Below are 283173 nucleotides of genomic sequence, written 5' to 3'. Positions count from 1 at the left end.
CACACCACTCAAAACTAAAATGAGCAGCCTTATGAAGAGGATGTGAATACAGTTGTTGTTAAGTAAATAGGATCTCTTTTCCTTTCTAAAAGATGCTTAAGAGAACACTTAAATTTCAAAAATTGAAAAACTATACTAAGATACAGGGGCCACTCCAAAAATCTGAACTCTGATATCCGATAAGTAGTAAGAATTTTAAGAACCTCTCTCATTGGCATGTCAGAAGCCCACAGAAGAGCAACCTAGTTCTAAAGGCTTAACCTTGTAAAAGCATTTTAAGTCAGTGAGTTTTCCAGGAGCGTCATCTTTCCTTCTGTGTTAAAGCCACCCTCACCTGGATGAGGCAGGAAGAGATCCTGGAGGATCCAATACAGCTTTTTCCTGTCAGATAATAACTCTGACTTCTGGTCAAAGGTCAGTCCTTTCACTGTGTATGCTAAGTGACTCATTTATACCTCCACAGACCACACCAAGAGGTCAGAGTGAGCCGGAGACTCCACCTGCTTCTGCACTGAAGCAAAATAATGAGATAATCCTTGATTACCAATCCTTTTACCTGATCACAATAGAACAGACAAAGCAGAAGGAACACCATATGGTTCTCAATTTTTAAATTAATTTTTCAATAACTGGCCATATATTTTTATGAAGCTTGGTGGACTAACAGAAAGCCATGATCCCAAATACTAGGCATGAAAACCTTACTTAAAAAGAAAAACACAATGATCAACAAGATATAGAGAAAAGGCAGCTTTTACATAGGGTCATTTACATAGACTAGAAAAAGTCACGGTGTAGAAGAATTTTATCCACTACCGATACCATTGTCTATGTGAAAGAAAAGACTAATCCCTTGATATGAATTAAACCTTTTTTATTTCTTTTGGTCAGTACAATAATTATTTTACCAAGAGAGCACAAATATGTTCTTGTAAAAGTTCACACAAACCACAACTAGATAGAACATACCTTGAGAAATGACACTCCCAAATCTCTCTACACACATTCTCTTATCATTCCAGGCCTTAATCCATTCTCATACATATGTATTTGTATAATGTGTATCTCTTGCCCATGTATACAGTGTTACACTGTATCACAGTGTTTTGCCATTGATATTTTCCCTCTAGTCATATGTCCTAGAGACATCTTCAGATCTGTCACAGAGATCGACCCCGTTCTGTTTTACTGCTATTCTGTGTTCCATAGTGTGGATGAGAGGGCATAAGCAAGGGAATTCCAGAAAGACGTCTACTTCTGCTTCATTGACTATGCTAAAGCCTTTTACTCTGTAGATCACAACAAACTGGAAAATTCTTAAAGAGAAGGGAATACTAGACCATCTTACCTGTCTCCTGAAAAACCTATATGTGGGTCAAGAAGCAACAGTTAAAACCAGACTGGAACAACATATTAGTTCAAAATTGGAAAAGAAGTACATCAACACTGTATATTGTCACCCAGCTTATTTAACTTATATGCAGAGTACATCATGAGAAATGCCAAGCTGGATGAATCACAAGCTGGAATCAAGATTGCCAGGAGAAAAATCAACCACCTCAGATATATAGATGATACCACTCTAATGTCAGTGAAAAGGAACTAAAGAGTCTGTTGATAAACGTGAAAGAGGAGAGTGAAAAAGCTGACTTAAAATGCAACATTCAAAAAACTAAGATCATGGCATCAAGTCCCATCACTTCATGGCAAATAGAAGGGGAAAATGTGAAAGTAGTGAAAGATTTTCATTTCTTAGGCTCCAGAATCACTGCGGATGGTGACTGCAGCCATGAAATTAAAAGACACTTGCTCCTTGGAAGGAAAACTATGACAAACCTAAGAAGCAGAGACGTCACTTTGCCAACAAAAGTCCATGTCCTCAAAGTTATGATTTTTCCTGTAGTCATGTATGGATGTGAGAGTTGAACCATAAAGAAGGCTGATTGCCAAAGAATTGATGCTTTCAAATTGTGCTGGAGAAGACTCTTGAGAGTCCCTTGGACTGCAAGGAGATCAAATTAGTCAATCCTAGAGGAAATCTACCCTGAATACTCATTGGAAGGACTGATGTTGAAGCTGAAGTTCCAACACTCTCCAACATTTCGGCCACCTGATGAAAAGAGCTGACTCATTGGAAAAGACTCTGATGCTGGGAAAGATTGAGGACGAGAGAGAGGGGTGACAGAAGATGAGATGATTGTATAGCATCACTGACTCAATGGACGTGAGTTTGAGCAAACTCTGGGAGTCAGTGAAGGACAGGGAAGCTTGGTGTGCTGCAGTCCATGCACAGACTGCAGTCACAAAGAGCCAGACATGACTTAGTGACTAAACAACAACAATAGGGCATATGATTAAGAACAGACTCTAGAAACAGATTGCCTGGGCGCTGCCACTACCACACACTAGCCATGTGTGTCTCAGTTTCCTCATCATGTTTGCTATGAAACACTTAGAATAATGCTGGCCCCCAATAAATGTGAGATTTGATTAGTGTTTTCTCAGTGTCACAAACTTTGTTGCAGTGAACATCCTTCTATTTTTGCCTTGATGTGGACATATTTAAATAGCATAGACTCCTGAAAGTGAAATTGTTGTAGGAAGAGGTAGGCATACTTTAAATAGTGCCAACATCCACTGGATTGTCAAAAAAGCAAGAGAGTTCCAGAAAAACATCTATTTCTGCTTTATTAACTATGCCAAAGGCTTTGACTGTGTAGATCACAATAAACTGTGGAAAGTTCTGAAAGAGATGGGAATACCAGACCACCTGACCTGCCTCCTGAGAAATCTGTATGCAGGTCAGAAAGCAACAGTTAGAACTGGACATGGAACAACAGACTGGTTCCAGATAGGAAAAGGAGTACATCAAGGCTGTATATTGTCACCCTACTTATTTAACTTATATGCAGAGTACATCATGAGAAACACTGAGCTGGAGGAAGCACAAGCTGGAATCAAGATTGCCGGGAGAAATATCAATAACCTCAGATATGCAGATGACACCACCCTTATGGCAGAAAGTGAGGAGGAACTAAGGAGCCTCTTGATGAAAGTGAAAGAGGAGAGTGAAAAAGTTGGCTTAAAGCTCAACATTCAGAAAACTAAGATCATGGCATCTGGTCCCATCACTTCATGACAAATAGATGGGAAAACAGTGGAAACAGTGGCTGACTTTATTTTTCTGGGCTCCAAAACCACTGCAGATGGTGACTGCAGCCGTGAAATTAAAAGAGGCTTACTCCTTTGAAGGAAAGTTATGACCAACCTAGACAGCATATTAAAAAGCAGAGACATTACTTTGCCAACAAAGGTCCGTGTAGTCAAGGCTATGGTTTTTCCAGTGGTCATGTATGGATGTGAGAATTGGACTATAAAGAAAGCTGAGCACCGAAGAATTGATTCTTTGAATTGTGGTATTGGAGAAGACTCTTGAGAGTCCCTTGGACTGTGAGGAGATCCAACTAATCCATCCTAAAGGAGATTAGTCCTGGGTGTTCATTGGAAGGACTAATGTTGAAGCTGAAACTCCACAACTTTGGCCACCTGATGCAAAGAGCTGACTCATTTGAAAAGACCCTGATGCTGGGAAAGATTGAGGGCAGGAGGAGAAGGGGGCGACAGAGGATGAGATGGTTGGATGGCATCACTGACTCAATGGACATGAATTTGAGCAAGCTCTGGGAGTTGGTGATGGACTGGGAACCCTGGCATGCTGCAGTCCTTGGGGTCACAAAGAGTTGGACACGACTGAGCAACTGAATTGACTGAACTGAATTACTACTGACCCAGGTTCGATCCCTGGGTTGGGAAGATCCCCTGGAGAAGGAAACAGCAATCTACTTCAGTATTCTTTCGTGGACAATCCCATGGACAGAGGAGCCTGGCGGGCTACAGTCTACGGGGTCAAAAAAAGTCCGACATGACTGAACAGGAACACGGATGGCATAGAATTACTACTGAAGATGAGCCTTTTGTGTTTCTAGTTCTTCTGAAATTACCTATTTGTATCTTTTGTCCTTTGGATTTGTCTTTTTCTTACTGATTTATAGGAGCTTTTATGCTTTATAGATATTCCTCCTGTTATTATGTTAAAATATATTAAGGTTACAGTTTGCAATTATTTTCTTCCAGTCTATTGCCTGTTATTCAGTTTTGATGTTGGTGTCTTTTGTCTCATTAAATGTTTACCTTTTATGAAGTCACATCTACCAATATTTTCTCTACAGCTCCTGGGCTTTGTGTCTGAATTGGGAAAGATTTTTAAATCCAACTTTTAGGGCACACAGAGGCCTGAAATTGCAATAACTATAAGGAAATGGCAGTTTCCTAATAATGTCAAACTCATCACGTTCCAAATGATCCACAGAAAGAGGGTCTCCTTGGGCTTGCTCTTCTCAGAGGGATTTTTGCTGCTCTGTGACTCTGTCCCATCTTGACTGCTTCCTTTTTAACAGTCTCTTGGATGTGCCCTGAACACAGGTGGGACAAAAACTTCAATGCAGTACTAAGGAAGGATAATCAGAGAAGGCAATGGCACCCCACTCCAGTACTCTTGCCTGGAAAATCCTGTGGACGGAGGAGTCTGGTAGGCTGCAGTCCATGGGGTTTCGAGGAGTCGGACACGACTGCACGACTTCACTTTCACTTTTCACTTTCATGCATTGGAGAAGGAAGTGGCAACCCACTCCAGTGTTCTTGCCTGGAGAATCCCAGGGACGGGGGAGCCTGGTGGGCTGCCGTCTATGGGGTCACACAAAGTCGGACACAACTGAAGTGACTTAGAAGAAGGAGAAGGAAGGATAATAGGAGGGTTAACACAGAGACTCTAGGGCTGACCTCTTTGTGAATAAGGCTTTGGTATAAGCCTTACGGTATAAGGCTATTTGAATAAGCTGCCACAGCTAGCTTGATCTGTAGGCCTTGCTCCCGTCTCTTTCATATGTATTTTGTCTGTGTTTCTCTCTCTGTCTCTTCATTCCTAGCCCATCTCTTAAGTGGTTGGGTTAACAGTAGAATTTAACCTCCACTACCCAGCAATGACTTCCTAGCTCTTCTGATACTTCACATTCCAGACTGAGTGAACATGTCTCCTTGGGTCGATCTGAGACCCATCTGCTCTGTTTTTAATTTGAGGCCACCTCTTCCCCAGGAATTAAGCCGCCCTTTAGATGCAACCTTCCTCTCTCCACAGATAAATAGGATTGTAAAAGGACGTTGTTGTTTGTTTGTTTGTTTTTGTCTTTCCATGTGGCACTTGCAATTACTTGTTTAATGAGAGTAATTATCATTATGTATAAGGGCTTACTATGTGCTACGCAATGTGCTTTGTAGAAATTATCTTACTTCTCAAAACAGCCTTTCGCTAATGATTGTATTACTACGCTCGTTTTCCAGGTGATGTAATAGGAAGTCAGATATATGATAATGGAATGAATAAATGAAGTTATAAATGAATAAATAAATGAAAACAATGAGCTCTCAGTGGTCTAGGCGTCACCAAAACACATCCCTTTCCTGTCCTGCTTCATGTCAGAACAACAGCAGGTACAGTGTACACAAGCTGGCACTGTAGCTAGATGCTTCCGCCTCACATAAGCCAAGACTTAATAACAGAATAAAGGGATGAACTCTTGTTACAAAGGTATCATTATTTTTGCAAACTCCATTCCTATAAAGGATTCCGGGGTAATGGTTTATAAAACAGAGTTTCATCCTAAGTTTCATTCCTGGTTCTGGTCGTAACTCCCAGTGTGAATGAGAAAATTGCAGTACCCCTCTGTGAGTCAGTCTCCTCATAAGCGAAACAGAAATAATGAAGCTTGGTTGTCATTAAGTCTCCTTAAGATCTCCAGATGAAAGATATTAGATGCGTCCAGGACAGGTTATTCACCAGTAAACTATGAAAAATTCTCAGAGGAGAACAAGCTGGTCACAGCTTGAAGGTATATTTGAGTCACATAGACATAAATATATATGTTTGAAAAGAGTGGTTTCAAGAAATATCTGAGATCCTGGAAAGCTCAGCTTGGATTCCAGTTTGGCAGGAGATTTTGATGTCACATTTGGCCACCCCATTCTCTGCATCTCTACGATGTTTTATGTGATTTCCCTTCTCAAACCTTCATTGGATCCTCCATGATTATGCATGAAATCCTCAGTCTGGAACCCGGGTCTTTCTGCAAGTTGTCCACAACGTTCCCTTTCAGACTTTTCTGACTCCTCTCTTCGCTCTTTGGTTAAGGCAGTTTCCATCCAGGCGGAATGTCATTCTTCCTTCCTTTCTCTACCCACCAAGCTTCCAACCATCCTCCACTAAGCCCTTCTGTTCCTTGAATGAAGAGCTTGACTCTTCCTGAGCTCTGGGTCCTCTGTGGCTTTTAACAAAATATTTAGCAAAGTGCTTGTTTCACATACATGAAAAGAACAATATGTCTATTTCTTTTTCAGTGTTTTTAACACCCCACCCACTGCAGCAAATGGATCTTTTATGTGTCCAGAGTATATTGGTGATTTCCCATCATTTACCATCCACCATATGAAGACTGCTTTCCTACCATTTCGTTCTCCAAACACTTTGATCCAGCAAACTATAAACCATATGGGATGTGTTGTTCACAGAAGGCACCATTGCATCCCCGCTTCTGAGTTTTGCTCTTGCCGTTCCACCTGCCCTGTCCTCTACCTCCCAGTCTTTTTTTTCTCTTTTTCCCCATCACTGCCACCCTGGATGGCAGGTTCCTTTCCCTTTCCTCCCAGTCCAGCTTCCTATGTCCTGTTTTCTCCTAAATGTAACTGGAGTTTTGTGCTGGTTCTTTGTCAGATACAAAAAGGAACTGAGTATGGATTCTTCCTATGTAGAGTTTGCATTTGAGAATCGGTCACTGAAGGACTTCTCTGGTGGTTCAGTGGCTAAGACTCTACGCTCCCAATGCAGAGGGCCTGGGTTCAATCCCTGGTCAGGGAACTGGATCCCACATGCCACAGCTAAAGATCTTACGTGCTGCAACAAAGATGGAAGATCCTGCATGCTGCAGGTAAGACCCAGTACAGCCAAAGAAATAAAGAACTGGTGATTGAACTGGTACTTAGTGTTTAATGACCAAATGACTGAATGAATGTATCCATAAAAAAAAAAACACACACACACAAATAATTGTAATTCAAGAAAGATTAGTGACTGAAAATATTCACTGATAATATGCTAAGAGAATACAGAGAATCTTGGAGCAAGAGATATCTTCTAGCAAGGGGGTCAAGACATGTAGGTTGCTTGTGACGTGGGTCCTCAAGGTTCATTAGGGTTTGTAAATGGAAAAAGAGGACAGTCCTCCAAACAAAACAGGAACTTGTGTGATTAAGTGTGAGATCAATAAATGAGGCAGCAAGTAATGACAGAGAGCAGAGGTGTGAGTGGTGAGAAAGAGAGCAGAGGTCTCTTTTTCCTTGGCTTCCCTGAAGGCCTAGAGTCTGTACTCACATGCTGTGCAATGCCACACACACCACTACTGTCCTCCAGGACTTGCTGTCATTGAAGACGCGGCACAAGGTGCCATCCCCTGGGTCTGTGGCCCTCTGTGATGGGCATTAGGGGTCTTCTCACCAATTATGGGTGTGATGGGGGAGAGACTTGGGACTCAGCAACAATATGATAAAGCAAAGTGGAAGGAGGCCAGTCTGGGAGCTGTTTCATAATCCACAGGCCGCCATTTGTAATTAAGTGGTTTGTGATCATGAGTAATTAAAAACTTACAAAGCATACAAAGGAGAAAACTGTAGTTAAAGTGATCAGTTTTTAGAATACAGGGATAACAGTTTTCATAAAAGCCAGTCTTACTGTGAAATAAGGAACCACTTTAAACTTCCTGGCCTTTAGAGTGGCACTTTGATGTCTAAGTTGCCCTTGAAATATTCCATTTGCTGCTTTGGCCTCCAAATGAATTTGGGGTCTTTGTGAAGTGAACCCAGAGGAAGTGGGCCCACAAGGAGTCAGAACTGTGTGGCTGGAAGCGCAAACAGCTCAAAGCTACACCTTCAGACAGGCAATGAATGGTTGGGACTTGAAGTAGAGTTGGAGAAACCTCATCCCAGGCCAAGCTCTGTCCCTTTCTAGCTATGTGACCTCAGACAAATTAACTTACCTCTCTGAGCTTCAGTTTCTCTCCTATGGGGAACAAATAAGGCTCCCACAGCATTCAGCATCCTGAAAGACTGATTCTTTCCCACCCATCAGAACTGACTGGATGTCAGGCATTATTTCTTTCATCGATTAATTTATTCATTCAGTGAAGACATTTATGTGCCGGTTACACAATAGTAATCAGCAGAGGAATAATCCCTGTGGGCCTTTATTAGGTTTATGATCTAATGGAAGGGATGGATAGGATACAAATGGCAATGGAAATGAACAAGTAATTGCAAATGTGATAAGTGCTACAAAGAAAAACTGTAAAGTGTGAAGAGAATTATTACAGGCAGGAGAGCCTAGTCCAGACGGGAATCAAAGAAAGTTCATGAGAAAGAAATAATTCTGATGAAGTCTAAAAGGAATTAGAGCTGGGAAAAACTGGGCTGAGGAGAAGAGGGTCAAGGGGAAAAGTCTCTTTCTATTAAACAAATAAAAGCATTTCATGACAGCCAGGCCTATAGTTAAGCCACCAGCAGTGTGGTTCATTAAAAGTGACACCAGGAAGGTCACAGGCCCACAGTGGTAGAGAGGAAGCACTTACTTGTGCAGAACCCTGAAATTTAGCCCACTCGGTTTCAAGAGTTTTCTTCTACCTGTCCACACCTTCAGTGTTGCAGGGTTCTTTGTGGCCATTTTTCTAAGTACTTTTGGTAGTAATTCTTGAAAGCAGGTGAACCGAAAAGCACCTGGTCAGATAGATCCTTGTTCTGATCACCGTGGGAAAGGGGGCCAATTTTTCTCCCTTCTCTGAAACAGCAGAGCCCCTGGGAGAAGCTGAAGTTGTACTCATGAATCCTGGGCTCAGGGCTTAGCACCACCATCTATGGGTTATGTGACCTTGGACAAATCACTCAAACTTGCTGAACTCCGCTTCCTCGTCTGTCAAAGCTACTCCACAGAGTTGAGTCCAGTGTAAAACAATGTATGTGAGGGGACTCTACAGATGTGATCCTGATACACATCCAAACTCTGTTCTCTCATATCCTGAGATATTCCTAGCTTGCACTCTGGGTGTGGACGAGGAGAGAAAGAGAGGTATCAAGGATGACCTCCAGGTTTTACTAGGCTCCCCCAAGGAAGTAACCAAGATTGATTATTGCATCTAAATGCTTTAAATTTACCTTAAAGTACATAAAGGTAGATGAGTTTGAAAAAAACAGAAGTGAGTGATAGGATCATCCTTTGTGATTCTTTTGCACTTTTCCAGAAAAAAAAAAAAAAAAATATATATATATATATATTATGCCAACCACCAGAAGCCGAATGCCAATGACCACAGTCTTCAAATCTTTCCATCTCTTGTTGACATTCTCACTAACAATGTTTAAACAGGGCTGGGCTGTTTACACATGTTCACTGTTCGCTGCAGCCCAGCAGGACCTGTAAGGGGAAGCTGTTCAAACCTTAACATATATCACCGGATCACCCCAACAGAGAGGTGTGAGCCACAAGTCTGTAGGGAGGGCAAGCTCTGCTTTCATCTGCTTCACCACAACCCTCGAAGAAGCAGTGCTGAGATTTCACAGCCAGAGCTGAGAGCTGGGAGGAGCTCAGCAGAGTGGAGATGCTCTGACAGTAAGACACGGGTATTGTAACTTTGTGTTGTCAGAAGGGGTGCGAATTCTCGGAGCATCAGAAGCATTAGCCCTCAAATACAATCCACCTTCTCATTCCAAGATGATATGATGAGTGCATCAACATCCCCTCCCCATGCCTCAGAGAATGAGAGTGGGCTTAAGGCTTACTCTGGGGCACTATCCTTTAGCGCAATTCATAATGGTCCTTAGTGGAGCTCTTTTTTATTCATCAACAAAATGGGTGGAATGCCTACCGTGCATTGTGGACTATGACTGGGGAAATTGGCAGAAAGTGATTTGGAGGGAAATGGGACATAAACATATGGTTTATTAAGGAGTAAGCTCTCAGCTTGTTTATTACCTGAACAAAGGGTTGACTGATGAATGAACACACAAGGGCATAAATGCAAGCAAGCCTATGGTACAGAAGAAAGCACAGGATCTGACATCTGAAGGCAGAGCTGACATTCCAGCTCACCCACTTTGCAGATGGTTATTAGGCTGGATACCTCTGCTTGTTCACCCTGCTCTGTGCTCCAGGGCCTGACCTCTAAGGACCACTTCCCCCGGGCTCTCCCATTGTCTGTCTTCAGGTTGGGTTTGGCCAAAAGGCATCACTGGGAAGAGATTGGAATGAAGGACAAGGTTTCTTCCCCTTCTCACTGACATGTCCTCTAGCAGCAGCTCCGCACATGACACCTGCAGCCCCATCTCCCAAACGCTACATTCTCTTCTCACGGGGATCCAGAAACACTGGGTCCTTCCCCTGCCCTGGGGCCCTAGCTTCTCAGAGTTGCTGATACCTGGGAGCCACAGTACTGCCTTGCCTTCCTTTAATCCTATCTACGCCTCTGGAGAGAGTTCCTTCCTAGAAACCACTTGAAACAATTCTGTTTCCTGTTGAGACTCAACTCATTCAGAAAATTAGAACATGACATGGAACTTCTTAGAGCATCGGAGTCTTCCCCTCTGAAATGAAAATAATAATAATACTTAGTACTTCCCTGTTGGCTCAGTTGGTAAAGAGTGCCTGCAATGTGGGAGACCTGGGTTCAATCCCTAGGTCAGGAAGATCCCCTGGGGAAGGAAATGGAAACCTAGTCCAGTATTCTTGCCTGGAGAATTCCATGGGCAGAGGAGCCTGGTGAGCTATATAGTCCATGGGGTCACAAAGAGTTGGATAGGACTGAGTGACTAACACTTTCACTTTCAGTATCTAGTACCATGCTTGAACATGGGCCCTCAATAAATATTGGCTACTTGAAAAAATGAATGGATGGATGGATGGCTGAATGAATAGATGAATACCTATGAGAATTAATGACAAGATGCTAATGTATTAGCTATAAAATATTGATTAGAATTCTCATTAAAGGGCAAATGAATGTAATAGATAGTATTAACTCTCATGTTATCATACAATGGACATAAGTCAAAAATCAGAAAAACTGAATCAATTTTTCCATTTGCTAATTGTGTGATCACAGGAAAATTATTTCCCCATGCTATGCCTCTATTTCCTCTCCTATAAAACAAAAGAGTTGTGTTCATAACTTCTAAGGGGCCATCCAACTTGAACATCCTATGGATACTAAGCATTCCAGACAAACATGTAACAATTTGAATTGAAGAAATTAAGGAAGCAGCCAGGGCAGATGCAGGGACCTGAACAATACAATAAGAACTAGAGCAGCAGAAGGACATAGCAAAATGAGCAGAGACTAGAGGGGATTGTGAGGAGAGAGGTCGGTCAATTCTGATGACCAAAATAAACACAGGACTGGAACAGAAGTTGCTGTTGGGGTCATAAGGGTCCTTGGACATCAGGCTGAGGAACTAACACTGTAAAAGGAAAGATTCTGACTTCCTCAAGGCCCCTGAAGCCAGAAGAGAACTAGGACCCTAGTTTCCTCCTCTCAAGCCTCTCCACTGCCATCAGCGTCCTTGTCTTCATCTCTGGATGGCAGCTATCTTCTCCCCTTTGTGATTCCTTTCTTTAAGGAAAAATGTATTAGATGAGGAAACCATTTGGTAAGGGATATTTCTGGCACTGTTCAAATCTTGGCAAAATTTTCATTCCTGTTATTATCCTTGTTGTTGTTGTTGTTCAGTCACTAAGTCGTTCCGACTCTTTGCAACCCCATTGACTACAGCATACCAGGTTTCCTTGTCCTTCACTATCTCCCAGAGTTTGTTCAAAGTCATGTCCATTGAGTCGGGTGATGCCATCCAATACTCTCAACCTCTGTCACCGGCTTTCCCTCTTGCCCTCAATCTTTCTCAGTGTCAGGGTCTTTTCCAATGAGTAGGCTCTTCACATCAGGTGGCCCAAGTATTGGAGCTTCTACTTAAGCATTAGTCCTTCCAGTGAATATTCAGGGTTGATTTCCTTTAGGATTGACTGGGTTGATCTCCTTGCTGTCCAAGGGACTCTCAAGAGTCTTCTCCAGCACCACAGTTTGAAAACATCAATTCTTTGGTGCTTAGTCTTCTTAATGGTCCAACTCTCACATCCATACATGGTTACTGGAAAAACCATAGCTTTGCCTATACAGACCTTTGTTGGCAAAGTGATATCTCTTATTAAGTGCTGTCTAGGTTTGTCATAGCTTTCCTTCTAAGGAGCAAGTGTCTTTTAATTCCATGGCTGCTACTTTCATTTAAAAATCTGTTAGGAAAGTTGAAGTCAAGATAATCAAAAGACAGTGACTTTTTAAAATTATTGCAGAAGTGTCAAAATCCAGGAAAAAAAATGTATTGGACCTTGAGCAAGAATATTACCTTGAGGGATCCTAGACATGAACTCAAAACACTTGGAAAAGCTTATGAAAACTAACAAGAATAACAATCCAAAACTACCATAAAATAAATGGAGTTATTTGAAAATGTGTCCAGCCATGGGAGTTTGGGCATGGCTCTTCATTCTATGATCTCAGTCTCCCCACATGTCATATAGATGCAAAGGTGGATTCTTGAATTCTTTCCTGCCCAGGCAGGGCCTGAACCCCCAGCTCTCTTTCCCCTCTGTTGAGAACAGCATTCCTGGGAGGGCACAAGGGTATTTGTACCACTTTGATTTCTGGTTACCTGACCTCTGACCCCTGTGTGGACCCCTGGAGCTGTGAAGCTATGGCAGCTGCCCAACTCTGAACCCTGCGTGGGTTTGGCGGGAGACCAAGAGGAGTCAGCACCAGCCTGCAGTCAGACTGGGCCTCTGTAAATGGGTCATGAGCCAGCCTCACTGCCACTGCTGGGAGCAGGGCTCATCAAGTCTGGTAGGTGCTCCTTGGGGTGGCCCCCTGGCCATTGCCCATACAATGAGGCTCACAGGGGGCTCCTCCATGGTTGACGTTATTCTCCAGCTCAAAGACATTGGTGACACCCCCTTATTGAGCAGCAGTAGCGTATCCCCAAGAGGCCCCCGTCCTGCAAGGCACTCCTTGGAAACCCAGGCCACATCACCTGAGTCTAGAGAAGGCAGCCTGGTGTATCTCGCTGCCTCATGCAGAGTCCCAGGGCTCCAGGATGTCCCCGAGGAGAAAGACCTGTTCAAGACCCCATCTGGTCCCCGGTAACTCTCAGCCCCACTTCCCACATCTCTTCTGTCTACTCTAAAGTCCAGGGCCAGTGAATTATTAATTTACAGTTGATGATTTTTGTGTGCATGAATGTTGCAAAAGTATAAACTTGGAGAAAGAACAGGGGAAAAAACCCAGCATCTTCAGCAGGAATTTTCTGAAGGATAGATTTCATCTTAAAAGCTCCTGGAAAGGTAAATTTGACTAATTTATCCTCTCTTTTTTTGGTCCTTAAACTATGCATCCCCCTACCCCACCCATGACTTTGTCCATGCTGTTCCCTCAATCTGGAAAACCTTCTCCCTTTATTTACCTTGAAAATCTTTTCATCTTTCAGAGCTTTATTCAAATGCCACCTCTTTTAAAGACACTCCCCAAGGTCCATACTAAGAATTTATTACTCATTACTCTGTGTAACTTATTACTCACAGGACTTTTCATGAATTTCTCTTGAAGGACTTTTCTTGATAGCTATGTATAAGAAGCTATTGGCACCCCTCTGTGCCAGTACTTAATTTTTCAACCAGTATCTCCAGTTGTGTACAAGAGGCTTGAATGTATGCTTAGTCACTCAGTCGTGTCCAGCTCTTTGTGACCCCATGGACTGTAGCCTGCCAGGCTCCTCTGTCCATGGGATTTTCCAGGCAAGAGTACTGGAGTAAGGGTCTTCCCAATCCAGGAATCAAACCTGTCTCCTGCATCTCCTGCATTGGCAGGTGGATTCTTTACCACTGAGCCACCAGGAATGAAAACAGCTCCTGTCCTGCATGATTCTGGGTCTCCGCCTTTGAGATCATTTCCTGGGAATCTTTCCTGCAGACATGGCTCCATCTGAGTCTGTCTTGGCTACATCTTCCCTCATATTAAGATAATCTGTTGAAATCAGAAAGAAAACTGTTCTGAGCTCTAAACAGAAAGAAAATGAGGCCTTAATGAGCAGTATTTCTCAAATGAGGAGTTTAATTCTCTGGCACTGAGACAGTCAGAGAGGAAATTGAGAGAAAAGAAGTCGGCACAACAGGTCCCATGGGAACAGGCAGACCAGATGTCATAAAGCGCCGGCATTAAATGTTAGGCTTCTGCTCAAGTCTTTTTCTTCTGGAACCAACCCTCACAAGCGAAGAGCTTAGAAACAGCAGATGAAAGGCTGGGGGTGGTGATGTAGAGAGACTGCCTGAGTCAGCAGAATGCAAAAGCTGACTGGGTGACAGAGAATCAGTGCGAAAGAGAAACAGACTTGGGGCCACTGGGTGGAGGGGCAAAGAGTCCTCTGAATGTCAAGTCTCAACCTCTCTGGACTTTGTTACATGATCGTCCAGAACTGATAGTCACAGAAGTGCTGAATTATCACACACACACATGGCGCACACCCATACACAGGTGATCTACTCTATCTTCTCTTAGAAGACAGTGAAGTGTAAGCTATTTGGGGGAAAAAATTCCTTGTAAAATTATAATTATTTGTTCAAAAAGTTAAGAGTTTCCCCCCAAGAGATCCTCACAGTTTATTCCTCTTGTTCTTGGGGCTTTGTTCAATTGTCACTTTCCTGAACCTTGGTTTCAATTGCAGCCCACTTACCCTTGGCACGCCTTAATTCCTTTTCTTAGCATAGTTTTCTTCATACTGGCTGTCACTTAATACAGTATATAGTAATACTGTTTGGTTATGAGCCTTCTCTCCTATCCCACAAGAAGGTAAACTCCACGAGGGTAAGGCTTTGTCTGTCTTGTTCACTGCCTTGTTGTGGATGAACCATGTGTCCGGCACCTAGTAGGCATTCATTCTTTATTGAACGAAAGCATAAATGAGCAGACTTACTTATTTGGAAAACACATTTAAATTTTAAAAAGTCATTCTATAAAAATACTGGCTAAATGCAGAAAAATTATATGAGAATTTATTAACATAGGCACATTAATTAATTGGCAAATATTTATTAAGAAAATACTCTATGCAGACATTATATATTGGGGATTTGCTTATTTTGTTCATGTTCACAATTTTCAGTGCCCTAAATACCAAGTATTCCACATGCAGAGTCACTGACATGCTTGTGAGACACATGTGCGCTCCTGTACATATACTCACAAGCATGCGTGCACGCATGCACACACACACACACACACACACACACACACACACACACACATGCAACATTCTGGTTCTTCTGGTAGCCTATCTTAGATTTTACCAGCTCTCTCATGTAAAGATTTGACAAGTCTGTTCTGTGCCTCCTTCAGAAAATTCTTAGAAGTAGGAAGTGATGGTATTGATTAGGAATGCTAGTGTTTCCCATGAGTGAGTCTAGAATCAATATTTAACCACCATTTATTGTGATGTTGGAGGCAGATTGATTGTATCCTGGAAAGCGTACTGGATGTAGAGCCAGGAAATTTGAGTGCAAGCCCTGGATCCATTGCTGAAGAGCTGAATGATCTTGGCAAGTTATTAAACCACAAATACCTCGCTCAGAGGTTTTTTTTTTTTTTTTTGAACAGGACTTGGTAAGCCATAAAGCACCATACAGTTTTAAAAAATAATTGTTATTTTATTAAGAAGTAAAATGTGCATTACCTGTCACTAGAAATAGAGGTGACATCAGATCTCTTGAAATGCATGGGTATCAATCTCCATACCTTGGCCACCTTCCTTCTTATGTAATTTGCTGTGTGACCTTCACATTTCAGGCCTCAATTTCATCATGTACATAAAAAAGGATTCTACCCAACTCTAGCAGGCTGGGATGATTTCTCTGATTCTGATCACAACTGACAGGCTCTGCAAGTCTGTAGCAGTAAATTGGGATGGGTTCCAATCGATTGTGCAGTCTAACCTGGTAGTTTTCTAAATGCAAAACTATCCATTTTCTTCATTCATTCATTCATTCCTTCAACAAATCTTTGCTCAACTTATGTGGTAGACACGGTGTGAGATGCTGGAGAGGGGAGTTGGCCGAGGACGCGGCGTCAGCACCATCAGTGATCCAAGCCGAGTTGGCGAACCAGTTTCATAAACACATCTTTGTTGTCCACATTGAGAGCCATGAGGAGACAGGAGCAGGGTGTGGGGGACCACAGAATGAGGCCTGATTTACTCTGGAAGCAATGGAGACAGTTTCAAGCCGAGATGTATGTCAGGGGAATGTCAGAGGACAGGTGAGGGGTAGCCAGACAGGGGTTGTAGAAAGACATGTCATTAAAAAAGGAAAGACTGTGAAAAGGTCCAAAACCACCTCACTTGGGCAGTTTAATAAGCACTGATTGTGTACTTATTGTGTGCTGAGCACTGTAGAGGGAAGAATATTCAGGGAATGGAAAGCAGATAGGATAAAGCTGACGAGGGTTAGTAAGTACAATAAAAGGCTTGACTGCCATGCTCAGGACAGACTTACAGCATCACTGAATGTAAGCATCACTGAATGAATGACAATGACAGAACATGATCCCTTTGTGTAAAATTGTTTACCTTCATCATTCAAACATTCACCAGATAGCCTGCTGCCATCCATGGGGTCACAAAGAGTCAGACACGACTTAGCAACTGAACAACAAAACTAGTATACGAAACCAAGGGAGGCAATAACAAATAGGACAGAATCTCTACTGGAGTGGAACATGTCCACAAAGTGTGATAAATGCTCTGATCACAAGACCCGCGAGCAGGAGGACTGAATCTAATCTGACAGGAAGGATGGCTGAAGGAGGGCTTCCCAGGGGAGGTGACATTTTTAAGCTGAATCTCTAAGGGTGAATAGAAACTATTTAGGTGGCTGGAGTGGGAAGTGGTTCAAACAGAAGCAGAAGCATGTGTGAAGGTCTGGAGACCCAAGGAAGGAGCTAGGAGACATCAGTGAGCCTGTGGCAGAGTCTGCATTGCACAGTTTGGGCTTTGTCCCAAGGGAAGTCATTCATTGGTGGATTTTAGGGGGCAATGACATGATAAGATTTGTATTTTGGATGTGTATATCAATATCCGTGCAATTGACATTTCCCACTTCACCAGCTTGGTAACAGAGATGTTACCCTTCCTGAAAATTCAAATCTTAATGGCTAGGAGCCTGCACCCACCCAGATTAAAAGAAAGGTTCTATCTTTGAGATTCATGTCTCAATATAGTTCCTTTTTTTAAATTGGTATATAATACTGTGTACGTTTAAGGTACACTGTGTTGATTTGATATTCTTGTTATTGCAATATGATTACCTCCCTAGAGTTAGTTGACACCGCCATCACCTCACATAACCGTCCTTTCTTTTTGTGATAAGAACATTTAAGATCTGGTCTTTTAGTAGCTTTCAAGTATCTAATACAGTGTACGTAGCAATGATTGCCATACGTGCCTCAGGTCCTCAGAACTTACTCATCTTCTAACTCCAAGTTTCTATCCTTTGACCAGCATCTCCCCTGGTCATCCCACCACCAGCCCCTGGTAACCACCATTCTATTCTCTGTTTCTGAGTTCAGCATTTTTAGATTCCACGTATAACTGATCCAAATATCTCTCAAGACCTGTCCCTAGTCAGTGAATCAGTCCTTGCAGGCATGTCCTTGCTGCTACCTCCCAAAGAGCATAAACTTGACTGTGTCCTTTGAGGCTGCTCCCCTTCTCGGGGAATGACTGACTTCTGCATACGGCCACCAGGGTGGTCTCGCCTCAGTGGCCAACACAGGGGGTCCATGTCTTTCTAGATCAGTGACCATCTGGGCAGCCAGGGGAAGCACCAGGGTCCCTTCTGCAGCCAGCTGCACGTCTTCTGGACCCTACTCACTGCCTCTGTGGTGGTCTGCTCTTTCATCTCAGTGTCTCCCCAGGAGCAAAGGGAGTGGGGGCACTCTCCTGCCCATGTCACTTCTGGAAGAGGCCTCCCACAGCCACTAGGCGACCATCGTGCCAGCTCTTGCGGATCAGCCCCTTCTATGCACGTTAGCAGAAGATTACTTCTCAGGAGGCGTGACCAAGGACTGGTGGGGCCATGTTGGGAATGACTCCAATGCCAGCTGCCTGCTCTGCCCAGGGACAGCATCCTCTCCGACCTCAGGGTGGGGACGCCATCCTCCTCCCATCCAAAATGTCATTCCTAATTTCTTTCACTGCTGTGGGGGGGGCAGGGCGGTGGGGGGGTACAACTCTTCTGGAGGGTGGAGACCATGGTACATCCTACCCAACACCATGCACATCGCTGGGGGCTGGCTACCTGCAGGTCCCACCACAGGGACCCCTTCCTTCAAGCCTCCCAGAGAAGGTCCTGGGCCTGTCACCTCCTCCTTCAGCCCAAGACCAGCCTTATTTCCTGCCCAGGATGGTCCACTTTCCAGAATGACTGACAATGGAAACGTCCATTTCCTTCAGGGCTTTGGCACCATAACCTCAACAGAGAGTGATGTTGGTGTATTTGGGGACATATGTTAAAATGGTAGATATGCACAGAGAAATGTCTGGAGAGCTATTTCCCTAAATTATAACAGCAGTGTCTCTGGCTTTTAGTGAGTTTACCATCTTCATTTTACTTTAGAATCATATTTGAATTTTTTTTTCCACAGTAACTGTGCATCATGTTTTCAGGAAAATATTTTAGGCTTTGGTATAAGATCGCATTTGGCAAATCAGATCATCATCTTCTCATCTATACAATGAGAAAAGTAGTATTTCAGAGGGCTTCCCTGGTGGCTCAGATGGTAAAGAATCTGCCTCCAATGGGGAAGACCCGGGTTCAATCCCTGGGTTGGGAAGATTCCCTGGAGAAAGGAATGGCTACCTACTCCAGTATTTCAGAAGATTGTTCAGAAAAATTCAATACTGTTAATATTTCTATTTTTCTAATATTTTCATTACTTATAACTGACATGAATAATTTTATGTAAATACATAGACATGATTATATTAAATATAAAGGGGGGTTCTCTTAAAGTGGAGTCCTTTATTTCCTTTTCCTTTGTTTTAACTTGTCCTTCCCATTTGGCTCAGCACTTCTCAAATCACAGCTCCTCTTCAAACCCAGGCCATTGGCCCATCACACACAACTATGTTGACAACCTGGAAGATGCCCTCTGTATTTTTCTTCATGATTATACAATGATAAAATCATATTGATATGTACACTGGGCTTCCCTGGTGGCTCAAACACTAAAGAATCCACTTGTAATGCAGGAGACCTGGGTTCAATCGCTGGGTTGGAAAGATCTCCTGGAGAAGGGAATGGCTACCCACTCTAGTATTCTTGCCTGGAGAATTCCATGGACAGAGGAGCCTGGCGGGCTACAGTCCATGGGGTCGCAAAGAGTTGGACACAACTTAGCAACTTTCCCTTTCACTTTTCAAGTACACTTGAGTGAATATAAGTCCTTGTGTGAAAGATTTTTGGTCATTTGTAGAAAGAGATCATTGTTTAGTTTCTCAGTCGTGTCCGACTCTGCTACTCCATGGACTATAGCCCGCCAGGTTCCTCTGTCCATGGGATTTCCCAGGCAAGAATACTATTTGCCATTTCCTACTCCAGGGGACCATATTACACACAATTTTATGCATCATTTTCTTACTCAACAATATGTTCTGGAAATCCACTCTAGGCATCTGGTGAAGGTCTCATTTTAATAGCTGCATAATTTTTTCATGATTTGGAAATAACATTTTATTTATCTGCTCCCATGTTTATTGATATTCATTTTGTTTCAGCTGCAGCACACACACACACACACACGCACACACACACACCCCCTTGATGCAAAATCGATTTTATTTCTTTGCAGTAGATTTTCAGTCTGGGTGAAACAGCAATAGCAGAGCCAGTCAACAATATTTCTAATGTATGCTAAGTGTCTGTTATGTAGTTACTGCTCAATAAAATGATACCTGCTATTATTCTCATTATTAGCCGAGAAGTTGTATTTTGGAAAAGTTGAGTCATTTATTAGATCCCCATTTAGATAAATTACATTCCCTTTAAAGACATGGGTTATCTGCAATAACCAAACTAACAACTGTCCTCTCTCTGTTTATACAAAGTCAAAAGGAAATGGGACTTCACTGGAAAACTAAAATAGACATGAAAGTTGACCTCCTTGTTTCCTCTCTGGCATTTCAAATCCATTTCCTCAGTGAGGCAGGAACTCAGAAGCCCAGGGAGTTCTCATAATTGGAGATTCTTGTTTTGTATTTTTAAAAATTGCTATCAGCTTATTTGTATATCTGATTTGAAAGACAAAAGAGGGCTCACTAAAACGTGCTCCCTGTTGTGAAAAAGGAACCAATTTGTAGCCTTGGAGTGAGATTAATGAATAAGTTCCTGTGTCTGCAGCCGGGGCCGTGCCGTCTCCCCGCAGAAGCTCCCAGGGAAAAATCGGGTAATTTCTAGTTTGAAGTTTCTTGCTATGTTCAGCTACTTTCCATGAAAATTGAGGCAGCACCTTGTGAAGAGAGGGCAGTTGTGCAAAATGCAGACTCGGTGGATTCCGGACATGAGCGCTTCTAAGCCGTTTGGCCAAAAACGTCAACACATGACAAATTTCAAACTCCAGACTGAAATGGAATCTTGCAAGTTGGCTGAGGGCCAGGGGCTGGGCCCTGGACACAGACTGCGAGAGAGACTCTGGGAGAGAAAACGCACTCGTACAGTTTTCATGAAACAGGAAATAGGTACCTCTGTTTGTCCATGGCTTTGTTCCTTTTTTGTCTGGACACCAGTGAGCCAAGGGAAACTGGCCGGCTAGTGTGGGCATCCTCAGATTGCCAGCCATCAAAGTGGGCTGAGCCTCCCAGATCCCAAGTCCACACCCATAAAAATGAGCTTCAGGCTCACAAGTCTCTCTCAGTCATCGTTTCTGCTCTTCCTATCCTATCTTGTCTAACATTTCAGTGAGGGACTGACTTCTGACTTTCTGAGTTTTGAAAACATTTTCAGTTTCATGAAAGGAAACCCTTGGACAGAATTCTGCTCTCTGCTTCAACTCTCACTGCATCCTAATTTAGTTTTCGTTTATACGTATATATTTTCCCACCATGATTCAACTCTAGCCGTAAAGTTCTATGCATCTAGCCCCACTTCCTGCCGCTCCCCAACAGACCCATGCTGTCCCCTTGGAAGGGGGCCTGGGAGTTAGAAGGATTGGGTCACAGAACCCGATTCAGAACTGGAAGAAGGAAAAACTGATTCACATTTACACGCTTTCCTAGCCTGTTCTGCATCCACTTTGCCTCAGTCTTTAAAACGCCCCATATGAACTGAACTGAAAGTTGCTCAGTCGTGTCTGACTCTTTTCGACCCCATGGACTGCAGCCCGCAAGGCTCCTCTGTCCATGGCAAGAATACTGGAGTGGGTTGCCATTCCCATCTCCAAAAGCCTCTAAGGCCTTGCCCTTACCTGGTCCCTGCAAAGCCAGTCCGGAAATCAGTGTTCTTTGGGGACTAGGATAACAAGTCTGAATCCCTATTTGTAAGAAGCTCACTCTCTCTGAATTTAGAGACCCACATGCTCAGAGGAGAAATGACTCAGTTCAGAGTTTGTGAGTTTCCAGCCAGTTGCAGGGGGAGGAGTTAGGGACATGGGAGTTCAGAGGATGGGATGTACCTGGGGACAGGGAGGCTCGGTGGAGAGGACCAGGACCAAGGCCTCCCTTGGTAAATGGAGAAAGGAAGGAAGGCAGCAGGTACTAAGCCTCCTAGTGTGCCAGTTTGTGTTAGAGCTTTACTGGTTGTCTCTAGTAATTCCCAGGACTGGGGTTGGAAGAGAAGAGGAAAGACAGCATTTCCAGCCAGGAAATGGTGCAGTTAACCTGAGTGCACGTTTAAGACATTAATGACAGCCTGGTCTGAGCTTTGGCCGAATCTGTTCAAGTTGGACATTTGTCTAGACAAATTGAGCTTCTCTGCCAGCGCTGAAACAGCCATGATCTACGTGTCCTACAGGACACGAGCGAGTTTAATTGGCTTACTCCATGGTCACAATGAATTCTTTGAGTGCCCACAAGGCTTTGGGGACTGTGTAAATTATGAGATGTTGATATGTAAATTCAGAGGGTATATTGTTTTTGTTGTTGTTTAGTCACTCAACTGTGTCCAATTCTTTGCAACCCCGGGGACTGTAGCCTTCGAGGCTTCTCTGTCCATGGAATTTCCCAGGCAAGAACACTGGAGTGGGTTACTATTTCTTTCTCCAGGGGATCTTCCTGACCCAGGGATTGAACCTGCTTCTCCTGCATCGGCAGGCAGATTCTTTATCCCTGTGCCACCAGGGAAGCCCATTTGAGATGGGCAGAGACAGTTGTGAATCCAGGGACTGAATGGAAGACCTTGGCCTTACTTTGCAGCCAGATGCTCATTGGTTTCAATATAAGAAAGATTATGGGAACTTTTACAGCCTTATTGAAGAGTCCCACCCAAAATATCTTTTCTCATCTCATATCTAGAAAGAAGAGTGGTGAAGAATGACAAAGGAAAGAATTTTTAAAATCAAACAATGTGTAAGTTGTTAATATCTGTGTTTATTCTGGCAGTTTGTTCAACAAGTGTTTTCATGAATGCCTCTGAAGCTCTATGACAGTCATGGTGTCCAAAGTAAAGTTCTGGTTCCTGTGTTTACAGTCTAACTGGAAAGGCAGATGTTAAAAAAAAAAGCAACACACAAAGAAACATGTGATTACAAAGTCATTAGGTATATAATGATGTATAAGATCCAGGTGCTGTGGGAGAGAAGAAACACGGAAGGTATCTCAGAGGAGCTGACATTTGCGAAGAAACCTAGGTGATGAGAGGATCCAGATGGGTAGAAGGTGCAGCAAGAAGCACTTGGACTAGCCATGTAGCTCAGCTGAACTCCTGAAATGGAGATAACAATGATGTGTCATCCCAAGTTGTCATGGAGACCATTTAATGTCTATAGGTCACCTGGCCTGGTGCCGGGTGTGTATCCGTGACACTGAACAAATGTTGACTGAATCTGAGCCAAAAGTCCCTCCTAGTCCTCGCATTCCAGGGTTCCGAGTTTCTCTCTGACTTTGACCCCAGGGAGCCCCACCCTTGATGTTAGAGCTTGATGTGGTTTCTGGTTACCTGCACAAGTAGGGAAGAGCCGGGAGCACGACCCTTTAGGGACCCACAGCTGTGACTTCCCTGTGATGCTCTTCAGTGCCTTGAGTCAGCTTCCTCGGCCAGCAGGGAGGGCATGCACTGCTTCTCCCCGGAAAGAATGCTGCCTGCTCTTTCCCACCCACTAATGACAGTGACTACGGTCCTGAACTGGAGACAGTGGATATTTGGAAATCCTTCAGTAGAGCCCACCTTCTCTTTACGGTTACAAAGTGTGTATATGCATTGTCATGTATCAGCTAGACATTATATATGACTTAAGCCAGGCAGGCAGATACCAAACCATGCTAAAGTGAAAGTGAAGTTGCTTAGTTGTGTCCAACTCTTTGTGACCCCATGAACTGTAGAGATTTTCCAGGCAAGAATACTGGAGTGGGTTGCCATTGCCTTCTCCAGGAGATCTTCCCGACCCAAGGATTGAACCTGGGTCTCCCGCATTGTAGGCAGACACTTTATCGTCTGAGCCACCAGGGACGTCAAACCATGCTATGTCACAGACAAAGCAGGCTCTGGGAGGGCAAGTGACATGCTGAGGGTCATGCAGATAACTAGTGGCCCAGGCCTGGGTCTTCTACCACAGGTCCGGTTCTCCCTCCACTGTGGCCCCCTGTGTTTCTGCCCAGAGCAGGCTCCAGGAGAGAACAGGGTGGACGGGTGTGCCCTTGTACTCTGCCCCTTGTTCACTTTCAAGTGCAAACATCTATTGCGTGTTGTTCACTGCCAGGCCCTGCGCTCGGCCCCACGGAGGCATCAGCCTCTTCGACGGTGGTGTTTGAAGGCTCAGGATGGCAGGGGGATGTCCCAGAGGAAGGAGGGGATCTCCCCTCACTGCTGGAGGCTGTTCCTGCATCCCAGTCATTCCTGGTCTGAAGGCAGTGCCAGCCATGCGGTAATGCAGTTAACCTTTGAAACCGAATCTGATCCGCAGCCGTCCTATGGTGTCTGGGCCTCCCTCTGCCAAGGGATCAAGCCTACTGCAGGCTCACCTTCCTCCTTCATGAGCCTGAACTTCCAGAACCAGGGCAGGGTCCCTGGTCTGTCCTCAGACCGGTTGTGGGTGAAGCTTTTCCTCCAGGTTTCCCTGTTCTCATCCGTGAGGTTATTTCTAACTCACCTCCTCCATTCCTGGCTGGGTGCAGAATATCTGTCACCCCATGAAGGCTGCTCCCTAAAATGCCCAGCATCCCACCCAGGAGACTGTTTAAGGGATCCCACATCTCGATCTGGCAGATGGGCCCCAGTGCCAGCCTCTGTAATGGTGGACTTTTGTAAACTTCTAGGCCTATGTTCAAGCCCTGGGTCTTGCAGCCTTTGGCATGCTGTTCTCCATGTTTGGAATGTCCTTCCTCCTCTGGCCAGTCCTCCTCCAGCTTCGACCCCACTTGAGCTGTCCCCTCCTTGACCTAACCTGCGTGTGTACCTTGCACTGACTGCTAGAGCCCTAGAGACTTTAATAATGAACTCATCTGTGTTTAAAAGCCCTTTGGACGGTGCCTCATTCTCCATTGCATAGCCCTGTGCTAGGCACATAGCAGGCCATCACAGTACCTAACGAATGAAGAAGACTCATTTAACCTTCCACACCCTCAGCCATATTTGCACCCAGAACTCCACAGCACCCCCTGGCCTTGCGCTGAGGGGAATCTGCCTGCTGAATCAGATTCAGAGTCTCTGTGGCTTTCACCTTTCCTGGAATTCTACTGTCTACAATCTGTCCTCTCCTTGACACATTTGATGCTTCAGTTCAAGAAAGCTGTGCATTTCTGGATTTCTACTGCTGGCTTCCTGTCTCTCACCCTGCTGGTCAACACCATGATGTGTAAAAGGGTGTTTGGAAGTATTCGTACATTCCATGGGCGTGTGTGTCCAGGTAGGGGTTAGGGGGCAACTGGAGTCCCAGCCTCTGGGAGGTTAACCCATGAGGGTTTGGTGATGGCCACCCATACTCCTTCCTGCCGCTTGAGGATTTCGAAGATGAATTTGTCCTTGCTCTCTAAAAGCTTAATTTGAGGGTCTGGAGATAGAAGAGAGAACTAACACAAAGGGTAATTCAAGAATGAACACAGGGACTTCCCTGGTGGTCTAATGGCTGAGACTCCAAGCTTCCAATGCAGGGACCCAGGTTCAATCCCTGGTCAGGGAACTAAGATCCCACATGTCCACATGCTGCAACTAAAGACGCTCCATACTGCTCTGAGTACCACAACTGAGACCCAGCGCATCCGAATAATAAATAGAAGCAAATATTTTTCTATAATGACCTTGCAATTTGTGAACTAGGACATTGTATTGGCAACAACATTGAAATAAGTCAGCTACCTTATATATTGGAGAGTAGAAGCTTCTGGGACTGAGCTGTGAAACCAGACCTGGCCAAGGAATGACCTAATTCCTTACAAAGATGCCGCTTTGTGGGGGCCTCATCTAAAGAGTAGGAGAAGGCAATGGCACCCCACTCCAGTACTCTTGCCTGGAAAATCCCATGGATGGAGGAGCCTGGTAGGCTGTAGTCCATGGGGTCGCTGGGAGTCGGACACGACTGGGCGACTTAGCAGCAGCAGCAGCAGCATCTAAAGAGTGCCCGTGTGCCTCCCTCCCAGTCCAGACCCTCTTGAGTTCTCTTCCTCCCTAAGACCCGCACACAGCAGACCCCGAAGGGACAGGGCCCCCAGCAACGCTGAGAACACCTGTGTCTAATTCAGTCTGTGACTCAGAAATCCCATTCCTGAAATAGGCAACCCCGGCACACACAACCGTGTGTCCGCCTCTGCGACCTCTTAACAACAAACCCGAACTTCCGACCCTGTTTTCTGTGATTGGAAGGAAGCAAAGCAGTGGCCCCAGGAGCAGCTGTTCCCAGCCTGAACCTCACACCTAAATGATGTCAGTCGGTACAAATCAACACGCCAATTATTAGGTGAGAAACAAGCCGAAGAAATACAGCTCATTAGGATCGAGAGTGTCTGAGGGCCATGTGTGTGTTTAGTTTGTCCGTATTCTGGAAAATTTTTATTTGCCGAGGTTTCGCCTTTACTTTCTCAAACCAAAAGAGGTCATGACCTTGAGCTTCCAGTCAGCCAGGAGGACTTGACAACCGCCCAGCCAGGGGTGGACCTGCCTGGAGGGATCTCCTTTTTACAACTGGGTTTCACCAGGGCAGGCCTCAGTAGCCGTGGAGCCAAAAAAATTCTCCTTTCCTGTTGAGTAGTAAGTCTAGAGTTAGAGGCAGACTTTATCCATTCACACTTTCATTTACGTAAAAATAAAGACAAGCCTTCACCTGAGACTGCCACAACATTGTTAATCTGCTATACCCCAATACAAAATGATTTTGGTGTTAAGAAAATAATTAAAATTTTAAAAATAAATAAAGACAAACTTTATTCAGTTTATTCTGTATCTCGAATCACTAGTTTTTACACCAACGAGACTCAGTTTTGCAGGACTTTATTCTTGATGTACTTGGATAAGGACTCCGTGAACGAGTTTGTTTAAAAATAATCCCAGCCATTCCCCTCCGCTACAATCTCAGGACAACACGCAATGGCAAAACTCCACTGTCTCACAGGAGAGGAAACGTGACCCGGGGGGAGGCAGACGGGCCTGGAGCCCCCTGCCCTTGCTCTTGGGGTCCCCCTGGGAGACTGGGGGAGAGGGCTCCTCCCGCAGCTCCGGCCTCTCCCATGAAGTGCTTCCTGCCGCAGACACAGCGCAGCACTCACAGAGGTCTCTCTGTGGCATTTCTGGAATGTCCTTCTTCCCCAGTTCTGCTGGGCTTTTTTTTCTTCGCATGAAGGCAGGGGAATAAAGAGGCCTATTTATGCTGGGCTGGGCTTCTGCATGGAGCGCATCTCCGTGCGGGACTGCTTGATGGTTAGTGTTTCAGAGACGACCTGGGCATGGCCTGGAGCCTCTCCAAGGGAGTGGACGTGGTGGGGTTGGCACCACCCGCCTTTGACTCTGGCGGGGCTGGGTGCTGCCTCCCAGCCAGGAGCGTGTGAAGGGCTCACGGGGGCTCTTCTGCGAGGGACTCCCCACTCCTCACCCCCACGCTCAGGGCCACTGAGATGCTCACAGCTGGTTCTGGGAGGGTCAGTTCCAGGCTGGCCATGGCGACTTGCCTCCACCAGCCCCTTAGACTTGACCGAGTCCTAGAGTGTGAGACTCATGTTCTCACAAAAATTCAGAGAGGGGGGTGTTACATTCCATATTTTAAAACCGAGCACTAGGTGCAACGTATCCTTTCTGTATAATGTCACAGGCTGTTTGGACAGCCTTTGGGGGTGCCTGCGTCCATGGGGTCGCTAGGAGTCATACACGACTGAGCGACTTCAGTTTCACTTTCCACTTTCATTCATTGGAGAAGGAAATGGCAACCCACTCCAGTGTTCTTGCCTGGAGAATCCCAGGGATGGGGGAGCCTGGTGGGCTGCCGAATATGGGGTCGCACAGAGTTGGACACGACTGAAGTGACTTAGCAGCAGCAGCAGCAGCCTCGCCAACAAAACCCCTTTACTCTGAGAACTCACCCTGCCCCACAGCAAGCTCACGGAATAACCGTGCCTCACACAAGCTTCAGTTAACTGGATTAGAGACAGACCAATGACCCAAGTTGGGCCAGAAGAATATTCTAAGTTTTGAACCTTGACTCAGAAATGCTGCCCAGCCTCTGCTGGGCCTTTGAAAGGGAGCCCCGACAACATCAGGCCTGAGGCAACTGTGAGGCCGAATGCAAAAATGATAAGATACTTGTCACAGAGCACATGATGGAACTGTCCCCCGGTCACCTCCTGCACCTGAAGGACAGTTCCGACAGCTTCCTTGTTTCCGATTCCAGTCGCTCTTGAGACCCTTTGGTTCTCTGAAAGATCCTTCTATCTTCTTGTAACAGAATGTTCTATTAGGGCTTAAATTTATGTAACATATGATCTATTTGAACTGCGAAATAATTTTTTTTTTAATGGAAAATCCTCCCAGCTGCTATCTGGAGAGACAAAGACAAGAGGGCAGGGCAGGGCAGGTCCTGAGTGGCCTCGCTTAGACGGTGAACCACAGCAGAACTCTAACTTGGCAAAGCCAAACCACCAGCTAGTCTGCAGGGCACCTACAGGGGCGAGACTATTCCAAGAGTGACCCGGGAAACTGAGGTGGGGAGCAGGGCCCTTTCCACCTGGTATTTGATGAAAAGGAGGGCTCCTGGGTAGACTAGCATGACCCAACCGAAACCAATGTCAGAGGAGAGCATCAAAGGGCCCTCTGACCTGCGAGGCTGACTTCTACCCCAGGCTTCCCCAGTAGATGCTCAGTAATATTTACTTAGTAATATTAATATGTATGATTATTGCCCATGCTTTGGGACTTCCCTAATAGCTCAGCAGGCAATGAATCTGCCTGCAGTGCAGGAGACACAGGTTCAATCCCTGGGTCCGGAAGATCCCTTAGAGAAGGAAATGGCCACCCACTCCAGTATTCTTGCCTGGAAAATTCTATGGACAGGGGAGCCTGAAGGCCTATAGTCCATAGGGTTGCAAAGAGTCAGACACGACTGAGTGACTTTTTTCACTTTTTGAATTATTAAGAAAGGAATATTTAAGAAGATGAGAAAGCTTCATAAGGTAGGAACCTGGGTCTGCTGAAAGCCAAACTCACTCTCCGGTTATGAAGATCCAGGCTACCCACTTTTCTGGAGAACGGTACGTCCCCCTCCTCTGCTGCTGGGCCACAGATACGGGTGACTCCTTTAACCGCGCTCCATGTATGAAGCCACCCAAAAAGGGCTTCTGCAGGCTTGGGCTTCAGCTCAGGGGTGGGGCATTTGATGTGTCACGTGTGGACATGCTCCCCACCCCACAACACTTTTACTATTAGTTTGCCTTTTAAGCAGACAGAATCCATCAAAGATTAGCACTCTGCTGGAGTTTCTGGGTCGAGTGATAAAGCACAAGTATTTCCCTTTCTGAGAATCTCTGAACTCTCTGTAATATTTCTACGGCTGTCACTCTTCTATTGACAAAAATAAACCCAGGCTTAACTAAGCTTCTCTTCCTCCCTTTACTTTTCTAAGACTTGGGGTGTCCAAAATAACTGTGTTTATTACAGCAGCACATGGAGACATTGTCTGCTGTGATAAAAAGTCCCTTCCTCCAAGTGGTCAGCGTTCTGAGGAGGGAGAAGGCGGGTGGGGCCTGTGTTTCCTAGGCGTGGGTGCTGTACCGTCCCAGGCTAGCTCCTCCGCCGCAAAAGGGGGAATGAGAACAGCTTTTAACATCAGTCAGATTGAGTCTCTGTGTCTTAGTGCGTCTGGGCTGCAAAAACAAAAATATCATAGGCTGAGAGATTTAAACAACAAACATTTATTTGTTATGGTTCTGAAAGCTGAGGAGTCTGAGATCAAGGCACTGGCATATTTGCTTCCTGGTTTTTAGAAGAAGCCTACCTTTTATTTTTCTTTTTTTGTGGACACGAGTTTGAGCAAGCTCTGGGACACGGTGAGGGACAGGGAGGCCTGGCATGCTGAGGTCCATGGGGTTGCAAAGAGTCAGAAGCAACTGAACAACTGAATAACAACGATTTATTATTCATTGCATCTTCGTTGCTGCAAGGGCTTTTCTCTCGCTGTGGCACTTGGGGGCTACCCTTCACTGTGATGAATGGGCTTCTCACTGTGGTGGCTTCTCTTATTGCAGAGCACAGGCTTTAGGCACTCGGGCTTTAGCAGTTGCAGCATGTGGGCTCTGTCATTGTGGCATGCAGGCTAAGTTGCTTCCTGGCACATGGGATCTTCCCAGACCAAGGATGGAACCTGTGTCCCCTGCATTGGTGGGCAGATTCTTATTCACTGCCCCACCCAGAAAGTCCAGAAAGCTAACATCTTGCTGTGTCCTGACCTTGCAGAAGGGTGAGAGAGCTGTCTGGGGTCTCTGAATTAGGCACTAATCCCATTCCTGGGAGTTCCACCCTCATGACGTCATCACCTCCCAAAGGCTACACCTCCAAGTACCAGCACACTGGGAGCTGGGTTTTTAACATATGCATTTTTCGGGGGGCGGGGGGCCGGGAGGTGACACAAACTTCAGTCTATAGCCCCCTCCCCTTAATTAAAGTGAAGTTGCTCAGTCGTGTCCAACTTTTTGCGACCCCATGGACCGTAGCCTACCAGGCTTCTCCATCCATGGGATTTTCCAGGCAAGAATACTGGAGTGGCTTGCCATTTCCTTCTCCACTCCCCCTAATTAAGCCACTCATTAACAGCACAACCCTGGACAAGTTATTTTATCTTTCTGAGTCCCAGATTTCTAACTTTAATTGGTTGAAATGGGGTACAAATGAGATACTATATCAAAGGTGCTTGGCTCAGATCAGACTTCTATAAATGATCATCCATTTTTATTAGGCTCCTTACCCAGGCAGGGAAGGATGTGGTTCTTGCCTGCTTTTGTGGCCGGTTCCCTCTCACCCACAGGTGCCTGTTGTACTGTCTCTCCTCTCTGAGCCTGGGCAGAAAGGCCAGAGAGGCAGGTCACCCATCCCACATCCTGCCCTGTGCCTCCTTCCAGGGCTGGGCTCATCAAGTCACTCGGCCTTTTGTCCCATAAATGTGCAATGGGTGTGTACTGTGCCCGAGAGACTGACCTGGCCCACAGGGAATATACAGAAGAGTAAGACAGGGTCCCTGCCCTCGAGTACACAGATCTTCTCAGGACATGTGTGACCCTGACACAGCTGTGCACAAGGTAAGCACAAAATGCCGTGTGCTGGAGGCAAAGAGGCTGGACATCCAGCAGGAGCTTCTGGAAAGGTTCCATGGGAGGAAAGCTCCCCAAAGGCTGTGAGGTTACCTCACTCTCCACCGGGTTGCAAACATTTATAGCTTTTTAAACAGCGCCAAGGGATCTCGTGAAGCTGGGCCTGGGAGGCGGAGGGAAAAAGGATATTCTGGGCAGGAGGAACTCCATCTTGAAGGCCGAGAGGTGTCCCAAGGCTACGAGCATCACAGGAGTGGACAGTAACCCAGTGCAGCAAGAGTAACAATGAAGGGTTTAGTGGGAAGACCTCGCGGTGAAATGGGAAAGAGGCATTCACACCGGGCCTTGAGGTCTTGGCTCCTCTCCAGACACGTGTGGGCAGTCCAGCTGGTCAGGGGCTGTTAGAACAAGGGCTCACAGACTTGTGAATTTTACACATCACAAAAAATTATTTTTAAAAAATGGAGGAGGAGGGAACTGATGTGGGGTTAACAACATTTCATTTTGCCCTAAAAGAGCAAGTAAACAATTTCCAGGGCCACCATTTCATAAAATAAAAGGCATTTTTAAATTTTTGATTTTTTTTTGGCTGTGCTGGGTCTTTGTTGCTGCACAGGCTTTTCTTTTGTTGCAGCAAGCAGGGGCTTCTCATTGCAGTCGCTTCTCTTGTTGCAGAGCACAGGCTCTAGGGTGTGTGGGTTGTGGGAGTTGCAGCATAAAGGCTCAGTTGTGGCTCCCGGGCTCTAGAGCACAGGCTCAATAGTTATGGCACAGGGGCTTAGCTCCCCGCAGCTTGTGGGATCTTCCCCGACCAGGGATTGAACCTGTACCTCCTGCATTGGCAGGTGGCTTCTCTACCACTGAGCCACCAGGGAAGCCAAATAAAAGATATTTTAAAAACAAAAAAAGAGAAAGAAATGAATGAGTTTAGCTTCTTGAAGAACTCGCTGCATCATCCTTATTGTTCTTATTGAGCTTTAGATTGAAAAAAAAATTTATGCCCTACCCTTGCTCCTAAGACTAGTAGTTGGGAAGCAGGGATTAGAAAATAAATTGTCAAATTGTCAGGGGAGGCATGAAATTTAAATTCCTTTAAAGCTCAGCCATATCTTGGGTGGGGAAGACCACCTTTGTGCTCGTTTGGTTCAGTTCTGACAACCGCAAGCTCTGCACTTCCGGTCAGATTCAAAGGCGCTTCCCAGGATTAATGATGCAAAGTGACACACTTAGGAATAAACTCTATCAGGGGAACAGGGGGACTGGTCATCTGAGAGAAGCTCAGTGACATTGTGGGGACCTTGACCTCCCCATTTGTGTGCATGATACCACATGCTCTCTAAGCAGTCTCCTGGCGCTGACACCAACAATCCTAACACCAGCAGTCCTAAACGCTGATGGGGGCTTCTCTGGTGGCTCAGCGGGAAACAATCTGCCTGCCAATGCAGGTGATGTGGGTTCCATCCCTGGGTCAAGAAGATCCCTTGAAGGAGGAAATGGCAACCTACTTCAGTATTCTTGCCTGGGAAATCCCCCAGGCAGAGGAGTCTGGCGGGCTACAGTCCATGGGGTCACAAGGCGTCGGACAAGACTTAGCAACTAAACGACAATAATAAAAAAGCTGATTACTATAAGGAGGTCTGGAGTTTGGGCCTAAATTTTCTGGCAGCTAAAATGAAGGGAGGATGTTATGAGTTACACAGTTTTCTTTTTCTGACAAAAGAATGCATACAAATTGATTTGCAAGAGCCCAATGTTTTCCTGGAATGAAGCTCCTGCTAAAACTTCCTCTGAGTGTCCCTGTGAAAGAGACACTGGGCTTTGGAATGGACCATGGCTTCCACCATGGTCACACAAGACTCATGGATGCTGTTCAAACAGATGATGCTCACAGGCCATTTCCAAGAAGGCAGAGGTCACAGGGAGCATCATAATTCAAGGAAGGTACTTCTGCCTTTGATGTACCTGTGGTCTTAGAAGTACAGGAAGAACCAGATGAAAACGTTGCCTTGTCTGTACATTCCAGAACCACAGCAGAGCCCTCAGCGTGGCTCTACTGCAAGGACCCATCAAGGTTCTGGCCACGTCCCATTCTTGACCCGAGTGATGGATATTGCCTAAGCCATACATTTATCTTGTGCCCTTTTATGTGTGTGTAACACAGTAAAAATTAAAAAAAAAAAACATTGATGCACTTTTTTTAAATGTACAGTTAAACTCACGGTTAATTTGAGATGGTTTAGTTTGCATTTGATTCATTTTTTAGCTTAGTGTTTTAAAAATAAATATTTTTCTACTCAGCAAACATATTTTCAGGAAAGTCTCTTTTGTATATAAGGAGGCCCCAGACCATACTCAACAGGGTCTGTTATGCACAAGACAGCTATGGGTCTGTCATTGTATCATTTAAACTTCTCAAATGTGTTTATTTACACAAAATAACTCATGAAAAAAATGACTGATGTTCCTTCAGAACCCACTGGGGACATCTGTTCTTGGGTGAATGAACAGAAAAGCAGTTGATCATTAGTCTTTGAAAAGAGTGTGGTACTTTGTGGTATGCATAGCGCATATTGGCTATTCATGATTAAAAAGCATTGAAATTTCTGCAATAAAATAATGTGATTATACATTTGGTTGAAAAACGTTACTCAGTCATGTCCGATTCTTTGTGACCCCATGGACTGTAGCCCACCAGGGTTCTCTGTCCAGGAATTCTCCAGGCAAGAATACTGGAGTAGGTAGACACTTTGGTAACCCTTCCTAAAATTATTTGACCAGGTAACCCTTAGGTGATATAGAATATATATTTAAAACCTCATGGAATTAGTATCTTGTGGAACACACTTTGAAAAGCACTGTATTAATTCATTCTTCTAATTTTACAGGTAGAGAAACTGAGGTCAGAGAGAAGAGGCTCCCCTGGGGCCACACACTGAGTCCTCTGTGTGCTAAGCTGCTCTGAAATGAGGGAGTACTCAGCCATCTGTCACACTTGCTATTCTTGTGGATTTAAATTAAAATAATATAACACTAAATTAAATAAATTAAATTAGAATGCTATAACAACATCCAGGCACCCACCATGCAGCTTAAAGAATAAAATATTGCAGTCACCTCACACCAATCAGAATGGCCATCTTTAAAAAGTCTACAAATAATAAGTGCTGGAGATAGGAGAAAAAGGAATCCTTCAACACTGTTGGTGGGAATATGAACTGGTGTAGCCACTATGGTGAGAACAGTATGGAGGTTCCTCACAAGGTAAACATAGAACTACCAAATAATCCTGCAATTCCACTTCTGGGCATTTATCCAGAGAAAACTCTAATTCTAACAGATACATGCATCCCAATGTTCATAGCAGCACTATTTACAATAGTCAGGACATGGGAACAACCTAGATGTCCATCAACAGATGAGTGGATAAAGATATATATGCAATGGAGTATTACTCAGCCATAAAAAACAATGAAAAAGTGCCATCTGCAGCAACATAGATGGACCTAGGGGTTGTCATACCAAGTGAAGGAAATCAGACAAAGAAAGACGAACATCATATGATATAACTTGAGTGTAGAATCTTAAAAATGACACAAATGCCCTTATTTACAAAACAGAAATAGGCCCATGGACATAGAAAATAAACTTATGGTTACCGAAAGGGATTGGGGGGAGGGAATAAACTAGAAGTTTGGGATTAACTGATACACACGACTATATGTAAAATAGATAAACAGCAAGGACCTGTTGTATACCACAGGGAACTATAGTCAGTATATTGTATTAACCCATAATGGAAAAGAATACAAAAGATAAACATGTTAATATAGTAACATATTAATATTATACATAAATATGAACCTGAAGCTAACACAACACTGTAAATGAATTATTCAGTTTGTAAAATGGTTAGAGATAGTCCAGGCTTCCTGAGTACCCCTCCCTCTCACATCCTACTTCCTTTCTCACAGGGGTAATCACCATCTTGAATTTGGTGTTTATCACTACCAGTCATGTTTTAATACTTATACCACTGTATTAGTTTGCTGAGGCTTCCATAACAAAGCACTGCAGACTGGGCAGCTTAGACCACAGACACTTTTTCTCTCACAGTTCTGGAGGCTGAGTCCAAGGTCAAGATGTTGACAGGGTCAGTTTCTTCCGAGGCTCCTCTCCTTGGTTTGTGGATGGCTGTCCCCTCCCTGTATCCTCTTTTTTTCTGCTTATGCACATGCCTGGTGTCCCTTTATTGGTCCAAACTTTCCCTTCTTATAAGGACACCAGTCACACTGGACTAGGGCCACTCTCATGCTGCTGCTGCTGCTAAGTTGCTACAGTCGTGTCCGACTCTGTGTGACCACATAGACGGCAGCCCACCAGGCTCCCCCATCCCTGGGATTCTCCAGGCAAGAACACTGGAGTGGGTTGCCATTTCCTTCTCCGATGCAGGAAAGTGAAAAGTGAAAGTGAAGTCGCTCAGTCGTGTCCGACTCTTAGCGACCCCACGGACTGCAGCCCACCAGGCTCCTCCGTCCATGGGATTTTCCAGGCAAGAGTACTGGAGTGGGGTGCCATTGTCTTCTCCGGCCACTCTCATGATCTCATTTTAAATTAATTACTTCTTTACGGACTATCTCCAAATACAGGCACATTCTGGGGTGCTGGGTGAAGATGTTAACACATGAACTTTGAGGGGCACGAATCAGCTCATTACAACCACCCACATACTCATTCTCCTGGGGATAGATTTTTGGGGCACTATAAACAATGCTGCAATGAATACATTCATATAAAACTCTGTGTCACATTTACTAACTAGATTTGTGTGCATGCCTAGGAGTGAAATTGCTTAGTTACTCAGGTTATTTATTGACTAGACCATGCTTTTCTTGTTGATTCACGATATCATGATTTCTGTTGCCAAATATATGAGAGTCTATGTCTGAGTTCATCAGCTTGTGGGTCTATTGGTCTCTCTAGATCAGCTCATAAAGGAGAGGGCCTCTACTATGAGTGAATTATGTGCCCCCCCCCACAATTCATGTGCTGAAGTCTTAGCACCCTAGCATCTCAGAATGTGAATTTGGAAACAGGGTCATTGCCGTTGTAATTAACTAGGATGAGGTCATACTGGTGTTGAGTGGCCCTTAACCCAAATTGCCCGGTGTCCTTATGAAAAGGGGAAATTGGGGAGCAGACTCACAAGGTGGCTGCCAGACGGAGATGAAGATTGCTGCCTGTAAACTGAGGACGGAGCTCAAATAGCTGGAATAGATGTTCCCTCACAGCTCTGAAAAGGAAACAGCCTGGCAAATACAATGATTTTAGACTTCCAGCCTCCGGAACTGTGAGCCAATACATTTCTGTTGTCTAAATCCATCAGTATGTGTTACTTTGTCATAGCAGCTGTAAGAAACTAAGGCAGCTTCCATTCTGGTTCTTGCTGTTGATTTTTAATCCCCATCTCTCTTCCCTGGGGCTTCCCAGGTGGCACTAGTGGTAAAGAACCCACCTGCCAATGCAGGAGACACAAGGGTTTGATCCTTGGGTCAGAAAGATCCCCTGGAGGAAGGCATGGCAACCCACTCCAGTATTCTTGCCTGGAGAATCCCATGGACTGGGGTCGCAAGGAGTCAGACATGACTGAAGTGATTTAGCACCCTCTCTTTCCTGCTTACAAAGCTAGAAATAACATAGGATGGTAGTTAGGGTATGGGGGTGCTTTCAGGATTGGCACTGCTGGAAAGAACTGCCAAGCACACCCTGTACCTCCCGCTGCACCAAATACAGAGCAGTAATATGAACTAAGGGGCTTCCCAGGTAGCACTAGTGGTAAAGAACCTGCCTGCCAATACTAATGCCAATGCAGGAGACCCAAGAGATGCAGTTTCAATCCCTGGGTCTGGAAAATCTGAAGGCATGGCAACCCACTCCAGTATTCTTGCCTGGAGAATCTCATGGACAGAGGAGCCTGGTCTATAGGGACACAAAGCCATAGTCTATAGGGACACAAAGAGTCGGATGGACATGACTGAAGCAACATAGCACACATGCGCACAATATGAACTAAGAGAATTAAAAGATGCTTGCTACTTAGAAGGAAAGCTGTGACAAACCTAGACGGGGGAGGCAGAGGATGAGCTAGTAAGATGGTATCACCAACTCAATGGACATGAATCTGAGCAAACTCTGGGAGACAGTGGAGGACAGAGAAGCCTGGCAAGCTGCGATCCATGGGGTCACAAAGAATCAGACATGACTGGGCAGCTGACCACCACCAACAAATATGAACCGGGACTCCCAGAATTTGGGTTGAGTCCTCAAGCAGCCACAGATGGCCTGCGTGTCTTTGACAAGTCGCTGACCCTCTCTGGGCCTTGTTTTCCTTATTTTAACAGCTGTAAAATAAGGCTGTTAAATGGTACTTTCCAGGGGCTGAGGGGAAGGAGAGAATGGAGAGTTGTTTAATGTATGTAGAGTTTTAGCTTGGTAAGATGAAAAGAGTTCTGGAGATGGATGGTGGTGATGATAACACAATATTATCCATGTATTCAAAACCACTGAACTGTACACTTAAAAGCAGTTAAGATGGTAAATTTTATGTTATGTAAATTTCACCACAAGAAAAAAATGAGGGAAAAATAAGGCTGTTAGTCCTAGGATCTTCCAACTGTTCTGTTTATGACATTGTATTTTAGGTCATCAGGAATAAAAATATTCTGCTGCCTCCCACTCTCTGCACGCTTGGGTGGCAGGGATGATTTCAATTCTCCTAATTATCTGGGCTGTCGATGCTTCTGTCTCATCCTCAAGAAGAGTTTTTTGGGTTTTTTTTTTTTTTGAGCCTCTGCTGGTTTACAGATGGTTATCTGTGAAAATCTGTTGTAAGACTTTCTCTGTGTGTGTGTCGGAATTACTTATAGTAGCTGCTTACCCGATTTCGCGTTCACAGGGATGCTGTCTGGCCAGTGTCAGAATGACTAAGTCCCAATAGAGCTTGGCCAGACTTGAACCAGAGCCCCAAATAACGTATATAAATCTTTCCTGTCCCTGGAACATGGGTAATGGAAATCATCAGACAGTGAACGACTGGGGTGTTCCAAGGGTTTCAGGACTGAACATTGGTTCTCTGGTTCTCTGCCTGGCATCTGGCCTTCATTAGGTTATAAAAAACAGTTTATGGCCCTTCTGGTTGGAACAATAACTTTTACAATATTCATCATGGCTGAGTGGTTATCAGAGCAAGAAGCCCAGCCAGCTAAACTTCTCTGCATCCTGGCTGTTTGTCATGGGTAGTGCCAGCCACATCTGTCAGCTTTTTAATGTCTCATCAGCCCTCTAAAGCTGGTGCTATGATTGCTATTTTCTGATTTAGCTCAGAGAGGCTTAGAGACTTCACCAAGCTCACACAGCCATCAGAGGCTGGCTTCAAATACGTGCCACTCAGCTTGCAGGATCCTAATTCCCCGCTCAGAGTTCGAACCCAGGCCCCACCCTGAAAGCACCAAGTCCTAACCCCGGGACCACCAAGGATTTCCCTGGATCCAGGTTCTCTGTCTCCCAGGTCAGCGTCCGTTTTTTCTTTTCCCTGTTTCATTGCTGCCTAGCCAATCTTAGTGACAGTTCTACTTGTTAGATTTTTATTTCTTGGTTCAGTTAAACCTTGAGCTCCCATGCGGCTCTTGGCTAGTGCCTGTCACAAGGGAAGATGCTGTGTCTCTGTTGGCATTGCTAGTCTGTGCTCTGTGAGGACCAGGTCTGCACATGTAGGTGCTTCATAAATATGGGCTCAGAGCTCCCAGGTGTTTCATAAATACGGGTTCAGAGGATGAGCAGTTGAGCCCCCAGCACAGGATGTTGCTCTAGAATCTTGCTTCCAGGCGCTTCCTCTGATTGGCTCCTGGTCTGCCCTCTGCAGTGGGCGTCCCTGTGGCAGATGCCTGATGTGCTACCTAGAGCCTTGCACCGCAGGAGTTGCTTCCCCAGCTGCTGGGGGTGCTGTGTTCACCTCAGCTGCACAGCTGGTTAGTCCAAGGTCATACCCTTTCCGTGGTGGCCACACTCAACGGGGGAAAGTAGAAAGGCTGGGTCAGCTCAGTCCCACAGGAAACGACTGTGAAGGCCACCCTGCCTCCTGTGTTCCCTGTGGGGCTGACAGGGCGGTGGTCGGGCCTCACTTTCTCCCCCTGCCCAGCCCGGCTTCCTACCTCTCCTCTCCTCAGGGGATGGTCCCATGACACCTTCCAACAAACATCCCATCTGCACACTCTACGGAGTCTGCTTTCCTGGGAACCCACCCCTGGGCCCCCATCCCGGAGCCTCGTCTTCTCCGTGCTACACAACTACACAACCTTTCGTGTGGCCCTGGCTTCACACCTTGGGATTCTCTCAGGTGCTTCTGAATTCACTCTCTGGGGCAACCTCGTGGGCTCTGGGGGCTGTCACTGGACTGCTTCGGCACGGAGGACAGCGTCACTTACCACCTCCACAGGGATGAATTCAGCTAGCAGACCTCGCCTGGGCACTGGCATGTGGCTGCACATCATCTTTCCAAGTCTCTTCTGCCCCCAGAGGGGAGCAAGCTTATCTGGCATCTGGGAAAGACAATAACGAAGGGAAGTCAACTGCTGAGGCTCTTAAAAACTGGTGTCTTTCTGCCTTGAGGGGGATCGAGATGAAAAAAGTTTATGACCCATTTGCTGAGCAGGTGGGAATTTAAATTCAGTTCTGAGGAGTGGACCTGGGTTAACTGGACCCGTCAGGGTATCACCACACGTGCCCTGCCCTCCAAGCAGTCTGTCCTTGCTAAAAGGGATTGCTTAGGATTCTCGGGTTCTGAGAAGCAGAAATGATGACCTAGTTTAGCAATGATAACAACCGAAACCAAACACCAAACCTAAGATCAGAAACACAGCCAGGACCCAGGCAGGGATCAGGGGCACGACTACTGTGTCCCCGAATTCTGCATCTGTGCATCAGTGTGTGGACATGTGTGTACACGTGTGCTTCTGCATGTGTGTTAATGTGTGCGCATTCTGAATTAAGTGTCTCATGATGGCAAATTGCCAGTTGTCCATTCCGGGATTTCTATTTAACCACATCAAGATATTAATACCAAGATGCTAACTGAACTCTCTTGGACTCAATCCTAAATTCCCGGGAGATACAATTTTATATGAAGGTTTTGGTCCAATATTAACTCCTGATGCAATTAGGCAAGGACACCAAGGAGGATTGTGTAGTCCAAACCAAATACTGTAGTAACCTACCCCCGTGGACAGGATTGACAGCGCGAAAGTTGGTGCCCCTAACCAGCTTTGGAGATTGCGCTGTGACTAAATAGCTAGGCAGTTCACTTCGCTATTGGACCTGGGTAATGATGGTTAAGCTTCTGGCTAAATTCATTAAGCCCCATTATTCCTCCTGTATTGCATCTGAGGAAACCAAGCAAACTGATCTCATCCTGATCTCATCTTGGTGGAGAACCCTCTAAGGCATAGTCTTGCCTTCACGAGCATGTAGCCTAACAGAGGACTAACAAGAGAGGTGAAAATACAACAAACTGAAATATAGTGGGACTTTCTGTTCAATAAGAAAGGCTCTCAGATGCAAACTAGTATATATAGACAATGGATGTTGTATAGCACAAGGAACTATATTCAATATCCTGTGATAAACCATATGGGGAAAGAAATAAAAAAGAATACATATGTCAGTCACTCAGTTGTGTCCGATTCCTTGCAACCCATGGACTGTAGCCCACCAGGCTCCTCTGTCCATGGAATTCTCCAGGCAAGAATACTGGAATGGGTTGCCATTTCCTTTTCCAGCAGATCTTTCCAACCCAGGGATCAAACCAAAGTCTCTTGCATTGCAGGCAGATTCTTTACCATCTGAGCCACCAGTAAAACTTATTTGTATGTATATATAAATGAATCACTTTGCTGTTTATATATATATATCAGTTCAGTTCAGTCGCTCAGTCATATCTGACTCTTTGCGACCCCATGAATCTCAGCATGCCAGGCCTCCCTGTCCATCACCAACTTCCGGAGTTTACCCAAACTCATGTCCATTGAGTCAGTGATGCCATCCAACCATCTCATCCTCTGTCATCCCCTTCTCCTCCTGCCCTCAATCTTTCCCAGAATCAGGATCTTTTCAAATGAGTCAGCTCTTTGCATCAGTTCTTCCCTGGTGGTAAATATAAATATATATAAAACATATATATATAACACACATATATATATATAACTGAATTACTCACTTTGCTGTACAGCAGAAATGAACACGACATTGCCATTTAACAAGTATACAATATTGTCAAATGAACAACTATTCTTTAATAGAAGAAAAAAAAGGAAGGAAGAAAGAAAGGTTATCAGTAGTTGAGTGACCGCTATATGTTGTTGTTGTTCAGTCGCTAAGTCGTTTCTGACTCTTTGCGACCCCATGGGCTGTAGCCCAGCAGGCTCCTCTCTGTCCATGGGGTTTCCCAGGCAAGAATATTGGAATGGGTTGCCATTTCCTTCTCCAAGGTATCCTCCCAATCCAGGGATCAAATCTGGATCTCACATTGGCAGGTGGATTCTTTACCACCAGGGAAGCCTGACTGCTATATACCAGGTGTTATATAGATATTATCTCTAAATTTCACAACAACTTAATCAGGAGACATTACTATATGCCCATTAAAAAAAACAAAACAGGAAACTGATGTTTCAGAAAGTTAATTAAGTCTTCCAAAAGCACATGGGTAGTAACTAGTAGAATTTAGAATTTTTTTTTGATCTTTTCAGTTTCTTTTTTAAAAAATATAATTTAGAATTTGATTCCAAATCTGATTCATTCTAAAGCCAGTAGTCTTCCCAGAACAATGTATCACCGTCTAAATAACTAATAGATTACACAAGTAAAACCTTAATAATTCATGCATTGTATGATTCAGGAATGCCATTAAGGGCTATGCTTTGCCAAAACCATTCAAAGAAACACTGAAACATTCCGTCAGTCATCAGCAGTCCAGACTTTAGTCTAGACTGATTCCCAGTAATTTATGGGATGGGAAGACTTCACTAAATTAATTTACTATTCCTGTTTTGTGCTTATTAATTGCTTTGACAATCATCCAGATGCTTGTGTTGACTCGGTCCAGACCTATGGTGCAAACCACGAGGGACACGGGGAAGGAAGAGGGCCTGGCTGCTTCGATTTCAGGGTCTCTGGCTGAGGCAGGGGTGGTGGGCAGGCCAAACTAGGGGTCAGTGTGTCCGCTGTATATGATGGTGTGGGGAGTGGAAATGGCATTGGATGTAGAGCCCAAAGAGCGGTCTTTTCACTCTTAACCACACTGGCACTCAGACAGAGTCCCTCTTCCTCCCTGAGCTCCGGCCTCCTCAACTTTAAAATGCCCTCGTTAAATCCAACTTGCCTCCCTCTCTGCATTGTAATAATTATGGTTATTGGTGTGTGGCAATCATTAGTTGCTATGTAAAAATAATGGTTAAATTTTACTGGTACTTCGGTTTATTTCCTCGCAACCCGAAGAAAGCTGGTGCTATTATTAGCCCCATTTTACAGATGTGGCCACTGAAAGCTTAGAGGATGAAATAATTTGTGGTCCCAAACCAAGTTTGCCAGGAACCAGAGCCTGACCTGGACAATCTACCATTAATCAGATTGTCATAATTGCCCTGCAAGGCCCTAATCCAGGAAGCCCGGGGTGTGACCCGTGCAGGGTGGGAGCTAGCGAGGGGATGGATACTCTGAGCCTGACTGCCTCACCTTCTTCATCATCACCAAGGAAACGAGCTCTCCCTTGCTGTTGCCAGGGAAACCTTCTAAGCTCTCTCTTTCTCTCACCTTCACCATGGAGACAGCTGCTCCTAGAGTGGGAGGAGGTCCCTGACAAGGGAGTGGGGACAGCATGCCTCCAGACACTTCTTTGTTGCCTGCAAGGCCGCGTCAGTAGGAACCCGGGCTGGGAATTGAGGAATGTGGAAGCATTCTTGGAGCTGCACAGAGATACAGTGTCAAAGCCAGGATGTCCCTGGGGAGCACAGGTTACAAGAATAGTCTTCTGAATTTATTTCTAAAGACTGCCTTGCCTTTAGTCAGCCATCGTCCAGTTCAAAGGAAATTCCCAACTCTTTGTGTCTCACAAATGTTGAAAACCTGTCCAGCCAGGTCTTCTCTTTGTCTAATTTTGCTTCCAACCTGCTGGGTGACAGTGGGCAACTCAACTGTGTTTCCCTTGTACCTGTCAAATAAAGCGTATGGGTGAGCACGGTAGCTCTCACACGTGCAGATTTCCTGATCATTGCAAGTTGTTTAAAAACATGAGGCTCCAACCTAGTCTGCCAGACTTGTGTTTTGCAAGATAAGGACATGCTCAGTCACCTCAGTCGTGTCTGACTCATTGTGACCCCATGAACTGTAGCCTGCCAGGCTCCTATGTCCATGGGATTCTCCAGGCAAGAATATTGGAGTGGGTTGCCATGCCCTCCTCTAGGGGATCTTCCTGACCCCGGGGATATTCCAGACCTAGGGATCAAATGCATGTCTCCTGGGTCTCTTGCATTGCAGGTGGATTCATGAACATTTAAAAACTCTGTTTCATCTCCAGAGGAAAGATGGTGTGATGATGAAGTGCGTGCGATGAAACCAGAGCACCAAGCTCAGGTCCCAACCCCAGGACATCCTCCTGCAGGACATGTGCTGACTTGATCTCCACGTCTCAGTTTCTTTGGGGATATAACTGGATTAATAACAGCACCTATCTGCCCAATACTACCAATTATTAGAGAAATGCAAATCAAAGCTACAAAGAGGGTGACCTCACATGGGTCAGAATGCCCGTCATTAAAAACTCGTCAAATAATAAATGATGGAAAGGATGTGGAGAGAAGGGAACTCTCCTACACTGTTGGTGGGAATGTAAGCTGGTGCAGCCTCTATGGAGAACAGTATGGAGGTTCCACAGAAAACTAAAAAGGGGATTACCATATGACCCAGAAATCCCACTCCTGGGCATACATCCAGACAAAACTCTAATTCAAAAAGATACATGCAGCACCATCCCCTTGCCTCTGTTCACAGCAGCACTATTTACAACACCAAGACATGGAAACAGCCTAAAGGTCCATTGACAGATGAATGGATAAAGAAAATGTGGTATATGTGTACAATGGAATACTGCTCAGCCATAAAAGGAATGAAATAATGCCATTTGCAGCAACATGGATGGACCTAGAGATTATCATACTAAGTAAGTCAAACAGAGAAAGACAAATACCATATGATACCACTTATATGTGGAATCTAAAATATGACACAACAGAACCTACCTACGAAATAGAAACTGACTCACGGACATAGAGAACAGATTTGTGGTTGCCAAGGAGGAGGGGGTTGGGAAAGGGATGGAGTAGGAGGTTGGAGCTAGCAAATATAAATCCATTCTTTTACATACAGAATGGATAGACAACTGGGTCCTACCGTATAGCACAGAGAACTATATTCAATACCCTAGGATAAATCATAATGGGAAAGAATATTAAAAAAAGAATGGCTATTTTATAACTGAATCACTTTGTTGTACAGCAGAAATTTACACAACATTGTAAATCAACTCAACTTCAATAAATAAACATTTGGTCATAGGAAATCAAGGACAATTAAAAATAAAGGATGGAAAAATACTTTGAAATGCTTTTTTAAATTTTTTAAATGGCAAAAATTGATTTAAAGTTATATAAAAATATGTATGGAATAAAAATATAATAGCATCTATCTCTTAAGGTCCTTGTGGTGGTAAATGAGATAAACTGCCTGGAGCTTTTAGCACAAAACCCAGCACAATGGCAACACTCAAGAAATGCTAGCAAATATTATCACGATCGCCGTCATTTCATACAGATTTTAACAACAAATGAAGTAAAAAGAAAGAAAGAAAGAAAGAAAGGAAAAAGGACCCAATCTAAGCCAAAAGACACTGTTTCACTTGGATGTACTTAGCTTTGGGAGGAATTCCTTGGTGGTCCAGTATTTAGAACCTAGCCCTTCCATTGCAGGGAGTACGGGTTCAATCTCCAGTCAGGGAACTAAGAACCTAAGAGCTGCAGGGCTAAAAAAGTAAAAATAAATAGCTTTTGGTAAAAGCCAGTCTATTTTCCTCATTGATTCTCCATTCCTTCAGACTGAGGCCGAGAGTCATCACAATCTGTGCCTTGCAGTTTCTTTCTGCTCCAAGAGGCAATGCTTTGGGAACGCTCAACAACCCTGATTGTCCAAAAGAGTGTCCAGGGGCCCATAGCCAGAGATGAATGAGAAATCAGGTGTTTTAGTGAGCAGCCTGAACCTAAGGCAGGCGCTCAGCAAGGACCTCTCTGTGCAGGGCCGGACGGTTTCAGGAAACGAGGAAGCATGGACAGGAGATCCTCCACCAGCCTCCTCCGTGCCTCTGCGATGTCGGAGTTAAGCCACACCAGCAGTTAACTGAGGTCCTGGGGCCCTGGTCTGGGGTGTTTCATCCTCCACTCAAGCTGTTTGTTTGGTCCAGTTGCTGCAGCACCCAGCTCCCCGCCCTCTGTCGCAGGGACACGCAGAGCCCTCCAAGCAGAGGGTGATTCCGAGAGGCCTTGTCTTCCAATTTAGTCTCCCTCTGCCTCTCCCCACGGAAATTGAGTGGTAGAAACAGTCGGGGAAATCAACAAACAGGCAGAGCCAAGAAGACTGAATACCCCAGAATCCAGAGAGAATGGCCTTCAGAGGCAGGATGAGTAAGCAACTTTGTCCTTGGCCTTGCGTCTTCTTTGCTGAAAAACAGGGGCAATCCTGCCCACCCCACAGATGGGATGAAATGAAACGCGGGCTCATGATCTTAATATTCATTCAGGAGTGGGTCCAGGTTTTGTGGGGCCTGAAACTGATTCAGTTGGGAGAGGCCTTTTTAAAAAGAAGAATGCAAATTTACAAACACCAAATTGAATGTGAAAGGAAATGTTTACTTAGGAGAAAGAAGTTGCAACAAATGACAAAAAAAAAAACCCCCAAAACCCAATACTACAAACATCACAAATCCAGAACAATAACATATTTTATTAATTAATTTATCTGCTTCGATACTACTTATTCCTAGTTTTTTGGGCTGCATACGCTTTGATCGCCTCTTCGTAATTTATAATAACATTTTCCATAGAGAGACGATAAAATCGAATCCGTCGGTTCCATAGCACAGCTGATCCAAGTTTGTTTTTTATTATTGATAGTTTTGAGTAGATGTCAACGAGGAGAAAATTCTCCGCTTGCCATCTAACCTATTCATGATTGGAAGAGTTTCCCTTGGACTTATTCCAACTTGTTGCTTCTCCGCAGCCCCACATTCTTGCAGCCAGCATGTGTTTATTCCACAGTACAGCTTTTAGCCTTGCAACCTTGTCGGTGGGATTCACACAGCAGACCCTCAGAGGAAGCCTGGGAGCCACTCTTCCCCAGAAAGGACATGTTTTCAAAACATGTTAATATATCCATGAACCCAAACAAAATGTGTCTCTCGGCCCACTCCTCACATTTCTGCAGCCCAGGACAAGTCCACATTCTTGTGTTTAAAATACAGACTTGAAAATTATCAATCAAGCCAACAGAGTGGCTCGTCTTCCACCCTACTACCTTGACGGCCTTCAAAAGTTAGTCGCTCAGTCGCATCCGACTCTTTGAGACCCTGTGGACTGTAGCCCTCCAGGCTCCTAAGTCCGTGGGATTTCCCCCAGGCAAGACTACTGGAATGGGTTGCCATTTCCTTCTCCAGGGGATTTTCCTGACCCAGGGATCAAATCCAGGTCTCCTGCATTGCAGGCAGATTCTTTACTATCTGAGCCACCAGGGAAGACCCATGATAACCTGCAAGGCCAGGTTCAAATTTAGAATTCTCAGACTCCTCGGAGTTTCAAGGAGAATGCATTGTGTGGCAGAAGTTGCTCCTGGCCCCTGCCCACTGCCTGCCCCCTTCTCTTCCAGGAGACAGCGCTGCATCTGTACCCACACAAGCGTGTGGACACCGGCTGTCAGTTGCGGGAAGCTGAACTCATGTACTGCATCCCTGGGTGTAGTTGCTCTCTGGCTTCCAGTTGGCCCACGGGAGACACCCACAGGAAATGGGAGGGGCTGAGAGGACAGAGCGATGGGGTGTTCATTTCTCAGGCTTGGCGACACTCCTGCAGGCACAGCTTTCACTGAGATCCGGTAATGCCTCCCTCTGTCCCTCCAGGCCCATGGGTGGCAGGGGCTTTCCTGCTCTTGCTGGCCCAGGATCTTCATTTGTCCATCCTGGTTTCGATGACTCTGCTTATACCTTTGTAAACAGTCCCTTTATTACACTCTTGTGAATCACCTCTTTGAAGCATGCCATCTGTTTCCTGCTGGGAGCCAAGATGATATGGCTGTTACTATTATCCCTACAATACCATCCCTTTTAGTCTAAGAAATATGTCTGATCTCCTGTGTGATCCTATGGCGCCTGCAATCCTTTCCGAGCCTCAGTTTCTCCATCTGTTAAATGGAAGTATAATAGCCAGCTCCTACTTCAGAAGGATATTGTAAGAATTAAATTAGTCAATATAGGTGAACATACTCTGGGAAAAAATATGATAGTAACTCTATTACTAGATTTAGTAAAGGTAACATGTATGCTACGTTGCTTCAGTCGTGTCCGACTCTTTGTGACTCCATGGGCTGTAGACCGCCAGGGTCCTCTGTCCATGGGATTCTCCAGGCAAGAATACTGGAGTGGGTTGCTATTTCCTCCTCCAGGGGATCTTCCCAACCTGGGGATGGAGCCCGCCTCTCTTAGGTCTCCTCCTCCAGGGGATCTTCCCGACCTGGGGATGGAGCCCGCCTCTCTTAGGCCTTCTGCACTGGTAGGCAAGTTCTTTACCACTAGCGCCACCATAACAATAATAGTAACCTTGTTCCTGCCCAGAGAACTCCTTTGATCCCTCTCTCTCCAGCACCGGAGCAGTGACTGAGTCTTCAGTCTCTGGCAAGGCTGGTGTCCTTTGTCACAAAGTTCTGCGCTACTGAAAGATGAGACTTTGTGACCAGAGACACACAATTCACAGAGCTGTTGCCACCGCATTTTGACAAATGTCCACAGAGGGCCCAAGGCTGCGCTGCAGCCCCTTGGAGCTCTCTCTCCCCAGCAGACCCACCTGGCCCTTGCAGCCTCTAGGCTGTGTCTGCTGAGAGCAGAGCCCGGGAACATGACTGAAGCCACGTGAGCACCAGGGTCCCTCTCTAGGGAGCAGAGAGTGGGTGGGGTCTGACTCAGTGATACCTGGTGTGGACTCAGGCCGCTCCATGCTCCTGGCAGAAAGAAAATAGCTACTGGAGGATGCATGACCAGGTGGGCTAGGATTGCCCTACTGGGCACGGGGCTGGTTTTCTGTGCCCATTTCATAACAGCAGCACATCCCTGAGGGCTTCTCCTGCTGCCCCTGTCCAGCCTCTTCATCCATCAAGTCTTCCCACTGTCCTGTCTTTCCAGCCCACCCCCTCCACCAGGCTGACAAGGGAGGGACACTAGGGTTAGCAAGCTTAATCAGTGGCCTCTGTGTGGTCCAGAGATCTCTGCCCCACGTTGTTCGAAATCAGAAGTCACTATCCCTGAAGCTACAGAAAAAAACAACAGTGAATCAGCCATCTGTTTCCTCTGCAAAGCTGACCCCAAAGTTTCACACATGATATCACTGGCACATCTGGGTTCCATGGGTTTCTATGGTCTATCCTAGGAATCTAAACCCTCATTAATTACACGGTCCCCTTGGTGCTTCCCAGGTGGCTCAGTGGTAGAGAACTCACCTACCAATGCAGGAGACCTGGGTTCGATCCCTAGGTCTGGAAGATGCCCTGGAGAAGGAAATAGCAACCCACCTCAGTATTTTTGCCTGGAGAATCCCATGGACAGAAGAGCCTGGAGGGACAGAGGAACCTGGCAGGCTATAGTCCATGGGGTCGCAAGGAGTCGGACACGACTAAGCAACTAGACAACTACTCATGGGAAAGTGTTTTTTGATCTCAAACTCCGCAGTCCAGTGAACCTTTTGGACACGGGCCAACTTTACGTTGGGAAATACCTGAATTGACTATAGTCAGACATGACCATTAACTGTAATCCAGCAGTGAGGCTGGCCTTGGAAAGCTGGGTGGGCTTTGGCAAGGGAGAGAGAAAGAGAAGGCAGTGGCGCCCCACTCCAGTGCTCTTGCCTGGAAAATCCCATGGGCAGAGGAGCCTGGTAGGCTGCAGTCCATGGGGTCGCTAAGAGTCAGACACGACTGAGCGACTTCACTTTCACTTTTTACTTTCATGCATTGGAGAAGGAAATGGCAACCCACTCCAGTGTTCTTGCCTGGAGAATCCCAGGGACAGGGGAGCCTGATGGGCTGCCGTCCATGGGGTCGCACAGAGTCGGACACGACTGATACGACTTAGCAGCAGAAGCAGAGAAAGAGAAGCGTAGGTGACATTCTGAGGCAGTCACCAGACAGCTCAGAAAGGAAGGTGCCCTGGAGTTCATCTCTGTGGAGAGACTCCTCAAGAGCAATTCTTCTCTGTCTGGTTCTGTTTAACAGAAAACACTGTGGTCCACTACCTGAGGCCTCTCTTCAGGAGCAACTATGGGGGCAGGAGTATGAGGCGGAGGCCTTCTAGAGACTTCTAGGTTTAAACCAATCCCATGGACAGGAGACTGGATCCCCTATAGAGAACCCTATTATAGCCAAATGCCAGGGTATATATTTATCTGCACATGAGATTCTCATCCTTTTTTAAAGAAAAAGCCACACATTTGGCCAAAAGATAAAGTGGAAAAAAATATACTGTTGAACAAATATTGAGAATGGTTGCTCAGAATGTTTGAAATGATGAACTAAGTGGAAAAAAAAATGCATGTGGCAAATTGTCAGCAGGCTATATTTGGGGGTCCGAATCCAGGGCTTCCCCACCACCACCACTGATTTCACACAACCCTGATGTTTTTCCATGTCTATTTATAACTAGTCCACACATTCACACACAAAAAATGCAGTGGACATCCGACTTCAGTTTTTAAAATGACTAAAATGTTCTAAATGTATCAGGTTACAGCACGTGAGAGCTTTTAACGTGGCTGCCATTAAACTTGCTTTCTGAAAAAGGAATTAATCAATGTGCGGAAAACAACGTAACAGGATCCTTTGGGAATCTGAAAGTATGAAAACAACTCCGAAAAAATTTTCTTTTTCAAAATGTAATTCACTTCAACAAAACTTTATTGGGCACCAACCATGCGAATGGGCAAACTTGAGATCTAAATAGATGGTGCTGCTGCTGCTAAGTCCCTTCAGGCGTGTCCAACTCTGTGCTACCCCATAGACGGCAGCCCACCAGGCTCCCCCGTCCCTGGGTTTCTCCAGGCAAGAACACTGGGGTGGCTTGCCATTTCCTTCTCCAATGCATGAATTAGATAAGGAAGACACAGTCCCTGGTCCCAAGGAGTTTTCTGGGGGGAACAGAGAGTGGAATAAAATATGTGAAAAGGACGATTAATGCTTTAACAGAACTACTGACGAATGTATTAGGCACTTAGAAGAGGGGGTGCACGTGATGGGCACTGGAACGTCTCCCAGCACCCACTCTTCCTGCTCTTTCGTGAGACACGTGGTTCCAGGCAAGTAAATGCTTGCTCCCAGCTTCAGCGGTCCAACGCAGGACCAGCTTGGCCAATCAGTGCACTCCATTTTCCTGGGCACAGTGATTGGCTCGGGGTAATGATGTGCTCTAAGGTGGACCAATCAGAGTGAAGCTCAAGCTTTCGGCTAGAAATGGTGCATATTTTTTTGTTGACTAGGAAGGAAGAAGCTGGGTCCTCTTCCTTCCCAAACAGCTGAAAGTTGTTTGTACCTATCAGGTGAGTCAGCCTTCAGATGAGGTTGAAGGCAGACGTTGAGTGAAGGGAGAGAAACAAGTCCCCGAATCGTCATAATATCCGTTACTTAACACCATTTTTATTTTGGATGTTTTCGTCAGAGGAGACAATAAATTCCTCTTCTTGCTGACATCAATTTGACTTGGGTCTCTTGAACTTCCTATCAAAATCATCCTTACCAATACAGAATGAACTAAGGTGTGCTTCCTGGAGGAGGTGGCTAATAACCTAACACTTGAGGATGTGTAGGATTTGGATCGATGATAGGGGAAAGGACAAGAATACATTTATGGTAGCTGAACAGTTCAAGGCAGCTGGATGTGGGATGAGCCATATTCCTACTGAACCAACCCTGGAAAGATTATTGGTCTGTGTTGGATCATGCAAGTAGTGAAGGACACGCTAAGAAATTTGCTCCTAATTCTGTAGGCAGTGTTTGTGTGGGTGTCGTGGGAGGTTTCCCTTGTGCTCAGCTGGTAAAGAATCCGCCTGCAATGCAGGAGACCTGGGTTCGATCCCTGGGTTGGGAAGATCCCCTGGAGAAGGGAAAGGCTGCTGCTGCTGCTGCTGCTAAGTCACTTCAGTCGTGTCCGACTCTATGCGACCCCATAGATGGCAGCCCACCAAGCTCCGCTGTCCCTGTGATTCTCCAGGCAAGAACACTGGAGTGGGTTGCCATTTCCTTCTCCAATGCATGAAAGTGAAAAGTGAAAGTGAAGCCGCTCAGTCGTGTCCGACTCTTCGCGACCCATGGACTGCAGTCTACCAGGCTCCTCCGTCCATGGAATTTTCCAGGCAAGAGTACTGGAGTGGTTTGCCATTGCCTTATCCCCTCCAGTATTCTGGCCTGGAGAATTCCATAGACTGTGTAGTCCCTGGGGTCGCAGAGTCGGACACAGCTGAGCGACTTTCACATGGGAGGTTGTCCCCTGCTTCCTCAAATCCCTTCTCAGGTACCGGGTGTTCATTTAACGCATTAGCATCTGCTGTTTAGATGATCATGGGTCCAATGTTACAGCAAATGTAAGACAAAGCCAGAATGCTCCAGTGAAGAAGCAGAGACTGACTGTACTTGTTTCCTAGGGCTGTCAAACAAAATACCACAAACTGGGTGGCTTAAAACAATAAAAATTTTAATTCTCACACAGTCTGGAAGTGCTAAATCCAGGTGTCAACAGGGTCATATTCTCGCTGGAGGTTCTAGGGGAGGAAGCTTTCTCACCTCTTCCTTCTTCGTGTGGCTCCAGGCTTTCCTCGGTTGTACCAGCACAATGCTGACCTCTGCTCCTGTCTCCACGTGGCTTCCTGCCCTCCACCTCTCTGTGTCCTCGCTTCTCTCTCACAGGACACCAGTCACTGGATTTAGTGTCCTTCCTAAATCTAGGACTTCCCTGGTGGCTCAGACGGTAAAGCATCTGCCTACAATGCGGGAGACCTGGGTTCGATCCCTGGGTCAGGAATATCCCCCTGGAGAAGGGAATGGTACCCCACTCCAGTACTCTTGCCTGGAAAGATCCCATGGACAGAGGAGCCTGGTAGGCTACAGTCCATGGGGTCGCAAAGAGCCAGACAAGACTGAGTGACTTCACTTTCTTTCTTTCTTAAATCTAGGATGATTTCATCATGAGATACCTAACTAATTATATCTGCAAAGACTCTATTTTCAAATAAGATCACATTCTGAGGGTCCAGACAGTATGAATTTTGAGGGAAAACACTATTCAACCTACTCCACTGACCAAAACCCACAGGCAACTTACACCAGTTAAACCATCTCCTCCTGCTTTCCTGTTGGCAGTGCTGGGGCCTTTGTGGGCATTGCTGGGCCCTCAATCCTGAGAGCTCCTCAGCTGTTCCCACCTTAAAAATTTGAACAGCTCATTTATTGAGAACTTTCAATATAAGAAATACTGCTGTAGGGAATTCCCTTGTGGTCCAGCGGTTAGGACTCAGTGCTTTCACTGCTGAGGCTCTGGTTCAATCCCTGGTTGGGGAACTAAGATCCCATAAGCCGAGTGGCATGAAAAAGAAAGTGAAAGTGTTAGTTGCTCAGTAGTGTCCAACTCTTTGTGACCCTGTGGACTGTAGCCCTCCAGGTTCCTCTGTCCATGGAATTCTCCAGGTAAGAATACTAGAGTGGGTAGCCATTCCCTTCTCCAGGCATCTGCCAAGTGGTGTGGCCTGGAGTGAAAAAGAGAAAAAGAAATACTACACTAAAAGCCTCCTCTTGAAGTGGAGGTTCTCTTCTTGGCATCTGACAGGACAGAGTTCTTCAGGGGTGGAAAATAACAGAAAGAAGGACATGGCAGGGAAGCCTTATAACACACACACACCATTCCCCTGCCGTATAGATTAGGCTCAAAAAAGCAAAGAGACTTGCTCAGAGAGGAGGGCACTGTGCCAGGATGTAAAGACATGCTGACTGCAAACTTACATGATTAACTATTCTCATACTGCTTTCTTGATTCAGAAGGACAAAAATAAGGGACAGCATGAATTACCCTGACTCTCAGCTATCCTGATGGCCAAGTTAAAGGAGTAAAAAGGAAATTCGCTGTACAGTGTATTTGAAACCCTGAGCTCCACCTCTGAATTGACAATTTTTACTTTCAAGTGCTTTTAATGGCATAGTGTTGGAAAGGAGTAAGTCATCAGGAGACTGATGCTTTGGGGACATTTTGTTTCTGGGCTGAGCAGTGGCCTGACTGTTGCAGGGGCAGTTGAACAGGGAGGCCTTTTGGAGGACATGCAGGGATGCATGCTAAGTCGCTTCAGCCATGTCCAACTCTTTGAAACCCCATGGACTGTAGCCTACCAGGCTCCTCTGTCCATGCGATTCTCCAGGGAAGAATACTGGAGTGGGTTGCCATGCCCTTCTGCAGGGAATCTTCCCAACCCAGGGCTTGAACCCGGGTATCTTACATCTCCTGCATTGGCAAGCGGGTTCTTTACCATTAGCATCACCTGGGAAGCCCTTTGGGGGACATAATCCAATTTATTTATGTTCTCTATTTGAATCTGGAAGGTGGTCTGATCATGTCCTTGTTGCTGATTTCTTCCTACTGAGGGCACTTGTCACAAGTTGTGTCTTTCATAATTTATTTTCTTTTTAATTGTTATATATTTATTTGGGTCTTAGATGTGGCACGGAGAAGGCAATGGCACCCCACTCCAGTACTCCTGCCTGGAAAATCCCATGGACGGAGGAGCCTGGTAGGCTGCAGTCCATGGGGTCGCTGAGGGTCGGACACGACTGAGCGACTTCACTTTCACTTTCACTAGATGTGGCATGCAAGATCTTTAGTTGTGGCATGTGAACTCTTAGTTGCAGCATGTGGGATCTAGTTCCCTGACCAAGGATTAAACCCAGGCCTGCTGCATTGGGAACATGGAGTCCTAGCCACTGGACCACTAGGGAATTCCCTCTCACGTTTTCTTATTTCATTCATTCACCTAACATCCTCTGGAGAAACAATACAAGGTAGAAAAAAAAAAATGCCAAAAACAGTGCCAGATACAGAGTTTTGGAAACTGAGAGGAAAGGGGGATGAATAAATGAAGAATGAATGTGTCACGGATGAAGGAATTGACAAGCAAGTCAAAGACCACGAGGAGATTCCATCAACCTGATAGCGTCTCCCCTGATGAGTGCACATCTAATTTTCCATTGTCATCAGACATCTGCATACAGCATCATAGGGTTTGCCTTTAGCGTGAGTGAAAGATCTCAAAGACTCTCAGAGGTCTTCATTAAGATCCCACCCGTCAAGATGCAGTAATATAAACTTTGGTGCTTCAAACTCTACAGATTCAAAATACCAAAGTGAAAAGGTGAAAATTGTTCAGTTGTGTCCGACTCTTTGCCATCCCATGGACTATATGCTGCTAAGTCACTTCAGTCGTGTCCGACTCTGCGTGACCCCATAGATGGCAGCCCACTAGGCTCCTCTGTCCCTAGGATTCTCCAGGCAAGAATACTGGAGGGGGTTGCCATTTCCTTCTCCAATGCATGAAAGTGAAAAGTGAAAGTAAAGTCGCTCAGTCATGCCCTTAGCGACCCCATGGACTGCAGCCTACCAGGCTCCTCCGTCCATGGGATTTTCCAGGCAAGAGTACTGGAGTGGGTTGCCATTGCCTTCTCCGATGGACTGTATAAGTCCATGGAATTCTCCAGGCCAGAATACTGGAGTGGGTAGCCTCTCCCTTCTCCAGGGGATCTTCCCAACCCAGGGATTGAACCCAGGTCTCCCACATTACAGGCAGATTCTTTACCAGTTGAGCCACAAGGGGAGCCCCAAATACTAGGTGTATGACATTCATAGCTCAAACTACCTCTCCTCCCTACATGCCTATGTCATCTGCTGCTGAACATCTGGGAGATGTTAGGACTCTAGCCCCTCACTTGTCTCCCACTTCCACTTACCCCAAAGAGATTCTCCTCTAAGATAATGCCTCTGTCCCTTTACATTTCCCTCCCTCACTTCTGGTCAGAGTTCCTCTGATCCCTTACTTAAGATTTGGGTTGTGCCTTTTAGTGAGTGCAATGCCATGGATGCCTTTAGGGAGGAGGAATTCAAGGAGATGGGACTACAGCATCAAAGCTGCAATGCTGAGGAGAAGAAAGGAAGGGTTGGTTCATTTGGAAGTAAGAGGTCCCTTTTATGGTTGTGATTTACTTTGGTGGTTTTAGTCCGAAGTGTGATTCTAATAAGCATTAAAATGAAATAGCCATGTACACAATGACAGAAACTTGCCATTAGCATGAGTGTCACATCTGCAAGGACTGATTCTCCAGTCCACGACCTTTATTTTGCAGATATGAAAACTGGGTCCAGGAACTTCCCAGGTCGTGCAGTTGTTAAGATGTTGCCTTCCAATTCAGGGGAGGCAGGTTTGATCCCTGGTGGGGGAACTAACATCCCACATGCCTGCAGTTAAAACACCAAAACAGGAAACAGAAGCAATATTGTAACAAATTCAATAAAGACTTAAAAAAGAAAAACATAAAAAAATTTCTTTTCATTTTATTTTTTTAATATTTAAAATTAATTTATTTATTTTAATTGGAGGCTAGTTACTTTACAATATTGTAGTGGTTTTTGCAGAGAAGGCAATGGCACCCCACTCCAGTACTCTTGCCTGGAAAATCCATGGACGGAGGAGCCTGGTGGGCTGCAGTCCATGGGGTCGCTAAGAGTCAGACACGACTGAGCAGCTTCACTTTCATTTTTCACTTGCGTGCATTGGAGAAGGAAATGGCAACCCACTCCAGTGTTCTTGGCTGGAGAATCCCAGGGACAGGGAAGCCTGGTGGGCTGCCGTCTATGGGGTCGCACAGAGTCGGACACGACTGAAGTGACTTAGCAGCAGTAGCAGTGCTTTTTGCCATACATTGACATGAATCAGCCATGCATGTACATGTGTCCCCCATCCTGAACCCTCCTCCCACCTCCCTCCCCATCCCACCCCTCAGGGTCATCCCAGTGCACCAGCCCTGAGTGCATCTCATGCATCGAACTTGGACTGGCGATCTATTTCACATATGATAATACACATGTTTCAATGCTATTTTCTCAAATCATCCCACCCTCGCCTTCTCCCACAGAGTCCAAAAGTCTGTTCTTTACATCTGTGTCTCTTTTGCTCTCTCACATACAGGGTTATTGTTACCATCTTTCTAAATTCCAGGAAATTCTTTCTAAATTCTTAAGAAATTTCTAAATTTCTTAAAAAAAAAAAAAAAGAAACGGGCCCAAAGAAGCAAGTGCTTTGCTCGAGTGAATAACAGAGACTTAGACTCCAGGTCTCTGAGTTTCTAGACTCTGAGTCTAATTTTTTTCCACTAAATCAGTGGTTCTCAGCCTGGATTCACACTAGAATCACTTGGAGAGTTGTGGGTTTTTGCTTTTTTTTAAATGTTGATACCTATATCTGAGTCGATGGCTTTGCAAGTTGTAAAGAATCTGCCTGTCAATACAGGAAACATAAGAGACAGGGGTTTGATCCTGGGTTGGAAGATCACCTGGAGGTAAAAATGGCAACCCACTCCAGTATTTTTGTCTGGAGAATCCCATGGATGGAGGAGCCTGGCTGGCTACAGTCCACAGGGTCACAAAGAGTCAGACTTGACTAAGCAACTTGACACACACACATCTGAGCTGAGCTTTCCCCTGGGATTCGGATGTAACTGTCCTTAGATGGAGCTCAAGCCACTGGGAAAGAGCTGGAAGCATTCTATTCCTAGCTAAGTCTTCTACCGGCTCCCCTATTCAGTCCCTTCATATGAAATTAAGAAAAAAATTTTTTTTCTTTCAATTCAAATTAAAAGCAGGATATAGTTAGCAAGTCAGAAAACATTCGAATGAAAATGCCATGAGAGACAAATTAGTCTGCTGGTTTCTTAAAAATTTAGCTGTGGATCCCTTTCTGCAAATGAATTCTTAAGGGGCTATGAGCTTAGTCACTCAGACACATCCAACTCTTTGCGACCCCCAGGCTCCTCTGTGCATGGGATTTTCCAGCCCACAGTAGGCTACCATTTCCTCCAGAGGATCTTCCTAACCCTGGGATTGAACACGCATCCGCTGTGTCTCCCAGATTGCAGGCAGATTCTTTACCAGTTGAGCCATCAGGGAAACTCTTAAGGGATGGCCTAGTATTTAAACTGTTAAGGTTGGAGCTCGTTGGGTTGCTATGGGAATGGGGGCCCGAGACCAGGCAATGGGCATGACAAGGGGAGACTGGAAGCCCCCAGCTGCAGAGATGAGTGGGGCTTTCATTGTGGTCTTCAGCACAAACACCTGTGTTTCTCTGCTCATCTGTCAGGGAAAGTAAAAGAAACTCAAGGAGGAGGAGAACTGATTCAATGGACCAGGGAATGCAATTGGGAGGGGGCTGGTAAGTTTGTTTCTTCCATTCTAAGACGTTGGAGGTTGTAAAATATACTGTTGATTGAATAACAGCTTTCTGGGGATTAAAGAACCACTACTTGCTGATGTCTAAGAAAAATTAATGGATGCATGCATGCCAAGTTGCTTCAATCATGTCAGACTCTTTACAGCCCTATGGACTGTATCCTGCTAGGCTCCTCGTCCATGGGATTCTGCAGGCAGGAATTCTGGAGTGGGTTGCCGTTTCTTCCTCCAGGCAATCTTCCCACCCTGCATCTCTTATGTCTCCTGCATTGACAGGCGGGCTCTTTACCACTAGTGCCCCACCTGGGAAGAAAAACTAATGGAGGGCATGGCAACCCACTCCAGTATTCTTGCCTGAAGAATCCCCATGGACAGAGGAGCCTGGTGAGCTATAGTCCATGGAGTCGCCAAGAGTCGGACACGACTGAGTGACTAAGCACAGCATACATTTATCTGTACAGTTGATTTATCTTTTTTGTTTTTGTTTTTTTGTGTGTACAGTTGATTTCATGTAACTTTCCTTTTCAGTGAACAGATAAAATTTTTATTTAAGCATATCCCAACTCTGAAAATTCTTGCGAATTATCTTCTGCTGTTGGTGGGCATGGATAGCATCCAGATGATGTGCACTCTTCAGACCTGAACTTGTAACCTTGGTCCTGGGAGCACCTTTGGAATTGACCAGCATATTGGGATTCTGGACTGACATTTCCTATTTGGTTCAACTCATAGTTTCAGTCCTTAATTGAATGGCCTATTACTGGAATTAAATCAATTTTCTTGGAAATCAGCCAGGAGCTTTTGATGAATGCTTGTTCTGGAGCCTGAGGAAAAATCACTTTTTAGTTAAGAACTGACTACATTAACCTTGCTTAACTTAGAAGCCTCTAAGATACATGCTGAGAGATTTGGTGATTTCAATTGCATTTTAATGGATTGGGACATGAGAGGCAGTGTTTGGCATATAAATAACTTTTTTGTCTCAAGGCTGCTGTGCAGTGTAAGATTATGAAGACAAATTTAGATGAGAGTTTAGAGATCCAAATTTAAGATTCAGCAATGCGTGATGGCAGCAGCGTGAAGAATTCAACTGTGGGGAAGATGGGGTAAGCACAAGCCTTCTGGACAGGACGCAACCTTCTTCTGGGCCGGTGATGGCCATCAGACCATCAGGGAGGACCAAGGCCTGGAGATGCCCCAAGGGTTGTCTTTTAATGTTTGATGTTAGCTGTCTGCACATCTTTCAGAGCAGTTAGTCGTGTAAGAAAATATTAGGTAAATATAGAACTTGAAGAGGGGAGTGAGGGAAGGAGTTTGGATTTTCTGGTTTGGGCAGGTGGGGACACAGAGTCGTTACAATTTACTATGTCCATCGTTTGTAGCTTGCCAGGATTCAAACACATCAGATATGGTGTCATCAATGGATAGAGAAGGAGGGATAAACAATCCTTTTTACATTTTATTTATTTAGTTAGTTATGGCTGCACTGGGTCTTCCCTGCTGCATTCGGGCTTTCTCTACTTGCACTAAAGGGGAGCTACTCTCTAGTTGGGGTGCACAGGCTTCTCACTGAAGTGGCTTCTCTTGTTGCAGAGCACGGCTCTAGGTGAGCGGGCTTTGGTAGTTGTGGCGCAGAGCTTAGATGCCCCATTGCATATGGGATCTTCCCAGATCAGAGGTCGAACCCATGTCCCCTGCACTGGCAGGCAGATTCTTTACCACTGACCCATCAGGGAAGTCCTGAGGGATAAACCATCTTTAAAGTTCATTTTTTATGGACTATGTTTTTGGTTTTAAGACTTTGAGCAAGAAGTCCAGGAATTCACAAAATTGCACAGGAAATGAAAGAAAATGAAGTCATAGAGTGAAGACTCAAAGATCTGCCTTTGGAAGATGGAATGATCCATGGCTGTCTAGCAAAACCCTCCTCCAGCCCCTGCACATGGAGGAGTGAGGATACCCTTCTCAGACCCAACACAGAGCTCCAGACCAAGATGAACTGGACCCTTTTTCTTTCTGACCATAAGGGTCCTTGTTGGGAGGCAGGGGAGGAGCGGGGATAAGACTTGTTTTCATTTTCAGGGGTTGCCCTGGTGGGTTGTAGTCTGAGAACAAGTGGAGGCTTTAAAATCCACACACATAAAAAACTGTGCTGCAATTATCCGTCAATTAAAAATAAAATTTTAAAAAATCCACAAAAAGACTAGCTTAGTGAAAGTGAGGTTGCCATTGTGAAACCAGAAGCAACATTTGAGACTTAATTCTGACCTAGTGATCTGTCATAAATAAACTATTAATAGAATCATTTCCATTTTGTTTAGTAATTTTAGATCGCTGACATGGAAGGTCACATTGTTTTGTTCTCCTGGTGCATGAAGCAAACTTCTGGGATTCTCTCAGTAAACCCACACGGTTTCTGTTTTATGAGGAGAGCTGGCTTTGTGCTTTTCCAGGCAGAACCTTAATAAGTGTGTTTATTGGGAATTCTTACCCATCATTTGGAGCCATCGCCTTAGTCTCATTTATGGACAAAGTGGAAAAGGATGTCTAAGTCTATGCTCGAAGAGGAAGTGGTCCCAGAGTCCAGATAGAATCTTCCATTGCATGGGTTTTATGAACCCAATTGGACCACTTGGCATTTTAAGTCTAAAGAATCTTTCAATTTCTCAGACTCTGGCAGGAGTAAGAGAACATCTTGAATATTTATAAAAAATTCTATGGCCTCTTTCATCATCCCACTTGCAGAGATAATTCAGTTTTCTGAACCCCAGTTTTCCAAGGCTTTCCGGAATGGACATATGCCATCAGCTCCCCCTGCAGGTCTAAGTCTTTCCTGCCAGGGAATTCTTGGAGGTTTGCTGTGAAAATGGATTCTGGAGAGATTTACTCATGTTTCACAGATGGAATGCTTCAACTGGCTGGACCTGACCATACTTCTGCTGGGAACTGCACATCCTGGAAAAGCACCTGGGTTTGAGCCTGTAAGAACATAAATCCGCCACAGGAGAACAAGGTCTCAAACAGGAATTCCGGGGCCCAGGTAGTGAGTTCCTTGCACAAAATGCATTTCTAAATATTCTCTTATCTCTTTTCTTTGTAAGCATCATGACCCTTTGGGAGATTCATCACAGATAAAATTGCCTCTGTGAGATCCTTGGGCTAAGAAATCAAACATGTACTCATGGTGTGATAAGTTCACATGCTATTTTTTCTGAAGAAGCTTTGGAGTGTTTCAAATTGTATATGCTAGTTTGCTGATCCATTCAATAAATACTATGATAGGCATTCTTACATGTGACCAATACATGACAGATCTTGTTTTAGGCATCTGGATAAAGTGAGGACCAAGACAGACTAATCTTGGCCTGGAGGAACTTAAGCACCGATGTGGAAGACACACAACAAACAAGAACACGAAGAACTGTATAATGTAATTTCATGTGGAGATAGTGCTATTAAAAAAATTAAAGCAGGATACAGGGTTGGAGTAATGGGGTAGGTGGTTACTCTTTCTTAGAGAGTAGTCAAGGTCTGTTCAATCAGAACCGGGGTAAAGTAAGACAACAATCTCACCCAAGATATGGGTGGAGAGCCTTTCAGGGGCATAAACAACAGAGGCAAATGCCCTGGGACCGGAATGAGCTCAGTGTGTGCCAGGAACAGCAGGCAGGCTCAGAATAGAGAGAGTTAAGGGGACAGTAATGGGAGATGAGGGCCCAGAAGTAGGGATGTAGGTGAGATCCATTCTGTAGGATCTTATAGAATTGATGCCTTCAAATTGTGGTGCTGGAGAAGACTCTTGAGAGTCCCTTGGACTGCAAGGATATCAAACCAATCAATCCTAAAGGAAATCAACACTGAATATTCACTGGAAGGACTGATGCTGAAGCTCCAATTCTTTGGCCACCTGATGCGAAGAGCTGACTCATTGGAAAAGACCCTGGTGCTGGGAAAGATTGAAGGCAAAAGCAGAAGCGGGCAGCAGGGGATGAGGTGGTTAGATAGCATCACTGACTCAATGGACATGAATCCGAGCAAACTCCGGGAGATAGTGGAGGACAGGGGAGCCTGACGTGCTGCAGTCCATGGGGTCACAAAAAGTAGGACACGACAGCGGCTGAACAACAAGTTAGAATATGGAGTGGAATTTTTATGAAATGAGAAGATTTTGGAGCCCTGAGAGTAGGGGACTGAAGCTATCTGATTTATGGTTTGAAAATTTCACACTCTACTGTATGGAGGAAATGCTCAAGGAGAACATGTTTCTTAAGGAGAAACACTCAAAAAGGCAGAGAATCTAGTCAGGAAGCTGAATAATAAGAGGTGATGGAGGCTCGCAGGTAGTCCTCTCAGTAGGAAGAAATGGATATATTCTGGATGTATTTTGAGGATAAAGCCTTAGGACTTGCTAGTGAGCTGGCTGTGGGAACAGAGAGCAAGAAAGCTATTAAGTATGACTCCTGGGATTTTGGTTCGGGCATTTGGACAATCAGTTGAGCTTGATAGACCAGGGGAAGCACCCTCTGGAGAGGGTGGGCAGAATCAAGAGTTTTGCTTGGACAAGTTAAGTTGAAGAAACTTCTTAGTCATCCATCTGGAGACGTCAGGCTGGCAGCTGGAGTTTTGAGTCTGGAACACGTGCTCTATGCAGGAACATCCGGAAGAAACTATTTCTGGAACGAGAAGCAGTTCTGCAACATGTCGTGACATTGGGCTGGGAGCCAGCTCCTCTCCTGGGCCCTGGTTTCCTCATTTGTGAAGTGGTGGAGTTGGTCAGTCTCTAAGGGGCCTTTCTGACAGGCAAGTGTAAACTCGAAACGTTAACTTTGAATTCAGGGAACAGCAGCTCAGGCGAGGCTGCTGAGGTTGGGGCATAACACCAGCAAGAGATCTACGCCTCACAGGAGACCGGCAGCTTATCTTAGGAATCAGAATTGGAGACATGTCTTTGCAACCGTAGCCACTGCTTGTTTCTGAAGTGGGGGAAGGAAACATTTCAGCCCCAGAGGGTGAACTCCTCAGAGTCAAGCAGTGGAACATCCGGTGTAAAGAGGACTTGGGGGGAAGGACAGCGAGGTGGCCCTGATGTCAGAGCCCCGGGTCCCTTATCATGAGGACCCTTAGCTACTGACACCTGGGTCTGCTAGGGGCACTGCAGTTCAAGAAAGAGAATGTCGAGAGGACAGCTGGTTTGGTTTTTTGCTTTCCTTTCCCCGCTACTGTCCTACACTGCCTAGATAAAATTGCAATTTAATTTTTGTCTCCTTTCTCTGAAGGAGTCCTTAGTGGAAAGAAACCTTACTGGTTTGTATTTTGTCTCACAGCTTCACCAGGTGCTATCACGTCTCTTATCCCCTCACTTGAGCAGCAAAACAGTCCTGTGGGCCAGGAAGGTTATTATCTAATCTTGCTTTAGAGATGACGAAACTCAAGGTCAGAGAGGTTAAGTAATGTGTTCAAGACGGCAAAGACAATAGAGGCGTGAACTTATTTTTGAACTCAAGCTCTGTGGATCCCTAATTCTCTCCTCTTAACGTGATCTCATTTGACTTTCCAAACTGAGAGGCTTGATAAACGTTGCTTGACCCAATCCCTGATATTACTATGGCACAATTATTTAGTGCTTTCCTGTTTTAGATTGGAATGTAATTTAAAATGACCTTGTTTTACTTTATCATGTTGCTTTATTAAGTTTTCTTTACACTGATAAAGTAACAAGACTTGTGACACAATTCTGAAATAGGTTTTTTTTTTTTTTTAAGCACTTCAAATAAAACCATTAGCCAATATAGCAAGTTTAGACGTTTTGGGCTTTATTTTCCATAATGATACTCAGCAGAAGGGAAAGAAGATCACTGCTGCTGCTGCTGCTAAGTCACTTCAGTCGTGTCTGACTCTGTGTGACCCCATAGACGGCAGCCCGCCAGGCTCCCCCATCCCTGGGATTCTCCAGGCAAGAACACTGGAGTGGCTTGCCATTTCCTTCTCCAATGCATGAAAGTGAAAAGTGAAAGTGAAGTCACTTAGTCGTATCCGACCCTCAGGGACCCTGTGGACTGCAGCCTTCCAGGCTCCTCTGTCCATGGGATTTTCCAGGCAAGAGTACTAAAACAGTATTACTATTAGAGGGAAGACTTATATATAAGTTCATGCATTTCAGTGCATGTGAGTTGTAGGATAAGATTGGCAGGGATCCAGAAGAGCTTTACAGTTTGTTGCAGTTACTACTGCTGTGTAACAAATGATCCCCCCACCCCCACCCCCCAGAAAAAAATTAAAATAATTACTCTTATGCATTCTGGGGTCAGACATTCCAACAAGGCAGTGAGATGGCTCTGGAGCCTCATGACGCCTGGGAAAGTGACTCAGCAGCTGTGGGCTGGATGCTGACATGTCTGGTGGTCCATCTGGCTGTTGGGTGGGTGGGATGTCAGCTGGGGCTGTTGATTGGAGAATCCACATGTGGCCTTTCCATGTGACTTGGGCTTCCTCACAGTGTGCAAACTTCTTATGTGCAGACTCGGCTCCAAAAGCGAGTGTCCTGGAGAACAAGAAGTAGCTGCATTGCCTCTTTAAATTAGCCTTGGAAGTCTTACATCATCAGTTTCATTTTCCACTGGTTACAGGCAAGTCACAAGCCTGCCTAGATTCAAGGGCAGGGAACAAAGAGCCTGCCTCTGGATGGAGGGCTGGCAAGGTTGCCTTGTAGGAGAACGTGTATGATGGAAGTTATTGTTGCAGCCATCTTTGGAAAAAAATCACCTACCATTCTAGTGAGGATTTGCCACCTTTGGGTTTCACCAATACTGAAGGGACATACTTATTACCAAATATCATTAAAGTATGGCTGGGGGTATGGCTTATGGCCAATTACACCTGGCTGAGTTTGAGTCAACTCTCTCAACCATTCAACCAACCAACCCAGGAACCAAGCTGTCTAAAGCAACACTTAAAAAGGGCAGATACTGAGCTTACAGCCAAGGAAACATCAGTGAATCAAAATATCTCCATCCTCAATGAGCTCCTCAATCTTAAACTTTAGTGTACATAAGGCTATCTGGGATAGAAGTTTAAAATACAGATTCCTGTCTCCCTTCCTGCATCCTAATTCAGTTTGTCAGTTCCATGTGGAGTCCAGGAATCTGCACTGTAACAAGCCTCTTGGGTGATTCTGGTATAATAGATGACGGCTCTTTAAGACTACTCACGGATCTAGCAGAGCTAGCAATTTTGTTCAGAGAGTGAACTTCAAAATCATCCTTTTTGTCTGCTCTGTGAAAACCCATCTGGGCCCTTTAAATATTGTCAGCTGGCATAATATTACTCTTTGTCAGAAGAGGGCACTAGAGAGACATCGCAGGAGGAAAAGGGGTTTATTTTCTGGTTGGGGTATCCCTGGTGGCTCAATGGTAAAGCATCCACCTGCAATACAGGAGACATAGGTTCTATCCCTGGGTCGGGAAGATCCCCTGGAGGAGGGCATGGCAACCCCCTCCAGTATTCTTGCCTGGAGAATCCCATGGACAGAGGAGCCTGGTGGGCTACTGTCCATGGAGTGACAAAGAGTCAGACATAAGTGAAACGAGTGAGCACATGGCATACCACAGCAAATACAAGACAGGACACGTGCGCGAATTCATTATTTCTTTTCATATTTATCATGGGACAAAGTGAAAATAATGTACACTTCACATTTCATCTAAAACATTTTGCAGTTCTATAGAGAGGTATGTACATTTCACTTTATCATTTTCAACTTATCTACTTAAAATATTGATGTAAAGAATGTTATCAATGCTTTCACTTTGCAAGTCATGATGTTAATAGGGTATACCCCATAATCCTCACAGGAAAGGGAGAATTGGAAATTTTTAAATCCTCTCTTTCAGATTTGTCCACTATGTGTACTGGTCATAGCGATTTCTAGAAGAAAGGTTTTGATACTGCTGCCAAACTATGGCCCGTAAACATATGCCAAGTGAGCTGTTTTCCATGAGGAGGCTCATCCAGCTGGCGTCATCCTACACGGTGAGCTGCTAAAGATACCGCGGTCTCAGGGCTGACGTCAAGCAGATCTGAGAATTCTACACAGCTGATGGCTTGCTCCGAGTCCCAAATTGGAAACATGAGCTTGCCCACATAAGAGGTTCCAACTAACTTGACAAATGAATCCTCAAATGCTCCTTGTGATCACTTTTTAAAAAAGGTTCAATGATTTTTCATTATCTCAACTGCTGTGGAAATTTGCCTATTACAAAAAAATTAAAAAGGACAAAAATCGAGTGGAATATTTCCTAAGGCAGGGTAGAAAGGACAAAGTATAAAAAAGGACAAGACATTCCACTGCTGAAAAAAAAAATAGATGGAGATTCTTGATCAAGGAGCCACATTTTTAGGAAAGTGAGCTGTACTGTTTTATTTTTAAAATGAGATGCCATGAATGACACACACTTTACAGCAGGTATTCTGTATACTAACCTCTCCCCTGGTTTCATTTCAGTTTTTCTACCCTTATTTATCCTTTGCCCCAGTTTCCTTAACTCATTTTTAAAAAATCCTATATTGCATATTTTTATAAGATGGAAAGTTAATACAATGTGAAGTGTTAATAAGTAAAAAGATCATATTTCAAAGTATTAATAGCTTTCTAAATTTTCTATGACAGATTATTTCAGGTGAGTCTTTTTAAAATAGTTCAAATAAAATTCTCTAATTGAAAATAAAAATAAATATTCTAGATTTCTGAAATCAAGATCTAAATAGTCACCACAGAATACATATACATGTATATACATATACATTTAGACACTCATTTTATATATATAGAATGATCTAAACAGTTACCTCAGCATATATAAACATATGTATATATATATTATGTATATGTATTCTGTTTAGATCATTTTATATATATAATAAGACATAAAAATAAATATTCTAGATTTCTGAATCAAGATCTAGTTACCCCAGAATACAGATACATTAAAAAAAATATATATATATATTACATGTATATATACACACATATATGCATGTATATATACATGTGTATACACATACATATATACATACATATACATGTATATATATATTTTTATGTATATGTATTCTGGGGTAACTATTTAGATCCTGATTTTAGAAATCTAGACTATTTATTTTTATATGTCTTATTATATATGTGGAGGTGATGGAATTCCAGTAGAGCTATTCCAAATCCTGAAAGATGATGCCGTGAAAGTGCTGCACTCAATATGCCAGCAAATTTGGAAAACTCAGCAGTGGCCACAGGACTGGAAAAAGTCCGTTTTCATTCCAATCCCAAAGAAAGGCAATGCCAAAGAATGCTCAAACTACCGCACAATTGCACTCATCTCACGCGCTAGTAAAGTAATGCTCAAAATTCTCCAAGCCAGGCTTTAGCTATACGTGAACCGTGAACTTCCTGATGTTCAAGCTGGTTTTAGAAAAGGCAGAGGAACCAGAGATCAAATTGCCAACATCTGCTGAATCATGGAAAAAGCAAGAGAGTTCCAGAAAAACATCTATTTCTGCTTTATTGACTATGCCAAAGCCTTTGACTGTGTGGATCACAATAAACTGTGGAAAATTCTAAAAGAGATGGGAATACAAGACCACCTGATCTGCCTCTTGAGAAATTTGTATGCAGGTCAGGAAGCAACAGTTAGAACTGGACGTGGAACAACAGACTGGTTCCAAATAGGAAAAGGAGCATGTCAAGGCTGTATATTGTCACCCTGCTTATTTAAATTATATGCAGAGTACATCATCAGAAACGCTGGACTGGGAGAAACACAAGTTGGAATCAAGATTGCCGGGAGAAATATCAATAATCTCAGATATGCAGATGACACCACCCTTATGGCAGAAAGTGAAGAGGAACTCAAAAGCCTCTTGATGAAAGTGAAAGTGGAGAGTGAAAAAGTTGGCTTAAAGCTCAACATTCAGAAAACGAAGATCATGGCACCCGGTCCCACCACTTCATGGGAAATAGATGGGGAAACAGTGGCAACAGTGTCAGACTTTATTTTTCTGGGCTCCAAAATCACTGCAGATGGTGACTGCAGCCATGAAATTAAAAGACGCTTACTCCTTGGAAGGAAAGTTATGGCCAGCCTAGATAGCATATTCAAAAGCAGAGACATTACTTTGCCAACAAAGTTTCGTCTAGTCAAGGCTATGGTTTTTCCTGTGGTCATGTATGGATGTGAGAGTTGGACTGTGAAGAAGGCTGAGCACAGAAGAATTGATGCTTTTGAACCGTGGTGTTGGAGAAGACTCTTGAGAGTCCTTTGGACTGCAAGGAGATCCAACCAGTCCATTCTGAAGGAGATCAGCCCTGGGATTTCTTTGGAAGGAATGATGCTAAAGCTGAAACTCCAGTACTTTGGCCACCTCATGCGAAGAGTTGACTCATTGGAAAAGACTCTGATGCTGGGAGGGATTGGGGGCAGGAGGAGAAGGGGACAACAGAGGATGAGATGGCTGGATGGCATCACTGACTCGATGGACGTGAGTCTCAGTGAACTCTGGGAGTTGGTGATGGACAGGGAGGCCTGGCGTGCTGCGATTTCATGGGGTCGCAAGGAGTCGGACACGACTGAGTGACTGATCTAATCTGATCTGATAAGTATATATATTTTTAGGTATATGTATTCTGGAGTAACTGTTTAGATCACTGTATGTATATATACAAAATTTTCTATGTATACATACATTTTGTATATATATATATACAATATAAGCATAAGAATATGCAAAAAGCAAAATGGCTGTCTGAGGCAGCCTTACAAATAGCTGTGAAAACAAGGGAAGCGAAAAGCAAAGGAGATAAGGAAAGATATACTCATTTGAATGCAGAGTTCCAAAGAATAGCAAGGAGAGATAAGAAAGCCTTCCTCAGCGATCAATGCAAAGAAATAGAGGGAAACAATAGAATGGGAAAGACTAGACCTCTCTTCAAGAAAATTAGAGATACCAAGGGAACATTTCATGCAAAGATGGGCAAAATAAAGGACAGAAATGGTATGGACCTGACAGAAGCAGAAGATATTAAGAAGAGATGGCAAGAATACACAGAAGAACTGTACAAACAAGATCTTCAAGACTCAGATAATCACCATGGTGCCATCACTGACCTAGAGCCAGACATCCTGGAATGTGAAGTCAAGTGGGCCTTAGGAAGCATCACTACGAACAAAGCTAGTGAAGGCGATGGAATTCCAGTTGAGCTATTTCAAATTCTAAAAGATGATGCTGTGAAAGTGCTGCATTCAATATGTCAGCAAATTTGGAAAACTCAGCAGTGGCCACAGGACTGGAAAAGGTCAGTTTTCACTCCAATCCCAAAGAAAGGCAATGCCAAAGAATGCTCAAACTACCACACAATTGCACTCATCTCACACGCTAGTAAAGTAATGCTCAAAATTCTTCAAGCCAGGCTTCAGCAATATGTGAACCGTGAACTTCCAGATGTTCAAGCTGGTTTTAGAAAAGGCAGAGGAACCAGAGGTCAAATTGTCAACATCCGCTGAATCATGGAAAAAGCAAGAGAGTTCCAGAAAAAAACCATCTATTTCTGCTTTATTGACTATGCCAAAGCCTTTGACTGTGTGGATCACAATAAACTGTGGAAAATTCTGAGAGATGGGAATACCAGACCACCTGACCTGCCTCTTGAGAAACCTGTATACAGGTCAGGAAGCAACAGTTAGAACTAGATATGGAACAACAGACTGGTTCTAAATAGGAGAAGGAGTACGTCAAGGCTGTATATTGTCACCCTGCTTATTTAAATTATATGCAGAGTACATCATGAGAAACACTGGGCTGGAAGAAGCACAAACTGGAATCAAGATTGCCGGGAGAAATATCAATAACCTCAGATATGCAGATGACACCACCCTTATGGCAGAAAGTGAAGAGGAACTCAAAAGCCTCTTGATGAAAGTGAAAGAGGAGAGTGAAAAAGTTGGCTTAAAGCTCAACATTCAGAAAACTAAGATCATGGGATCCGGTCCCATCACTTCATGGCAAATACATGGGGAAACGGTGGAAACAGTGGCTGACTTTATTTTTCTGGGCTCCAAAATCACTGCAGATGGTGATTACAGCCATGAAATTAAAAGACACTTACTCCTTGGAAGCAAAGTTATGACCAACCTAGACAGCATATTGAAAAGCAGAGACATTACTTTGCCAACAAATGTCCATCTAGTCAAGGCTATGGTTTTTCCAATAGTCATGTATGGATGTGAGAGTTGGAGTATAAAGAAATCTGAGCACCAAAGAATTGATGCTTTTGAACTGTGGTGTTGGAGAAGACTCTTGAGAGTCCCTTGGACTGCAAAGAGATCCAACCAGTCCATCCTAAGGGAGATCAGTCCTGAGTGTTCATTGGAGGGACTGATGTTGAAGCTGAAACTCCAATACTTTGGCCACCTGATGTGGAGAGCTGACTCATTTGAAAAGACCCTGATTCTGGGAAAGATTGAGGGCAGGAGGAGAAGGAAACAACAGAGGATGAGATGGTTGGATGGCATCACTGACACAATGGACATGGGTTTGAGTGGACTCCGGGAGTTGGTGATGGACAGGAAGGCCTGGTGTACTGCGGTTCATGGGGTCACAAAGAGTCAGACAGAACTGAGCTACTGAACTGAATTGAACTGATAGAATATAACAGAGACTTCCAACTACAGTTCCAAGGATTTACTGCCCAGCTAAGACAGCCTTATTAGTGAATTACAATACCAATGTTACAACTGCCTACTGTTTTAGTCAGATTACTTCTTTTCACCTGGTATCATTACACTGTACATATTCATACTCATATATTCTGGTCAAGAGAAGAGAGCTTTGGTCAGTGGTAGAACAAACGGAACCAAATCCTAGTATGGTTTGATAGTTAACATTTGCTCCAACATTTGCTCTAAAGCATCGTCCAAAACTTGAGACAGTTTCTCATGCCTATAGCATGAACCAAAAGAATTCTAGAACCTCAAAACACATAGCCCAGCAAGGAGATCACTCTGTCTCTAAAGGAGCCTGGGACTGTGAATCACACTGTCTCAGGTCCAATTCCTGGTTCTCATAATATTTAGCTGTGTGGCTCTGGGCAGGCATTCTCTTAACCCTCTTGAGCCCCTTCTCTCTCATCTCTAAAATGAGGGCGATGATACCTATCTGACAAGATAATGTGAGGATTCAACTATTTATGTCTCTGCTTCCAGTGACTGGCACATGGCAAGCACTCAATAAACGTAGTTATTATTATACATGGATAATAATTATAACAGTCGCAAAAATGTAAAATGATTCATAAGAGCACAGCAGACTGAGGCATAGCTGAAATTGCTACAATTCACTGCCCAAACGACACACAACATTTACCTGAAATCCAATTTTCCTTTTTTAGCAAGTTAAGTCCTGCAGTGTGATGGAGAAGAATGATTCTTTGCCAGGATTGTAGATATGTTTCCAAGGTGAAATACAAAATGAGAACCTGTCTCACTGCAACCGAGTAGGCTTGTGGTGACGTTTCTACTGAAGCTGTCAGTAGAGGATCTGAAAGAATTTTGCAAAGTACTGGACATGATGTTCAGCTACTTAAAAAGCTGACAAGTACTAAGCAATATATTGCCTTGTTATAAATAGCAAGTGAGTGTCACGTTCTTTTCTCTCTTCACCAGATTACATGATTGACTAAGTCACCATATGTTAAGTGGAAACAAATGTTTAAAGGCTTCTAACTAAGCAATATTTCTATCTTTCTTCTAAGTCTGATATTTTTTACCATGAATACATTTTAAAATTAATTTTTATTGGAGTGTGGTTAATTTACAATGTTGTGTTTCTGCTGTACAGCCAAGTGAGTCCGTTAAATATGTACATATATTCACTCTTTTTTAGAGCCTATCCCCTTATACGTCATTACAGAGTACTGAGTAGAGTTCCCTGTGCTATACGATAGGTCTTTACTAGTTATCTATTTTATAGATAGTAGTGTGTATAGGTCAATCCCAATTTCCCAATTTATCCCTCCCACCTATTTCCCCCTTGGTAACTCTAAGTTTGTTTTTTACATCTGTGATTCTATTTCTGTTTTATAAATAGGTTTGTTTGCACCACTTTAAAATATTTCACATATAAGTGGTATCACGTGGTATTTGTCTTTCTCTGTCTTACTTCATTCAGTATAACAATCTCTAGGCCCATCCTTGTTGCTGTAAATGGCACTATTTCATCCTTTTATAGCTGAGTACTATTCCATTGTTTATATGTGCCACGTTTTCTTCATTCATTCGACTGTCAGTGGATGTTTAGGTTGCTTTTATGTCCTGATTATTGAAATAGTGCTGCAATGCACATTGGGGTGCATGTATCTTTTCTAATTATGGTCTTCTCCAGATTTATGCCCAAGAGTGGGACTGCTAGATCACATGGTAGCTCTATTTTTGGTTTTTTAAGGAACCTCCATAGTGTTCTCCATAGTGCTGTACCAATTTACATCTCCACCAAGAGTGTAGGAGGGCTCCCTTTTCTTCACACCCTCTCCTGTATTTGTTTGTCAATTTTTGATGATGGCCATTCTGACCAGTATGAGTACATTTTTAACTATTCTAACACTAACATTTTAACTACCCTAACATTTAAGTCAAGCAGAGTTGTTTAAGAAATAGACAAATGTGGACTTCTTGGTGATCCAGTGGTTAGGAATCACCTCCCAATGCAGGATTCGTGGGTTTCGTCCCTGCTCTGGGAAGATTCCACATGCCACGGGGGAATTAAGCCAGTGTGCCGCGATCACCGAGCCCACACTCTAGAGCCCGTGCTTTGCAACAGGAGAAGCCAATGCAATGGGAAGCCCACGCACCACAATGAAGGGCAGCCCCTACACGCCGCAGCTAGAGAAGGCCCGTGCACAGCAGCGAAAGCCCAGTGCAGCCATAAATAAATATTTTAAAAATAGACAAATGTAAAGATATCTTACAAAATGAAAAATCAGTTTAATGTATGGATTCCAAACTCTGTGAAAGTCACCATGAGCCTGTTTCCCGGGGTTGGTTTCTCTCCTGCCGTGTGGTCTGTGGCTGACTCAGCTGCCCGGATTCCCTGCTTGGGCTTGGGTAGAATCCAGGTGCAAAGCCTGCCATTTAGGAAGATCATTTTAAGGTTTATTTATTTAGGTCTTTGATTTTTCGCATCAGCATTTTGTAATTTTCCACATATAGAACCTGTACACATTTTGTTAAGTATATAACCCAAGTATTTCATTTTCTTTGGAATAAACCATAAATGGTGGAAAGGTTAAGAATCTTGAAAATTTTGTTTTTATTAACAGTAACAAATAAACAGATCTTAAATGTGCAGTTTCAATGGGTTTTAGCAACTGTATACACTGTCACCACTGAACAATACAGCATAGAGAATATTTCTGTAGATGAAAGAGTGGATGTTCTTCACCCCCCATGACACATTCACTGTTCTTTAAAAAAAAAAATTTGGCCACATTCAGCAGCTTGTGGGCCCTTAGTTTCCCAACTAGGGATAGAACCCTCGCTCTCTGCATTGGAAGGCAGATTTTTAATCACTGGACCACCCGGGAAGTCCCAACATAGAGAACATTTCTGTCACCAAAGAAAGTTCCCAACATTCCTTGGAATACCTCTTTCCAGTCAATTACTGATCCCATATTCTCACACTTAGGCCCACAATGTCTTCTCATTTTGTTCCTAGAGCTAAAAAGTTATTAAACTCTAAACTGTATTAACATGGAAATTTACATCATCTTAGGTTAGATTGCCCCACATAATGGTGACTGTCTGAAAGAACTTATGTTGGAAGAATGAGATACTGATGTCAATTAAAATATTGGTGACCTTGTTCAAAAAATGTTTCTTAATGAAATTTTTAAACATTTTCTTGTAAGAGTATTTAATTGAAGTGATACTTTTTTTTTCTATTTTGAACTTTTAGAGTTTGAAAGTTCATTATTCTGATTGAAAATTTTATTTCAAATGTTTTGACTTCATGCGCAAAGATAGATGGATAGAAATAAAACTAGGGAGAAATGTGGATGATTTTTTACGTGTCTCTGCTTTTTCCAAACTTTTTGCTACAACCATATATTGCTCTTAGAGTAAAGCAATAACATTTGCATAAAATGTATTTTTAAAATAATCATGTTGAATCCCTGTATATGACCTTTGGTCAAAGTGTCAGTAAGCGTTCTCATTTAAGAAGCCCCACAGTCTACAAGCTGTGGTACTTCTGTTTCTCCTCACCTAAACAATAATTGGCCCCCTTGGTGCTTTTATATGGACTGTGATGCGTTCTGGGAAAAGATAAAAGATACCATTATAGATAAGAGAAAGTGTTGACCAGGTTTGTTATACTCACAGGAAGAGGCAAAGTTCCATTTCTCAGAATTTTAATATATATTCTTTCCAGCTCATAATACATATAATTTCTTTTTCCCTCTTTTTTTTGAGGAAAAACGAGTAGAGATTTAAAAAGCAATGTGAGTTCAGTGAAATGATCATGCCACCTGTGCTGGACTGGATTTACCTGACCTTGGTATTCAAAACCCTGATGCTTCACAGCTGCTAATGAATCATGCTTCAGGCAAGCTAGGTGTTGAGTTTATATTTCATTTACATGCATTCCACTTTTGTAGATACCCTGAATATGCCTTATTGATAACTATGCCATGAGATAAATCAGCTTAACTGCTTTAATAGCTTTACCTTTTGTTAGAACCACTATAATTAATCTTTGACAATGAAACATTTCTTGATTAAACATTTTAAATACCAAATATAATTGTTTAAGCTACAGTCTATTAACCGCCCCCCTTTTTTTGGAGGTTAATAACAGTTTACTTCAGTGTTGTTTACTAGAACTTTCTGTGCAACAGAAATGATCTCTCCCTGTGCTACCAAATGTGTGAGATGCCAGCCACACATGACCAGTAAGCCCTTGAAATGTAGCCAGTGTGACTCAGGAATTGATTCCCCTTTATTTGATTTTAAACAAATTATCATTTAGATTTAAATATCCCCATGTGGCCAGTGGCTACTGTGTTGGCTGGCAAAGTTTCAAAGAGTAAGGTTTAAACCAAGATAAAAGACAGCTCCCACTATATAGAAAGACTTTTTGGTCCTGTATGAATTGGAGATTCAGCTTCTGTCGCTGAAATTCATAACTGTGTGAGAAACACGAGGTCTGCTGAAACCAAAGAACCAAAATGGTGATTAACTTGCTTTCATCTTAATGTGATTTATGGACACGTTAGACCAATCAAGACCAGATTGCTTTTCTGATATGAAGGAACAGACATTCAGTACTTTGGACAATACCTTCCACTTCCCGTTCTGTGTCTTAGAGATGGTTGATTGATTACCCTTCCTAAGGTCATTATCATTGAGTAATTAGAAGTATTTTTGGTCTATGGCCATAGCACCCTGAACACTCCTGATTTCATCTGATCTTGGAAGCTAATCAGGGTTGGGCCTGGTTAGTACTTGCATGGGAGAAGCATTTTTGTAAACAATGGTTTCAGTTTTGTAGAATGATTGAAGGGTCATTCCTTAAGGCAGTTCAGTTCAGTTTAGTTCAGTCACTCAGTCATGTCTGACTCTTTGTGACCCCATGAACCGCAGCATGCCAGGCCTCCCTGTCCATCACCAACTCCTGGAGCCTACCCAAACTCATGTCCATCAAGTCAGTGATGCCATCCAACCATCTCATCCTCTGTCGTCCCCTTCTCCTTCTGCCCTCAATCTTTCCCAGCATCAGGGTCTTTTCAAATGAGTCAGCTCTGTGCATCAGGTGGCCAAAGTATTGGAGTTTCAGCTTTAGCATCAGTCCTTCCAATGAACACCCAGGACTGATCTCCTTTAGGATGGACTGGTTGGATCTCCTTGCAGTCCAAGGACCTCTCAAGAGTCTTCTCCAACTCCACAGTTCCAAAGCATCAATTCTTCGGCACTCACTTTCTTTATAGTCCAACTCTCACATCCATAAATGACTATTGGAAAAGCCATAGCCTTAACTAGACAGACCTTTGTTGACAAAGTAATGTCTCTGCTTTTTAATATGCTGTCTAAGTTGGTCATAACTTTCCTTCCAAGGAGTAAGCATCTTTTAATTTCATGGCTGCAGTTACCATCTGCAGTGATTTTGGAGCCCCAAAAATAAAGTTAGCCACTGTTTCCATTGCTTCCCCCTCTATTTGCCATGAAGTGATGGCACAAGATGCCATGATCTTAGTTTTCTGAATGTTGAGCTTTAAGCCAACTTTTTCACTCTCCTCTTTCACTTTCATCAAGAGGCTTTTGAGTTCCTCTTCACTTTCTGCCATAAGGGTGGTGTCATCTGCATATCTGAGGTTATTGATATTTCTCCTGGCAATCTTGATTCCAGCTTGTGCTTCCTCCAGCCCAGCATTTCTCATGATGTACTCTGCATATAAGTTAAATAAGCAGGGTGACAATATACAGCCTTGACGTACTTCTTTTCCTATTTGGAACCAGTCTGTTGTTCCATGTCCAGTTCTAACTGTTGCTTCCTGACCTGCATACAGGTTTCTCAGGACGCAGGTCAGGTGGCCTGGTGTTCCCATCTCTTTCAGAACTTTCCACAGTTTATTGTGATCCACACAGTCAAAGGCTTTGGCATAGTCAATAAAGCAGAAATAGATGGTTTTTTCTGGAACTCTCTTGCTTTTTCCATGATTCAGCGGATGTTGGCAATTTGATCTCTGGTTCCTCTGCCTTTTCTAAAACCAGCTTGAACATCAGGAAGTTCATGGTTCACATATTGCTGAAGCCTGGCTTGGAGAATTTTGAGCATTACTTTACTAGCATGTGAGATGAGTGCAATTGTGTGGTAGTTTGAGCATTCTTTGGCATTGCCTTTCTTTGGGATTGGAATGAAAACTGACCTTTTCCAGTCCTGTGGCCACTGCTGAGTTTTCCAAATATGCTGACATATTGAGTGCAGCACTTTCACAGCATCATCTTTCAGGATTTGAAATAGCTCAACTGGAATTCCATCACCTCCACTAGCTTTGTTTGTAGTGATGCTTCCTGAGGCCCACTTGACTTCACATTCCAGGATGTCTGGTTCTAGGTCAGTGATCACACCATCGTGATTATCTTGGTTGTGAAGATCTTGTTTGTACAGTTCTTCTGTGTATTCTTGCCACCTCTTCTTAATATCTTTTGCTTCTGTCAGGTCCATACCATTTCTGTCCCTTATCGAGCCCATCTTTGCATGAAATGTTCCCTTGGTATCTCTAATTTTCTTGAAGAGAGCTCTAGTCTTTCCCATTCTATTGTTCTCCTCTATTTCTTTGCACTGATCGCTGAGGAAGGCTTTCTTATCTCTCCTTGCTATTCTTTGGAACTCTGCATTCAAATGGGTATATCTTGCCTTTTCTCCTTTGCTTTTTGCTTCTCTTCTTTTCACAGCTATTTGTAAGGCCTCCTCAGACAGCCATTTTGCTTTTTTGCATTTCTTTTTCTTGGGGATGGTCTCGATCCCTGTCTCTTGTACAATGTCACGAACCTCTGTCCATAGTTCATCAGGCACTGTATCTATCAGATCTAGTCCCTTAAATCTATTTCTCTCTTCCATTGTATAATTGTAAGGGATTTGACTTAGGTCATACCTGAATGGTGTAGTGGTTTTCCCCACTTTCTTCAATTTAAGTCTGAATTTGGCAGTAAGGAGTTCATGATCTGAGCCACAGTCAGCTCCCAGTCTTGTTTTTGCTGACTGTATAGAGCTTCTCCATCATTGACTGCAAAGAATATAATCAATCTGATTTCAGTGTTGGCTATCTGGTGATGTCCATGTGTAGAGTCTTCTCTTGTGTTGTTGGAAGAGGGTGTTTGCTATGACCAGTGCGTTCTCTTGGCAAAACTGTTAGCCTTTGTCCTGCTTCATTCTGTACTCCAAGGCCATATTTGCCTGTTACTCCAGGTGTTTCTTGACTTCCTACTTTTGCATTCCAGTCCCCTATAATGAAAAGGACATCTTTTTTGTGTGTTAATTCTAGAAGGTCTTGTAGGTCTTCATAGAACCTTTCAACTTCTGCTTCTTCAGCATTACTGGTTGGGGCATAGACTTGGATTACTGTGTTATTGAATGGTTTGCCTTGGAAATGAACAGAGGGTCATTTTGTCATTTTTGAGATTGCATCCAAGTACTGCATTTCAGACTCTTGTTGACCATGATGGCTACTCCATTTCTTCTAAGGGATTCCTGCCCGCAGTAGTAGATATAATGGTCATCTGAGTTAAATTCACCCATTCCAGTCCATTTTAGTTTACTGATTCCTAAAATGTCAACGTTCACTCTTGCCATCTCTTGTTTGACCACTTCCAATTTACCTTGATTCATGGACCTAACATTCCAGGTTCCTATGCAATATTGCTCTTTATAGCATCGGACCTTGGTTCTATCACCAGTCACATCCACAGCTGGGGGTTGTTTTTGCTTTGGATCCATTCTTTCATTCTTTCTGAAGTTATTTCTCCACTGATCTCCAGCAGCATATTGGGCACCTACCAACCTGGGGAGTTCATCTTTCAGTGTCCTGTCTTTAAGCAAGGGGGCATAAAATGACTGATGGGGAGTGATGGGAAATGTTTGATACAGTTCACTCTATTTAGGATTTTATTCTCATGAGTTTTATGTATATTTCTGACAAACAAATATGTGAAAAAAATCATTACATCTAAAAAAAATAAAAGGAAGAAATTGAATCAGTGTAATTCATAGTGCTTTCACTCCTGTGTATTCACAAATAATTATTAGCCTAATAATAACAGCCTGAACATGGTCACTAGGATAAGTATTCACGTGTTTTGGTGTCAGGTGTTCATTTCCTTGTAATTATTTTTAAAACTTGAAGCATGACTTCTCCTTACATTATTGGGAAAGGGATGTTTTACTCTTGAATATTACTCAGAGCCCAGAATTGTACCATCTTTTCTTAATGGAAAGTTTCCTTTCATCATTTTCTTCATGAAATTTCACCACTCCTGCCCACATTTTCCATCTTATTCTCCATTCCAGGGCAGCATGGAAACAGCTTTACGGAAAGGCTCCTTTGTGCCATTATCAAGAGGACAGAGCAACTTTGAGGCCCTTGGACATGAAACCCCACCCTGCCATGCCCCCCACCCCTGCTGCTCTGTGCCTGGGCTTGCAGATCGGATCTCCCCGGGACACCGTGGCCCTCCAGGTCTGCACCTCTGCCGTCTTTCATGAGTCAGCTACAGTGAGATGAAGAATGGCCCTCTCAGGTCCTCACTTGTTCTGCCTCTCATGGGCTTCCCATTTGGACCCAAGAACATTGCAATCAGCTCACCTTGACAGAGGTCTGTTCTGAATGGTTCTCCTTCCCTAAAGGAGCACAAAATTCCTTGGAGATTTCTGAAGACAGTCCACTGAAGACTTCAAAGTCTGGGAGCCCAGGCCTTGTGGACCAAGACAGCTGAACCAGCGCAACCTCCTCCACGGCTGTCCCTGCTCCGGAGGATGGCTGGCCAGGAGGGCCGGACGGGTAAATTGTAAATGGGACTGAGAAAGCCCTGGGCATAATCAGAAGCCTCCACACTGTGTGACTGCTGCCTCTAGGACTGTAAGGAGGCTTAGCACACAGAGGAAAGACATGCCCTCGGGGACAACACAGTCACAGCCGGCTGTGTGAATTACCCACACCCGGCTCCAACCTCTCCACCTCTTAACAGAATTGATGCCCAGGCAAGGACAGCTAGGATCATTGGACACTAAATCCTGAAGACAACAGCACTGTGACCATCTTAGGAAATGAATTGCGAAAGTGTTGTAACTTCTCACTTTCTTGTGCTCAGTCGCTAAGTTGTGTCCAACTCTTTGGCACCCCATGGACTGCAGCCTGCCAGGCTCCTCTGTCCATGGGATTTTCCAGGCAAGGATACTGGAGTGGGTTGCCATTTCCTTCTCCAGGGCCTCCCTTTCTTAATGGAAGATAAAATCTGTGCATCCCCATCTATTTCTCTGGGAGTTAGAACTCATTTGGCTGTGGCTGGAGTGTTTGTTGCAACACTAATCTGATCTCAGAAGGCTGGAATGCTCTGGATTCCTCCATCCACCACTGTGCCAGCACATGGATCAGACAAGGGTCCTCTGAAAACAGCAATGTGCCCCCTACCATGCAAGGAGCCCCTCTGGTGAACTGATACAGATTCAAGCCAAAATATCTGTTCAGTTACTGTCTCAAAGCAGAATTCAGATCCACCTCATCTCTATTAGATTTTTCAATTTATCAAATACTTATAGAGTATTTACTGTGTGCCAGTTCTGTACATTACAAATGCTTCAAAAGTAAGTATGTAGAAGCACTAACTCATTTAATCCTCATACAAAAACCCTACACATTTTTTTATTGTCATTTTTGGATACATCTTTTCATCTTTCCAGTCCAGTTCCCATTGACTACTAGGACCAAACTGTGAACCCAGACTAAACAAACATGTGTGTTCCAATGCAATTCCAAGACACTTTTGAGAAAGGAATGGCTACCCACTCCAGTATTCTTGCCTGGAGAATTCCACGACAGAGGACCCTGGCAGGCTGCTACAGTCCATGGGGTCACAAAGAGTCGGACACAACTGAGCGACTTTTACTTTCTCTGGAAATTTAATCAAAAGCAAAACACCCTAGTCCATGACGTCACTATAACCTATACATTTTCTAGAATGGCTGAAGAAGAAAATGAAAGTAATCTTGTTTCAATCTAAATGTCCATTGACAGATGAATGGATAAAGAAGATATAGTACATATATACAATGGAATACTACTCAGTCATTAAAAACCAATATTGTAAAATAAAAAAAAAATGTGAACAATAAAAAGCAGAGACATTATTTTGCAAACAAAGAAAAAAAAGAATTAAACAATACCATTTGCAGCAACATGGATGGACTGTCTTATTAAGTGAAGTAAGTCAGACAGGGAAAGACAAATACCATATGAGATCAACTTACATGTGGAATCTAAACTATGGCACAAATGAACTTATCTATGAAACAAACAGATTTGCAGACATAAAGCACAGACTTATTGTTGCCAAGGGGGAGGGGTGGGTTGGGGGTTTTGGAATAAGCAGATGCAAGCTCTTATATATAGAATAGATAAACACCAAGGTCCTATTGTAGAGTGAAGGAAATTATATTCAATATCCTGGGATAAACCATAATGGAAAAGAATATGAAAATAAAATATATGTATAGCTGAATCAGTTTGCTGTACGGCAGAATTTAACACAACATTGTAAATCAACTGTTTTTCAGTAAAATACAAAAAAATATTTCAGTTTCCTTGCCAGTCGTCACTTCTCTGCTTAAGCCCCCTTCACACCAGCAGGGAGAAACCTGATATTTCACTTCACTTCACTTCAGTTCAGTCGCTCAGTCATGTCCGACTCTTTACGACCCCATGGACTGCAGCACGCCAGGCCTCCCTGTCCATCACCAACTCCTGGAGTTTACCCAAACTCATGTCCATTGAGTCGGTGATGCCATCCAACCATCTCATCCTCTGTCATCCCCTTCTCCTCCTGCCTTCAATCTCTCCCAGCATCAGGGTCTTTTCAAATGAGTCAGCTCTTCGCATTTTCACATTAGACCATTATATCTACTACTGTGGGCAAGAATCCCTTAGAAGAAATGGAATAGCCATCACAGTCAACAAGAGAGTCCGAAATGTCGTACTTGGATGCAGTCTCAAAAACAATAGAATGATCTCTGTTGGTTTCTGAGGCAAACCGGTAATCCAAGTCTATGCCCCGACCAGTAATGCTGAAGAAGCTGAAGTTGAACGTTTCTTTGAAGACCTATAAGACCTTTTAGAACTAACAACCTGATATTTACTGAATGCTTATTCTAAGCCAGGTGCCATGTTTCCCACCTCAGGCTGACCATTTTAATGAGTAATCACCCTGAACTCAGAGAGGTTAAGTAAAGGACTTACAGGCCTCTGCCATTAAGTGGAAGATCCTGGATTCAAGCCTCCTTTGTCCCCCTTTTAGAACGTGGAGACCTTGCCTGTTTGTCTGCGTGTATCTAGCGCTTGCACAATGTGCAACACACGTCTGCGGAATGGAAACAGATTCCAGTCTTCCTGACTCTAAGGGGCTCTCACTAGGATTACTGTGCTATTGTCTTTCTAAAATCCTAACCTGACCTCACCGCTAACTAGTAAGGAACAGCAGCCCTTTATTCTCCAGGGACTAGAGCGTCATGGAGGCTCTATCACAATGCTTTTCAAACTGTAGCTTGAGAATGATGAAGTCTTCAAAAAAAATGAAACCCATGGAACAGTGTATTGCAGGGGAGTGAGTTAAGTGTTGTCCAGGAAGCATCTGTGTGTGCACTGAACGTCATCTTTGCTGTCCTTTGACCTCTCTCTCTGCCTTTGCACATATTGTTGCCTCATCTGGAATGTTCCTCCTCTTGCTCGGTCTGGGGACTTCCAGCTGTCCTTCAAGTCAGCTACTCCATTCTCACCTGTTTAATTCTCACCCCTTCCTCTGTTTCCTGGGTGGTGGTCACTTGTTTGCAGCTCTCTCCCAGTGCTGTGGGTAAAGGCGGGGACCAAGTCCTGTTGCTTTTTATCTTTCAAATGCCTGTAACAGAGCTGGTCTCAGGAGAACTCTGAAATGTTCAGTCTTTTATAGATCCCTGCCTGTAGTTCACCTTTATTGAACATCCATTTATTTCTTAATATGTCATAATTTCCCATTATTGTCATATTCCGCTTTTAATACCAACATAATTCCTCTGTGACCAAAGCTTAAAAATAATGAAAAGGTTGAAGACAACTCATATCCATTAGGATTCTTAGATTTGTCTTGAATGAGCTGAGGACCACAAAACACATCGGTAATGGCATCTGCTTTTTGTTTCCCCCTGCTCCCAGTACTGATGGAAGTGTTAGTCGCTCAGTTGTGTCTGACTCTTAGTGACCCCATGGCCTGCAGCCCGCTAGGTTTCTCTGTCCAGGATTTCCCAGGCAAGAATACTGGAGTGGGGTGCCATTCCCTTCTTCAGGGGGCTATTCCTGACACAGGGATTGAACCCAGGTCTCCCGCATTACAGGCAGATCCTTAACTTTCTGAGCCACCAAGGAAGCTCCAATATTGATGGAACCCCATTTAAATTAAGAATGCCATTGGTGCATATTTCAGAAGATCCATTCACTTTTTAGTGTAAGGAAGTGGTGATCAGGGAGCTCAAACTGGTGCTCTGTGACAACCTAGAGGGTGGGATGGGGTGGGAGGTGGGAGGGAGGTTCAAGAGGGAGGGGACATGTGTATACCTATAGCTGATTCACGTTGATGTATGGCAGAAACCAACACAATATTGTAAAGCAGTTATCCTTTAATTAAAAATAAATTTAAAAAATTATAAAAAAGGAGAAGTCAAAAGTATGAGGCAATTAGATGAGTAGATAAGAGTGTATTTTTAAGAGAGCTTTTGCGGCATGTGTATTTCCTTCTTAACATTTGAGCAATTTAAATAAAGAATTTAAGTTGTTAAAAAAGAAAGAAATATGATCAAAAAGAGGCTGATTGACCCTGTAGGAATAAAGCAGGACAAAAAGATGAGTGAAACTTACATTCTGGGATTTGAAATTCTCTCTTCATAAATAAATTGATTACAGGCAACAAAAGACACTTAAAGGTAAGAAGCCTCATGGAGCTCTGGCTAAACCTGAAAATAATTCCCCCCAACCCATCAATTTCATGCTTGTTCTTTATTTTTCCATTACAACAGCTGCCTTTGGAAACACCTAGAGTAAATTCGAGAAAAATAAGCAAAGAAGATCAGTTACCAGTCTAATGTGGGGTGGATGGTTTGCTTTTCTTTCCGCCTACGCAGCACCTATGCTTCAGGACTGAAATGCTGCAAGAATGCTGGGCCGTGCTTTCCAGCCCAACCGCATGGCCGCTCCATTCATGAGCGGAGTGGCTCTGTGCTGGAACACGCTCAGCGCACAGACTTGTGGGCTACATTCTTGGCCCCATACTTCAGGGCAGTGTAAACAGCTGAAGTGGCCACCTTTGTAGATACCAATCCTGGGTTTTTAAAAAATGACTGTAAGTTTTACCTCCTCTCAGCAGAGTTTCAGTCGATAAATAGAAGAGAACTAGGTATTTACCTGCCTCCCCCACAGTTCCTGCACCGACTACAGAGAATGTAAGGTAACCTTGGAGACAGCCATGAATCACTGCGGCCAATCCTTGTCCTCATCTCAGTAGAGAGTGGAGATGAAGGAGGGAGATGACAGCTCCCAATGGGACTGGCTTGTACTTATACAAGTTCAAACAGAATGCAGATCTCCCAGAAACTACCCCATCACAGCCATTTGTTTGGACTGAGGGTCACTGAGGTCATCTTAGACTCGGCGATCAATTTAGAATCATAGGCAATGAGAACTAGAGCAACCCCTTGAACAATGTGGGGCTTTAGGAGAGCCCACCCTGTGCAGCTGAAAATCACTTTTTCTTTTTGGCTGTGCTGGGTCTTCACTGCAGTGAGGGCTTTTCTCTAGTTGCAGAGAGTGGAGGCAACTCTCTAGTTGTGGCGCTCAGGCTTCTCATCGCAGTGACTTCTCCTGTTGCGGAGAAGGGCTCTGGGACTCACAGGCTTCAGGAGTTGCAGCGCACGGGCTCAGTAGTTGTGGCTCCCGGCTCTAGAGCACAGGCTTAGAGTCGCGGCATACGGGCTTAGTGGAAAAGACTCTTGAGAGTCCCTTGGACAGCAAAGAAATCAAACCAATCAGCCCTAAAGGAAATCAACCCTGAATATTCATTGGAAGGACTGCTGCTGAAGCTGAAGCTCCAATCCTTTGGCCACCTGATGCAAAGAGCTGACACTGGAAAAGACCCTGATGCTGGGAAAGATTAAAGGCAGGAGGAAAAGGGGATGACAGAGGACGAGATGGTTGGATGGCATCACCAATTCAATGGACATGAATTTGAGCAAGCTCTGGGAGATGATAAAGGATGGGGAAGCCTGGCATGCTGCAGTCCATGGGGTTGCAGAGTCAGACACAACTTAGCAACTGATTAACAATGGGCTTAGTTTCTCAGAGGCATGTGGGACCTTCCTGGATCGGGGATCGAACTGATTGGCAGGTCTCCTGCATTGGCAGGCAGTTTCTTTATCACTGAGCCACCACATACAACTTTATAGTCTGCTTTCCTGTTTGTGGTTCCCCTGTGAGTTCTGCATCTGTGGGTTCGACCAACCTGGGATCATGTAATCCTGCAGTATTTGTTGAAAAAAAAATCCCCATGTAACTGGACTTGTGCTACTCAAGGGTCAACGGTTTGATGGAATTTTACAGTTAGCCTCCAGGTGAGATTAACAGGGTGGTTTCTCTTATGCCATAGCTGGCCAAGGGCAGGGCTGGGGCTGCCACACCTTGGGGCCAATACAGTAGGAAGATTCCTCTCCTAGATCCAAGCCCACCCTTCTACACTGATCTGTCCCCCTGGGGCTGGGCCCTGCAGACCCCATGGCCCTTCCTTCCCTGAGGGCTGGCTGGGTGCTGAGAAGGAAGCAGTGGTGGGAGAATGGATGGCAAGAGAAGAGACTTCCCTTTTTCTAGCTCCTGTCAGCATCCCTGCAGCGACAGAGCGCTGCGTGGCTTGTTTGCAGATGCCTTTGGTCACTCCAGCACCAGCCATGGTGTTCTCGGAAGGGCCAGCACCAGTGGCTGTAGCCCCATTAACAGTGTGTGTACCAGTGTCCCTCCCCAATCAGACTTGAGCACCAATCACTAGCTGGGTGTCTCCTCCACCAGAGTACTGGTGTGGCATCTCCTCCAGAGATGTGAAGACCTCTCCTATGGGCTCCTGCGTTATGCGAATGCTACTTCATCCTGGTGGGTGGCACCTGCTCCCTGAACTATTACTATTTGCTACCTCGAGGTCCCTTTTTGCTACTTCAGCCTCCTTGTATTAACTCCCTCTGAAGCAATACCTACCGTGGTTTTTCTACTGGACCCTGCTTGGTACTTGGTATTAAGAGTGTGTTGTACCATCTTCAGAATAAATATATCTTACTGAAAACATCTAAGGCATTTGTTACTTTCTGTTCAATAGATCCAATGCATGGACAGACGTGATGCTCTGAGAGGTGTGAAGACAGGATGTCTGCAGACTAGATTACGGCAAGGACAGAGAAAAGGACACTCTAGAACATAATGCTAGTTGTGACTTCTTTCTTCCCAAGTTATTTCATTTAAATCTTAATATGCAAAAGTTAGTATGAATTCACTGTACCAACAAGAATGGGCTCTGAAAATTTAAAGTCAATGCCATTCATTCTCAAGCAGCATCTGCTTAATTGGAAACAAGAGATCTGGCAACTGTTAATCCTCCACTAGGTGGCAATCATTACACAAATTCGTGTTCGACTCCCATGACTCTAATAGTCAACAGATTTGACAGTTAAATTTTCACTGCTCTGAAGCAACCCACAGCAATTGGGGGTGTGCCAAAGGTACAACACTGGTTTGGTATGAGGCTGTTTTGAGTCTTTCACTCACTGACTTGTAGCAGAGACTGCTGTGTACGCTTAGCCTGCTAGGCTCCTCAGTCCATGGGATTTTCCAGGCAAGAATACTGGAGTGGGTGGTCATTTCCTCCTCCAGGGAAATCTTCCCAACCCAGGGATCGAACCCTCGTCTCCTGCATTACAGGCAGATTCTTTACGCACTGAGCCACCAGCGGAAGCCCCCAGCAGAGACTGCTAGTTGTCCCAAAGCACACTAGTTAGGACAGGCTCGATTACGTCACAGTAATAAATTATTAATAGCTCCAAACAAATGAAAATGATTTGACACATTTCATGCTGCATGCAGACTGTCAGGGCAATTCCATGCAGTCAGTCTCAGGGATCCAGGCTGACGGGGACCCCTGGATCTTAGAGCTGCATCACCTACAACATATGGCTTTTCTGGTTGCTGGGGCAGGAAGAGCTACTGCAGAATGATGTGTGGTCTTTTCACCATGTCACTGCCTCCTAGTAGCTAACTGGCTAGAACTTCTCACGTGGTCTTACTAGGAGGTTGTCTTCCTGCCTGGATGGGAGAATCAGATAGTCATGTCTAACCACATCGTGTATCTATTCTTCTTTCTTCAACAGCAATAGAACTCTGTGTTAGCTGGACATGAGGCTGCCACTCCGCCAATGAAGATTCCACTTCTAAATCTAAGGGGCTATGTTGGGTATAACCTGATGTGGGGTGTAGGAAGTGTCCTCAAGGAGAGGTGTACCCTTCTCTGTAGCAGGCAACAATGTTTGCTAACGTTTTACCCAACTGCCGAGCTTCTCAAACCCTGCTGCTGCTTTATCAACTAAGTTTATAAAATATTCTCAACCCGGTGTTGTCTCTTCAATTTTCACAGCATCTTCACCCAGATTAGATCCCAACTCAAGAAATCATGTTGTTTCATCAATAAGAAGTAACTCATCTATCAAACTTATTTTTTTATAACAAATGTTAACAATATGAAAAAAAATTGACATACTGCAAGAATTACCACAATGTGACACAGACATGAAATGAGCAAATGAGTTTAGGAAAAGTGCTCATAGACTTGCTGGACACAGGGAGGCCAAACCTTCAGTTTTTAAAAATCACGGTATCGCAAAGCATAGTAAAATGAGGTATGCCCACACACAGAGATGGGCAGTGCTGTTCAGGACAGAGCGGGGAGGAAGAGCCTGGAGGCCAGGTTTAACGATGTTTACTTTAACAGTTGTAAAAAGAAGAGACGAAACACCAGAAGTTGGAGTGAGGAAAAAGATTCATTTATGTAACGTCTATAATTTACAGAGGGCTTTCGTTTACATGATCTCACTTTACTCTCAGAATGATTTGCAAAGTAGAACACTGTCACATTTCACAAGTAAGGAGCTGCTACTTAGAAAAATGCTACCACCTGTGGCCATGCTTCCTTTGTGGGTTTTGGGGGCATCACCTTCTTTGGCCATTTTTTCCCTCCTCCTCTTTTTTCTCTCTTGGGAAAGGCTTTCTCTTTGGTGCAAGTGTTAAGTTGCTCAGTTGAGTCCAACTCAGCAACCCCATGGAAATCTCCAGGCAAGAAACTGGGTGGGTACCTCCCCTTAAAATAAATGCTAACGGGCCTTTCCTCTTCTCCTGCTGGTACCCTCTCATTAGGTGGCCTCATCCACTCTCATATTTAGCTATCACACGTAACTGACAGCTGCCAAATCTACAATGCAGAGCCTGGAATCCTCCGCAGAGCATTTGACCTGTACACACAACTTTCTGCCTCATGGCAAGGCCTGCAGAGGCAACCAGTAGGAACTGTGAGGAGGGAAGAGGCTGGTGTTCAGCTGAGGGACAGGACTGCAAAAGCCACTGGAGCTCGGAGGTGTGAGAATCCTAAATACTTGGCATGATTTTCCAGCATGTTGATTTTTTATTCCTAAGCTCTTTTTTCTACATGTCTTTTTTTCTACATAATCGCACATTGCTTCAATTCTTTGAAAGCGAGAAAAGTTTAAAATATCAATCTGAATGATATAAGAATCTTGTATGGTATGAGCCAAGTATTATCAGTCTAATTAAACCATTCATTCACTCACTCACTCACTCACTCATTCAAACATTTATCGAGTGCTTTTCAATTGCCAGGAGTGGCGCAAGGCTCTGGGCTTAACAGTGATTAAGACAAAGTCCCTCAAGGAGCTCACAGTCTAATGGTAAACTACTGAGTAAACTGAGGCACAGAGTGGTAGTGACTTACCCAATGAGGTAGAAGAGCGAGGTGCTCGGGAACGTAGGACTAGAGCTGGAGAGAGGGCAGGGGACCACTGACTCATTGTAAATAAACCCTGCTGGTTGAGAAGCAAGGCTGCGCACAGAAACGTACTACAAAATCTTGCAAGAAAGGTTAAAATAGTTTTCAACTGTCACCATGACTGAATTAATTCATGTCTTGCACGGAATTCAGTCATGAGCTGATGGCATTTCTACACCTGTCCCCAAAGCTTGGGGCACGTCACCAGTCTTCCTGGACACAATGACTCTATAGAGAGCCTGAAGTCCAATTTTAGCACTGGGAAACCATACTGAAATAGTTGCATTAAATCCACAAACTTTAACTGCACACACACATTTATGGTACTTCTACATGTAGAAGTTAGGGAAAAAACTCTCCTCTAATGCTCATTCAGAGGATTCTAATAAGTTATAGATAGACCACAGAAATTAGAGAATATGTCTGTTACTTTCACTATTTACATTATTTTGGCTGTACAAGGGTGAACAGTCTCACTTAGACGTATTTCACAAGTGATCTAGACATACAAATATGTACAAAGACGTCACATCAGGTGCGTGCGCACACCCATCCATGCAGACATGAACCCGTGTAAGGCAACTTCTTTTGTGACGACGACACATGATCCGCGCGGCAAAGGGCAGAGTCCACGAGGAGCTGTCCACCCTGCCTGCCTGTCTGTTTCAGTGACAGCTGTGTGATTCAGTAATTTCTGTAGGCAAGATGACGGCTTCACTGGCAGAAAAGCAGTGAATAATTATAAAAAGAGCTGTTTTCAAATGCAGAAACCACCATTATCCAGGAATCTAAGGAGCAAAGTGCTTGGAGGCACTCCTGGCCTTCTTGCAGTTACCAAGAATGAGAAACGGCAGGGATGATTTATTGCTCTGAGGATTTTTGTCCACATAGGAGTCCAAGAGACTCAATGCATGGACCTTCAAACACCATCAGTTGCTCACTTCAAGCACTTCTTCACTTTGCTGTGGAGGATTTTCTTCTGAAAGATAACAAACACGGGAGAAATCTTCCTAAATGAAGGTCTCAAAGGCAGGCAGCTAAGAGAACATTCAAGATAAAATAGGAAGACCTCAGTCAAGAACCATATTCTTATGTGAGTGGCATAAGGCTAATGTTTCCAGTCTCACAAGAAGTAAACCAGGACTCAAGCATGAGCCTGAGGGCCTGGGTCAGAGGATCAGACAGCCTTCTCTACCGAGACCACGCTCCGAAACCAATAACAATTCTAACTTTTCACGGATATCAAAATTACGTGGGATTTAACAACAGGGTTGTTAGAAACAGTAAGCAACTATAGTAAGAATTACCCTGTAATTTTTAACTCATGTTTTTGTAGCTAGGAAGAGTAAAAATACCTGTAAGGTCATAATATTCTCATGAATATTATTATTAAATATTCATATTCATAATATTCATTTGTAAAACTATAAACATTTAAAAAATCATTAGAATCTCAAATTTTCCTAATAACAAAATTGGCCTGTTTACCTTTCTCAGGTTGAGGGTGCTCCAAAGGCTTGTTTTTGGATGAAGAGGTCCCTACATTGTCTGAAGTTTTATTACTTGAGTGGGAACCCTGCTCCACTTCACATAAATAAACATCAATGGGTCCTTTGGTGCTCCTGATATGTACTGTGATAGAATCCTAGCAAAAGACACAGAAAGCATTAAGAGGAATGAGAAGATTCATGAATTACATTTTTTCACTTATTACAACTGTGAAAGTTTCAAGGGACACTTTTGGAAATTCTCATCCAGGTAGTTTCTTTGCTGTCATTTACTTGAGAATATCGTGTACTTGCTTAGCCTGAACCAGAGGAAGCACTCACTAGGAAGCATCACCTGGAAGTCACAACTTGAGTGTGACTGGAATAAACAAAAGGTGTTCCTTAACTGTCTGTCATACACTGTCCAGTTAACAGCTGGGGTCTCACGTGGACTGTGGTCTTCTGGGGATAAAGGGCAAGGTGGGTGAGAGTTGCTTCACTGAGGGAGGTTAAGTCCCCTATTGCAGTGAAGAGGACACGACTTCAGCACTGACGGGTCTATCGGGCCATCAGACTCCATCTGTCCTAAGAATGGTCTCACTCCTTGGTTCTGATTCCACCCTGATCACGCATCTTCGACAAGTATCTTTCAATACAAACTTTCCTGCAAGCAGTGGACAGTATTTCCATACACAGTAATTTTACTTTTCATTTTAAATGTTTAATTTAGTGTCCTCCTCTATCCGTGAGTCTTTTATGAGTTTGGCTAGTGAGTTAATTGCCCAGAGCCCTGTTTGACACTGGATCTTAACACTGAGGCTAATTCTTGGTGATTCCTCTAAGAGGCCATGATAGTACGATGGCTAAGAACAGACTCTGAAGCCAAACTGTCTGGGTTTGAATTCTTCTTCTCCCACTTACTATATGACGGTAAGAAAGTTTATCTTTCTGTGCTTTAGATTTCTCATCTGTAAGAGGATAATAATCATGACTACTGAGTTTGTTGTGTTACTCAAAACACATTAAACACATTAAAATGGGTGAAGTGCCTTGAGCTGTGCATCAGGGATGCAGCTAACATGCACACACTAGTTATTAAGTTCCTGGGACAGCAACAATGCACAGCCCAAGTAGCTGGCTTGCCTCCCTTGGTTGTTGTTCAGTCACACAGTGTGTCCAATATTTTGTGACCCATGGACTGCAGTCCACCAGGCTCCTCCGTCCATGGGACTTTCCAGGCAAGAACACTGGAGCGGGCTGCCATTTTCTTCTCCAGAGGATCTTCCCAACACAGGGATTGAACCCACATCTCCTGCATTGTAGGCGGATTCTTTACTGCTGAGCCAACAGGGAAGCCCGTTTCCCTTTAAACCTTCTTAAGAACGGGGGTGAGAAGGCAATGGCACCCCACTCCAGTACTCTTGCCTGGAAAATCCCATGGACGGAGGAGCCTGGTAGGCTGCAGTCCATGGCGTCGCTGAGGGTCGGACACGACTGAGCGACTTCACTTTCACTTTTCACTTTCCTGCATTGGAGAAGGAAATGGCAACCCACTCCAGTGTTCTTGCCTGGAGAATCCCAGGGACGGGGGAGCCTGGTGGGCTGCTGTCTGTGGGGTCGCACAGAGTTGGACACGACTGAAGCAACTTAGCAGCAGCAAGAACGGGGGTGGGGGGTGGGGTGGAGAATTCTTGCTTGGAGAATCCCCATGTACAGATGAGCTTGGTGGGCTGAAGTCCATTAGGTGGCAAAGAGTCAGACATGACGTGAGCAACTAAGCACACGCACACACACAAACATGCACGCATGTATGTGCGCGCACGCACACACACACACGCACACACAAGCAGGGCTACCTACCTCTTTGGGAGCGGGAACGTCCAATCTGGTCTCTGCCGGCGCTTTAACTGCAATTACAATCTGTTCATGGAAGGCTCGGATGCTGTGAATGTCTTGATACGTCACATATGCTAGTGTAAAAATCAGTTAAGGGTCTCTAAGCAGAGGACGGAGATTAAAAAATTATTTCATATGTAATTCTTACCATTTCATCAACGATCCTTAGGATTTTATGAAGAGTTTTACAGTGTAACTCAGAAGAATCCCCTTACACTACTGGGAGAGTGGTGACACTTTCTGGAGGAAAAACAGTAATCAAGTCTGCGCGTCTAAAGCAAAGGCACCACTCGAAGGTATCCAGACCTCCCTGTACTTTTCCCTATCATGGCTACATCTTATGAGAACCTCCAGGGCAAAAAGTGTTTTGATGAGAATCTCCTAAAATAGAAGGGAGAAAGAATCTGTTAGTAGCAGAAACAACTTAGAACCAGTTTTTCAGGACTATCACGTACTCGTGGGAGTGCTCGCATCCCAAACTATTTTCCATCTCGCTACCTGAATTTTTCTCATCTTCTTTTATTGTATTGCTTGAAATTTTACCACTTACCTGATTTAAAGGGTTTCCCCAGCCTATTTTTTTTAACTCCACAGACCTTTCTGACTGAGTCCAGTGACAGCATTTCCTTTCCTTCTAATAATTGTATTGTGGAAACAGGAGTTTTTGACTGGTGTAGAACTTAGGTAAATTTGAAACGTGGACTAGCTCAGTATTGGTGACACCTCAGAAAGGTGTTGCATGGGGAACACAGCAGCAAAACTGTCTAGGAGACTTGGGAGGAGATCAGAATCAAAGACAATCCCCCTCTTTGGTCCCAGAGACACTGACCTGAAGAGCATGGCCATCCAACTGTGTCAGGCTTGGTGGACTGGAAAGGCAGTTTCTGTATAATTTCTATGGCAGTTCATTCACTTCTAAAGGTCTGCTTTTGTATCTTAAATATATTAATTAAATTTCCAAGCTGAGCCTACTATTTAAAGTAATTGCTTTGGGAGATTTTTTTTTTAAGGTAAAGACTAAAGGATATCTTTCATTTTCTTTGTCATCTGTTAACTCAAACAACTGCTGAGCACAATCCTTGATTAACTCATCCAGGGCATCTTCCATTGCTGATAAGTCAGATAGCTCCTCCTGCAGCTTCTTCTGTTGGGGCACTGCTCCAAAATTGCTAAGATCAGATCCTCTTTAAAAGAAAAAGATCACTATCAACAACATCTGGGAGATTACAAATTAATACAAGTTAGGTTACTGGAATGTCTCTGTAAGTTTATACCTGGTGTCTCCCACAACAACAGACAACAGGCAACAAACTCCACTCCTGTTCTACACAACCGTTACTTCTCTTTGGTTTTTGTCCCCATTTCTATTCTCTGACACAGAAACTTTAAAAACAAAACCAACATCGTAACCCTCTGGAAATCAGAAGTTCTACAGAAAGCTTACTAAAGTTCAATGAGCAGTGACCTGAGTTAGTAGCACCCAGTTTCAGCCCAGCTCTACTTTCCACAGTATAACTTTTGACAAGTTCTTGTCCATTGGTGTTTGTGCTCAGTCGTGTCTGACTCTTTTGTGACCCTTTGGACTGAAGCCTGCCAGGCTCCTCTGTCTGTGGGATTTTCCAGGCAAAGATACTGGAGCGCTATTTCCTCTTACAGGGGATCTTCCTGACTCACAGATCGAATCAGCATCTCTTGTGTATTCTGCACTGCAGGTGGATTCTTTACCTATTGAGTCATGGGAGAAGCCCTTTTACAAGTTATAGGCTTTAAACCCTTTAGTTTTTACACATGAAAAACAGCCCATATGGGCCAAATGACAGTTCATCTGCTAAAATTCTGAGTCTTAATTTTTCCCTACAGTGAATATTTAATCTGGTTCTACCTGAATATAATGATATTTTTTCAAAGATTTATTTTCTTTATTACGGTCTGCCCCAATATGATGTGACTTGAGCAACTACTGATACTCATTCTTTTCTTCTATCTTTATAGAAAATTAAGAGGGGAGAGGCTGTTACAACTTTACCTTTTGCTTACTAGTTCTCAAATCTGATTCTAATTAATGATTTAGAACACAATCCAACATTAGCCCCTAGAATGTTAGTTATTATTCAGTAAACATGTTCTAATTAGAATTTGCATTTCTGTACTACTAAAAAAAGAACCTTTTTGAACCCCTTTCCTCTAATAGTGAAGTTAATTACTGAGAATCATTTAATGATGTTTGGTGGTAGATTTTTCTTTTGCCTGCAAGGTATCTAGGTACTTATATGCTGGAACTGTTTCTTACTGATTCAAAATACTTGTGTGTTGTTAAGTATAACAGCTCCCTTCCTTTGCGCGCGTGTGTCCCCTACACTTACCTATACATAATATCTACATTTATACCATAAGGTCTTCTTTTCCTGAAATCCTTCCTAATCATATGCTATCAGATCAGATCAGATCAGTCGCTCAGTCGTGTCCGACTCTTTGTGACCCCATGAATCGCAGCACGCCAGGCCTCCCTGTCCATCACCAACTCCTGGAGTTCACTCAGACTCACGTCCATCGAGTCTGTGATGCCATCCAGCCATCTCATCCTCTGTCATCCCCTTCTCCTCCCACCCCCAATCCCTCCCAGCATCAGAGTCTTTTCCAATGAGTCAACTCTTCGCATAAGGTGGCCAAAGTACTGGAGTTTCAGCTTTAGCATCATTCCTTCCAAAGAAATCCCAGGGCTGATCTCCTTCAGAATGGACTGGTTGGATCTCCTGGCAGTCCAAGGGACTCTCAAGAGTCTTCTCCAAAACCGCAGTTCAAAAGCATCAATTCTTCAGCACTCAGCCTTCTTCACAGTCCAACTCTCACATCCATACATGACCACAGGAAAAACCATAGCCTTGACTAGACGAAACTTTGTTGGCAAAGTAATGTCTCTGCTTTTGAGTATGCTATCTAGGTTGGTCATAACTTTCCTTCCAAGGAGTAAGCGTCTTTTAATTTCATGGCTGCAGTCACCATTTGCAGTGATTTTGGAGCCCAGAAAAATAAAGTCTGACACTGTTGCCACTGTTTCCCCATTTATTTCCCATGAAGTGGTGGGACCGGATGCCATGATCTTTGTTTTCTGAATGTTGAGCTTTAAGCCAACTTTTTCACTCTCCACTTTCACTTTCATCAAGAGGCTTTTGAGTTCCTCTTCACTTTCTGCCTTAAGGGTGGTGTCATCTGCATATCTGAGGTTATTGATATTTCTCCCGGCAATCTTGATTCCAGCTTGTGTTTCTTCCAGTCCAGCGTTTCTCATGATGTACTCTGCATATAAGTTAAATAAGTAGGGTGACAATATACAGCCTTGACGAACTCCTTTTCCTATTTGGAACCAGTCTGTTGTTCCATGTCCAGTTCTAACTGTTGCTTCCTGACCTGCATACAAATTTCTCAAGAGGCAGATCAGGTGGTCTTGTATTCCCATCTCTTTCAGAATTTTCCACAGTTTATTGTGATCCACACAGTCAAAGGCTTTGGCATAGTCAATAAAGCAGAAATAGATGTTTTCTGGAACTCTCTTGCTTTTTCCATGATCCAGTGGATGTTGGCAATTTGATCTTTGGTTCCTCTTCCTTTCTAAAACCAGCTTGAACATCAGGAAGTTCACGGTTCACATATTGCTGAAGCCTGGCTTGGAGAATTTTGAGCATTACTTTACTAGTGTGTGAGATGAGTGCAATTGTGCGGTAGTTTGAGCATTCTTTGGCATTGCCTTTCTTTGGGATTGGAATGAAAACGGACTTTTTCCAGTCCTGTGGCCACTGCTGAGTTTTCCAAATTTGCTGGCATATTGAGTGCAGCACTTTCACAGCATCATCTTTCAGGATTTGAAATAGCTCAACTGGAATTCCATCACCTCCACTAGCTTTGTTTGTAGTGATGCTTTCTAAAGCCCACTTGACTTCACATTCCAGGATGTCTGGCTCTAGGTCAGTGATCACACCATCGTGATTATCTGGGTCGTGAAGATCTTTTTTGTACAGTTCTTCTGTGTATTCTTGCCATCTCTTCTTAATATCTTCTGCTTCTATTAGGTCCATACCATTTCTGTCCTTTATCGAGCTCATCTTTGCATGAAATGTTCCTTTGGTATCTCTGATTTTCTTGAAGAGATCCCTAGTCTTTCCCATTCTGTTGTTTTCTTCTATTTCTTTGCATTGATCGCTGAAGAAGGCTTTCTTATCTCTTCTTGCTATTCTTTGGAACTCTGCATTCAGATGTTTATATCTTTCCTTTTCTCCTTTGCTTTTTGCTTCTCTTTTCACAGCTATTTGTAAGGCCTCCCCAGACAGCCATTTTGCTTTTTTGCATTTCTTTTCTATGGGGATGGTCTTGATCCCTGTCTCCTGTACAATGTCACGAACCTCATTCCATAGTTCATCAGGCACTCTATCTATCAGATCTAGGCCCTTAAATCTATTTCTCACTTCCACTGTATAATCATAAGGGATTTGATTTAGGTCATACCTGAATCGTCTAGTGGTTTTCCCTACTTTCTTCAATTTAAGTCTGAATTTGGCAATAAGGAGTTCATGGTCTGAGCCACAGTCAGCTCCTGGTCTTGTTTTTGCTGACTGTATAGAGCTTCTCCATCTTTGGCTGCAAAGAATATAATCAATCTGATTTCGGTGTTGACCATCTGGTGATGTCCATGTATAGAGTCTTCTCTTGTGTTGTTGGAAGAGGGTGTTTGTTGTGACCAGTGCATTTTCTTGGCAAAACTCTATTTGCCCTGCTTCATTTTGAATTCCAAGGCCAAATTTGCCTGTTACTCCAGGTGTTTCTTGACTTCCTACTTTTGCATTCCAGTCCCCTATAATGAAAAGGACATCTTTTTTGGGTGTTAGTTCTAAAAGGTCTTGTAGGTCTTCATAGAACCATTCAACTTCAGCTTCTTCAGTGTTACTGGTTGGGGCATAGACTTGGATTACTGTGATATTGAATGGTTTGCCTTAGAAACGAACAGAGATCATTCTGTCGTTTTTGAGATTGCATCCAAGTACTGCATTTCGGACTCTTTTGTTGACCATGATGGCCACTCCATTTCTTCTGAGGGATTCCTGCCCGCAGTAGTAGATATAATGGTCATCTGAGTTAAATTCACCCATTCCAGTCTTTTAGTTCGCTGATTCCTAGAATGTCAACATTCACTCTTGCCATCTCTTGTTTGACCACTTCCAACTTGCCTTGATTCATGGACCTGACATTCCAGGTTCCTATGCAATATTGCTGTTTACAGCATCGGACCTTGCTTCTATCACCAGTCACATCCACAGCTGGGTATTCTTTTTGCTTTGGCTCTGTCCCTTCATTCTTTCTGGAGTTATTTCTCCACTGATCTCCAGTAGCATATTGGGCACCTACCAACCTGGGGAGTTTCTCTTTCAGTATCCTATCATTTTGCCTTTTCATACTGTTCATGGGGTTCTCAAGGCAAGAATATTGAAGTGGTTTGCCATTCCCTTCTCCAGTGGACCACATTCTGTCAAATCTCTCCACATGACCCGCCCGTCTTGGGTTGCTAAGTCCTTACCAATTGACTCTGAGATAGGCAGCCTCCTGGATTTTTTTTTTTAACATTCAGGGAATTGTGTTTCCAAGCCTGACCCGCACCATAGCCACTGGGGATCGCTGCTAAGAAGGCGGGGATCTGCCTTCTCCCAGAACTGAACTACAGCTCCTTGGGAGGAGGCCTCTCTGTGTTCACACTCTGGTGCAAGAACCACTGTTTTACCACCTTAACTGATTTTCCCCCTGCTATCAGTGATCAATTGGAACTGAGGAAATTTTTTTTTTTTTTAATTCCTACACAATCAGATGCCCACTTACCTTGAAAAGTGAAATTCCTAAAACTAATCATGACTCCACTCAGCTTTTCCATAATATTGGGATGGTATTATATGGCTTTTAATTGGTACCAAGTAGGAAAAAAAAAACAAAAACCACTGATAGTATCTAGTTTGTTTTAAGCACAGTATTGTCACTTATTGAGGAGGAAAAAAAAAAACATGAAAAGTTTGAAAACAACTCACATCCATCGAATATGGTTCTTAGACTTCTTTTCAACCAGGTCGATTCCATCTAAGACGTTGGTGATGTCATACACTCTTCGTTTTCGTACTCCCAGTTTCGTTGCTACCTTGTTTAAGTCAAGAATGCCCCCAGGAGCAGATCTGACAAGATCCATAAATTTTCGAGTTAAATAAACCAGTGATACATCAAAACGAGGTCTCTTCACTTTTAGTGCTTCTGGGAAACAAAACAAACACAATTCGTAAAATTTTAAATAGCATTTCTTTCTCAATTCACTAAAAAGACCATTTATTTCTTCTTGATCAATAACCAGAGACACCTACAGATATTCTACCCACTGACCAAATCATAGCTAATTTTTACAAAATCAACTTCTCAAAGTGGATGAAAACTTATTAGCCTATTCCAGGTAAACAAAGGCTTTAGACTTAAAGGAGTATTTGAAATATGCAACCAGTTTCCACTGAGTATGTGAATCTGATCGGCATCATACCAGACATAAATGGTGAGCCTGCATCTGTATCCATACCACTCTCAGGAACAGGATTAGAAATGATTTAGAATCAAATTTCTCATTTGGTCCTCAAGTCAAGAAATTCTTTATGAAGCAAAGTTAGAGATTTAGCTTTAAAAAAAATGTTTAAAATGTCCCTATACATGTCATAGTCTAAACCAACCTGATGAAATCTGGAAAGGGCTTAAATCAGTCTTCTAATTAGCATGGTTAGGATATACCTTGAGGGAAAGTGGTGTGATTATTTTTTAAAATATTCAGTACCCTATATTAACAGATAAGCAAATGAATAGGGGAAAATCTCTCTAATTCCCTCATTTATTCATTACTATGGTTTTCCAGATACCCCCTGAGACTACGCACACACTTTCACATGCTCACGTAAATATGTAAATATATATAGTCTTAAAAAACGAGAATAGAAACATACCACTTTTTTACATATTGTTTTTTAATTCAGTATTATGAACATTCTGATGTGTCAACAAATTTATTTCAACTTTATTCTTTACGGCTGCATGTTTAACTGCACGGGATATGTGCTCAACTCGGCCCAATGCTGGAAATTCAAATTATTTCTAATTTTACTATTTTGCACAATACTTCAAGAAATCTCCTAGAAGCTAAATTTTTGCATGTGTGTTTGTTTCCTTTAGATAGGTTTCAAGATGTGGAATTGTTGAGTAAAAGCGTATTTTTAAATGCTGCCAAACCTGCTATTCAGGATGTGTGTTCTATCAGTTTTACAAAGTTTATAAGGGCTTCCTCTCTTGCCCTTGCCAAAACTGAATATTATCATTCTTTCCATCTGTCCCAGTTTGATACTAAAATAATAGTTCTTATGGTTTAGTGTGCAGAGGAAATAAATTCTACAAATAATTTAGCTGTCCTCCTGGTGTGGAATATGTGATTAAACTTTTTTTCTACTTCATAGCACACCACAGAATGCTTCAAAGGAAACAGTCATCCTATCTTCAATTAGAAATGCTCTTCTCCAGAACCTCTATATTATATTCAACTTAAAGACCACTGGTGGTTACTCCAAGAAACAAAAGGACATATTTTATAATGTAAATGTCTTATATGTGGAGACTACTCCTATACTTAAAAGATTAAACAGGATTAAATAGGAATTAAATTTTTTTAAAAAAAGTAGAAGATAGTCACCATTCTATAAAACCTTCCAAGATTACAAATGAGAAATTCTGACTTTAAAAACATTTAAATCTGACTCTTGACCAAGGCAAGAGTTAACCTGTGTAAAATTTATATAATTTAAATCCTATCTGCAGATTCAATCAACCCGTCAGTTTGGCTGAGTGAAATCACCATCGTGTTTCTGTGTTAGAGAGACCCCATGGGCAGCAGGGAAGGCCTGGCAGAGATGACCAGCATGGGCAGCTGTGCCAGGGCGGCCTGTGCAGGAAGCAGAACCTGACCCAGGGATAAGACTGCACGCTCAAATCTGAGCAGGAGGATGAATCCTGACTGGACAAGTTACTTAATCCCTCTGGGCCTCCGTTTACTCGTCTATTGAATAGGAATAATAATCCATACCTTTACTTTGAAAGGTTGCTGTGATAATCCATGCAAAGAGCTAAATACAGGCCAGGCACTGCATGAGCTCAATACATGTGAGACATGAGTCTAAGTCATGGCATGGGGCAGACAAAGGAAACGCTTCCAGAGGAAAACTGGGGGCCAGATATGGGTGGGACTGTGGGGGGTGCCGAGGAGAAATGAAGGCTGACGTTAAGATTCATACTGGGTGTCTACGCACCGTCTATCCCAAGATTAGGACAGGAGTAGATGGAAAGAGCACAAGGAACCATAGGAAACCAGGAGGGCAAAGACTGTCCTCACATTTGTTGCCAAACCGCCTTCAGTTCCACTGATGACAATAACTGCTCTCATAGAGCTCTGGGAAATATCCCTAAACACGGACCATTTAGAAAAAAAAGACATTTCCAAAGTGATGAAGAATAAGCTGGCATTTGTGCAGTTTTGTGTGCACGACACCCTACAACCTCAGGAGTTTTTGCTGAAATTCCAAGCTTAACATCTCAGTCTACAAATAGTACATTTTATTTAAGTTACTTGTCAACTCAAGTACCTTTAACATAAATCACTGAAATCATAAAACAGCAAAACCTAAAACCTATTCAGGAATCAACTTACTTCTCATGGACACATACTGTACATTATCTTCTAAATTAATCCTTATTTTTGATGGCTGGAAAAGAGAAGATACAGAAATTTAACTTAGTAATTTAAATACAAGCAAACGAATAGCAAAAAAAAAAAAAAAAAAGCAAATGAACAACATTTTACTGGATAACACAAAGGTTTGTCCTTTTTTTCACCCTGGGAAATAATTATGGTGTAAGGAAAGCAGTCCTTCTCCTAAACTACATTTATGCTAACTGTCATCACATCTGACAGTGTTTACACACTTGTGTATCTGAAACTGCACAGGCCTCCACAGGTATGCAAAGTGGAAGTAAAAGTCGCTCAGTTGTGTCCGACTCTGTGACCCCATGGACTATACAGTCCATGGAATTCTCCAGGCCAGAATGCTGGAGTGGGTAGCCTTTCCCTTCTCCAGGGTTTCTTCCCAACCCAGGGATGGAACCCAGGTCCCCCTCATTGCAGGCAGATTCTTTACCAGCTGAGCCACAGGGGAAGCCCATAGCTACGGAAGCAGTAGTTAGAGAGATGGGGTAGGGAGAGAAAGGAAGGTTGGTGGCAGTAGAGGAGTACGAATACTGGAATTTAGTACTACATGGACATTAATTTATTGACTGTATCAGGTACTGGGGATAAAGGGGAATTCAGAGGTGATCAGGACTCTGTCTCTGACTCTGGAAGGTACAGGAGAGATCTACACCCAAACTAACAAACGCTCACCTTTTGCTAACTCACTGTTAAGTGGCTCCAGAGAAATGAGCTCACAAACTTTCATTTTCACAAGCAGCCATGCAGTCCCACGATAATTAATGTAAAAACAGTGTATCTAATCATGGAAAATAATGCATGTAATGTAACTGGAAACTTCGGTATTAGATTAATAAGACACTTCTTGTAAATCCCTGAGGCAACCACGAAATTAGTATAACAGGAGCTCCACTGCCAATGCTCATCGTTTTACTAGCTACCTGAAGGCTATGAAAGCTTACATAAACTTGTCCTAACATTTGCAGTACATTTAAAAATTGTTTTTTGCAAAACATATATAAATCCTAACCATGAGGCTAATAAAGAGAAACCCATATTAGCCTTTTGCTTAGAACAAAGTGTGATGATGTCATGTGTCTCCAGACAGGCTGTGGGAGGGTTTAGTTTATGTTTAAGTGAAAAAACTGCCCTCAATGAGGCCACAACAAAACTGGGGGGGAAGAGGATTTCATGAGCAGCTCTAAGAGAATAGTCACCAGAACTCTGGGGTGTAGCCAGCAATTCTTAGGAGGGACCCCCAGCCAAGCCTTGGAAAACAAGCCAGATTTTGCGGAAGCTGTGGGAGGTTAGGGAGAGAGGATAAATAATTCTTGGTGCAGGAAGTGACATGAATAAAGGTATGGAAATACAAACGACCTGGTACCTTTCGCAAGGCGGCCTGGCTGGCCAGTATGAAATCGACTTGTCACTGAGGCTGGAAGGGCCTGCCAGCACCACGCTTGACACGGAGGATTATGAAAGTCATGCCCTGGCGTTTGGCCTTTAGGTTGTAACCAGTGCAGAAACGCCACAGATTTCTGAGCAAGACACGACATCCTTGGGTTCTTGGTTCAGAGATCCAAGTATGGTGGCAATACAGCAAAAAGACTAAGGAATGGGGAAGCCTGAAGGCGAGGTGAGCAGCTAAGTAGCTCTCTCCTTGCTGGTATTACTATACAAGCCTTGGCACAATGGTTCCCTGATCATTCATGACAAGATGATGGCATCTGTCAGCAAGCTAACTTGATACGGAATAACTCCCCTGAAGCAGAATTCCACTGTAAAATTAACTTCGTTGTTGGACTTTAAACACCTGCAGGTACCCCTGCTGGGTGCAAAACCAGAATGGGGAGAGCCCATCCTGGGGCAGGGACTCTGCCTGGCTGGCTCTCAGCGCAGTGCTGACAACAGCCACACACTGAAAGAAAGAAAGCGAAGTTGCTCAGTCGTGCCCAACTCTTTGCAACCCTATGCACTAGCCCACCAGGCTCCTCTGTCCATGGTGATTCTCCAGGCAAGAATATTGAAGTGGGTTGCCATTTCCTTCTCCAAGGGATCTTCCCAACCTAGGGATCGAACCCAGCTCTCCCACATTGCAGGCGGACTATTTACCCTCTGAGCCACCAGGGACACGTTGAAGGGCAGTCCTATTGCAGCCAAACTTCAGACCAGGGTGACCAAGTGTCACTGCTTTTTTTACCTTCAACCCTTCTACTAAAAGACTATGAAACAGAGTTGAACTATTGATGCAAGATTCTTAAAAGAAAAAAAATCCATCCTCATCACAGGGACCTGAAACACCCATCAACAGACGCCCTAAGTTGCTACACTACTTCAATCACTATAGTGTCACAATCAACCCTGAAAATGAACATGGACGGGATTAACAGAGCAGCAGCCCTAGGGGTCGTGCTGCAGACGAGACTTCTGTTCTTGGTTCAGAGCGGCAGGGCCCAGGCCCCCACCTGGACTGCCTCCCTATCTGCTCTCCACATGTGCCCCACGGACGCCTTCCCTGCTCCAGACCCCTCCCTCTGGTCTCCTTATCTAGAAGGCTGCTATTCATGGCTTGGCACGGGGATGGCTGTACCTCAATTAGTAACATGAGAACGTATGACTTTCTTTCCCCCACATTCTTTGCTATAAACCACATATTGGGTATATTGAGATCTGTGGGGAAAACAACATCCATTCATTTTGGTACCCCCCCCCACTCCCCGCAACCAAACAAAAAAACCCTCTCTCTTTATTTTGGAGGACTCACGATAGTATCATGGCCTCTCAGGGGCAGACCTCCCAAGTAAAGATCGTATAAATCCTACAAACCTACAATTCAGGAGATTTCCAATGTGTCAACAGCAATGACACATTCATCTCATTTATACTCAACAGTTCATGGCTTAAGATGGGGTTCAGGACCACCAGGACTTCTCAGGTGCAGAGAGACTCTTCCCTCATCTGTAACACAGTGCAGGGACAGACCTCTATTAGAGCCCATTTTCCAAGCTACTGTGAAGCTCAAACGACCAATTCTGTAAACTGTAAAAATCCCAAGAAAGCATACACACACACACAGAAGTTGCTCAGTCGTGTCCAACTCTTTGCGACCCCATGGATTGTAACCCACCAGGCTCCTCGGTCCATGGGATTTTCCAGGCATGAATACTGGAGTGGGTTGCTGTTTCCTTCTCCAAGAACACATAAGGGACTATTATTATTGTTGTCCTGTTTGAACCAGAACAGTTCTTGGCACATTCAGGCACTTGGTAAACATCTGTTAAACTAATGAATGGAAGAGTAAAACAGGACCTTGTCACGGATGATGTCAACTGATAAACAACAATGTGTATTTACAGACACAGGGACCCCAGGAAAAGACGCCCTCTTGGATACCCCATCCGTAAGGATCACTGAGACTAGGAGGCCTCATGTTCTGTTTCTAATACAAATTTATCACCTGGGGAGACTCAGTCTGACAATCCTGGTGAGCCTTTCCAGCTATGCTAACGCTGGTGAACCCCATTCGACAGACAGGTGAGGCGCTTTCCCTTGTCTCACAGGCCTAAAGATCTGGAGGAACTATATTTGAGGCTATACTTAACGAGCTACACCGAAGAAGCCTGAATTCCTACCTTATTCTGAGCATAAAATCTGGTATTTTGAGGGTCAAATTATCCCAGATTCGGCCAATGGGAACCTTTTCAAAGCGGCTCCTGCACAGGACACATCTTTTACCTTCTCGGCATCTCAAGGATGGCAGTCCTCAGAGGAACATCCTCAAACTTCTATGGCACTAGATGCTGCTGCTTCTAGTGCTGACAACCCACCCCTGGGGGCACTGCCAACATTTCTGTTCCTTCAAGGAGTCTCCCTGAGAGGCTGTGCTCAGGCATTTCCCTGAGGACTTGCCCACGGACAGCCTGCTCTGCTCAGTAGCATATGACTCTGTGACCCCCCACACTGTAGCCTGCGCATCTCTGTCCGTGGATTTCCCAGGCAAGCATACTGGAGTGGGTTGCCATTTCCTCCTCCAGGAGATCTTCCCGACCCAGGGATCCAACCCGCGTCTCCTGCATTGGCAGGATTCCTTACTGCTGAGCCAGCAGGGGAACCCAAAGGACAGCCTGGTAGCAGCCAAACCTCAAGACTGGGCTTCCTAAAAAAGCTTGCAGTTCAAACACTCAAACTGCTCTCCTCCCTTGTTCGGGTTTATTGGTCTGCTTCCATCTTGGCAGAGCCTCCACCTGAAACCACCGAGGCTGTCAAATATTCAAACTGCCCCTCCCACTTGTTCGGGTCTATTAGTCTGTCTCCATCCTGAAACCACGGAGGCTGCACTCAGCGCACACAGCTCTCTAGGAACCAGCAGCTCCTGGTGGGCAGGTCAGCACGTCCCAAGTCATTTCACTGATGCTCCAAGTTCCCACATCTCAAAACCTACACTTTGCAATTTGAGACCTCAAAGGAGAAAGAAATAAAAGATGAGTTTTAGGGGCTAAAATCTTAAACACTGCTTATAAATTGGTTAAAAATGTCTCTATACAGAGATGCTCGCTTGTCCCGAAACAGCCTGCTTGGGGGAGTAATATTCCTTTAAGAGCTCTGCAGACACATACCTTTTCCCAGCGATCTGCTTTTTAGTCATACATGCAAGTTTTCCTAATTTTTCAATGTGTAGACTAAATTCTATCTCTAATCATATTGTGCCTTCATAAAATTCCAGTTTTCAAGCCATTTACCCCTGGGGGGAACATCAAATACTCAGCTGTACACATAACTATTTTTTTGCATAGCATTTAATAATACATAGTCTACTAAATACTTCTAGTCATCATCCAATTTTTCTAAAAAATGCTGAGAGAGGTGTTGAAATCACCATTTCACAGCCAGGAAAATAAACATTCATGCATTCAAACATTTAGAGAGTACCTACTTCATTCACTTAACAGCTATTTACCAAAATAGCTTTTTTGTTTTCGCAAGAAGCCCCAGATATGCTGGGGATGTACCAATGAAAGGCCAGAGCTGCTGCCCAGGGCTGGAAGTGCCCCCATCCTGAGGAAGGGGTACGCAGGAGGCTCACAGGAGTGCCCAGCCCAGAGGCTGGGTCAGCAAGGCTGCCCACAAATGACCTGTAATGGGAACCACGGGTGGTAATAAGGGAAAGTGCGCTCCAAAGAAAAAATTTTTTAAAGGTGGAAGTGCAGATATCCAGAAGTCCAGAAGAATATAGACATGGAAAATTCAGCAACCATAAGCAGTTCAGCAAAGATAAACTCAGGAGTCTGATGACATTAAGAAGTTTCTCCTCTATGATGAGAGCTGTTGGGAACCATGATAGATTTTTTAAGCCAAATGATGTGATTGGAAATACACTTTAAAAAGACCATTAAGGTTAGTTACTATGTGGAGAATATATAGAAAAATCAGGGGCAAGATGAGAAGCAGGAAAACTAGTTGAGAAGATAGCAATCCGAAAGGCAGATGACAGCTAGAAGTGGCAAGTACTGGTGATTAATTTCTATTGACAGGATGGAGGGGGTCCATTTGGAAAAGGTAAAAATGACGTGTAGGATACCCACGAGGGCAATATGGAGGGTGTGGTACCATTTGTTGCAATATGAGATCGAGAGTTGTTGCTTAAGTAAGACAATGAATTCCACTTCAGGTATATGAGTTTGAAATCTAGGTAGAGGTGTGTAGTAGACAATTGGAAAGCTCTGAGCCCAATTTACAGATTTGGGAGTCATGACATGGTAACCAAAACTACCAGAGTGGATTGTTGTTGTTTAGTCGCTAAGTTGTGTCCCATTTTTGTGACCCCATGGATTGTAGCCCGTCAGGCTCCTCTGCCCATGGGATTTCCCAGGCAAGAATACTGGAGTGGGTTGCCATTTCCTTCTCCAGGGGATGTTCCCTACCCAGGGGAATGAATCCGTGTCTCCTGCACTAGCAGGCAGATTCTTCACCACTGAGCCACCAGAGAAGCCCTACCAGAGTGGGTAAGACTATCTGAAACTTCAAGGGATACGTGTATCTTCTGATATTAAATGCAAAATAAAGTGCTTTTTTCCAAAGTAAGAGTTCAGAGCTTTTATCAAATTCTAAAATAATAAGAAGAAAGTCTATGACAAACCTAGACAGCATATTAAAAAGCAGAGACATTACTTTCCTGACAAAGGCCCGTCTAGTCAAAGGTATGCTTTTTCCAGTAGTCATGTATGGATGTGAGAGTTGGACCATAAAGAAAGCTGAGTGCTGAAGAACTGATGCATTTGAACTGTGGTGATGGAGAAGACTCTTGAGAGTCCCTTGGACTGCAAGGATATTCAACCAGTCAATCCTAAAGAAAATCAGGCCTGAATATTCATTGGAAGGGCTGAAGATGAAGCTGAAGTGCTAATACTTTGGCCACCTGATGCAAAGAACAGACTCAGTGGAAAAGATCCTGATGCTGGGATAGACTGAAGGCAGGAGGAGAAGGGGACGACAGAGAATGAGATGGTTGGGTGGCATCACTGACTTGATGGACATGAGTTTGAGCAAGCTCCAGGAGTTGGTGATGGACAGAGAAGCCTGGTGTGCTGCAGTTCACGGCGGCAGAGAGTCAGACACGACTGAGCTGAACTAAAAAGAATAAGACCACCAGTACAAATAGTAACAGAAGTCACAAGAGTGCTGAATGACACCCCATATTAAGAAACTGTGGAGAAGGCTGAAGAGCCAAGTAAGACCAACATGGAAGGGATGGGAAAAGGAAGAGTTTACAAAAGAGAACACGAGAGGCCAGAGAGGCAGATGGAGTGCTGAGAGTATGTGCCCAAGGGGACGTCAATGGTGAGTTTCCAACAGAGTGAGTGGTCCATCGTGTTAAAACCACATCTGCTGGACCTGACAAGGTTGCTGGGGACCTTGGTTAGGATAGTCCTAGACTTGTGCTTAGGGCTGAGGTCCCCCAGCAGCAGGTCAAGGTGGTAATGAGATGTGAGCAAGAAAACCCAGAGTGCAAACAACTTTTTCAAAGAGTGTGGCTGTGAAGGGGAAGTGATATAGTAGGCGGAAAGGCATAAAGGATTAAAGGAGGGATCTCTCAAAATGGAAATGGGATTTAGGACATGGTTGGGTCGGGAAGATCCAATGGAGAAGGGATAGGCTACCCACTCCAGTATTCTTGGGCTTCCCTTGTGGCTCAGCTGGTAAAGAATCCGCCTGCAATGTGGGAGACCTGGGTTCTATCCCTAGTTTGGGAAGATCCCCTGGAGAAGGGAACGGCTACCCACTCCAGTATTCTGACCTGGAGAATTTCGTGGTCTGTATAGTCCATGGGGGTTGCACCAGCGACTCTTCACTTCTCTTAAGTAGTTGAGAATTTACCACCTGGAGTTGGACACTGGGAGGTTCAACCCAGGCTTTTCTACTTACTAACCACAGAAAAACCACTTAACATTTCCAAGTCTATCTTGGCAACTGTCAAACAAGAATAATCCCTTAGGAATGCTGTGCAGAATTAAATGAGATGGCACTCATCAACTATTTTGGAGCACTGAGTCCTCCTTGTGTCTGGATAATCTGACTTCGGGAAATGTTTATTTACTAGTAATGGGAAGAAACCAGCAGAGAGGTCAAGAATGCAGGAAGAAATGGGAACTGACGGGTTCCTTCCATGGAAAAGTCCTGATAATCAAGGAGAATACAGTGCATGCAGTCCAGAGCAACAGAAGAATTGAACGTTTCACAGGGAGTCTTACTCTCCCTTGCGTTTTTGCTGTCTAACAGGATGGAAGACCACAACCTGCTGAATGGGGGGAGCTGTGGGGTGGACACGGTTTTAAGCGGCTGCAGCTAAGTAGGACCATGGGAGAGGAGGCTGCAGAGAACACGAAAAGAGAGCTTGCAGAGACCCACTGAGATAAAGAAGGGTGAGCATGCCAGTGTCGGGCAAAGCTGTGCAATTTTCTCCAACACTGCTCTGTGGCCCGAAGGAAAGATGGAGAGCTGTGGGGTGGGACGTATGAGGTGTGGACATGGTTTTAAGCGGCTACAACTCAGTAGAAGACGGGCAGAGGAGGCTGCAAAGAAACCGAAAAAGAGAGCTTGCAGAGATGCACCAAGATAAAGATGGAAGAGCATGCCAGTGTCAGGCAAAGCTGTGCAATTTTCTCCAACACTGCTCTGTGGCCCGAAGGAAAGATCGAGGAGGCTAACAACGTTATTTTGGAGCACACGGAAAGGATAATGCAAAGGGTTTCATCCGACGACGACGGCTCTGGTTCAGAGAATGTGACAGGCTGTGCGAAAACCCAGGAGCCCGAGGGAGCAGCCCCGGGGCCACCCTGGGGCCCGGGGACCTCCCCCCAACCCACACGCACGCCGTTCCCCGCCCCCCACCCCGGGGGGGCTTACCAGCAGGCCCTCCACGTTGATGGGGTCGCGGCAGCGGCGGCGCACCGTCTCCTCTGCCGGGTCCACAAGCAAGCTGGGCAGCTTCCGCGCCGGCCGCTGCTGAGTCATGCTGCCCGGCCAGTCGCTCCTCGCCTCGCACCCCCGAGAGCTCTCCCGCCTTCTCCCGCTCCGCTCGGGCGACGCCCCCCCCAACACAACACGCCGGGTCCCGGAGGGTAGGCGGGCGGGAGGGGAGAAGGGGGCGTCGTCAAGCACGAACCGGGCCCCTGGCCGGCTCAGAGGCGCCGCCTAACTAGACCCGCTGGCGGACCAGACGCGACCCCGGGACGTAGGACGCGGGCGGGATAAAGAGCACCGTGACCCGCGCAACTCAGGACGCCAATCCCGCCATCTTCCCGCATGCGCAGTGCGCCACCGCCCCCCAGTGCGCATGCGCGCCGCCGCCACCGCCGCCACCTGATCATTCCCCACGAGCCGCGCGCGGTCCCCCGCCGGGCGGGACGAGGCGGAGCCCGGGAAATCCCGGAGGGCGGAGTCCGCGGAGAGGTAGACACGGCGCGGGAGGTCCAGACGGAGGGGTCGGGGCGGGAGAGACCCAGACCGCTGGGACAACTGGCTTGTGCCCCTCGGAGATCTTGATACTAACCACACTAATAACTGAACGTTCTCAGCGCGCAGGGAGTTAATTTACATCTCAGGCACTTGACCACTGCTGATGCTTATTCGTCAGTGTTGGTCACCGAACCGTCGTGGAATTATTTACTGATGTGCATCTTTTTTTTTTTTTTCCTTCTCCTTCTTTCTTCCTTCCAAATGAAAATTTGAGAAATAAATGAATCCCTATGGTGTCAGAGATCGTGGTGGGCACAGGAGTTGCTCCTTTGAATTTGGCACAGTCTCTGATTCCAGTGGAGGAGACAGATAAAGGAAATGTTTAAAGCTAGAAGAATTGATGCTTTTGAACTGTGGTGTTAGAGAAGACTCTTGAGTCCCTTGGACTGCCTTAGCCAACAAAGGCCCGTCTAGTCAAAGCTATGGTTTTTCCAGTAGTCATTCATGGATGTGAGAGTTGGACAATAAAGAAAGCTGAGCGCCGAAGAACTGATGCTTTTAAACTGGGGTGTTGGAGAAGACTCTTGAGAGTCACTTGGACTGCAAAGAGATCCAACCAGTCCATCCTAAAGGAAATCAGTCCTGAATATTCATTGGAAGGACTGATGCTGAAGCTGAAATTCCAATACTTTATTGGAATTTGATTCGAAGAACCGACTCATTGGAAAAGACCCATGCTGGGAAAGATTGAAGGCAGGAGAAGGGGATGACAGAGGATGAGATGGTTGGATGGCATCACCAACTCAATGAACATGAGTATGAGTAAACTCTGGGAGTTGGTGATGGACAGGGAGGCCTGGCGTGCTGCAGTCCATGGGGTCGCAAAGAGTGGACAGGACTGAGCGGCTGAACTGAACTGAAAGCTGGAGCCACTTTGCTCTATAGTGGTAATTGATACAATGTTGTTTCCCAGGTAGCACTAGTGGTAAAGAATCCGCCTGAGGAGTCAGGAGACTCAGGTTTAATCCCTGGGTTGGGGAGATCCCCTGGAGGAGGGCATGCAACCCACTCCAGTATTCTTGCTTGGAGAATCCCATAGTCAAAGGAGCCTGGTGAGCTACAGTCCATAGAGTCATAAAGAGTCAGAGATGACTGAAGTTACTTTGCACACATGCATGTAAATTAACTCAACTTCCATTACAAAAAGAAAGAAAGTGTTTCAATAAGAAAACTTAGTGAGTGAGTGAAGTCGCTCAGTCATGTCCGACTCTTTGCGACCCCGTGGACTGTAGCCACAAGAAAACTTACATGTGCCACAAATCCAGGAAGCAGGTAATAAAAGGTGGAATTAAAATGCCTATATAAATAAATAATAAAACCGGAGCCGACGATGTGTTTTCTGATCCTGGCTCCCCGTGCTTAGAAGTTTACAAGAGCTGAAACAAGCTGTTTAATCAGTCCCTGCCTCAGCTTCCTTATTTGTTGAATGGGATTAATGACTACTTACCTCCTAAGATTGTTGTAAGGATTAAATGAATTAATGAATGTAGCCTACTTAGAACTGGGAATAGCTAGGATTTGATACAAAAAGGCATTTGTTGTGTCATGGCTGAGTTGTGTCTGACTCTTTGGCAATGCCTTGGGCTGTAGCCCACCAGGCTGCTCTGTCCATGGGATTCTCTAGGTAGGCAAAAATACTGGAGTGGGTTGCCATTTCCTTCTGCAGGGGATCTTCCTGACCCAGGGATCAAACCTAAGTCTCCTGCATTGGCAGGCAGATTCTTTACCATCTGAGCCAAAGGCAGCCTAAGGTGGGGCAGGAAGGCTTCCAGAGGAAGGTGGTTTCCCAATAGACTTAAAAAATTTCTTGAGAGCAAAGATATTCTTTAACCTTTTTATCTCTGGCATCTAGCACAGTTGTTGGCAAATAGTAAGTGCCCCGTAAGTGTTTGCTAGATGAATTACTTTAAATGAAGGATAAACTAGAGAAAGTCTCTAGAAGAGTGGGTTTTATTGCAGGATGGAGAATTTCCCAGAGTAATTAAGAGACACCTTTATCAGCTGCAGTCTCTGAGAAGGCAAGCTCTGGAGACCAGAAATGGCTGTTTTTAATGAAAAAGAGACACAATCCAGCATTTGCTCTCTGTTTTGCATTCTGCTAAATATTCTGTACACATTTCCTTATGTAAATCTTTCATCAAAACTGAAAGATATGTATTTTTCTGCCCAATTTACAGATTAGGAAAATAAAGATTAGCAAGATTTGTAAAAATTACCTGAAGTCCTGGCTAGACAGTGGCAGGATTTGACTTCATAACTGATTGATTTAGTATGGATCCTTGGGAAGATTCTTGAAGGATGACTACATTTTCTACAGCCACAGGTGGGGCCAGGGAGTGAGGGTGGGTGAGTCAGGGTTGGGGTGGTCAGCACTGCACTTCAGGCTGAAGGCAGAACAAGAGCACAGCTGTGGAGGGTCCGGACTATGACACTGCCCTCCAGACACAATACCTGTGACTTGGCTTTAGTCAGTATATATATGTATAAAAGGACGGATAGGTGATGAACAGTAGAATAGAATGGCTTGAGAAACGTAAGATTTGGGGTTCCACCGGAGATTATATTACCTCTGCAGTCCATGGCTACTCCACAGTGTCTGTGATGGACATATCCGCATATGAGAATTGTAGAAAGAGGAGGGTATATAAAACACGGCCAAGGAGAAATGGTGGGAGCAAGGACCATTCCCCATTAGTTTTCTGTGTCATAGAAACTTAAGCGCAGAAAAAGTTCTTGGGGATGATTTAGTGAAAATTTCTCATCTCACAGGGGAGGGAACCAAGACCAGAGAGGCTAAGTGACTTGCCTAAGATAAAAATAATGGTGTCTATGATTAAAAAATGGGCAGAAGATCCGAACAGACATTTTTCCAAAGAGGAAATGCAGGTGACCAATAGGCACATGAAAAGAGGCTTAACATACTAATCATCATTGAAAAAAATCAAAACCACAATAAGATATAACCTCACATCTGTCAGAATGGTTATCATCAAAAGAGAACACAAGTTAGAAATGTTGGTGAGAATGTGGAGAAATGAGAACCCTCGTACAGTGTTGGTGGGAATATAAATTGGTGTGGCTACTGTGGGAAGCAATATGGAAGTTTTTCAAAAAACTAAAAATAGAATCACCATGTGACCCAGCAATTCCACTCCCAGATATAACCAAAAAGAATGAAAACATTGACTCTCAAAGGTACGAGCCTCCCAGTGTTCATAGCAGCACTGTTTACAATTGCCAAGATGTGGAGGCCACCTAAGGGTCCATCAATAGATTAATGGATAAAGAAGATGTAGTGTACACACACACACACACACACACACACACACACACACACAGAATGGAATATTACTCAGCCATAAAAAGGACGAAATCTTGCCATTTGCAGTAACATGGATGGCTTTACAGGGTATTAAGCTAAGTTAAATAAATTAGACAAAGACAAATACTGTATGAGGTCAGTCATATGTAAAATCTAAAAAATATGACAAATTAGTGACTAAAAAGAAGAAGCAGATTCACAGATTATATAGAGCAAACTAGTGATTACCAGTGGCGAGAGGGAAGGGGGAAGGGGAAATAAAAGGGTTGGGGAGGAGAGCCTTATTATGGGATGACATGAAATCATGTGCATGAAATTCTGAAAACTCTAAAGCACTCTAGAATTTTAAGAATCTTTTTTTTTTATTTTTAAATTTTTTTAATTTTATTTTATTTTTAAACTTTACATAACTGTATTAGTTTTGCCAAATATCAAAATGAATCCGCCACAGGTATACATGTGTTCCCCATCCTGAACCCTCCTCCCTCCTCCCTCCCAAGAATCTTTTATTCAATAATAACCATAAAAAAGATGATTTCTGGTCTTCTACTTTCCAGATCAGTACCTTTTTTAGGGAGGTGATGCGGTGTCAGGACAAACATGTAGCAGAAGAGGGTTGTTCTAGAGATGGAAGGATGCTGAAAGGGGAGAGGTGGGTTGGAAGGAAGCACAGACAGTCCTGGGCTGGAGTGAGTCCTGCAGCCCTCATCAGACTTGCTGGCAAGTATCTTAACCTGTAGGATACTCAGTTTCTGTATTTGTAAACTAAGGGTAAACCTACCTGCAGTTCTGCTGTATTAGAGATAAAGGACGTCCAGTTCCTGCTGCGTTGACTCCATCTTCAATGGTAGTGCAAACTTCCTAATTTCACAGGGGCTGTCTCTAACCAAGTCTCAAAGCTCCCTACTCCAGAGACTAAAAATGGTTCTCAAATGACATCAAATGGAACAAAGAGCCGGGCACTGACTCTTTGTTCTGAGGTTTTGTTCAGAACTTGACAAGCCTTCCTGAGAGCTCCCGAGAAGTTGCTGGCCCACGAAAGCTTTCATTGGTCCAGACGCAGGGATTCAGTCTCTCCACTTAGCAACAGTATTTGCCTCCTGCTTCAGAAAAGGAAACAAAAAAGTAAGCCTGCAGTTAAATATACCCACAAGGGCAAATCCCCATGAAAGCCTGTCAAAAAAGAGCTGTGGGAAAGATGAGCTATAGCTCTACGCCTGGGTGAACTCCAATGAGGAAGCCACAAAGGGGAGGGAGGGTGGGCACGCAGGCTTGTCAGTTCCAGCCCCCCAAGGGTTTCAGCTCTTCCCTCCTCCTAACTCCCGCTGCCCCACCACTGCCCTCTGTTTCAACACTGTCATTGTTCCAGAACTATTTTAACTGCTTCCTAATTCATCCCCCTGTCCTTCCATCTACAAGGCACTCTATACTATCACTGTCAAATTAAACAGCTGCCTTTTAGGGGGTGGCTGTTGACCTCAAATGGCAGGAGAAATCTTTCTAAAGTGTGGATCTGATATCATCACTCCTCTGCTTAAAATCAGTCTGTGTACTTTGTCTGTATTATACTCTAGGTTAATATTTTCCTCTGCTGCTGCTGCTGTTAAGTCGCTTCAGTTGTGTCCGACTCTGTGCGACCCCATAGACGGCAGCCCACCAGGCTCCCCCGTCCCTGGGATTCTGCAGGCAAGAACACTGGAGTGGGTTGCCATTTCCTTCTCCAATGCATGAAAGTGAAAAGTGAAAGGGAAGTCACTCAGTCCTGTCCGACTCTTAGCGACCCCATGGACTATAGCCTACCAGGCTCCTCCTTCCATGGGATTTTCCAGGCAAGAGTACTAGGGTGGGGTGCCATTGCCTTCTCCGCTTTTCCTCTGGGCACTGGTCATTTGCCTGCCTGGCTGTCTCCAGCATCATACTTTGGGAGGGAGGCCAGGGCTGGGTTGTGGGGACTCAGGGGTCCCCACCATCTTATCAGAGCCATTCTATGCATCATTTTCTCTGGTGCAGTCACACTAATCTTCCTTCAATTCCTCGAAAGCCGTCCCTCACTGCTGAATCTTCTCACATATTGTTTTCTTTGCAAGATCGTTATCCCTTTGATGCTTCCTCTAGCAAGTGTTTCTTCCTTATTTTACACCTTCTTCCCCCAGAAAGCATTCCCTGAACCCCTAGATGCTGCTAGCACCCCAGCCTCATCCCCATGTGTTGTCTGACGGACCCACAATGTGGACTGATGCCCTTAGTAATATTTCACCACCAGCAGGTATATTACATAAATAACATTTGGAAAAAATGTTATCTTTGCCATGTTGACTTTGAAGTGTAAGTACTAAAGCAAAACATGACAACCCAAAATATAGAGGTAGTATTTTGTCTTAAATCTTCGAAGCATACCTTACAATGGATTTTCTTTTAATTTGGCATTATCAGATTATTGATGAGTTTAGCAACTTTTTCCTTCTACCAAATTTTATGATGAACGATACTAGTGTTCTTTGTTAGGTCTTGAGTATTGTAGATGTACATTAGTTTCATTTGGGGGAAAGAATATTCATTTTATTAATTGTGTTATGAATTGTGCTATTGTAAAAGCCATTTGTATTCATTGTGTTGGAAGGAGAAATACAATCAGTAAACTTGAAACTTTTTGTTTTATTAGGTAGTTACACATCATTTTTATAATGAAAAAGATAAATTACAATACCTTCCCCTAAAAGAAAAGAAAGCTGCCAAATATTAGAGAATAACCACATTGGTTTCAGACTTACGATACCAACAGTTCAAGAACATCATTAGACCTTTGAGAAATTTTACTTGATGAAAATTAAGCAGAAAAAACTTAATTTTTTGAAGAGTTTCATTTGTATGACTCAAAATTTAAAAGGCACCAAAGAGTAAACAAGAATGTCCCATCCACACCTGTCTCTCAGTAGTAAAGTCCTCTCTTTGAGGCTATTGTACTGGTTTTGTATGGATTCTTGCAGAGATATTTTATGCATAAATAGACATCTATATTTCTTCCCTGACTCTTGTTTGAACACTGGTAAATCATACTATTTCTCAATTTTTTTGAACCTACCAAAATATCTTGCAGACTGTTCCCTAACAGCCCAATGAAAGTTTTCCTTACTCTTTTTTTTTTTTAATGTCTACAGAGTATTATATGTGTGTATGTGCTATAAACCACCCAAGCCTTTTTCTGAGTCCAAACAGTTGGGTTATTTCCAATACTTTCCAACCATAAACAACACCGAATACAGAACAATCTCATTCAGCCTTCCTTTCACATAGGTGGGAGTAATCTGAAAGATAAATAGCTAGCAGTGAATGATGAGGCCAGAGGTGATTTTGATAGATAGTTAAATTACCCTGCAAAGAAGCTGAATCAATTTACCTCCCCTTTAGCAAGAGCTAAGGTGGGAAAATATGACAAATCAATTTTCACTTGGCCTTTAAGAAGCAGCATTGCTTCCTCTGTCTTAATACATTACTTCAACAAAAGCATCATTATTCTTCAGGATAATAAGAAACTACATCAAGAGGCTGTTAACTGCTAGAACACTAATGTTTCTTTGCAGATGCTGTCAAAGTTTTTTCCAGTCATTCTGACTAAAAGGCTGACATGTTGGTGAGATATACATATGAATTTGGAAACACATCCCAATAATCCAGGTCTGTTATACATTGGTCTGCTATAGGGGCTTCCCTGGTGGCTCAGATGATAAAGAATCTGCCTTTACAGATCTGCTATGCAGGAGACCTGGGCTTGATCCCTGGGTCGGGAAGATCCCCTGGAGGAGGGAATGGCTACCCACTCCAGCATTCTTGCCTGGAGAATTCCATGGTTACACTATTACATTCCTGGAGGATTGAACTCCCAAGAGGAGTTTTTTGGGGAAAAAGAGAATGTGTGTGCTTAGTTGTTCAGTTGTGTCCAACTCCTTGCAACCCCATGGACTATAGCCTGCCAGACTCCTCTGTCCATGGGGATTCTCCAGGCAAGAATACTGGAGTGGGTAGCCCTGCCCTCCTCCAGGAGATCTTCCCAACCCAGGGACTGAACACAGGTCTCTTGCATTGCAGGTGGATTCTTTACCATCTGAGCCACCAGGGAAGCCCAGGTTAAATGTGATGGCTATGGTGATGTTGACATTCTTTGCATTTATTCAGTCTTACATAATTTTGTTCTGTAAATGCCATTTGGGATTATGAAGGGGGTCTTTAAATCTTGTTGCACAATTGGCAGGTGGTTTATTTCTATACATTTTATCAGACAAAGGATCTTCTCCATCAAACTTTTGTATAATTTAATCCTTTCTGGTTATGAGGGGCCAGTGTTACATTGCTAGTGTGGCTAGTTGCAGCCAGATTATTCGGGTCCCATGAAAGTTGAACTACTACATTTTATTCCACCTGAATTTATCTATACAAATTCAATTTAGTTTGTTTGCTGATATGTTACTGTTAAATGCGTTCAACTCAAAAGTTCACCTCCCATGCACTATCGCTATGAAATATACCGGTTACACCAAATTTGTTCTGCCCCCCCCCCACCCCCCGTTTCTTTTCCCTTGTTTATCTGATATTTGATACCAGACGATGAGGTGCTGCTGCTGCTAAGTCACTTCAGTCGTGTCCGACTCTGTGTGACCCCACAGACGGCAGCCCACCAGGCTCCCCCGTCCCTGGGATTCTCCAGGCAAGAACACTGGAGTGGGTTGCCATTTCCTTCTCCAATGCATGAAAGTGAAAAGTGAAAGTGAAGTCGCTCAGTCGTGTCCGACTCTTAGTGACCCCATGGACTGCAGCCCACCAGGCTCCTCCATCCATGGGATTTTCCAGGCAAGAGTACTGGAGGTGCTAGCTGCCCTATTACAAGCAGGGCGACCCTTTGCTGACATGTAGTGCCTTGACATTCCACCAGGTGGAGCACTTTCACCTTAGGGAGCGCAGTGAGTGAGGTCTCTGAATTTGGGGTGGTCTATGTCTGCCTCACATGCGAGCAAAGTAATATTCAAAATTCTCCAAGCCAGGCTTCAACAGTATGAGAACCGTGAACTTCCACATGTTCAATCTGGATTTAGAAAAGGCTGAGGAACCAGAGATCAAATTGCCAACATCCATTGGATCATTGAAAAAGCAAGAGAGTTCCAGAAAAACATCTACTTCTGCTTTATTGACTACGTCAAAGCCTCTGACTGTGTGGATCACAACAAACTGTGGAAAATTCTGAAAGAGATGGCAATACCAGACTACCTGACCTGCCTCCCGAGATATCTGTATGCAGGTCAAGAAGCAACAGTTAGAACCACTCATGGAACAACAGACTGGTTCCAAATTGGGAAATGAGTATGTCAAGGCTGTATATTGTCACCCTGCTTATTTAACTTTTATGCAGAGTACGTCATATGAAATGCTGGGCTGGAGGAAGCACAAGCTGGAATCAAGATTGCTGGGAGAAATATCAATAACCTCAGATATGCAGATGACACCACCCTTATGGCAGAAAGCGAAGAAGAACTAAAGAGCCTCCTGATGAAGGTGAAAGAGGAGAGTGAAAAAGTTGGCTTAAAGCTCAACATTCAGAAAACTAAGATCACGGCATAGGGTCCCATCACTTCATGGCAAATAGATGGGGAAACAATGGAAACAGTGACAGACCCTATTTTCTTGGGGCTCCAAAATCATTGCAGATGGTGACTGTAGCCATGAAATTAAAAGACACTTGCTCCTTGGAAGAAAAACTATGACCAGTCTAGACAGCATATTAAAAAGCAGAGACATTACTTTGCCAACAAATGTCAGTCTAGTCAAAGCTATTGTTTTTCCAGTAGTCATGTATGGATGTGAGAGTTGGACTATAAAGAAAGCTGAGCACTGAAGAATTGATGCTTTTGAACTGTGGTGTTAGAGAAGACTCTTGAGAGTCCCTTGGACTGCAAGAAGATTCAACCAGTCAATCCTAAAGGAAATCAGTCCTGAATATTCATTGGAAGGACTGATGCTGAAGCTGAAACTCCAATACTTTGTCCATCTGATGGGAAGAACTGACTCACTGGAAAAGACCCTGATGCTGGGAAAGATTGAAGGCAGGAGGATAAGGGGACGACAGAGGATGAGATGGTTGGATGGCATCACTGACTCGATGGGCATGAGTTTGAGCAAGCTGTGGGAGTTGGTGATGGACAGGGAAGCCTGGCGTGCTGCAGTCCATGGGGTGCCAAAGAACTAGACACGACTGGGAAACTGAACAACAACAATAATGTTCCTGGTAAAACAGAGGTGGAGAGTGTGGAATGCAGTTGGAGTCTGAAGTTTCAAATGAGCAAGTGCCACATCTAGGTCTCAGATGCATCATTGGTCCAGGTAAGTTCAGCATCTCTGGTGTGAACCCCCTGTAGAACCAAGTCAAATCCTACTATTAGGGGCTGAATTGCATTCCCCATTCCTGCCTCCTTCCAAATTCATACACTGAGGTCCCAAACCCCAGTACTTTAGAATGTGTCCTTATTTTTAGAATGTGACCAGAGAAGGTTTTTACTGAGACGATCAAACTAAAATAAGGTTGCTAAGGTGGGCCCTAAGCCAATATGATTGGTGTCCTTATAAGAAGGACATCTTGGACACTGACATACCTAGGGGGAAGACAGCCATGGGAGTCAAAGAGAAAGGCCTGGAGCAGATCCTTCTCGCACCACCCTCAGAAAGAACCAACCCCACTGACACCTGGATTTTGGGCTTCTAGCCTCCAGAGCTGTAGACCATATATTTCTGTCGTTTAAGCCTCTCAGCTTGTAGTATTTTTGTTATGGCAGCTCAAGAAAACCAATATACCCACCTCCCTCACATTTTGGGAGAATTTAAGTGAGCAGAGTTTAAGCATTTAATAGGCTAGAGAAGTATTTGCTCCACAGAAAGTGAGAGCTAACAATGTAAACTGAATTATACTTTACAGATATTTATCAAAAGTGAATAAAACAGAAAGCCATGCAGAAATCCTCTTCATATGGAAACAAGCGGTAAGCTAACTCTATATTGCTTGACACACACAAATGGGAGCTGCTAAAGGCTCCAGCCAGCTCTTACTCTGTGGCATTTTAACTGCTCTGCTGTGATGGAGGTGAAAAGAGGAACCTGTGGTTGGGCAGGAAATTAAGGAGATGGTGTATAAATTTCTATGTGTGATGAGATAGTTGGATGGCATCACTGACTTAATGGACATGAGTTTGAGTAAGCTCCAGGAGTTGGTGATGGACAGGGAGGCCTGGCATGCTGCAGTCCATGGGATCGCAGAGTCAGACACGACTGAGCGACTGAACTGAACTGAACTAAGATAAGCAAATATACATATCTATGAAAACCCACGAGAGAATGCATTTGGGTCTGGGTGTAGTTGTGTGAAAATATGTGTATGTTAGAAAGAAAAAGTAGAGAAGAGTTGAATTTGCAAGAAACAGATATGGGAGTAAGGAGAATGTATGTGCTAAGGGGAGAGATGTTTGTGTGGCAAGTGTGTGTGTAAGAGAGAGAAGAGAGAGGAAGAAAGAGAAATCTTTAGTGTTGGTGGAAAGAAACATATGTGAAAGACGTATGTATGTGAAGAAGAGCCACATGCATATTTGAAGCGTGTGCACTACGTGCATTTAAGGAAGCAGATATGTTTGTAAGGAATACATGTGTGCAGCACACGCACAGACATATAAAGGGGACATGTGTATGAGTATGTGTATGTGAGAGGGAGAGAAGACTGTGTGTGTGATTCTTTAGGATAATGCTGGTGAAAGAAAAAATATGCCCAGAAGCCATGTCTAATTGCCTTCCTGACCCCATGGCCTCCGCGAACCCTGCTTACTGAATGGGCTCAGAGAGTGACAGTGCCTTTGTGAGTCCGAGGTTCGCCACCAGTTTTTTAGTTTGGACCTGTTTTTGTCAACATTTTAAACTAGGTTGAGTCCCCTCATGTAAGAAAATTTCTTGAAATTACTGTTTTCAAGTTTTAGTTCAAGTTCAGTAAAGACAAAATAAGTAGGTCAGGTTCATTTCAGGAAGAAAAAGCTAATTATTTGTATTTGTGTGCTCGTATTTAAATCAACGAACTAGGAGCAGAGGGATGATTCATCAGGCAGGAAAAAAATACACAACAAAAAATAAAACACATTCATTGAGTGTCATTTCTTATCTAATTCTTAATTGATAGGAGTCTTTCCATTTCTAGAATTTATTATAGAGTTAAAAAATAGGCTTCACTGGCTTCCTCAAAGTCATTGTATCAATCAGCTGAGGCATGGGACATCTTCCTAAGAATTTTTCCCTAGCAGGAATCTAATATTCACTTCGATTCTTCTGGTGAATCAAATATTTTTGTCTTTATTAAAAATGACTTCCTGGGGACTTCCCTGGCAGTCCAGTGGTTGGAAATTTGCCTTCCAGTGCAGGGGGCGTGGGTTCGATCTCTGGTTATGGAGATGGCCTCCTACATGTCTCATGACCACAAAACCAGAAAACAAACAACAGAGACAATATTGTAACTAATTCAGTGCAGACTTTAAAAATGGTCCACATCCAAGAAAATCTTTAAAACTGACTTCCTTTTTAATGTTGGTTTTCAAGGAAAGGGATGCATTTTTTGAATGACTTTCACATAATGGTGGTTAGGCAGACAAACTATGGCCCATGGGCCAAATCTGTTCTGCTATCTAGCTTTTTTGTGGGGGAGGGTGTCTTTTTTTTACGACCCATGAGGTAAGAATGGTCTTCACATTTTTAAAAGATTATACTTTAAATGGTTGTATAAGTACTTACATAATCAAATAGTGTGAATTTTGCCTCCTGGCTGGCCTAAAGCCTAAAATATTTCCTTTAACCCTTCAAAAAAAGGTTTCCTGACCTTGTTCTGTAGAATTTTATTTGCTTGATAAAATTTAAGCTGTCAAAATGCAAGGGAAAAAAAGTGTAATGATGATTCATTTAGCAATTGTACTAAGTAATCTACACCATAGAATCATATTAGTTAAGATTAACACAGTTATTCTACACGTTTTTACTGCAGTGGTTGAAAAACAGTGCATTCCCTAGAAACACAAATGCAGTTGAAAATGTCCATTGCAGTCTTATTTCATTTCTTTCTTGTGTGTGTGTGTGTGTGTGTGTGGTCATGTGGTATGTGGCATCTTCGTTTCTCAACCAGGGATTGAACCTGTGGCACCCTGCAGTAGAAGTATGGAGTCTTAACCACTGAACTGACAGGGAAGTCCCACAATAATCTTATTTTTAATCATGGAAAACTGATCAACTCAAACATCGATCAACAGAAAAATGTCTATACAAGCCAAGCCATTCACGCAATGGAACACTATCCAGCAGTTAAAATGAATAGCCTAGGGTTATATGTATGATGGGCTTCCTAGGTGGTGCAGGGGTCAAGAATCCACCTGTCAAGTAGAAGGTGTGGGGTTTGATCCCTTGGTGGGGAAAATCCCCTGGAGGAAGGCATGGCAACCCACTCCAGTATTCTTGCCTGGGAAATCCCATGGGCAGAAGCACCTGGTGGGCTACAGTGCACAGGGCTGCAAAGAGTTGGACACACCTTAGTGACTGAACAACAACAACATTTGTATGACGAGATGGCTCTTAAGCATAACATTGTGTGAAACAGCATAAAACAAACTGACCGGGTTACATAAGGAAATGCAGAACATAACACACAGAAAGCTGTAAAACTGGTAAACATGTTCTATTTGGACACAGGTATATGTAGTAGTAACATGAACACATGCATATGTAGCAATGGTGTGAAAATACTGGTGAGATGTTTTAAATGGGTGCTGGGGGTGTTAATTCGGGAGAGAACCGGGATCAGGGAGGGCTGTTCAGGGGCTTTAACTGTATTGTGATATTTATTTCTTAGGAGATAATCTGAATTAAGTACGGCAAGAGGTTAGGGTTAGCTGGTTCTTGGGCACACACGCAGGGGCTGACAAACTTACTCTCTCTAGTGTGCCTCTGAAATATTTTATAATAAGAAAAGTGATGGTACCGCCAACCAGAGGACAGGAAATCTACAGAGATTAAGGCAGTATTTTTACCCAGAACCTGTTGAGTGCTGGCACTGGCTGGGGGCCAGACCCTCATTCCCTCATGTAATGATTCAGCTCAGTGAACTGTGGCTGTCTTCCCCATCCTCAAGGACAGTGTCAGACTGGCCCAAGGCCACGGTGCGAGTCGTGGGGGTGAGTGCCCCTGAGGTTTCAGGGCTGGTCTTTGACTCTACCTCTGTGCCAGGCACGCAGGTTCCTGAAATCACAGGGGCCCCTCTTTTGGCTTAAAAAGATAAATCTGGAGTTTTACTCCTGTCCTGTGCTCATCCCTCGGGCTACATCAGCACCAGTCTCCCGAGAGAGGTCTGCAAAGATTTCTTGGAGGTTCGTGGGTTCCTTCCTTCCTTTCATTCATTCTACCCGACCCTGGGGCCAGGGAAGGTTCCACCCGCAAGGGCCTGGCATTTCAGAAGCTTTCTCTTCTGCTGGCCTCAGACAGGTTCCCTGGTGAGAGCCTCCCAGGGTCAGGTGGGCCGCTGGCGGTTGGGGACCCTAGTCTCCCATGCCCTGCTTTGAGCCGTTGGCAGAGAGAAGGGCGCGGGGAGCCGGTACCGCGGGCGCCCAGGACGGTGCCTCGGGCCCCCGACCGACGTGGCCCTCCGCCGGGCTCATTTCGGGGGGCCGGGGTCCTTGGTGGGGAGCCTTTGGGAAGCCTGGGCTCCGCTCCTGCAGCCTCCCAGACTTGCCTGGTCGCCTCGCCACTGGGCGCCTGGGTCCCAAGCAACAAAACGATCTGTGTTCTCCCAGGGTTCTCCCAACGTCTGTCCAGGCTCTCGCCCCTACTCAGCCTTCGGGGGCTGGAGAGGCTCCCAGTGTGGCCCCGCGGGACGGTGGGCGGTGTGCTGGGGGCGGAACAGGGAAGCTGCCGGAGGACTCCTCGGGGGAGATCGGAGAAGAAAGCCGGCGGCGCCCCCTCGTCCGCTGCCGGGCCCGGCAGGTGGGAGGTCGGACTTCGGCGAGAAGGGCGCAGGGGTAGAGCAAGGGGACCCGGCCTGGGCCAGGGGCGCCGCGTCCTCGGCGGGGCGAGGACCCGGATCGGCGGGCGGGCGCCGGTCCTCGAACCTCCGGCCCTAACCTCCCCTCGCCCGACGCCTCCCCGCTGCATCCCCCGCGCCGCCCTCGCCGCTACCCTTGCCCAGCGGGGTCCCGGGGGCGGCCGAGCCCACCGCCGGCCCTCCTCCGCTGTCGGCTGGAAGACCTGGAGAAGCGGACTCCGGGGGCGGCGGGGGGTCAGGGGTCAGTCCCGGGCGCTGGCTGCGGTCCGCAGATCCGGGCTTTGCCGCGCGCCCCCCGGCCGGCCGAGCCCGGGAGCTGGGGAGTGAGCGCGCGGGCGGCTGGGCCGGCCCTCCGACGGCGGCGGGCGCACCGTAGCCGGGCCGCGGCGGAGCGAGGACAAAGGGCCGCGGTAAGAGCTGTCGCGCGCCGTCCCCGGGGCGAGCGGGGGGACAGCTCGCCGCCCAGCGCCCCGGGGAAGAGCCGGCGAGGGGACGGATGGGTGGACCGGGGCACTTTCCCTGCCCCGATCGCCGGAAGGCTGCGGAAGTGTCGGGGTTCAGCCCCGAGGGCGCGTGGGGATGTGGATGCGTGCGCGTGTGTGAGTGTGTGTGTGTGTGAGAGAGAGAGAGGGATCGGCCAGGCTTAGAGTTGGATGGACTTGGAGCGCGCGCTGAGCGCGCGGCACAAGGTCCCCGCTCGGTAGGTGAGAGCTGAAACAAATGACACTGATGGTGGGGGTCACTGTTTTGAGGCAGTGCGCGCGTGCATGCATGCGTGTCCACGCCTCTGTGTTTGGAGAAGCTGGAGCCGGAGGTGCCGGCTCTAACTTCCCGGCACTTGGGACGCGGCAGAAAGTGGGGCTTCTTTCCAAAACCGCCCTGGGACCTTCCTGGAGGGGCTCCGACCCTTGGAAAGGCTGGTTCCGAAGAGGCGAGCGCTTAGTCGCTGGGTTCCAGTTTGGGGTCTTGGGAACAAAGGCTGCTTCCCTGAAGTCCAAGAAGGGGTGTGTCTGTGTGTGTGTGTGTGTGTGTGTGTGTGTGTGGCCGCCAAGGCGCCAGGCGGGGTGGAGGCGATGGTCATTCATGGAGAAGGATGTTGGGCCATTTTGCTGTCAAAGCCTCTTTTGATCTCTGGTCTTGAAGACCAGGAAAAAAGAGGGACTACTTAATTTGTGTACTGAAGCTTTGTTTAATAAACTTTGCTTATAGAGGTCAGTGTTACTCAGGACTTGGAAGATTTCTTTAGTATCTCTTTTAAACCATGTGCAAATTTGATTTGTTAAAAACTTTTATTCCTAGTGAGAGCATTTTAACACTGCTGTGTTAGATCTGGGGGAAGGGTAGAGATCTGGGAGGGTTCTGACCTTCATCTGACATAAACCAGTTGTTTTAATGTCACCTGGTTTGCAGCATTTTGTAGGAAAACGTTATTGGAAGTTTTAAAGGCCAATTAGACTCCTACGCCTGATTTAGAATGTCTTAAATCTCTGGGCAGATTTGAGGAATTCCTTATATCCAATCTGTTGCTTCTAGAGCACTGTTTTGGGTTTGCTCAGAAAAGTTTGTTTCTAGAAAACGAAAACCAAATTAAAAATGTGAGACGATTAAATGAAACAGAGGTGAGGAGCTGTTTCTAGGAGACTTTTCATACTGAAATCTGGTTGATTTCAAGTTTGCATTTGCGGTCTGTGACATTTTCCATCCCCCACAGCAGTGGATGAGGTGGGCTGCTGTTCATTCTGGAACAAGTTTTTTGTTGTTGTTGTTGTTGATGTTTTTAAAGGAAGTGTAGTTGATTTACAATATTATGTAAGTTTCAGGTGTACAATATAGTGATTCATAATTTTAAAGGTTATACTCCATTTATAGTCATTATAAAGTATTGCACAATACATCCTTGTGGCTTTTTTTATACCTAAGAGTTTGTACCTCTTCATCCCCTTCACTTCACCCGTCCCTCATCACTCTCCCCACTGGTAACCGCTAGTTTGTTCTCAGTGTCTGTGAAGCTGCCTCTTGTTTTTTATATTCACTAGTTTGTTGTATTTTTTACAATTCACATATAAGTGATGTCATACAGTATCTGTCTTTGACTTATTTCACTAGCGTAATACCCTCCAGGTCCTTCCATGTCACTGCCAGTGGCAATATTTCATTCTTTTTATGGCTGAGTAATACTCTGCATCTTCTGTATCTGTTCATCTATTGACAGACACTTAGGTTGCTTCCGTGTCTTGGCTGTTGTAAATAATGCTGCTATGAATATTGGGTACCTGTAGCTTTTAGAATTAGTGTTTTTTTGGGAGAAGTATTCTTTAAAGGGTAAAAAGTAAGTTCAGGTTGAAATTGAAATTCCATTCTAGCCTTTTTTGTTGTTGCTTAACAAATGGCTTATCTGTGGTTTAAGTTGTTTTTAGCTAATGAAAAGAGCCACTTGCACCAAATGCCTCTAATCTTTTACTGGGTGGGTAATTTGAAGCTACACTTTAATATCTGTATTTTTGCCTTGTCATTTTTAATAGGAGAGTTTATAATCTAGAGTCTATCTAAAGATTTCTATGCTTAGTATGAAGTTGATTACTTGTTCATTTAGTAAGCAATTGGCTGAACTTTTATGGTATTACAGATATTCAGTGTACTACTACCATTTTAATTGACATTAGAAACTCCCATTTTAAGAAAATTGTGTCTAGTTTGTGGATTCAAAATTTGAATTAGTTGGCAATTCCAGAATGTTCAGAGGCAATCTCAAAGTAGAGCTAATTAGTGATGAAAATATTCAGAATGAAAAGAAGACAGACTATAATTTAAAGAGAGAGGCAGGCTCCCTGCACCCTGTTCCATGCCCAAGCATAGTCCTCACGATTGAATGGGACCAGGATATTTAAACAAAGAATGTGGTATGGATGCTTCATGTTTTAAGTGGGGAAAGGGAGCTTGCTTTTAATAACCCACATTTCCCTGTCCAGCATGCTTCAGTGGTTCTGTTCTGTTTCCCCTAGGAAGCCTCTAGGGCTTTTGTGGGGGTAACTGACTATTAGGGTTGGCTGAGGGTAATGCATAGAACCCTGGCCTGGCTATTCCAGAGAGTCCATGGACTTTGAAACCCTTCAAAAGATTCCAGTTAATCTTTGCAGTTTGTACACTGCTTAATGGGCACACTTATCTTTTAGGTTCAGTTTCTGAGTATACAGCTAAATTATAGTACTTTAGCTAATTACCCTTAAAAAAAACAGTACAATGAGGAAGACTATTGTAGAAGTTATATTTGTGACATAAAATTGAAAAACCTGCAGAAGAGTTAAAAAAAAGAAGAAAGTTAGAAATCTACGATCCAGATATAATTACTGCTAATTCTTTTGTGTGTTTTTTTTGGTCTTAAAATTAAGTTCTGTATGCTTCTGAACATTGGCCAAGATTATGTATATATATTTATCCACATAAGAGAATACAAAATTGTAATTTAAAATAACATCAATGAAATAATAAGTGTAATCCGTGCCATTTTGTCATTATTATGAGTATGGCTTCCCTGATGGCTCAGTTGGTAAAGTGTCTGTCTGCAATGCGGGAGACCTGGGTTCAGTCCCTGGATCAGGAAGATCCCCTGGAGGAGGAAATGGCTACCCACTCCAATATTCTTGCCTGGAGAATGCCATGGACAGAGGAACCTGATGGCTATAGTCCATGGGGTCACAAAGAGTTGGACACGACTGAGTGACTAACACTTTTGCTTTTCATTATGAATATACTTATTATTTCATTGATATTGTCATTTTAAATTACAATTTTGTATTCTTTTGTGTGGATAAATTATATATTATCTAGCAGACTCTTGGCCTTTTCCTTTTATTTGTGTTTTTGATGTTCTTTCCATCTTGATAAAACATAATTGATTGATGGTAATATATATTTCTGAAACTTGACTGCCTGTGTGTGCACACGTGCGTGCGCTGTGCACACGCTCTGTTGGATCCTTAGAAAATGGGAAAAAAGTTTAACTTCAAGGATATATAGTGGGAAAGGATGCAGTTTTGCCTTAGTCTTCTCACTCTCTTACTCCCTCTTAATTATCTTTTATGCCATTTATTTGTCTCTGTAACACAATAATTTTCTTTATCCCACCAAATTATGGACTTGAGGATAGCAATTTGTGTCTTCATTTTGTTTGACTCCCTCTAGTGGTCAGCCAAGGTCTGGCATGTCACAAATGTTCAAAATAGCCTTTGGGGGGAGTATATTTCAGGGCCTTTGTGGGAACCCAAGTCCTCTTAAAGATGTGCAATGACAAATCTTGATCCAACTGACTCCTGTTACCTTTTAATTGTGGAAAAACTTCAAATGTCTATGAAAGTAGAAAGGTTGTCTAATGAACTTCTGTGTGATCTCACCCAGTTCTACAATTGTGAACACTTTGTCAATTTTGTTTTTTCTGTATCCTCCCTCCCCACACTGCAACCCTCCTGAATTACCTTGAAGTAAATCCAAGACATTAAAGCATTTCATACCTCAGTTCTCCAATTGTAGTTGCTGGACCAGCAGCTTTGGCATCACCAGAGAATGTGCACAAAATGCAGATTCTCAGGTTCCACATTCAGCGCTACTCAGAAGCTCTGGGAAGGGGGAGATTGGCCAACAATCTGAGGTTTAGCAAGCCTTCCAGATGATTCTGATGAACAGCCATGCTTGAGAACCAGAGATCTATGAAGGTAGCCAAGAGATCTGTTATATAAGCTCTAAAAACCAGAAACAAATACTGCCCACCCCCCATGCACACACAGAAGCAAAAACCTGCTGGCAATTGTGCATTTACCCATCACTGAGTTTGATAACTCAGTTCTATCTCAGTTTCTCCCCTTTGTGCAGAGTGATCTTAACTGTGGGGTGACTGTGAGATCTTTTGTTGATCAGGAATTCTGATTGATAGTTACAGTTCTTGACTCAAAAAGATTTGGAAAGGAAATTATCAGATAAAATCTTTCTGAACTGAGGTATATGTAGGCAATTTTCATTTCAAAAAATAAGAAAAGGGTGAAAACCACTTCGTGGGACACACCAGATTTGCAATTCCATATTCCTTTGTTTGATGTCTTATCTCCCCTGTGGCACATGGTAAGTGCTGTGAAGGATCAAGTCTGCCTTGCTCACCATCCTGCTCCAGCACCCAGCACCCAGCACCCAGCACCCAGCACAATGGCTGGCCCACAGTATGTGCTCAGTAAATATTTGAGGAATGAATGAGCTTTGTTCTTTAGGGAACTTACAGAACTCTGCACAGAGCCAAGCCTAATACTGGTAGAAACAATTGGAGAACTATTAAGGGTTCTATTTTGAGGTCTTGACTACAGTGTAGGAGGAGAATTTGAGCCAAAAGGTCAGTTAGTTTCAAATCTGTCAAATGAAAGTACTTATTATGTTCTTAGCAATGTCTTCTGGAGAGATGTATGGAGGGCAACACAATAGAAGAGTAAAACAAGGAGCTCATGCATAGAAGAGTATTTCATTGGTTGGTAACTACGTTGCATTCCAGTGTGTTCAGGCACAAGAATTAGCTGAATAATATTAAATAATAATTGTTATAGCCACTACAGTCCTTGGGCATCTACCAGGTAAAAAGTACTTTAAGGAAATTACCTAAATATCTCTTCCTTGATATGAACTAATTGGTACATTTTGAAATTTTGTATTTTAACAAAACAAAATAAAAACCCATTGATGTCTTCATTTGTAAAAATTAAAAACAAGGTTAGATAGTTGTTTCCAAAATTTTAAAATCTGTTGGCATTGGTGGTCTGTAAAGGCAACAGGTGTTTCAGCAACAAAATCCCATCAGTTATTTAACACATAGGCTTTCCTGGTGGCTCAGTGGTAAAGAACCCACCTGCCAATGCAGGAAACATGAGTTTGATCCCTGGGTTGGGAAAATCTCCTAGAGAAGGAAATGGCAACCCACTCCAGTATTCTTGCCTGGGAAATCCATGGACAGAGGAGCCTGGTGTGCTACAGTCCATGGGGTCGCAAAAGGGAGTAGGAGATAACTTAGCAAATAAATGACAACAACAACATTTAATATATAAATATTTATCGAGTTGATATTTTGTGCCAAGTACTGGTCTAAGTGCTGAAGATACAGTGATGAACAAAAGAGGTGATTCCTGCCCTGATGGAACTTACATTTTAGCAGTAAGACTGGCAGTGAGCCTCTGTGCTGTGATTTTCATTTTCATAGAAAATATGGTAAAGATGCTGTTATCTAAGATCACAAGGTGGCCACATATAAGCTATAATATGTTGCAATCCATGGAAACTAGGTGGAGAGGTATGGGCATTCTACCAGCCTTTGAGTTGTGGGATGCCCATTCTTTCTTCCTGCTATATATGACACATGCATTGTGGGTGGCGGGTACCAGGGTCAATGCCTTACCAAGGCTTAAAGTACTTATGATTTTTAAAGTAAGAGATACATAATAGTAAAGATCCAATATTTCCTTCTTGCACTGCCCTGTAGTAGCTTGGGCTGTCATAACAAAATACCATAAACTGAGTGGCTTAAACAGCAGAAATTTATTTCTCACAATGCTGGTGGCTAGAAATTCAAGATCAAAATTCTGCTTGATTTGGTTTCTGGTGAAAGCTTTCTTCCTGGCTTGCAGGTGGTCAACTTCTTGCTGTGTTCTCACATGGTCATTCCTCCCATCCTCTTCAAGGGTGGAGAGAGCGTCCTCTGCTGTCTTTTCTAATAAGGACACTAACCCTATTGATCAGGGCCCCACCCTTATGACCTCACTTCACCTTAATTACCTCCTTTTAGGCTCTTTCTTCAAATTCAGCCACACTGAGAGGCAGGGCTTTCATATATGAATTTTAGGGGGACATAAGTCTTCAGTCTAGGGCACACTCCACAGATTGCCCCCTCAGGTAAGCTCAGTTTTGGAGCCTGCAGCTTTAGGGTTGGTTTGCAGTTGCACACAGGGTCTCCCAGCACTGGTTTGGAGTGCTTAGAGGAGGAGTGGGACTCTTATTCTGTAGCAGGTGGGGCAGAAACACATAGAGATGACTCTGTTGTTGTCAGTGATTTTTTTTTGTGCCTGGCACAGACTGAGTGTGTATACCTGTTTGCAGCCCAGGGCAGGGTACTTACCTGTAGATGTTTGTGGGTTGTTGGTAAGTAGTTTTGGACTGGAAACAGCACACAAAAATTGCTAAGTCCTTCAGAAAGCAAGCACTCCTGGATTGGAACCATCTGACGAATTCCCTGCCACACTAAGATTTCCCACCATTATTCAAACATTTCTTAAAGGTACTGGTTTATTTTAATGTTGAAGGCACACATACAGACCATCCTTTACAAAGGGTTCTGATTCATGCGCTCTGCTTCTGGCCTGAGAAATGAGTCTGTGCTTCTGCTTCCCACTTGACATTCTTGTCTTCTGTTAGACTTGAATGTGACTCAGTTTGGGAGTAACATATCAGGAGACCCATCTGGGCCTTCAATTTACTAGGACTTCTTTGCTCTGTAGAATCTATCGTTTCTATGTTTTAGATTGAGAAGCTACTACAAAACTGGTCAGTTGCAAAAGTGGGACCAGATCCTCAAACTCTATCTCCTAGGTGGTGAGGGGCGATCTGTGTGCGTTTCTGTGCATTTCTCTTCACCCACATTCACTCTGAAAGTGATTCTGCAGATGGCCATCCTGTTGCATTTCTTTTGCAGTTTTGACACCCAAAGGTGATCCTGTGTATCAGGGATTAGAAACTAGAAAATGGAAGCCCAAAGAGTGACCCCGGGAATGGATTTGAGTAGCTAATTGTGGCACATCTCGTAAAATTTAAAACTTAAATATCTTTTAGTTACTCAAAGACATTGAGATAACAGAAACAGGGTCCAGCAAAGTTAGTCACCCTCATTCTGTGCTCCACTGAGTTTGGTTGCATTACCACATTGGAAGAGTTTCACAGGAGTTTTATGTGGCTCTTCTGGCTGGGTTCTGGGTTGGGCTGGTAGTGCCCATGAGCTGTAGTATTGTCATTCTCATTTTATATGTGGGAAAACCAAGTCCAGAAACTTGGTTCAGGAACGTGATCCAGGTCATAGAGAGATAAGATGCTGTGCCAAGGTTTGATTACACATCTATCTGACCACAAATACAACTGTGAAGCCAGATCTTAGCACCAAAAGAAGAGAAATGTTTTGTTCATTCTGTCATCTGTTTCAAGTTAATTTCTACTTGGACTTTTTTCATTTGTCTATCATTCAGTCTCCCTTTCTCGGCCCCGGGGCTGGTCAGAGGAACACCCATATTTCAGGATAAACATTCTGCCTTTTTCCTTTCTAGCATCTCCCTTGTTTCTTTCTGAGAACTTGCATTTTTTCATAGGCTTTTGTGGGGGTCCAAAAAAAAAATCTTTATTTGGCCTTTTCTTTTACTAAGATTTTTGTTGGTTTTGTCTAGATAATTAGGCATTATGATTTCTGTAGCTTCCATAAACCATAATGGAAAAGAAATGAAAAAGAAAGTATAGATGTCTAACTGAGTCACCTTGCTATACAGCGGAAATTAACACTGTTAATTAAATATACTTGAATAAAATAAATGTAAAAAGATAATTCATTCCTTTTTATTAGTGAGTTATACTCCAAGCTCTGAACATAACCACAATGTAACCATTAACCTGTTAAAGGATATCCAAATTGTTTCTGTTTGGGGCTATTATGAGTAAAGCTGGTACTGATATTTGTGCACAAGGTTTTGTGTAAACATAAGTTTTAATTTCTGTGGGACAAATATCCAAGAGTGCAATGACTAGTTCTTATGCTAGTTACAGGTTTAATTTTATGAGAAATTGCACAACAGTTTTCTAGAATAGCTACACAATTTCCCACCAGCAATGTGTAAATATCTAGTTTCTCTGTGCCCTTGGCAACACTTGGTATTGTCACTTTTTTATTTTAGACTTCTGATGGTTGTGTATTGATATCTTATTATGGGTTTAATTTGTTTTTTCCTATTGGCTAATGATGCTGAACATGTTTTCATGACTTACATGCTTTCTATTTATTCTCTTTGGTAAAATGTCTCTTTATGTCTTTTGCCCATTTCCTAACTGGATTTTTAAAACTATTCAGTTAGGGAGTTAAAAAATGTGACAGATGCCAGTCTTTTGTTGGATATGTGGTTTGCAAATACTTTCTTCTATTCTGTAGCTTATCTTTTAATTTTCTCCACAGGATCTTTTGCAGAACAAAAACTTTTAAATTTTGATGAAGTCCAGTGTATCAACTTATCATTTGAAGGATTGTGCTCTTAGTTTCAAATATAAAAACTTTTTGCCTAGACCTGGATCATGAAGATTTTAAACTGTTTTCTTGCTTTTTTTTTTTTCACTATAAATTTTATAGTTTTGTTTTATGTGTAGGTCTGTGATCCAATCTGAGCTGATTTTGGTATAGAAGTTAAAGTTTAGGTTAAGATTCACTTCTTTGCCTCTGATATCTAATTATTCCAGTGCCACTCGTTGAAAAGGCTGTCTTCCATTGAATTGCTTTTGCATTAATTTCTTTTCAGAATTGGTGCTTTTTATTATCAGGCAAATATATTGGGCCACGTAAGTGCCTACCGTTTGTACAATAAATTTGAGATACTCCTGTTGCTAATTACAGTCAGGAGATCCATAAGGAGGGTGCAGCTTAGGGACCCTGGGAGTCAGGACTTGATGGCAGTTGGGGGGAATAAGAGTCAGGCCAGGAAACTCTGGGTGGGAGACTGAGTTCCTCTGAGGTTTTGTTGCTGCGTGCAGCTGGGCAGCTTCCTCTTCCAGGCAGGGGTGGTGACACTGGGTGTTCTGGGTCAGGCTGGGGCAGGCTGACCTGCGGGTGGAGATGACCTTCTGGACGGCTTGGGCATGACCGGGTTAGGTTCCCACTTCGTCTCTTCCGTCAGTCGCAGCCCTGCCTGAGCTCCGGTGATCTCAGCTGTCCGCTCCTGTGAGGTCTCCCCCACCCAATCCCTGTGATGTGTGACCTCCAGCAGCTGTTTCAAAACTGGTGTCCAGAACACACAGAACTCCAGAGCCATCTTGTTTGGGCTTACATTGAAAAAAACTGTGATTATTTTTAAATGTTTCCATAGTACACACGTCTTCATTGGAGAAAGAGTAGAAAGCACAGTTCAACAAAATGTATCTGTAATCTCCATAACCTGAGGTAAGTAAACCCCAAATTCTTAATTTTGGAAGAAAGTTTTTTGTTTTTTATTTTTGCTGGTTTGTTTTTATTTATTTTATTTTATTTAAATTTTATTTTATTTTTAAACTTTACATAACTGTATTAGTTTTGTCAAATATCAAAATTAATCCGCCACAGGTATACATGTGTTCCCCATCCCAAACCCCCCTCCCTCCTCCCTCCCCATTCCATCCCTCTGGGTCGTCCCAGTGCACCAGCCCCAAGCATCCAGTATCGTGCATCGAACCTGGTTTGTTTTTAGCTTGTTTCTTTCACCAGCTGGACCATCAAGACACAAAGCTGGTTTGGGAAAAAAAAAAGGAAAGAAAAAAAGAAAGTGTCTTCTCTTGGGTTGAATGTGGAGAGAGGTTCGGATACTGCAGGTCACGCTGCCGCTGAGGCCCCATGTGTGGGGGAGCAGAGGTCAGCCCTGGGAAACACAGCCGCTCCGAAGGGTGGGAGACCCCGAGGCCGGTGGGGCCAGTGCTGCCAGAGCATTCTTTTGTTTCCCCTGCTCAGCTGTCCAGGATCCTGGCTGAGGACATCAAAGACGTGGCTAAACACTGTTATCTGGCCCTGTCATCTGCCCTGACTCTGGAAGGGGCCTTCCCACAGGGAATCCTGCAGAGCAGAGCCTGTGGATTCTATCCCCCCATTAATTCCAGGCAAGAGCGGATCAATAGTATTTGCATTAGCTGCATACATACCTCCCCACTCTGTTTTGTTCTGAGAAAAATTTATTTATTTACTTACACGATTAAAAGATTATACATTTTATTCACATTTCAAGTGTTCCTGGTGGTAATTGCTGGAAACTTATTAAACCAAAATACAAAACCTAAAAACGATAGTTCCTCTACCTAGACACAGAGGCATTATTCATGTTTTAGAAAGTTCTTCTTGTCTTTTTCATGTTTATATGCAATAGGAATTTAATAAAAGATGCTATCATCCTGTGACTACAATTTCCCTGGAAGTGTGGTTAGAGTTTGTCAACCATGTCATTGCTGTAAACATTCAACTGCACAAAATTTGTATCTGCAGAGTATTTGATCACATCTGCAGAGTATGTAAATCACTTTTACATAATTTCTTTACACTTCAGAACTGTTGCTTAAAAAAAAAATCAAGTTGGTATCGTTGCCTTTTCTGCTTAGCGAACAGTTCTTATTGTAGAAACTAAAAGGTTGTATATCAAATTGCCTGCTTTCGCTCATGGGAACTTCCGAAGTAGATTGTTACGATGTTAGTTAAAATGGTTCTGGCAGCTTGAAATAAGGGAACCACTGAGACTGACTCAGTTTTGCTGAGCAAATAATGGGTACTTGACATCTTTACAGCAGGGAATGGATCCTGGTCAGACTTCTGAGCATGTGGGCATCTCTGTGGGGGAAGGGTGATGAGGGGCCAGTAGATCGGTCGCCAGCCTATTTTTCTAGGCCAACTTTTGGCTAAGAAACAGAGAAAGGGTAGAGAGTCCTGGCAAGCTAGTTTGATTTCAGTGTTAGCCTGAGATGTAAGAAATGTTAACAGATCATGAGATACCATTTTATTCCTCGTTATCATCTGTGATGTGACTTGGCTGTAATGCAGGGCTCAGGTTTGTGGTCCCATCTTGAGTCACACGCTGTGCCAGGCTCTGTCTTTGTCTTGACCACCCTGCTTGTCATGCTTATTTGCCTGTGGCTTCCCTGCATGGATTGACCAGTTTTTGAAGGCAGGAACCCAGGCTCTATCACTCGGGCACCCGCGGGATCCCAGTGGAGTGCTGCAGCCTCCTGGCCAATGAACACATTCAGCCCCATTAATTCAGTGGTGTGCCCTAAGACTCTGCAGTTTATTCACTTCGGTCCTAAGCTCTTTTGAGTAAATTGCCATTGTCGTTGGGATATGAGAGGCAAGAGTGTGTGACTGAGAGGGGGAAGTCTTATTTCCACAATGGGATTCTTTCCAGAATGGGATGTGAAGTATTGTAGACAGGTCTCCTAAGGTGCTGTAACCCAGTTGATTACTAAGGGAAGGTGCTTTTTAGATTCTATATTATACTGTACTTTTACTAAAGGAAAAGATCATTTTGAGTTGTGTCCAACCACAAACACCTGTGAAGTACCTGCTTCCTGTCAGGCGTGCTTTATCTTGTTTTCAGGAATCAAACTGTTAGGGTTCCCTTTTTATTATGTTTGGGCAGAACTGATTTTTTTAAAAAATTAGAGCCTGATTTTCCTCTCAGGTTTATAGAACCAGGACAACTTGGTGCCTTGCTCAGTTCATCTGTATGTTCCTTTATTAGTTTATCTGAATAAAGGCAATGATGAAAAATAGGATGAAAATATTGACTGGCCACAAATATTTTATCAGGTTCTTCATCTGGGCCTCCATCTACATGAGGCATCGTTTCATCTGTAGCACTTTGTATAATGAAGGCTCACAGGGGGTTGAAGGAGTGTAAAATTGGATGCTTTTAATGAGCCCACAGAGGTTAAGTTTTACTGTCTCCATTTCACAATTCAGGAACAGAGGCTGAGAAAGCTTCACGGACAGGGTCATGCTGCTGGAAAGGGTCTGCTGGGATTCCAGCTAAAGTCTGTGTAACCTCAAGGCTGTGTTGGTGCCACTGGGTTGTCCAGCTTCCAGGGTGGGGTGCAGGCTTCACAGACAGAGCTGGAAAAGGAGGGGCAGCAGCGCTGACTGACACAAGAGATCTCCAGAGGATGGAGAGGCCACGTGGTTGTGGGGGTCTCATCTCAGCCCCCAGCTTCGATAGAGGTTTCATGCATGCCTTAGGTCACAGATGACCTCCCCAGCTTAGACACTCTGGTAGTTTTAACGTTTTTGTTGTTAGGTCGCTAAGCTGTGTCTGACTCTTTGTAGCTCCATGGACTGCAGCATGCCAGGCTTCCCTGTCCTTCGCTATCTCCCGGAGCTTGCTCAAACTCATATCCTTTAGATCAGTGATGCCATTCAACCATCTCATCCTCTGCTGCCTCCTTCTCCTCCCACCTTCAATCTTTCCCAGCATCAGGGTCAGGGGGCCAAAGTATTGGAGTTTCAGCTTCAGCATCAGAACTTCCAGTGAATATTCAGGACTGATTTCCTTTAGGATTGATTAGAAGATATCATTTACTCTTTTATTGGTTTCCTCAGAAATTCTCTGAGGAACTTCTGTGGGGAAAAAAGAATAAAAAAGGGGCTGCTTCCTAACCCCAGTAATTCCTGATGTGGTAGAAAAAAATCAGCCCATGAGCCAGAAAAGTTTCAGGTAGCAGCAGCTGCCATTTCTCATCTTAAAATTACCTTTAGATGTTGATCTATTTCAGCAGAATGACAGTATTTCCTTCCAACTTTTAATTTTGATATAATAGTCTTTTTGCAGTGATAACACAAGAACATTTCCAAGTCTCTGTATTATATATGAGTTTAGAGAAAGGCACGCATACATCAAAATCACGATCAATAATAGACACAGAACCAGAATATTGATTTTGTCCTTGAGGAAATCCAATAATAACAGATCAATTCATTATAACACATGGTGAAAGTGATTCACCTTATTTGGAAGCAGACATTGGAAGGAAAGCAGTAGAAAGTATGCTACTTGATTGTTGTTTTAGTTGCTAAGTTGTGTCTGATTTTTTTATACCCCAGGGATTGTAGCCCACAGGGCTCCTCTGTCCCTGGGATTTCCCAGGCAAGAATACTGGACTGGGTTGCCATTTCCTTCTCCACGGGACCTTCCCAACCCAGGGATTGAACCCAGGTCTCCTACATTGCTGGTGGATTCTTTACCATAACTGTTAAATTGGGGGAAACGATAGTGTGTAGGGTTGGCAAGCTTCAGTGTGCAAGGGGCAGAGAGAGCATTTGCAGTTCTGCAATGAAGTGACAGACTGGCATGGAAGCTGCTGTGTTTGCCTATTGTTACAGTAATTATTTATTGAGCGCCTGTGGTGTGTCAGGCACCAGGGAAAGACTGGTGAAGCCAACCCCCACCCCAACCCCGGCTCCTGTGTATAAGTCTGTTCAGCCAAGTGGGGGAGACAGACTTTATCACACAATCCCTGAATGAATGGGGAAGGAGGCACTGAGTTAGGAAGAGAGCTCCAGAGAGCAGAGACCAAAGAAACCTGACCTAGATTGGAACTTGATCTGAAGATGACTTGGTGGTCACTGCAGGGCTGGCAAGGGGGTTTGTGGGGGAGGAGTGGTGTGGGGAAGGTTTGTCCTGACCCAGGAAGCAGTGTGAAGGAAGGGCTTAGCCATGTGGCACGTGCCTGTGATATCAGGGGGAGTGGATGTCTGGTGTGCAGCCTACTGAGCAGGTGGGAGACTGCACAGCCAACCTTTGGGGGTTTATTAAAGATGAGAGAACTTAACCACAGAGCAATAGGAAACTACTTCCCAGGCCTAAGAGGGTGCGGTGGGACCGAGCTGGCTGTATAAGCGGGTGGTTAACAAGCCAAAGAGCCAGGGAGGGAACAGGCCAGGCTGCATGTAGACAGTTTCTCTGGGGACTGAGCCTGTTTTAAGGGCCTAAGGGACACCAGACACACTTTCTCATCAGTAAGGCCAGTGATGACAGCCCCTCCAGCCTGTGAATCTATGCTTCTCTTCCCGTGATTGATGGCAGGCCGTTCTGCACATCTTCCCCAGATCCGTGGTGTTTTGTTAATTAGGTTATGAGAAACCTACTGTGGCAAATGGAGACCATGAGGGCGTTGGATGGTGTATTTACTATTTTTCCATTAGACCAGATAGATGCCTTTGCAATTAGTTCGGAACTGGTGGTGGCCTTCCCCTCAGTTCAGTTCAGTTCAGTTGCTCAGTTGTGTCCAACTCTTTGCGACCCCATGGACTGCAGCACCCCAGCCCTCCCTGTCCATCACCAACTTCCAGAGTTTACTCAAACTCGTGTCCACTGTGTCAGTGATGCCATCCAATCATCTCATCCTCTGTCATCCCCTTCTCCTCCCGCCTTCAATCTTTCCCAGCATCAGGGTCTTCTCAAATGAGTCAGCTCTTCGCATCAGGTGGCCAAAGTACTGGAATTTTGGCTTCAATATCAGTCTTTCCAATGAACACTTAGGACTGATCTCCTTTAGGATGGACTGATTGGATCTCCTTGCAGTCCAAGGGATTCTCAAGTCTTCTCCAACACCAGGCCTTCCCCTAAGTAGACAGAAATAATCGCATGGTCCTCCCTCTCTCTCATTTTTTCATTTATGATAAGTTTCTTATGCTTGAATGTTGTGACCTGTGCTGGGGAGGAAAGGATGTGGCCTGGGGCTCACGGCTTAGTTTGTAGGAGAGGGAAGTGAACGTGCAAATATGGATTATGGGTGGAAATGTCTCAAAGAGCTTCATGGAGAAAGATCACCTGAGTTACTGCTTTAGAGAGATCACTTCATGGCAAATAGATGGGGAAAGAACAAGGACAGACTTTATTTTCTTGAGCTTCAGAATCACAGTGGACAGTGACTGCAGCCATGAAAAGACTGGCTCCTTGGAAGAAAAGCTATGACAAACTTAGACAGCATATTAAAAAGCAGAAACATCACTTTGCCAACAAAGGTCCGTCTAGTCAAAGCTGTGATTTTTCCAATAGACACATGCGGATCTGAGAGTTGGTCTATAAATAAGGCTGAGTGCCAAAGAATTGATGGTTTCAAATTGTGGTGCTGGAGAAGACTCTTGAGAGTCCCTTGGACTTCAAGGAGATCAAACCAGTCCAACCTAGAGGAAATCAACCCTGAATATTCACTGGAAAGATAGATGCTGAAGCTGCAACTCCGATACTTTGGCTATCTGATGCGAAGAGCCGACTCAATGAAAAAGACTCTGGGAAAGATTGAGGACAAGAGGAGAAGGGGGTGGCAGAGGATGAGATGGTTGGATGGCATCACTGAGTCAATGGATATGAATTTGAGCAAACTCTGGGAGATGGTGAAGGACAGAGAAGCCTGGCGTGCTGCAGTCCATGGGGTTGCAAAGAGTTGGAAACTACTGAGTAACTGAACAATAGCAACAAAAATATTTCATATTGTATATATATATATATATATATATTTCAGATTCCTTTCCATTGTAGGTTATTACAAGATATTGAATATAATTCCCTGTGTTATAAGCTCTTGTCATTTATCTGTTTTACATATAGTAGTTCAGTTCAGTTTAGTCGCTCAGTCGTGTCCAACTCTTTGCGACTATACACATATAGTAGTGTGTATCTGTTAATCCCAAATTCCCAATTTATCCCCTCAGCCATTGTTTAAATGTAAAGTATTTATGTCACTTTATATGTCTTGTGTGAATCAGATATACTGATTTTGATACAAAATTGCACAATAATTAATAACTCATTTAATCAAGAAATTAAAATACATATACCAGGCTTGCTGAGTGATGATATAACAGACATTGACATTTCCTCTTGCTGAGTCCATAGTAATTCATAGTAATGGTAGCAAAAGTGATTGTCTACTCTGCTCTAGGCACTAGATCAGATGCCTTATATTTAATAACAAGAAATTATGACAGTGAGCATACCAACCATGTTTTACTATACTAAAGAAGTTGCCTAGAACTTGCAGATCTGTGAAATGGGTATCATTATTTCTGACCCAGGAGTCCCCAGGCGTGAAGCTCCAAGACTCCATCCAGGCACTGGCCCAGTGCTTCTCCAAGTCCCTTCTGCCCTTTGAGGGCCAGGTTGAGCCATATGTCCGACCAAGGCTCTGGCTGGCCCCACCGAGGCTGGAGTCCTGAGGCCACGGAACTCGACTTGGTGCTGTCATCATGCTGGCCCTGGAGTGGGTGGGAGAGCCTATTATTATCTCCTTTCTGGTATTATTCTAAGTGGGGATTCTGGCCCTTTAATTCTTATTAACTCATTGAACAAGGACTGTATTGCTTTCCAACAATGAACTGAAGACATTTTCTCAGGAGGGCATTGTAGCCTGGAAAACACAAAACCACGTCCGAGACATGTTTCCAGAGGCTTCTTAGAGTTTCTAGGCCATTTTTCCAGTAGTGGAGGCTTGTCCTCTTCGCCAATAAAGGAGGGGTGTGGAGGGGGAGTGGTGGGGGAGAGAGAGGAGGAACAGGGGCAGGCTCCGCCAGGCTGTCCCCAGCCCCTTGTCCCAGGCCTGCTCTCCTGGTCCACTTTCCACCCCTAGTGTCTGCTTTTCCAGAGATTCTTGGAAGTTACAATTCCTGTTTCCTTTGGGATGGACAGCCCCACCCTTTATAGCCAGGGTTGGCCTTGCTCCCCGCCACCCCTCCCCACTCCCTCCAAGGGAATGTTTCCCAAAGTCTTTATTTTCCAACAAACATCAGGACCCCCACAGATGCGTCCACAGAATGAGCTCTCTGGGTGTCGTCTCCTCTCTGTCCTTCACCTTGCCTGGGGAAGGCTTGTTTTCATGTCCTTCCTGACATTTTTGCATGGCCCCTCCCACTTTTATGTGCCTGATTGAGAACACACAATCCTTCTGGAAACAAACAGTCATCTTCCAGAGCAGTGTAGATTAAACCCCTATTTAGAATGGAAGAAAACAAAACATCTTTTCAAAGCCAACATAAACTATAGAGATTTGGTTTCAATGCATGGAAGCCCATTTCTCTTCAAGACCTACACCATTTCATATCATCGTTTGTGGGGTTACACCCTCCACTAACCCTTGCTAAAACATTGCCCACCCAAAATGCCCTTTAAAGTTGTCTTCTGTACCCAGAGACTCTGCCTGAAAGGTGAATCCAAAATTGTTCTCTTTATCTTTGATTTGCCAGAATTACCAGCCCAAAAGTTCCAGGGCCAAATCAGCTTTTTTGCCTTTTCAGTCTTTTATTATAGAAAAATGTAAGCATACACAAAAGAAACACAATTGATACATGTAGTCAGGTGGCTCAGTGGTAAAGAATCCGCCTGCCACTGCGGGAGACGCAGGTTTGATCCCTGAGTCAGAAAGATGTCCTTGAGTAAGAAATGGTAACCCACTCCAGTATTCTTGCCTGGAATATTGCATGGACAGGGGTATAGTCCATGGGGCTGCAAAGAGTCAGGCATGACTGATCATGAGCACATACTGTCTTTCCTCTGTGTCCATGGGTTCCAGATCCTAGGATACAACCAGCTGTGGATTGAAAATATTTGGGAAAAAAATTCCAGAAAGTTCCCAAATGCAAAGCTTCAGTTTGCTGCGGTGATAACTATTTGCATTGTATCAGGATTATAAATTCTCTAGAGGTGATTTAAAATACTTGGGAGGATGGGTGTAGGTTATGTGTAAATACTATGCCATTTTCTAAAAGGGACTTGAACGTCTGTGGATTTTGGTATTTGGGGGGGGTCCTGGAACGAATCCCCTGTGAACACCAAGGGATCACCGTATGTACTTCCCATATTAAAAAATTAGCAACACATGGATAATTTTGTTTTGTGTACTCCCCCAGTAGTTTTCCTTTCCCTGATGGATTATTTCGAAGCAAAATCCAGATGAACTGTTTCGTGCAAAAACATATTTGTGTTTATCTCGAAAGGTATTCTTTTTTCAAGACACCATCGTCTCACTGAAATGAAAAAATGAACAGTAATTCCATTTTATCCCAAATGTCCAGTTAGTGTTCCGTTTCCCCTAAAGTTTCATTGACAAGTTTTGCAGTTGATTTGTTTGTTGGAATGAGGATCCAAATGAGGTCCATGTCTTCTGATTGATAACAATTTTTCTCCCTCTGCCATTTCTTTATTGAAACCACCAAGAGGTCTTTGGCCTCTTACATTTCCCTACTTTTTGGGATTTTTCTGGTTACATCACTGGGCTGATGTTTAGTTTGTACCTTTGTTTCTGTGTAATCAGTAGACTGGTGGTTTGATAGGTTTGGCATCTTCCCAACCCAGGATTCGAACCCAGGTCTCCTACGTTGCAGGTGGATTCTTTACTGTCTGAGCCACCAAGAAGCCTCCTTGGGAATGGAACCCATTCCTAATTAAACAGCCCCCTTCTGCCTAAAACACACGCCTCACAGATGCACGGAGTCTCCTGGATCAGTATCCTCAGCTCTAAGCTGGGATAATCACGATAGTCCTGTCTCTTAGGGTTGTTGTGCGGATTTAGTGAGATAATGAAGACCTCCACAGACATCAAGGAGACTTTCTCCCTGCCCATCGCTTTGGCATTTGTGTTCCTAGAAAAGCCGTCTTGCTTCAGTCTCATCACTCGCTCTCCCTCACCAGGGATCTTTAGCGTGCAGCTGGTGGAATTTCCATGGCACAGGCACTGGAGTTATACCTGAAAACAGTGCCAGACAGAAGCTTTTTTTCCCCCTGAATTGAAGTGAAATTTATATAGCATAAAGTGGACCTTTTTCAAGTGAAAGATTTAGTGCTTTCAGCACACTTACCATTCTGTTGCTTCCGGTACCACTAGCAACTCTGTCTTTAAATTCTCTTATTTTCATTTTATACAGTTTTGGGAGGCACACAAATGCTACATTCCTATGGATCAGAATTAAACTTTTCTGTTCTTTATGTTTGTTCTCCCTACTTTTTGTTTTCTCCTTTAGGTGGCTGACCACGCCTTGCTTGGTAACCACAATGACAGTCTGGCCTTTCAGCCATACCCCCTCCCCTTTCCTCCCCGTGGACTTCTGTGGAAGAACTTGTTCCTTCAGCCATCCTTCAATTAAGTAAAATTGGAAGACAGAAATGATCATTCTTATGGGGCTGAAGTGGAAAATTGCTTTTTTAGTGCAGCATGTGGGATCTTAGTTTCCTGATCAGGGATTGAACCCACACCCCCTGCAGCGGAAGCACAGAATCTTAACACTGGACTGCCAGGGAAGTCCCATTAAGTGGAAATTAAAAAAAAAAAAAAATCAAAGAAGCAGCTCTTCCTATAAGTAAAATTAATTCACTCAATAGCTTTTTATTGAGTGCTTGCTATTGCTATTTCTCTTGCTAAGTCACTTCAGTCATGTCCGACTCTGTGTGACCCCATAGACGGCAGCCCACCAGGCTTCCCCATCCCTGGGAGTCTCCAGGCAAGAACACTGGAGTGGGTTGCCATTTCCTTCTCCAATGCATGAAAGTGAAAGGCGAAAGTGAAGTCGCTCAGTCATGTTCAACCCTCAGCGACCCCATGGACTGCAGCCTTCCAGGCGCCTCCATCCATGGGATTTTCCAGGCAAGAGTACTGGAGTGGGGTGCCTGTGCTAAACCCTGGGTATTTGTCCTTCATTAAACAGATGGGACTCTGCCAGGATTTGCTTTTTTTTTTTTTTTTCCCCCATTTCTGGACATCTTTAATTGCACAAAAGATGATCTTGTATGATAGCTATTGGAAAATTCCAGATTAAAAATGCAATGTGTAATATGGTACTGAGTTTGCAAAGAAATCACATATACACACATACATGTTAATGCAAACACATACATGCATGTTTGCAAGTAATAAAGACAGTAGAAATACATTAAAATAATAATAATAGTTATTTCTGACAGATATTTAGTGTTTATGCTGTATTTTTCTGTATTTTTTACATGTTTAGAAATGAGTACAAGCCATTAAGAAAAATGCACGTGTATAACAAATAGCCTAAAATATTTTTTCCCTCAAGATACCTTTTAAAAGAAGTGTTTACAGGCTTAAGTCTTACTATCTTGAGAGCTTCTGAGAACTTTTATTTACTTAAAAAAATTAGGTTATTTATTTTAATTGGAGGCTAATTACTTTACAATATTGTGGTGTTTTTTGCCATACATTGACATGAATCAGCCACGGGGGTACACGTTTCCCAAACCCCCCTTCTACCTCCCTCCCCATCGCTTCCCTCTGGGTCGTCCCAGTGCACTGTCTGCCAGGATTTTCTTGGCGACACCAGAGCGTGGGAGATTTGCTTGTATCCCAAGGCTTTAGAATGAAATTAGTCTTGAGCCGGGGGCCGAGGATTGTAGAAGAGCCCCTTGTTGTGATGGAAGGCGCAGTGAGGTGAGAGTTGATAACCTGGGTTGGGATTGTCTGTCCCATCAGCCGTGAGTATCCACGTGGAGCTCCTTTCCCCCGTGATCAGTGACCTGAGACTGGACCTGAAGGGTCGGTCCTCTTGAGAACAGAATGAAAGAAATGCCTTTTCCCAACAACTCGGAGACATTTTGCGCAGTTCAAGCTAGTTTTGTGTTTTACTTGAGTGAATACGATGTAAGATTTATACCCAAAGATAATTGGGTCACAATGGCCCTCCTTCAGTTGCTGGAGCTGCTTGGGTAAAGGTACCCAGGGACTGTGGTTCCTTCCTCAACCATTTGCCTGGGAACGGACTTTTTGATGAAGTCAGAGCATCTCTGTTCTTGAGCTAAAAGGAGAAGTTTAAAATTAATAAGTTTAATTGGACCTGATTGTTTTCCTGTTTGTTGTTCACAAACATGATTGTGTAAGTGGACAAGGTGGAGTTCCAGAAAGCTCTGCAGATTCACCAAATTTTTAAAAATATATCTACTTCCAAATTTTTAAAAATATATATACTTATGTCAGTTTTGTTTGATTTAGATCCTAAAATTTTGCTAAGTTACATGATTGCAACTTGCAGCTTCATATATGTAATTTTTTTTTATATTGAAATACAGTTGGTTTACAATGTTGTGTTAGTTTCAGGTGTATCTTGTCTCTTTGATTTCCCAAGGATGGATACTTTTTCACACATCCTGTGGGTTGGTTAGAGACCCATAGCTCATCTCCCTGACAGAGTGGTGGGTCTTTAACTTGGTCCCAGTGTGGGAAGAGTAAGAGCCTCTATGTCACCCTTGAGGGATTTCAGTCCCAAATTAAAAGGATGGGCTTCTCAGGGAAACCTTCCAGCTTTTATTTTCATGGGCTCCAAAATCACTGCAGACAGTGACTGTAGCCATGAAATTAAAAGACACTTGCTTCTTGGAAGGAAAGCTAGACTGTATTAAAAAGCAGAGACGATCACTTAGCCGACAAAGATCCGTATAGTCAGTGATGCTTTTGAAACGTGGTGTTGGAAAAGACTCTTGAGAGTCCCTTGGACTGCAAGGAGATCGAACCAGTCAATCCTAAAGGAAATCAATCCCAAATAGTCATTGAAAGGACTGATGCTGAAGCTAGTTCCAATACTTTGGCCACCTGATGTGAAGAGCTGACTCATTGGAAAAGACCCTGATTCTGGGAAAGATTGAAGGCAAAAGGAGAAGGAGATGACAGAGGATGAGATGGTTGCATGGCATCACTAACTCAATGGACATGAATTTGAGCAAACTCTGGGAGATAGTGAAGGACAGGGGAACCTGGCGTGCTGCAGTCCATGGGGTTGCAAAGAGTTGGACACGACTTAGTGACTGAACAGCTTCTCAGGGAAGGAAGTTTGAAGTACCTCAGCTATTGAAATAAGTTTTTCCTGAAGCAACATTGAAAATCTCTACCATAAATTGGACTCTGAGCCCTTAGGAGAGACCCGAGCTCCTAGGAGATCTCTTAGTCACCCATCAAAGTCCATTTCCCAAAGTCCATTTCCTTCAGGAAGTCTTCCCTGTTCTCCTTATTGGATAGAATTTTTTCCTTTTCTGAACTTCTGTAGCCCTGGGTTGGAGTTTTGTTCAGATTTACCAGAAACCTAAATTAATAGGAGCATCCTATTTCCCAAGCATTCCAATTCATTGAGGGTTCTCTGTTTTGCTTTAAAAAATAGCAACAGTGGCTTCTTTGTAATACTTCACACTTAACTTAGTTTCTGTGAAATAAACCAGTGTTTATGAAACATTTTTCCAGGCCTGGCTTTTCTGGGTCCTGAGTGTGACATGTTAGTGGGTGTTTGGCCTGGCGTGTCCCTCTGCACTCATGTGAGCAACAGCAGCACAATTTGTGGTTTCATTCAACCAGTATTTTCTGAGGACTAGTCTGTGTCTGGGCTCAGGAGTGGAAGAGATGAATGAGTTCTGGTCTCTACCCTTTAGGAGTTTATAGGCTAGAGTGAGGAAACCAACAGAAAAGGAGTGAGAATAACTCTATTAAGGATCAGTTGGATCAGTGTGGGGCCTTCCCTGGTGGCTCAGCAGTAAAGAATCCACCTGCAGTGCAGGAGACATCAGAGACATGGGTTTGATCCCCAGGTCGGGAAGCTCTCCTGGAGGAAGGCATGGTAACCCTCTCCAGTATTCTTGCCTGGAGAATCCCATGGACTGGACAGAGGAGCCTGGTGGGCTACAGTCCATAGGATCGGACACGACTGAAGCGACTTTGCACGCACACATGCACAGATCAGTGTAGAAAGGGTGGGGATGGATGGAAGAAGGAATATTTTTGGCTGAGAGCCTGGGCCAGAGGTGTAGGGTTGAATCTGTAAAACCAAAGACAATGGGAAATGAATGGTGTCTCTAAAGCCCAAGACACAGATGATAAGCAGTTGACGTTGAGGGTCTAATGTGTATGTGCTGCCTACTGGGCTAGGCTTGTTTACCACAGTCATCCTTTAACCAATCCTATTGTGTAGGTATCTCCATGCTACCTATTTCATACTGGGGAAACCACAGAATTAGAGACACATATCTTCCCAAGTTATCTCCTGCCTTGCTGAGCCTACAGTTCAACAGCTGGAGACTGACTCCAAATCTGCACCCGTCCAGTTGGCGTCCACCTCTTTGCTAACATACTGTGGCCATATTTTCTGTTATCAAATGTCAGTGTTGTGTCTTCAGATGTGTGTGCTGCTTAACTGTTTTTTCTGGGAGGGAAATGCTTGGCCCACAGAAATGCTTGTCAAGAAAAGAGGGAGGAGTATTGATTGATTGCAGGGGGCTCAGTAGAGGGACAGAGAAGGCAATGGCACCCCACTCCAGTACTCTTGCCTGGCAAATCCCATGGACAGAAGAGCTTGGAAGGCTGCAGTCCATGGGGACGCTGAGGGTCGGACACGACTGAGCGACTTCACTTTCACTTTTCACTTTTACGCATTGGAGAAGGAAATGGCAACCCACTCCAGTGTTCTTGCCTGGAGAATCCCAGGGACGGGGGAGCCTGGTGGGCTGCCGTCCATGGGGTCGCACAGAGTCGGACACGACTGAATCGACTTAGCAGCAGCAGCAGCAGCAGCAGTAGAGGGAAAGAAATGGAATTAACTCTTTGGAGATTTCACTTGGGCCAAAGGAATGCCTGTGAAGTGTGGGAAATCCTGTGCTGAATACAGTGACCAAGAGACACTTGTGTATCTTTCGGGACTCAATCTGTACAGCCACTCTCTATGCTGAGACCATTGCCCCTTCCCTTTGTTATAGCTCTTATCAGGTATTGATTTAGTAATATGACATCTTGCCCTGTTGGACTGTGAGTTCCTTTGAAGTTGAGAGCAGGTGCCAATCATCTCAATACTTTTAGTGCCTGGCTCTGTGCCTGGCACAGGGCAGGTACTTCAGAGTTACTTGTTGAATCCATTCATCTACCCACTCAGCCATCTCCCCATCCACATCTGTCCATTCATCCAACCAACCATCCAGCCAGCCATTTGTTCATTATCCATCAATGTACCAGTCCATCCATCCATTCACCCATCTATCTACCTGCTCATCCATCCACCCATCCCGTTCATCCAGCCAGCCACCTACTCACCACTCACTTACCCACTCATCCATCTTTCTATCCATTATCCACTCATCCATCCATCCATCCATCCATTCACCCACTCACCCTTCTATCCACCTACCCATCCATGCACCCATCCACTTATTTATTACTCAGTTTATTGACCTGTCCACACATCTGCTGATCCACTCACTCATTGGGTACTCTCTGAAGAGTACGCTGTGCCTGTTTTTATGGTATAACACCAGAGTCTGCCTGGTATTATGGCTCTGTCACTGAAATGACAGAGATTGAATCAGATACAGACCATGCTCTCAAAGAGCTCAGAATCTAAGGATAATGAGAAGAAAATAATGCAAGTAGAAAAAAAAATGACCAAACGAAGACTTCATTGTCTCCAAGTCTGGGATTTTCCAAGACGATAGTAAGTTTTTTTTTTTTTTATCTTAAATGATGTACATATGAGCAAGACAACCCCTCCTTCTTCATCCCATCTCCTTGGTATCTCAGTCCCTCTGAGGTTTTCCCTGGCACCATCTGGCCGCTTCCTCTGCTGGAAGCCCTTTGAGACGTGAGGCTCTCCACAGGAGCTGTATGCAGAGGGCAGGGCTGGGGGTGCTCACCTGGTGGCTGCAAGGTGGCCCTACCGCCGTCCCCTCCTGTGTCTCCCCGAGAGGAATGTTGCCTAAAAGGACAGAGCAGATGTTCTCTGGGCAAAGCCATCATTCATCAGCCCCTCCTCTGGGAACAGGAGGTGACCGCACATTTATCTGAGAGCAGAGGCAAAACCCTCTGACCTTGATTCATCCATCCCAGTAGCTCTTTGAGAGACACTTCAGACTCCTGAGGGGCCGAGTGAATCCGCTCACCTTCTCCAGCCTTTGTGGTTGAGATGCCATGTGGAGATGCTTAGGGACACTGAGTCAGCCTTGCAGGACACATGCTTCAGGCACGCTTCGGAATCCAGCCCCAAAGAAGCCTCGTCAGAATCAGTGGTCTAGTATTTTCAAACTGTTCTGGCAAATCCATAATCTGGGTGTTTTAAGGGGAAGAACGGGCTTACCTGTCCTGCAGGACTTGGTGGGTTTCATGGCAACAGCAGGATCAGTGCTCCTGTGTTCAGACTTGGGTCTCCCCTCTGCTGGTGGCCCGAGTGCATGCCATCTACAGTGAACTCCTCCTTGTCTCCTTGTCCTGGCTTCTCGTGAACGCACTGATTCCGTCCACCCGGAACGTGGGCATCTTTCCTTGCCTCCAGCCCTCGGTGGTCAGTGATGTAGACCCCCCTGCCATCCTCTGTGTTTTGGGGAGGGGCTGCCCTCTCTCTCCCCGTGACTGCTCTGGTGCAGTTTCTTTTCTCTGGACGGGTCTCCGTGGGGGTTCACATACCCATCACTGCACCCCCAGCTTCCAGAACCCAAGTCCAGTCATGTCACTCACGGTTCCCAGCCCTGCTGTGCTTTCCCACCAGGACTCAAGGCCTGATAAGACCCTCTTCTCTTTACCTGTGTTCCAGCTGCCATGGAGGGAGGACCAGGTAGATGGAGAGAAGGGTTGTACCTTCATTTCTGCTGAGGCTGTTGGCCTATGTGGATAAGGTGTGAGCCAAGAAGCCTGGCTGATTTCCCCTGGCTGCCCTGGCCCTGGCTAGACCCTGGGGGACGGGGCATCTCATCGGCGGTGTTGAGGACACTGTGACTTGACCGCAGACCACATGTGCCACCTGCTTCCCAGACTGCTCACCCTCTGCGTCTCTTGGGTTCAGATTTACAAGAGAGAGATTTGGCCCAGTGGCTCCTTTTGAGTCATTCCATGCAAGTTCCTCCTCCCCAAGCTGCAGGGGAGGCAGAAGCTGTTGTTTGAAATGGGGATCCTATAACACAGATGGGGCAGGGGACCCCTTTCTTTGGGGAACTTGGTCAGTGGAATCTGAATAGTCTCTTGGTGATGATAAGGCTTAAGCCATTGCTATGGACTGAATTTCTGTGTTCCCTAAAATTCATGTGCTGAAGCCTAACCCCCAGTGTGATGGTATTTGGTGGGAACTTTGGGAGATGATTTGGTCATGAGGGTGGAGCACTCGTGAAGAGGATTTTTGTTGTTCAGTTGCTCAGTCGTTTCTGACTCTTTGTGACCCCATGGACTGCAGCACGTCAGACTTCCCTGTCCTTCACTATCTCCTGGAGTTTGCTCAAATTCATGTCCGTTGAGTCGGTTATGCTATCTGACCATCTCATCCTCTGCCACCCCCTTCTCCTTTTGCCTTCAGTCTTTCCCAGCATCAGGGTTTTTTCCAGTGAGTCAGCTCTTCACATCAGGTGGCCAAAGTATTGGAGCTTCAGCTTCAGCGTCAGTCCTTTCAGTGAATATTTGGGGTTGATTTCCTTTAGGATTAACTGGTTTGATCTCCCTGCAGTCCAAGGGACTCTCAAGAGTCTTCTCCAACACCCCAGCTCAAAATCATCAACTCTTTGGCACTCAGCTTTCTTTATGGTCCCGCTCTCACATTCGTACATGACTACCAGAAAAACCACAGCTTTGACTAGATGGATCTTTGTCGGCAAAGTGAAGGGGATCCTTGCCCTTATAAAGGAGACCCCAGAGAGCTCCCTTGCCCCTTCTGGTGTATGAGGACCCAGTGAGAAGACAGACAACTGGAAGAGGGTTCTCATCAGAACCCGACCCTGTTGGCACCGTGATCTGGAACTTCCAGCCTCTAGAACTGAGACAAATAAATTTGTTGTTTTAAAGTCACCGACTGGTCTTTTGTTGTAGGAGCCCGAATGGACTAAGTCAGGCACTGTACCAGCTTCCCTGGGCTGCCGTCACGGCACCACAAACCACAAGAGTGGCTTATAACACAGAAGCATGGTGTATCTGGAAGCCAGTTTCCCGGTAGCTGCCAACCTCCCTCTGGAGTGCCGGGGGAGGGTCTGCTTCAGGCCCCACTTCCAGCTCCTGGTGATTCCTTGACTGGTGACAGCGGAGCTCCGCTCTCGACACGCTGTTCTCCGAGTGTGCATGCCTGTGTCCACATTCCCCTTTTATAAGGAAGGACACCAGTCACATTAGACTAGTGGCCTCACCTCCTCCAGGATGACCTCATTTTAACTAATTACATCCGCAACACATTGCTTCCAAATAAGGTCACATCCTGCAGTGCTGGGGGTCACGGGTTTTAGAGACACAATTCATCCCATTACAGTTACTTTTCTTGGCTTGAAAGGTGCTTAAGACTTTGCCAGGCAGCGACATGGAAGAAGGGTATTCCTGAGGGGCGAGGGAGGAGATGGACAGCAGGGGTGAATGCACGGGGTTGAGGGTGGGGGGCTTCTGTTTCTCCCAGAGCGGTCAACCACTTTGTACTTGATCTGTGGTTCGCTTTATCCTGCTGAGAAGCTTGTCCCTGGAAAAAGCTTGGGCTTTTAATTCCATGTATTACTTTAGATTTATGGGACTTCCCTCTGCCTCCCTAGCTGGACCTAAGGACTTCCCCAGATTGCATCTGGGCAGCATAAAGGGGGTTAGAAATATGGTAATCGAATGCCCCATTCACTGACAGGAGATGCTTGGCTTCAGCCTGCATTTTGTGTTAGCTCTGCAGTCCTGAATTGACCGTCTCTATTGATTGAGCCAAGAGGATATGCTCAAGGACGCACGTGGCTCTGGGCACAGCGCTGTTGTCTCCCCAGCCTCCCGGGCTCCTGTGCCACAGCATCCCGCTTTTCTCCAGGATCCGGCTCACCCCACAGTCACTTGGCCCCATTTTTCCCGCCCTTGTTCACTGGCGCTTCCTTGTGGCAGTTTTCCGGGGAACTGGGCTCTACATGGGGCTCAGACCAACCTGGGTTTTAGTGGCAGGCCTCCTCTTGGAGGGCCCTGGACATTCCTGAGTTTCGACTGCTCAGACTGTAGAATAATCCCCACTGTGGCACTTTGCTCAGGTGGTCCCTCTTCTGCTCCATCCTCCGGGGGGTCCTGTCTCCGGAGGGTCCTGTCTCCTGGGGTCCTCCAGGCTGCTGTCACACGCATCGCCGAGGCAACGTGTGCTTTGGGACGGCAGGGAGCCCTTTACCAAGACCTTGCAAGGAACTGCAGCATGCTCACTCCTGTGTTCTCCAAGAAACTATCTGGTTAACAGAAATCTGTGCATTCACATTGTTTTCCCCCCCGGCTCAAGTTTTGACTGATGCTGTTCATCGGGTGAGTGACTTTTCCAGCATGGCCTTATTGTGTTTGCCAATATTTTTCTGCTTGCTTCTCCTTTTGGAAGTGAGCAAAAGGTTATGGCTCCCTTACAAAATATAAAATAGCATTTTATTGAAAACTTTTAGACATTTGGAAAATTTGCTATTGTAAGTGATCAACCCCCGGACATTCCCATTTTGTGAATGTTTTTTAAAACCGATGACAGTGGAGAAGGGGTGCCAAAATACAGCCGGTTACACCCTTAATTCTACTATTATTTCCCATATGGTCCTGCTGTGGGCAGGCTCAGTTTCTCTATCTGTAAAAAAAAAAAAAAGCTGCTAATGATAGCCAAAAATGCCCCCAAAACCACCTTCCCCACTCAGCTATTGAAGACTAAAGCTTGGTATTTTATTATCGCCCAGGATAAGCTGGCTTCCTGCCCTGATAGTAGTCTTTGTTCAAAGGGACCTTCCCCCACACTCATCTGCTCTTATAGGTCTCACTCTTTGCAGACCTAGGTCCTCTTGTTTTAATGTGTTAATGTAGCTCTTGTTTCTGTTACATTTAACAACTGGTAGCAAAACACTGAGGAGTAATTAAAAGCTGCTGAGAACTTCACAGGACCCAGAGAGCTCTCCTAGGAGTGGTTGTTTTTATTTTCCTTGTCTATGGGCATTTTATTGGAGAAAGTGATTTAGTGCTTTTTCTTCTAAGAGCGAAGGAGAAAAAGGAACCGGGGACTCTAACAAAATGGTGCATGCATATTCAATTACTGGCAGTAGCACTCTTTTATCTCCTGCAAACAGGGGAGTGGATGACGCCCAGGAAGCTGGTGGCCTCTTTCCAGATCAGCATCTCCTGTCAAGGTCATCAGGAACAGGAGAGTCCAGTCAGGGTGGGAGTTTATGACTTGACCATCATTGAGAGTTGAAAATGAACACTTCAAAATAAATTCAGTACAGGAGACAATCACGCTCATTTGAAGGTCAATTTGGATTGTCCAGGTAATTGATGGTGTTTTCCTTTTCTTCACAGTAGGAAGAGGTCTCTGGTCTCTCTGGGACTACTCAGGGGTGTCCCAGGCTGTCAGCTGAGAGTCTCAGAAGTTTAGGGTTAGGGTGTCGGCCACAATGAGGGTTATCTGCAATTGGAAAGTTGCCAGGGCACTGATTAACTTGGGTCATCTCTCTGACTTCCCTTCGGCCGGTGTTCTTTATTTCACCAAGGCTGAAACCTACGGAGACAGCTCGCTTTAGACTCAGAGGGGATCTGAAAGCTCTGTCTGGCTAGGCATCCAGACATCTGGTAGGGAGGATAGAGGCAGCATCTTGCCCAGCTCCTCAGGCCCAGGTCCACTATCCAGAGGTTAAACTGGACCAGAGGAGAGATGGAGCGGCTGTAGGCTCAAGAGCATGATCCATCTGCATTCGGATCCCATCTCTGCCTCTTACTTGGGCAAGACCTCATCTTTCTGGCTCTCATGTTTCCCCTCCTGCTGGTCTCACAGGAACTGCGTGAGGATGCAATGAAATGATGTCAGATGCCTGGTTAGAAGGATCCTCCAGGGGCAGTTCACGTGCCAGCCTTATCAGGTGGATAATCAATACCGAAAATAGCCACCTCGGCAGCCTTGTAAAATAGCATTTTGATATTTTTGCATTTGCCTTGCAGTACCGTGTCTTATCTGAACATCCACGTCTCCCCAGAAGGTCAGCATGACCTCATTGTCTGGGACAGATTTCGCCTCGCTCTGTTTTGGTCTTATCATTACTTCTCATTCCGTGCTTTCCAAAACACAGCACCCGTCTCCTTGTTACTGGCTGAACCAACGCTGGGCTCAGTGCGGCCATGGCAGATAGCTCTGCCCATCACTTTCTTTATTCCTGATTAATGGAACCCGATTAATGGTTTTGTTCACAATAGCAAAGTGCCTGGCTAAAAACCCAGTTTTCTAGGCTCTGTTGGAGACTAGGTGGCCCTAAAGACCAGGTTCCGGCCAGTGTTTTATAAGCAGAAATCTAGTGGTTGGGACTTCTGGGAAAACAGTTTGTTTTCCTGCTGAAGAAGTCCTGTTCCTTTTATCTTTGCTTTTCTCCCTTCTTCCAGGCTGACTGTGAACTTCACAGGCTGCCTTCCACGGCAGAAGGAGCTTTGGTCTTGAAGTGAAAAAAACAAGTAAAAGTGTTAGCTGCTCAGTCATGTCCGACTCTTGGCAACCCCATGGACTGTATGTAGCTCGCCAGGTTCCTCTTCCATAGACTTCTCCAGACAAGAATACTGGAATGGGTAGTCATTCCCTTTTTCAGGGGATATTCCCAACCCAGGGGTCGAACCCGGGTCTCCTGCATTGCAGATAGATTCTTTACCATCTGAGCTACCAGGGAATGTCGTTGTCAAAGGCTACCCTGGCTCTGGACTAGCTGCCTGCAGGTTTCCTCGTTACATGGGAAGAATGAGCCGCTCTCGGGTTGAGCCACGGTGGCTGGGTTTCTCTAACAGGCAACCTAACATGGTGATGGGTGTGCGAGGTGCTTGGTTGAGCTCACGCTGACATGACTGTGTCAGTTTACATGTTTCATGCGGCCTTTTTAAAGATGTCTTGGTCACATTCTCTTTCTTGTGCCCATTTCCTTCCATAATGGCATATATTTACTTGGGCCTCTTTCTTTAGGCTTTTGGCAAAGACACAGGAAGGGGGAGCGTCCCGGATGATTCAGAGGGTAAAGAATCCACCTGCAATGCAGGAGATGTGGGTTTGATCCCTAGGTCAGGAGGATTCCCTGGGGGAGGAAATGGCAACCTACTCCAGTATTCTTGCCTGAAAAATCCTATGGATAAAGGAGCCTGGCTGGCTCCAGTCCACGGGATCACAAAGAATCAGACATGGTTGTGTAGCAAAGACATGGGAGGCTGTGTTCACACAGAAATGCTGCCTCTAGTGGTGAGGGGAAGCATCTGCCCGGGGGTGCAGTGACCTCTCGTCTGGCCAGGACTGCCCATCAAGGCAGAGACCAGCCCTATAGGATGTAGTACCCAGTCACCTGGAGGGGTCAGACTTGGCAGGGTTTTATCAGAGACTCACTTTTATAAATGCCAAATTAGTTTGTTCTAGTGAAAAAAAAGATCCATTGAGGCCTGGAGTTCATGTGGATTAATTACTAATGTAACTTTAGTTTTATCAATCGTTTTAAGCATTATCCTTCACTCTTCCTCATCTTTGCCACTTTTTTTCCTTTCTTTATATCATATAGCATTTTATGAGCCTACGTGACTCACAGCTTTCTTCCTTTATGTCACAAGTTCCTTTAGTGTAAGGGAATAAGAGACAGACCCTAATGTAGTGGGAAGATTTGGTGGTTTGGATTTCAGTGAGCCTGCACCAAAATCTGAGCTTTACCTAGCAGCTGTGCAATCTTGGTTAATGTCTACGAGCCTTAGTTTCTCATTAGTAAGGTAAGAATTTTCAGTTCAGTTCAGTTGCTCAGTCGTGTCCGACTCTTTGCGACCCCATGAATTGTAGCACGCCAGGCCTCCCTGTCCATCACCAACTCCCGGAGTTCACTCAGACTCACGTCCATTGAGTCAGTGGTGCCATCCAGCCATCTCATCCTCTGTCGTCCCCTTCTCCTCCTGCCCCCAATCCCTCCCAGCATCAGAATCTTTTCCAATGAGTCAACTCTTCGCATGAGGTGGCCAAAGTACTGGAGTTTCAGCTTTAGTATCATTCCTTCCAAAGAAATCCCAGGGCTGATCTCCTTCAGAATGGACTGGTTGGATCTCCTTGCAGTCCAAGGGACTCTCAAGAGTCTTCTCCAACACCACAGTTCAAAAGCATCAATTCTTTGGTGCTCAGCCTTCTTCACAGTCCAACTCTCACATCCATACATGACCACAGGAAAAACCATAGCCTTGACTAGACGAACCTTTGTTGGCAAAGTAATGTCTCTGCTTTTGAGTATGCTATCTAGGTTGGTCATAACTTTCCTTCCAAGGAGTAAGCGTCTTTTAATTTCATGGCTGCAGTCACCATCTGCAGTGATTTTGGAGCCCAGAAAAATAAAGTCTTGACACTGTCTCCACTGTTTCCCCATCTATTTCCCATGAAGTGATGGGACTGGATGCCATGATCTTCGTTTTCTGAATGTTGAACTTTAAGCCAGCTTTTTCACTCTGCACTTTCACTTTCATCAAGAGGCTTTTGAGTTCCTCTTCACTTTCTGCCATAAGGGTGGTGTCATCTGCATATCTGAGGTTATTGATATTTCTCCCGGCAATCTTGATTCCAGCTTGTGTTTCTTCCAGTCCAGCGTTTCTCATGATGTTCTCTGCATATAAGTTAAATAAGCAGGGTGACAGTATACAGCCTTGACGAACTCCTTTTCCTATTTGGAACCAGTCTGTTGTTCCATGTCCAGTTCTAACTGTTGCTTCCTGACCTGCATACAGATTTTTCAAGAGGCAGGTCAGGTGGTCTGGTATATCCATCTCTTTCAGAATTTTCCACAGTTTATTGTGATCCACACAGTCAAAAGCTTTGGCATAGTCAATAAAGCAGAAATAGATGTTTTTCTGGAACTCTCTTGCTTTTTCCATGATCCAGTGGATGTTGGCAATTTGATCTCTGGTTTCTCTGCCTTTTCTAGTGGAGATTAAATAAAATCATATACATTGAATACTAATGACAGTCTTATTCTCTGTAGCTGCCCACTTCTTCCTTTCTTATCTTATCCTTGGAAGGCAGTAACTGTCAATCCTTTTAATGGATTCTTTTAGTGATTTCCCTGCCATTTCTAAAGGACATTTGTTGCTACTGGTTAATTGTTGAATTTTAGATAGTATTTATTAACTTCCCAATTTGGAAGTTTAACGTTTGCCCCGTTGTTCCCATACAGATACACACGTCCTGCCCTCAACCGTCCTAGTAGAGTTATTTATAATGTTTGATAGCTGGACTCAATTAATGCATGAATATGGCCAGGTAAACAGTTTGATGGCTGAGCCAGGTATGTGTTAATATTACTATTAGTTATTATCTTTTTCCTGCTAGCCTTTGTTTTCTGTAAAATTAGTCATTGTTTTTTTTTTTACCCATTTGTCACTGTTTATCTAGTTATTAGCACAAAATGGGCAAATGATAAGTGCTAGTAGGTATATTAAAAGAAAAGAAGAAACATGCCAGTTCTTCAGGACAAAGGTCTTCCCTTCTGTTACTTCCCTCCCCCCGCCCATTAAATTCTTAAATCAGTTTCTATTCTGGGACCGCATATAAATAATATTGAGACACAGTGGACCTAATTTGTTAGTAAATGCCAAAGCCAGTTCCATATGGCTCTTTTCCATGATGGTGTTGAAAAAATGCCAATGTTGCAATATCACAGAGTAACTCTGGGTAGATGATTCCATGAGGAACTAAGTTAATGGGGCTGAAAACGTCTCGTGGTGAAACTTGATCCAAGAGTAAACTTGGGCACCTGGTGGGCTGGGTGTACAGCATGTCTCCTGACCTGTCTTTTCTGCTGGTCAGCCTCTCTAAATAGCAAGACTGCACTTGTTCATTCAATTACACAGTACTGGTGGAGACAGCCAGGCATGGGCTGGACTCTGGAGAGTCTGTAATCAACAAAACAGATGTGGTCTTTTCCCTCACGAGTTCATGGTCTAGTGGGACAACACACTGTATCGTGAATTGTTGGTGTGGGAAGCGTTGTGAAAGAAGGCAGGACATGTCGCCATCTCCTGTCTATCAGTAGTTGAACAGAGTCTGCCACCTTGTTTGTTCTGCTGATATGCATTCTCCGGATCCCTTAGTTTCCCTTTCCTTTAACTTTTTTGAAGGCTTATCTATCTCCTTTCTGCATTGACACGAAAACAGCTGTTGAGTAGAGTGAAACCCACAAGATCTCAGAATCCGTCTTTCTCAGGCTGTAAAATCAACCTCCATCCAATAAGAAACTTGCTCAGGGAAACAGTGCAATGGGCATGGGGCTGGATTCTCCTGTTCCCAGCTGTCCACACTAGGAAAAGGCCCTGAATTCACGTGCTTGCTGCTGTGTCTGAGAAACAGATCACAAACATCCAGGGGTCACTATTCCGGTAGAACAGAAGTATGACGACTCTTCAAGGCTGGGACCTACCACTACTCCAAGTTCACATTTACATCAAAGTTAATGAGTGGCCGAAATCTCTTTCAAATCCATCCATAAAAGGCAAGAATTTATAAGGTGCAAACATACTAGGTGAAAGTAAGAGAAGTATTTGTCTGGATTAAATGTTCTAGTCTTTGCTTTTAAAATAATATAACAGTTTCTTATTATAAGGCAAAGGGTTGGACTGGGTGACAGTTCTAAGCCCCTTTACCTGTAAAACTTGTGTGACTGTAGACTGTTTTATAAAACCCTTTGCCAAGCAATGCTGTCTGCCAGGAGTACGTGGAACTAAGTCTGTATTTTCTAGGAGAAATCTTCAACACCAGTACTCATATGAAATGATACATGTTTGTCAAATTTCACTGTTTTCTTTGCTAGCTGTAGATATTTATTCTAAAAGAATGACCGGATAGCTTTTTTTTAGATTGAAAGTAATTAGATTCAGTGACTGGGCTTCCCAGGTGGCTCAGTGATAAAGAATCTGGCGGCCAACGCAGGAGACACAGGTTCGATTCCTGGGTCAGGAAGATCCTCTGGAGAAGGGACTGGCAACCCACTCCTGTATCCTTGCCTTGAAAATTCCGTGGGTAGAGGAGCCTGGGGGGCTACAGTCCATGGGGTTGCAAAGAGTCAGATTATGACTGACGGACTAACACTTTCTCCTACTTAATGTGTTCATTTTGCACAATGACTTTGAAAATTCCCATTTTCCAGGATTCATTTGAAAATAAAGGGAAGAAACTCTAAAAATAATGAAATTGCCAAATCTGTATTAGACCTGTGAAGATGGAAGAGTTCCCTTACCCCCACCAGGGGAAGTGAGAGTGACACTTAGTCACTCAGTAAAACCCCCTATAAAATAGTAAATAGAGAAACCAGAATATACTGTAGGACAGGTACTGAAACTACAAAATAAAAGTGAAAGAGTAATATTTACAGAAATTCCTTTTTGGTTTGGTAAGATAAACCAAAGGGATAGTTTAGGAATTTAGGAAGGGACAAGAGAGAAGCAGATAATGAATAAAGATATGAAAACATGCTCAACTTCACAAGTAAAGAGGAAACTGCAAATTAAAACTACAATGAGATACCCTCTAGCAGAAATTTAAATCTGACAGTATCGAGGGTAGGTAAGGATGGGGAACAACCGGACTTACTCACTCAAGCTGGCACAACATTTTTGTTCTAGGGGATGGTATTCTAGTAGCCTACGGGGTGGATAGCTCCCCCTGGAACTGTGTGGCAGCCTTGAGACCTGTGATAGTAATAGGAGATATGTATGATAATGTTTATACTTGTGTTATTTGTAACAACACACAAACAAAAACTATTCATAGAAGTAGCTCAAGTCGTCATCCGCTATGGAGTAGAAAAATAAACAGTGGTGTATTTACACAATGAAGTACTATACAGCTGTGAAAGCAACTCGCAGATCCAGGCAACATCATGGGTGAATTAGACAAAAAAAAAACAAACAACATGTCATAGAAAAAAATATACAGTGTAAGTCCACTCATAAAGAGTTTAAAAGATGTAAAACTAGACAATATGTTGCTTAGATTGAAACAAGTTAAATTAGCTTGTCAGATGCTTCATGCTTTTGAACTGTGGTGTTGGAGAAGACTCTTGAGAGTCCCTTGAACATCAAGGAGAACAAACCAGTTAATCCTAAAGGAAATCAACCCTGAATATTCATTGGAAAGACTGATGCTGAAGCTGAAGCTCCAGTACTTGGCCACCTGATGTTAAGAGCCCACTCATTGGAAAAGACCCTGATGCTGGGAAAGATTGAAGGTAGGAGGGGAAGGGGATGATAGAGGATGAGCTGGTTGGATAGCATCACCGAATCAATAGACATGAGTTTGAGCAAACTCTGAAAGACAGTGAAGGACAGGGAAGCTTAGTGTGCTGTGGTCCATGGGATCACAAAGAGTTGGACATGACTTAGTGACTGAACAACAGCAAGCTTGTCAAATGCCACGAAATGTCAAATTTCAGCCTCTAAGGCAAACCAACTGAAATAGAATCTTCGTGTTAACAAGATCCCAGGTGACCTATAGGCACACTGATGTTGACCTTTACTGAATAGGAAAACCAAAAAAAAAAAAGCTGAGTTAAATCTGTGTTAAATTTTAGGTTAACATTAAGTTAAACTAAGAATTTTGTTAAAATTATAAAGAAAAGCAAGCAAGTGATAAACATAAAATTTAGGGTACCAGATACCTGGGGGTATTGATGGATGAGAGCACATGAGTTGGGGGATACCAAACAGGATGAAATGTTCTTGTTCGTACACTGGAAGTGGGCACATGGATATTTGTTGTATCATGAGTCTTTATCAAGGGATTATAGTCCCTTGAATCTATTTGTCGCTTCCACTATAGAGTCAAGGCATTATAATCCCTTGATAAAGACTCATGATACCGTAGTGCTGGGAAAGAGTGAAGGCAGGAGAAGGGGACGACTGAGGATGAGATGGTTGGATGGTATCACCGACTCAATGGACATGAGTTTGAGTAAACTTCGGGAGTTGGCAATGGACAGGGAGGCCTGGCATGCTGCAGTCCATGGGGTCGCAAAGAGTTGGGCACGACTGAGTGACTGAACTGAACTGAACTGACTCTTTATCACACAAATATTTACAAATACCTTTTTGTATCTGCGCTGGGTCTTTGCTTCAGCACTCAGGCTGTTCGTTTTGGCACTTGAGCTTTCTCTAGTTGTGGTGCACAGGCTTCTTAGGCTTCTCTTGTTGTGGACCATGGGCTCTAGAACTCAAGGGCTCCGTAGTTGCCATGTGTGGGCTTAGTTGCCCTGTGGCATGTGGGATCTTAGTTCCCTGACCATGGATTGAACCCTCATCCTCTGCAGTGGAAGGCAGATTCTCAGCCACTGGATCACCTGGGAAGTCCCTATTTGCACAAATTTAATAAGCACAATTCAAAAACAGGAAGGAGTGAGAGGAAAGGTTGCAGCAATGTGTGACAGCTTCCTAGACGCGATGGGCCCTGAGGTTGGCCTAGAAGGATGGGGAGTTTGGCTTTTATGGAGGGAAGGCCATTCTGGATCTCCTTTGGGTCAGAGATGCTGTGTGCAAGTCCATCCAGCCCAGCCCAGCCCAGCCCAGCTCAGACCAGAACTCTGTTGGGCTCTGAAGTCAGTCTGGTTCCAAGAAGAAAGAGAACACAGGTGGTGGGCTGCTGTTAAGGGAGCAGGTGCCCCTGGCTCCCTCCCAGCTTCCGACGGTGACTCAGGCCTGGAACTGGAGGGCAGCTCTGGGGATGTGTGTTCCCCATTCAGCCCCAGGAGGGTTTCCAGTTCATCCTGTGAGTGCTGTCACTTGAAATACATAAGTATCTGTTGAGCGGGAGCTGTGGGCTGCTAAAGAGATGATGTAGCTTGGACTGTTCATTTTGCAGAGGGCAGATGACTGGCTTGCTGGGGAGTGGCAGTTGGGTCAGGGTGATTCCAGCACTCAGGTCCTCTCATCTTTTCCATACCGTGCTGTCTCCAAGTGGATCTCCAACTTGATGGAATTTTATGAGTGTAATCTGTCCCCACACCGAAGTTGTTTATGTGTTTGTAAAAAATTTAGGAAATACAGAAAATAGAAAGAAAAAAAATTTGCCCATAATTTCATTTCCCCAAACATCCAGTGTTATCATTTCAGTGTATTTCCTTCCAGTCTTTTTCCTATGCGTTTAAAACTTGCAACTACAGTAAAGTCTAAAAGGGTGCAATATACTTTCTCTGCATTCTGTCATTATTTCATGCTTTTTGTCATTGAAATGTGGCATACTAAATATGTAAGAAACTGTCTTGCTAATGAGTCAGTGTCAGCCAGAATAAAGTGGAAAATGTTCACTGACTGCTGGAGAGATATTTGGGGTAATTAATTCTTTTTTTTTTCCTTGCCTGTTTTTGGTGTTCAGCTGCTAAGTCTTTGGGACCTCACGGACTGCAGCACACCAGCCTCCTCTGTCCTCCACTATCTCCTGCAGTTTGCTCAAATTCATGTTCATTGAGTCAGTGATGCTATCTAATCATCTCATCTTCTGCCGTCCCCTTCTCCTTTTGCCTTCCATCTTTCCCAGCATCAGGGTCTTTTCTAAGGTGTTGGCTCTTTGCATCAGGTGGCCAAAGTATTGCATTGGGTGGCCAAAGTATTGGAGCTTCAACTTCAACAACAGCCCTCCCCACAATGAATAGTCAGGGTTGATTTCCTTTAGGATTGACAGGTGTGATCTCCTTGCTTCCAAGGGACTCTCAAGAGCATCACAATTTGAAAGCATCAATTCTTCAACATTCAGCTTTCTTTCGGAGAAAGCAATGGCACCCCACTCCAGTACGAAAATCCCATGGATGGAGGAGCCTGGTAGGCTGCAGTCCATGGGGTCGCTAAGACTGAGCGACTTCACTTTCACTTTTCACTTTCATGCATTGGAGAAGGAAATGGCAACCCACTCCAGTGTTCTTGCCTGGAGAATCCAGGGATGGGGGAGCCTGGTGGGCTGCTGTCTATGGGGTTGCACAAGAGTCAGACATGACTGAAGGGACTTAGCAGCAGCAGCAGCTTTCTTTATGGTCCAGCTCTCAAACCTGTTCATGACTACTGGTTATAACCTGTACCTCATCAATAAACACTCTCCTGGTTATTGTTATTTTGTGCTAGGAGCTTGGGAAACAGATGGGCAGAATAGGCTTCCAGGAGCTCCAGTCTGGAGCATCCATGAATATTATTCCTGTGTCTAGTGAAAGGAGAGATGGAGCGTTAACAGCTTCTTGGCCAGGATCTTGCTTCTGAAAGGCAGAGCTGATAATGTCCTGCCTCTGAGCAAAAGCCACAAAGTAATTATCTTTTCCTAAGCCTTTAGCTTTTGTTTTAAGGTTCACCACAAACTTTAGCAATGAAAAAAAAAAAAAAAAGTTCAGTAACTGGGTCATTCTGACCTAGAACCAACCAAAATACTTCTAATTACTGCGGCAGACAATGATGAATCATACTTAAGCTAGCTTGCTGCCTTTTCAGTCATATGCGTTCATAATCAGACTCATTGTTTCATTGCCAGCAGAACATTTGCTCCAGCTTGTTTGGGTTTGTAGGAGGAGATAAGTTTGCAGATCTTCCTAGCAGAGCATCTGCTTCGCTGCACTAGTGTAGTGGGGAGAGGTCTTCATGTTTATCAGCATTTAGGCTTCCTTTGCTGGGAGGGATTGGGGGCAGGAGGAGAAGGGGACGCCAGAGGATGAGATGGCTGGATGGCATCACTGACTCGATGGACGTGAGTCTGAGTGAACTCCTGGAGTTGGTGATGGACAGGGAGGCCTGGCGTGCTGCGATTCATGGGGTCGCAAAGAGTCAGACACGACTGAGCGACTGAACTGAACTGAGAGCAGGGCTGTGGCTTAGTCATTTTTCATCATGGCAATACCAATAAAAGCTACCATTTTTGAGCGCCGACTATGTGCTAGACAGTACGAAACATGCTTTATGGTCTCTTGGTGTCATTGAAGCCCTCCAACAATCTTATGATATAGGTGCTATTATCCTCATTTTGCTGAAAAAACAGGCTCTGGAAAATTGTTGTTTTTCAGTCATTAAGTCATGTTTGACACTTTCCAACCCCATGGACTGCAGCACACCAGGCTTCTCTGTCCTTCACTATCTCCCCAAGTTTGCTCAAGCTCTTGTCTGTTGAGTTGGTGATACTATGTAACTATCTTGTCCTCTGCCACCCCCATCTCCTCTTGCCCCCAGTCTTTCACAGTATCAGGGTCTTTTCTGGAAAGTTAAGTCACTCAAATACCCAGTATATGTAAGCTAGGCATGTTGAATGAGTGATTGAATTATTACTGCAAGCTAATGGAAGGCAACAGCTGAAGAGAAGACCTAGCCAGTATGAGCCAAAGACTTAAAAGGTTGTTCAGTTCAGTTCAGTTGCTCAGTTGTGTCCGACTCTTTGCAACCCCATGAATCGCAGCACGCCAGGCCTCCCTGTCCATCACCAACTCCCGGAGTTCACTCAGACTCATGTCCATCGAGTCAGTGATGCCATCCAGCCATCTCATCCTCTGCCCCCAATCCCTCCCAGCATCAGAGTCTTTTCCAATGAGTCAACTCTTCACCTGAGGTGGCCAAAGTACTGGAGTTTCAGCTTTAGCATCATTCCTTCCAAAGAAATCCCAGGGCTGATCTCCTTCAGAATGGACTGGTTGGATCTCCTTGTAGTCCAAGGGACTCTCCAGAGTCTTCTCCAACACCACAGTTCAAAAGCATCAATTCTTCGGCGCTCAGCCTTCTTCACAGTCCAACTCTCACATCCATACATGACCACAGGAAAAACCATAGCCTTGACTAGACAGACCTTTGTTGGCAAAGTAATGTCTCTGCTTTTTAAGATGCTATCTAGGTTGGACATAACTTTCCTTTCAAGGAGTAAGCATCTTTTAATTTCATGGCTGCAGTCACCATCTGCAGTGATTTTGGAGCCCAGAAAAATAAAGTCTGACACTGTTTCCACTGTTTCCCCATCTATTTCCCATGAAGTGATGGGACTGGATGCCATGATCTTCGTTTTCTGAATATTGAGCTTTAAGCCAACTTCTTCACTCTCCACTTTCACTTTCATCAAGAGGCTTTTTAATTCCTTTTCACTTTCTGCCATAAGGGTGGTGTCATCTGCATATCTGAGGTTATTGATATTTCTCCCGGCAATCTTGATTCCAGCTTGTGCTTCTTCCAGCCCAGCGTTTCTTACGATGTACTCTTCATATAAGTTAAATAAGCAGGGTGACAATATACAGCCTTGACGTACTCCTTTTCCTATTTGGAACCAGTCTGTTGTTCCAAGGTTGTTACCACCCAATTATTCTTTTTTTTTTTTTTTGCAATTTTTAAGCTCCAAATTTGAGTAGCAGTGGAGGGGAGGAGATTTCAGTGTAGGCAAATAACATAAGACATGGATGAGGGAATAGGTTTGTAACCAGCCAAAAGATCAGCTTGACATAGTAAAAAAAAGGGAAAAATACTTAAGTGTCAGTCACTGTGCTAAATACATAATCTTACTTAAAACTCACAGAACCCCTTTGAAGTAAGCCTTGTTATCTCTGCTTATGGGGAGGAAAGGAGCTCAGAGAGGATGTGGGAGGTTCCTGAGGTCACACAGCAACTGACCAGTGAGGGGCAGGATGGGAACCCAGGCACTGGCTCCATAGCAGCTTTTCCTGTAAACACAAGCCAGGAATGGAGATTTCATTAATTATGCTTGAATTTTACTTTGTATTTGATGGGGGCGGGGGTGGGGCACCCGGATGATACACAGATTTCTTTTATACTAACAAACCCAAGAACTGACTCGGTCCCAGGAAAAGTTTCCAGCTCAGTGCAGGGAAAAGGCCAAAGAGCTGATGAAAGATTTGGGGTTGCCAGAAAGAGCTTGGCGTGACTGGTGTGCAGTTCGATGATGGTGACCAAATTTTCCAAAACAGAATCAGCTTGCCATGTCTGTTTGTGTGCCCCCCTCCCCCACCCCTGACCCCGCCCCACCCCAAGGATCAGAGAACTCCTGAAAATGTGGTTTGGATACAGAAATACAGTCACACGGTCAGTTCTGATATAATGCGACAAGTTTCTAAAAATTACTGAGTCATAAAAAATTGCACAATGAAAACCACAGGAGTTATGGGAAAGTTGGCATTATAGGCATAGAACTCAAAAATTTAATCAATGACACATTGAAAACAAAAGGTAAATGCCTAATAGAAAAGGGAAGCACAGGGGACTTCCCTGGTGGCCCAGTGGTTAAGAGTCCTTACTTCCAATGCAGGGGGCATGGGTTCTATCTGTGTGTGTGTGTGTGTGCACACACGTTCAGTCACTCAGCTGTGTCCAGCTCTTTTCGACCCCCTCAGCTGTGTCCGGCTCTTTGCAACCCCATGGACTGTAGCTTGCCAGGCTCCTCTGTCCATGGGATTCTCTAGGCAAGAATACTGGAGTGGGTTGCCATGCCCTCCTCCAGGGGATCTTCCCAACCTACCGATCGAACCTGCATCTCCTGTCCCTTCTGCATTGCAGGTGGATTGTTTACCGCTAAGAATCCAGGGAAGCCCCTTTGATCCCTGGTCAAGGAATTAAGATCCTGCTTGGCCAAAAAAAAAAAGAAAAAAAAAAAGGGAAGCACAATTCTACATATGAGAAATGGCCAAAAAATACATAAAGGCTGCAATAAATATGGAGCTTGACTTAGAAGTGCAAGATGAATGGAGTTTTGTGTGCAGAAGTACTCATGGGAAGGGTTGGCTATTGTGAGTTACTGTGAAGGAGCGGAAGGAGAGAGATGTGGAATCATATGGAAAGTTCTAACACCAGAGACAGATGGCTGTGGTTCGTCATAGATACTGAGATTGGAGGTGGCTGGTGGGTGTTGGAGGTGTGTGGTTTGGTGTCTTCCTTAAGCAGCTCACTTCAGCTGGGCACCATTTTTCTGCATTCACCTTAGTGTTTCTTGCCAAGTAAATTACACCAAGGGCACACAGAATGCACAAAGTTTTCAAGTTGTTCTGTAATTTATTAATCTGTTGGAACAGATCTGTGGTTTAAAAACAAGAGGTGTAGCAGAACTGACTGATATGGAAATGTGTGTGGCCCATACCTGTGGCTTTTCCAGTCAGCTCTCTAGGTAGCCAGGCGTCCCTACTGGGGACTAAATGCATGTGTCCTCCCCACTCAGATTCACATGTTGAAACCTAATCTTTGATGTGATGGTATTGGGAGTTGCGGCCTTGGGGAGGTGATGAGGTCATGCGGGTGGCACCTTCGGGAATGGCATGGATGCCCTTTAAAAAGACCTCCAGAAAGCTCCCTCATCTCTTCTGCCACCTGAGGATACAGTGAGAAGCTGGTCCATCTATGAGCCAAGAAATGAGCTCTCACCAGATACCAAATCTGTTGGCACCTTGGTCATGGACCTCCCAGCCTCCAGAACTGAAGAAATAAACGTGTGTTTTCTGAGCCCTCCAGTCTATGGTGTTTTTTTACAGTAACCTCAGAGGACTAAGACCTTCCCTTGGCTCTAAACCAGAGGATGGACCAGGGGTCACTTCTAAGACGTCTTCCTCTCTGATTTTCGAATCTCTCACTGAATGGGCTGGGTGACAAAGTATGGCCACCCTTCCAAATCTCTCAGAGGATTATAATTATAGGGTTTTTTTTTTTTAATCCTTTATATATCCTTTTTTTTTTTTTTTCCCCTCTGGCTGCTTTAGTATCTTTTCTTCTCCTGGATGTTCTTGTCATGCTTTGGTCTTTCTTCAGAGGCCAGGTGACCCTTGGATCTTCATGTGAGTTTTAAAAAGAGAACATTGACTGGGAGATTTGCACCCACAGGTGGAGCTTGTGGACTGGCAGGGGTTGATTTTTGGGTGCTCAGGACAGCATTTTGGAGGCCTCTAAATACTAGACTGTGTCTACATTAGTGGCCCTAGTTCTCTTCGGTTGACTCAGTTTAACTGATTTCATGTTTTGCCAGGGGTGCACCAACTGAGTCCTGGAATTCCACATGTGGCCGTCGAGTGAGACAGGCAGGAGCCAAGTGCTCTGCATACAGCATTTCAAAGAAGTCCTCTGTTTTCGGCTAAATCCCAAGTCTGGGTTTCTGGAAGGCCAACCGGCTTCCTCTCGTTACTCCCCCTGTATCAGCCACAAATCTTCTCTCCAGTCTGGCTTCTGGAGTTTTGTTAAAGCTAAACAAAGACAGAAATGTTCAGGTCTCTTAAGGGAGGCCAGGTCCATCACACAACACAAGAGACTTTTGAGGTGGGTTTTGAAGGATGAGTAGGAGTTCATGTCATGAACGAGGTGTAAGGGCCTCCCATGCTCACAATGCTGGAGTTGTGAGCAGTCAGCGTCAGGCAGTACCAGATCCTCACAGTTGGTAGGAGTAGAGCAGATCGAACGTGATCTAAAAACTCTCAGGGAAATGGTTTGCAAAAGCCAAGGCATCTTTGTTCATTAGTGGTGGTGACCATGGTCTCCAGGACATTCTGTTGCACAGGTAGAGACTTTTTGCCTTTTGAAGGTCATCACTTCCAGCCTTTGTGGTCACACACACACACACACACAAAAACCAACACAGTTGGCTGCTAGTTTGGTGAATCTAGGGGCTTCCCTGGTGGCTCAGATGTTAAAGCATCTGCCTGCAATGCAGGAGACCCAGGTTCAATCCCTGAGTCAGGAAGATCCCCTGGAGAAGGAAATGGCAACCTGCTCCAGTATTCTTGCCTGGAGAATCCCATGGACAGAGGAGCCTGGCAAGCTACAGTTCATGGGGTTGCAAAGAGTTGGACACCACTGACCTACTAACACACACACACGTGGTGAATCTATCCATCCTTGTCACATATAAGGTGGAGGGGATTTGGCCGGGAGGTGGGGTGAACAGTATTTGATATGAAATAGAAGAGAGGGGTTTATGGCAAGGAGATACACTGACACTGAGCATAGATGTGCAGATGTAAATTCGGAAGGAAGGCTCTTACCAGACATACCCATTGGAGCTGACTCTCGGGTGAGCTCTCCTGTGCAGGCACCTGTTATTTTCACATCAAAAGCCTATTTTGACAGCAGCAGGAAAGCACAGTCAGTTCAAAGGTATGTAATACAGGCCTGATAAAGGCAATTCCTTCTTTGCTACTTTTATTCTCATGATGATAATTTATGTCAGTTTAAAATGAGCAAATTGTAGAAAATATTAAAGAAGCATTAAAAACATCTTGAATTGTTTCACTCTTACCATGGCCTTCAGTTCAGTTGCTCAGTCATGTCCAACTCTTTGTGACCCTGTGGACTGCAACACGCCAGGCTTCACTGTCCATCACCAACTCCTGGAGCTAGCTCAAACTCATGTCCATCGAGTCAGTGATGCTATCCAACCATCTCATCCTCTGTTGTCCCCTTCTCCTCCCGCCTTCAATCTTGCCCAGCATCAGGGTCTTTTGCAGAGTCAGTTCTTCGCATCAGGTGGCCAAAGTATTGGAGTTTCAGCTTCAGCATCAGTCCTTCCAATGAATATTCATTGGCCTATACCATTCATGGTCTATACTGTTAGTATTTCATATGTGCCCTTCACTGTTCTGAGTACCCTCTGCATATTCATTCGTGGAATCCAAACAACACCCCTAAGAAACTGGTACTTTTATCCCTTCTTTCAGATTGCGGAAACCAAGACACAAAAGGTTAGGGAAGTTGTTCAGGGACAAATGTCCATTAAGTCAGAACTGAAACCCAAGCCCGGGTCAAACTCAAGGTATCTCTCTCTAGATATGTTGCTTTTGTTGTCTAGTTGCCAAGTTGTGTCCGACTCTTTGTGACTCCATGGACTGTAGCCCGTCTGGCTCCGCTGTCCAAGGAATTTCCCAGGCAAGAATACTGGAGTGGGTTGCCATTTCCTCCTCCAGGGGAGTCTTCCCAACCCAGGGATTGAACCTGAGTCTCTTACATCTCCTGCATTGGCAGGTGGATTCTTTACCACTGAGCCACCTGGGATGTGCCGCCCCACCCCCACTAGATGTCTCTTTCTATAATAAAATATCATATGCTTTATATGACATATATGTGTATATACGTATTTCTCTCTTTCTATTTCTGTAACAATTTAAAATCTTTTCCTTGCCAAACGGTGCATCCTGAGTGTATCCGTATCATTTAAAAACTTCATTCACAAAGCCACTTCCTTGTGGATTGTTGCTCTGATTACATTAATTAGATCATAAACAAGGCAGCGTTGTGTTTACATTTTTAAAATTATATACCTTAAAGCATGAAAATTAATTATCTCGAAAGCTCATAAAATTGAGAAAGATCTTTTTTCCCTATATCTGTTTATAGTTAAACATCTAAGAATAGCCTTTACCTTGTTAAAAAAAAAAAACCCAAAGCACCTGCGTACGGTTATTGGAGACTGCATGAAGCCTTCCTTTCCTGTTGGACGTTTCTGTGGTTTTTAACACCGTGACAGGGCTCTGAGTGGTGGACCGTGTAGGCCCTTCAAGCAGGGTCACTTCCTTTTCAGTCCCCCGGGTCCTCAGATGTGATTTCCTCCCCCCAGACCCCGCCGCTTGAGAAAAGCCCGGACAGGGTTTGCGCGGTGTGTGGGTGGGATGGGGGGCGGGGGCGGGGACTCCCGCAGTATCGCTTAAGCAGGGCCACCAGGGGGCGCTGCCCTACCTGTCCTTGAAGACCTGGAGACAGGTGGGTTCTCACCTGCCTTGCTCGGGAGTAGGGGCTCAGCCTGGAGGAATAGGTCTGTGACACGGGGCTCTTCCTTCCACCCCATCCATGGTTGTTTTGAACACTGAACCTTGAAGCAGCTGAGAACTCTCGTTGCTGTCTGAGACACCAACAAGAATAATCCCGTCTTTTGGGCTTTGTCACAAAAGGCAGATGACGTGGGACCCCCTGGGATCCTGGCCAAGTCACCTTGTCTAGCAAATGGAAAACCCTGGAAAGAAAATAAAAATCAAAGTTAAAGGGATCTGGCACATACGAGGGGGGCACCCATGATTTCTTGTCTTCCCCTTTTCCAGTTAGAATTTGAGCAGGATTCCCCGATTTCCAAGCATCAGTTGCAACCGGAATGTGTAGGAAGATACAGACAAGAGCTGTTGTTTTCCATGATGTCCAGAGGGGTAGAAATGACTTCAGAAGAGAAGTCTGAAAACGAGCCTCTGTGACTTTTGGGGGAAGCTTCTGAGCGGGTGTGTCCCCTGCTGTGTGTGCCCAGCCCGAGGCGGCTCTTTGGAGGGCCGCGTGCCTCCCCGGGTCGGGGCCACATCTGCGGTCTTCCAGGGGCCACGCGGGCTGCCCGGTTCCCTGGGGCAGAACCGGCGCGCTTCCCTGACCCTTTGTTCTCTGCGCGAGAAGATGTGGTTCCATGCCAAGTACAAAACTTTCATGTTTGAAAAGACTGGGTTTAACTGCTGGTGGTCAGACCAACAGATTGGTATGTACCTACATGGAGAGCACTCTGACCCAGCAAAACACTTCAGTGCTAAGAAGATGGAAAACCGTGGCATTTGCCATCTGACCCAGCAGGAGCCTGGGGCAGATGGAGCTCAACTTGGAAAGTCTGCTGCCGCTTTCTTTTTTTTTCCCCTCCTGGTTGTTGTAGCCCCAGGAGCAGATATTGCCTTTGAAACCTTCCTGTGGGCTGGCTTGGCCCGCCTCTGCCTCCCTGGGCAGAGGCTAGGGAACCAGGGTGTCAGGCTGCCCGAATACTTGGCACTGTTCTTGGGGGCATCAAGGGCTCCCTGCATGATCAGAGGCACACCCCCGGAGGCGGGGGCTCGGCAAGCGCTCGTCCTCCACTGGGCTCAGCCTGCTCCTGGCTGGGTGCTTTCTGGACGCCTGCAATGACCAGCTTCTTGTAAGGTACAGTGTGTTCAATGTTGGGAGCGGAGTGCCTGCTTTAGGGGTGGTGTGGGGGTTGGAGAGGTGGGCCCTGGCTTTCTGGCTTATGAATAAGATGGCCCTGGCCTGTGTCAAGCAGAAAAATGGCAAAGTGTTTGTCTTTTCAGTAAGCTGAGTGAATCCACTTAATGCATTTGTTTCCTGATTTTTTTTCTGTTGGAAATGTTATCTGAAGGGATTGGAGCTATTTAGTTTTGCACAAGGTGGACCCAAAACAGCAGAGAGTCTGATTATAATTGCTAAGGAAATGAGCCTCACTCTGTGGATCCTGCCTGGTGGACTCTGGAAAGAGGTTGTTTTTTTTTTTTTTTTCCTGTAGTTTCTTCCTCCCTGCAAATCTTCCCTGGCTTTTTTCTGAAGGTGCTTCTCTCCCCTTTCAGTTCTCCCAGCGGCCAGGGGGTGGGGACATTGTGTTGGCTTTGTGGCTCCGTTCCAGAGCGCTTAAGCAAGGTCCCAGAGGGAGCGCCACCTGGCATTGTGTGGACAGATGTCTGGGTGGCGTGGTGCTGCGGTGGTTTTGTTGGGCAGGACCAGCCCTGGTTAGAGAAACAACAGATTAGACAGAAGTCAAACCCTCAGCCTGCTTTTCTTCCTTAAACAACACCTGTGGAGTTTATGAGTTCCTCGAGGGAAAATCTCAGAAATCTGCATGAGAATGGTGTTTCCTGCCAGGAAGACCTCAAAGAGTTTATAGGATGCCATCCTGAAGCCTGAATGCGTTTATGGCCATATCATATATACGGAGCTGATTCTCCCTACGCTCCTTGAGCATCACGCCCACTTTCCTCCTGGAGGGCCCACCAAGGACATGGGAAATGTCGTCTTGAGAGGCCTTTGCTTTTGGTTTTGTTTTCTGAAACTTTGGGCTCATCAGAGAAAAGTTGTCATTCTTGTGTTTTGGCTGAAAGATTCTTAGCTTTCGCTGTAGGGATGAGGGAGGAGAAAGGAACAGGGATCCGTGGCAGCTCAGATCTGAGCTGGAGTCTGGGATGCTGACTCTGGGTGCGGCCCGGTCGGTTACCTTCCGAGAGGCCCTGAGGTCAGCAGGGATGCTGGGAGAGGGCCCTCTCTCAGAAAGGGCCGTGTGGGAGGGTCTGAGGTCCTCAGGTGTGCTTTGGGTGTGACTCAGAGCGGAGGCAGATGGCAGAGGGAGCGGAAGACAAGCCTCTCAGAGGTCATGGATGGGTTTTCTCTCTCGCAGACTTGAACCCCAGTCTGCACTCCAGGGCACGGCCGTTTTCTTCTCTGCTGTGGTGCCCTCTCCACGTGAGGCTTTGCATGTAGCTCAGCGGATGCTTGTGAGGGAACACAATGCGAGCGAGGGGATGGCTGGAGGGTGCACTGAGCTCCTCTGACATCCCCCGGCCTCTCCTCCAGCACTGTGATGGCGACACCACCTTTCTAAGTCCTGTCTCCCCCTCATTCAGCCTCCACAGGAGCCAGGCTTTTTGCCCTCTTGAAGTGAAGTGAAGTCACTCAGTCATGTCCAACTCTTTGTGACCCCATGGACTATAGCCCACCAGGCTCCTCCGTCTATGGGATTCTCCAGGCAAGAACACTGGAGTGGGTTGCCATTTCCTTCTCCAGGGGATCTTCCCGACCCAGGGATCGAACCCGGGTCTCCCACATCACAGGCGGAGCCACCAGGCTTTACCCTCTGAGCCACCTTTCAGGCTATGCCCTCTGGAGTCTCAACATATTGCAATATTCTCCTACATTCCTCCTTAGGAAGCCTAGGCAATCTCTCTGCCATGCAGTCTGTTCTGGCTGGCTTAAAGTCCTTGCCTGACTCTGCAGGGTTCAATCTGACCGTGTTCGCAGGGCTCAGTCTAGACTGGCCCTCGTCACCCTCTTACACTCGTGCTCCATCATCTGGAAGGACGTGCATCACCAGTCACACGTGGGTGTCACCCCCCGGGATCCCGCCTGCATATGTTGCCCACCTCCTGCCCGAATGCCCTTCCTTCTCTCTGGCTGGCAAACCTGTGCTCATCCCCTGACTCAGCTCTTCCCGGAGTTGCCCCGAGACTGACCTGAGTCAGAACCTCCCCTCCCATCTCGTTTCCTTCAGAGCTGCCCTCTTGCCTAAATCCCTGCTGAGGCAAGGGTCACACGGCCTTGTTTACCTGCGCTCTCCTCCCTACCTGCGAGTTTCTGCAGGTCAGGGACTCTGAGGCTTTCACTTTCACCCTGAGCTCCAAGGGGGAATGAAATGTTTCTGCCGTGAATCCAAATTAGACTGTTTAAGCGTTGCAGGTCAAACCACGAATCTAAGAGGGAGGTTCTCTGCTTCTTACGTGGGAGGCAGAGAACAGACACGGAGTTGTTAATCAGTGGCTTAGGACAGACCCAGCTGTCTGACCTTGGGCCTGAGACCTTCCAGACCTCCGGCCGTGTCTTCTCCTTGAGCCTGGGGTGGCCCCGGGTGGAGGGTGGGTCTCTCTCTCCGGCTGCCTGGGGGTAATGAACAGAGTTGATGGCTGCTCCTTTGGCAGACCCGCTCCCAAGAAAGTGTTCTGGGCTCTGTGGGCAGTTAGTGAGTGTGGTTGCCCCCTGCGGCAATTGGAGCTTGTGCGGAGGTGGGGAAGGCAAACAAACTCTGTGTGGCTTTGTTGGGGGAGAAACCTGGAGCCCAGTGAGAGTGCTGGGGGGTGGGGGGCAGAAAGGGGAACCGTGACCATTGGCCTTGGTGTCAGCCAAGGGAAGATCAGGCACAAACAGGGCCCCCGGGGCAGGAGAGTGTTCACGAGGAAAGAACAGAAGTGTACGTTGTGTGCTTGGATGCTCACGGGAAGGGCTCCCCTCTGACCCTGCTTGGAATAGAAGATAACCAAGTGAGTTCAGGTAACACCTGGGGCAGAGAGGCATGAGTGAAAGTGAAAGTCGCTCAGTCATGTCCGACTCTTTGCGACCCCATGGACTATACAGTCCGTGGAATTCTCCAGGCCAGGATACTGGAGTGGGCAGCCTTTCCCTTTTTCAGAGGATCTTCCCAACCCAGGGATTGGACCCAGGTCTCCCACAATGCAGGCAGATTCTTTACCAGCTGAGCCACCAGGGAAGCCTGAGAATACTGGAGTGGGTAGCCAATCCCTTCTCCAGTGTATCTTCCAACCCAGGAATCGAACCGGGGTCTCCTGCATTGCAGGTGGATTCTTTACCAACTGAGCTATCAGAAAGACATTAGGTAATACCCTTTCTGGATGACATCCCGGGGGGTTGAAATGGAAACCTCCTCTGTGTCTGCTTGGTTCCTCCCTGGGGGCTTCCGAGGCTGCACGCACGCTTTCCGCTTTCCCACAGCACCATGCTCCATCTCTTTGCCGTCTTCACTGTAACCTTGAGCACGTGGTCTCCTTCTCCCTCTGCCTCCTCTTAGGACTTATTATATGAGAAAGAAGTGACTAGAACAGTTCCTGTTGTCAAGGAGCTTCACATCTTGAGAAGAAGGGAGAGAAGCTGTGTGGAAATGATTGCTATCTATTCGGAAAGGTACATTGCAATCGATGTACCCCTAAAGGAAACCGGTTTAATTGTTGCTACTGGAGTACAGTGAATCAAGTCAAGATCTCTGACCTTCTAAGTTGGCATCTAGAAAGGAGATTTATGAGCAGTTAATTCCAATTTAAGACAGAAAACTGGAATTTGTTAACATCCTATATGCCAACAACCCTAGACATGTTAGTTCACTTAGTCCTCATTATCACTCTGGGAGGTGGTTTGTATTTGTATTATGCTTATTTTAGAATTTTCTTTCTTTCTTTCTTTGGCTGCACCGGTCTTAGTTGTGACACACAGGATCTTCTGTTGTGACACATGGGATCTAGTCCCCTGACCAGGGATTGAACCCAGACCCCCTGCATTGGGAGTGAGGAGTCTTAGCCACTGGGCCACCAGGGAAGTCCCTGTCTTCGTTTTACAAATGAGGAAATCGAGGTTCGGAGAGGTTAGGTAACTTACCCAAGGCCACACAGCTCAAAAGGAGCATAGTCATAAATTAAGCTGCTGTTGGTCTTATTCCAAAGTACATGCTTTTTACTACTCAGCAGACAGATTATGGGGCTTCCCTGGTGGTAAAGAATCTGCCTGCCACTGCAGGAGACACAAGAGACAAAAGGTTTGATCCCTGGGTCGGGAAGATCTCCTGTGGAAGTACTTCCACTCCAGTTTTCTTGCCTGAGAAATCCCATGGACAGAGGAGCCTGGAGGTCTGCAGTCCGTGGTGTTGCGAAAAAAATCTTAGTGACTAAACAACAACGAGGCAGATTATGAGCACTTTTGCGTTTGAAAGATTGTTTGCAGTTGGTGAAGTCCAACTTGACTGAAGGGTTTAATATCTCACAATCAAAGGGACCTGCAGGCCTATCTCTGAGAGTCCTGCTGGTTTTGACCTAAGCGGACACTATGGCTTAGAACCTAAGAGTTTGCGCCCAGCACACCGCTGGGCTCAAGTCTCCACACACAGAGGGACCCAGCAAACAGGGTGCAGGTGAGGGCGCGCCCACATGTTAACTGGAGATCTGGGTGGGGAAGGGCTGGCTCTGATGGGTGAGCGGCAGCTTTATTTTTATGAGCGGAGTGACCAGTGTGCAGCAGCCAGGGATACGCAGAGCTGGGTGTTATCTCAGGAAGTGAGATCCAGACATTCCAGGAACTAATAACTGTTGTTGACAGATAGGAGCCCTGGGTTTAAGTAGAGGTGCCTGGTTACTTGACCAATAAAAGGCAAAGTGCATGGTGCTCAGAAAGGAACAGCGGAATCACTGTGGACCCAGAGTTAAGCTGGACACAGCACTCTTCAGGGTCCCCAGGCAGTGCTGGTGAGCTTTTTTCTGTTTTAAAGGGTTTTTGATGTGGAGCTTTTTTTAAGTCTTTATTGAATTTGTTATAGTACTGCTTCTGTTTTGTTTTGTTTTCTTGGCCCTGAGACGTCTTAGCTCCCTGACCAGGGATTGAACTTGCACCCCCTGCATTGGAGGGTGAAGTCTTAACCACTGGACCACCAGGGAAGAGCTTTTTTTTCTTGTTTTTGTATTTTTTAAAAAAATATTTATTTATTTAGCTTCACCAGGTCTTAGTTGTGGCACATGGGATCTTTAGTGTCAGCATGTGGGATCTAGTCTCCCGACCGGGATGGAACCCAGGCTCCCTGCATTCAGAGCCAAGAATCCTAGCCACTGGACCACCAGGGAGACCCCCCTGGTGAGCTTTTAAAGTGAAATGGATTTTCTGCCACTGGGGCAAAACTTTTGATAATTCTATTCTTTAAAAAGTAAACAGGAAAATGTCACTTCAAGAAAAGGCTGGTGCGAGCATATTTTTCTTTGGAAGGGCTGGAGTCTAGTTTAATCCCTGCTTTAATCTCCAGGAAAGAGCTGATCGGGCTGTCAGAGAGGGGACACTGTCCAGACCCTGGGGGCTGGCCAGCTGGTGGTTTGTTCTTCCTCTGAAGCTGCAGTGAACCTGGTCAACCTCCTCCGTCCTGGAGACCTGGTTTCAGGTAGCATTCTTAAAATGCTCTTGATTTTCTTTGTCTGGCTAGAAATGTGTCTTTTTAAGTTTGGGGCTTTTCATTTGCTGAGGCTGTGTTTTCTTGTCATGGCAGCCCTCATTTTGGTAAAATGCTACTAAGGAAGAGCCCAGGATTTCTAACCAAAAGATTTGGCATGTTTGGACAAGTGGACACCATTAATAAAAACAAAAAGAACTTGAAAAAAATGCTCCCTTTTCTGAAATCACTAAAAGCCACGATTCACTTACTTAGGGTCCTTCTAAATCTAAAATTGTCTCAAATGTGACATTTTGGACATTCTCTTCAGCTCATCCTGCATCAGTTTCCAAAAATATAAAATGAGAACCATGCCATGTGCATTTTTAGGGCCATGGTGATGATGAAATAAATGATAAACATAAACCGAGAAAAAGGTCTGCACCAAGTGAACCTAATAACTGATGACTATTATTTTGATTCTTAAGTAAAATGCCCTTGGGGTTTTTGTTGCATTGCTAAAGGAAATGATAAAGATGTGAATGAAGACAATAAATGCTTTTAAATCCCAGACACAATCTCTTCATGCAAAATGAAGATAATAGTACTTTGGCCACATGACTGCTGGCACAAAATCGATATTAAACAAATATTGGTTTTCTTATTCTTTCATTCAAACTTGGCCCCTAAATATATGTGTGTGCTAAGTCGCTTCAGTCCGACTCTTTGCAACCCCATGGTCTATAGCCCACCAGGCTTCTCTGTCTGTGGTATTCTCCAGGCAAGAATACTGGAGAGAGTTGCCATGCCCTCCTCCAGGGGATTGTCCAACTCAGGGGTCGAACCCACGTCTCATATGTCTCCTTCACGTCTCATATGTCTCCTCCTGTCTTACCACTAGCGCCACCTGTGAAGCCCCAAATGTATGTACATATATATATATATATATATATATGTATCAGATCAGATCAGTCGCTCAGTCGTGTCCGACTCTTTGCGACCCCATGAATCGCAGCACGCCAGGCCTCCCTGTCCATCACCAACTCCCGGAGTTCACTGAGACTCACGTCCATCGAGTCAGTGATGCCATCCAGCCATCTCATCCTCTGTCGTCCCCTTCTCCTCTTGCCCCCAATCCCTCCCAGCATCAGAGTCTTTTCCAATGAGTCAACTCTTCACCTGAGGTGGCCAAAGTACTGGAGTTTCAGCTTTAGCATCATTCCTTCCAAAGAAATCCCAGGGCTGATCTCCTTCAGAATGGACTGGTTGGATCTCCTTGCAGTCCAAGGGACTCTCCAGAGTCTTCTCCAACACCACAGTTCAAAAGCATATATATACACACACACACATATATATATACACTTCTGTCTGTTGATTTATAAATTGCATAATGGACTCCAGTGTATTCTGTGTATTGTAAAATATATACTGACAAATAATATCATGATTAGAGAAAATATATATGAACAGGGGTTTTTATATTTTCTTTTTTGTTCTCCTTGGATGTAATTCTGCGTCTATGTGTGCATGTATGCTAAGTTGCTTCAGGCGTGCCTGACTGTTTATGACCCCATGGACTGTAGCCCTCCAGGTTCCTCTGTCCATGGGATTCTCCAGGCAAGAATATAGGAGTGGGTTGCCATGCCCTCCTCCAGGGGATCTTCCCGACCTAGGGATCAAACCCACATCTCCTATGTCTCCTGAATTGCAGGTGGATTCTTCACTGCTGAGCCACTGGGGAAGCCTGTACTGTATATGTAAACTGTATATGTAAGGACTGTAATAGGACTAATAGGGTCAGTCATATGGTTCAGTGAGTATGGGTAGAATCTTCTGTGAATGGGTGCCAAGTCTCTTCAGTCATGTCCAGCTGTTTACGACCCCATGGACCGTAGCCTGACTTGCTCCTCTGTCCATGGGATTTCCCAGGCAAGAAAACCAGAGTGGATTGCCATTTCCTCCTCCAGGGGATCGTCCCATCCCAGGCATTGCACCCCAGTCTTGTACATCTCCTGCATTGTTCAGTTCAGTCGCTCAGTTGGGTCCGACTCTTTGCGACCCCATGAATTGCAGCACGCCAGGCCTCCCTGTCCCTCACCACCTCCGGGTTCTTTACCAACAGCGCCACCTGGGAAGTCTCCTATGAGTAATTGCAGGGTTTTATGGGCTCCCAGAGCACATTTAGCACAAGAGGATGTCTGGTTTTGGGTGTGTGTGTCTGCTTAGTCTGGTGAGGCCAACTTTCCAGTGCTGTCCTCTGGGAGTTTGGAAGAATGCTGTAGCTTTCTGTAAAACTGGGAAATGCCTTGTCACCACTGGCAAAAACCACTAGCAGGTAATGGTAATACAGATTTATAACCCTTCAGCTGAGGGTGTCTGAGATTTTCAATTCTGCCAGTTTAAACTTATTAACACCGTGTTTCATGGAAGATTCTTCAAGATGGGCTTTTAATTCCAGACCAGGCATGAGCTATGTGTCATTAGACAGCTGTCCCAACCTCTCTGAGCCTTAGTTTCTTCATCTATAAAGTTGGGATACAGATGGGGAGAGAAATAATGATCTGATAGGACTGTTGCTAAGATTAAAATCACTGATGCTTACAGTGATGCTTAGCAGGGTGGCTTGCCTTTGCCGGAGGTCTGTAGTTCACCTGATCTTCAATTGCTCTTTTACTTAGATTCTGTAGGACATCCGTCATCAGTTTTTATGACTGCATTTTATTTATTTTTTTAAAGTAACCTTCAGTTTTTAGTAAAAATAAACTTGCTCTCAGTCCAAAAAATTAAATGTTATAAACTTTAAAATGAAGAGTAGGACTTCCCTGGTGGTCCAGTGGGGGAGGACTCTGTGCTTCTTTTGCAGGGGACACAGGTTCAATCTCTGGCCAGGGAAGTCAGGGCCCACATGCTGCTCGGTGTATAATGTTTTTATTTCTTAGTGCATATACAAGTTATGTTTACTCTATACTATATTAATGTGCAATAGAATTATGTCTAAAAAATGTATGTACCCCAGTATTGCTAAAAAATATTAACCATTATCTCAGCCTTCAGTGAGTTAGAATCTTATTGCTGATGGAGGGTTGGAAATATTATGAGAATTACCAAAAATGTAACCAAGACAGGAAGTGAGCAAAGCCTGTTTTTTTGTTAATTTTTATTTTTTATTGATGTATAGTAAATCTACGAGGTTATGTTAGTTTCAAATGTACAGCAAAGTAATTCAGTGATATGCACGTATATACATATATATATATATGTTCTTTTTCAGATTCTTTTCCATTCTAGGTTATTACGAGCTGTTGAGGAGAGCTCCCTGTGCTATGTACTAGGCCCTTGTTGTTTACCTAGTTTATATATAGTAATATGTTTATATTATAGTTTATATATATTAATATATAGTAATATGTTTATGTTAATTGCCACTCCTAATTTAACTCCACCAGGCCTCCTGCCTCCAGGTATTCCCTCCAGTTTTATTCCAAACATCTCTGTCCACCTGACCTGCTTAAAACATGACCTTTATCATTATAAACCCCTCGTTCTGAAGCCTCAGGGTTGTCAATTACTAAAGTGGGCTTCCGTGGTGGCTTAGCAGTAAAGAACTCACCTGCCAATGCAGGAGACCCAGATTCGATCCCTGGGTCAGAAAGATCCCCTGAGAAGGATATGGCAACCCACTCCAGTATTCTTGCCTGGAGAATCCCATGGACAGAGGCGTCTGACAGGCTATGGTCCATGGGGTTGCTAAAGAGTTAGACATGACTGAGCCACTAAATAACCACAATAACGACAAAGCAGTGTCTAATTTTTACTCTCACTTTTGTTTTTTTCCACCATAGTTCCATCTTCACTACTTGTCAAAAGCCCTCATTTTCTTTTTCTAGAGCATGTCTATATTCGTGGAGCTTTCTTGCCTTTGTACCTTCCTGTTTCTTTCTCAATTGCTGGTCTCAATTTTTGGCCAAAAATACCCTACTCTTTCTTTTGGCCTATTTTGGGTACCAGCCTCTTTGAACCACTCAAGTTCTCATTGATTCCCCCTAAGACCTCCGCCCCCGCCTTATGTTGTAGAAATTATGGACTATAGTACTTTTTGTCACTTGTCATTTATGATATGATCTGACATTCTTTTAATTTATTTGGTTCCATCTGATCTTAGTTGTGACATGCAGGATCTTTAGTTGAGGCCTGTGGGATCTTGTTCCCGGATCAGTAATTGATCCCGGGACTCCTTGCATTGGGAGTGCGAAGTCTTAGCCACTGGACTACCAGGGAAGTCCTGATCTGAAATTCTAGTCTTTTCACATGCCTGTTCTATTTAGCTAGAAGTAAATGATCCTGCCCTGACTACCAAGTGCTCTGCTAGGCACTTTCATTTTCTATCTCTTGTATACCCCACGATGACCAGTCAGTCCTTTAGAGTGCCCATTTTACAGATGAGAATACTGAGGCCTAGTGAGTTGCTTTCTTTCTCTCCATCTCACACCAGGCTTCTGTGCATTAAGGTGAAGGCCATGGTGATGGGCGCTGCTTCGGATTCTGTGGTTGAAGAACATTGCCCACCAGTGTTGGGAAGGGCTGGGCCAGGCCTTGGAAGGCAGGCAGCAGAAGGGTTGGGGGAAAGGAACCCCCTTGGTTTGCAGACTGGAGTCACTGCAGCAGGAAAATATTGCAGAGGCAGTGCCCAGGGAGCAGCGGTCAGATCCCAGCCCCGGAGGCCACAGGTGCCCAGGGAGCAGCGGTCAGATCCCAGCCCCGGAGGTCACAGGTGCCCAGGGAGCAGCGGTCAGAGCCCAGCCCCAGAGGCCACAGGTGCCCAGGGAGCAGCGGTCAGAACCCAGCCCCAGAGGCCACAGGTGCCCAGGGAGCAGCGGTCAGAGCCCAGCCCCGGAGGCCACAGGTGTTGACCTGGATCCACAAAGCACAGAGGAGGGGTTCGGCTTTGGGGTTTGGCCCTGAGCGAGGCTTTTCTCTCTCCTGACTTCTGACTCCCCCATCTGATGGCTGGGGGTTCCTCGCAGGCCAGCGAGCCCCAGCAGGGCCGGCATCTCAGCCTGCTCTGCCTTCTGATCCCAGGCTGTGCCCCCGGTGGGTGGTCTCATCTGTGAGCTGGAGCACTGCTGGGGTGGGTAGGAAGTTCCCACGCCACCCGACGGTGGTGCAGTGGGACGAACAGCAAGGGCCACGACGTTGTCAGATGGTTCTCACACTCTTCCTCCATCCTCAGTTACCAGCACTTACTTGGGCTTTCAAATGCCTCATTGGATTGGGAGTGGGGTCAGTTTCTCTCTCCCTCTGTGCTTCTAGACTTTAAAGCTTTGGTGTGTGCTTAGGGTTGTAAAATGAAATTTCCATTTTTTTGAGCGTGAGCACTCTTTCATGTTTTGTCCCTTTTGTGTTTCTCCCTTCCTCCTCCCCTCCCCTCTCCCTTCTCCCTCCCTCCCCCACCCCCCTCCACCCCCAATTCTGTTTTCTTTCCACAAGACTTCTTGCAGGTTGCTTATCATCTCCGAGGCTAAGATTCAGAACCCCATCTTTAAACTGGGCTTCATAATATCGCTCACGCGTGTTGAGTGAGGGAACAGGCCTGGTGCCTGGCACTCGGAAGCTGGACAGTGTTCGTTTTCTTTCTTCCTGCTCTGTCCACACCAGGCATTGCTCTGTCTTAACCCCTGCAGTCCTCCGGGCTCAAGGTGCCAATCAGGCATCAGGTGTACAGGACCTTGGGAAGGAAGAGATGTTCTGGATGCCCTGAGCGTTTCTTTCAACCCTCGAGCATGCTTCTGCAGGCGCTCCTCGTAAAATGGGCCGGACTTAAAGCTGCTTTCTGTGCATTAAGCTCTTCAGACAAAGATCTATAGAAATAGGAGCCGTTCGTGGTGTTATTAATTGGCGGCAGCTTTCCATGGACCACCCCAAATGGAAACACACGCAAGGGCCCCCAGATGTGGCTGGGAATCCCTCTTTCTTGGATTGAAGGATGCAGCCAGTCAAGAGGAAAGGCAGACGCAGAGCCCTGGAGCCTCTTCCGACTGTTCCGGTGGCTTGGCCGCTGCCCTCTGTCTTTCAGGAGCACTTTCTTTTTGTTGGGGCTAATTCCTGTAGCAACCCTCCCACCAGCTCATTTCCCCAGACTGTAAGCTGGGGCTGACCAAGGAGGTGTGGCGGAGGGGGGCGGGGAACCTCTGCTCAGGAGTTATTACCGCAAGCAGGAAGTGATTAATGGTTTCCATTTACTGTTAGTTGGAAGAAGGAAGGCTGGACCTTTCTTCCAACAGAAGCAGAAATCAGCCTGAGGACACCGCCCCATTTTACCCTCACGAGGGGAACCAGAGCTCCTTAGGGCACCAGTGGTCCCGTCTTGAAATTGCTCGGCCGCCTATAGCACCAGGACTCAGAGAATCTCCTACCTACATCTTAAGTCAACGTGATCTGTGAGGTGGTGGCTGGCATGTGAAGCCAGTCTCACAACTAGTGTGGCTGGCGGTGTGTCGCTGTGATGAAGCCAGAAGCCACTGTCCTGAGGTCACATCCGTGCTGGCATCTTCTCCCATTTTTTTGGCCGCACCAAGCAGCTTGCGGGGTCTTAGTTCCCTGACCAGGGATCGAACCCGTGTCCCCTGCTGTGGAAGCACAGAGTTCTAATCATTGGACTCCTAGAAAATTCCCCATCTTGTGCTATTTAAAGTCAAATATCACTTTAAGAATCAACGGACACGTGAAATAGACGAGAGCATAGAAAAGTTGAATAATCTGTTTTCATCCCTTCAAGAGAGTTTATCTTTTCTTATATGATAGCAGATTTGTAAAAATCCATCCAGCATCTGTCTAAAAGTAACCCTTAACAAATTTTAAAAGTAGTTTTTAAAGGCCACGGTTGTGATTATCCAATGAAAATTAGAAATGCATAATATAAGGCTAATCCTTCTTCCTCTCAAATTTTGACTGTTTAGAAATTAAACCTACATTTCTGGATAACTACTGGGTCAAAAAGGGAAAAGGGAGATCATAAACTATCCAAAAAGAAATGAAAGGGGACCTCTTTACACGAAACCTAAGGGTCCCAGCATAAGAAGCACTCAGGGGAAAACGTATAGCCTTAAATATCTTCACTATCAAAGCAGTCATATGGAAAATAAAGATGAGGATAAAGTAGTCATTTTAAGAAGAAGTTTGGTAAAAAGTACAACACATTAAACTAAAAGGAAACAGGGCGATCTAAACAAAAAACTAAATGAAATAGAAAATAAGCAGAACACATTAGAAAGGAATATACATTTAAATGCCAGTTCTTGGCCAGGACTAAATATAGAGATTTAACCATATGTCTGATCCCAGAGAAATGTCTGAACGAGTATCTGAACCTTCCCTCAGGGAATGCGATGCAACCATTAAAATGGTTCTGACAGCCTTTGTAAGAGGATTGGCGGAAATGTTTATGTCAAATGTGAAGAGCAGAATCAAAAAGTTTATCATAGCGTGATAGAGCCATGTGGATACAGCCTTCCATGTCCGTCCTGTTTCCCAGGGAATTAAGTCTGCAAGGAGTACATCAGAGTATCAGAGAGAACGGAGTACTGACAGGTGCTCAACACAGAGGCAGGGTGCAGACACTGCCTGATGGAAGGAAGGACCACATACTATATGATTCTATTATCGTGTGTCTACAGACATCAGGTGGCTGGCTAGGGCTGGGGGATCGGGGACTTGGGGGTGACAGCTAAAGGGTATGAGGTTTCTTTTGGGGGTGAGAACAGTGTTCTAACATCAGTTGTGTGATGCGTGTACCACATGTGAGTATACTAAAAACCATGTATTTGTACCCTTAAAAAATTGAAGTATAATTTATTTACAGCATTGTGTTAGTTTCTGGTGTATAGCAAAGTGATTCAGTTATACATATATATGTTCTTTTTCATATTCTTTTCCATTATAGTTCATTACAAGATATTGTTATTTATAGTTCCTGGTAGGAACTTTATGGTCGGACCTTATTGTTTATCTGTTTTATGTGTAGCAGGTGAATGGGATGGCAAGTGAATTAGATCTTAAGCTGCTACCAAAAAAAAAAAAAATCACATTGATTATCTTGGGGCATGGACGCAATGATTTTCCTCCTGGTTTTCCACCCTCTTCTGTAATTCCCAGATTTCCAGATGTAATTCTGTATTACTTGTCTAATGGACACCACGATAAAGTAATAAACACTGTAAAGCAAGAATGTTCCTATTTGGCCTTTTAGCAGAGGAGGCCGTGATGGGCAATCTGCTAACCTTCCTCCTGAGAAGGTGAGCGGAGGCCGGGTCCGGTGATCCTGAAATCGGGGACTGGTTGTCTTGGATTGCAGCGTTGTCGGCTGCCGTCACACACAGAAAGTGGCGCAGGGCTATTCTTCTGCAAGTCAAGGAGAAGAAAGCATCATTTTTGTCTGGGGTCTCTCAAAAGCAGAATCACCTCTCAGGGAGAAGCTGGGGGCGTTGCTGTGAAACCTGTGGACGACTAAGAGCCAGTTTCTAGTAAAATCTCCTAAGAGGTGTCAGACTCTGCTGAGTGCTAAATTAGGGAAAGCTGTTACTTATATAACTTCCTGTAATTGCCCGGCAGGAGCAGTCCCTGAAAGCCACCCGCTCCTCCTCTTGGCTGAGCAGGGGATACTGGGCCCTCCCCTCCTGGCAGACCGGATCTCTTCTACCTTTGGGCTTCATGCTCGGGGGATCAGGCTTTTTAACCGCAACTGAAATGCCATTTTAAACAGAAGTATCCTCTGTCTCTTTTGAAGATGGGAAACTCGTACGCTGGACAGCTGAAGACCACGCGGTTCGAGGAGGTCCTGCACAACTCCATCGAGGCCTCCCTGCGCTCCAACAGCCTGGTACCCAGGCCCATCTTCTCCCAGTTGTACCTGGAAGCAGAGCAGCAGCTTTCCGCTCTAGAAGGTAGGAGATGTGTCTGTGCCCTTCTCTACCGTGTACAGGAATGTTCAAGATGGGACTTGAAACTCTTTCCTCTTCCACTTGGTGAGCAACTGTTGGGTCTGGCAGAATGGAATTATTAGGAAACAGAAAGTTGCATGTGCGTCCGTACTTGGCTAAAACTCAAATTTAAGTCTCAGCCATAAAGTTGCAAGGAATGAGATGATTCATTGGACTAGTAGGAGAAAGAAAGGCCGGTGTTAACTTGTTCTCAATTGGTTGTTACTTATGCTCATGAAAGGTTTTGATGGTCTGACTTGGATAAATAAGACATTTTAACATATTTTTGACCCTCAGTTTTATATATATATATATATATATTTCCTCTGTGATTTGTGGCCCTATCTTTGCAAAGGAGTGTAAGTACTTTTCCATGTGCTAGCAGTTATGAGAGCCCTCTACTACTACTACTACTAAGTCGCTTCAGTCGTGTCCGAGTCTGTGCGACCCCATGGACTGCAGCCCACCAGGCTTCTCTGTCCCTGGGATTCTCCAGGCAAGAACACTGGAGTGGGTTGCCATTTCCTTCTCCAATGCATGAAAGTGGAAAGTGAAAGTGAAGTCTCTCAGTCGTGTCCGACTCTTAGAGACCCCCTGGACTGCAGCCTACCAGGCTCCTCCATCCATGGGATTTTCCGGGCAACAGTACTGGAGTGGGGTGCCATTGCCTTCTCCGATGAGAGCCCTCTAGAAACTGTTAAAAGCCAAGAATAAACCTTTATGAGTTTAATGTGTGCCAGCAATAAATTATCTCTGGGCATGGGGATAAGTTTGGGGTTTATTTAATTATCCAGAGAATAAACTGGTTGTATTTTTCAGTCTTCAGTTTGTATTTTTTATAGTCATGTATCTTCATGTCCAAAGTTGCCCCACCCCCTTATTTATTGCTGAAGAAGTTGTTTTTGTCACTTGTCTTCCACTTGAAGTTACCTGCAGACTTCGCTTAGCTTTTGAAGTGAAAAACGGCTGTGGTTTACAACAAAGATGAACTAATTAAGGAAGCCTGCAGTGTACCAGGTCCTGTCTTAGGGTGGTCGTGGTGTGTGCCTGTGTCCCTGTGTGTGTATGGTTGTGTGTGCAAGGTGGGTGTGGGGAAGATGAGCTGGGGACGGTTGCATTTTCCAAGGGAAAATGAGGCACAATATCTGATATCTGATCATCCCTCTCTAGGAGGGAGGCTTTCCTGTGTCAGTCTTTAAAGCGTTTTTACAAAATTAATCTTGCAAATAGCAACAGCTAAGGACCTAAAGGAACTGGCTCTGGGTCTGAGAGAAAGTAGATTGTGGTCAAAAGCAGGAGTCAGGAAACCCAAGGGTTCTCTGCCATTCACATCAAAGTACCAATGATTTCTGGCCCAGGAAGTTTTACTGTGACACTGGGGGGCATTTGAGGAATAACTGGGGCATCTTTTACAGTCCATGTTTTTGACTAGCTGCAAAACTTGTGAAATATGTATTAAATGATCATTGTTAACTTCTTACAGTATCGAAAGGCTTAGCTGCTAATGGTAAATGAACAGTGGTGCTCATGATAAGTACTTATGGTCGGCCCTTCTCGTTTATGATACGAAAACCAGCTCAGGCCCTCTCTATCATTTTCCCATTTGTCTGGCAAGCAGCATAGAGAGACCCTCCCGGATTTTGTTTCTCTAGCTCTGGGAGGTGGAGAAGGCAATGGCACCCCATTACTCTTGCCTGGAAAATCCCATGGATGGAGGGGCCTGGTGGGCTGCAGTCCATGGGGTCGCTAGGAGTCGGATACGACTGAGCGACTTCACTTTATTTTTTCACTTTCATGCATTGGAGAAGGAAATGGCAACCCACTCCAGTGTTCTTGCCTGGAGAATCCCAGGGACGGGGGAGCCTGGTGGGCTGCGTCTCTGGGGTCGCACAGAGTCGGACACGACTGAAGCGACTTAGCAGCAGCAGCAGCGCTGGGAGGTGTGGGGAGGGGGGTTGGTGAAAAGGAGGAGATGGTCGATTTGCTAAATGTCCCTATCAGTTGAGCACTCAGCTTGAGCCCCTGGTTTCTGCATCATAGAACGCAGTGCACAGGGTTTGTTTGGTCTGTCTGTCTCTCTGTCGGGATCTCTTATCTTATTGCTGTCCTTCCTCAGACAGTAACATTAAGGATGCTTTTTATGACCAGGGCGCTGGTATCCCAAACACCCCTAGATCTGTTAACATTTTCTCTATTTGCAAGGGCAGTTCAGAGGGGCCCTGTTACTTTGTTCTCCAAATTAGGGGTATGACCTTTCCTAACAGGGGAGAAACCTTTTATGTGTTATTTTATTTTTTTTTAAAGGAAGGCCAAGCAAACCAAACAAATACACCCTTCGAATCTGGGATAAGTGTTTATTAAGCAAGATAACAGGTAAATTCCTGTCGTCCCACCCACTCAGAACGTCATACAGTTTCTTCTCATGTAAAGAAAACAAAACTTATTCTAAAACATCAATACTTTCATACACCATGGGGTGAAGTGCTGTCCTGACATCTCTGGATACCCATGGTTGAGTTTTAAGATCCTAAGCTCCCAGTCCAATTGGTTTTGTCTAAGGCCATTTTAAAGCCCTCATTCTGCCAGAAGACCTTGGTAAACAGTCTGGTTTAGTCTGGCCCTGGTTAGGAAGTCTCCTCAGGCTTGCTGCTGGCTGACAGATTCCATCAAAGACCCTGGAATGTCTGATGTAGACCTTTGACCTTTAATCCCGCTTTCTTAGCAGAAAGCGGATTCTTGGCAGCCACTGGATTTTGAGCCCTTTCTTTGACTTTCGGAGGCTTAAGACCCTCCTCTTTCATTCTTTCCGAGAGTCTGCATTCCTGCTCTTTTTGGTTGAACAGAATAAACGTGCAGACATTCCTGTGCGTGCCCTCCAAGCTCCGAAAGCCTGGCTTTCTTTCCCCTTTTCACTCTAATTGTTGGCTCTTTGCTGTCCCCCTGCTGAGCCCCTGGAGGTGAGTCCCTGGTTCACAGACTAATCTTGATTTTGCAGAGCCTTCCAAGCCACCCACTCCGTAGGCGGCTAAAGGGTGGTTTGAGCCCCCGTGGGGACCGTGCTGCATGGGTGGTACCTGGGGTCTGGGCATGACTCTATACCTTCTGCTAAAACCAACCACGCCTGCATTTAGTGTCAGGAAGGAAGCGTCTGAAAGAGGCTCTGGTGTTTATCCCTTCAACTCCCTTTGTGTTCTTCCTGGGTAATCTTTTTACAGTCTCCCCACCACCTCTGTGTCCTCCAGTCCTAGAGGGAGGGAGACACCAGGAATTCTTGCTTACTTCCTGCTGTGACCTTCCCAAGGTCATGGGCCTGGACTGGCCCGAAATGTTCAGTTTCTTCTGCCTCTTGTCCTTCCGGCACCTTTAAAATAGGGCTTCCCTGGTGGCTCAGATGGTAAAGAATCTGCCTGCAATGCAGGAGACCCAGGGATCAAACCTGGGTCTTCTCCAGGAAGATCCCCTGGAGAAGGGAATGACTACCTACTCCAATATTCTTGCCTGGAGAATCCCATGGACAGAGGAGCCTGGCGGGCTACAGTCTGTGGGGTCACAAGGAGTCGGACGCGACTGAGTGACTAACACCTTTAAAGTGGTGACCACCCTGAGGTTATGCTCCCAGCCCGCTGTACTGGTTAAATCACCCTTGGAATGTTCTGTGCAATGCTGAGGGCCGTGTTTCCCCCGGAGACTGTCACAGCTCAAGGTGGGCTTCTATAACCACCTCATCTTAAAGAGGCAGGATTTGACGCCCAGAGAGGTTAAGTAACTTTCCTGAGGCCACACAGACAATGGCAGGTCCAGGGACTAAAACTGGAGTTCCCAGATTCCTAGTCTGTTTTTCTGTTGCGCGTGATTTCGTCATTAACTGGAAAACACGTCACGCACTGAATGGATGGGTTGAGAGCCAAGGGAGGTGAGAGTAGAAGAAATGGCAGCAAAGGGGCTGGCATGAGGGGAAGAGACAGGAGACACAGAAAAGAAAGAAGCAGCTGTCCCTGGCCTCGGGTATCTAAGGATGTTTGTAGCAGCCCTATTGTGTGAAGAAATCTGGGTGCTATTTATTAAATGACATTTAAAGATAGGCAATTTGAGAAAGATTTTTTACGCAAAACATCTCTTAAAAGAAGTTTGAAAACTCACTGATGTGAAACCCTTTTTCTCTAGCAGGCTGGGTAAATAAGGGGTGTGTGTGTGTGTGTGTGCCCCACGCGCACATGCGCGCGCCCTCTGTGTATACTCCAAACAGTTGGGAATTACAATGATATGGAAAAAAACAGGAACAAACTTTTTGGCTAACTCAATGGTTTCCTGAGTGCTGCCTCTGTGTGTGTGAGACATTCTGCTTGGGGCCTGAATTCCTGAATAACAGCAGCACCCCCGGGCCCCAGGAGCTGACCACGTGGGGAAGGCCAGCTCCTCTGCTGCGGAGATGGAGAGCACGCACGAGGAGAGTGGGGTTTCCCTGGCCAATTGCTGGCTCTCCTGGCCCGTTCCACATTTGCCATTAGTCCTAAAGTACTATTTCACTTGAAAAGTTTCCTATAGTCATAAAGTCGCTGAGAGGGCGTGACCCTGTGCTGGTCTGTTTTGTGTGTGTGACAACTTCTGGTGTGTTTATATTTCTAATAATGTATACATCTAGTTTTCCCTTGGGGATAAATAACAGCATATAGTTTGACTCCTGTCTTATTCAACGTAAAGGCCGTTCACACTGTATTTCAGGTTCTAAACCAAGTGATGCAGTTTACGACAAGGACAGCAGCTTGGGCACCAGATACAGCTGGGAACAGGCTGGCTGTGCTGCTTAGCAGGTGGTTGAATCACTGGGTCTCTCTAAACCTCAGTTTCCCTACCTGTAAAATGGTCCCTGGGTTACACTGTGGTTCCTCCCACACAGCTGTTATTGGAGTGCCTACTGTGTGCAGACTTTATAGTCGGTCCTTGTCAGCAACTGTATACATACCGAGCTCTGTTGCTCATGCAGATATGTGCAGCTGTGAGCGCTGGGAGGGGATGTGGACGTGTATTTGAAGTCATAAGGCCAGGCTTGAAGCCAGAGTCTGTGACCTTGGGAAAGACATCCGGTCTGAGTGAGCCTTGACCCTCGCCCCTAGTGAAGAAGGGTGATAGTGCTCGGCTTAAACAGCGTGTCTCTGAGGACTGGTTAATTCCTAACTAACTGGGGCTCACCGTGTACTTACTTCTGCCTTGGTCATCACTCCCCTATTCCACGTCTAGGTGGAAGCCGAGTGGACAATGAAGAAGAGGAAGAGGAAGGGGATGGGGGGCTGGAACAGAACTGTCCCCCAAACCCCTACCAGATGCACCCCCCACCTGAAGGATGCTGCACCACGGACGGTGAGATGCCCGCTGGGCTGTGCGCTGAGAAACCCCCCAGCTGTGAGCTGAGCCCATGTCCCCAAGATGATGGATGAAGGGGAACCACCCCATATTTGAGAGTCAGACCTGGCTCCATCGTGGCCCTCCCCACCCCGCTCAGAAGCTTTGAGTAAATGACTTAACTTCTCTGAGCCTCGATTTCCCTGTCTGCAAATTAGGGGCAGGACCACCTGCCCAAAGATGATCAAATGAAAGCCTTCCAGGGCTTTTCCCACTCAGTGTCTCACACAGTGGGTGCTACTTCCTGCTTCCTGCTTTGCCCAGGAGCAGATGGGAGAACTAGGAGCCAGTGCCTTGAAAATGGTAAAGCAGATGTCCTTGGAGGAGAATCTTACTAAGGTATAAATATCTTACGGGTTTGCAGGGAAGGCCTCGGGGTCTCAGAGTTCACATTAGCCCATGTCATCCCTGTTGGTCATTAAAGATGGGAAAACACAGGGCATGGTGCCACTTGTGCCTTTGGGGAGAGAGATTCCCAGAAAAGGTCCATCCAGATAAATCTTGGCTATTTCTCTCTTCTTCCTTTTTTCCCTAAGTATTTCTGGACACTTAATTTAAAAATAAGAAGCATGTTTAAGGGCTTCCCAAGTAGCACTAGTCGTAAAACATCTGTAAAGAGACGAGGGTTTGAATCCTGGGTTGGGAAGTCCCCTGGAGGAGTGCATGGCAACCCACTCCAGTATTATTGCCTGGAGAATCCCATGGACAGAGGAGCCTGGCGGGCTACAGTGCATGGGGTCGCAAAGAGTCAGACTTGACTGAAGCGACTTAGCACGCGCACAGACGTTTAAACGCTCTGAAATACAAAAAGTTCAAGTGCATAGAGTTCCCCTCTGCCGATGTGACTTCTCTGAGACCATCATTACCAGGTCATCAGCCTGAATTCCTGCCCTTGGCCTGTGCCTCATACACGATAAGTGCAGGATGGAAAAGACATCAAATTACTCGCAGTCCCTTATGGATTTTTCATCCACATTTTAATTTACCATCACTTGTCTACCCATTTCTCCAGTTGACCTTCATTTGTACATTCATGTATGTGTATTGTACGGTAACACCAGTAGTCATAAATACAGCAAGTAGTTAAGTGTCATGAATGACGATGGTTACAATTTGATTTCTCAGAATTACTTTTATTTATTTTTTTATTCTGCCCAGTCACTTTATTGTTGTGAATCATGGTAACTGGCAAGTGAAGCTCATGTAAGGATAACATACCTAATAATGTTCTCAGAATTAATTTCAGAGTCAGCCCGGTCCAGGGGTGAGGGTGGTTGCTGACAAAATCCAGACTGTTTTCCTGCTTTGCCCGCGTGGATCCTGGTTGTGTGGGGGCGCTCACTGGATGGCGTGTGAGCCCTATCCATCCCTCCTAGGGTTCTGCCAGGCCGGGAAGGACCTGCGTCTGGTTTCCATCTCCAGTGAGCCCATCGACATACCTGCGGGCTTCCTCCTGGTGGGTGCCAAGTCCCCCAGCCTGCCTGACCATCTCCTGGTGTGTGCCGTGGACAAGAGGTTCCTGCCAGATGACAACGGACACAACGCCCTTCTTGGTGAGTTCCTCCTGGGCTCTGCTCTACAGCTCAGGCTGCATGATGGGTGGGGACAAGGAGGGCCACTGGTCCTCTTGGAAGACAGGCCACCTTTGGGCCTCTTCATCAGCATGTCCCACAACCCCATTCATTCCTCATTCTGTGGCCTATTTCTTTGTGGAATGGAATGCAAATGAGATTTGTTTTAAAATGTGACTACCTGGAGCTTTCCCTGGTGGTCCGGGGATTAATAATCTGTACTTCAGTGCAGGGGATGCGAGTTTGATCCCTGGTTGGGGAACTACATTATACTGTGTAGCAAGGCCAAAAAACAAATGAATAGTGTAAAAATAAAATGTGACAACTTTCCTATAGAAAGCTTATCAGTTAGTACTACTTTTTTTGGTAAATGTATTCATCAGAACTTTCCTAAGTGCCTACCTGAGTTGGGAATGTAATCCAGACCCCATCCGAGATGCTCTCGGAGGCCAGCAGACGCGTGGCAGGAGGAGAATAAGGCTGAGCGTGTGTCCCCCTGACCAGAACAGTCCTGTTCCAAGTGACTGCCCAGCACCCTCTACCATTCTCTTCTTTGCTTTACCTTTTGCCTCTCACCAGTCAAGGTCGCCTTGGACCTGTTAATGAACTTGCCTGAGGGTGCCTGAGTAAAAGAATGTGGCCAGGATTCAGACTCAGGTCTTCCTGGTTCCGTATGGTACCTTTAACTACTGCACCCCACAGTCACTCAGTGGGTCAGGGTCAGCCTAGGGAAGCTGTGGTTTTGACCTTTGGAACCACCGCTGGCCCATGGAATCCCCAATGTCAGTGCAAGTCGAGGCCAAGCCGTACCAAGCCTGTCTCCTGTTGGTTCAAACATTTATTGAGCTCTTACTGAATGCTGACCCTGTGCTCAGCACGCCCCCCATAAGTGAAGCAAAATCGGGGGAGACATGAGGTTTGGACCGAGAGCTCAGCGAGCTGGCTCCAGCCCCGTGTCTGACCACAGGCTGCTGTGTGACCCTGGGCCTCCGTGTCCTCGTCCAGAGAGTAGGCAAGTGCTTTCCACATGGCCCCTCACCTGGCCTGGTGTCTTCTTGGCAGGAGAGCTGGGCAGACAGGAGGGTTGGTAATGATCTGTCTAGTTGAGATGTAGCCTCAGAAATAATGTTCATGGCAGAAGCAAGTTTGATCGTGAGAGTTTATGGGAAAAACTTCTAGGTTAAACTTCTCCTGTGGCCCCAATTCCTTCTGTGCTTTCCCAGTGGACAAACATTTAAACCTCAGTTTTACACTTGATATGTTCCCAAATCTGGGTAGGTAAAAACACTTTCGGTTCAGTTCACTTGCTCAGTTGTGTCTGACTCTTTTGCAACCCCATGGACTGCAGCACACCAGGCCTCCCTGTCCATCACCAACTCCCAGAGTTTACTCAAACTCATGTCCATTGAGTCAGTGATGCCATCCAACCATCTCATCCTCTGTCGTCCCCTTCTCCTCCCATCTTCAATCTTTCCCAGCGTCAGGGTCTTTTCCAATGAGTCAGTTCTTTGTATCAGGTGGCCCAAGTATTGGAGTTTCAGCTTCAGTGTCAGTCCTTCCAATGAATATTCAGGACTGATTTCCTTTAGGATGGACTGGTTGGATCTCCTACACACTTTAGTGGATATTTATTGAGGACATTTTATGTCTGAGTCTCTGTGCGAAGGACTGAAGGTGAGTCTCTGTGCAAAGGACTGAAGGATGGAGGTGGGACAGCAAGGCTTGACCCAGAGAAGAAAAAGAAATGGTTCCTGCCACGGGGGCTGGGGGACACGACAGTGTGTACACTCTCAAACCTAGCAGATGACTGCTCAGTGGAGGGACAGGCACGACTCTGAGGCAATGACCAGCGGGAGAAAAGGTTTTGGCCAGTTCTTTCTTAAGGCGGGTCTATGGGTTTATTGTAACCAGTTTTGAAAGCAAGAATAATCCAGGAAATTTACTCCACCAAGGAAGCTCATCGCTTCTGAGTCATTGCATCTCAGAGTGAATTTGCTTATTATCAAGGCTGCTCAGGACAGAATGAGTGGGGAAGACAGACTGGTGACTTGGTTAGCGTTTGATCTGGCCTGAATTCCTCCCCTTTGTGACTGTAAAGGAATTGCGAGGGCAGTAAATCTAGGAGGCTCTATGTCTCGAAATGCAGAGGCAAGAATCTTTCAGTTCATTCACCACCGGCCTGGGAACAGCTTCAGCCCCTCGGGCGGGGAGCGTAGAGGAAGTGGGGTCTTTGTTAATTGCTTGCCAAAAAGCCATCGGAGGTGGGTAACAAGGGCCGGCTGGTAATAACCCATGCTTTCTTCTTTTAAAATAACTTTATACTCTCAGCGTGCACACTTAGCACTGTTTAGGTTTCCTGCAATTAACCCTGATGGCTGCACAGGGCACGGTGGCCCAGCACCCCTCTGGGGCCGGGACTCAGCACTTTTTAGTGACCTATAAAGGGGAGGCTCTGGAGTATCTTAGGAGAAAGTAACAGCTTTAAAACCCCCGCCACCCCCCCCCCCCCCCCCATAATTTATAGAGAAAGTAGTGCTGGTTTTAGTGACTTTGAATCAACTGAGAGATTTCGGTCTGTGAAAGCTGAAAGACTAAAATGTAGGTGTGTGTTCCAGTTGTTTGATAGTAATTCATCGAAACTAGCTGATGGCTAAGACAAAGGAGAAGAAACCATCTATTACAGCTGTGCGTGTGCTTGCTAAGTTGCTTTAGTTGTGTCCGACTCTTTGCGACCCCATGCACCGTAGCCTACCAAGCTCCTCTGTCCGTGGGATTCTCCCGGCAAGAATACTGGAGTGGGTTGCCATGCCCACCTCCAGGGGAATCTTCCTGACCCAGGGATCCAACCCACATCTCTTACGTCTTCTGCATTGGCTGGCGGGTTCTTTTCCGCTAGTACCACCTGGGAAGCTTCCATCTATTACAGCTGGAATGTTCATTTCTGAGATGAGAGTAAATGAGCCGTTTGTTCATCTAGCAGGCAAATAATTATGCGTTTATTATTATTCATAGTAATAAGTAACTTTAAGTTCAGACTGAGGCCCCAAAGCCAAGTGGCACTTGGTCCTTCCTGGAAGCTCGGGGCTGTGGAAGGACACAGGCCAACCAAGACTTCCTCAGAGATCCACATGCACAGCCACAGAAATCAAAATTCTGGGAAATCTCTGGGCAACAGGCTCCCACCGAGGGCTTAAGATGCTGTGGGATCCCCAAGGATGCCTTGACTTCTGGGATGAGAGTGTCTCAGAGGGTGTCACCGGCAACGCACTTGGGTCCTGAAAAATGGGTGGATTACCAGTTGGAGAAAGACAGCAGCAGCAATTGAACCTAAATAGCAGCCACTTTACTTCTCATGTGCTAATGACTGTTGGAGTTAAAATGGAGTGAGTGAGTGAGTGTGGTGGGTGTGTTACTACCTAGCACTGAGATATGAAGAAACAGAGGCATGCGCGATAGAATGAGGTATGCCTGTTCTTACTGCCCTGGGAGGGCCAGCGTTTCCACTTTGATTTCTGAACCATGGAGGAGCCCCTTCTGGTTTGTGGCCCTCCCTCCCTGCCTCTGGAACGGAGCCGTGGTCCCACAGCCCACATTTGTCGTCGGACAAAGGCCTGTAACCCGTTTAGCCGTTTCTGGGAAGGGATGGCAGTGCTGGCCTTGGTGAGGTGCTGGGAGCATCCTTGGATTTGCAGTTCTGTTTCTTTCTCATCATCTTTTGTTTGACCTCAGAGTCAGAATCCCTTCCTGGGAGCTTGGAAGGTTTCTCGGGGCCTCATTCTTGGATGGCAGTTGAGCTGCTCAAGGTTCCCAGGTTGGAGACAAAAGAAAAAATAAAAAATTAGATTATAAACTAGGAAGCATTAGAAACATGAAAACATTAGAAAACAAAAGCACATCAAAGTGTGTGCAGAGAGGCTAAGTGTTTGCTCTGCTAATTGTTTTATCTCCTCTCTCCTCCTTCCCTCCCAGTGTTTGCTGACTGTCTCTCCTGTGCTGGGCACTGGTTTGTATACGCACACTAATGCACACAGATACAACCCATACCTCCCCGTGGACATACATGCTCCTGGTCCTGTGGAAGGATGGGGATGGTTATAAGGAAAAATACAGATTTTAATAACGCTAACATTGTGGCACCCCACTCCAGTACTCTTGCCTAGAAAATCCCATGGATGGAGGAGCCTGGTAGGCTGCAGTCCATGGGGTCGCTAAGAGTCGGACACGACTGAGCAGCTTCACTTTCACTTTTTACTTTCATGCATCAGAGAAGGAAATGGCAATCCACTCCAGTGTTCTTGCCTGGGGAATCCCAGGGACGGGGGAGCCTGGTGGGCTGCCATCTATGGGGTCGCACAGAGTCGGACACGACTGAAGTGACGTAGCAGCTTAGCAGCAACACTGAGGAAGAAGTTATAAGGGCTGTCAGCAATATAAAGTCCGGCATAGCAGTAGGAGGGATGGGAGATAAAGCAGAAATGGGGGTGGTAGGCATTGGGGGCAGCCCTGGAGGGCATGCTTGTGCATCCACACTCTGTTCTCATACTAGAATTGAATGCGTCACTCTTTGGATCTGCCCTGGACAACCACTTAATCCCTCTGAGTCTCAGGTTTCCCCATGGAAGGTTTAGCTGTCCTGACCAACTGGTGGTTGCATGAGTTCAGCTGGGTGCTTCGTCTGGGCGACAGTGAATGGCAAGAACACCATTGGTTTTCTCTGCATGTCAGTTTCCTTTATGTCCCTCTAACAACAAGTGAACATAAAGCACAGAGTTGGCATTTTTTTGGTACCTTAATCTATTCAGTACAGAGGGGATAGGAGTCTGGAAGGAAAAACTAACCTGTGTCTGCCTTCTTAGACTGAGAGATTTGTCCTTATTTCTAATGCCTTTTAAGGAATATTAAACTTGCTTGCAATAGAGCAGATAATCCAGGTTTCTGTAATGTTTGTTGTTCGGCCACTAAGTCATGTCTGACTCTTTGTGACCCTATGGACTACAGCATGCCAGGTTCCCCTGTCCTTCACTCTTTCCCAGAGTTTGCTCAGATTCATGTCTATTGAGTCAGTGATGCTATCTAACCATCTCATCCTCTGTCATCCCCTTCTCTTCCCACCTTCAGTCTCTCCCAGCATCAGGGTCTTTTCCAATGAGTCAGCTCTTCGCGTCAGGTGGCCAAAGGATTGGAGCTTCAGCTTCAGCATCAGTTCTTCTAACGAATATTTAGGGATAATTTCCTTTAGCATTGACTGGTTTGATCTGCTTGCAGTCCACGAAACTCTCAAGAGTCTCCTCCAATATCACAATGCGAAAGCACCGATTCTTCAGTGCTAAACCTTGTTTGTGGTCCGACTTTCGCATCTGTTCATGACTACTGGAAAAACCATAGCTTTGACGATTTGGACCTTTGTCAGCAAAGTGATGTCTCTGCTTTTTCATATGGTGTCTAGGTTGGTCATAGCTTTTCTTCCAGGAGCAAGTGTCTTTTCATTTCATGACTGCAGTCACTGTCCGCAGTGATTTTGGAGCCTGAGAAAATAAAGTCCCTCATATTTCTGCAATATAGGCATCTTCTTTCTCTATGGGGAAATGTTTTGAACCTTCACTAACAGTAGTAGTCAGAGGCCTCAGGACTGTCCCCTTTAAAAGCAGGGCTTACTCACAGAACTGCTTGGCCCTTCTGGCCTATATCAAGATGCCCTTTGTAAACTTGTCAGCCAGAGGATAAGATAAAACAAATTAGTCTCAGCTTCAGGGTCTCTCCTACCAAAGGACTTTGTTGCATAGAAACCAGATGTACCAGTGAGTGAGGCAAGGTCATAGGGAAGGCCTTTGTGAGACAGTGAGCTTAAAGCAGAACGGTCTACCAGGTACAAAAGCTAAACCATCACGTTTTTCTTGTATTAACCAACAGTTCTATTGATTCCGGCTTGAATGGACTTCACAGTTTAAGTCTTTCAAGCATGTTCTCTGGATTTTAATAGTTCATAAGAGGTGAAACTCCAATGCTTTGGCCACCTGATGTGAAGAGCTGACTCATTTGAAAAGACCCTGATACTGGGAAGGATTGAGGGCAGGAGGAGAAGGGGACGACAGAGGATGAGATGGTTGGATGGCATCACTGACTCGATGGGCGTGAGTTTGAGTAAACTCTGGGAGTTGGCGATAGACAGGGAGGCCTGGTGTGCTGCAGTCCATGGGGTCGCAGGGAGTCGGACACAACTGAGCGACTGAACTGAACTGAACTGAAGAGGTGGTTTTGTCATCACCTCTGGAAGGCATCCTCTGCAGAGCCTCAGAGTTAAGCTCTGTCATCTCCCAGAAAGGCTTCCCCGGCCTCGGGCAGCAGGAACTAATACAAGCAGTCACCTTCTAGATGAGAGGCTTCACCATGGCTGTTGGGCCCAGATTTCACTCGCCACAATCCTGGCCACACGTGATGAAGTACTTGATTTCTGCAACTCGTGGGGTCTACTTCCTTGATTCCTGGAGGGAATTTTGGACTCTCAAGAGGGCTCTCAGTGTATCCAGTCTCAGTGGTTTAATTGCTTTGAGATTCTATGATTGGCTGGCACTGAAGACCATAGTGTGTTTGTGCTAAGTCACTTGAGTCCTGTCCAACTCTCTGCGATGCTATGGGCTACAGCCCGCCAGGCTCCTCTATCCATGGGATTCTCTAGGCAAGAATATGGAATGGGTTGCCATTTCCTTCTCCAGGGGATCGTCGCCACCCAGGGTCGAACCTGCGTCTCCTGCCTTGGCAGGAGAGTTTGTTACCCCTGAGCCACCTGGGAAACATAATTTCAAGTACTTAAGACTTGTACTTACTTATACTTTAATCAAAGCTCTTCCCCCCACCTCCATCCCCACCAACTAGAAACATTTTGTGTGCATATTACATACACAGAATATAGTCACTTTATTTCTGCTGGTGATGCTCAAATATTAAATAATCCCTTAATTCATGTGTTAGACTACAGTATAAACATTTATTGTTTATTCACTAAGTCGTGTCTGACTCTTTTGTAACCCTATGGACTATAGCCTATGAGGCTCCTCTGTCCGTGAGATTTTCCAGGTAAGAACACTGGAGTGGGTTGTCATGATCCCCTCTAGGGGATCTTCCTGGCCCAGGGATTGAACCTGCATCTCATGTCTCTTGCGTTGGCAGGCGGTTTCTTTACCACAAGCACCATCTGAGAAGCCCAAAGACCATGTGGACAAACCAAATTATTGCAGGTGCTCAGTGTGGACAGATGAATGGGACGGTTCTGTCCCATAGGATGCATAGGCTTTAAATATGCCCCGAAGCAAGTGCCATCTTCCATGCTTGCCTGGGCTCGTCTCTACGACCCAGCGTCTCTTTGGTCAAGGTTTTTTGTTTGTGTCAAGGTCATCTTGACCCCTGGACGAGTGTGAGCTGGCAGCTACCTTTGCCCCTTGGACTTCTCTGGCTGATGGTTCAGGACGTGAATGCCTAGTGAACGATGGTTCACTTGGAGGGGTCTTGGGTGTCAGGTGGGGACAATCCTGGTTTGTTTCCTCCCCCCAGGTTTCTCTGGGAATTGTGTCGGCTGTGGCAAGAAGGGCTTCTGTTACTTCACGGAGTTCTCCAATCACATCAATCTGAAGCTGACCACGCAGCCCAAGAAGCAGAAACATTTGAAATACTACCTGGTCCGCAACGCCCAGGGGGCTCTGACCAAAGGGCCTCTCATTTGCTGGAAAGGCTCAGGTGAGCAAGCTTTGTGGGCCATATGAAGGGGGCACCTCCAGGCCAGCCAGGAGCCTGTTGGCCCGACTCTGGGCCGAGACTGCTCTGCAAAATCAAAATGCAATTTTGCCCTCCAGGCGTCCAGTTTATAGTGTCAGTCTAATTGTATGGGCGCTTTGAAAGCTGACACAGGGCCGCACGGTGCGGTGTCTTCTTGTGATAAGTATCTGGGGCAAGATTCTCAACCAGGGGTGATTCTGTCCCCCAGGGATATTTGGTGATGTCTGAAGACACTGTTGACCATCATGACTGCAGGGAGCCCCTGGTATCTCATAGGTGGAGGCCAAGGATACAGTGCCCAGGGCAGCCCTCTGCAGAGAATTGTGCAGCCCGGTGCCAATGGTGCTGAAGTTGCGAAGCCCTGACTTAGAGAAAGCTCAGCCCAGATAGCTTCCCTCCCTGCCCTGCAGTCCTGTCAACCACGAACAGAAAAGATCAGTTTCCTGGGGCTGGGGCTGGCAGAAGAGAGCAGGCTCCAGCTTTAGGAAGGGCCTCCCTCCATCCTTCTCTTCTGTTGCCCTGTATCCTCCTGGCTGCAGTCAGCTCTGGAGGCAGAGGGAGGGGCTGGATTTTCCAGACCCCACCGAGATGCCCCTTCTCCCATCAACCAGCCGTGGAGGGACGTGTCCTAGAAGGGTTCTCAGCGAGGTACCCAGGATAGGCAGCCTGTTGTCCCTCACTTGTCTGCGTCAGTGCTCTCTGGTCACCTGGAATATCCCAGCCAGCTTCTGTGAGTAGAAAAAAGAGGCTTCAGGAGGGGCTGGTTCTAGGCATTCATCCCCTGTCCCCTCCCATCACTCCTCTCCTCCCCATCTCCTTTTCTTGCTTGCACGCATGGTCAGTCGCTCAGTCGTGTCCGACTCTTTGCGACTCTATGGACTGTAGCCCACTGGGCTCCTCTGTCTGTGAAATTCCCCAGGCAAGAATACTGGAGTGGGTTGCCACATCCATCAATAATTTCTTGAGCTCCTACTATATACATGCCTGTCATTTTGTAGGTCCTGGAGAGGAAGTGGTTCTTCCCCTTGTGGGACCAGCCAAGAGTTCTTGATCACTTGCTATGACCAAGCCCCTCTCAGCTTTGATACCTCACTGGGAGGTAATCTTCCCAATGGAGAGTGATTTAGGGGGAGGAGGAAAGTACTAGCTCTTCCTTTGTTGTTATTGTTGTGTTAGTCGCTCAGTCGTGTCCAACTCTTTGAGACCCCATGGACTGCAGCCCGCCAGGCTCCTTTGTGAAATTCCCCAGGAAAGAATACTGGAGTGGGTTGCCATGCTGTCCTCTGGGGGATTGTTCAGACCCAGGGATGGAACCCGGGTCTCCTACACTGAAGGCAGATTCTTTCTGTCTGGGCCACCAGAGAAGCCCAGCTGTTCCTTCACCTTTGAGTAATGCTGTTCGTCCCTTGGACTTGAAGCTCTCATTTGCATCATCTGTTTTTCCCGTAATGCTGTTTGTCCCTTGGACTTGGAGTTCTCGTTTGCATCATGTGTTTTTCCCTTCTTCCCAAATGGTGACCACTGCTCCTGCTGCTGGCAAGAGGACTGTCCCTCAGGTGGCTTCCCCAGAGACCGAGCCTGGGGAATGGCCCCCACCCCAGCCCCCCAGCTGCACCAGAGCAGCGACAGGGAAGGCGTTGGCGCCCTTGCGGTTATCTCCATGCCTGGCTCTCCCACCGGCCGGGTTCTGGCCTCGGAAGTCATCGGTCGCTGTTGGGGAGGAGCAGGAGCTGACTGTCATGCGTGCCTCTTCTCCGCAGAGTTCAGAAGCCGGCAGGCATCCATGGGTGCGTGCTCCAGCTCTCTGTTCCCGCCGCTGGACAGCTCTGGGCCGCTGGCCCCCTTCCCTGGCGAGCCCGGTCCGGGGACAGCCCCGAGCGCCCCGCTGGGAGCCCCGCAGGCAGGTGAGGCGGTGGCACAGTGCTGGAGGTGCCAGGAGTCGGTTTTAGTTTCCCCAACTGAAAAATGGAGGCACGAAGATGCTCACCGAGGCTATCACGGGCAGTAGGGTTTGATAGCTGGTATTTCTGCTTCGTGAACTTGGCCTCGGCCATGCAAAACACACCTGATAAGCACGACAGCTGATGGCAAGTAGACAGCAACCTCCTTCCCAAGGGCTCTGGCGGGGGGGGGGGTTGGTGGTTGGGGGTCCTCCTGCCCAGGGGGGTCTGCTGAGGGGCCCTGGGCCCCTGCTGCACGTGGCTCAGCATCCACAGCGAAGAGGCTGCACATGAGCAGAGAATGCACTCCCCCCAGAGGCCCCCTGTCCTCCTTCCACGTGGTATCTGCCCTCGTCCTCTCTGTGCCTGGGCCACCTGGGGCCTGCCACACTTGGGCAGCTTCAGGGATCAGTGTTTCTGCCTGAAGAATACCTGGGTGCGATTCCAGCGTTGCCGCCTCCTAGCTGAGAGATTGGGGGCAGCTCATTTTAACTCTGTGACTCTCCGTTTCCTCGTCTGTACACTTGGAGAGAATCTTTTCTGTCTAATTTGCAGGGTGATTATAAAAATTAAATGTGATGACAGTGATAGCAAATTCTTACTGCTTGCAAACTTCTGTCAACTCCCGTCGTCCTCACAGCGGCTCTACCCGCATCCTCTAGATGAGAAGGTGGATGCACGGGGAGGAGGTGTAGTGTTCAGGAAGGTTGCACAGCGAGTTCGAGGCAGCGTGGGGCTCAGACAGGGGTCGTCTGGTTTCAGAGCCCACCCTTCAACCCCTCAACATAGGGGATGATCTGTGCTCCTCCTGACTCTGGAGTACCTTCCACATCATTCTGGCCCGTGTGGGTGACTTAGAGCAGAGCCCACAATTGCCCCCAGAATCCTCCTGAGACCCGGGGAGCCCCAGATCCTGTGTATAGCCTGGCCCTGGGCGACGGCAAACCCAACTGCTTTCCTGAGCATGTTTGTCGTGACCCTGAATCCAGGAGGGTGAGCGAGGGTGGGAGGAGGGTGGAGCAGGTGCAGGGGCGCTCCTGGAATCCCGGGGCCCCCACAGGCCCTTCTCTCACGGGGAGTGCTCAGTGGAGCATGTGTGGGAGCATGTGTCCTGTGTGTGCACGTGTGTGCATGTGTGTGTGTGCATGTCTGTGTGTGTCTGCTTTTTCAGGGCGCTGGGGGGACAGAATCACTCTGTCAAGAGTCCTGACCCTTGACGGGCTGCATCAGTGGAAAGCTAATATGTTAAACGGAGGGAGAGCCATATCCTGTTTGTTGGACTCCCCGAGCATCCCGTGGTCTCCCTTCTTTGTCTCTGCTCTCAGGACCAGCCTCTGATCACCCCACCCTAACCGCAGCCCTGGGTCCGGCTGTTTTCAACGGCAAAGATTCCCCGAAGCACCAGCCGCTGGTGAAGAACCGCCTGTCTGCAGTGCCGCGTCCTTCGGCCTTAGGTAACCTTGACTGTCCTATTCGGGGTGGGGGGGCCTTGCTCTGCTCTGGACCAAGGTGGTGGCGGGTGGGGGATGGGGGAGCCGCCACGCTGGGGCCCCTGAGGCTCCTGGAGTTGGAATGAGTCAGGCTGGATCAGCAGACACCTCCTGCGTCTCTGGGAGTGTGTCCAGCCCCCAGTGCTGGGGGTAGGGAGACGCATGGCTTCTGCCCCCAATCTGGGTGATGAGTGTGCGCCAGGATGCAGTGGGAACCCGTTACGAGTGGTAACCTGTCTTCCTGTGGGCCGGTGACGTTCCCAGGAACAGTTATCATAATGCGCCCTGGGAGCCTAGTTACTCCGTGGAGCCTGGCCCAGAGGATGCAATGGGTGCTGGTAGAGAGAGTGGGCTTGCACCATTAGAGGAACAGCTGGAGCCTTGGAGTCCTGTGCCTGAGGCCTGCTGTGGGCAGGGTGGACTCTATTTCAAGAAACTGCTTCTGAAGCTACACGGAGTATGACAAGGACTCGGGGGCTCTGTGGTTCTCAGCTGAAATGCTGCCCCGCACGGGACGGGATGGGGTGGGGGCAGAGTTGGGAGGGGGAGGTAGGAAACGTGCAGAATCCCTTTCTGCGTTGTCCTAGCTCGGGGTCCGGGTGTGGCAGTGCCTGCAGGGAGTGGGCTACAGTGAAGACTTGTCTCTCCCCAAATGCCAAATAGGGTCCCCCTTCCCAGCACCAGGACACATGGCCAGAAATGGTTGGTCCACAGGGGCAGCTCCTGGTGACATCATTTTGGGAGAGCTTTGGGGAAGATCCTCTGGAGGAGGGCATGGCAACCCACTCCAGTATTCTTACCTGGAGAATCCCATGGACAGAGGAGCCTGGCGGGCTACAGTCCATAGGGCCGTAACGTCGGACACAACTGAAGTGACTCAGCACGCATGCACGAGGAGCTTCGAGTCTGTGTAGAGGCAGTTAGCACCCCAAAGGAAGAAAACACCCGCAGACCTTCTGCCTTCATACCGAGGCTCCATCCCATTGCCCTTCCTCCTCTGGTAGTTTAACATGGCTTTTAGAGGAGCTGGCATCTCAGTCTGTGTGGGAGCTCTTCCCTGCTCTTGAGGACAGATGTTTGGGGAAATGAAGATGTAGTTCTAAATGACATCAAGGTGATAGAAGCTGCCACAGAGGTTGTGGGGGTCAGAGGAGCCCACCTGTGGGAAACCTCTTTGCAAGCAAAGAACTTCATGTCTTTAAATGTTTTATTCTTTTTTTTTCATTCATTTTCAGTCAGTCTAAAGAAGAGGTGAAAATAACTTTGGATTATTTTTAAGAGACTCGAAAGCAATAATTCTCAAACAGCAGCACGTCTAAGGATAACCAGGGGTGCTTGTGACCAAGTGTTTCCTTTCATTTCTGGAGATCTGCTTCTGTAGGTTGAGGTGTGCCCAGGAGCACTTGGAACAAGCTCCTCCTGGTTCTGTCCAGCTTTGTCTCTGGCTAGATTTGGAGAAACACTGCTCTAAACCAGTGGTTCTCAATCCTGGTTGTGGTTTAGAATCACCAGGAGCTCAGGGAAGGGATGGGAGGTGGAGTGGGTCATCGGGAGGTGTGTGGACATGCTGGGGTTCTAATTTCCTTGGGAGAGGGTTGCATCTAGGAATAGAGCGTTTTAAAATTTAAACTTTATATAATGCGTCATGGTTGAACATAGAGCGCTAAAGGTAAGGGAAATTTTGTGTCAGATTGGTCCCCAAAAATGTGGTAACCAATTCTTGGTATTTTGAAGAATCCAAGAACAGAGCATGATGAGTCATGCTCACGCTGTTCTGGCGTGGGCAGGATGACTCATCAGTGGCAGTGGGTACCAGCTTCTGTTCCCCCGGATTTTTTTAGCCTGAAATTAGCTTTCAGGGCTGGGGTGGGGAGAGGTGCACAGGTGGATCGGTACTGCCCCCGAGTGGTGAAACTGTGGTGGTGGGCTGACTGCCGTTGGGGCTTGTCTACAGAAACAAGTATTAATTTACTGGAATGTGGAGATGATGATGGACTTCCCTGTAGTTCAGACATCAAGGATCTGCCTGCAATGCGGGAGACCTGGGTTCGATTCCTGGGTCGGGAAGATCCACTGGAGAAGGGATAGGCTACCCATTCCAGTATTCTTGGGCTTCCCTGGTGGCTCAGTTGGTAAAGAACCCGCCTGCAATGTGAGAGACCTGGGTTCAATCCCTGGATTGGGAAGATCCCCTGGAGAAGGGAACGGCTACCCACTGTAGATAATGAGGATCTGGACTTGGTGGCTACCATTTATTGGCCTCAAACTCTGTGCCTTACATATATTCTCTTTAGTCTTGATCAAGTCACCTTTCAGAGTAGGTTTTATGATCCCATTGTAAAGATGAAGGAGGTAAGGCTCGGAGAGCTAAAGCTTAGACACTGACACAGCTTTGGAATGAAACATTTATAGAGGTCGACAGGATACTTTAAGCCTAGATGCTTCCTCTAGACTGCTTGTTAGTTGCTTAGTCGTGTCTGAGTCTTTGTGACCCCACGTAGCCCACCACGCTCCTCTGTCCATGGGATTCTCTGGGCAAGAATGCTGGAGTTGGTTGCCGTGTCCTTCTCCGGGGGATCTTTCAGACCCAGGGATCGAACGGGCTCTTCTGCATCACAAGCAGATTCTTTACCATGTGAGCCACTAGGGAAGCTAAAATGCACTAGATGCTAAAATGCATTGTAAAGCTGTGCTTGAAAAAAAATAATAAGTGTTCTCCAGCTCAGGGGAACATTTTGCTGAAGCATGTCTTTGGTGACAGCCTAATTCACACTCTGAACGTTGTCTAGGTATCTTATCAAACTCCGGCCCTCCCAAAAAACGCCACAAAGGCTGGTCTCCAGAATCTCCATCAGCTTCGGATGGTGGCTACCCCCAGGGAGGGGGGAACAGAGCCAAGCATGGTAAGTGATGGAGCCCTGCCCCAGATGCAAGGCTCTGGCACTGGTGGTGGTGTGTGTGTGTGTGTGTATGAATGTGTGTATATGAGTGTGTGTATGTGTGTGTGTGTGAATGTGTGTGTATGAGCATGAGCATGTTCATGTGTGCATGTGTGTCTGTGTACTCACGTGCTTTCATATGTATGGGTGAGAAAATTCTAGGGAGGCACACTTGAATATAACAAAAGATTCTCTTTCTCATGTATTAGACCTGCTTCACAAAGCCCAGGATTCCTGTACAGTATTGAGTTTCCTGATCTTAGAGGAATTTTTTCTAAAAGGCATGCTTGTCACTTGGCAGGGACATTGAAGAAGAGAAAACTGGGTTGTTCGGTGGGGAAGGGGGACCCAGTGACCTTTAAGGTCTTTTGACTCAGGAACCTGTGGTTCCCAGACTTGGGTGCTCCCGGAGGTGCAGGGAAGGTCACGTTGTAGCAGGTGTGTTGGCTGGCCTGATGTCAGGTCTGCCGGAGGTGGATGCCCTGTCTGACGTATCCTCTTCACGCTCTCGGCGTGTCCCTAGAAAGCGCAGGTGTGACCTGCATGCCCCAGGTCGGCTTAGTGGGACCGGCTTCAGTCACCTTTCCCGTTGTGGCTTCTGGAGAACCAGTGTCCGTTCCCGACAACTTGTTGAAGATATGCAAGGCCAAGCCAGTGATCTTTAAAGGCAAGTACAGCAATGCACCGGGGCGGAAGGACGGGGAGCCCAGGGAATACAGACAACATGACACATCATCCCAGACTGACTCCACACCAAGTTGTCCTCCTGGGAAAACTTCTAAAGCCGTTTCCAGGGCAATGAGAGAACCAAGCAGAAAGGTCACTGGGGTAGCCCCTGATCAGACGCCGTAAGTTCAGAGCCTGTCACTGTTTTCCGTGGGACAGCCCTGTTCCGTGACGACCATTTGCTTGTTCGTTTGTTCTAACCCTTTTATCTGGGCCCTGCTGTAGCATCTTTGTGCCTCTTTTATGACAAATGTCACATCCTTCCCCTAAGAGTAATTCTTTTGCTGCCTCTGATAAACCAGAATGTTTGTGAGCAGTGCTCCCCAAATTGTGGTTCCTGGACCAGCAAAAACAGCATCTCCCAGGAGCTCAGTAGAGATGTAAATTCCCAGGCCCACCCATCCCAGAATCAGAACCAGGCCCGAGTTGGAATCAGAGGCTCTGTGGCGGGTCTGGCAGTCTGTGTGTTTGGAAGCCTTTCAGGGGACCCTAGCGCACCCTCAGGTTTGGGAAACACTTTTCTTGAGGCTGTGAACTGTGTCCCAATCTAGATTTCCCCTGGAGCTGAGCGTGGTGCCTGCACACAGCACACAGCAGGTGTCTACTCAGTGTGTTTGGTGAATAAATGGAGGCCGTCTGAGTACATGAAACCATGCAGGCACTTACCACATTTAATCATCTCGGCAATCACACGAGGGTTTGATATCTTCACCTTGTTTTACACATGCAGAGACCGAGGCTTGGGGAAGTGAAGCTTCTTGCTGAGGATAACCTAGTTAATAATAGATCTGGCCTGGGCTGTCCTGCCTCTGAGGGCTGCCGTCAGAATTAATCTTGTACCATTTGCTGAAGCATTTGTCAAGTTTGGAGAAGGAAATGGCAACCCACTCCAGTATTCTTGCCTGGAAAATCCCATGGACGGAGGAGCCCGGTAGGCTACCGTCTACGGGGTCGCAAAGAGTCGGACATGACTGAGCGACTTTCTTTTTTTTTTCTTTTGTCAAGTTCTGTCAGTGTTTGGAGTCTCTGATCTGTACAGTGGTTTATTTTCCTAACTTAGCTCATCAAGGAGTCCTGGGGGCTGGGAGGCACAGGTGATGGCCGAGCAGCTTTAGTAATTCTCTCTGGGCCTTAGTAAAAATAAGAAATTGGACTAAATCAGGGGTCTTCAATGTCCGGGATCTAATGTCTGATGATCGGAGGGGGAGCTGATATAGTAATAATAGAAATAAAGTGCACAATAAATATATTGCTCTTGAATCATCCCCACATCATAATCCCACCCCCACCCTGGGTCTGTGGAAAAATTGTCTTCCATGAAACAGATCTCTGGTGCCAAAAAGGTGGAGACTGCAAATGAATAAGCAAATGCTGCAGCCCCTGTCAGTTACGAGAGCAGGCGCACAAACCAGCACGGGCTGAGAGTTCAGGATTTCCCCAGAGGAGCTTGAGTTGCCTCTAGTGCAGCTGGCCTGCATGTTTTCACTCCCTTGCATGCAGAGACCCCCAGGCTTCCCTGCTGGCTCAGTGGTAAAGAATCTGGCTGCAATGCAGGAGGCTCAGGAGACGCAGGTTCGATTCCCGGGTGGGGAAGATTCCCTGGAGGAGGGCATGGCAACCCTCTCCAGTATTCTTGCCTGGAGAATCCCATGGACAGAGAAGCCTGGTGGGCTATGGTACACGGGGTCACAAAGAGTCGGACACGACTGAGTGACTGAGCACGCACGCGTGCACATGTGGAAACCACGCGTTGTGCCTGAGGCCAGTTGCCAAGCCCTGCTGTGTCCCCTCCCCCAGGCCACGGGAACTTCCCCTACCTCTGCGGCAACCTGAACGACGTGGTCGTGAGCCCCCTGCTGTACACGTGCTACCAGAACTCGCAGTCCATCTCCAGAGCCTACGAACAGTACGGGGCCTCCACCATTCAGCCCATCTCGGAGGAGATGCAGCTCCTGCTGACCGTCTACTATCTCGTCCAGCTGGGTGAGTCCCCTCCCATTTTGTGGGAACCACTGGTGGAATAATCGCTAAAGGAGGGATGTGCACACGGCCTGATCATGGACCCTACTCAGAGCCCTTCTGAAGACGGCCTCTGTCATCAGGTCACTGCAGTGGTCACCACCTGAGGGGCTGGGATGGCAGTGAGAATTCAAATAGATTTCCTGGGACTTGCTTGGTGATCCAGTGGTTAAGAATCTGCCTTGCAATGCAGAGGACGTGGGTTCGATCCCTGGTTGGGGAACTAAGACCCCACGTGCCATGAAAACCCGATGCAACCAGATAAATTTTTTTTTTTCAAAAGTGATTTCCCTGCCATTCTAGGTGCAGAGATACAGCAGGAATACCACAAAGGCTCTGCCCTCAAGGATTCTAGTGGGAGAGAAAAACAGTAAACAAGAGGAAATGAAGCAATGGGAGTGGGGTGGGTGGTTGTGGGCTGATTCAGGTCGTCGGGAAAGGCGTCTCTGAGTCGAGACCTGAGTGATGAGGAGGAGCCAGGCTTGTGAAGATCTCAGGGAGGCAGAGTCGGGGGGGCAGGCCAAGGGCCGAGGGGTGGGTGGGAGCGTGGCGCCCCAGGTCAGCGGGAGCCAGGGCAGCCACCCAGTGAGAGCCTGAGAGTGAGGGTGTTGTCAGAGAGCCAGCAGGGCCTCAGGCTAAGGTCAAGAATCTGTATGTCAGACTCGGTGAGAACAAGTTGTGTTTATCTGCTCAGGCTGCCGTAGCAAAATACCACAGAAGTTTTATCTTCTCATAGTTCTGGAGGCTGGAAGTCCGAGGTCAGAGTGGCCTCATGGTGGGGTTCTGGGGAGGCCCTCTCTTCCTGGCTTGTGGAGGATGACTGTGTCCTCCCATGGCCTTTCCTTCATGCCTGTGTGTGGGGACAGAGGGTGAACTCCAAAGTTGCTTCCTTTTCTTATAGGGACACCCATCCTACTGGCCACCCTTATGAACCCACCTAACCTTAGCTACTTCTTTAAAGGCCCTCTCACTAAATATAGTCACATTGGGGGTTAACACTTCAATGTATGAATGGACGGGGACACAATTCAGTCCATAGCAGCACTGGAATGCTTTCAGGCAGGGGACAGATATGATCTGGGCTTCCTTGGTGGCTCAGATAGGTAAAGAATCTGCCTGCAATGGAGGAGACCCGGGTTCAGACCTTGGTTCGGGAAGATCCTCTGGAGAAGGGAATGGCAACCAACTCCAGTATTTTTCCCTGGGAAATCCCCTGAACAGAGGAGCCTGGTGGGCTATAGTCCATGGGGTCGCAAAGAGTCAGACATGACTGAGTGACTTTCAGTTTCAGATATGATCTGACTTCATTTCATTAATGGCCTAGAATTGAGGGCTGGCTAATGATTGACCATTGGGTTGGGGCATGTGGAAACCACTGGCAACCCGGGTAGGTGGAGATATGAAGAGAGTGGGGACAAAACCTGTACTGGAATGGGTCAGAGGGGATGGAGGTGAGGAGATAAGCATGGTGAGTGTGGGCAGCTCTCTCAGTTGCTTTGATGGATGGTGGTGGTTCTGGAAGGGGCTGTGGGCTCCAGGGAAAAACTTTAAAAAGACAGGAAATGCAACAGCTTATCTAATCCAGTTTTGGCGTAGCCCCATGAGGAAGTGGTGTGATCCCTGTTTTTTCAGATCAGAAAGCTGTATCCTAAGATAGCTCAAGGCTCCACAGCTGGTGCTGGGTGTAGCTGGATGGGGACACGTTTTCTAAATCAAATTGTGGCTCTCTTTCCACTGGCTCACCTAAATGTAAAGTTCTGACATGTAAACCAGAAAATAGCTAATAGGGAAAAATGTTGAAAATACTCAGTCTTGCTAGTTGTCAAAGAAGTACAAAGTTAGCAAATCAAACAAGTGGAGTTTTTCTCAATTCAGTTGATGATAAGAACCCAAACGATGGTATCCATTAGAACTAGGGGTGCAGTAGAAGCCGGGTTGTTGTGGTTTGTTAATGTCATGGTAAGTTGTCACACTGAGACCGTCTGGAGACAGCCTGATGATGTGTTACCAGTCAGCTCTGTAGGTCCATTTAGGCTCAGGAAGTTATGTCCTTTATATAAAGCTGTGTCCTGCAGAAGTATTTTTGAAGGTGCTTACTCAGAAGCAATGCAAGGGTCAATGGTAGATCAGTGTTGCTAAGTCTGTGATGGCACCCCCAAGTCATGGGATATCACGTGCCTGGTTACAATGCTGTGTGTGAAAGCTGTAAACGTCATGATTGTGGTTTGATGCTGGCATGCTGGTAAGGAGGCAGACACACCCTGAAGTCATTTCCCCGCAATCGTTAACAGTGATTTAAACCCATTATAGTGATTAAAAGGGCTTCCCTGGTAGCTCAGATGGTAAAGAATGTACCCACAATGCGGGAGACCCAGTTTCAATCCCTGGGTGGGGAAGATCCCCCGGAGAAGGGAATGGCAACCCACTCCAGTATTCTTGCCTGGAGAATTCCATGGACAGAGGAGCTTGGCGGGCTACAGTTCATGGGGTTGCAGAGAGTCGGACATGACTGAGCGACTTTCAGTTCAGTTTACAGTGATTTAAGACTCTGATGCTGCCAAAGATGAGGGCAGGAGGAAAAGGGGTCGACAGAGGATGAGATGGTTGGATGGCATCACTGCCTCATTGGACATGAGCTTGAGCAGGCTCCTGGAGATAGTGAAGGACAGGGAAGCCTGGTGTTCTGCAGGCCATGGGGTCACAAAGAGTCAGACAGGACTGAGCAACTGAACAACAAAAAGTTCCAGCGCGTGGGGGAGAAAAGGCTGAGAAGCACTCAAAAATAGTGGTTCTTTTAGGCTGATGAGATGAGGGCTGCATTTGCAGCCTCCCTCTATTTTGGATGTTGATCATTCAGACTGTATCAGGTGGACATTGGGGTACAGCGCATCTCCCCAGCACTGCCCCGCGGTGTGGGCGGGGCAGGCGCTGAAGCCCCTCCCACCCGCCTTGTGGTTGCCAGCGGCGGACCAGGTGCCCCTGATGGAGGACCTGGAGCAGATCTTCCTGCGGTCCTGGCGCGAGTCACATCTAACGGAGATCCGGCAGTACCAGCAGGCGCCGCCCCAGCCCTTCCCACCCGTGCCGGGAGCCGTGGCGCCCGTGACCTCCGCGCAGCTGCCCTGGCTGGCCGGCCTGGCTGCCAGCTCCTGCAACGACAGCGTGCACATCATCGAGTGCACCTACTCTCTGGCCGAGGGCCTCTCCGAGATGTTCCGGCTGCTGATCGAGGGCAAGCTGGCCAAGACCAACTACGTGGTGATCATCTGCGCCTGCCGCAGCGCCGCCATCGACTCCTGCATTGCTGTCACCGGTGAGGCTGGGCCCTCCACTGAGATGCTTCTGGTAACCCCCAGAAGCCCCCCCACCCCCACCTGGCTGTTGGCCCCTCGGGGGCCTGGGGTTTGCGTCAGCGCTGGTTAGTAACTGCAGTTAACACTCAGCCGCCCCTGGTGTGCCCTGAATAGCATGCTTCTGGAAAATGCTATTCCTCCTGGAATGAAAGGTGCTACATTTCTGGTTTCTCTGAGAGACTGAGGGCAAGTTTGGGGTCTGTATAGACGCAGGGAAACCCCTCCACACCCGCCTCCCCCCCCTCCCCAACCTGTGATCAGTGACTCCATTCCTCAGCATCTTCAACTACATAATGGAGAGAAAAAATAATGACCTTACTGGGTTGTGTGGGTTAACGAGGTTGTCAGCTAATTAACTATAAAAACACTTATCGAAGCCCTACTATGTGCAGCCACTGTCCTGGGGGCTGGGGATACAGTGATGTCCTGCTTTCCTGGAGCCAGTGTGCTGGTGGAGAGGCAGATGGGGGGGCGGGGGAAGTGGGGAAGTGTGGAGGATCGCAGATGAGGGGCTGATTTCAGATTGCTCCTCTGCGGGGTCCTCGTTATCTCTTGTCATTCCTTCATCCTGAACGCCTTCTGTGTTTTTTAAATAAATTCTTTACATTGATTTGAGTAGTACAGTACCTTCAGTACTGGAGCCTTCGCTGCATCAGGCATTAGGCTGCACATTTCATAAACCTTGCCCTGTTTCATCCTCACGATAGTCCTGTGAAGTAGATAGAGCTGCTGGCCATGAATTCCAGATGAGGAAGCTGGGTCGGCCCGGGTTACACAGCTGGTTAAGTGGGGGAGAGAGTCAGGTTCCAAACTGGACTCTGGGGCATGTGTACCATTCATTCATTTCACCAGCAGCAGGAAGCCCTGCTCTTAGCCAGGCATGGTGCTGGGCTTGGAGGATGGAGGGAGAAAGGGATGCAGGCACAGACTCTGCCATCGAAGAGCTTATGCACTAATTCTAAGCGGAGGGCCCTGTCAAAGCTGTCATTTGTTTTCCAGGAAAATACCAAGCCCGGATTCTTTCTGAGAGCCTTCTCACCCCAGCTGAGTACCAGAAAGAAGTCAATTACGAGCTGGTTACTGGGAAAGTGGACTCACTAGGGGCCTTTTTTAGCACCCTCTGTCCAGGTACGCTTGTAGTCAGACAGGTGCAAGTCACCATACACTGATGAGATAGAAATAAACACAGATACAAGGGGGAGGCCGTCTCAGAGCTCATCCCCGTGAGCTGCCGAGGCTGGCCTGGATTTAGAGGCGCCATGGCCCTTCCATGGCGTGGGGTCTCTGGCTAGCTGATTCCTGCTCTGGCTGTGTGGTGTCTGTCCTTTGAGGGCATACGCGGACCTCGTGCATGGTCCTCTCTATCTCCAGGGCTCTGTCCATCATCCTCCTGCCTCCCCCTCTCAGTTGCTTAAAGCCTCTTGTTGGGGAAATGTATTCTCTGTGCTTCATTCCGTGTGTTCCAAGCTTTGAGTGCCCATCTCCCTTCTTTTCCTGGCTACTCGTCCTTCAAGAGTCACCCCATTTCCTCCCAGAAACCTTTGCTGTCCTCTCCTTCTCCAGGATGGGCTCAGACCCCTACCTCCTGCTCTAAAACCCACTGGGTCATAATGTCATTTTCCTGAGGACATCTGCCTTCCTTGGCCGTGGGCTTTCTCACAGGATGGGCCACCCTATCTCTGGTGCCCCAGGCCCCGGACAGTGCCTAACACATAGAGGTTGTTCCCTTGATGCTGAGTTTCCCTGAGATGGAAAAACCCATTTCTGATGTTCTCTCTGTTTGGGGGCAGAAGGCGACATTGACATTTTGCTGGACAAATTCCATCAGGAAAATCAAGGCCTTGTTTCTTCCTCACTTACTGCCTCCTCTGTCACCAAGTCAGCATCCCTGGATGTCAGCGGGGCACCTGCGTGCACAAGTGAGTGGTGCCAGGGAGCGGTGGCCAAGCTCCAGGCTGGGGGGCAGCGTCCCGGGGCCTCCAGGGTCTGCAAGGAAGCACAGTTCGAGGCACACCCAGTGGAAAAGGTGTTTCCCTAGCATCAAAGTAGACCTAATACCTAACTTTCATTTTAGTCTTTAACAAGAACAGTCTTATTTTACTCTGAAATGTACATCTGTACACTTTGCTTTCTCTGAGTTGATTTCTTGTTTATCAATGCACTGTTGGAATGTTTTATTCATGCTATGTTCCTGAGGGGCTCTGCTGGTCTCCTCCTCTTCCTGAGAACCTGCAGCCTCTTCAGAAGTCCAATCTCAGCATCAGCTTCCCTGGGATCCCATCCTTGTCCTCTCCAGGTGGAGTAGGTCTCAGCCCCTGGGATCCCCGAGTGCTGTTCATCTTTTAATTTTTAAGTCAGGAATAGGGTGTGACATGACCAGCATGGTGTATAGCCCAGAGCAGGAACTCAATGAATGCTGGTCTTTTCCCGTTCCCTCATCCCTGTGTGGGCCGGATGGGGCCCTTGCTTGAGTCCCCCACAGAGTCCAAGGCTGTAGTGGTCTGCTCGTGGTGCACCTCACCCTGACGGGGGCTGTGGTTCCAGGTTACCATCTGGAGCCCCACCGCATCCGGCCCTTCCAGCTGGCTGTGGCCCAGAAGCTCCTCTCCCACGTGTGTTCAATCGCGGATTCCAGCACCCAGAATCTGGACTTGGGATCCTTTGAGAAGGTGGACTTTCTGATTTGTATTCCACCCTCAGAAGTGACTTACCAGCAGACCCTCTTCCATGTCTGGCATTCAGGTATGGGCCCTTTTGGGGTTTCCCTGGTGGCTCAGTGGTAAAGAAGCTGCCTGCAATGTAGGAGCCACAGGAGACATGGGTTCGATCCCTGGGTCGGGAAAATCCCCTGGAGGAGGGCATGGCAACCCACTGCAGTATTCTTGCCTGGAGAATCCCATGGACAGAGGAGCCTGGCAGGCTACAGTCTATGGGGTCACAAAGAGTTGGACATGACTGAAGCAACTTAACACGGCATGTCATGGGCCTTTCACGGAGTGTCTGATATCTGTCTGGGTGCAGAAGCTCTGATGTACCTACATTCAGATTTGGATTCTAACATCATCTTTGCTTCTGAAGCAGAGGGGGCAGTAGCTCATGAAGCTGATGCCCGGAGGAAGCCACTTGTTCATGATTTTATAAACTGTTAAAGGCAAGGCATCACTAGAATATTCCCTCTGTTCCACTCAAGTCAGTGAACTATATTCTGGTATCTGGCCTCCTGACTCATGCATAAGTCCTCCATCCCTGTAGCCTCTGGGCCCAGCTTGGAGCCTGCCACATGGGAGATCCTGCTCAAGGGTCTGTTGATGACTCAAAAACCTCACAGCCATGTTTGGAGCTACTGATGTATTTTCACTGTGTTGCAGGGGTTTTGCTGGAGCTGGGCTTGGAGAAGGAGCACGTGACCAGGCAGAGAGTGGAGCAGTATGTTCTGAAGCTCGATGCCGAAGCACAGACGAAGTTCAAGTCCTTCCTGCAAAACTCCTTTCAGAATCCGCACACACTCTTCGTCCTCATCCATGACCATGCCCACTGGGATCTTGTGAGGTTAGACTGGCTGTGGCATAGGGCAGGGCTGGCGTTTCCCTTATTTGAATGAAAATGTGTGGATCATATGGGTTTCCCTGGTGGCATAGTGGTAAAGAATCTGCCTGGCGATGCAGGAGACGCAGGTTTGATCCCTGGGTCAGGAAGATCCCTTGGAGAAGGAAATGGCAATCCACTCCAGTATTTTTGCCTGGGAAATCCCATGGACAGGTACGCCTGGCGGGCTACAGTCCATGGGGTTGCAAAGAGTCAGACGTGACTTAGCGACTAAGTGTGCATGCACACAACGTATGGATAATATTTGCTACAGGGGGTGTAAGTGTTAAAAAGATGAATGATGTTGGGGGCTTAGCATTTGTTGGCAGGTGCTGTGGGGCTGTTTCAGACCACAGGGCCAGAAGTTAGCTGAGGTGTCATCTCAGGTGGTCTCTGGTGGTGGTTTAGTCGCTAAATTGTGTCCGACGTTTGCGACCCCATTGACTGTAGCCTGACAGGCTCCTCTGTCTATGGGGTTCTTTAGGCAAGAATACTGGCGTGGGTTGCCATTTCCTTCTCCAGGGGATCTTCCCGACCCAGGGATCATAGCTCTGGACCATGTGGGTCACAGCTGCTGCCCTTCCCCAGTCTCCTGCATTGCAGTATGGATGCAGTATGGATTCTTTACCAACTGAGCTATGAGGGAAGCCCTAAAAGGCCTCTAAAAGGGATCATTATGGAAATTGGAGAAGGTGGGCATCCTGCTCAACATCACAGGCTGGGTTGGGGGGAGAAAGGTGGCAGGGGCAGAATAGTGGGTACTGCATTAGTGCCAGAAAGGGACCCAGATGGGAGGAGCTCTACCCAACCTCTTCCTGACCGCGCCTCATAGCTCTGGACCATGTGGGTCACAGCTGCTGCCCTTCCCAAGGTGATTTCACTTACTCAGCTCAAATGAACATAAATCTGGATGAATTTCACATAGTCTCAAGCTTGGAGTCTTGCAGGGTTCCTGGGTGTTTCAGTGAGACTGGGGTTGTGTGTTTAGACACCGCCCCCGACCTGGATGAGGAGGGAGGGAAGATGATGGGTCAGACCTCAGAGGAAGGCTTTGATTTACAGCAGGTGCAGAAGTGCAGGGCTGGCCAGAGCCTTAAAGTTCACCCAGGTAAAGGGTGTCTAGTCTAGCACTGGGCGAATTTGAACATTCTGAGTTGTATAAAAAGCTATATTGTCCATTTTCCTTTGGTGGGTAGGTTTTTCCAAGTGGTGACCTGCCACCCAAGAGGTTAGGCACTGATTTTTTTCCCCATCCCCCTCAATTTACAGAAGACAACACTTGGGGCCCCTGTCCCACAGAGGAAGACTGAGAGGCTACTGTCTCCTCCGCCTCTGTTCAAAGTGCTTCCTATTGCTGGTCCTATGCTGTAACATTTGGGAGAGAATGTACCATTTTAGGTGCTCTTTGGATCAATTCAAGGGCACAGGACTTTAGAGAAAAAACCTTAAGGAGATGGGTGTACAATCAGGTTGGCCCAAGGGAGAAAAGGCACCTCATTGGCGGCTGGGTGAGCGTCCCTGTGCTAGAGAAACAGGTGGACTGTATTGTGGAAGCGCTTCTCTGTAAACACTGCTCCCCCAGCCAGGCTTTTAATAGGTCATGATTGGGGAGTCCCTGACAGGTGCTGAAGTGCACTCAGATATTTTTTTCTTTTCTTTTTTGGCCACACCCTATAGCTTACAAGACCTTAGTTCCCTAGCTAGAGATCGAACCCACACCCTTGGCCTTGAAAGCGAGGAGTTGTAACTACTGTACTGCCTGGAAATCCCACTGGGTTCTTTCTTTAAAATTTCATTGTCCTAGTCAAGGGCAGAGTTCTAAGCTTCAGTGTTGGCAGCACTGGGGGGGCTCATTATCAACTGATCCAAATGTTCGATCCTGGTCAGGTGACAGGGCAACGCTGGTCGTTCCACTTACCATTTCTTCTCCCCCTTTTCCTCCCTCAGTAGCGCTGTTCATAACCTCTACTCCCAAAGTGACCCGTCTGTGGGGCTGGTAGACAGATTGCTCAACTGCAAGGAGGTGAAGGAGGCCCCCAACATTGTGACACTCCACGTGACCTCCTTCCCGTACGCGCTGCAGACGCAGCACACCCTCGTCAGCCCCTACAACGAGATCCACTGGCCGGCCTCCTACAGTGACGTGAGTGCCTGGGCGGCTGGGCCCGCTGCACCGGTGACCTTGGGCTGGGAGAGGCTCTGTTCAGTAAAGATTTGACTGATGTGCCCAGCTGGGGGTCAGTGGGTTCCAACTCCTTAGTTCTTTGATTGTACCCAGGGTTGGAGTTAAACCCTTCTTTGTCTTTGGAAACCTTCCTGCAGTGCACTTCCTGGCTTCCACCTTAAGAGCTCGTAAGGGAGTGCGCTTGGTTTGTTGTTTCTCTGGTGACTGAAGCTCTCTGAGTGGCTGAAGCTCTCACTCTCCTGGTGTTGGACATCGAGGCTTCTAGGGCTGTGAGGACTTGGGGTGACTCTAAGTTTGTCTAGAAGTGTTCCTATTTTTCCTATCCTTGCCTCCTTCAGCAGTGAGGTTTGAAATCTCCTTTCTCAAACTGAACACACATCCACAAACCCTAGTGAGTTTTATTTCAGCTTATCATCTGCCATTTTCTCACCAAAATAGAAGACAGCAGTCATTCTTGTAATGTGAAAACTCTGGATGTTTGGATTCTGCCTAATTATACAAGCAAGTGGTAGACATCAAGTTCTGGACTTTTTCGAAGCATCTCGGAGTCACTGAGCAACCTCTAGAGGTGCTGATGCTTGGTTTGCAGCCAACTGACTCAGAATCAGAGGTAGAGACAGCAGTTGGGAACTTCCCTGGTGGTCCAGTGGTTAAGAATCTGCCTTGCAATGCAGGGGATGAGAGTTTGATCCCTGGTTGGGGAACTAAGATCCTACATGCCCTAGAGCAACTAAGCCCATGCGCTGCAACCACCAAGTCTGAGCGCCACACCTGGGGAGTCTGTGAGCCCCAAGGAAAGACCCTGCATGCTGCAATTAACAGCTGACTGCCAAATATGTACACATATATACATACATGGTGACGGCAGTTGTTTTCATGCAGTGCTTACCATGAGCCTGGCAGGCAACGTTCAAAGTGCTTTATCTCATGAACTCAGATAAGACGCAGATGCTACACTGATTTCTGATTTACAAATAAGGAAGATGAGGCAGAGGGGATGGGTTAAGCCACTTACCTAAAGCCATGCATCTAGAAAGTTCTAGAGCCAGACTAGGATATAACCCAGTCTGGCTGACTCCATGGTCCTCACGCTTAACCCTTGTGCTACCTGAGGGTATAGTTCATGGTAAAGAATCTACCTGTAAAGCAGGAGACCCCAGTTTGATTCCTGTGTTGGGAAGAGCTGCTGGAGAAGGGATAGGCTGGCTACCCACTCCAATATTCTTGGGCTTCCCTTGTGGCTCAGCTGGTAAAGAGTCCGCTTGCAATGCTAGAGACCTGGGTTTGATCCCTGGGTTGGGAAGATCCCCTGGAGAAGGGAAAAGCTACCCACTCCAGTATTCTGGTCTGGAGAATTGCATGGACTGTATAGTCCATGGGGTCGCAAAGAGTTGGATGTGACTGAGCGACTTTCACTTTCACTTTTGTACTTTTAGCATCCTTCCCCAACTTCCCTCTTCTCTGAAGTTTGATAAGCTCTGATGTTAGTTTGTGAGGAATTTTATATCAACGTGAGTAAAATTGGTTAGATAAATGCTTTTCTTTCTGCTGATGTAATAACAGCTGAATGCAAAAATCATTGATTTGCCTATTCCTAAAGCCAGTTAAAATTGTTGGAAAGAAGCAGTTTCAACAAAGAAAGTTGTGTGTCTAAAAAAAAAAGAAAAGAAAACAAGGTTGATTTTCTTCTTGGCCAAGGCACTGGCATCAGTTGAATGGAAACATCTTGAGTGATGGGGAGGCACTGGCCTTTGTGCATGGAGTGCTCTGTGCTCTGGGTCTGCAGAGGAAAGACGTTTATAAAAGGTCACCCAGGGCACTGCAGAGTCAGCTGAGTTTAGATCAAGATGCTGTTCAGGTCCTTGCCCCCAGCACGTGACCTTCACGGTTCCCACAAATGTGTCGTTGGCGTGACCAAGGTGCATCTGTGTTTTAGGGCGTGGACTTGTATCCTGAGAACAAGAAGTACTTCGGGCTGTCTGAGTTCATCGAGTCCACACTCTCAGGACACAGCCTCCCATTGCTGAGATACGACAGCTCCTTTGAGGCCATGGTCACTGCACTCGGAAAAAGGTACACGTCTCTCTCGAAGTTCCTAAAACTGCTCAGTAGTCAAGTGCCAGGTGAGGAATGAGTGTGCAGCCAGGGCATATCTGGGGAGCAGGTCACCTGCCTCCCTTCCTGGGTGACTCAAGTCGCTCCAGTGAAGCGACCTTAGTTTATTCTTCGTTTTGCATATTGGGCTGGTGATATCACGTTGGTGCTCCAGAAAATTTGAGAGTGAGAATGGACAGAAATATGCTGGAATGTGGGACTGTGTGTCTGAGATTCAAGGGAGGGCAAGAAAATGGGAGGAAGTAAGATGCCAAAAGGTGTAAAGGGAGACAGAGTGGTGATCAGTTGGCTTTGTCTTTATTTCCTTTATCTTCCATGTGCCTATTTTGTTCCAAGAGCCTTACTTTCATTATCTTATTTAGTCCTCCCGACCTCTCCAAGACAGCTGTTATTATTATTCACATTTGCAAATAAACTGAGACTCAGGGAGACCCCATGACTTCCTAAGGCCATACATCTAGAAAGTGACAGAGCTGGGTCTAAACCCAGAATCAGTATTACCTTTTCAACCCTGTCACAGCAGACCCCCGAGGTGGGTATCAACGTTGTCACTTTACAGATGAAGAAACGGAGGCTTAGGGAGGTTAAAGGCTGACATCCACACAGTGTATACATGGAAAAGGCAGGCCCAGATTTACAGACCGTCTAATAAAAAACACTTGGGGCTTCCCTGGTGGCTCAGCAGTAAAGAACCTGCCTGCCAATGCAGGAGACACAGGTTCAATCCCTGAGTCGGGAAGACCCCCTGGAGGAGGACGTGGCAACCTGCTCCAGTATTCTTGCCTGGACAGAGGAGCCTGGTGGGCTACGGTCCATTGGGTCACAAAGGATCAGACACAAATGAAGTGACTTCACACGTGCATGCAATATAAAACAAAATGAATGGCTCTGCTGCTCACGGTGGATGTTGAGCTGAGCTCTGTTGTTTCTCCTCGTGGCAGCTTGTTCTTCTCACTTGTCGATAAAGAGAGTGAGTTAGATCTGTACTTCCTAAACTGCGTTCCAAACTAGGGTGCTGCACACTAATAGCTGTTATGCCAAAAGGGGTTCCATGGTCATACGTGTTTGATAAACCTTACATTTACCAAAAGGTTCTTTTTCCCAATGAGAGTTGTCAGTGCCTTCCATTGCCACGTGTGTGTGCTGTGAATCTCCAGGAAAGGGCTAGCATGCAAGGCATGTCCAGTGTCTTGTGAGATTAGTGTTCCCCAGCACTCCCTTTGGGAAACTGTCATTCAGCTCTGATGCTGATGGATTTCATCAGGCCAGGTGGATTGTCAGCTGAGCTCCCGTAGCCTTGCCAAGGGAAGATCTCCTCCAAGATGTTACACTGAGGCTGTGTGAACAGATCTTTGTCCTGCCTCTGCTTCTCTGTTCAGTTCCCCAGATCCTCCTGTAGCAAGCATGCCCTTTGCACTGGATGGCAGATATCTGGTTACCGGTTGGCCCTGGAAAGCCTTGCTCTCCCGGAGCGCTTGGGCATCCTTGGAGTCACAGCCCCGGGTCACGGCGTGGTCTCTCTGTTCCTTGCAGGTTCCCCCGCCTGCACAGCGCGGTGATCAGGACCTTTGTTCTCGTGCAGCACTACGCGGCCGCCATGATGGCCGTGAGCGGCCTCTCGCAGATGAAGAACTACACATCCGTGGAGACGCTGGAGATCACACAGAACCTCATCAACTCCCCGAAGCAGTGCCCCTGCGGCCACGGGCTCATGGTCCTGCTGCGGGTGCCCTGCTCCCCACTGGCGGCCGTGGCCTATGAGCGGCTGGCCCACGTGCGGGCACGGCTGGCCCTGGAGGAGCACTTTGAGATCATCCTGGGGAACCCCACCTCGGGCATCACCATCGGGAAGCACTTCCTGAAGCAGCTCAAGGTGGGGACAGGCGGGGACAGACTCCTAGGAGGACGGATGAGCGGAGATGATGACCAGGGGGCGGGGATAGACACCTGGGAGGGCGGGCAGGACGACCAGGGGGCCGGGAGCAGAGGGGAAGGGGTGCGCTGGTGATGAACTTTATGTCTCTTCCAACGTGGCCTCTGCACACCCGGCCACCCCTCCAGGCTCCTCTCCTAACCACATCCCTACCTGCATCTTTCAGTCCAGCTTTACCACATTATTTATAAAGACTGCACCCTCCCCAACACCTTGTCGTGCTCTTTCAAAGTTCTGGTCCGTGCCACGATTTTCTTTCTTTCCAGGGGTTCATTTCTTTTCCTCTTTTGTTTAGCTAATACCCGTCGGTCCACAGAATTCAACTCAGAATCTTTCCTTCTTTCAGGAAGCCTCACTTCCCCCTCCTTGCCCTCTGCCCCCAACCTGGCACAGGTTCTGTTTTCCCTGCCTGTTATCTTGCTTCTCCCCCAGCAGGGGAGGGCAAGGACACCCCCACACATCTCAGCCCCCCAAACGAGCATAGTGCCTGGCCCATAGACCTCGCTCTCCGCTAGACCTCCAGGTGACAGATGATATGAAAGGCATAGGGCAAGAATATTGAGCAATTGGGAAGGAATTGTGGCACCCCACTCCAGTACTCTTGCCTGGAAAATCCCATGGATGGAGGAGCCTGGTAGGCTGCAGTCCATGGGGTCGCTAAAAGTCGGATACGACTGAGCGACTTCACTTTCACTTTTCACTTTCATGCATTGGAGAAGGAAATGGCAATCCACTCCAGTGTTCTTGCCTGGAGAATCCCAGGGACGGGGGAGCCTGGTGGGCTGCTGTCTATGGGGTCACACAGAGTCGGACACGACTGAAGTGACTTAGCAGTAGCAGTTAGCAGCTCCACAATGGGGAGAGCATGGTACAAAATGTTAGACAGTTGAGGATATACGATATGAAGTGAAGTGTTAGTCGCTCAGTCGTGTGCAACTGTTTGCAACCCCATAGACTATAGCCCACCAGGCTCCTCCGTCCATGCAGTTCTCCAGGCAAGAATACTGGAGTGGATAGCCATTCCATTACTACAGGGGATCTTCCTGACCCAGGGATCAAACTGGATCTCCTGCATTGCAGGCAGATTCTTTATCATCTGAATCCCCAAGGAACGCCTGAGGATGTATACTTTCTAGCAAAGGTTAAGGCAGTCGGTTGACAGATGTTTCTTTAATGGCTCATGAGTGCCAGGCAGTGTTCTACGTGGCTGGGAATCCAGCGGTGAAGCCGACGGGGTGCTTATTTGCAGTATAAATTTGATAAGGTTCAGACGAGGCATTGCAAGGGCTCTAAATCAGCAGGAGGACATCAGGGTTCCTTAGCTCTGGGCTAGTTGGGAAGGGTGGCGTCCCACAGTCGTCTCCCTCTTTAATTATCTGCAGGTGTGGCAGAACATAGAGGACGCGGAGTGGCGGCCTCAGACGTACTTGGAGTTGGAGGGCCTGCCTTGCATCCTGATCTTCAGTGGGATGGACCCACACGGGGAGTCCTTACCAAGGTGAGTGAGTTGGGGGGCTGAGCTCCTGGGGGTCTGTGAGGAGCCAGCCGCCTGGGCAACCCCGGGGGCTTTACCAGGTCAGGCTTCCCCTCCCCGACTCTCGGTGGGGCACTCACATCATAGTCATCAGTGGCTTGTATCTTTATGGTGACAGTTTTCCAGCACATGGCAGTGAAAGGTGTCTGGGCCTGGGCAGCTTTGCCCAGTTCTGAGACGGGAACCCCTTGAGCTGAGAGGGGAGAGTGTGGGGACTGCTGCTGGGCTCCATGGGTGGAGGCCTTGGGGCTGATGAGGAAACCGAGGTTTCTAGAGATTAAGCCGCCATGGTGGATGGTGGACTCAGTGCTGGCCTGGCTTCTTTCCGCTGGGCCACACCACACTTATAGAAGGGCCGCTTTGCATTGTGTACTCACGGGCCAGCTAAAAGCGGCTCCAAACTGTTCGGCCTTGGTTGTGGCTGTGTCATGGATCAAGTCTTCCAGGCCTCAGCTCCATTGGACTAAGACAATGCCTTTATCTTAAATTTGAGTGAGCTTTACTGAACTCCTTAGCATGTGCCCCTTGCAACGTTAGTATTACTGCCCTGTTTTATAGGTGAGTGAATGAAAGGCCATTTTCCTGAGGTCACAGGAGCAGGAGTTACAGAGCCTGATTGCAGCCCCGACCCGCCTCTCTCTAAGCCCTCTGCTGTTCCCCCGAGTCTGCCCCACCCATCCTGTGTGTCCACCCCACATGTGTCATGACTCACTGGAGTGTCTTCCCAGACAGACTCTGGTTTCCAATGTGTCAGTGACTCAATGACCATCCTTTCCCTCGCATGAGACATGGTCCTGCACACATTTTAAATGTTGTTGGAATAATCAAGTGTCTACTTACTGCATATATCCTTCGTAACAGTACACTTAAGTGGTTATTAATATTCATTCATATCCTTCAGATGAAAAAAATCTGAGCCTCCCGAGAAGTTGCCCACTTTGTCTAAGGTCCTGTCGCCACGAAGAGGCAGGGCTGGAACTCAGGCCTCGTTCTCATCTGACCAGAAAGTCGGTGTTCTTTTGATTCCAGGCAGCACAGGGCTAAGTACCCAGCAGGGGCCCCCAGAGGCTTACAGTCAAATGGACTTCGGTGCTCAGGGCTCATGGTGCTTTTCCATTGGCCTGAGTCCTGGGGGCCTTCTGAGGCAGGCAGGGTGCTGGTCCCTGGCATGCAGCGGTGCTTCCTGGTAGAAGGCTCTCGATAGATCCCTTCTTCCGCCTCCTCCCAGGTCCCTGCGGTACTGTGACCTGCGGCTCATAAACTCCTCCTGCCTGGTGAGGACGGCCCTGGAGCAGGAGCTGGGCCTGGCCGCGTACTTCGTGAGCAGTGAGGCTCCCCTGGAGAAGGGCGCCAGGACCGAGGCCTTGGAGAGCGATGCGGAGAAGCTGAGCAGCACAGACAACGAGGACGAGGAGCTGGTGACGGAAGGTGGGGAGGCCGGTCCAGCCCCCTGTCCCCACTCAGGGTGGTCCTTGGCCTGTCTGCTGGTCAGCGGCTCCCAGTGAGAACCATCTAGATAACATCTTTAGGAAAAATCCTTCAGTGATTTCATATTTTGCTTCCCCTCCCCCTATTTTTGGAGAAGGAAATGGCAACTTGCTTCAGTATTCTTGCCTGGAAAATCCATGGACAGAGAAGCCTGGCGGGCTGCAGTCTATGGAGTTGCAAAAGTCAGACACGACTTAGCCACTGAACCACCCACCACTACTCCTCATTTTTGGTGGTGTGAGAATATGGAAATCCCATCAAGTTCTTTAAAGCTCTAAGATTCTTAAGAAGTTGGAAGAAAAATGGAGATTTCCTAGGGTTTAAGTCCATGCCTTGCTTGAATTGCTGGTGGAATTACTGGCTGGTTTAAGATTCACTCGCTTATGTCTTCTATGTGAATTCACAGGAGGTGTCTGTTATTGGGATTTATGGAAACAGGCCAATTTTGTCTGCAGACATGAGAGTTTGACACCATGTGTTTTAATAGGACACATAAATCAGGGCTGGAGAAGGCAATGGCACCCCACTCCAGTACTCTTGCCTGGAAAATCCCATGGACGGAGGAGCCTGGTAGGCTGCAGTCCATGGGGTCGCTAAGAGTTGGACACGACTGAGCGACTTCACTTTGACGTTCACTAAATTATGGCAATGCAAGGCATCTGGCTGTCATCAACAGGACAGGGAGAAAAAAAATTGAAAGCTGCTGCCATGAAAGTGCAGGGCATTTGCGGGGTTTGGTGTAGTGGAGAATGAGACCGAAGGAGAGCCAGCAGACCAGAGCGCCTCTTCCACACCCATCCCCTGACTCTGGCTATGTGCGTTTGGACAGGTCACGTCACCTCTTCTAGCCTCAGATGGCCCATCCGTAAAATGGGGAGGAAAGACCCTCCTGGTGCTGTAGAAGCTTTTCACAGGTGTGGGTGGGACCCTGACATGAAATCGCCCATGGAGTGAATCCACACTCTTGGCATCTTCTGACCCACTTTTCCCCTTTTCACCTCTTGGCTTCTGGCCCCCATGCTGCCCCTTGAGCTTTGGCCACATTCATCTCATGGTTGTGCCCTGCTCTGTCACCTCTGGGCCACACAGTTGCTCTCCCAGCCACTTGAGTTCCCTCTGCCCCATGCTTCACCTGGAAACCCCAGCTGGCCATTCAGAACTGGGGTCAGGGTCGCCTCTCCAAGGACGTCTTCCCTCTCCTGCTTCCTCCTGCTGGGTGGGTGCCTGGCTCCTGGGTCCCAGGTCTGCTCTATCTGCCCTCCTTACTCTAGCCTGTAGCCAAGACCCCTGGGCAGGAGCCCCACTAACCTGCCAGTGCTTCACTGACCTGCCCTGCATCATACACCTGTCTCCTTAGCGCTCCCTCAGAGGAGGGGGCCTGGGGATGTGGATGTATGGGGGGGGGTGGGCTGATGGAGGGATGGATGGATGGGTGGATGGATGGATGGAGTAACGGATGGATGGGCAAGTGGGTGGGTGGATAGATGGATGGATGGATAGATGGGTGGATGGGTGGGTGGGTGGGTAGATGGAGGAATGGATGGATGGGTGGATGGAAGGATGGATGGGTGGGTGGATGGAGAAATGGATTGAGGAATGTATGGGCAGAAGAATGGATGGGTGGATGGAGGGATGGAGGAATGGATGGATGGATAGAAGGATGATGGATGGATGGAAGGATGGATGGACAGATGGGTGGATGGAGGGATGGATGAAGGAATGGATGGATGGAAGGATAGATGGATGGATGGGTGGATGGAGATATGGATGGAGGAATGGATGGGTGGGCGGGTGGATCGAGGAATGGATGGATAGGTGGGTGGAGGAATGGATGGATGGATGGATGATGGAAGGAAGGATGGATGGACAGATGGGTGGATGGAGGAATGGATGGATGGAAGGATGGATGGATGGATGGGTGGATGGAGGAATGGATGGATGGAAGGATGGATGGGTGGATGGATAGATGAATGGATGGGTGGATGGAGGAATGGATGGTTGGACAGATGGATGGATGGATGGAGGGATGGATGGATGGATGGAGGTAAGGATGGATGGTGGATGGAGGGATGTATGGATGGAAGGATGGATGGGTGGATGGATAGATGAATGGATGGGTGGACAGATGGAGGGATGGATGGTTGGGTGGATGGAGGAATGGAGGGATGGATGGATGGGTGGATGGAGGAATGGATGGATGGAGGAATGGATGGATGGATGGATGAAAGGGTGGATGGAGGGATGGATGGATGGATGGATGGATGGGTCGATGGAGGGCTGGTGGGATGTTTGGATGAGAGATGCTATATGTGAATGCACTTTATAAACTGAAGTGCTAGGGTAACAGATGGTACCACGATTACTAGGCCTCTTCAGTGTGTGTGTTTTGAAACAGGCTCCACGTCAGAGAAGCGGAGCCCCGTGAAGAGAGAACGATCCCGCTCCCACGACTCCGCATCTTCATCCCTCTCCTCTAAGGCATCCAGTAAGTCTCCAGGGGATAAAGATCCCACGGTTGGACTGTTTTGGTTTTCTGAGACTTCAGAGACTGAAAAGAGATTCTTTATTTTCAACTAGAACTGGAAAGAGATGGGGTCTGTGAAGAACTGACCTTTTCAGAGAGGAGGAGCATCTTTCTGGACCAGGGTTGGGGGTGATTCTGGGATTATGAGGGGTTTGGGCTGTGGTGGCTGCTGTCCCGGGAGGAGGCCTGTGCTGGGTGCTGTCAGAGGGCCACCTCTCAGTGCTCTGCAGGCAGCTGTTGGTTTGGGGAATCAGGGTGAGGAGCTTGGTGAGTGTTGCTGTCAAGTCTGAGGGCTGAGAAGCAGACACAGAAGGCTTCACTAGGGGAGAAGCAGCAAAATTTATCAAGTATCCCCTGACCTCTGGACCCGACCGCACTTGGGCGGAGGAGTGGGGAATGTGGGTCCTGGGGGCCACCTCGGCCTCAGGGGAGCAGTCTGGGGCAGCACGCGGGAGACAGATCACATGTCCTCCCACCACAAGCGTTTATGGAGAACCTGCTCTCTACCTGGCTCGGGGCACTGAGGGACCCATTAGATACACACTTGCTCGCAAGGAATTCATGGTTCCTTTGGACCAGGCTGTGTTGCAATAGGGGCTGCTATGTTTTTTCTGCACACACATTCCCACTATGAGATGTTATGCCTATTTATAGGAAGAAGTTTGCCCAAGTCGGGCAGATTTAGGGGTAGGGGGTGGTCCCTGCAGGTTTCGGAGAGCAGCTGGCCTTTGGGCCTTGAAGGTAGAGGAGGCCCTGGGGCGTGAAGGTGTGTGTGGTGCTTGGGTGCAGTGAGTGGTCCTGGCGTGGCTGCAAAGGTCGGAGCACACCAGGGGGTTCGGCCTAGGGTCTTTGATTTCTTCTCTTCCACCTTCTCACCAGCCCATGGATAACAGTGGGTCAAGCGATGAGGGTCTCCCTTACAGATGTGCACAGAAGGAGTCAAAAGAGGCCTCCCAGCAGGACCATGGACTCTGTGATGGAAGGAAGGTCTGATGTATAGGCTCAAGTCAGTCAGAAAAGCCAAATGTTACAGCTTTTTCTTATCCTTCTGCCCCAAACAACAGAGGGACCGAGGGCACCAGGGCAACCTGAGGAGTGGATGCTCCAGGCCATTAGAATAGAGAGGTGTGGTGCTTTGTTCTTCCCTGATCCTGGGCTGACAGCTTTCTAGAAGGTTCTGGGACCTGCTGGTCTGTGCAGTGTTGTCAGGCAGAGTAGAATGTCCAGGCTGCCGGCCAGCCTCCCTGTCCTGTGCGGGGACTTTCTCAGAATTCCTCAGAGAGCCCTGAGACCTTAGGGAATCTCCGATGAGATGCTTCTTGTGGCCTTCGGTACAACCCCCCGTTTCAGAGAGGGGGAAACCCCCACCTTTCAGGAGGTCCAGGGTGATAGTGGCACACTCGTGGTGAAGAACCTACCTGCCAATGCAGGAGACGAGGCAAGGGTTCAGTCCCTGCGTCAGGAAGATCCCCTGGAGGAGGGCATGGCAACCCACTCTAGTATTCCTGCCTGGAGAGTCCCATCGCCAGGGGAGCCTGGTGGGCTATTGTCCATAGGATCACAAAGAATTGGATATGACTGAAGCAAATTAGCATGCACAGGGTGATGTAAAAGATGGACCAGGGTGCCACTCCTGGGTGCCAGGAACCTACACTCACCTTGGCTTGCAACGTGGTCCACCGGTGGGGGAGGGCAAAAGAAACACTGCGTTTGGGTAGCTGCTGTGGGTGCTGCATTTTCTCTCTTGAATTCTTCTGGAAGCTAAAGAGTCGAGCCTTTTCAGTCCTGTGAGTTTTGCTGAACCGGAAGCACCGCTCTGCTGTGCAAAGGGGAGATCTGAGCTCTGGGACCCACCTGCACCAGAGCAGGAGGTGGGCTGAGCACTCACTGATGGTGAGGGTCTGGGACAGATGGGGCTGAGGGTGCAGAGGCTTGGAGGGGCGTGTGGGGCCAGGGGAGTGGTGCTGGCTCTTTCCCCACAGCACCTCTGGGCTTTGTCAGAAAGACAAAAAGTCCATATTTAACCAGAAGGGGAATTGAATTGCCTTGACAGAAATTCCCATCATTGCAGGTAAAGGGAGTCATTGCTGCAGAAGCAGGAGCTGGGGGCGGGGGGGGGAGGTGGATCCTAGGCCCTGACTGACGGGCGTGTCTCTGCAGGCTCGGCACCGTGTGGCGAGTCCTCGGCCGGACCCTCGCAGGTGGAGCGGGCCCGGTCCCCACCATCCTGTGGCCCCTCGGAGGAGGCCAGGGCCCCTGGAGAGAGACAGAGGCTCCGGGCAGCAGGGGGGTCACCGTCGGTCATCAGCAGGCACAGCCCGGGGCTGACCTCACAGCCGGATCCCAGCCTCAAGAGCGGCCAGCGCATCCAGGTGTCGGCCCCGTCGGCATCCTCCTCGGGCTCGGCCTCCTCACTGGCACTTCCCGCCGCCGGCCCACTCGTCCTGCAGGCCTCCCAGTGCTCCATGACCAAAGCCTGCCGGCAGCCGCCCGTGGTCTTCCTGCCCAAGCTGGTGTACGACATGGTCACATCCACGGATGGCAGTGGCCTGCCCAAGGCCGCCTCGCTCCTGCCCTCGCACTCGGTCATGTGGGCCAGCTCCTTCCGGCCCCTGCTCAGCAAGACCATGACGTCCACGGAGCAGTCACTCTACTACCGCCAGTGGACGGTGCCCCGGCCCGGCCACATGGACTATGGCAACCGTGCCGAGGGCCGCGTGGATGGCTTCCACCCACGCCGGCTCCTGCTCAGCGGGCCCCCCCAGGTGGGTGCTGCCCCGTGCGCCTGGGCTCTCTGGGGGGGGCAGGGGGCTTGTGTGCACACCCAGAGACTGGTTTGGGGCTGAGAGCATCCCAGAGCATCCCTTATTCGCTTCAGCCGTCCCCCAGGTGGCATCTCTCGTGGCCCTAAGGGGGCGGGTAGAGGGACCCACCTGCTGCTCATGGCAGGGTGTCCTCCGTCCTCTGACCCCAGTTTCCTCCTTTGAGTGATATGGGGCTGGAGGGATTCTCTGCAGGTCCTTCTTACTCATTCAGATTATGGTTCTGCCTTTCCCACATTACTCCATTTGGTCCTCACGGCCAGTCAGGGCGGTTCCCCCTCACTCTGACAATGGAAGCTGACCCCTGTTTCTGTCCTGCAAGATTTTGGTGAAACAGAACAGGGAGGCAGGAGGCCTGTCTCCACCCCACAGCTTATTGTATTTTTCTGACAATGAAAGATGGTTTCACCTGTCATCACGGCAGGAACCTGGGTGTGAATGTCAGGGGTCGCGAGCCTGTGATGAGGATGCATGAGGTTTGTATGGGGTCTTGGGAGAGGGGCTCAGCCACACAGAGCTGGGGTGAAGGGTGGGCCCTGCAGGGAACTGCCTGGGGCTAGAGTCAAACTAAAACATCACCAGCCTCCCTGGGCCAGTTCCAGCTCTCTCTTTGCCTCAGGGTCCTCATCTGAGAATGAGGAAGCTACAGCTGTGTCAGAAGAACAGGAGCTTTAGACAGGAGAGTAATGATAGGGCACCTGGAACATGTTCGTCTGACCCCTAGAAAGCACTGTGATTGTCCCCGTCATCATCACTGTCCCCGTTCAAGACACGTTTCCTTTTCACTCATGTTCCTTCCTTCGTCAGGTACCTATCCCAAGAAACACAAACCCACAAAAATATGTATAAAAGTGCTCAGTTTTGTATTAGTAGTTTATAGTAGTTAAATAAACTGGAAACACCTTGAGTTCCGTTGGTCATGCTTGATTGAATATACTTGGGCACAGGGCTATCATGCAGTTCAGCCACAGAAAATTTGACCTAGATCTTTATATACTGACACTGAAAGGTCTCTAAGATATCTCCACTTTAAAGATCAAGTTGCAGAATAATATATACATAGGGTCATATGAGTTACACAGAAAAACCAATGTGTGTATGTGTCTGCATGTGTGAAAATATCTTCAAAAATCCCTGACAGGAGAGCTGTCAGGGAAGGGAGCTGGAATCTGTGATTATTCTACTTTATTATTGGGCTTCCCTGGTGGCTCAGACGGTAAAGAGTCTGCCTGCCATGTGGGAGACCTGAGTTCGATCCCTGGGTTGGGAAGATGCCCTGGAGAAGAAAATGGCAACCCACTCCAGTATTCTTGCCTGGAAAATCTCATGGACGAAGGACCCTGGCAGTCTACAGTCCATAAGGTCGCAAAGAGTCAGACATGACTGAGCGACTTCACTACTATTTTTATTGATCTGTATTTCTTGTACTTTTAGATAAGCATATAGTACTTTGTGTAATTTTTTAAAAAGGGGAAATAAAATGTTTGTTATAAAGGAATCCTGGTTTTTCCATACCCTCATCTTACTGAATGTTATCAGTCTTTAAAATTTTTGCATTTTTGATAGGGGAAAATTATTTTGTATATTATAGTTTTATTAGTAAGGGTGAATATATTTTAATATCTTTATTGGTCACTGGTATATCTTTTACAATGACTTTCTGGTTTTGTCTCTCTTATTTATTTTTCCTTTAGTCCATTTGACTTTTTTTTCTTTTGCTTTGTTCTTTTAGAGTATAAGTTTTAATGCTTTGTGAATTATATGCATTCGAATATTTTCTCTAAAGCTCCCCCTGGTTGTATTTCATATTTTCATTTTGGAAGTTAGTTATTTCCATTCATCAGCATCTGTTGAATCCTTCCTATGAATCAGGCATTAAGCTGAGAACTTGGAGAGCACATTCTTAGGATGCCAAGGTGGGCAGGAGAGGAGGCTAGCCCCCAGGTCCCCTTGCATCCAGCTGTGATGTCAGTGCACTAAGACCAATAGTATACTGGCCTAGTGCTGGCTTGATGGGGGTGGGGACCCATTAATACAACAAGAGAAGGAAGTTCTGAACTTAGGAGGAGAGAGGTGTGATGCCAACCTTTCACATCTCCCACAATGAATTTTGTTATCCCGCTACAGATACATCCATTAATATAAGATCACAATTTGCAATTGAGCAAGACTTTTAAGGCATTATTAAAACATCAGTTCATTTTTTTTTTTTTTTTATAAAGTAACATTTTGTTCAGCTTGTGATGGAGTCCTAGTTCTAACAGCTTAAACAGTGTGGCCAGGTAAAATCTGGAAAGACATTTGCAATGATTGATAAGCAGGTGGGTCTCCTGCCCATGGGAGTTCATCTGTCTGCCTATGCCATGTTTCTTTGGCCACATTTTCCCCTCAAAGGTCTTTGCATCCCCCCCAGCCCTCGTTTTAATTGGGCGAGATGGTTAAGATTGGTGGATGAGGGGAGGCAAGTAAGGTGCTCAGCCAGCACACTAGACATGGACGTACTGATGGTCGGCTCCCACTTCGCTGTCCCTGCAGATCGGGAAGACGGGTGCCTACCTGCAGTTCCTCAGCATTTTGTCCAGAATGCTCATTCGGCTGACGGAAGTGGATGTTTACGATGAGGAAGAGATCAACATCAGTGAGTTCCCTGTTGATGACCCCGGGGCTTGGAATGATCTCCATCAGTTTCTCAAGTGACATTGCTTGTGTCTTTTACTTTCAAGATGGAATTCTCAGGTCAATGATCTGACTCCTCCCAAGGGCTTTGGATGGTTTTTATCTTTCCCTTGTAGTCATTTTGCTCAATCCTAGAGTAGAGCCTAGGAGGCCTTGGGGAAGATAAAATTAGGATACTAAAAATAACCGCTCTTTACTGAGTACCTTCCAAATGTCAACCACTGTGCCAGATACTTTACATAAATTACCACAATCACTTCCTCTACCACACCGTGAGACAGGTATTGGTAATCCATTTTTCTGCTAAGTAACATGTTCAGGAGCCAGCTCAGGGGTAACAGAACTGTAACCATATTAGGTTTGGTTGCTGCCTCTAGGGAGTTTCCCAGGTGGCTCAGTGAGTCAAGAATCCACCTGCCAGTGCTGGAGACACGGGTTCAATCTCTGGGTTGGAAAGATCCCCTGGAGTAGGAGGTGGCAACCCACTCTGGTATTCTTGCCTGGAGAATCCTATGGACAGAGGAGCCTGGTGGGCTACAATCCGTGGCGTCTCAGAGCTGGACACAACTGGAGCAACTGAGCATGTGTGCATGCTGCCTCTAAAAAGTGGAATTGTCCATCAGATGAGAATTCCCTTTCAGACTGCTGAGCACATAGGTCAGCATCTTGGGGCAAAATGAAAAATACATGATATGTGGGGAATAGGCTTTTCTCCTCATTCCCAGAGTGGAGTTTATCCTGATGAAGGGAAGACTGTCTTTGAACATGTTTCATGCTCATGTAGAGCACCTCCTCCATCTCCTCTTCTAGCGCCACTCCAGTGGCTCTGAACAGCCTACTGAATGAATCTGTTGGGAATGAAGGTTTGTGTAAGGAGTCGTATTATAGAGAAGGGGCCCCAGGAGGCTGCACTGGCATCTACAAGCACTTCTGTTCTGTATGTTTAAGGTGCACAACTGGATGATTTGACACACTTTGTGGAATAATCGCCACAGTCACCTCGTACAGTGACCATGTTCATTGCAGCATCATTCACAATTACCAAAATGTAGCAACAACTGTATGGTGTCCACTGAAGGATAAACGCCCGCCAGCAGTTGAGCGGATAAAGAAGGGGTATATATGTGCAATGTAGTCAGCCTTGACAGAGAAGGAAGTCCTGCCCTTTGCACACACAGAACTTCTTTACATACTCTTAACTATGTTTGCATTTTGACTGGGAGAAAATTTAGAACCCAGGAAGCCCGTCTAGCCCTTAATCTTTCCTTTGAAGGAAAAAGGAACCATATCTACACTCATCTGCACTCTCAGTTTTCCACCGTTTCCCCCACAATTTGGACCCGTATTGCAGATGAAAGTCAGTGGGTCTGCTGAGTTTCTGTCTCACGTTTTGTTGGATATACCAATGATAAAGAGGATTTGCCTGAAGTGTGTTAAACTTCACAGCCTTATTTCCTCAAATACTCTCCTGTTGCTTTGAGTTTCTCTTTGGCAAAATGTACATAATTCCCCTTTTACAGGATGTTGTGAAGATTAAATGATGTTACACATATGAAGCACTGAGCATCTATTAAATGTATAATAAGCATTCCTCTCCCTCTTCTTTTTTTTCTCTTATGGACATTTAGGATATATATATATATGAGCTTCCCTGGTGGCTCAGATGGTAAAGCGTCTGCCTACAATGCGGGAGACCTGGGTTCGATCCCTGGGTTGGGAAGATCTCCTGGAGAAGGAAATGGCAACCCACTCCAGTATTCTTGCCTGGAGAATCCCACAGACAGAGGAGCATGGTAAGCTACAGTCCATGGGGTCTCAAAGAGTCAGACACGACTGAGTGACTTCATATATATATATATATATATGGACACATGTAGCTACATGGATGTAGTATTACATATCAGTTCAGTTTAGTCGCTCGGTCGTGTCCGACTCTTTGTGACCCCATGAACCGCAGCACACCAGGCCTCCCTGTCCATCACCAACTCCTGGAGTTTACCCAAACTCATGTCCATTGAGTCAGTGATGCCATCCAACCATCCCATCCTCTGTCGTCCCCTTCTCCTCCTGCTCCCAATCTTTCTCAGCATCAGGGTCTTTTCAAATGAGTCAGCTCTTCACATCAGGTGGCCAAAGTATTGGAGTTTCAACTTCAACATCAGTCTTTCCAATGAAGACCCAGGACCCATCTCCTTTAGGACGGACTGGTTGGATCTCCTTGCAGTCCAAGGGACTCTCAAGAGTCTTCTCCAACACCACATTTTAAAAGCATCAATGCCTTGGTGCTCGGCTTTCTTTATAGTCCAACTCTCACATCCATACATGACTACTGGAAAAAACCATAGCCTTGACTAGATGGACCTTTGTTGGCAAAGTAATGTCTGTGCTTTTTAATATGCTATCTAGGTTGGTCATAACTTTCCTTCCAAGGAGTAAGCGTCTTTTAATTTCATGGCTGCAGTCACCATCTGCAGTAATTTTGGAGCCCCCAAAAATAACGTCTGACACTGTTTCCACTGTTTCCCCATCTATTTGCCATGAAGTGATGGGACCGGATGCCATGATCTTAGTTTTCTGAAAGTTGAGCTTTAAGCCAACTTTTTCACTGTCCTCTTTCACTTTCATCAAGAGGCTCTTTAGTTCTTCACTTTATGCCATAAAGGTGGTGTCATCTGCATATCTGAAGTTATTGATTTTTCTCCTGGCAATCTTGATTTCAGTTTGTGCTTCTTCCAGCCCAGCGTTTCTCATGATGTACTCTGCATATAAGTTAAATAAGCAGGGTGACAATATACAGCCTTGATGTACTCCTTTTCCTATTTGGAACCAGTCTGTTGTTCTATGTCCAGTTCTAACTGTTGCTTCCTGACCTGCATACAGGTTTCTCAAGAGGCAGGTCAGGTGGTCTGGTATTCCCATCTCTTTCAGAATTTTCCAGTTTATTGTGACCCACACAAAGACTTTGGCATAGTCAATAAAGCAAAAATAGATGTTTTTCTGGAACTCTCTTGCTTTTTCCATGATCCAGCGGATGTGGCAATTTGATCTCTGGTTCCTCTGCCTTTTCTAAAACCAGCTTGAACATCTGGAAGTTCACGGTTCATGTATTGCTGAAGCCTGGCGTGGAGAATTTTGAGTATTACTTTACTAGCACATGAGATGAGTGCAATTGTGCGGTAGTTTGAGCATTCTTTGGCATTGCCTTTCTTTGGGATTGGAATGAAAACTGACCTTTTCCAGTCCTGTGGCCACTGCTGAGTTTTCCAAATTTGCTGGCATATTGAGTGCAGCACTTTCAGTATCATGTGTATAAAATATCATATACATAAAATCAACATATTCCATAATTTGGGGTTGGACCAACTAGAATTTTTTACCTTTTTGCCAGCAAGCGTTTAATGAGCACTGTAGACTGCACGGATTACAATGTCCAATGATACATGGCAAATGTGAAGACATGGGTTGAGCCAGGAGTCGTGTTGGCATTCAGAAAGGGGAAGCCAGTGGATCTGAGCATTTATAAGCGTTTTTCTAGAGGTGCAGTGGTAGGAGTTGGGCCTTCCTGGCTGGGTAGCATTTAGGTATAAGAGCAAGAGAGAGAACTGCGTTGGTTTCTGCTGGTGCTGGCAACTAGTGTGGTATATTTGAGGGACAGGGCCAGGGAAACCACAGAGCACAGGGTTACATGTATTGGGAGGAGTGGAAGTTAGTGGAAGTCAGAAGAGCAAGCCTATCCCATAGGAAACCCAGCATGAGGCTCTTCCTCTGGATAGAGATAGATCTGAATGCACATTCTTGTTGAATTAGAAGAATCCTGAAAATGGAACATGTACCTGGGTGTTTGAGATCCTGTGGTAACTTGTCGACTCAGCATCAGTTCCACTCCAACCATCACCCTTGTGCACGTTTGAAATAAATCCTTCTCACATCCCATTTTGTCACAAATCTGTGTTTCTCCCGATCCTGTAGACCTCAGAGAAGATTCGGATTGGCATTACCTCCAGCTCAGTGACCCCTGGCCGGACCTGGAGCTGTTCAAGAAGTTGCCTTTTGACTATATTATTCATGACCCGAAGTACGAGGACGCCAGTCTGATCTGCTCACACCATCAAAGCGTAAAGAGTGAAGGTCAGATTTGTCAAACTCTTGCTTCCACCTTCTTCCAGAGTATGTGGAAATAGCCTTTTAAAGGGATGAGCTAAATCTTGCTAGTGATGAGTGAACTGGCGGTGCCTGTTAGAGCAGTGAGGTCACCACCTCTCTGGACAGGAAACGCTCTTCGACCCCATGAGGGAAGACTCACTGCTCCATTAGTGCAGAAAAATGTGAGGATGCTGTTGATGGCTTTTCATGATTGGAATACTCTGAAGATTCTTGTTAACCAAAGAAAAAGATGTATATTTTTCTATGAATTTGGGTTGTTACAACAAAATGCATCTATTTCCCATCCTTCCCTCGGTCTCTCATTTTCTCGCTCCTTCTTCGGGGACCACTAATTTTCACAGTATTATGACCCTGACGGGTTTCAGGGTCACTGGTGACAAACATCGGATGTGAGTGGCCAGTGAGATTATAAGCACTGACCGGGAAAGTTCAGTGAATGCAGTGTGAGAGGAAGATACCAGTCTCCTTGTCGATTTCATCATTTTATCTTCATTGAGCTCAGAGCAGATGCCGTTCACTGGAGCCTCCTTCATGCTTCACGTAGACCTTCTCGAATGGAGGTTGAGTGTTAAAATCTTAATTTTGCTAAGTCGTTTGAAATCCTAGCGGTGATTGTGTGCTTTGCAGCATTTGCATGTTACGTCAGCGATCGATTTACATTGTCACGGATCGAATCCTTGAATAGGTTTGTAAAACATCCGTAGCAGGATGAGTGAGACGCCGTGTGACTGTACTGTCTAGTTTATACCCCTGAGACTCTGTCCTTTCTGGCCCGTGGAGTCAGCGTGGGGCGGACAGGTGAGAGGCGATCCCGGGAAGCCCTGTTACAGTGTTTCATTGCCAACAAGCGGAACAGAGGGTATTGGTCGGGCCTCCTGGGATTAACGCTGGGATTTCGTGCAGACAGAGGGACGCACCGGAAGCCGGAGGACCTGTACGTGCGACGCCAGACGGCGAGGATGAGGCTGTCCAAGTTCGCAGCGTACAACACGTACCATCACTGCGAGCAGTGCCACCAGTACATGGGCTTCCACCCCCGCTACCAGGTAGGAGGAGCCCCCAGGCAGCCCCTCGGGTGGACTCCAGCGGGCACTTCCATGGCTCTCGGCTACATGTTTCATCGTGGCTAGCACCTCGGTCTCCTTCTTCTCGTTATGTTTGCATCCTGGAGTCAGGAGGTGGAAAGTTCTGGAAGAAGCCCCTTCGTCCTGAATCCTCCATTCCCTTCAATCATCTCTGAAATAATTATTGACGCTACCGAACAGTGATTCCCCTGGGGTGACATGTGTATTAGTGGCAGAGTTAACCAGCTATCAATCTCTTACTTTTCTTTACATCTTAGCAATCTCCAGTTAGTTCAGTGCAGTGGATACTTCCTGAGTGCTTGTTATATACTGGACACAGACTCAGAAGTGAAGAAAACCCCAGACTTGAGGCTCACAGTCTAGGGATGGACACGTGCACATAAACAGAACTCTGGAGCAGGCTAAAGCTGGCAGGAAAGTGCTATGGTTGACGTGTAGACATTATGAGGTTTAAGAGAGAAATTTGCATTTACTGAGCATCTACTACGTACCGGGCTATGTACTAGGCACTTTTTATATACCAGTACTTCCCAATTTTTAATGTGATAGAAAATGATATTTGTCCTGGACCCTGGGTAGATGGATAAGACTGCTCCCAGGGCTCTGGCTGAAGCAGTTTATGTTTAAGTGACACCTGTGTTCCATTCATTCAAGGGGCACTTGGTTAGGAATCTGTACTGTTGAGTTTCTTCTTTAATTCTCATTAAAACCCCACAAGGCTATAGCATTATCCCCATTTAATAAATGAGCATATGATACTGGGCAGGGAGCCAGGGGAGAAGGTTCTGAAGGATCAGTAAGAGTTTGCCAGGGAGCCAAGGTGGACAGAAGAGGGGGGGGGAGGAGCAAATGGCAAGTACAATAGCAGGGAGACGAGGGGTGTCTAGGGGACTCAGAAGTGACTTTAGTGGGTGTTGATGGAGCTTAGAGTGAAGGCTGGTCCCGGGACAGGAGGCTGGGTGGGTGGGCACAGACAGACCACAGAGTCATCCGTGCTGTGGGGAGGAATGGGGCCTTTGCAGTGAGAACTCTTAGTTGAGGCCTGATGAGGGCAAGGCTACCTTGGGAGGGGGTATTTCCTTCTTCTTATTTTTTAATTTTTCTATTTTTTAAATTGATTTTTTCAGTCGACGAACACTTGATAAGAAAATGAACAATTTTTCCAGTTTTTTGAGATATAATTGACAGATAACATTGTGTAAGTTTAATGTAGACAACATAATGATTTGATAAATGTATATATTGCTAAATGATCAGCACAATAAGTTGAGTTAATTAACATCCATCAGTTTTGAATAGTCTCTTACTAGTCCGTGGAGGGGCTTCCCTGGTAGTTCAGTTGGTAAAGAATCTGCCTGCAATTCAGGAGACCCTGGTTCGATTCCTGGGTCAGGAAGATCCCCTGGAGAAGGGAAAGGCTACCCACTCCAGTATTCCTGGGCTTCCCTAGTGGCTCAGACAGTAAAAGAATCTGCCTGCAGTATGGGAGACCTGGGTTCAATCTCCGGGTTGGGAAGATTCCCTGGAGGAGGGCATGGCAAGCCACTCCAGTGTTCTTGCCTGGAGAATCCCCATGGACAGAGGAGCCTGGTGAACTGCAGTCCATGGGGTCGCAAAGAGTTGGACACAACTGAGCGACTAAGCACAGCCTTGTGGAGGTTTGTGGGGGCCTGTGGGCTGGTTCTCTAGAAACAGATGGAGGGTAGGATTTTACACTGAATTTCTTTTCATTTCAGATGCAGGCAAGGAAAGAGGAGTCAGGGGCAGCTGGAGCTGATGGGAGACAGATAGCTGTGCAGCACCCAGGGGTGCAGGACAGCTCTACCAGTCCATAGCTGCCCCAGAAAGGCCTGAAGGTGACGAGGGCTCCAGCTTCCTCTGTCTGTCCCCTTTGCAGAGGGAAACAGCAGATGGTAGCTTTAATTTTCCCAAATCTTCCTGGCCTTGAGCTTAGCTGCTACTGAAGTAGCACCTGTCTCCTCTAAGCACAGATTTTTTTCAAATGATGCAATTGTACTCTAGACAAAATTAAAAAATACATATGAGTGTTTTTCAAAGGATTAAAAATGATCAGAAATCCTATTTGCTGCAGATAAACCCTCCTAACATTTCTTCCCTTGGAGATGAAGTTTTTCTTTCAAGGCAGAGAAGAATATAAGTGAAAACATTTTCTTGATCTTGAAATGTGAAGAATGCAGAGACTGGAAGGTTCAGTGCCTGGTCGCTTCAGGGTCTGCAGTGAATGAGTAGACGGAGCCTGGAGGAGGAGGAGGGGGGCAGGTCTGAGCTCCAGCCCCCGGGGCCAGCCTCTCTGTAGGCGGGTTGGGTCTGGGGCCACACTTGCAGGGGTGTGAAAATCAGGTCCCCTGAGGACACAGGGGCACATGCTGACTCTCTGCTGACAGGTCACTGCTTCTGCTGTTTGATTCTTTCTCCTCATTGCTCAAGGCTCCCCTGGGAGGCTGTCTTAGGAAATTCCTCGGTTATGTCCCTCTTTGCTCCCTCCCCTGGTCAGATTCTGTTTCTCCCTCTTCTTGGCTTTCAAAGCAGAGCCACAGTCCGTCAGATGTCACAGCCAGCACGTCCTGGCCCGTGTCAGCCCTGCCCTGGCCCCCATGGCCCTCCGGAGGGCACGGGGCAGACTAGCAGTGCATCTGCAGGGGCAGCTGAAGGGAGAGGGGTGGCTAAGGCCTTGCTGTGGACGCCAGAGCCGAGGCCTGGAGGAGGCATCCTCTGGCCTGGGCTTAGCCGGGCTGGGAGGTCACACCAGGAGCAGTGTGGGCACGGTGACTGGGTAACAGGAGGACTCTTTAGACAAAGTGGCTGGAGGTGAGGCTAGACTTAGGGATAGGAGTGAGCCCAAGACCTCTGGATGTCCACCATGGGAGTGAGGACCTAGGATTATCCATTGGTTCCTGAGTCTGGATGTGGCGCGTGAGACAGACATGCACAAGTTTACACAGTTATTGTCTTCTGCTGTTACACAGATCAGCTGTCATGAGAAAATAATCTTTGTTGAAATTAAAAATGTGACCTGGAGCATGAAGGCTTTGGTGCCCCAGCATTCCTCTGGGTCCAATCCAGAGTCCAGAAGGTCTGGGTGGCTACAGAGGCATCCCCTGGGTACCTAGGGGTCAGCACCAGGATGGGAGCCTCTGACCAATCAGGTGTGGCCTCGGGTACACACTCGCGGGTGTCCATGCTATGAACTGGCATCAGCTGGGGCAGCGGTGGCAGTAGCCTCTGTGTGGTCATGGCTGCAGCAGGCCTGGGTTCTTCCGGGAGGTCAGGCCGGACTCTGATGACAAGCTCTGTCCTTTCCCCCTCACACCCCAGCTCTATGAGTCCACCCTGCACGCCTTTGCCTTCTCTTACTCCATGCTAGGAGAGGAAATCCAGCTCCACTTCATCATCCCAAAGTCCAAGGAGCACCACTTTGTCTTCAGCCAACCCGGAGGCCAGCTGGAGAGCATGCGACTGCCCCTCGTCACAGACAAGGTACTGGCCCTGCGGCCCTGGGGCTCAGCCTTGCAGATCCAGGGGCTATTATCAAACAATGAAAACCTTCGTGAAGTGGTAGTGGGTTCCTTTGTTAGAGGGTGACGGAGGCTTTATTAGCTCCTCTACTCCGTTTTCTAGACGGTTCCCATCAGAACTGGTTAGGAGCACCAGCTCAGTGGCAAGTGCTTTGAGAAATCAAGAAGGAATAGAAGACCTAGCTTGGTTGTTGAGAAAAGAGTGAAAGAAAACACAGTTGCTTATATAGAAGATTCACAACCTGAGTGAATGAGAAGCTAGGCTGTGTGGCTCAGAAGTGGAGGGATTTAAGTCACACAGCAATAACGTGCACTCAACATGTATTAGGCGCCAATAGGTGAGGGTCATGGATTTGGGTCACTGATACAAGCCCATTAGTTTTGCTCACCTTACACACCATTCTCAAACAAGCATTTATTTCGCTTTGTATTCTGTGCACCAGCGGTTTGGGCTCGGTTCTGCTGGGTGCTTATCCTGGTTGCCATCCCTTGTGTTTGAAGTGAGGTTGGCGGTGGGGCTGGACTCTGGTGGCCTCAGTGGGACGCCCGTGTCTGCTCCTGTGGCCTCTCCTTGTCCAGCAGGCTAGCCCGGGCTTCTCCCTCGGGGCAGGGGGTGGGGGGCTTTCTGAGAGAGAACAGAATGCCTCTGGAGGCCAGGCTCGGAACTGGCACGCCACTATCTGTACTGCGTTTCATCCGTAAAAGCAAGTCCCAAGGCTCAGCCAGATGCAAGGCATGCAGAAACAGGCACCATCTTCTGATGGAGGAGGCTGCAGAGTCACGTCTCGGAGGGAGGGTAGTCCTCGTGGCCAGGCTGACAAACGCTTGACGTCTCTGTGCCCATGCTCTCCAGAGTCACGAGTACATAAAGAGCCCGACGTTCACTCCCACAACTGGCCGTCACGAGCACGGACTCTTTAACCTGTACCACGCGATGGACGGTGCCAGCCACCTGCACGTGCTGGTTGTCAAGGAGTATGAGATGGCGATTTACAAGAAATACTGGCCCAACCATATCATGCTGGTCCTTCCCAGCATCTTCAACAGCGCTGGAGTTGGTAGGCCTTAATTTTTTTCCAAATTTGTTGCAAAGTTAAATTCAAGACACGTTGACTTCATAGGAAATCCACTGAGAAATGTTTTTCTAGACCGAACACCTGTTTTCCCTTAGTCCCCTCCAACAGGTGTGTGCATATTAATTACATTCATTCTATAATCACTGCTGTCCCACCACTGCACTAAGACCACCTAAACTGTGTGTGTGCTCTTCTGAATGCTGTGTGTGTGTGTGTGCTCAATGGCTTCAGTCATGTTCCACTCTTTGTGACCCCATGGACTGTAGCCCTCAGGTTCCTCTGTCCATGGGATTTTCCAGACATGCATACTGGAGTGGGTCGCCATGCCCTCCTCCAGGGGATCTTCCTGACCCAAGGGGTGAACCTGAATCTCCTACGTCTCCTGCATTGCAGGTGGATTCTTTACCAGTGAGCCACTGGGGAATCCCCTGAATGTTCTTAATCAGTTCAGTTCAGTTCAGTCGCTCATTTTCGTCCGACTCTTTGCAACCATATGGACTGCAGCACACCAGGCCTCCCTGTCCATCACCAACTCCCGGAGTCTACTCAAACTCATGTCCATTGAGTCGGTGATGCCATCCAACCATCTTATCCTCTGTTGTCCCCTTCTCCTCCTGCCTTCAATCTTTCCCAGCATCAGGGTATTTTCAACTGAGTCAGCTCTTCGCATCAGGTGGCCAAAGTATTGGAGTTTCAGCTTCAACATCAGTCCTTCCGATGAATATTCAGGACTAATCTCCTTTAGGACGGACTGGTTTGATCTCCTTGCAGTCCAAGGGACTCTGAAGAGTCTTTTCCAACACCACAGTTCAAAAGCATCAATTCTTTGGCGCTCAGATCAGATCAGATCAGTTGCTCAGTCGTGTCCAACTCTTTGTGACCCCATGAATCGCAGCACGCCAGGCCTCCCTGTCCATCACCAACTCCCGGAGTTCATTGAGACTCACGTCCATCAAGTCAGTGATGCCATCCAGCCATCTCATCCTCTGTCTTCCCCTTCTCCTCCTGCCCCCAATCCCTCCCAGCATCAGAGTCTTTTCCAATGAGTCAACTCTTCGCATGAGGTGGCCAAAGTACTGGAGTTTCAGCTTTAGCATCATTCCTTCCAAAGAAATCCCAGGGCTGATCTCCTTCAGAATGGACTGGTTGGATCTCCTTGCAGTCCAAGGGACTCTCCAGAGTCTTCTCCAACACCACAGTTCAAAAGCATCAATTCTTCGGCGCTCAGCCTTCTTCACAGTCCAACTCTCACATCCATACATGACCACCAGAAAAACCATAGCTTTGACTAGATGGACCTTTGTTGGCAAAGTAATGTCTCTGCTTTTTAATATACTGTCTAGGTTGGTCATAACTTCCCTTTCAAGGAGTAAGCATCTTTTAATTTCATGGCTGCAGTCACCATCTGCCGTGACTATGCTGCTGCTGCTGCTGCCGCCTAGTCGCTTCAGTTGTGTCCGACTCTGTGCGACCCCATAGACGGCAGCCCACCAGGCTTCCCTGTCCCTGGGATTCTCCAGGCAAGAACACTGGAGTGGGTTGCCATTTCCTTCTCCAATGCATGAAAGTAAAAAGTGAAAGTAAAATCACTCAGTCGTGTCTGACTCTTAGCGACCCCATGGACTGCAGCCTACCAGGCTTCTCCATCCATGAGATTTTCCAGGCAAGAGTACTGGAGTGGGGTGCCATTGCCTTCTCTGGCAGTGACTATGGAGCCCCCCAAAATAAAGTCTGTCACTGTTTCCACCGTTTCCCCATCTATTTGCCATGAAGTGATGGAACTGGATGACTTGATCTTAGTTTTCTGAATGTTGAGCTTTAAGCCAACTTTTTCTCTCTCCTCTTTCACTTTCATCAAGAGGCTCTTTAGTTGTTCTTCACTTTCTGCCATATGGGTGGTGTCATCTGCATATCTGAGGTTATTGATATTTCTCCTGGCAATCTTGATTCCAGCTTGTGCTTCATCCAGCCCAGCGTTTCTCATAATGTACTCTGCATATAAATTAAATAAGCAGGGTGACAGTATACAGCCTTGATGTACTCCTTTTCCTATTTGGAGCTAGTCTGTTGTTCCATGTCCAGTTCTAACTGTTGCTTCCTGACCTGCATACAGGTTTCTCAAGAGGCAGGTCAGGTGGTCTGGTATTCCCAACTCTTTCAGAATTTTCCACAGTGTTATACCCTAATTTCACTAACTGCAGGTTTTCTGGGATAACCTGTCACTTGAATTCTTTGGTGATAGACCCTTTAAAACACCCCCTACTCAATAAAATTTCTGTGAATGGAGACTTGAGAGAGTCTTCTAGGTGTTGACTAAAAAAAAAAAAAGCACAATGAGAGAGTTGTGAGTAAGGTTTTACTGGGGGCAGAATGAGGACCAGAGCCTGGGAGACCGCCTCTCAGATAGCTCCGAGGAACTGCTCCCAGGAGATGTGGGGAGAGGCCGGTGTGTATGTGAGGGAAGGGGGTTAACTGCCATCAGGCGCACACATCAGCAGAGGGATGCTGCTGGTCACGGACAGCAGGTGTCTCCATTAAGGATTTTCGTGCGTTTCTAGATAGGAGACAGTGCAGGAAACCGGGCTTATAAAATCTTCTCCTGAAAAATATCTCACGATGTGTAGGCCTGTTCTGCTGGTTTGTCCTAGAGCACAGAGTGCCTCATTCTCCACCCTGAACGGCTTGCAGGGTGTGTTGAAGGTCTGCAGTGGCCACTAGTGACCTCACCCTTATAGAGGCAGATGGTGAGAGATGGCTTTTGTCTGCATAGAATCGAAAGGCCTTTCTCTTTCAGCTTTCTGGCTTTTAAAGCTATTTTGATTTGTTGACGATTCTTTTTTTCTTCAGTGCTCAGTTATTGGTTTATTCATGGTCTCAGCTGTTAGAAAAGCAAAGATAAATAGACAGATGTGTGCACAAATGGGAGGGGAGTGTTTTCTGACCTCGAATTTCCTCTCCCGAGTCAACAGCCTATAGCGAGTGGATAAGGGCTGCAGAGAAGAGGAGGTAGGGCTGGGGCCTGGGTGGGCTTTCATCAGATTCTTGTTCTTAGCGGGGCTTTGTCCTGGGTTGGGGTGGGCACTTGGACTGACCCGAGTCGGGGTCGTCTGCTCATTTCAGGCGCCGCCCACTTCCTGATCAAGGAGCTGTCTTACCACAACCTGGAGCTGGAGCGGAACCGTCAGGAGGAGCTGGGAATCAAGCCCCAGGACATCTGGCCTTTCATTGTGATTTCTGATGACTCCTGCGTGATGTGGAATGTGGTGGACATCGACAGTGGTGGGGAGAGAAGCAGGTGAGAGCCCCTTTCCCAACGGCACCCCACTAAGACAAGGGAGCAGGCACTCTGCCCAGTGGGGGATTCTTGTCCATCCTTTGAGGACCCCAGAGGGCGCCTCCTCTTAGAAGATGTAGTGTGCGGTGGACAGAACCCTATCTGGGGTGGGCTCACCCGTCAAGCCTTTGAGTTTTTAATTGAAAACATTTTACTGAGGCACAATAGAGACAGAAAATAATGCAACATAAATTCAGTATAAAATATAAAAAAAAAAGTGTCATACATATCCAGGTATTTTCACAAACAGAACACACCCACTTAACAAACTCCCTGATGAAGAAATGGACCATCACCATCACTGATGTGCCCTCCCCCACACCTTCTAGAACCTTCTCCCTGCTCCAGCCTCCTCCTGACATGAAGCTGTATTTTTATTTGCTGTGTGACATTCGGGAAACGACTCTTTCTGGGGCAGCTTTCAAAGGGGCACTTGCCCTTGTCCTAGAGGTTTGTTACGAGGATTAGGTAAACCGTGAATTGTGTGCCTGGAGGAGGGTGATGGAGCGGCAGGAGGTAGAAAAGGCTCAGTAGGTAGAGCTGCATCTGAGCATCATTGGGAAGATACCTCTGTGTGGTTTTTTGGCACAAGTATTTCAACTTAGCCTTTTATCTTTGGCTTATTTGAGAAACAACTTGAATGCTTGGCTTGTTTTTTTTTTTGAGAGACGATGTAAGGTTAGTTCTCTTTTGTGTTAGTGAGTCCTAAGTCCTAGTGTAACAACTTCCATCCTCACCACTGTTCTTCTGGAAAAAAATGTGTTCGGTCTGATAGAGCCCACAGACATGACAAGAGCAAGCTGCCATGCTTTCGTGTTTTCACTGTCAGCCTTCCGAGGGCGAAAGCTTGGCTGAGCACAGCGATGAGGAAGAGAACTAAGCTTTTTCCCTCTGCTTTTCTGAATTTCGTTCCGAAGCAGAATGTTCAAGTCCTGGTGTGTCAGAGCTGGCTGAGGCCTTAGGGAGCTTAGCAGAAGCCCCTCGGCTGGGGAAAAGGAAGCTGAGATGCAGAGAAGTTGAGCCACTTACTGGGTCTCTCACACACAGAACTCTTTTTGTCTGGGCTACCAGCCCCGGGGTTACTCCCTTCAGCTGCCCTCCCTGTTCGTCAGGTGGCCCTCACTGTCTTCCCAGACCTCAGTCGCCATCAGGGTGGGGTGGGAGGTGCTTACACATAGCCTCCTTCCCTCCCCCTAACCTCCTTGGAATTGCCACCAGAAACGCGAGGTGGCATGGCATGCTGCAGAGAATGTGGGCTCTGGAGACAGACAACACCCTTCCAGCCAAGCTCTGTTGAGTAACACTGGCCAAGTCAGCCAGAGCCTCCTTTTCTTCATCTGTGAAATGGGGATGATGGTTCTATGTGACAAGATTGCTGTGAGGATCAGTGATAATGAATTCGAAGTGCCTGGTGGCTGTGATGGGTTCTGGGTGCAGCAGCCTGCCCGGCATGTTCAGGGGAGAGCAGCGGCCTGGCCAGCCCAGTCTGCACACCGACCTGGGGATGTCTGTCTCCCTCCTTCGAGCAGAGAATTTTCCTGGTCGGAGAGAAACGTATCCTTGAAGCACATCATGCAGCACATCGAGGCATCCCCCAACATCACCCACTACGCCCTGATCGGCATGCGGAAGTGGTCCAGCAAGACCGGGAGCCGCGAGGTGCGCGAGCCCTTCTCCCGCTGCCATGTGCATGACTTCATCGTCTTGAATGTGGACTTGACCCAGAACGTGCAGTACAACCAGAACCGGTGAGCCCCGCCCGACCACAGCCATCAGCTCAGCCCGCGGTCCCAGGGCCCTTTGTCCAACCATATCCATCAGCTCAGCCCATGGTCAGGGCCCTTTGTCCAACCACGTCCATCAGCTCAGCCCACAGTCCTAGGGCCTTTTGTCCAACCACGTCCATCAGCTCAGCCCACGGTCCCAGGGCCCTTTGTCCAACCACGTCCATCAGCTCAGCCCATGGTCAGGGCCCTTTGTCCAACCACGTCCATCAGCTCAGCCCGTGGTCCCAGGGCCTTTTGTCCAGCCACATCCATCAGCTCAGCCCATGGTCAGGGCCCTTTGTCCAACAACGTCCATCAGCTCAGCCCACAGTCCCAGGGCCCTCTGCAAGGGGCAGCCTTACTCCTGGAGGGCCCTTGCTCCTTCCTTGCCCTGCAGGGCCTTCCTACCCATGATACTGGCCTGGCCCCTTGCTTTCAGTCCTCATGGATTTTTTCTTTTTTTTTTTTAGTATTTTTGTTGCATAATTTTAGGGGAGATTTGCATAAGACCATTCAGCTTCCTTCACCAGTTCACACGGTACCTTATTTAATGACTTCGTTCTTCTAGGTGGTGTTTCTCTTGCTTTTCTGGCTCCTTCTGTGAACACATTACTTTCTAGGAGCTTGAGCGCTGAAGGAAATGATAATTTCCTTGTGTCCCTCTCTCTGGATCTAGCCGCAGAAGTGCTCATGTCTCAAGAAGAATCCAGTCGCTAATGTTAGCGAGCCCTCTACCTGCCAGGAAGTGGGCACATCCCCAAGAGTGCCTGCAGAGGAGTGTCTGTTTTGGAGCAGACTGACCTGCTAGGAATGTGGGTTCTGCCGTTTGTCAGCTTTGACATTTAGGCAGATGACTCGCCATCTCTGAGTCTTGATTTCCTCCTGTAACAGTGGCTCATATAGTGGCTCATATATTTACTCTGGGAGACCAGTTGTCTTCTTTCTAACATGTAGATGAAGTGGCATTTGTTAAGTCCCCTTCATGGTACCTGGCATGGCGTGCCAAGCTCAGTCATGTCTGACTCTTTGTGACTCCATGGACTGTAGCCTACCAGGCTCCTCTGTCCATGGGATTTTCCAGGCAAGAATACTGGAATGGGTTGCCATTTCCTTCTCCAGGGGATCTTCCCAACCCGGGGATCGAATCCCAGTCTCCCGCATTGCAGGCAGATGCTTTACCATCTGAGCCACCAGGGAAACAATAAATTTACTCTGGGAGGTCAGTTGCTTTTTAACAGATAGATGAAGTGACGTCTGTTAAGTCCCCTTCACTGTGCCTGGCATGGTGTGCACGGTCCACATGTGACAGGGCTTCTGTAGTAAAAGCCTGAGTACACCCTGCCTTCCTGGTGCAGGGGCATCACAGCTTGTTTCTTTCTTGGTTTGCCTCCTGTGCCTCCCAGGGGAAGGTCTTTGGGGGCAGGAATGAGCTTGCTCATCTTCCCAGATACGGGGGTGTCTGGTGGGGGTGTGACCGTGAGCTAACTGGAGGCCGACCCACCCCCTCCTCTGGTTCCCGCCAGGTTCATGTGTGACGACGTGGACTTCAACCTGCGGGTGCACAGCGCCGGCCTCCTGCTCTGCCGGTTCAACCGCTTCAGCGTGATGAAGAAGCAGATCGCGGTGGGAGGGCACAGGTCCTTCCACATCACATCCAAGGTGGGTGCGGCCGTGTGCCCGGAGAGAGCTGCTGCCTGTGGTGGGAAAGCTGGTGGGGAGGCCACCCGGGCACCTCTGAGTCAGTGGGGTGGGCTTGACGGCTAGGAAGTGCTAGTGAAGGTTTCCTGCTGGGAGCCCTGAGAAGAGAAAGACTCCATCGAGTTTCCCTTCTCGTCTCCAGTTGTGTGTGTGTGTGTGTGTGTGTCTCCCTGCCACGTGCGCACCACCAGCCTTCCAGTGTGCCCTTGCCCTCACCTCCCACCCCCACCCCACGCTCTCTCTCTGCGTGATTTCTTGAGCACATCTCCATTAGTGTCTTTGCTGCTCACTTGTCTGGCTTTTCTGCTGGGCAGAGCCCTTGGGGGTCAGATGTGGTACTGTGCTCTTCTTAGGGTCCCCGGGACAGCACCTGCTAAATACTGCCTGAATGGGACTGACAGGCTAGCTTGATGGGTGTGCCATCTGCCCTGGAGACAGCCTCCAGGTGGGGGGAGACATGTCCTCGGTGATCTGTATCCTCCAGGAACCCGTAGGGCGCTGGCACACCCCTGCCTTGAAGGTCCCTTTGATCCATGGAGGAGAGTGGCAGAGATAAGCCGAAGAAGTAGGAGAACCCATTGAAAGGTGTCCATCAGAGGACTTGAGTAGTCTTATGTATGTGCACAGTCTGTTTGGCTCCAGCCTGGGAAATACGTTGGTGATGGAGTAAGAGATTGTGGGCCCAGAGGGCTGGGCTGTCGAGAGGAAGACCAGTGGGACTGGACAGGAGACAGAGAGGATCTGGAGGTCAGGGGGAAGGCTGACCCTTCCCAGAAGCTGACATCTCGGAATCTGGGGGAACACTGGGTCCTTGGGTTCTCTTTATTTTTTTCTAGACAAGACAGCCAGGTCTCTGCACGGAGTGGTCATTGTCTATAGTCACTCATCCCGTGGTCAGTTTTCACACATCCCACTTTAAGCCAACTTTTCCTTAATGGAGAGCTTCACCGTGGACGTATATGTTCTCACATCACGGTTGCACACAGCCATCCACGACGGGAAGGCCCACCCCGGGTCCCCGGGAGTGGCTGACGCCCGCCCGTCCCCACGCAGGTGTCGGACAGCCCCATGGCCGTCGTGCCCGCCCAGTACATCTGCGCCCCCGACAGCAAGCACACGTTCCTCGCGGCCCCCGCGCAGCTCCTCCTGGAGAAGTTCCTCCAGCACCACAGCCACCGCTTCTTCCCGCTGTCCCTGAAGAATCTCGGCCACCCCGTGCTGTCCGTGGACTGCTACCTGAACCTGGGGTCTCAGGTAACCATCTGAGGGGGCCCTGTCGAGCCCATCAATCAGAGAAGTCCCTCAACACGGGAGCTAGAACCCAGAACTTGGAATTACAGCCCCCCAACTGTGTCAGCTCTGGCCTGGCCCCCGCTTTACAGTCGATAAGATAAAGGCTGAAAGAATTGAAATGGTGTGCCCCCATATCAAGGGGCTTCCCTGGTGGCTCAGTGGTAGAGAACCTGCCTGCCAGTGCAGGCACAGGAGATGCAGGTTTGATCCCTGGGCCGGGAAGATGCCCTGGAGGACGGCATGGCAACCCACCCCAGTATTCTTGCCTGGAGAATCCTGGGGACAGAGGAAGCTGGCGGGCTACAGTCCATGGGGTCGAAAAGAGTCAGACACAACGGAAGCGACTTAGCACACACACCCTGATATAGAAAGTTAGGGATCAAACGTACTACTAATGCCAGAACATCTCTGATTCTCAAATGAGGTAATGAATAGATATATCTGGGTAAGTCTCGGAGTTGATGTTTAAAACATAAGATTTGGAAATGACATTGAATGCTGTGTTTGGTCCTCCAAGCCCAAGCTTGACCTGGCAGTTAGTGTGTGTTAGATGCAAAGCTCTAGCACAGTGCTGTGGGGTGTTTCATGGAAAATGACTTTTCTCATGGATTCCATTTTTTCCCCCCCAGATCTCTGTGTGTTACGTGAGCTCCAGGCCCCACTCTTTAAACATCAGCTGCTCTGACTTCGTGTTCAGTGGACTCCTGCTTTACCTCTGTGACTCTTTCGTGGGCGCTAGCTTTTTGAAAAAGTTTCATTTTCTGAAAGGTAACTTCTCGTGCTCTTACGGTGGACCTTGACTTGAATGGCTGTCGTCACTGGCACCTCTGTGGAGGTGAACCTGGTCCCCATCCTTTTTGGCAACAAGTAAACTGAGGCTCAGGCTTCCCTGGTGGCTCAGTGAAAGAATCTGCCTGCCAGTACAGGAGACATGGGTTTGATCCCTGAGTTGGGAAGATCCCTTGGAGGAGGACATGGCAACCCACTTCAGTATTCTTGCCTGGAGAATCCCATGGACAGAGGAGCCTGGTGGGCTACAGTCCACAGGGTCACAAAGAGTCAGACACGACTGAGCGACTAACAAGAACAGCAAAACTGAGACTCAGGGCTTGTGACTTTCCCGGCTCTCCAGGGAGGCACAAGAAGGCTGGGGTGGGATCCCAGGATGGCTCTTCCCCTCTACCTGTTTGCACAGAGATAAGACACATCCCCTTTCTTCCCAGTGACCAGCAGATATTTTCAACTTTTCTGTTGCTTTTCAGGCCAGGCTCTTAGCCTAAGCATGCAGACCTCCTAGACATTTTTCTTCTTGGTGGATGAGTTCTTCTTTGTCCTGGGCTGCTGCGTGTATCTTTACTTTCCTTCTAATCTTTCTCCCTCTATAGGTGTTTTCGTGCTGGAGTGGTTGAGAGTGGGAAACGTTCATTCAGTATGACTTAAAAACACTATTTCCAATCCAGCTGGCATCCCTAATTGATCTTCACTTTTTCTTGGTTGGACGTGACGCCCACCTTCCTCTCTGTGAGGTGTTGAGTGAGCATCGGGGTTGCATAAGCTTTGGGGAAATAGTCAGAGGTTTCCGCAACATTCTGTGCTCCTGGGAAACATCTTGTCTAATAGAAGGATGGGATATGGAGGTAGGGGGGTAGATGGTATGAACACTCATGATTATTGATGTGTGCTAGGGTTCGAGAGGAAGGAGAATTCACGTTGCCAGGCAGGAGGAGAGGCAGGAGGCACAGGGGGCCTGGGTGGGCAGCTGACTGCAATGGGTGAAGAGGGCAGGGTTAGGCTGTGGGGTGCAGTGTTTCCCACCAGCGCTGGAGCTGAGGATGCTGGTTTGTGATCCTAAGAGTCTTTCTCCTTCTCCCTGTCTGCTCACTTCTTTGCCATCATTTCTTGGTTCCATGTTGTCTCATCTGCCAAACCTGCCAAGTCACATGCTCACTGTCTAGCTAAGATGGCGAAGCAGCCCCTGGAAACAGGCGCTCACTTGGACATCTGGCTCTTCCCTTCCAAAAGCAGCATTGTCTTTTGTTCTGGCAAACGGCAGCCGGGCGGGAGCTTTCCTGCGCAGAAACTCCCCTGTTCCGTTCACACACCTCTGCCGTTGTCCACACAGGTGCCACCTTGTGTGTGATCTGTCAGGACCGCAACTCGCTCCGCCAGACAGTCGTCCGCCTGGAGCTGGAAGACGAGTGGCAGTTTCGGCTGCGAGATGAATTCCAGACAGCCAACGCCAAGGAGGACCGGCCACTCTTCTTCCTGACCGGACGGCACATCTGAGGGTGGAGCCTGCCCAACCTCAGGCTGCTGAGGCTAAAGGAAGAATTAGAACCCCGGGGTGTCTGGACCGGGATGGGACCCAGTGGTGTTTGTTGCCACACCTTCATGGTAGGTGCCAGGGAACCATAGGTCCCAGAGATGCGTGGAGACTTACTGAGAGCAACAGGGACGAGTGGATGGTGAGCAAGAACTCCAACCCCAGACCCCTAGGTTCCGGGCCAGACCCCACAGCCCTGGCCTGTATCGAAGTTCATTTTATGAAGAACAAAGTTTTGCCTACTGTCACGACATCCATATGCTTCCACGGACACACTTGGACAAACTTGACTTTCCTCTTAGTTCTGAAGGATCCTTCTTGGATTATTTTGTAGAGATGCCAGCATTTCAGATGATGGATGTGGTGTTGGCTAAGTAGGTTTCCCTCTAACCTACTCCAGAGCAATAGTCCAAAAGACCATTTTAACCATAAAGGCTGGACACAAGGAAAAACGAAGTAGGTTCACTTAATTATGAATTGTGTAAGGTTACTCTTTTAGAAACTAGCCCAAAGGCATCACATTTAATAAAGTAAAACAAATAGTTTCACTTCAGAGCAAATACGATTCTATTAAAATAGTATAGGGTAAATACCCTACCTCTTAGAAAGGGCAAAAGTGAAAAGAAACTTTTTTTAAAAAAACTACAGGGCTTGCAGGAAGGTAATTAGGGTTGCAGAGATTGACCTTGAGAAACAGAATTTGCCTTACAAAGGAAAGAGAGCCAAACGTCTTTCTTGAAACAAACAAAACAACCAAAGCGATAGGGAAAGTAGCTGATAAGAACTAGACTTCTGACTCTAATTTATTGAAGCTCAGTTTTTAATCTCCTTGAATTGCTCGTCTTCTCTTCTGAATGTTTGGTCCTTGTGCAGAGAGGAAGGGGACAGACAAGGTCACGGTTGTACTGTGATACCCGTACTCTGCCTTGCCTGCCGGAATACGTTTTAAACCAGCATGTTAGGGTGCCCCCTAGAGGCCGGGCCCGGGGCCAGGTGCTTTCACTATCTTGCTCACCCTTTCCAGCAGCCTTGTGCTGTGGCATCTTTCTTCCCCTTTGAAAGGTGAGCCAGTTGAGATGGAAACAGTGCATCACCCCAGGATCACACAGCTGCAGACTCCGGGGAAGAAGAGAAGCAGAGCAGACTCCGGGGTCCGTCTCCCCGGCCCACCACACTGTTTGTGGAGTGGCCCGTAACCAGAGGAAGAGTTGAAAGGTCCTCAGAAATGATTCAGCAGAATGCACTGTTGTCCATCCATCTTAGACGTTTATAAGCACTCTAATGGATACTAATCCGAGAAGGAATTATGTTCAAAGATGATGCCAAAGAGTTAATGTCAATCTTTTCTTCCCTGAGGAAAAAAAAAATAGTCCATGAGTATAAAAAATTTAGATCAATGTTTCTAAAAAAACGATCACTTTGTATATGTCATTATTCCTATTTTGGAATAAAAACTTACCTTTTTGAGTTCTACCTTCTTGAGTCTTTCATAAATGGTGGCATCTAGGCTGCTCTTCCTGTTTTATTCGTTAATTTAAAGTTGAAAAAAAACCCTAACATTCTTGTTTGTTCCAGCCTTATAAATAAAATTCATAATGCATGTATTGTTTCTTTGGTGGGAATGAATTGCACTGTCTTAGAGAACTACCTGCTTGAAATCTCAATGTGTGACAGAAAGGGTAGTTTGGGAAAGAAAAGAATAAATTCATAAAAGTAAGTGTATAGTAAGATGTGCTCGTTGTTCAGCTGCTCAGTCATGTCCCAGTCTTTGCAACTCCATGGACTGCAGCATGCCAGACTTCCCTGTCCTTCATTATCTCCCTGAGTCTGTTCAAACTCGTGTCCATTGAGTCAGTGATGCCATCCAATCATCTCATCCCGTGTTGCCTCCTGCCCTCAGTCTTTCCCAGCATCAGGAGATCTTTTCCAATGAGTTGGCTTTTCTCATCAGGTGGCCAAAGTATTGGAGCTTTAGCATCAGCCCCTCCAGTGAATATTCAGGATTGATTTCCCTTGGGATTGACTGGTTTGAGCTCCTTGCAGCTGATGGGTTGAAGCTCAGGCTGAGAGAGTGTGGATCCCCAGGTAGGCAGGGGCCCTGGGGGGCCAGGCCTTTGTGAATAAGACAAACTCACAGCAGCCCCCTCTCCGTGGCATTGTTTTGTCCCCACAGTCACTTGAGGCAGTTAATAGCAGACATGAGCTCCCTAGTACAATACAAAAATAAACTCACAAGTAAAACTCATAACAAAAATAAAGGAAATGTTATAAGGGAGGAGGTGATAACCTCCATAATGAGTCAGTACAGCAAACAATCCTATAAAACAAGTGTAATTAAATTCAGGGGAAAAGATGGTGTTGTATCCAGGACCAAAAAAAACACAGCAATTACAGATCTTGGAAGTTAAAACCTCAGTGGGCAGATGAAATAGACCAGCTCAAGAGTGAAACAGACAGCTGGGAGGTGAGCCGAAAAAAGTCTAGAGGACAGCACAAGGAATGTTCCCAATCTCTGCTCACCCTTTACTTCTTCCTCCATTCACTGCGTATCAGCTGCTCGGCCCTCCTGGACCTCTGGGACCACTGCGTATCAGCTGCCCGGCCCTCCTGGACTTCTGGGGCCACTGCGTATCAGCTGCCTGGCCCTCCTGGACCACTGGGGCCACTGCCAGGCCGGTGCCCACCTCTGCCCAGGGTGCTCCTCCCTCTCACATCTGCCTGGACCCCTCCCTCACTTCCTCTGGGCCCTTAATACTCAGAAGCCCCCTCCTCAGTGCCGTCATCCCTCACTGAGTGTACCAGAACACAGTGGGTTTAGTTGTCTCTGCTTTTTTTCCTGGTCTTTCCCCTTGAAAGTAGGAATTGTATGAGATAGTTTCGCTGCTCTGTTCTCAGAGCCGTGATTATGCCCAGCACATGGTGGATGCTCGTGAAATGCCCACTGAGTGAATGAATGAATCTCTTCTATCTTAGCTGATCCCAACATGGGAGCTGGGGGTGGGAGCGGTCAGTGATGGAGGAATTGATAAAATGAGGGAAATTGAGCACAAATTCTTGGTTTACTAGGGGTAGAAGTGATTAACATAATTATTGAAAAAGGAACATTTAAACATGTGTTAAAAACATTTAGAGTAGCTGCTAAAAGGGAAAAACTGGATGGCCAACACTTTAAACATCAAAGGGAAAATCAGCACTGACAAAATCAATGTAGGAATTGAGTGAACTGGGGAGGGAAAGGGGGTAAAAAGCAAGAAAACTTGGGGAATAAAGAACATATCTAAAACTGTCAATAATGAAATTAATTTTCTTGACTCAGATTGTGTCAAGAAAGCTAATCAGACTAGGACTTCATATTTAAAAATTAAATAGGCAATGGGATGTTTTAAGTTAAAGTCCCAGGTTCTACTCAGGGTGATAAGACTGTCCCCAAACTTTGTAAAAATGCCAACTATGAAATATGAATAACTCTGAGAAATATGAGAAGGGGTAAATTGTGTAATCATAAGGGGAGACTAGTACATCTCTTGCAGAAGTAGAGAAAGAAGACTCACAGAAATGAGAGTTGGTCTACAGTAATTAGCCTTCAAAGAGGAGAGGATTCTTGTATAATAAAAATTCCAGAAAATGTTCTAGGATAGATAGTAGTGATGGTTGTATACATTGTGAAAGTGCTCATTTTTATGTGTACATAAACACAATAAAAAAACTCGCCCAGAACCTTGGGAAATATGGAATCCTGTACTTCTGCAAGGCCAGATAACAGTCACCCCAAAACCAGATAACGATAGTAGGTTCACACCAATAATACTGATTCTTTTTTCCTGAATGCTTTCAGCAATCTAAGACTCTTGCAATAAAGGAGGAGAAATTGTGCTCCATTTATATGGAGCAACATCGAGCAACATTTATATGGATGTCAGTGTTCTCAACACAGGATGTGGCAGTGCAGAGGGCATGGAATCTGAAACTGGGAGACTTGGGTTCACTCCTTGGTTCCTTTGCCAAGTCAACCAGCTCCATATGTTAGCTATGAAATCAGCAACAGTGAGTAGCAAATTTTTTTCACCATATACTATGGTTATGTATTTTACTAGATGACTAATTGTCCATTATTTCATTTAATCATCACAATTAACACTTGAAGTAGATCATTGGTATCATTTTACACAAAAGAAACTAGGGCTCAGAAAGGCTAGGTGACTCATCTGAGATCACACAGGTCTCAGGTGACAAAATGAATCTATATTCATCCCTGCAAGTGTAAGGACAGTTCCATTAACATCACAGCTGCTTCTTATTTTGAGTCATTTACTCCCACCAAATGCTGTGTATTAGTAGGTGCTGTTGGCTTCTAAGACTCTGTGCAATGAAAAATACTGATCCCGAATTTTCTCACTGAGAGGAGAGGTGTTGGGTTGCCTGTTGAAGGTGGTTCTGGGTTCATGCATGTACCACAGGCAGCACATAAGTACCATCCAGAGTCCAGGAAACCCCCAGCATCAAGGTTTAGAAACCACTTCCAATAAAGGTGTCTGCACTAAACCTCTCAGGTCTGGCTTCAGATTCTGCAGACAGCCCTCATTTCAGGGAAAACCATGAACCAAGGGCAAGTCCAGTGTCCACAGCTGCTGTTTCTTTTTCAGTCTACTGGCTTAAGAAGACTTCCAGCTCAAAAGGAATTAGCATTTTAATTAGCGAAACAGTTGGAAAGGCCAGTACAGAGTTTTCAAGTCCTTCAGGTCTAGAGGAGAAACAGAAATTCTGTGACTGCATTTGTCATTCGCCGAATAGACTGTCCCAGTTTCCTTGTGCCTTTTCTTCTAGAACTCTGGCCAGCAGCAGTTTTTCTCTCTTAGGATCTTTACTCTATGCAAGGTTTTTCCTTGGCTGGCAATCCACCCTGCCAGAAAGAGTGGGCTTTAGGTGGTGCTGAGTGGAATTGTGTTCCCCAAAATGATATATTGAAGTCCTAAGGAGAGTGAAAAAATTGGCTTAAAGCTCAACATTCAGAAAACTAAGATCATGGCATCCGGTCCCATCACTTCATGGCAAATAGATGGGGAAACAGTGGAAACAGTGGCTGACTTTATTTTTTTGGGCTCCAAAATCACTGCAGATGGTGACTGCAGCCATGAAATTAAAAGATGCTTACTCCTTGGAAGAAAAGGTATGACCAACTTAGACAGCATATTAAAAAGCACAGACATTACTTTGCCAACAAACGTCTGTCTAGTCAAGGCTATGGTTTTTCCAGTAGTCATGTATGGATGTGAGAGTCAGACTGTAAAGAAAGCTGAGTGCAGAAGAATTGATGCTTTTGAACTGTGGTGTTGGAGAAGACTCTTGAGAGTCCCTTGGACTGCAAGGAGATCCAACCAGTCCATCCTAAAGGAAATCAGTCCTGAATATTCAAAGTTTTGAAGCTGAAACTCCAATACTTTGGCCACCTGATGCTAAGAGCTGATTTATTTGAAAAGACCCTGATGCTGGGAAAGATTGAAGGCAGGAGGAGAAGGGGATGACAGAGGATAAGATGGTTGGATGGCATCACCAACTCAATGGACATGAGTTTGAGTGGACTCTGGGAGTTGGTGATGGACAGAGAGGCCTGGCATGCTGCAGTCCATGCGGTCGCAGAGTCAGATACGATTGAGCGGCTGAACTGACCTGAACCTTCAGTCCTTCAGTATGTGAATTTAATTGGAAATAGAGTTCTTGCTGATGTAGTTAGTTGAAATGAGATCATATTGGAGTCAAGTTGACTCCTAATCTACTTATAAGTGGTGTCTTTATAAGAGAAAGAGACACAGGAAGAATGCCTTGGGCCCATGGGCACAGATTGGAGTGGTCTATCTACATGCTAAGGAATTCCAAGGATTGCTGGGGACCATCAGAAGCTGAAGACAAAGATTCTTTACTAGAGCTCCAGAGATGGGCCTTTAAGATCAGATCACAGGACTTCCCAGATGACTCAGTGGTAAAGAACCTGCCTGCCAGTGCAGGAGATGCAGGTTCGATCCCTGCCTGGAGAAGGGAACCCTCTCCAGTATTCTTGCCAGAACTCCATGGACAGAGGAGTCTGGTGGGCTACAGTCCATGTGATCTCAAAGAGTTGTACATGGTTTAGTTACTGACCAAAAACAACAGGGGCATCACTGACTCAGTGGACATGAGTTTGAGCAAGCTCTAGGAGATGGTGAAGGACAGGGAAGCCTGGCGTGCTGCAATTCATGGGGTCCTAAAGAGTCAGACATGACTGAGCAACTTAACAACAACAACCACAGGCGTCCTCAGCCAGTGCCACAGCCCAGCCACGCAGGGCAGAGAGGGGCTGCCCCTCCACATGCCCATGTGGAGCATGTCCTTGTCCATCCATTGGGCGGCCTTATGCCCGACTGCAGAGCCACCTGATGGGAGGTCCCCGAGATCAGCGCTGGGCGACTCCTTTCCAGGATGCCCTTCTTCCCCGACAAGGAGGGTGGTTGGCTCTGTGCAGGCTCCCCGTGAGGTGTGTGTCATCGCCTCTGGCCTTTTCTCACAGCCGCTGGGGCTGGGGGCTGGGATAGTCGCCTCCCAGCCACACAGCACTCCCTGTACAGCACCCCGGGCTGTGTGCCCAGCCTGGGCCTTCCTCTTCCAACCGCACGTCCTGTCTTCCTTTGCCCTTTCCAGCTTCTCACTTCAAACAAGGTGCCCATCCAGGTGTGTGTGTGTAGTGTGTTGATTTGTCAAGTATGTATGTGTCAAGTATGTGGTGTGATACATGTGCATGCATGTGTGTGCACATGGTGCGTGTGTGGTGTGTCTGATTGTGTGCACGTGGTGTGTCTGTGTGACTGTGCACACATGGTGTGTGTGGTGTGTCTGTGATTGTGTGCATGTGGTGTGTGTGGTGTGTCTGTGTGATTGTGTGCACGCGGTGTGTCTGTGTGACTGTGCACACATGGTGTGTGTGGTGTGTCTGTGATTGTGTGCATGTGGTGTGTGTGGTGTCTGTGTGATTGTGCACACATGGTGTGTGTGGTGTATCTGTGTGGTTGTGTGCATGTGGTGTGTGTGGTGTGTCTATGTGATTGTGTGCACACATGTGTGTAGTGTGTCTGTGTGTACATGGTATGTCTGTGCACATGTGTGTGTGGTGTGTCTATGTGATTGTGTGCACGCACGTGTGTGGTGTCTGTGTGTGTGTACATGGTGTGTCTCTGCACACATGTGTGTGGTGTATCTGTGACTGTGTGCATGTGGTGTGTGTGGTGTGTCTATGTGATTGTGCACATGTGTGTGTGTGGGGTGTCTGTGTGATTGTGTGTACGTGGTGTGTCTGTGTGATTGTGCACACATGGTGTGTGTGGTGTATCTGTGTGTGCATGTGATGTGTGTGGTGTGTCTGTGTGATTGTATGTGGTATGTCTGATTGTGCTGTGTCTGTGTGATTGCATACACATGGTGTGTGTGTGGTGTGTCTGTGATTATGCACACGTGGTGCGTGTGGTGTGTCTGTGTGATTGTGTGCACGTGATGTGTGTGCACAGGTGCTGGTTCTGACACGAACCAGGTGGGTGATGGTGGATCAGGAGTTGGACTCAGTTCGGAGAAACATCAACACAGTTCATCAGAAAGAACCTCTTCTGGGTCTTTCTAGTCTGCGCCCCAGTATTTTCTTCCTGCCCCTTCGCAAGCCTGTAGCTTCAACAGCTTCTAGACACTCATAGGAAAACCATCCTTTCTCAGGCCTCACAAGGCTTCAGGAGCAAGCCTGGCATGTCAAGCCTGTGCAGACAGGGGAGGGAATGGGGTCTGTGGAAGACTGGAGGGAGCCTGCCTGGACGAGAAGAGCGGAAGTGCAGCTCTTCTGAACACCATGCTGGCTGGAGAGCGTCTGCAGGGCTGTCCTTTAGAGCAGGTGGACATGCAGGCCAGAGAGGAGGGGGGCAGCTGGTGACCACAGGCTCTCCGAAGCGCACAGAACACCCTGGTAAGGTGAATAGCTGCTCCCTTACTGGGAAAGACGAGAGGATTTTACTATGACTTATGTGACCTAACAATGCTCTGGGTGCTGTGGATTTGTCATTTGTGGAAATTCATGGGACGACTGAGCCCACAACCTGTAAAAGCTGGTAGACTTCTAGGAGAGCAGAGAAAAAAGAAATAATAGTAGTAACAACAGTAACAACAAAAACAATGGCAGCGAAAATATATTCTTTATTATGCTCTAGGCACTAAGCATGTAATCATCAGACAGCATGAAAAGACGGGTATTATTCATCTCCTTCATACAGATGAGGAGACTGAGGCTAAGAGGGGCAAGTGACTTGCCTGCAGGTACACAGCTGGTCAGCAGCAGAGTTGGGTTCCCTTTAGGTCCACCTGATCACGCGGCTTGACTTATTAGCGTTGAAATTGCTGAGCACTAGAGGGCTAGGCACTCAGGGTTGTTCTGCTCATTATTCAATTTCATCCAGGCTGGGGGTCCTGGGGGAGCCCCAGAGCTGTAAGCTTAACCCACTTGGACGGGGCTCCGGGGTCCCTGGGGGGAATGACTCCATGGGGTGGTGCTCTCGACACAGGGAGCCGAGGGCCTCCAGGAAGAGTTTTCTGAAGGAGGAGGACACCGCGTTGTACAGGACAGGGGTCACTGCCGAGCTGACGTAGAAGAGCGTGTTGGTCACCATGTAGAAGTAGTGATAGAAATCGTAGAGCTTGCTGGAAGGGAAACCCGGAAGGCTGGTTAGAGGGCCTGCTGCCTGCCCACCGGGTCCTCCCCTTCCTGTTGGGAGCATCTCCCCCTCCACAGGGCCAGGTCAGGAGGGCCTGCTTCCTGCTATCGAGAAGCACAACGTGCATTCAAGAAACGTTCCATCAGCACTGGCTGCCCTAGGCTGCCACGCTCCACCCAGCATCGGAGTCCCTGTTCCTGGCTGCCAGGCCCAGCTGCCTGCAGAATGAAAAGCACACCTACTGATAGACAGAGACCATCGTCCAGGCTCTCGAGGCGTGGGGAGCCTTGTGCTGCTGCATGAGGTCAAGGAGATGTGGCTTCGTGATGGGGAGAGAGGCATTCTGAGAATTCCCTGGCCGCCTTGGGAAGGGCTGCACCTGTGTGCATGTTGGTGTGTGTGTGTGTGTGTGTGTGTGTGCATGCTTGTGTATGCATGCACTTGTGTGTGTGTTTGTGTGTGTGCACTCTCATATATGTGCACATGTGTGTCCGAGCTTGTGCATGTGTGCGCACACTTGTGCATATGTGTGCGTGCACTTGTGTTTGTGTGTGCGTGCTTGTATGTGTACACCTGTGTGCCTGTGCTTGTGCATATGTGTGCATGTACTTGTGTGTGTGTACTTGTGTGTCTGTGTGTAGGGGAAATTGCAGCTCTCGAGAACCAGTCATCTGTTGACACAGCTATTTCCTTGGAGGCCACATAGGATCTCTCTCCTCTCAGATGTCTGACTTTCGCTTATCATCAGGGTGCAGTGATTTCCAAAAGGAAGAGAAGGGATTCTCAGCTTGGGTTTTCTTCCATTGTGTCATGAAATGGGTGTGCACGGTCTCATCTCTAAGCAGCCTCTGTTAGCTCGTGGAATCCCAGCTCTGAGGCCTCCTCCCTCTCTCCCTCCTTGTGAGAACATGGCCTTTGCCCTGCTCCCTACCTGCAGGCAGCTCTCCATCCTGGAGTCAGGAGGCTGGAAGCCCTGACTGCCACTCACACGGCCTGAGCAGTTCAGAGAGTTTTCTAGATGATGCTTGGTTCCCCACCCTGAACTGGAAACTTTTGGGATAACAGACTGGGCAGGGCCAGCTAGAATGGATGCCAGAGTTCTGGAGAGGCCAGCAACCAGGGGCTTCCCCTGGAGAGCGCAGGCAATCCCAGCCCCATGCCACGCCCCCCATGAGCTGGGGTTCCTCCCCTCACTCACTCGGTCCACCGTTCGTCAGGGACGTAGCAGTACATGAGCCTGCGGACGTGGTACGGCATCCAGCAGATGACATACACGGCCACAATGGCTCCTGCAGGACAGGTGGGGAGAGAGACAGACAGCAAACACATTAGCAGTTATGCAGCTCTGGGGGGGCGGAAGCTGCCCGAGGTGACAACAGCGTTTCCTGAGAGTTTGTTCCTGGAGTCTAGGGGTTGGCAGGAAACTTTGAAGTTATCTGGCACACTCTTGTCTGGAAAGAAAGTGAAGGTGAAAGTTGCTCAGTCGTGTCCAACTCTTTGCAACCCCATGGACTATACAGTTCATGGAATTCTCCAGGCCAGAATACTGGAGTGGGCAACCTTTCTCTTCTCCAGGGGATCTTCCTAACCCAGGTCTCCGGCATTGCAGGCTGATTCTTTACCAACTGAGGTATTAGGAAAGCCCCACTCTTGTCTGGATCTGTCCCCAAACCTACTGTTACCCTGTCCTCTGAGTGAATGTCCACTTTAATCCTAACTGGTCCACTGATGTGCTTCTAGAAACTTCTACAACATCTATAACCTCCTGGCCACTAGAATATACTCCCAACTCAGGACTGGATATTCCCCCTTGGTCGTCTAACTGCATAGATGTGTGTGCATGTGTGCCTGCTAAGTGCTTCAGTCATGTCTGACTCTTTGCGACCCAATGGACTGTAGCCCGCCAAGCTCCTCTGTCCATGGGATTCTCCAGGCAAGAACACTAGAGTGGGTTGCTGTGCCCTTCTCCAGGGGATCTTCCCCACCCAGGGATTGGACCCATGCCTCTGTGTCTTCTGCATTGACAGGGTTCTTTATCACTAGTGCCACCTGGGAAGCCCAACTGCATAGACAATAGAACTCAAATGTCCTGCCTTACAAAGCCTCTCCCCTCCTGTATCCCCTTTTTCTGGTTGACTGATGGCACCACTGTCCATCTGACACCCAAGTCATAAGCCAGAGAGTCTTCTCTTTCCAGTACTCCCAAGATCCAGTCTATTAAAAAGTTACTCCCTAGCATCTCCCCTCTCTCCCTTTCTCCTCACCTTCACTGTGCCCACACCAGGGGACCACATCTTCCCTCCACTGGACTGTGACAGCAGTCTCTTAACTGGCCCCATTGACCTAAACTTCTCCTCCTTCCCTTCCCTCCTTCTCCTCCTGCCCTGAGTGGCAAACCCATTCTCTAACCCACCGAGGTCCCTGGACCAGCAGCATCCACCTCAACTGGGAGTTTTTTAGAAATGTAGACGGTCAGGCACACCGAGACCAGACATCAGAATTTCTGGATGGGGGCCCAGAGGTCCACGTCTGACAATTCTCCCCAAGCATTCTTACATGCATGGAAGTTTGAGAAGCACTGAACTGCCTGTCCTGCAAAACTGCCAAGCATGTATATCTCAAGAGCAAGTCCCCCTGTCATTCCTGGGCCCCGGCTCTTTCAATGATGACTCATTGTCTATGGAAAGAAGTCCAGGCCCTTCATGTGCTGCTTTTGCTACTTGGCACATCACATCACACTTAGCTCTTGGATTTCAGTCCTGTGCACAAGACTGTGACATACACATGGCAGCAGAGACCCTGTCCCTTCCTCCATCCTTCGGGATCTTTGTGTGTGCCTGGATCACACAGGTGCTTGGAGAGACCTCTGCTTTCCTGTGCCTTTAAAGTCACCCTTACAGAGCCAAGTTTGCCCAGATACTTAAAAAAAACACACACACAGATCAGTGTCGCATCAGAGAAAGTGGAGAGTTAGTGGGGAACCGGATTTGGAGACCTAGCTGGCCTGCGTCCACAATGCCTGGTCAGCGGGTCCTTAAATACATCGGTTCCTCGTGTCCATCTGAACAACCAGACTCCCTGAGAAGCAGCCAGGCGTCTGCTTGTCTTTGTGTGCCACCCCCTGGAGCCGATGGGGCAGTCAGTGTACACAATTCCCATTCTTTCTTTTAATTATACTACTGTACCTTACAGAAGCCTGTTGGTGATTGTATAACTCCCCAGGGCATAGAGAAAAATGAGACCTAGATAGAGGCAGGAACTAGCTCAAGGCCATGTGGCCAGGGATTGGTGGAGACTGCCCTGGTCTGGTCCTTCCACTCCGGGCGGGGTTACCAGGAACTTAACTGAGAACTTGGATGCTGCGCCGGAGGCCACGGATCCGGCGGGAGTCCTTGTGTCTCACCAGGGCAGCCTGGTCCCCCAGGGCCAGTGTCTTCCTGTCCTCGCTCATTAGCTCCAGGCGGCTGGGGGCAGAACTGCCTGCGGCGGGAGGGGACGGCACCTGGGAGCAGAGGGCTGCCAGGTGGCTCACGGTGACCCCGTTCAGGAAAGCAGTTAATGCCAAAGGGAGCACGAAGGACACCAGCACATTCACCTGGAAAAGGTGATTCCGAGAGTTATGGCGGTAGCTCCAAGGCTTGGTGACCGCTGGTCCTCAGGTGTGCCCAAGGGCCTGGGAATCTGCAGCAACAGGAGCGGGGCTGGGGGTGGGGGTGGGGGTGACAGCGGATTTACAGATGCTGAGAAAATTCTCAGAAAGTAAGGGGAGAGCAGTGAAAATAGAAAAGACAAGAAAACAGGGCGTTTAGGATGCTCACTATCTAAATAATAGCCATGCTGGAAAGAAAAATAGAGAAAAGAGTGGAGGAAATTATAATGTAGGGAAAAAAAAAACACATTTAAGAAAGTTTTCCCAGGGCTTCCTTAGTGGCTCATTGGTAAAGAATCCACTTGCCAGATGAATGGATAAGAAAGCTGTGGTACATATGTACAATAGAATATTACTCAGCTATTAAAAAGAATGCATTTGAATCAGTTCTAATGAGGTGGATGAAACTGGAGCCTATTATACAGAGTGAAGTAAGTCAGAAAGAACAGCATCAATACAGTATATTAACGCCTATATATGGAGTTTAGAAAGATGGTAACGATGACCCTATATGTGAGATAGCAAAAGAGACACAGATGTAAAGAACAGACTTTTGGACTCTGTGGGAGAAGGCGAGGGTGGGATGATTTGAGAGAATAGCATTGAAACATGTATATTATTATATGTAAAAATAGATCGCCAGTCCAGTTTCAATGCATGAGACAGGGTGCTCAGGGCTGGTGCACTGGGATGATCCTGACGGATGGGATGGGGAGGGAGGTGGGAGGGGGTTTCAGGATGGGGAACACATGTACACTCATGGCTGATTCATGTCAATGTATGGCAAAAACCACCACAATATTATAAAGTAATTAGCCTCCATTAAAATAAATAAATAAATTTAAAAAAATCCACCTGCCAGTGTAGGAGACACAGGTTTGATCTGGCAGGATCTCACATGCCACAGAGCGACTAAGCCCATGCACCACAACTATTGAGCCTCTGCTCTAAGCCCAGGAGCCACAACTACAGGGCCCACATGCAGCAGCTACTGAAGCCACTCTCCCTAGAGCCATCTCTCTGCAACAAGAGAAGCCACGACCATGAGAAGCCCACATACAGCTATTAGGGAGTAGCCCCTGCTTGCCGCAACTAGAGAATAGCCCATGCATCAGTGAAGATGCAGCCCAGCCATAAATCAATAAAACTGTATTTTAAAAAAGTTTTCCCAAAATTGAGGGATATGAACTTCAAGACTGAAAGGTGTGTGGGTGCTCAGAACAATGGATGAAAATAAATCCACATCAAGGCACGTTCTTATGACATTTAGCACCTGGAGATAGAGTAGGTCTCCAAAGCTCCCAAAGGGATAAAACAGGGCATGTACAAAGGAGGGGAACCAGAATGGCCTTCAGTTCAGTTCAGTCGCTCAGTCGTGTCCGACTCTTTGCAACCCCATGGACTGCAGCACTCCAGGCCTCCCTGTCCATTGCCAACTGGCCTTAGACTCACTCAAAGCAATGAGGAAGCTAGAAAATAATAGACTGATGCTTTAAAATTTGTGAGGAAAAACAGTTTCCATCTTGTAATGTTCTGCCCAGCCATACTGTGAGAAATGAGAGGATAAAATGAAATATTTTCAGACACGTAAATTCTCAAAAAGTGTTTTTACCTTCTATGGACATTTTCTCAGGTCTCAGGAGGTTACAAGAGCATATGTTCCATCAAAATAAGCTTGTGAACCAACATAGAGGGAGACCTGGGATCCCCAAATTGGGTGTCCCCCAGAGGAGCGGAAAGATGGGGTAGCATTGGCAAGGTGCTGGAGCAGAGGAAAGGGCTCCAGACATGATTGAAAAATACAAGATGAGGTTGGTTGATTACCTGATGGGGCTCAACATATTGACAGGGTATTTATACTTTTGGTGTGTGCATGTTAAGCCACTCAGTTGTGTTCAACTCTTTGCAATTTTGAAAGCAAGTGGAATGCTTTCCTGTTGCATTTTTATTTCTATTTCCACAGTTTTCCATATTCCTGTTAAGACTGAAGTTGATATATGTATTTCTTTTGAAATCCTTCATTAACATTGAATGTTTAGGCCTCTTTTTCTATCTGTACAATGACCCAATAAACTAGTTGTTCTTGTCATGGGGCTAAAGATCGCTAGTTTGGGTGATAATAGAAAAGCAGAAAACTGGGTGGGTCATGAAATCTACATTTTTTAACCTGCTCTCCAGGTAATTCTTAAACCCAATCACGTTTGCTCACCACTCCTGCAAGACTGGGAAGACTTCAGAATCAATCTTGAGTTCAAATCTGGAATTCTCTTTATTTTTTTTATTGAGATATAGTTGGTTTACAGTACTGTTAGTTTCAGGTTTATAGCAAAGTGATTCAGTTATACTTACATACATATATATTTTTCATATTATTTTCCATATAGGTTATTCCAAGATATTGAATATAATTCCCTGTGCTATACAGCAAATCTTTGTTGCTTGCCTATTTTATATATAGTACTTTTTATCTGTTAATCCCATAGTCCCAATTTATCCCCGGTCTCTCCCTCCCTTTCCCCTTTGATCACCATAGGTTTATTTTCTAGGTCTGAGGGTCTGTTTCTGTTTTGCATTTAGTCATTTATATTATGCTTTAGATTCCACATATAAACGATATCGTGTAATATTTGTCTTTCTCTGACTTACCTTCACTCAGTATGATAATCTCTAGGTCCATCCGTGTCGCCACAAAATGGCATTATTTCATTCTTGTTTGGACTTCTCTTAGTGCTTCCCTTTGGCCAAGTCTCTCCCCAAATCCTTTGTTAAATCGGGCGGTGAGACCCAACTTTCTGACTGCTCTCTAGCGTGAGAGATGAAAACACAGGCGGTGGGCTCGCTCCTCCCGCTTACCTGGACGAAGACCTGCAGCGTGGTGCGGCTCACCAGCACGGTGCACACGCGCGAGGCTGGCTCAGGCTCCCCGCCCGCCGTCTCCAGCTCATGCTTCTGCCCCATGATGACGGCCATGGGCAGGGCCAGGCCGAGCGAGGCGGCCCAGACGACGGACAGCAGGCGGCGGGTCTTGCGCGGAGTCAGCAGGCTTCGGGCGCGCAGGGGCTGGCACACGGCCAGGCAGCGCTCGGCGCTCAGGCTGGCCACGCTGAGCACCGTGGCGTAGGCGCACAGCTCGCGCACGAAGTAGTAGGCGCGGCAGCCCAGGTCTCCGAAGACCCAGGGGTAGTGGAACCACACGAAGTTGTAGAGCTCCATGGGCACGCCGAACAGCAGCAGCAGCAGGGCGGAGAGCGCCAGGCTGAGCACGTGGCAGCGCAGGCGCCCCGGGGGCCCGGCCCGCGCCTTCAGCACCACGTGCACGGACAGCGCATTGCCCGCCGTGCCCAGCGCGAAGATGAGCGAGTAGAGCGCGGTGAACAGCACCTTCGCCCAGAGGCGCGTGTCCACGCCCAGCCGCGCGTCCAGGCTCAGCGCGGGCCCGGAGCTGGGTCCCGGGGCCCGCGGGCTGCCAGTCTCCATCGCGTTCCCGAGACTGCGCTCCCTCCCTCTCCCTGCCCGGAGACTGGGCGAGCTGCCCCGTTGGCCAGCGCCTCCCCTCCTCTCTGGGAACCTCCAGAATGGGAGGACACGCCCCGCGGAGGGTGCCCCGGAGCCGGCGCAGGACCGCGAGGGTAAGTCTGTTAGCTGCGCTCACGTTTCTCAGTTCAGTTCCCTGCGGGGGAAACACGTGCTGGATGGAGGGTGGGGTCATTTTGGGGGGACCTGAGAGACAGTGAGTTGGGCCGAATGCCTCCATTTACTAGCTGTGTGACCTTGGGCAAGTTATTTTTTGTCCTCTCTCAACCCGTTTCTGCATTTAAAAAATATTATCTAGACTGCAGACTTTCTGTGAAGATTGCGTGGGTGAATCTGTGTGCAACTCTTTACCTGTGGCATAAGCAGGCATCCCACATGTGCCATGCGCTCTGCTGCTGCCTGTGTGTACCATCCCAGGGCAACTGATCAGAATTTGCCCACATGTCAACATTTCCCAGGTAGCTCAGTGGTAAAGAATCTACCTGCAATGCAGGAGACTCAGGTTTGATCCCTGGGTTGGGAAGATCCCCTGGAGGAGGAAATGGCAACCCACTCCAGGATTCTTGCCTGGAAAATGCCATGGGTAGAGGAGCCTGATGGGCTATAGTCCATGGGGTCATAAAGAATCAGACACTAATGAGCATGCATGCAACATTTTGCAGCTGTTATTCTTGGAAAAGGTCTCTTTCATCTTCTTGCTAAAGGCTGTTTCAGAGCCACAGTAATGTCCTCAAGGAAGTCCTCTGTCACTGACAGCTGCCTGCACATGATATCTGCTTTCCCCATCCTTTGAGGATGTCATGCTAATGGAGCAGTATGAGAAAGTGGAAAGAAGTATTGAGCGTGTTTTAAAGCCTTCCATAGGTCTCTTTCCTAAACCCATCTAGAATATCAGAACTTAATTCACTTATTTAAGTTTTTTTTTGGCTGCACTGGGTCTTCCATTGTTGTACCCGGGCTTTCTCTGCTTGTAGCAAGTGGGGGGCTACTCTCTAGTTGTGATGTGCAGGAAGGTGAGATGCAGTTAATAAGGGAATGAGGAAGACTCAGCACCAATGACACACCCAGTGGGCTCTCCCTGCAGATGTGTGCAGAGGGCTCAGGATTTCTATCTTCACCCAGGGGTCTAGAGGAGAATGACTGATATGCCCTCTGGTTGTAAATCCCATACCTGGTCCCTTTAAGCTGAAACTCTGAGAACATATCCGTGTGTGGATGCTCTGGGCCTAGCACTTGCTTCTTCAGTACCCACAAGAACTTAATTTTGCCTCTGAATAAAATCATCACTAGTGTTAAGGTTGCTTTCAGCCTGTATTGGAAGACTCTGGTCTTTGACATCCTCCACTGTCTATGTTAGAATCAAAATCTGGGCTTCCCTGTTGAGTCACAAAGTGAAAGTCACTCAGTCGTGTCAGACTGTTTGCAACCCCATGGACTATACTATCCATGGAATTCTCCAGGCCAGAATACTGGAGTGGGTAGCTGTTCCCTTCTCCAAGGGATCTTCCCAACTCAGGGATTGAACCCAGGTGTCCCGCATTGCAGTCAGATTCTTAACCAGCTGAGCCACCAGGAAAGCCCAAGAATACTGGAGTGGGTAGCCTGTCCCTTCCCCAGTGGATCTTCCCAACCCAGGAATCAAACTGGGGTCTCACGTATTGTGGAAGGATTCTTTACCGGTTGAGCTACCAGGGAAGCCCATTGAGTCACAGACCAAGCTAAATTTCTCAATCTCTAATTGTGCAGCAAATAATTCATAACTACCCAGTACTAGAGGGTGCTGCTAGGGGTAGCAGTTATGGAAGGGAAGGATTACCTGTCCAGAGATGCCAGAGGCAGGATGCTACGCTGTTTGGGGTAGTGGTGTGAAGTACTGACAAGGCTTCCTGGCCAGGCAAGGTGTCTCTGGATCTAAGAATCTGAGTGTTCTGCTTGCTTTGTGTACCTAGATTCCTAACTTTCTTGCCTGTTGCATGTAGGGTCCCATCAAAAGGGCTTCTGGCCATGGACTGAACTGTGTTCCCCTCCCCATTGGTTGAAGACTTAACCCCTAGTGTGACTGCATCTGGAGTAAGGAGATAATTAGAGTTAAAGGAGATCATAGGCGATAAGTATCCATATAAGGACTTCCCTGGTGGCTCAGATGATAAAGCAGGAGATCTGGGTTCGATCTCTGGGTCAGGAAGATCCCCTGGAGAAAGAAATGGCAACCCATTCCAGTGTTCTTGCCTGGAGAATCCCATGGACAGAGGAACCTGGCGGGCTACAGTCCATGGGGTTGCAAAGAGTTGGACACGACTGAGTGATTAATGCACACGTAAGAGGAGATATCAGAGAGCTCCCTACCTCTCTCTGTCTCTTTCTTTCTGGCACATGAGGACACAGTGAGGAGGAGACAGTCTGCAAGCCAGGAAGAGAGCTCGCACCAGGAACCAATTCTGTTGGCACCTTAATCTTGGACTTCCAGCCTCCCGGACAGTGAGAACATAAACTTCTGCTGTTTAAGCCCCACAGTCCCCAGTGTGCTGTTCTGGCAGCTTGAGCAGACTCAGACAGCTTCCTTCCCCAAGCAGCCTTTGGTCCTGATGCCAGTACATGACCCAGAGAATTTACTTGCTACTTGAACCTTGAAAAAAGACAGTTAATTCCCTGTTTCCATCACTCCAAAATTGAGTCATAGTAGGGTTTTCTGACTCAGAGAAAGAGGGAACAACAGAGAGTCACTGTGTGTGTATGTGTTATGAGAGAGAGACAGAGAGGGAGGCAGAGATGTAACATATTTGCAGGTTCTGGGGTTAGAACACTGACCCATTTGGGGGTTGATATCCTGCATTTCACACCTCAGGTCCAACCTCCCGTCCTTTTTCTCAAAGACCTAAGAATGGAAGCCTCTTTATGGAGTGGGGAAATCAGGGATGGCTTCGTGGAGGGAGGAGGTGTGGCCTGGCCCCAGACAGAGGGCACATTTGGAAAGACCTTCCAGGAAGTGGGTCACAACATGAGCTAAGATTTAGAAATGGGACCAGACAAGGTGTTCTGAGAGGGGGCGGCTGTTCACAGGAGACTCCAAAACCAGGGCCTGGCAGCCTGGGGAAAAGGGGTGCCCTGTGGATTCTTGTGGCCGGGGTGTGTAGGGGGCAGTGATTCAAGGCAGACCCCAGTGTGGTCCTGTGGGGTCCCGTGGGGCAGCGCAGGAGTTCTCAGAAGCTCCAGTGGAGGACAAGTTGGAGAGTTTGGCCAACAGAAGTCCAAAGTAAAATAGAGCCTCCGTTTCTTTGTCTGTAAAATGGAGCTATTCGTGCCTACCTCAGTGACTGTAAGGATTAGTAGTCGTGACTGCCTTTTGAGGGTCCAATACACACCAGCATTCATCAAGGACTCTCTGTTCATGGCCTCAAGTGCCCCCACAACAGCCCTGTGATGGAGAGACTATTTTTATCCCTGTGTTTCTCAGATAAGGAAACAAAGGTCCTTAAAGGTCTGAGTCAGAACAGCTTTGAGGTGCCGAGTCAGCCCCGGAGCCCAGGTCTGTGTGACTCAGATGGTGCAGCTCAGTCATCATGTGTTGCTTCCAGGAACCCCATCAACACACATGTCTCTATTTCTAGGCGCACCAGCCCAGCCAGCACTGGCTGTCATAGGCCTGACATAGCAACAGGATACCCGTCAGCCTGACCTCCCTACGAGCAGGGGTGTGAAACCCGCCTGGGCTTGGAGCCCCGAAGACCAGGCACGCCCCCGGCTTGTTCACACCGAGGCTCCATGTGGCTGGCCCTGGGGATGGGTGCAGGAGGACGAGAGTGCTGTGTTCACAGCTCCTGTGTGGCTCTGTGCACCTAACATAGCCAGCTAAGTGCTCCCCACGACCAGGTGTAATGTCTCACAGTTTTATCACTGATTGGTCACGAGGTTCTCAAAATATCTCTACAGCAGGAATTAAAAATAGTAAGAGTAGTGGGGACCCAGCTCAGTCGAAGTGTCTGAAAGTGTTATTTTCGCCCTTCTGTTGAGGACATTCAGGGACCTTTAGTCTGTGGGAGCCGTTCCAGGGAGTGGGCAGGGAGCCACCCCGCCCTCTCTGTTCTTCTCCAGAGGGAGCAAGGCCAGCTGCAGTGTGTGGCCAGGATCGTGGTGACCTGGGCACGTGGAAGCCTTCCTGCAGCTTACCAGATGCAGCAGAACTGGGGTAGCCGCTGACCTCCAACCTGTCAAGGGAGGTCGTTAGAACCCATCACGTTTGTTAGGACATGCCCGGCATCTTTCAGGTGTTTACCCACTCCACCCTCGGCACATCCCTGGATGGATTCCGGGTCAGGGTCTCCTCCAGAGAGCAGGAGAAAGGGGAGTGAAGTGAGTGGAAAGGCAGAAGGCCTGGCTGGGGAGGAGGTAAAGGCCAGGGTAGGTGCTTCTGCACCCATGGAGTAGAGCTGAGAGGTGTTTGGAGGTGGGCGGTCCTAGCATCAAAGGCTATAGGGATTCTGGGGGCCAGAGGGTCCCTCTGTGCTAGGGGTCATGGAGTTTGTCTCCTTCAGTCCTTGTCAAATGAGATCAGAGCCTCTCACCCAGGCCTGCAGCTTGCCCTGTGCTCCCCTCCCATCCCCAACTTGCCCAGAAACTGCCTCCCCCCACCCAGCTGCGGGCCTGCACACCTGTGCCCCATGGAGCCCAGCCCCATCAGCACAAATCCGCAGCTCCTGGCAGGATCAGAACCACGTTTCAAGCACTGTTTTTGGGGTCAACCCAACCCTGCTTAGTCACTTCCCACTTTGTGACCCAAGACCAGTTCTTTAAGCTCCTCTTTTACTTCCGTAACCTCATAGGGCTGCTGTGCAGAACGTGTACCGGAGAGCAGTTGACCGCCTGGTGGTGTGTCTGAAAGTGTTGTTTTCTCCCTTCCCTGGCTTCCTGGTGTGCAGGCAGCACTCAGGTCCAGCGAGTCGTCATGATGACGCTGCTGAGTGTGATGAAGGTGATGCCCGTGGTCCCCTGGGGAAGGGAGGCCGCTGACCCCAGCCTTCTTGACTCCCCAGAGGGTGCCCGTGCACGGAGAGAAAGGATTCCTTGTCACTTCTGTGGGAAACCAGTGGCTTCCCTGGTGCCTCAGATGGTAAAGAATCTGCCTGCCGTGCAGGAGACCCCGGTTTGATCCCTGGATTGGGACGATCCCCTGGAGGGGGGCATGGCTACCCACTCCAGTATTCTTGCCTGGAGCATCCCATGGACAGAGGAGCCTGGTGGGCTACCGTCCAGGGGGTCTCAAAGAGTCAGACACGACTGAGCGACTAAGACTTTGACATGACACAGTGGTAGAGGTGAAGGTGAGTGGACTACAGGACCCACCCATCCTCTTTTGCAAGGTTCCCTGCACCCAGCATGTGAGGTGGTATCTCCCCCCAGCACGTCCTCCCCACAGATCGCCTCTGGAGGCAGCACTCATGGTTTGAATCACAGTTCTGTCCTTTGTGGCTGTGTGACCTTGGGGAAGTTAGTGGTGAGGCAAGAGTACCTAGCAGGTCACGCCCTGTGACCGGGTGTCAGTCTCACAGAGTCCCGAGAAACTGGCATGCATCTGCTGGAGACCTCTGCATCCTTCAGGGACCGGGAGGTGTCCCGGTGTTGTTTTGTTAGCCTGTCCCAGGTGGGAGAGGATTTGCAATTCAACACTCTGCTCTTTTCCTGAGCCTTGTGACTTGGCCGGGCTCCTGGGTGGAAAGAGAAGCTGCCTGCTCTGGGTTCAGTGTCGCTGGGCCAGCCTCCCAGCTCCTGAAATTAGCCTCCGCAGACACCGTTCTCTGGGCGCTGGGTGGGGAGGCCACTGGTGTCCCCCCGACCCCAGCCATGGAGGAGCAGGACCACGCCTGTGACCCCTCTTGGGAGCCCCCACAGCCAAAGAGCCGCCCGGACTCACCTTGGTCGTGGGTAAGGGCCAGGGCATGGCCACATGCAAACCCCCCACCCCCTGCCTGGCTGAGAAGTGCAGACGGGCCTTGTGGGTCCTGTAGAGGATCGGTGCGTCCACATTTGTCCAAAGAAGTGATGGGAGCAGCTGCTCCCCAGAGGCTCCTGGGATGGAGGCTGCATTTATGGAAGAGGGTTTAGAACTGACTCGAGAAGTCAAGGCATTTTTCTTTGCCTTGGATGGAGAGTAATAGTAACTGCTTTAATCCTCAAGACAGAGAGTTATTTGAGGACTCCTGCTCACCAGGCACTGTACAGGGAATGCTTGCTGTCTTCTGTGTTTGCATGCGGGCAGGGAGGGGAGGCCCCGAGGGTTGAAGTTACGGGATCAACACAGGCATTTGAGCATGGTTGTGTCAGAGAGTGTGATATGTGTGCTGCGGGCGCCCCTGGACTCCAAAGCCAGAGGTTGCACCGTCTGTGTTTTCTAGATCTCATCCTAGATGTCCAGGCTTTGTTCAAAAGTAGTTATGTTTGTGTGAAGCCCCAAAAGCAAGAGTAGAGGGTGTTCAGATAACCCCAAGTGGAAGTGGGGACCAAGGGTGGAGCCTGGACTAGAATTTGGGCTTGGCTATTTCTTCCAAAGGCTGAGGGTTTGGCCACAGTGAACATAATGTGTTAATGGTAGTGGTTTAGTCACAAAATTGTGTCTGGCTCTGTGACCCCATGGACTGTAGCCCGCCAGGCTCTTCTGTCCATGGGGATGCTCCAGGCAAGAATACTGGAGTGGGTTGCCATTTCCCCTCCAGGGGATATTCCCGACCCAGGGATCGAATCCTGGTCTCCTGCACTGCAGGCGGATTCTTTACGTCTAAGCCACCAGGGGAACCACCAGCGTGTCACTCCCCCGGCCCAAATCTCTGGGACTCCTTTGACACTCCTGGTCTGGCCCCCAGCTGCAGAGGCTGGGCTGGTCCTGGAGGGTTCCACATGCCCTGGAAACAGAGAGAGCTTGGGGTCCGTTGCACCTATGGGGAGAGGGTGAGGGGTGTGGCGTGCACGGAGCAGACACAGCCTCCTGGCTGCCGGTTCCCCGAAGTCCCTGTCATTGTCACTTCAGGGCAGCTCCTTTCCCTGCAGGGACATGGGACCTTGCTCTTGGTATTCAGGCGGAGATGCGGGGGGCGGGGGGCACCCGAGAAAGGGCCTCTGGATTCTGCTCCCAGCCTTTGCCACTTGGCCCTTTGGGCCGGTGTTTCCTGGGCAGACAGATGCTCGCAGAGGCGGCTGTGCAGTGAGCCTCCCTCTGCAGGTGGAGGGCAGGAATGGGAGCACTCCCCCGTAGTGCTCTGTACATCGACGGCATTCACACTCTAGCTAAACAGACGGTTTTGTGGTTCGTTGGAGATTAAGACAGTTGTGTCTTGTTTCCCATTCCTGGAATGTCTCTCTTGAACAGAGCAGCCCTGAGAAGTGCCCCCTTCTTCTCCCACGTGGGCAGCACTGTGCTCTCAGAAAGCTCTCCCACGTCCACTCCGGGACTGAGTCTCCTCGACCCTGGGACACAGGTCTTATCATCGTGGCATCTCTCTTGTACAGCCCATCTCTCTCGTCCAGTTTCCCCGGGTTGTCAAATGTCATTCCCATTTGACAGCCTGGGGAAACTGAGGTTTTGATGTTGCCCGCCAAGTGGCTTGGGGACGGGAGGGGGTGGGGAAGATGGAGGCAGGATGGTAGCCCAGCCCCACCATCATTCCCCACACGGACACTGTGATCCGAGGAAGCTCTGACAACACCTGCTTTCTGCTTTTATCTTTGGATTATTAGTAATTTTTCCTGGTTATAAAATTATGTGTATTAGAAAAGGTTTCAATTCTACAGCAGAGTGTAAATAATAATAAGAGAGTAAAACGCCAATCATTTCACCGCTTGGGAGGTTGTCTGGGAACTTTGTCAACTGAGGTCGCCCTGTGTTTCCCTGGAGGCTCATTATAATTAAGCCACAGAAAGGATTTCAAAGTCTCTGGTTCTTTTTTCATTTCAATCCCTTCACTGCCCTGTGTGCTCGATTCTAAAATCCCCAAAGCCCTCTGGGTGTCCACTGTGGCCTGGACCCCTTGCCGTGTGACATCTGTGACTGTCTTCCTGGCGGAGGCGGGTGTCCGTGGCAGGAGAGGGTGAAGGGTGATGGGGGACAGTTTGCTGGACTCTGGAGCTGCTGCGCTGGCCCTGCAGACTGTCCACCCCTGAGTGCAGGATTTAAATGGGCCTAGGAACTTGGGCTTGGTTCCTGCTGGTGCCCACATCCAGGAGAATCTGACCTGCTGAGCTGAAGGGTGGCTGCAGGGCAGGGATCCCGGGAGTTTAACGGGGCTCCAGGGAGAGTGCTGGCCTCCTTCCACTGTTGGGGGCTGGGTCCAGCCCAGGGAGGACAGAGGAGGCCAGGTTCTGAGTGAGGCTTCAGCAAAGCTGGACTGGAACACAAAGCAGGAAATCGAGGTGGAAGCCCAGATGGACTGCCTGCCATGCAGGAAAGCTTAGGAGGAGGCTGCAAGAGAGCTGGCCAAGCAGGGCAGGATAGGCGGGAACTGCATCTGCCGTGGCCAGGAGCCCAGGCTGAGCTGGCTGCTTCTGGGGAGGGTAAGAATGGCTCAGCCATAGTGGGGCACTTTCATTCCTGGGGCCAGGAAAGGGCAGCTGGCAGTGCTGAGAGCCCTGGGAGGCACCTGTTAAGTTGGCAACAGCTCCCTGAACACAGGCCACATCCCTTCCCAGAGGCTGTGAGCTTGTTGTTCTGGCTTTGAGCATGTACAGAGCCCCGTGGGGCACAGTGATGGGTGAGACCTGGTCCCCACCCGCAGGAGGTCAGGGTGGAGTGTGAGTGGGTGCGTCTGCCAGCTGCCAAGTTCCTGTGGGCACAGTTCAGGAGGAATTCCCACTGGCAGGGCTGGGGAAGGCGTCTTTGTGAAGCTGGCATCGGAGCCAGGCCTTGGGAGGAGGGTAGGATTTCAATAAACAGATGGGGGGAGGGGTGGCAGGCAGAGACTTCTAGGCCAAGGGTTCAGCCTGAGTGACAGCTGGGCTTTGTGAGAACAGGGTGTTCTCCTAAAGCTAAGTCTGCAAGTTCAATTCCTCCAGCTGTTTGGGATTTTATGTCTCCTGAGTTGGGCGTCTCGGTCAGACCCCCAGCCTGTAAGAGAAAGCAAACAGTCAAGGACCAAATACGTGGGACTCGGTGTGAATCCAGGGCCACAGAGAGCCTGGGCTCAAGTTTTAGTTTTACCACTTGCAAGTTTGATTAACTGGAGCCTAAGTTTTCTTATCTGTAAAATGGGACTTAAAAATACCTAATAATATAATAATCACAGGGACTTGGTTGCTCGTTGTTGTTCACTGCTAAGTTGTGTCCGACTCTTTGCGACCCCATGGACTGAAGCACACCAGGCCTCCCTATCCCTCATCATCTTCTGGAGTTCACCCTGTTTCATGTCCATTGAATCGGTGATGCTTCCTACCATCTCATCCTCTGCCGCCCTCTTCTTCTTCTGCCTGCAATCTTTCCCAGCACCAGAGTCTTTTTCCAACGAGTTGGCTGTTCACATCAGGTGGCCAAAGTATCAGAGCTCTGGTACCAAGTGCTTGGTAAATGAGCTATCATTAATAAATCTGGAAAAAAAATAGCTTGTTACAAGTTGGGTTGTAAATATCAGTGAAGAGAAAATCATTTGCATTTGGACTGTTGATCTCAGCATGGTAAAGAGATAATGCACAAAATCAGAGCCCCACATCCCCTAATATGGAGAATTCGGAGTGAGCCTTTGTGCAGACCTTTTGGCTTGGCATTCAAGGCCTCTCAAGAGCTTCCTGCTCTTGGCTCTGTCCTCACCTACCGTGACCATGTGTTGCCCAGCAAGTGCCTCTCCTTGGAGGCACTGATCCCATTATGTTAGCTGGGTCTCCAGGGCATGAACATCAGGACCTCAGACCCATCCTGCCATCTCCAGCCCCTGAGACTTGGCAAGGGGCTGGACTCCTAAGCTTTCCTGCATGGCAGGCAGTCCATCTGGGCGTCCACCTCAATTTCCTGCTTTGTGTTCCAGTCCAGCTTTGCTGAAGCCTCACTTTTTAGTGGCAATCAGAGCACATGTTTGCCACTAAACTCTGTTGGCAAAGCCGACCAGAAGCCTGGGCAGAAAAGCCGGGTCTTGGCCTCCGGGACCCCTTTCCTCAGGGACCCCTAGGGCCAGCACCCCTGACCGTGCTGGGGCATGGAAAGACAGACTCAGGGACAGGGTCCACCTCTCCCCAGAGGCCCAGCCGATTTGAGACACCTGTTTGCCCACCTGATCCAGGCAGGATCCCAAGAGGCTACTGCCTGGGATCGGTCTGAAACTACCGGCTCCCTGGTTGAGTGATGGGGAGACGGGCAGAGAGAGAAACCAGGAAGCAGTCCCCGCACGTACCCCCCATGGGAAGCAGAGCTTTTGGCCTCCTTGCTCGGTCTCTCCTGGGCCCACCCACCAGACCCCTGCTTCCTGTGAAGTCGAGGGGGAAGTCTGGAGCGCCCCCTGGAGGTGGAACTCTGCCACTACAGAGTGCTTCAGTTCAGTTCAGTCTCTCAGTCATGTCCGACTCTTTGCTAGTGCTTACGAACAGGAAAACAGAAAAGCTACAGGAAAACCACCACCCCGTCGTATCACAGCCAAGTGGCCAATAGGACTTTTACTAGGGACAGAAACAGGATGAACACAGAAACTCACTGGTGCAGTCAGTGATTACTGGATCAAATTTGAATTCCTCATTAAGTTTGTTTGTGATTAAACTCCTTGCAGGAAACTGTTGTTGAATTACATTCTGGACCATGCTTTTAAACTTTGACTCTTGCTGCCACCTTCCCTTTCTGTCTGTTCTGTTCTCCTTATTTATAACCTCTTCTCCTGTTGGGCTGTGAGCCCTGAGGGCAGCCAGAGTGTCTCCATCTTGGTGTTGCCCAGAGCTCCTCACACAGTTGTGTTACATGTCTGGGTCAGCTGGATTTATACCTTTTGCCTTGATGTAATATTGCAGCACCCACTTTTGCTCTGAAGTGGGGTAATCACCCTACCTGGTACACATCTGTAAGGTCATACCTGCATTTGGCTTTGGGGCCATCCCCTCACCCACAGCTTGTACCCAAAGGTCTTGTCTCACTGCCACTTAGGGGTTCTAGTCATCTCCTCCGGTCAGGGCTAGAGAGGGTTGGAGGGCTTTGTATGGCAGTGCTGTGTTTCACACACAGATTAGGGTCTAACGTTAGTGCAGGAGGCAGAAACTGTGTGGTCTGGTTCCCTGAGGATGTTGTTCCCTGCAGACACCATGCCTTGGTGTGTTAGCGGAAAAGCTAA

The 283173-nt window shown here is 46.6% G+C and overlaps 4 protein-coding genes and 1 long non-coding RNA gene across 17 annotated transcripts; 1 reads left to right on the top strand and 4 right to left on the bottom strand.

Moving 5' to 3' along the window:
• Positions 1 to 22801: 22801 nt before the first annotated feature.
• On the bottom strand, positions 22802 to 71664 carry LOC112578119. The gene is made up of 3 exons (XR_003102387.3): positions 71456 to 71664; positions 39651 to 39764; positions 22802 to 23155 (listed from the first exon to the last, which is right to left on the bottom strand). It is a non-coding gene; the product is annotated as an uncharacterized LOC112578119 (long non-coding RNA).
• Positions 71665 to 87924: 16260 nt separating this feature from the next.
• Positions 87925 to 109985, bottom strand: E2F6 (E2F transcription factor 6). 2 transcript variants are annotated; one of them, XM_006073745.4, is made up of 7 exons: positions 109543 to 109985; positions 101104 to 101158; positions 98411 to 98627; positions 93374 to 93529; positions 92310 to 92424; positions 90451 to 90607; positions 87925 to 89941 (listed from the first exon to the last, which is right to left on the bottom strand). In XM_006073745.4, exons 1-7 carry the CDS (start codon positions 109648 to 109650, stop codon positions 89892 to 89894), a joined length of 858 nt encoding a protein of 285 aa, XP_006073807.2. In that variant the 5' UTR covers positions 109651 to 109985; the 3' UTR covers positions 87925 to 89891. The 2 variants fall into 2 exon arrangements, with proteins under 2 accessions (XP_006073807.2, XP_044782180.2); XM_044926245.2 differs by lacking the exon at positions 109543 to 109985 and adding an exon at positions 103966 to 104069.
• Positions 109986 to 123730: 13745 nt separating this feature from the next.
• Positions 123731 to 257464, top strand: GREB1 (growth regulating estrogen receptor binding 1). Of its 12 annotated transcripts, none has more exons than XM_044926237.2 (33): positions 123731 to 123900; positions 187454 to 187610; positions 192885 to 193004; positions 194423 to 194599; positions 202166 to 202348; positions 204148 to 204291; positions 205653 to 205781; positions 208607 to 208720; positions 209280 to 209423; positions 211280 to 211465; positions 214464 to 214814; positions 215854 to 215982; positions 216645 to 216773; positions 217399 to 217596; positions 218223 to 218403; positions 220387 to 220582; positions 222561 to 222697; positions 224273 to 224612; positions 226055 to 226170; positions 227435 to 227634; positions 230090 to 230179; positions 232379 to 232983; positions 235576 to 235678; positions 239686 to 239844; positions 240784 to 240926; positions 244302 to 244463; positions 245355 to 245559; positions 248698 to 248872; positions 250441 to 250659; positions 252201 to 252336; positions 253429 to 253629; positions 254298 to 254436; positions 255791 to 257464. In XM_044926237.2, exons 2-33 carry the CDS (start codon positions 187454 to 187456, stop codon positions 255952 to 255954), a joined length of 5832 nt encoding a protein of 1943 aa, XP_044782172.2. In that variant the 5' UTR covers positions 123731 to 123900; the 3' UTR covers positions 255955 to 257464. The 12 variants fall into 12 exon arrangements, with proteins under 12 accessions (XP_044782172.2, XP_044782177.2, XP_044782178.2 ...); XM_044926239.2 differs by lacking the exon at positions 123731 to 123900 and adding an exon at positions 124876 to 124981; XM_044926240.2 differs by lacking the exon at positions 123731 to 123900 and adding an exon at positions 134753 to 134775.
• LOC123328754 (basic proline-rich protein-like) lies at positions 124647 to 134647 on the bottom strand. The gene is made up of 2 exons (XM_044926706.1): positions 134440 to 134647; positions 124647 to 125110 (listed from the first exon to the last, which is right to left on the bottom strand). The coding sequence occupies exons 1-2, from the start codon at positions 134645 to 134647 to the stop codon at positions 124647 to 124649; spliced, it is 672 nt and encodes a 223-aa protein (XP_044782641.1).
• Positions 257465 to 264173: 6709 nt separating the features above from the next.
• On the bottom strand, positions 264174 to 271905 carry NTSR2 (neurotensin receptor 2). The gene is made up of 4 exons (XM_006073744.3): positions 271211 to 271905; positions 268054 to 268303; positions 265907 to 265997; positions 264174 to 264694 (listed from the first exon to the last, which is right to left on the bottom strand). Exons 1-4 carry the CDS (start codon positions 271832 to 271834, stop codon positions 264436 to 264438), a joined length of 1224 nt encoding a protein of 407 aa, XP_006073806.1. The 5' UTR covers positions 271835 to 271905; the 3' UTR covers positions 264174 to 264435.
• Positions 271906 to 283173: the final 11268 nt, after the last annotated feature.

Source organism: Bubalus bubalis, chromosome 12 (assembly GCF_019923935.1).
Source record: "Bubalus bubalis isolate 160015118507 breed Murrah chromosome 12, NDDB_SH_1, whole genome shotgun sequence".
NCBI lineage: Eukaryota > Metazoa > Chordata > Mammalia > Artiodactyla > Bovidae > Bubalus > Bubalus bubalis.
Note: the sequence above shows the minus strand (reverse complement) of the source record. Positions and strands in the feature narration are given on the sequence as shown.

Bases quoted from the DNA above. Each gene is read 5' to 3' on its own strand.
- E2F6 (XM_006073745.4), bottom strand. From the start codon at position 109,650: ATGACTCAGCAGCGGCCGGCGCGGAAGCTGCCCAGCTTGCTTGTGGAC. The intron at 93,530-98,410 runs GTGAGTTGTTTT...TTTCTTTTAAAG, and splicing joins AAGAACCATATTCGATGGAT to AGGATCTGATCTTAGCAATT. The intron at 90,608-92,309 runs GTAGGTAGCCCT...GTCTTTTGCTAG, and splicing joins ACGTTCCCGCTCCCAAAGAG to GATTCTATCACAGTACATAT.
- LOC123328754 (XM_044926706.1), bottom strand. From the start codon at position 134,647: ATGGCTCTGGAGTTCTGTGTGTTCTGGACACCAGTTTTGAAACAGCTG. The intron at 125,111-134,439 runs GTCAGCCTGCCC...ACACTTCCGCAG, and splicing joins AAGGTCATCTCCACCCGCAG to CCTTCCGGCGATCGGGGCAG.
- GREB1 (XM_044926237.2), top strand. From the start codon at position 187,454: ATGGGAAACTCGTACGCTGGACAGCTGAAGACCACGCGGTTCGAGGAG. The intron at 227,635-230,089 runs GTGGGGAGGCCG...GTTTTGAAACAG, and splicing joins CGAGGAGCTGGTGACGGAAG to GCTCCACGTCAGAGAAGCGG. The intron at 250,660-252,200 runs GTGAGCCCCGCC...GGTTCCCGCCAG, and splicing joins GTGCAGTACAACCAGAACCG to GTTCATGTGTGACGACGTGG.
- NTSR2 (XM_006073744.3), bottom strand. From the start codon at position 271,834: ATGGAGACTGGCAGCCCGCGGGCCCCGGGACCCAGCTCCGGGCCCGCG. The intron at 268,304-271,210 runs GTAAGCGGGAGG...CACCTTTTCCAG, and splicing joins CGCTGCAGGTCTTCGTCCAG to GTGAATGTGCTGGTGTCCTT. The intron at 265,998-268,053 runs GTTAAGTTCCTG...CCTGTCCTGCAG, and splicing joins GCGCAGCATCCAAGTTCTCA to GAGCCATTGTGGCCGTGTAT.